Source organism: Perognathus longimembris, chromosome 24, assembly GCF_023159225.1.
Source record: "Perognathus longimembris pacificus isolate PPM17 chromosome 24, ASM2315922v1, whole genome shotgun sequence".
Classification (NCBI taxonomy): Eukaryota; Metazoa; Chordata; class Mammalia; order Rodentia; family Heteromyidae; genus Perognathus; species Perognathus longimembris.
Window position 1 is genome coordinate 15229771 of NC_063184.1, and position 214427 is coordinate 15444197.

General features: G+C 38.2%; 3 protein-coding genes and 1 long non-coding RNA gene across 7 annotated transcripts; 2 read left to right on the forward strand and 2 right to left on the reverse strand.

The window, feature by feature from the left end:
- The first annotated feature begins 28362 nt into the window (after positions 1–28362).
- On the forward strand, positions 28363–41235 carry Gimd1 (GIMAP family P-loop NTPase domain containing 1). The gene is made up of 3 exons (XM_048333688.1): positions 28363–28430; positions 30905–31301; positions 40669–41235. Exons 2-3 carry the CDS (start codon positions 30909–30911, stop codon positions 40927–40929), a joined length of 654 nt encoding a protein of 217 aa, XP_048189645.1. The 5' UTR covers positions 28363–28430; positions 30905–30908; the 3' UTR covers positions 40930–41235.
- LOC125341632 lies at positions 31282–31716 on the reverse strand. The gene is made up of 3 exons (XR_007209028.1): positions 31615–31716; positions 31530–31535; positions 31282–31384 (listed from the first exon to the last, which is right to left on the reverse strand). It is a non-coding gene; the product is annotated as an uncharacterized LOC125341632 (long non-coding RNA).
- Positions 41236–44746: 3511 nt separating the features above from the next.
- Positions 44747–59075, reverse strand: Aimp1 (aminoacyl tRNA synthetase complex interacting multifunctional protein 1). Of its 2 annotated transcripts, none has more exons than XM_048333578.1 (7): positions 58933–59075; positions 58173–58306; positions 57745–57858; positions 56114–56278; positions 54822–55033; positions 52202–52370; positions 44747–44990 (listed from the first exon to the last, which is right to left on the reverse strand). In XM_048333578.1, the coding sequence occupies exons 2-7, from the start codon at positions 58279–58281 to the stop codon at positions 44824–44826; spliced, it is 936 nt and encodes a 311-aa protein (XP_048189535.1). In that variant the 5' UTR covers positions 58282–58306; positions 58933–59075; the 3' UTR covers positions 44747–44823. The 2 variants fall into 2 exon arrangements, with proteins under 2 accessions (XP_048189535.1, XP_048189536.1); XM_048333579.1 differs by lacking the exon at positions 58933–59075 and adding an exon at positions 58840–58858.
- Positions 59076–59295: 220 nt separating this feature from the next.
- Positions 59296–176275, forward strand: Tbck (TBC1 domain containing kinase). 3 transcript variants are annotated; one of them, XM_048333365.1, is made up of 26 exons: positions 59296–59590; positions 62166–62386; positions 64615–64687; positions 81837–81951; positions 83021–83094; positions 87388–87529; positions 90067–90127; positions 91029–91090; positions 93441–93502; positions 94592–94740; positions 96519–96657; positions 98264–98363; positions 99030–99079; positions 99248–99377; positions 101379–101477; positions 103528–103590; positions 104306–104432; positions 105962–106012; positions 107495–107578; positions 113852–113937; positions 126611–126647; positions 128173–128334; positions 139627–139799; positions 155568–155743; positions 163764–163923; positions 175729–176275. In XM_048333365.1, exons 2-26 carry the CDS (start codon positions 62194–62196, stop codon positions 175837–175839), a joined length of 2679 nt encoding a protein of 892 aa, XP_048189322.1. In that variant the 5' UTR covers positions 59296–59590; positions 62166–62193; the 3' UTR covers positions 175840–176275. The 3 variants fall into 3 exon arrangements, with proteins under 3 accessions (XP_048189322.1, XP_048189321.1, XP_048189323.1); XM_048333364.1 differs by lacking the exon at positions 59296–59590 and adding an exon at positions 60577–60946; XM_048333366.1 differs by lacking the exons at positions 59296–59590; positions 62166–62386; positions 64615–64687 and adding an exon at positions 79624–79694.
- The last annotated feature ends 38152 nt before the right edge of the window (positions 176276–214427 follow it).

Genomic DNA, 214427 nt, shown 5'->3' on the forward strand with positions numbered 1-214427 from the left:
CACTTAAATGAGACTCAAGTTCTATCCTGTTTTTTTCTTAATTTTGTGTCTTGAACAAGTCTATTAATCTTTCTAATACCTATTCCTTACAGGAATAATGACAGACTGATACTATTCTTAAAAGATTATAAGCTTGAAAAGATTAACTCATGGAGATACCTTGGTAAAAATTAGTTTGTGTTATATGAACCAAATGTCTAGGTTTTTGGGTTTGTTTGTTTTTTTAGAAATCTGGAATATTTATAAGCTTTAAGAAGTACTCGTTTAGAGCTATTTAACACAAAGGCCTTTAAACTATTTATTGCCAAAATATGATGTCATTCCCTAAGGAATCTACTAAGGCTTCAACATGGTTCATTTTGCTTGCTAAGATATTATTTTTAATCAGTAAATTAAAATTTTCAATATCTGTTGGACGTTGTGGCTAATTTAGTTTTTCTTAACTATCTTAATAAACAATTTATATATTAAAAATTAATTGAGTCGTAGTTGCCATTCATTAACAGCAGCCAAAAAATGATTCTCACAAGCATTATTTTGGCTTGTGCTCATTCAGGGTGTGATTATAAAGGGAAATCCTTGGCCTTCTATGTTCACTTAGCAAATTATAGACCAAATCTCTAGCCTTCCAACATGTGAAAAGGCCAGGATAATGTAGCCTCTGAGGGAAAAAAAGAGACATTTGGGGTACTGTAAACAGAATAGCAGCTTGAATGCTCAGGTAACATGGAATCCCAGACAGATCATTACATACAGATTTGCCAAACAAGAACAAAGACCTTAAATACAAATACAGCTTAGAAATGAGCTGATCCCAGGAACTTTTGCACCACCCCTTGTCAGAATACAATGAAACACAAGGAGGCCTGAGAGATTCATTGAGAGCCTATTAACCCTTTAGAACCCACGAGTCCCCTGGGAATTTAAGTATCTGAAAAATGTAATATGGCAACCTGGCCAATTCTACCTATGAATACTAATGAACTTCCAGGATAAACATTGTTCCCATTTTGTGAGTGGCGATATTTGAATTTTTTTTAAAAAATCTCATCCTTTAAGAATAGTGTGTTTGGAAATTCTCCTCAAATAACCTAACAGTTCTCTGAAATCCTGGCTTTGTATCCTATGCTGTTGAATTTGACAGAGAAGAGGAATTTTCACTTTGGGAGAACATCCAAAATAAAGAGACTTGGGAAGTAGAACTTGCTTCACTCTGTAGGGACAAGAGAGGACCTGCACATTTGCTGAGCGTGTACTTTCTTAAGTAGATACATATGTTTTGCATCTGTTAATCTCTTGAGCACTCTATATCTTTAGAATTTCACTGCCTCGTGACTTTCCATTAGCTTTAATTACAAAAGGAAAACGCCACTTCAAAAATGGCATCTTTTGAGTTGTGAGTCCCACATCTTTGAGTAAGGTAAATAAATAGTTGGGGGGTGCTTCATGTAACATTAACCTCCTAATATAATAGTGATAATTTTACTCATTCATATCCATCAACAAGTGTGTATCTATTGGGCTAGATACTAGATTAATACTTGCTCTAGTTTTAATTAATATTTTTCACCATTAAGGAAATGTTCACCTTAGGAATGGACATTCCTTTGACTTAGACTGAAAATTTCAGACAATTTCTATTTTAAATACTATTATTTGTTTGCACATCCTTGATGGAAATAACACAGGAATAAGTGCATTTTAATCACAGTTTCAGCCACAAAAGCATTGGGTGAGCTTCTGTAAGTGCCTCAATCCCTGTGGCCCTAGTTTTCCTCCTAGGCAAAGCAAGTGGATGGACTGGAAAAATCAGAAAGGTTCTTTTGAACCTTAAACATGGGCTTTTCACCAAACAGGGCACTGGAGTGACTGTCATGAATTAGACTGGAATTTCTATCTCCAATAGCAGCTATGTTCTGTCATTTTCTGTCAGCATCATAATGCAGAGGAGGTACTGATTGCTTGAGTAGATACTACATAAACCATGACAATGACTTCCTCCATGTTCAATGTGAATTCACTTTCTAGCCCTGAATGTCAACTGTTCTGTGGTCTGTCAGCTGCTCTTAGTCTGGTTGAACCTCTGATGGCTGGCTAAGGAGCTAGTTAGTGAATAGTTGGATCCTAGACATTGACTTTGGGGCTTTCTGATCCACAGGGAAGTATCAAATGTTATGTGGATCAAGCACTAAAGTCCTTCCCAGCATAGTCAGGTTTCCACTGTAATTGTGATGCTATAAACTGAATAGTAGCTGCCTCGATGCTGGGTGCCTTATGCAGAAGTTTAGAATGGTCAGAACAGTCCACAGGGAGCCAACTTTTGAGCTGAGATGGGGGCTGTCCTGTCCCCATCCCAGATCCACACAGCTGCTTGCAGCCTGCCCTACCTTACTCTGAACCTTTCCTGACATATATGTAAGTCAGCTGCTCTTGGACGTAAGGCCACAGGGAAACTGAGAAGGGGACAGAAGGTGAGAGAGAGGGAAATGGGGGTTTTCTCATCCTGTACTCTCCAAGGATGTCATCTGAACAAGTTGGAGAGTTATTTCTGTAGATTGCACAGACTCATTGCATTTTCCAGTGTGAGAGCCATGAGCTGAGCACTGCAGCATTACTGAGTATTACTGAAATAAGGTTTGCTGCTTGGTCAAGTCCCTAAAGAATGGAGTTAATCAGTCAATCTCCTCCCCATCTCTCATTACTCCCCTCCTGGCCCAGCCTCCCAGGGCCTTTCTCCTGTCTCTCAGCCTCCCTCTCTGTAACAACTCCCCCACCCCAGCTCTCATTCCCTTCTGACTCACAGTGTGCCTATGTCTTGTCTTTGTGTGTGTGTGTGTGTGTGTGTGTATATGTGTGTATGCATGTTTATGTCTATGTGCTTTTATTGGTGTGTGTGTGTGTGTGTGTGTGTGTGTGTGTGTGTGTATGCAATGTTTCTGTCTATGTGCTTTTATTGGTGGGTGGGTGTGTCTGTCTGTCTCTATCCTTTCTATTTCTCCTGCTCAGTGACTGTATGCGTTTCTCTTTCTCCTACTCCATTTATCCTTCCCTTTCTCTTCTCCAAAAGAAATAAAGCTCTCTATCACCCTCTTTCTCTCCCTCCTTTTCTCCCTCCTTCCTTCCCTTGGCGTTCCAATAACCACTCTTCCTCACTAGACCTAGAGGTAAACAAAGGCCTTTTACCCACTAATTTCAAACTGCCACACCATCATTTGGGTTTCTTTATATTCTAGCCTAACTTTTATAATAGTCTTTTTTTAAAAGATCTCTAATTTCTTAAATTAAACTTTCCACCTGTTACTTATATAATCCAGCATGCTTCCCCAATAATGAAATAGGAATGAGATACTGTCCGTCATTGAATAATTTTCTTATTAACTAGTATGGGAGAATAATAACTCTCATGGGTTCTTTGCTGGAAAAAGTCCTGTAATAAAAGATGATGGGCTGGGGATATAGCCTAGTGGCAAGAGTGCCTGCCTCGGTATACCCGAGGCCCTAGGTTCGATTCCCCAGCACCACATATACAGAAAATGGCCAGAAGCGGTGCTGTGGCTCAAGTGGCAGAGTGCTAGCCTTGAGCGGGAAGAAGCCAGGGACAGTGCTCAGGCCCTGAGTCCAAGGCCCAGGACTGGCCAAAAAAAAAAAAAAAAAAAAAGATGAAATAATAAGAGAAACATTGTTTCTTAGCTTGTATATTTTGCATAAATATGTGAGTATATAGAAGGAATCACACAAAGAATGAGTAGTTACTTGAGAGATAATTTTGAATTCTAGGTTATATAGAATATTCAACAAAAATGGAGCAAATTTTTAGAGAATTGCCAGAGCAGTGGAAAAGCATTGGTTCTGTAGGGGTGACTATGTGCGTGGGGAGGGAGTGGGGGGAGCTGCAGATAAAAACAGCTGAAGTACAGCTTGTTATCGTAGAGTCCTGTGTTGCCATGTTCAAGGAATGACCTGTCTTTTGTGGTTCACCTTTGCTCTTCTGATGAAGCAAAGGAATGTGGGATACTTTTTGTCATGATAAATTTATGTCCATTTAGGCAGATAGAAGGAGGGCAAAACTGATTTGCTGTGATTGCCTTCAGCTTAGCCATCCTTCACCCTTGAAAGTCACAAGGTACAACATGGATCTTTTTCAGACTTCAGTTGTGTCTTTCCATGTCTAGAGATTCCACAAAGAGATAACACTTGAACCCTGCTTCTTTATTCAATCTGTCTTCAATGGGCCTGACTCTTTGATGACCACTTCTCTTGAACACATGTGGGAACCAACTTCTACTCTTTGGACCCTGTTGTGAGTGGAGTGTGTTCCCCACAACAGACAGGTTGAAGTGTGAATTTCTAATATCCATACATGTGACCTTCTTTAGAAATAAAGTCGAAGATATAATCAAATTGATATGAGATCATATTCAATAGGGATGGCATCTAATCCAATATGGCTGATTTCTGTTTGAAGAAGCAAGCTGATAGAAGTAGAAAAAAAGAACATAAAACAAAATGCCACGAGATGATAGGTACAAATAATAGAGTGACTTGTCTAAGGATAAAAGAGTTCCAAGGATTTATGGCAATACCAACAACTAAAGACTGGCACGGAATTAAGTCTTCTCTGGAGCCTTCAAGGAAAGAGCATGGCTCTGCTGGCATCTTAATTCATCTTTTGAGCCTTCAAAACTGTGACATAGTTTTTTTAATTTTTATTGTCAAACTGATACACAGAGAGGTTACAGTTTCATAAGTTAGGCATTGGATAAATTTCTTGAACTGTTTGTTACCTCCTCCCTCATCCTCCCTCCCTCCTCCCCCTCTTCCTTCCCCCCATGAGTTGTTCAGTTCATTTACGCCAAACAGTTTTGCAAGTATTGCTTTTGTAGTCATTTGTCTTTTTTACCCTGTATCTCTTGATTTTGGCATTCCCTTTCAATTTCCTAGTTCTAATACCAGTATACAGTTTCCAATGTACTCAGATAAGATACAGAGATAGTGCAGGTACAACCACAGGAAGGGGATACAAGAAGAGCATCAATAATAGAAGCTACAGTTACACATGGGACATTGAAACTAGTTACAACTGTGATGTAACAATCGTTTGCATAACATGGAGTTCATTTCACTTAGCATCATCTTATGCATTCATAGGGGCATAGCTATTGGGCTCTTGTGATCCTCTGCTGTGACTTGCCTAAACCTGTGTTAATTATTCCCTATGAGGGAGACCATAGAGTTCATGTTTCTTTGGGTCTGGCTCACTTCACTTAGTATAATTTCTTCCAAGTCCTTCCATTTCCTTATGAATGGGGCAATGTCATTCTTTCTGATAGAGGCATAAAATTCCATTGTGTATATGTACCACATTTTCCTGATCCATTCGTCTACTGAGGGGCATCTGGGTTGGTTCTATATTCTAGCTATGACAAATTGTGCTGCGATGAACATTGTTGTGCTGGTGGCTTTCATGTGTTCTTAAAACTGTGACATAGTTTCTATCATTCTAAGTCTCAGTTTTGCAGAGCCTGTAAAAGCCTGGGGAGCTTTTTGCTTCTCTTTTCAAGCCTCATTTATTCCTTTAACCCTCTTCTTCCTATGTTCCACTCCCCAGCTTCTATCCCACTTCCTTAGTTTAGGGCTTCTCACCCAGGTCTGACACTGCTCCTCAGAGGACATTTGTCCATACGAGGAATTGTTTTTGGTTGGAAGTCTGCTACTGGCATCTAGTGGGTAGAAACATAGAATAGCAAAGCCTTCTAGCACAAAGAATTGTCCAACTCAAAATATCCACAAGGCAGAGATTTATAAACTCTGCTTTGTTTTCTTAAGCACATGCCCTAAAAATGTTCATTTCTATCTTCCCTACTGAGACAGTGAGCAGTGATAAGAAATAATTAAGCAGTGGGAATATAACTCTTCTGTTGTGTTCTGTGTCCATGCAGGGATGCTCTTTAAGGACCATTTCAGCAAGGAAATATTTCAGCAAAACTAAAACTACATTTTCCTATTAGTCAGTGATACCTTGTCAACTTCACACATAAATTCTATTTTCACATTAATACACATTTCAACTCATTAATCCGGAGCTAAAATTGCCAACTTTTGGCACAAGGTAGTTTCCTTTTATTTTCTTTTTTGTGCCATTTCCCTGTATGATATCTGTTTGAATCTATTAAACATGTGTTTAGGCATGTGTTTTGATTTGTATATCCTCTCTCCCTTTTTTCCTCTCTACTCATTATCCCTCCTTATTACTAGCTGTACTAAAGTCTGCAAACCTGTAGACTTTAAAAAAAAGACTAAACTGCCATAATTCTAAGACATTTTTAAGGAAACCATAGCTAACGGAAAACATGATGAAGAATGTTTTTTCTTCTAATTCCCTATGCATATTCCAAGTCTAAGTATGTCTACTTTCAACTCTTCTGTGTCTATCAAACCTGAGAGGTTTAGGTTGGTATCTTCTCTTTGTAATCACCATGGAAACATCTTCACCTTGACCCCAGCCTTCTTGTCTTCCAAGTCAGATCCTCTGGTGCAAAATGTCAGTGCATGACAGATGTCTTGAGTTTCCTCTTTTGTCTCTTTGTAGCAATTGTGCATTGATTTTCTTTGAAGGAGAAAGTGAAAACCAGACGTTGGGCTAGGGAGATTGTATGAGTTTTACCATAGATGGAAGGAGACCCTGAATTACCAGGCGCAAAGGGAAATGCTTCTCTGAGAAGAATGATTTCTCAGGTTCACAGAAGTGATCAATACCTCTTGTATGGTGTTTAACACATGTGTTACACCAGGACTGTGAATGTAGCACAGGTTGATAAGAGTTTGTCATCTCAGATGGGATACAGAAAATGACAGAGTTGGTTGGGGTAAAATATCTCACCCCTCGTGGGTCAAAACTTACATGGATTTAAAAGACATTGTGGGAAACAGACACAGAAAAGGGGAATCTCCTCGGTCACCTTGCCATGAAGTCTGAAATGCTGCTATGAAAGCTGCTTTGTTGATGTCAAATATCTCAGCTCTTGGGGAAGAGCTTTCCTCTTTCAGCACATCATCACATTGTCAAATGCCTAAGTCACTTTGTCCAGGAAACGACAATGGGAAATCTGTTTCCTTTTGGAGAAAGGAATGAAATGGTCTGGGTAAGGACTTGACTGTGACATTTTTTGAATAAATATGACAGATTTGGAACCCCAAATGTCACCCTCAATACTAATGACACTATGTTATAATAACTGCAGTGGCGACGTGGTTGTATTACTGGAGGAAAGACACTAAGACCTCAATTTTGTGGAAATCAGTTCTGCCTTGAAGCAACCCAAATTGTGACTCTGACCTACCAAAGCAGCAGGACACAATTCAGCAAATTTTCTTCACTGTGCCAACTTAAATAACAGATTGTTGGTCTACAAATATTCATTGGTGATTTTATTTTACCATTTCAAAGGCATTGTCAGTAGTTAGATGATCTATTACTTTAAGTACAATTAAGACAAAAGAAAAATACCCCCCATTTTTTGTAAAACCATTATCTTAGATGCACATGAATAAGAAAAACTGATAACAAATTACAATGTAATGCTTGCATTCTAAATATGTTGAATATAATATCTTAATTGTATTCATGTATGAATGTAAAAAGGCATTCTAGTATAAGAAAATGTAGTAGATCTGTGGAGGTTTTTGTTTTATTTCTAAAAATGTGTTGAGAAATTGTTTTACTTCTCTTATTTCAATCTTTCTTATGAGACAAGAATAAACAGTATTTTTTTTTTGCTTATTTATTCATTTATTTAGGTTCCATTCCTGGGCTTGCACTCAGGGCCTGAGTGCTGTCACTGAACTTTTGTGCTCAAGGTTAGAGCTCTACCACTTGAATCACAGTTCTATTTCTGGTTTGGGGGTGATCAATTTGAGATAAAGAGTCTCGTGGGCTTTCCTGACCAGGCTGGCTTTGAACCTTGATCCTCAGATCTCAGTCTCTTGAGTAGCTAGAATTACAGGTGTGAGCCACCAGCTCCTGGCATTTTATCTTGTAAAGGCAAAAGTTTTCTATGTTCTAGTTGTAATCTTTTACCACATCATATCTAACCTTTTAAGGTTACTTTATACGTATCCCAAAATTTGTTTTGACTGAGAGTAAATATAGTAAGGTAATACATTCCAAAATGGAATAAGCCTAGAGAATACAAATTCACATCAGATAGATAGGTAAATAGACATTTTCATTGGTGACATTCAACAAATTTAACTGGCTTGCCATTAAGTTTTTGTTAGAATTATCAAGTCATCAAATAGAGAAAATTCAGCCTATTTTTCTGTCTCTCTAGGTAATCTCTGTCTGGTAAAATTTTAATTATTTAAGTTATCATTCTCATTGAATGTCTGGCTTCCTGATACCATTTAGTTTTTTAAATTCCAAGAGCTGGATTTTCCACAATGATTTCCAGATTTATTTTAAAGGCCTCAAAATGAATATGACTCTGTTTATTTTTGTTCTTAACCTAATAATACTTGGTTGAATTGCCTGGTTTGATTATTATTTTACCATATCTTAGATTAAAAGAATATTTATAGTCTACCATTACAGTTTCTAAATCAGCTAAACAAAAAGTATGTAGTGAGGTAAAAGTAGAACACTTCAAACATTTCAACTCTCTCTGTAGTTTAGTTTTATGATATAATTTGTTGGACTATATAAGCAAGATGATCTTTATCTAGACAAGGTTGTAGAAAGCTATTTTTTCTATTAAAATAATGAATTACATACTTTGAGAGGGCCTGGTTATATCTACCATACAAATACAATTCAACAGAAAATTCAATTTATAATCTAATCAATTAGTTATTCTTAAAAAAGAAAATTTTTGAATCTAAATGCTTTGGGTTGATGTTAGCTTAACAATTCTTAAAATCATACATGTCATCCTCCTTAAATTTTTTGTTATTTAATATCCATTAGCGATAATGGTTTCAAAAATCACTTATCCAGATTACATTTTCTTGAGAAAAAAAAGAAAAAATTGTCTTGGTTGAAATCTTCAAGACTGAATATTGTCATTGGACATGTAAGAATGGTTTCATTACAAATTAAATTTAGCTCTGATTTTCTTGATAAACAGATAACAAAAACAAAACACACATCAGGTTATGTGATTTCCAAGTGTTTATACAAGGAACAATAGCAGGTGAGATTTACTTCAAATTGCTCCGTGGGTACACTATTACCATTGCACAATTTTTAGGCAATTCATTCACCAAATACAGAAAGTTAATCTGTACTAGAATCTGCTCTTTTTCTTTTTTCCTCCTTCCCTTTATTTTCTCCCTCCTTTTTATTTCTCCCTTCCTTCGTTTTCTTTCTTCTTTTCATTTTTTAGGCAGGCTGTCTCAAACTGAGACAGAGCTTACCTTGAAGTCAAAGCCCAGTAATTTGCCTAAATAACATGTCAGGTCACTGGACCATATTGCTTATTGTGTATATAATTAAGCTCACAGCTACATATAGCAAAAAGGAGTATGTTTTGTGTTTGTGCTTTTATGTGTGTGCTGAAAAATTTGTTTAAAGTCATTTTTCCCATGCTAGGAAAGTGCTCTACCCTGAGCTACATCACTATCCCCAAAGAGTATATTAAACATAAAAAGGAATCTTGCCTCCATCAGTTTGTCAAAGTATTCTGGAATTCTCAGAATTTAGTTATTTTCATAATGTATTACAAAGAAATAGTAAACTTAAAGCAACTTTCGGTGGAATAATGAGATACATATGTATTGGACAGTCTCCAGTCCCTGGTTTACAACTCCTCAATCTCAGAACTTCCTGAGATAGAAGATGGTAAAAGAACCTCTAGTTCTACTGAGCTCTGAAACAGAGACTCTGGGTCCCTTATACCAAAGTGCTCCTGACACAGATCTCCTAAATGTTCTGGATAATAGTTTCACTTTTACAAATCTTTATGGGCTCCTGAATGGAACCGTTCACCAGAAAGACCAAGCTATGACTAGGAGAGCTTTCAACTCCCATCCTCATTCTCCAGATAAAGGAAAGGAGCTAGAAATATAGTTACTAAGTAATCATGCCTATGTAAAGGAGTTTCTGTAAAAAAAAAAAAAATCCCTGGACTATGGGAATTGGAGAACTTCTTTCTAGGTTGGTGACAGTCATGTGCCAGAGTGTAGTCACCCTCACTTTGCGAAGACGGTGAGTTCCTACACTCAGAAACTTTCTAGATCTTACTCTATGTATCCCTTTATCTACCTGTATAGCCATATCCTTCATTATACCTTCCATAAATAAACTAGTAAGCATAACAAGTATAGATTTTTCTAAGTGACTTGAGCCACTTTAGTAAATCCAAAGAGAAAGTTAGTGTAAGGATCTCCTTTCCTAGCTGGGTGACCGAGATTACATCCTGTGTGTAGCAACTAGACTCTAGGGTCATTCTCATTTCACAGAATACCTAACCTCTGGGATTTGACACTGTCTCCAGGCAGGGGTAGTGAAAGTTAAATTGAATTAAAGGTCACTCAGCTGAGGTAGGGCAACTACCCCACCTAAATGATATCTGGATTTTGGATGACTGAAGGAGTGTAGAGTCAAAACAGAAAAATGGGTTTCATTTTCGCTATATCCTTAGATCCTTACTGTGAAACAGTCAATCTGTGTTCCTTTGTGTAAGAGAGAAAGAAAAGATTATAGCTGAGTTTTATGATTTTGTGTAATAGTTTAGTCTGTTCTCAGGACATTTGCAAAATCAAATTTTATGTTATTTCTTTAGTAAATTCTTTCCAACACAATTAATAAGAGATAAAATAAAACCTTAAATGAGGGCTTATACACAGCCTTCCTTGAAACAGTAATTTCATTTTATTTTAAATTAGCTGAGTTTTATATAGAGTTCATAGCTGACCTTTCGAAACTCTAATTCTGTTAGCACTGGAACACATGTTTCTAATTTTGTGTATCTGAGATAACATTTCTTATAATATTCCAAAACTAAAGCTGAATTGTATCTTAGAAGAAACAAATCCAGGATTACTTAAATATTACTAAAATAAATAAAAATATTATCCTTTGAAAGCACAGAATAATAAAAGCTTTGTCTCACCTCTTCTTACTCCACCATGTCTACTTTTCAGGTATCCCTATTCTGAAAAATAAAAATAACCCCCACAATTTTGATATCTGAAATGGGCAGAGTAAATATGGTTAAAAATAATAATTTTACAAACAGAGCCATCCAATTCTTAATTTCTACTCCTAGTGAAATTTTATACTTGGGTGAAATAACTTTCTTCTAGGAAGCTTAAAAAAATCTTATGTGTTCCAGTTAGTGAATCCTTTTAACATTTTACAGAAAGAGGCAGGAAATTCGAGTTGGTCAAGACATAAAAGAAAACAAATTTATGCTCTATTATGTAGTATGAAAAAGGAAATCTAATGAATTATTGCACAGAAACTGTTAATTAGCTATTCTTCTCTGCTGACAACCAAACAAGAGGAAATGGGCTTACAGTGTTCTTAAATTACAATGAAATATAAGATAGCAATATGGAAGACTTTTTCTAATAATGAGAACAAAATGCAACCACTGCTTGGTCCACCACATGGGGGGGAGGGGGAGGGGCTGTGACTCAGAGCCTAAAGCTCTCACTTGGCTTTTTTGCTCAAGACTATCACTCTTCCACTTGAGTTACACCTCCATTTCTGATTTTTAATTTTTAAAAAAAAATGCTGGTCATTTGGAGATAAGAAATCTCAAGGACTTTTCTGGATGGGCTGGCTTCAAACTGATCACAACCTTCTGAATAGCTAGGATTATAGGATCCATCTGTAAACTGGAAGGGAAAAGATTCTTTAAAGGATTTTGAACATCAATTGTTCTGTAAGGTTCTCTATGATTAATAGCCTTCGAATTTAAACAGCAATGAAACACCTACCACAATAATGCAAGTATAATGTTAGTTTTCATTTGAGGATATGGTAAAATAGAATCTAAAAAATGACTTAAAATAATTTCACATTAGATTATACTTGAGGTTAGAAGTCACATTTATACTATGCAATATATAAATTAGCAATGTCATTACTTTTATTCCCTTTAGGCAAGGCATAGGCAGAAAAAAATAGAGAGAAATACAAGCACGTGTAACTGATTTTTGTATGTGTATGTTGTTTGGGGAAGTGCAGTTTGTTTTAAATCTGAACCCAATCAAGGAGAAAAAAGAAGAACATCCTATGAACCAGAGCAGAAACTCAAAATACACATCTATTTTTTTCTTTCAGTTTTCCCAACTGGTTTCATATGCTCACTAAAAGTGAGAACACATACGGAAAATAGTTTTCATAATTCTTCAGCGTATGTTTTGACTTTGTATATTCACATCATTCAACTAAATCATTCCTAACATAGAATGAAAATAAGGTTATTTGAAAATAAAACTATTGTGAGGCTAGTGCTTAATATATAGAAAGGAGTGTTTTGGGGGCATTCTTTTCTTTTCTCACCTATATTTTCCTTTGAGTAATTTTTTTAGGGATAAGGAAATTCATGGGTATATTGAAATCTACCATATCCTTCCTAGGGATTCTGAAACGCTTGTGTTTCTAACTAAGAATTTTCCCTGTGAATTATGGAAGCATCAGAAAATTCAACTACTCAGTCATTAGCAGAAAAAAAGACCACCCCCCCCCCATGAAGACAAGAGGAATAATGAAAATTGAATGTGAAGTAATTAAATCCATGGCACTGCATTTCCAAGGAAACATTTCATTAAGTTAAAATATTATCTAATGCTCAGTCAAGACCATAAATTTAGCCCAACAAAAATTTGATTTTAGATGTACTTTTAGAAATAAAATGAATGAATTTTGCACCTGTTTCCAGCTCTTAACGTCAATCTCCTAATTGTATACATGCATTCATTCATTGAAACTCCACTAATTAAGTGCCAATTATATTGCAGTACTATACTTCTGCCTTCAAGTTTTGGATTGAGAAAAAAAAAAAACTAGACGTGAAAATAACCATCAGTAGTACAAAATAACTAGTGCTTTGAGAAGTCTATGTCCAGCTCAATTTGGACCACATAGGAAGGAATTTAGCATGACTCTGGGTAAGGTTAAAAAGGTGCTAGAGGGCTGGGGATATGACCTAGTGGCAAGAGTGCTTGCCTCGTATACATAAAGCCCTGAGTTCAATTCCCCAGCACCACATATATAGAAAAAGCCAGAAGTGGCGCTGTGGCTCAAGTGGTAGCATGCTAGCCTTGAGCAAAAAGAAGCCAGAGACAGTGCTCAGGCCCTGAGTCCCAAGCCCCAGGACTGGCAAAAAAAAAAAAAAAAAAGGTGCTAGAAATTAAACACAGTAGCTCTCACCATAATTTTGGCTAGTCAAGAAGCAAAGATCAGGAGGATCACAGTTCAAGTCTACCCTGAACCAAAAAAGTTGACAAGACCCTTCTCAACAAATTAGCTGAGGATAGTGGTTTGTATCTGTAACCCCAAACAGGAGGCATCCATAAGAATATCATCCAAGACTGGCTTGAGAAAAAGCAAAACCCTATCTGATTAAAAATAATAATATGAGCCTTGAGCAAAAAGAAGCCAGGGACAGTGCTCAGGCCATGAGTTCCAGCCCCAGGACTGGCAAATGAATGAATGAATGAATGAATGAATGAATGAATTATGTCAAAAGCAAATATGAGCTAGAGCATGGCTAAAATTATAGAGTGCCTGCTTATCACAACTGTGAGACCCCTGAGATCAACTCCAATACCAGAAGAAAAATAAAAGATCCAACAAATTATTACCAGCCAGCCAAGGTTAGCTGAAGGATCATGAGTAGCTTAACACAGAGAAAAGAGAAAGGAAGGATTTCAGGCTGCCAAAAATGTATGAACAGACTTTAGAGCTGTTAGAAGAGAAAAAGGCATTTGCAGATCAGACACGGATGTTGGGGAAGAGCAAGGTTTAGATAAAAGTTAGATTAAAAAAAAAACACCACTTTTCTTCAAACCTACAAGTTTATTTTGAGCGGGAGCATTGAAGACAAGAGTTCAGGAAGACAATTCAAAAAAAAAAAGTGCAGTGAAATGTGACATGGTCAAACTCAGAGTAAACAGGGAAAATAACAGATTCTAACTTCATAGGAAGAACTAATACAATTATTATATTACAGTACCAGCTCTTGACCTTCCCAAAGCTTTAAGAGAGTGCAGCATTCTTTCCTGCTAAATCCAGATCTACTTCTCCATATTCCAGACAGTCACAGCCAATCAAGGTGGTACATAAGTCTAGGTATCATCTGGCCAGAGAAGCTTAGCATTTGAAGATGAAAGAAGAGCAAGTGTTACAGAGTTATAAGCCAGAAAATAAATGTGGATATTTCCTGAGATAAGCTAAAGCCAACTGCAAGGAGAAGGTGAGAGGAGAGGAAAAACTTCCAGTTGAAAGAAAGCTGACTATCTTGGTCCACAGGCCATGTGACATCTGTCATCAAAAGAATTGGTGAGGACCAGAAAACCGGAAGTGGCACTGTGGCTCAAGTGGTACAGCCTTGAGCTGAAGAGCTCAGGGACAGCATCCAGGGTGAGAGTTCAAGCCTCTCCCTGCCCCCTCCCAAAAGAATTGGTGAGGAACATGGCCCATACCTATCTTTGGCCTTCCAGAAATTGTGAGAGAGAAAGAGAGGCAGAGAGAGAGACACAGAGAGAGAGGCAGAGACATACACTGAGAAAAAGAGAAAGACCCATAGAAGGAGAGAGACAGAGAGGAGACACAGGCACATACAGAGAAAGAGAGAGACATACAGAGAGAAACAGAGAGGGAGGGAGAGAGAGAGCATGCACAAACCAGATAAAGAGCTGGCAAGGAAAGCTCTTAAGTGAGGATAAAGGAGAAAGTAAATTACAGAGTTCTTGTTATGAATGGCAGCAGGGACCAGTGGGACCTCAACAGGGAAGGAAGCCAGCCTTCCTTGTTCCTCAATATAAAACAATCTCTGTATTGAACTGGAAAGAGAAAGGAATGCTCATCAATTATATTAAAAGTAGATTGACTTATTAAAAATGCAGCAATGTTTGCCAAAAGCAGATGGGAAACAGAAATTCAAAACAAGGTGAGGTCATGTGCAAAACCCCAGCCCTGCCACCAACTCCCAGCAGCTGACTGATCTCCTCCAAGGACGTGGTGCTGATGGGAGGCTGGCCTAGAGAGAAGGCAGAACAGACGGGTAGAGGAAGTAAAACCCCTAGAATGCCTTACAGGCCTTCTCTTCTCCTGTGCTGGCCAATGTGGAGAAAGACATCTTCAGTTCCCTTTCTATTGTAGGCATTGCTGTGGGTTTAGGATGCGTGACTTGCTAGTACCTCCTTGTGGGAATCAGGATTTCCTTCATGTGCCTTTTCTGGATACATGCTCATTAATCTTACACACTGCAATTTATTATAGTAAGAATGAGCCAAACTCTGGTCATTTCTGAGACTGAACTTGGATGATCACTCTTTCTATAAAATTGCAATTTTAATTCTGAACCTTGAAATAACCTTTGAAATATTGAGCCCTTGGCTCTTAATTTCTCTACTGGGGAAAGTGAAATCCAGAAAAGGCAGGTGAATTGCTTCAGTTTATGGACTATTTTAGTAGCAACCCCGAGACTAGAAACTAGGAATTCTGGCATCTTTTACAGTATAAAATTGAAGAAAATGAATGCTTTGTCTCCAAATAACTAACTCCAGAACAAGATGTTGTTACTTCATGGATTTCCTAAAAGTACTTCATTATTGTTGTTGTTTTGTGGGACTGGGGTTTGAACCTAGGGTCTTAGTGCTTGCTGGACAAGTGCTTTAACTTGACTCATGTCTCAGACTAGCTTACTTTTCTCTTCCTTTTTTCCTTCCTCCTTCCCTCCCTCCTTTCTGCCCTCCCTCTCTCCCTCCTTTCCATCTTTCCTTCCTTTGTCTGAACAGGGTTTTAATCCATCATACTGTTTTAACCAGATCTATTATACCAGGTTAGTGGCACACATCTTTAATCCCAGCACAGGGAGACAGAGGCAGGAAGATCCCAAGTTCTAGTCTGCCCTGAGCTACATTGCTTCCTCAAAAACAAACAAAAGAAATCAAACAAAAATTTCTCAAGAGGTGAAGTAATTGAAATACTAGGAATGCTTCACATGTGGAACCTTCAGTTACAATTGACGTGACTTTTCAAAGCTTTTTTTGGGTCAATCTTCTTTAAAAGCTACCACAATAATGAAAACTTACTTTACTCAAAAAAAAATTAAAGGAAAAAGAAGAAAAGCTTTCCCACCTATTTCTTGGGAAATCAGAAAAAGCTGGTGTGATTGGCAAACCATGCTAAGGAGAGATTGAATTAAAAGAAAATCAGTCCTTGTTGCTTTAATCATCAATATGGAGGAAATTCTTTTTGACAATCACTGTCAATTTGCACATAAGTCACTATTCAATTATCCAAATTTGAAACAGAAAGTACTGTTTTCTTCTATAGTGGAATTAAAAATTAAGACCTTACAATTATGAGAATGTTGGCTATAATCAGTTACTCTTCCAACTTCTTTTCTTCTTTGTTTTTTAATGAGTTCTTAAAATTAGGGCACACAAAGCCTAGTTTCCAGAAAGATACATGTGATTCTAGAAACAGATAGAACAGTACTTTTTTTCTCAAGAGAAAGAAGTCTTAAACTTGTTAAAGTAAAAGAAAGAATGATTCTAAATATTAGTATCTTCACTGGTTTTAGAGAAAAAGTGAATTTATGTCAGTATGTAAAATTGGGAGATGGATATTTATGCAGAGAGGGAGAGAAGGACCCTACAAAATTATGTTTTGCAAAGGATGTTACAGAGAGAGAGGTAGAGAATTAGCTATAGGAATGTATCAAAGCAACAAAGGAGCAAATTTATCATCACCCAAAGAAGGACTCAGGTAGATGTATTCTGACTGAGGACAAGACACATGAACAAAGTTTGTGCTAGCACAGACACATTATTCTGGAGAGAATAGCACATCTACATGGAAGAACCCAAAGTTCCAGGAACATCAAAGCCCTAAACTAGATTTTGAGCTGCTTAAAATAATACAAAGAGACCATGATTTTAGAATTATTTTAGACAGCCAGGTGCCTAATGGACTAAACCTGTCATCAAAGATTGTGATCCAAGCTAGCCCAAGGCAAGGGGGAAAAAATGACCCTATTTCAAAAATAAAGCAAGGAGGGCTAGAGGCATAGCTGAAGCAGTAAAGTACTTGCTTTGTTAGCACATATTTCTAAGTTCAAAGCCCCATACCCTCCCCCCTCCAAACAAAGTTAACTCAGAAATTATATAGCAACTAAGTCTTGGTGCATACTTTATGAATGGTGTAACAGTGAATTGTACATTTCCTCCTGCAGCATTCTACCATCTTTGGTTCATCTTGAAAACTAACAAATAATAGAGAAAGCAGAACCAAACAAGAAGTCTGACACTCCCCCACATACAACTAGCTAACATGTCCCAGTCACAAGATATGATGAAGACACAGGGAGGACCAGCTGGTTCTATGCCATTACATTGAAAAACGGGGTCCTTGTGCATATTTTGTTAGAGTTTGATGTTATTTGTTAAGGACCGATGAGCCAGCTGCTAGTATGAAATGTGCAGAAAACTTCTGGCATAAGCATTACATATTTCAATGGAATTCAACATATCCATCAAATAAAAGGTAGACCACAGTATGAAATGAAGCCTTGATGTAGAGTGTTGATTTCATCCACTCATTATATTATTTTTGCAAGATACAAATGGTATAATCAAGACATCAAAATCTTCCATTTCCTCAAGCAAAACTCCACACTAGGGGGGAAAAATCTGAGACATTATAGCTAATATTGTTGATATGCTTTTAAATTAGTATGGGAACATCGAAAAATGTGATAGAATAGGAAAGCTATTATATCATAGCCTGTAACTAAAGGGCTAGTATGTTTGGTGTATGTATGTGTGTGGTGTGTATATACTGGTACATATGTTCATATGCTTTCAAGAAATATTGTATATGGTTATATATGGATCTAAGATATACTCAATGATATATTTTATAACAACTACAAATACCCATGTATAAAATCACTGTGCGGAATGATTTACCTAATAAACTAAACCAACCATTATAACATTGCATAATAAGGTATGTGTTACAACAATTTCCATTTTCTAGATGAGAAAATCAAGGCCCAATAATGTGTAAGCTACTCAAAGTCCCAAAGTTTGAAAGTAACAGAAGAGTTCACAGATATAGTACACTTTTCTATTCAATAGTCAAAGCTGTTTAAAATTTCATTATAGTTTTTCATATGCATGTGTTGTGCCTGATAATACTCCCTAAAGGAAAATCAATAATTCCACTGCAGGTAATAAAAAAACATTAAAAATTCTTACTGATAATCAAGTATATCTGAGGATCAAGGGAAAAATTGCTTAACAGTTAAGTGGAAGGGGAGAAAAAGTATAGGAATTAATTTTCAATTTTCAATATTGTTATTGTTATTTAATATTATTGTTATTAACAAATTATTTTACATAACAAATATTTCTTAAGTTCTCTCACCAACCACCCTGTACTCAATGCTGTATGCATGGGTTGAAAGAGTTTTCTCTGTTACTATGTACAAAGTATACATATGAATAAGAAATGAAAACTACTCTGTACATCACCTTGACCATAAAATTAAATTTAAAAAAGAACTAAAAATTATAAAATAAAACATTTGTGAATGTTTTAAGAAGTGTAAAATCCATGATCTCCCTGATATATGACTGTTAACAAAGGGAGATGGAGAGACAGTAGAGACCAAGTCTGTGAATACTGTATATGTTCTTGATACATTGTATATTGTATATTTGTCTACCTGACCTAGACAAGGGATAGAAAAACAGGACGTAAGATATCACAAGAAATGTACACACTGCCCTACTATGTAACTGTACCCTTTTTGCACAACACCTTGTAAAAAAATTTATGTTCAATTAATAAACAAATAAAAAAAAGAAGTGTAAAATCCATGTCTCCAACCTTGCCTTCAAAGAAGTTAGACATCAAACAGAAAAACATTGATGAGTAAACGAGTGCCATTTGTTGTTCCAAAGGAAATGATAAAAAGTCTCATTGGGACTAGGTGTGGTGGTGTGTAGACACCCCTGCCTATCATTCTAGCTAAGGCAGGAAGTAAACTACATTAAGCTGATCACAGTCCTAGCTGTTCCTGATACCCTATCTCAAAAATAACCAGGGAAAAGTAGAGCTATATGACTGTAGTAGAGCATCTGCCTAGCAACCACAAGGCCCTGATAGCAAACCCTAATGCTGAGGGAAGAAGGAAGGAAAGAAGGAAAGAAGGAAAGAAGGGAGGGAGGGAGGGAGGGAGGGAGGGAGGGAGGGAGGGAGGGAGGGAGGGAGGGAGGGGAAAAAAGCAGTTGTCACTAAGACAAGAGGACTAAGAGGCAGATGAAAAAGGTTCCCTTGCCGAGGTTACTATAGGTTAATAATGAACTAAATAGAAACAAGAATTTATGTTTCCCTAAAGTTTATTGCCTTATTAATAACAGAGATATAATCCATATGTCATTACAATCACACTTTGGCAATGTGCAATCCCATGGATTTTAGTGTTTTGTAACCAGCACTATTATCTAATTTTAGAATGTCTTTCAACACCATAAAAGAAACCCTGTGCTCATGAGTAGTTACTTGCCATTCCCAGCGCCGTCCCTCAACTCCCGGGAAATCATTAATGACTTTCTGTAGATTGTCATACTCTAGATACTTCATAGAAATTAAACCACTAGACATATAATCACATGTAATCAGTGTCATACGTGACGCAATGTTTCCAAGCCTCATCTGTGTTGTAGAAAGTATCACTACTTCCTATGGTGTTATTTACCAAGGATTCCATTGTATATAAGCTCATCACACTTTATCCTTTAGTTAGTTGATGGACATTTAGTTTGTTTGAGTAATTTGCTAAAACGTTCATAAAACATTTTGCACATACATAGGTTTTCATTCTTGTTAAATATAAACATAAGAGTGGATCTGGGTGGTATGGTAACCCTGAGGTTCAGCATTTTGAGGAAATGTCAAATTGTTTGCTGCAGTAGCTCCAAGAGTAGTATCAGCAATATATGAGATTTTTTATCTTTCCATATCTCTAATAACAATTGTTATTGTCTGTCTGCACCCTATTATTAAGAAAAATTAAAACACATCTCCATGTTTTGCTTTTTCAAGTAAATTACTTTAAAGTAATTATACCCATCTTAAATACTAGTGACTTTTATTTCACTCATCATTACTACAAGCAAAGGAGAAGATATTTTTATCTTTTCCTTTAATATTTTAAAACAATACAATGTAAACCACATTCATGATCATGAATCATCACAACTTGCAAACTCACCTATGAATGCAGTTAGTATAAAACACAAAATGTTATCCTTTATCCAATGATTGTAATGTAAATGTATGCATGCCACAGAATTTAGAAATAGCTTCAAAGAATAAATTGCTTAGCCCTTAAAATAAAGTGTGTAGCTAAGGAGTAAAAATAAAATTAGTATCATACAAAGGGACCACCTTGGGCCATAAAGCTGTTTTACTCTCATAAATACAATCTGTTTCTCGCCATTTCTTTGGCCAAGTTAAGCTTACTATTGGGCTATGTAAACACGATCTTTATTCCATTTTGTAATATCCTGTATGCCTTCAGAAATTGGCTAGTAGACCAAATGCAACTTTGTTACCACATCTGAGCTTACAACAATATGTTTCGAATGATTATCTCCAAATACTGTGAGCCTATAGTTTGTTTTTTAGCCTAGCAATTTTACAGCAATATTGTACAGCAATGACTGCAATTTCATATAATCATGTTTGGCACAGATAGGGGCTCTTATCCAGACTTATTTAATTTCACCTTTTAGGAATTATGTAAATATCATATGTCTCCTTTACAAATTTACCACCAGAGTGTTACATAACTGACCTCATCTCTCTCAGAGACCACACAACATTATCAACCTTAGCATTTGTCTTTTAGTGCTTAGCTCATGTGGTAAGCACCTGAAAACCATTCTTAAAACTTACCACCCACTCTGTGGCCTGGTCTGCTTCTGACTTTTAAATCACACTTGCTAATTTCTGTGGAGGCTTGCCTGACAAGCAGAATGTGGGGGTACAGTGAGGGCTGTGATCGCAGAGGTACAATACCAGGTCACTGGGGGCTTTCAACTGGATGGTTATTTATAATAGTGTTTGGGTTTGATCTGAATTAAGCAGAGCCTCAGTGAAAGTCTTCTACAAAGCATATAATGTTTTGCTCTTTCCTATCACCATGCAATAATGGAATGAACAAGCAGACAGGCTTTGGACTGAGGCAGATCTGTGTTAGTCCCACTCTTTTACTTCTATGCTTCTTGATCATTGTCTTCATCTGTAAAATAACAATAATTATGCCTAAAATACAACTATTAAATGAAATTGTCACAGAAAGAGTGTGCCTGTTCCACAGTAATTGGTGTCTAGGATATTGCTATTTCTATTGTTGTTATTATTACTATTGCTGTTTTTGTTTTAGGTTTGGGGGAGACTCGTGTTTATTATAATCTACAGCAACATGATTAAGCCCAAGACAGAAGCAAAGGATTTTATTGCCAAATTTAAAATAACTTTAGACAACTAAAATCTTTCTTTACAAAATCCATCATTCCTTTATTCTCATTCTTTATTGTTAAATACTTTCTCAAAGTATTTTTGGCAATAGAGGTACAAAACTCAAGAACTGAGTTATCTATGCTGACTAACTGCCCCCTGCATGTCCTGTGAATGCATCCAGTGTGCCTTCTCCCTGCTCTACACACTGGCAACCAAGCTCATGGTCCCGGCCAAGTCCTACAGCTGGAATGAGAGCTATTACTGATTGAACAGATGTGTATTGACAGTTATACTCTGGAAAAAGTGCAAGCCCAGCTCTGTCAGTTAGCAACTCTATGAGCAAGGGCAAGTTATTTAACCTATGTATGTCTATGTGCATTTGTGAGTCATGGAGAGCTGTAACTTCACATAGTAAACCATGAGAATAGGTCTGGCCATAAGGCGTAGATTGGGGTTATGGTACACTGAACTGAGGCACAGAAACACATGCTCACACACACAAAAGGAAAACATACATGCAAAACACAAAAGCATGTCTTCTGTTGCACCACGCTAACCCTCTTTATTTTGGTATGGTGTCCTTAACTAACATGCATTGCATAGGAGTCTATGAAGGATGATGTTCATTTGATTCTCCTTCTCTTAGAGTCTTAGTGACTTCTCAGTATTGCTAGAGGCTTGGAAACCTCAAATTCTTGTTTTAGGCCTCAAAAATACATTACTGTTCTGCTGTGGTTTTGTCTTAATTTTGTTTATTCTTTTGTTGTTTGTAAGGGATGGCTATACCTTTAAGACCTGGGAGTGCTGGCTGTTATCCACTCCTACCTTCTCCCCAGGTCTGGAACATCCCCTGGAAGAGGGAGCCAAACCAGCCCCCCTCGTCTGCGAGCACATGTCTCGTAATGGCGCCGGGGACCAGTCCTGGGGGGACTGTGGTCTCCGCCCCTGCGGGAAGTTCCGTGACATCACTGTGATGGACAGTTCATTAGCCAATCGTTAATACCCAGTAAGTCCCTCCTCTTCCTGCGGCCATTACTGTTATATAATCCCCTCCCCTGAATAAAACTTTGGGAAGTCGGTAGTCCATCAGATGGCTCCCCCAAAATCTCCGTGTCCAGTGTCTGCTCTTAAACATAAGGGGGGCTTGGGATGGGGGATTTCGTCGGCTCTACCCCATCTCAGTTTAGTCTCAATTGGGATACGCTCTGCCCTCCCGCCGGCGGGAGTAGCACGCAGAGCCAAGTGTCCCCATAACCAGTGTAGCACAATAGTTGTTGTTGTTGTTGTTGTTGTGTGTGTGTGTGTGTGTGTGTTTTAAGGTCTGGGACTCCAACTCCCTGGCTAGTGCTCTACCTCTGACCCACACCTCTGACCCTTCTTGTTTTGTTTTTTTAAGGCTAAAAGCTCTTGCAGCTATGCTATCCAAAACTTTACCCCCAGAAAAGTGGTGGTACATGGTATGGAACAGAATTTTATACGTACAACAATACCAAATGCTTAATTGATGCTCTTTGATATGAGTCTGGTAAAATTATTATCTTCTTCTGATCATGTATTTTCTATAACTTCACTAATGGCTACAGCACTGAGTTCAAGCCCCAAGACTGCCCTGCCCCCCCCCCCAAGGGATTGTTACCCATGTGCAGCAGGTAGACCAAGATTTCAGACTGTCCCTTCCCTCTGGGATGGACCACAGACCGCCAGCATGGCATGTGTGATAAACCTTCTTATAAGACAAGGTGGCGTGAGACAAGTCCTTCTGGGGGTCGTCCCCACTGTGTTCTGTGGTCAAAGACACAGATGGGTTAAAGCTACCTCAGCTGGTTAAGCCACCATCCCCAAACTCCAGCTTCACCTTGTACTTCTCTAGGTGTGTGTGTGTGAGAGAGAGAGAGAGAGAGAGTGAGAGAGAGTGAGAGTGGGTGTGTGTGTTTCTGGGTAATGTAGTTGGGTGCAGTGAAAGCTGGTGTTTTGTGGAGGTGAGAAATGCATCTGCTCACATCTCCAGAGCCCATTTTTGGTAGAGGGACCATTGCTTGGGGCTCTAGTGACCAAATGGAATAAAACTTGTGCTTTAATTCAATTGGCTATCCTTTCCACCCTGGCATTTCAAAAACCAAAGCCCTCTCCAACACTGGATCTCTCATGAAGTGTATTCATTTGTGCCCCAGATTTGCATTGATGTCATTGGGTTCCCACAAAGAGTTTCTAATAAATTAAGGCTAGAAATGAAATAGTCACTGGATTTGAGTCAGCACTGCTACTACATCTATTTATTACATCTATTATAACGAACAAAGATTCTTTAACTTCACCAGGAATACAGTTAAAGGGATTGAAGAGCTCAAGAAAAACTTAGATATGATCCTGGCAGAAAAGGGAGGTGTATGTATTATGACTAGAGGTGAATGCTGTACTTCCATTCCCAACCATGCAGCTCCAGATGGGACCAGAACAAAGGTTTTACAAGGCTTGTTAGTTATGGCCAACAAATTCGCCAAAATTCTGGAATTAATGACTTGTTCACTGAATGGTTAGAACAATAGTTTGGAGAATGGAATGGAATAATAGCCTCAATACTGCTGCCTCTTACTGCTGGAATTGGGGAAACCATCTTAACAGATGTTGTGTCATACCCTGTGTCAAGGTGCTAATTCTCAGGTTTATCAAAACCACTTCAACAAAGCAGGTCTCTATGTCCTGTCAGTTGCTATTAAATAACCCAAGGTTCACAACCAGGTTCAAATAATGCTAGATGAGTTTGAAACAAAGAATTAAAATAGAATAGAAGTAAGGGAGGATTGTAGGAGATAGTCTGTTCCAAGAGTGCTGCATTCCTTTGGAATGCTCCATTTTTACTTGCCCAGTTCCAAGTTCTCTTTCCAGATTCTTGCTTGGCTAGGCCCCATCCTCCTTTTGTCTGTGAAATTTGCCCACCAAAATGTAAACCCTAGGAGATATGCCTAGACTCTTCCCACCAGACACTTTGTTGAAAAGACCTCCAAAAAACTCTCCAGGTTTTTTGGTTTAAATGTTAAGAGAGACTGTGAGTGCTGGGGTTGATCAATCCAGGTAAGGGGGCAGGGCGTGCTGTAACAGGATCAAAGGCAGAGCTGGGCCTACCACACACAGGTGACCATTTTCCATCTTTTTGGTATGCTCACATGCCCTTCTGTGTAGAAGTAAACTTTTCTTTGCCAAGTTCCTTCTACATATATACTTGCATGCATGCATAAATAATTCCAGCTCTAACATTAGCTATTTCTGAATTACAAAACTGATCTCATAACAAGATTTTACATTTTTAATTGAAAAACTCCCTGGCTAAAATAAATATGTGTGTAATATACTATTTGTCACCAAGATTACTACAAAAAGAATTATATTTACCTAGGAAGACATTTTAAAAGTTGTCCCAGAATCACTACCAGAAAGTTGCTCATTCCCAGTTGTTCATGAAAGTTTCCCATCTTCCAAGGATATATTAATATCAACATCTCTCTCTCTCTCTATATATATATATATATCAATATATTAAAGTATCTGAATTATTGTAGTTTCAAACCAAGGAGAAATTTTTCCTAATTCAGTTTGAGAAGGCAGTATATTGCTTTTCTAAAATCTGGAAAATACAAGATGAAAAGAGAATGCCACAGAGAACATTCACCATTAATAAAGCTAAAGATTTATTATTCATGAATATGAATAAATCTTAGAAAATTGAATAGTATTAAGAAATATTTTAAGAAGTAGTATAAGTAATATGAAAAGAATAGTAATTCCTAAATAATAATTTCCAACAGTTAATTTTGCTTCCACCCAGCTTCCACCAATGCTAAACATTCCCATTGTTAATCTCTATAATTGCAGTGGAAGTATGTTTACATCTCTTAAAGAAAATAAGTAAATAGAGGAAGGGATGTGAGGGAGAAACAGGTACTTTTAAACCAGAAATGTCCCTAATTTGTCAGTCTCCTACTATACCACATGGACCCTGACAAATAAAGATCTTAAAGCAATTCTATTCCTTCCCCTTGTTCTGTGTTCATAAATGCTTTGAAAGACATATATTATATTTATAGTAAAAATACCCAGAAGCAAGGCAAGCAAACAAAACAAACACATATCACACATGACTACAATTCTCTCTCACAAAGATGTGAATGATATAGTACTTAAAATGAAAAAAAAAAGCATAATTGGATTAAAGACTTTTCTATTCCCAGCCAGACACTGGTGGCTCATGTTTGTAATCCAAGCTACTCAGGAGGCTGAGATCTGATGATCATAGTTCAAAGCCAGCCCAGGTAGGAAAGTCCACAAGACTCTTATCTCTATTTAACCAGTAAAAAGCCAGAAGTAGGAGGTGGTAGAGCACAAGCTTTGAGCAATAAAATTTAAGAGACAGGGCCCAGGCCCTAAGTCCAAGACCTAGTATTATATTTTTTAAAAGATAATTATTTCATTAAGTATTCCTATCCAGAAATAGCCATCTTCCTTACTCCAAGAACTCCTCATTGCTGCTGAACTGTTGAACAAAAACTAAATGTTGAAAGGTAAGATTTGATTCTTTACTCTAAAACTAGCTCAGATTGAGCCAGTTTGTCGTTCAAAGGAATCTCAACTTGGATTAGTGTTGGCCAATGTTAAAGCCATGTTATTATAAATACAAAATTTGGTCAATACTTTATGGATTGTTACTATTACAGGAAGAAATATCACAACAAAGAGTTCAAATTTTCAAACCAATAAAAACTGAGGCTCACTTAAAACTAAGAATATTTTGGGTCAAACTGTTACAGGTCAAAAGATTTCCATAATAAGACTCATTTGGAGGGGCTGGGGATATGGCCTAGTGGCAAGAGCGCTTGCCTCGTATACATGAGGCCCTGGGTTCAATTCCCCAGCACCACATATACAGAAAATGGCCAGAAGTGGCGCTGTGACTCAAGTGGCAGAGTGCTAGCCTTGAGCAAAAAGAAGCCAGGGACAGTGCTCAGTCCCTGAGTCCAAGGCCCAGGACTGGCCAAAAAAAAAAAGACTCATTTGGAATACAGACATAATATTTGATGTATATATGTGAAAGTGGAGCAAAATAATTTAGGATTGGTAGGCAAGGATAAATGGGGGAAATGATGGAAATGGTGACATTGACTAAGATACATTGTACTGAATTGAGGCAACTACTACGAGATAGGTTAAAAACATGAGATAGATTAAAAATTAACCAAACCAGTGAAAAGGTAATTCTCAAAGTATTCCTTCATTGGATTAAAAAAATAGCAATCAAATTTTCACTGTCATTTAACATTAATTAATTTTTCTTCTATTGACTTGAGGTTCATTCAACTCTAAAAGTTGCATTGGCTCTAAAAGAAATTGTTTAACATTTTAGAAATTACACCTAAGTTTATGAATTAGGATTTAATTTTTTTAGCAGTTATTGAATTCACCAAGTGACTTAAAACTGTGACTTCAGAGGAAAGCATTTAAACATACAAGAATCTTTCATGCTTGTATTTGTAAGGAACATATAAAGGAAGTTTTGGTTTTGCCCTTCTTTAAAAAAAAAGATACAATTAATATGTGCTAATGTAGATTCTTAACAAAAGTTGGTTTACCATTTGAGGAAGATAATTACAATAAATTCGGTTGCAAAAATCACTTCTTAGGAAGCAGGCTACTACTGCCACCTGGGGGAAATTATTTCTCCTATTCCTTCAGGAAAGCCACTGTGCTTGTCAGATGAATGTATCCAGTTCAGGTTTTCCTTGCTGGATATTCACACAGGAAAAGGACTCTGTAGTGTTGTGCACATAAAACCATACAATGACCCACATATCTCTAAGTTCCCTTCACAGAAATCCATAGTTCATAGACTCTGAGAGATACAACAGATAGAATAAGCTTTCTGTATCTTAACCCACTACAAGAAAATAGTTGGGAAAGTACAAGTTATAAAAAAATCAACTTAGAATTTTGATTACAGATTAAAACCCAAATTTTAAGAAAAAACTAGTTGATAATTGATAGTTAAGTATATTCTTTTCCTATAATATGTTGTCATCAGTTGATATGAAAACAGTGTGTGCTCAAATAATCCTTTTCTATACCATAGTATCATCAGTTGATATGAAACTCATGTGCTTAGATAAACATGCTTGTGATTTCATCAATAAGAATAAGACTGTACATATCAATTACATAAAAGTAGCCTAAGAAGTAGTCTTGGAGAAATTTGAATTATTTATAAACTTAATACTGTACGTGTCACGATCTGTTTATTGAACATAATATTATGCAGTCTTCTATTGAATCATTTCATGAAGTAATGATGATGGACTTTACAACTTAAAATGGAAAAATTAAAAATATTTTATATGATGTTTAATATTTGCAGATTTTGCTTTCCTTTCTAATGTAGGGAAATTGTCATTTATCAGAAACACAGTAAATCAAACAATTTAATCCTTGAATGAGCAACTTCAGGAAGTATCTATTAAAATTACAAGTCTGTCAGGTGACATAAGCCAGCGCTGACTAGAAGACAACTAATCTCTTATAAAGAGGATGTCGGGTAATAGATTAACTAAATAAAATAGTGCAGTATCAGTCCCTGACTGGTACAATATTACTGTTAGGGGGTTAAAGTTCATATCAAAGCACAACTGTACCAGTTCTTGGGAGTCTGTGAAGAAAACACTTCCAAGACTGAAAACACTTCCAAGGTAAGTGATCCACAGCAAATGGATTATAAGGTTCTGCTTTTTAAAAATGCCACCACACACTTGATTCCGGAGTAAAAATAAAAACAAAATCAACTGCTACACTGTGCAGTAGGCACAGATAAATAAGATGGTATTGACTTGAAAAACATTCAGAACAAGTGATTTTTATATGGAATGGAGGGTGGGCTGAGGCTCTTTCAGATGTTTATGTCAGAGAATGTTGGGGTGAAGAGAATTAGAAGACAGAAAAGGCTTAAGATATTTAAAACTGTCTATTAGTTACAAGTCATTAGCAAAAAATAATAAATCTGCTATACTTAAATGTCTATTTCTGAATAAGCAGCTTGAGCACCTTTGTCAATGAGCCAATGAAAATCATTCATGACCTTAAGTGCTAGAAGAGCTTATGCTCTCTACAACGGACTGAGTGCCCTTGACAGAGCCTGAAAATCAAGTAGATTCACCCAGTAGTCTCCTCTCATTTCACTGTGTAAACTTGCACAGGACTTTGCTTTCTTTATTAAAAAGTCAACACTTTACAAGGATGGACCATGAGATGATTTATCCATTTTTCATGTTCTGGTTTGGAGGATTCAACTCAGGGCCTGGAAGCTGCTCCTGAGCTTTTGTTGTTGTTGTTCAATGCTAGCACTCTACCACTTGAGCTGCAATTCCACTTCTGGGGTGTGTGTGTGTGTGTGTGTGTGTGTGTGTGTGTGTGTGTGTGTGTGTGTGTGTGTGTGTGTGTTTAATGGGAGATACGAGTATATTGTGAACTTTCATGCCAGGCTGGCTTCAAATTGCAATCCTCGATTTCAGCTTCCTAAGTAGCTAGGATTATAGGCATGAGCCACTGGTGCCGAGTGAGTTATCAATTATTTGATAACAAAAATTATAAGTAGTTCTCACATTCATCAGAATGTTGCTTGGTTATACAAAAGGCATTAACTAAAGTGACACTGGAGTCATCTTTGACATTATTGGTGTTTCACAAAAGAGAAGCTTTCAGAAAGTAAGGAAAGATGACTATAGGTGACACTTGTGCATTCAGAGAATGGACAGGCAGGAAGTGATGGTCATTGTTTTAAAAACTGAAATAATGAGTGTATCTTCCATGACTGGTTTCTAATTCAAGAGTGAGTCATTTTCTAATGACTTTCTGGCTTTGCTTCTGAGCCATATTATGCCAGATTATCTATTTAGTGTGGTATTATTTACTTTCTTTTTTTCTGAATAATTAGTTATTGTCAAAGTGATGTATAGAGGAGTTACAGTTTCATATGTAAGGTACTGGGTACATTTTGTGTATAACTTGTTACCTCCTCCCTCATTTACCCCTCCCCTTCCTCCTTCCCTAGTTCTAATACAAGTATATAGAGTATCTAGGGTGCTCAGATGAGATACAGTGATAGTGTGGGCACAACCACAGGAAGGGGATACAAGAGGAACAACAAAAAAAAGTTACAGTTTCACATGGCATATTGAAAATAATTACAACAGTGATATAACTCTTGTTTCCATAATATGGAGTTCATTTCACTTAGCATCATCTTATGTGTTCATAAGGACATAGCTATTGGGCTCTTGTGATCTTCTGCTGTGACTAGCATAAACCTGTACTAATTATTCCCTGTGAGGGAAACCATAGAGTCTATGTTTCATTGAGTCTGGCTCAGTTCACTTAATATGATTTTTTCCAAGTTTATTTCCTTACAATTGGGGCAATGTCATTCTTTCTGATGAAAGTGTAGAATTCCATTGTGTATATGTAGCACATTTTCTTGATCTATTCATCTACTGAGGGGCATCTGGAGTGGTTCCATATCTTAGAGATGGTAAATTGTGCTGCAATTAACATACTGGTGGCTTTAGTGTGGTCTCACTTATAATCCTTTGGGTAAATGCCCAAAAGCAAGGTTGCTGGGTCATAGGGAAGCTCTATGTTTAGTCTTTTGAGGAACCTCCACACTGCTTTCCAGAGGGGTATCTTCACTTTTGTGGAACCCTCCTCCATGCTTTACTTGCTACTATGAATCAGGGAGAAGAAAATCAAAGGTAGCACATTCAACCCTTCATATCCATGGATTCTGCATCTGTGAAATCGACCAATGGTGGACTGAAAAAACTCAGAAGAAAAGGTGTCTGTATTGATCAGATGTTGACTGTGTTTTCCTCATCATTATTCCCTACAAAACAAAATAGAACAACTATTCAAACTATTAGGTATTTGACATACTCTAGAGATTATCCCAAGTACTATGAAAAAAGATTTTGCTGACTATACAAATACTACGCCATTTCCAAGAAAGGTCATGGAGCATCCATATGTTTTAGAAGGGGTCCTTGATTTAATCCCCTAGTGGATACCATAGAACAATTCTATATGGAGTGCTCCAGGCCAGATAGAAGCCTTTCATTGGGTGAATGTAGACTCTTATTTATCCTGTGCCTTTGTGTTATCCACAGCTATGACAAACAGCAACAAAGTAGTGATCAACTTGGCTCTCTTTGGTAGAAGTCAGAGTGGAAAAAGTTCTGCTGGGAACATTCTGCTGGGAAGCACGGACTTCCACAGTCACTTTGCCCCATGTTCTGTAACCCAAGAGTGCAGCCTGGGCCGCAGCTGTCACCTCCATGGCTTCATGCGTCGAGCAGGGCAAGAAATAATCCTTCAAGTCCAGGTGTTGGACACTCCGGGTTATCCACACAGCAAGCTGAGCATGCAGCATGTGAAGCAGCAGATCAGAAAGGCCCTGGAACATCACTTTGGGCAAAAGGGGCTCCACCTTGCATTGCTGGTCCAGAGAGCAGATGTCCCTTTCTGTGGACAGGAAGTATCGTACCCCATCCAGCTGATTCAGGTAATACAACGATGAAGTTACCCTGCTGCCACAGTTCCCACCTGGAGGATATTTTCCTTTGGGAAAGGTCCAAGGATTCATTTCTTCATCCAGCTGGTTTTTGTTGTTGTTGTTGTTGTTATTGTTATTGTTTTTGCCAGTCCTGGGGCTTGGACTCAGGGCCTGAGCACTGTCCCTGGCTTCATTTTGCTCAGGGCTAGCACTCTACCACTTGAGCCACAGTGCCACTTCCAGCTTTTTCTGTTTATGTGGTGCTGAGGAATCGAACCCAGGGCTTTGTGCATGCTAGGCAAGCACTCTACCACTAAGACACCCAGTTGTTTTTGTCATTTTCCTTTAGAAAAATTCAGTAAATCATTTTGCAGCTGGGTCACAGAGGGAGGAAAACTGCAATACTAATCTGAGGTTAACTAAGTCTCAAAGTCCTAAGGCTTGCAGAATAAATCTGTATGTCATGATCCCTAAATTATCTGCATCAGAATGAACTGGGCTGTTTGTTAAATAAATATATATAGAGACTCACCCAAGACCTACTGACATAGCATCTCCAGAATAGAATGTGCATGTTTGCATTTTCACAGCTTTCTATCTATTTCTTCAAACACTTGAGCTTCAATTAAACTAAAATACTAATCTGTGTTTATTCATTAAAGAGACAATCTATTAGCACTCACCAACAAATAGATGTGCATCCATTGACTCAAGCATTGAACACTTGCATGAAATTTAGTGCTTGGTGGGTAATGAAGCCCTTCCTTTCCAAATCTAGAATCTAGAACAGACAAATGAAAGAGTCAAAACATAAGAAAGCATTATGTCCCAAAGTAGTGTAACATGCAAGAGGCTGTATCATAAGAACTTCATATCATGGAGAACATTTTGGGAGAGCTCTGCACTATTTATAGAAAATAAACAAAGAATGTAAGATACATTGTCTGCTTCATAAATAGCTCCTTCCCAGCCATGAGAAGACCACAAGAGTTTCTGAGAGAATATAAATGACATACATCACCTTTGACTAGTGGGGCATTCTTATTTGTTCATTAATTCCTTGGACTTATGATTAGTATCTTAAATTGCTAAATTGAAGGCTTAACTGGGTAATCTTAATTGTGTAAGGGGAAACATCCTGGTATATCCACAGTTTGGATGTGAAAGGATCCCATACATTCAGTCTAACTGGGAAAATTATACAAGAGCAAGGCCCAGGTATACTATAATAAACAATTTCTGGAAGCTGTTTGTTGAGCTTCTCTATTCTGTTCAATCCCAGGACTAAATCTGGATCTGGACAGAATCTAGTTGGCTAAATCCAAATCTCTGATTGTCTAGATTTAACTTCTAGGCTTCAGTATTCTTACTTAGTAGCTGGCCTAAGGCACTGAGTGGAGAGAAGCCATGTGTTCTAGAAGCTCAGCAGGTTAACTATGTGGAGAACAGGGAACAGCCATTCCCACCCAAGAAGAATTTGTATAATGCTTCTGATTTCCTGGTCCAATCTCAAGCCCTGTTATATCCACAAAAACAGCATCATTTGTTCTACTGAAGGACATTTTCCCCACTCTCTTAGGTTCTTCTACGTGATAGACTCATGTTTTCTTTTTCAGTAATGATGAATGTTTTTAAAGTTGAAAAATAAAGTCCTATGGGTAATCACAAGCACCAGTGGAAAAATTTAGAGTAAGGGCTGGGAATGTGGCTTAGTGGTAGAGTGCTTGCATAGCATGCAAGAAACCCTAGGTTTGAGTCCTCAGTACCACATAAACAGAAAAAAACAGATGTGGCACTGTGGCTCAAGGGGTAGAGCACTACTAGCCTTGAATACAAAGAGGTTCAAGGATAGCCCCTAGGCCCTGAGTTCAAGCCCCATGACTGGAAAAAAATTAGAGTGATAAGAGCATAAGAAGTAACCATCACCATCAAACTCCTGAAAAAAATCAAGGCTATGTTGTATAAAAGTAGAGAAGACAGGAAAGTGATTGCACTTAAAGTGTAATACGGAATCTAAGAAAGCCCATAAACCACCCTGCAGTTAATAAAATTCACATTTTAAACTCTGCTCCTAGGTAAAAAAAAAGTGGTGGTGGAAAACATGAATCTACTGCATCAGTATATTTTAAAAATAGATTTAATATTCATTTAAAATTATTAAGTCAACATTTAACATCAGTCATCCAGTTAAGTCAGTAAATGCACAAAAACCTCTGTGAATATGTCCTATTTTTCCCAATTCTAAGCACCAAAGGATATATTTTCTTTTCTCTTCCCTTGTTTTTCTTTTCTCTCTCTCTTCCTTACTCAATTTTTTTTTTTTTTTGGCTAGTCCTGGGGCTTGGAATCAGGGCCTGAGCACTGTCCCTGGCTTCTTTTTGCTCAAGGCTAGCACTCTACCACGTGAGCCATGGCGCCACTTCTGGCCTTTTCTACATATGTGGTGCTGAGGAATCGAACCCAGGGTTTCATGTATATGAGGCAAGCACTCTTGCCACTAGGCCATATTCCCAGCCCTCCTCTCTTCTTTATTTCTTTTCTCTTCTTCCTTCCCCCTTTTGTTCTGCTTGTCATGTCTTTTTCCTCTCTCTCTTTTTTCTTTCCTTTTCTTTTTTGTGGTACTTCAGATTGAACATGGAGTCATGCAAATGCTAGGCAATCGTTCTACTACTTGAGCCAAGTCCCCAGTTCCTAAAAGTATAAAACAGTATTGAAATCCCCCAATTGCTTTACAAATTAATTGCTACTTGTCTCTGGCTTTGTAAAACAATCTCATATGGACTTTTCGGACAACTGCCTTTCTTAAGTTGTATTCCAACGCAGAAGTTGAAGACAGAGAGGCAATAGGAAAGGGCAAGGATTGGATCAGAAATAACTTTTTCTAGAACAAACAATTTCACTTTCTATGAAAACTCAGCAGCCACGATTTCATTTTCCTGATTGCAGAGTAGCCTGTCACCTCTGGAAGGTACTGAGCCGATATTCTAGGGGATGCACCACAGTCTCCGCTTGACAGTCTCAGAGGCTGTTAATGTCTTGAAGATGCCTCAGGCGCTCTTGACAGCCATCAGTTAGCTTACAGATTAGGAGCAGCTGCCAGCATCTGAGTATTGAACAGAACCAGCAGCTGATAGAAAGGTACAAGGAGATGTTAAGGTCCATCGGGTTCCATTCATATCATGGATTCCTTTTTCTTGGCAAATGGGAAAGCAGAATGGAACTTCTGCCCTTCCCCTTCTTTGCACTTTCCCAAGGATGTTGCTGTTGACCAAGATATTGAAGCTGACCAGGATGTTGCTACTGGCCTTGTTTGCAAGGCCAGAACCAGAAAATTACCTTTTCTTTACTGTATTTCCTTTATTTTTCTTTAAATATAGCTCCTAAATGATGTTCTGATATTTTTCAGAGAACTCATAGGCTGTGACAATTGAACCATTTCTCTCAAATGATCTTTTCTTTTATTTATTTTAGGCCTTTATTAATTTACAGCAAAACTATGAAGATGTCAGTGAGTCTTTGCTCCAAAATTGGAGCAACTCACTCTTGTGAATGCTCTGGGGGACATTATTTGAATGTTAAAACATAATAAAAAAATAACATATCAGAGAAGATTTTATGCAGCCACCTCAAGGAAAGAACAAGCTGCACTGGAAATCTTAACCCAGCAATGAACTAAAGTCCTCTCTTCACCTTTTAGAGGAATTTTTATTGTTTCTAAGCAAGCTGAAGGTGTATATTTTTTGTTTTATAATGAAAAAACTCATCTTTTGATATTACAAGTTTGAATGTGTATGTGAAAGGCTCAAGACACAAATATACAAAACAAAGACTAAAGGCTTAGTTGCTAGATAGAATTTTAGGCATTTTGTAAGCCTAATGTTATAAGACTTTCTGGGTTTTACTTAGAAGATGGGGAACATTTTACCAATGTTAAGGAGGTCTGACAGGTGCTGGTGGCTGTAATCCTAGTTACTTAGGAGGCTGAGCACTGAAGGCCGCAGTTTGAAGGCAACCCAGGCAGGAAAGTCTGTGAGACTCTTTCAGTTAACCACCATAAAGCTGGAGGGGGAGCTATAGCTCAAGTGGTAAGCACTAGACTTCCGCAAAAGAAGCTCATAAACAGTGCCCAGGCCCTGAGTTCAAGTTCCAAGATTGGCACAAAAGTTGTTTCTGAGCATTAGATTTAATAAATGTGGCAAACTTAGCAATGTGCCAAAATTGCAGTAGACTCACAAAAAATGGTAATTCATTACTATAACTGTCATTTTCCCTACATTGAGATGAGTACTCATTCAAATGGATAGGGGAGACATATAGAGATGAAGCTCACAGTTCTGAGTTCTGTCCAAGTTCTTGCTTAGCTACTATTTTGCTCTGCAATTTTTTTATAGGTAACCTTGCTAAACTTCATTAGTAAATTGGGAATGATAATAACATTTACTTAATTGGATTCCTTAGATTGCTATCATTAGTATAGCAGTAGTCAATTGTTTAGTGGAGACACTGGCATATGGCAAATACACAGTAAATGTTGGCGCTGGCCATTATTATTTTATTGCTACCATTTGTCCTGGATTTGACCTTTGTTAAATGTAATCAAACATATGACTTTGTCCAAGCAATTTAACATAACATGGTCTCTATACTCTCACCTATGAGAAGAAACCATTTTAGATTGACTGTTCTCCAAATCTGATTCTAGTCAGGCTTCCTGAAAAGGAAGATATAGCATTTTTTGTAGGCTAAGAGGAAGAAAATAACATTAAGTATATTTGCAAAGGCCCTTATTGTCCTCCTTCTCTATGATAATATTTTTGTAGTTGATGTAATACTTGGCTTTTTTTTAAGTTTCCCCCTAAAAACTCCAGATGCTATGATTTCATCAACCACAAACAAATGGGGCAGGGCTGGTGAGGTCCTGGGAAAATGAACATCATTCCTGGAAAAGACAGTTTATATCCTAACTAGTTGTCCCAAAAGGACTAGATGCACTCATACCCATTATCACTCTAACCAAACCATTTATGATTATAAAATTTCCATCAAGCTTAGTCCTATATTTTAATTATCAACACAAGAAAACTCTCACGGACCTATTTTGCTCTTGATTATTTTTGTGTAAGGTATCCATCAACTGTGACCATTACTTCTCTGTGTCCATAGTGAACATGTTTGGCTTACTGACATGATATCTATACACCATGCTGTACTATTTTCAAATACTCAACTATTGTCTGGCCCAAAATCAAGTTAAATATTATAAGCTAAATCAACCATTCTATTTTGATTTTGGCAGAAATTCAAAAGTGCAATTTCTCTCACAGATGAGAACATAAGCATCATTTCATAAATAATTACCAATATGTAAAAACTTTTTAGTGGCTGAACACATGAGCTTGTGACATGGAACTTAGGAGTCTATTGTCCTGAGATGCGTTGACTCGTTGCCCCTAAATAAGATAATCATTTAAAGAACAGGAAATGTCTAATGGAAACAAAGAGGGATCATGTGGTCATAATACAGAGAACCATGAACTAAACAAAGACAGTGAGATTATGTCACAGAGATTTTATCCATATTTGAGAGAGGACTATTGTATAAAACAATTTATTGAACATGCATTTCCTTTAAGGTGATCAGAAATCTTCAATGAGAAGTAACATCATTCCTGGAAAACACAGTTTATATCCTAACTAGTAGTCCCAAAAGGACTAGATGCACTCATACCCATTAGCACTCTGAAACCAAACCATTTATGATTATAAAATTTTCATCAAGATTAGTCCTGTATTTTAATTATTAACACAAGATAACTCTCACGGACCTACTTTGCTCAATAATCAATAAATCAATAAACAGATGGGGGTGTGGTGCTCAAGAGTTAGGGCAGCAGCTATTCGCTGACTTGCAGGTAAACATCTCAATAATACGACAATCCATATGATCATATCAGTGCTATGCTAAGTATCAAGTCTGGATCTAAATTTGAGAAACTATTGGAGCTAAGAGTGATCAGGATCAATAATCTGTATTTGTATAGAAACAATATCCTGATATGCAATCCTGGTCATGCTCACTATGCTAATTCCCTTGTTATTCTTGTGCATTTTCAACAGTCACACCAAGATACTGTCACAGGAAAGAAAGTTTTCTTGATCCCTTCTCTTCACTTCTATTTTCCATCCTTACCCCAACTGGACAATCAACCTTTATAGCTTGTATATAATTCCTATCACAACACTTGCAATTACAACCAGTTGGAAGTACTTCTTATCTGTCTATCCCCTTCTTCAGCTCTAAGTTTAGTTAAGTATAGAGGAATTTCTTTTAAGAGATCTCCTTAGAACACAATAGATCCTCATTAAATCCATACAGAAGAAATAAAGTACCTAATGTGGTTTATAAATTTCATCTTCCTCAATTCTAGCACTCAGAGTTCTGATGTGTTTTTATCAGGTCTTCCACATGATCTTGAGGTAAATAGTCCAGATTTTTTTTTTTTTTTTGCTAGTCTTGGGACTTGAGCTCTGGGCCTGGACATTGTCCCTGAGCTCCTTTTGCTCAAGGCTAGCACTCTACCACTTTGAGCCACAGCACCTCTTCTGACTCGTACTGTGATTGATTGGAAATGAGTCTCATAGACTTCCTGCTCTGCTGGGCTTCAAACTGTGATCCTCAGATCTTAGCCTCCTGAGGAGCTACAAATGTGAGCCACCAGCACCCAGCTCAGAAATCTATATCTGGCTTATGTAGCATTTTATTAATGTTTTAGCCTTTTATGTTAGTTTTCTGGGCTGCTGTAACAAAATACCAGATAAATATATAAATAAAAGGTATATATAAATAATAACAGGTATTTATTGTTCCAGAAACTAAGAGTTTACTTAAATCAAGCACTTTGCAAGGTTGGTTCTTTCTGATGGGTGTGAATGCAAGATTTGTTCCAACTCCTCTCCTTGGCTTGTAGAAGGCTATTTCATATGATATTCTATTATCATATGATATTCTTTCTGCATATGTTCAAATTGCCCTGTTTTTTAAGGACACACAATCAATATTGGATTAGGAGCTCCCTAACAACTTTCCAGTAACCAGTTATGTCTGCGAGATCACTGTTAAAAAATAAGGTCACATTCTGAAGAACAGGGTCTAGGACTTCAACATAAAAAATTGAAGGGCACAATGCAATTGACACAGCCATTGTTCATTTCCTTTGCATCTCTGTAGCTGCTCTCTACCAGATAGCTTTGAAAATATACTGAAAAAATGACAAATTCTTAAGAGTTCCTGTGACTTTTTTCCCTGTCACCATTAAAGTAAGCTGTTGACATGAGTACATACATTTACAAGAGTTATGATATTTAAAATGCAAAGTTTAATGCAAAGTTTAAAATAATATTCCATGGTGTGGTGGCCTGAAGTTTTAATTCATATTTTTGTTTTTGTTGCCAGTCGTGGGGCTTGGACTCAGGGCCTGAGCACTGTCCCTGACTTCTTTCTGCTCAAGGGTAGCACTCTACCTCTTGAGCCACAGCACCACTTCCGGCTTTTTCTGTTTTCTCCTGAGGAATCGAACCCAGGGCTTCATACATGATAGGCAAGCACTCTACCTTTAAGCCACATTGCCAGCCCCCAATTCATATTTTTATTGAAAAGCATTTTTGGATAAATAACAGTACATAATTTGCTCTACAGTTTTGCTAGACAAATTTTGAACAGATAAGGGGAAAATATATTGAACTTATTCCTAGAGGGAGTTGCTCTAAGTAAAAAATAGAAAATGCTGACAATAGGCAAATCTAACACAATGAGTTGCAGAGCAAAAGGGAAGCTTTACCAGAAAGACACTAATGTGTACCAGAGATGAAACTTCAAACTGAAATCTTTAAAAAAAATAAATAAAATCTTCAATTTTATATGAGAATCTAAATTTCAGTTTTATTCAACAGATTGTTATTATGTTTATATCACACTAGAATTGTTGATTGATAGGGAAAGCCATGAATTCTGCTCACAAAGTACTCACTGTAGAGTCTTAGATGTGGTTATGTAAATGGCTGACAAAAGCCAGGCTACAACAGGAGTTCTAATTAGTTACCATGGTTATGAGATGTTTCCAATTTTAAGTATGTTGTTTTACAGTTTTCATGGGTATTACCATATTAATAAGTCCTAATTTCTTTCTCCTCCCTCTTTCTTCTTTCCTTTTCTTTCCATTTTCAGTTCTCAATGCCATAAGTGCTAATTCTGTGTGTGCTACACACATTAAAAATCATTGCCCGAACTGCCATTATTTTCAAAGAATTTAGGGTATAGTTTTTACTCATACCTGTAAGTAGATCTATGTGTCAGCATCTCCCATAATGATGAAGAAAATAAGTGTTTCCTACAAAGAATCATGTTGAGCTTTAGAAGAGATCGTTCATGGAAACACTGAATGTTGTTTTCCTTTCTTCTGAGTAGTAGAAGTCCTGGATATTTCTTGTTATGTTTATTTCTAGACATTTTGGATTTTTCTTTCAATAAGAAGCTGGTAGCACCTTTGGAAATATTTTGGTAATGGCATTGTACAGACAGGAGAACGTTATTTTTCTGTCATATTGTCATGATTTCATATAAATGTGTAAATAATGAAAAAAGTTAAGTAGCTATTTCTAGATGCCTTTCATATTACATGAATAATTTACCACATGCTATTACTTTTGCTTCATATAATCCTGTTTTTACTAATCAAAAAAGAATTTATTACATAACCAACTCCCACGTATTACTAAACAAAAGCACACCAGCCTTCAAATTTTGCAACCACACTAGAAGACATTTGATAACTTGTGGTTTTTTTTTTTTATTTTAAGGATTTGCAGTGAGAAGGATAAGGCTTACAGTGATATTTTGTAGCTGTTCCAAATCACCAAATGTATTTTAACTTTTCCATTACAGGTCATCTGATTATTGATAGATTGTAACCATATTATGTCATTTTAAGTCCTTAGTAGACATTTACAAAATAACACTAGGATTCCCTTGGCCAAGGTTCTTTGACTTAAAGGAATTTAGAAGTTCTAACAGGGTGAGGTTGTCAAGTGAGTTGAATGGTTATTGAATGTTATAGTCATTCTATATAACCAGATGATATGCATGTAGAATTTAGGTTGTATTTCAATTGTAGCAGGAAAATTAATGTCTTCAGAGCCCATTTGTTTCCCTCTATTTGCTAATAACACTTGAATACATATCTAGTCCCTATTACACATACCGGCTTTCTAAAATATCATGACACAGATTTAAGGCTAATTAACTTGGACATCAACTCCTTCACTCCTTGTGTGAGGAATATAGCCCAAGGTAAATCATTTAAGTTCATCTCTCTTTCAGGAACTTCTGGGAGATGCTTGGAAGAATTACACTGCTGTTCTTTTTACCCATGCAGAAAATATGGAAGAGGCTGGGATCAAGGAAAATGAGTATTTGCATGAGGCCTCTGACACACTGCTAAGTCTACTGACCTCCATTCAGCACAGATATATTTTCCAGTATAAAAAAGGAAACTCCATTAATGAACAAAGAATGAAAATCTTAGAAAAGATCATGGAATTTATAAAAGACAATGACTATCAAGTTCTTACCTTTAAATAAAATATAAGTGAAAGGAGAAAGAGTATTGGTTATTGCAGTCAGAGCCTGGTTTTTCAAACTTGCCTTTTGTCAGTGTGGATGTAGACCATGGGAATTCTGTATGAGACCAGTGATTGCGTACATTTGTATCACCATTTTGGAAAACTGTAAGTTAAAAAGTACTGACGATTTGGGCTGGAAGAATGACTCAAATGACAGGGTGCCTGCATAGCAAGCATGCAGCCCTGAGTTCAAGTTCAAAACCAAGTATGCCCGCCCCCCCCCCATATCATTAAGGATTCAGTTTGGTTCTATCTTATGATATAGCAATTATATATTGTATATATCCAACAGTAAGTTGTGCATTTGTGCTCTAAAAGGCATAAAGCCGTGAAGAGATAAGAATGTTCATAGCAGTAATAGTCACAATAGCTACAAGGTAGAAACTATCCAGTGTTCATTAATGGTAGAATGGATATCTGATTTGTAGTTTCACAATGAGTTGTTATAGTTATGAGAATGAGCCAACTCAACTACCTATACCAATATTAATCAATTGCCCAAATATTACGTTGAAATAAAGAAGCCAGGTTTGATGATTCTCTTTGTATAAAGTTGAGTCAGCCAACAGGAATGTAATTTAAGCTACTGTGATGGGATAGTGAACAAAAGGATGGACATGAAGAAGCTTCTGGGACTGTGGTAATGCCGTTTCCTGATCTAGGAGTAGGCTTCCTAGGATGTGTTCACCTGTGAAAATGAATCTACTAGTACTTGTGATTTATGAGCTACCAAGCATTTTCATTTTTTAAATAAGTTGTAAACAAACTATCCATCTGAAAAAGTTGGTTGGCTACTGCTATGAAAGGAAATTTGCTTAACCTTGTCAGAGTGTTCCCTCATTTAGAATACATACTTAGGAGTTAATGCAATTATTAAATAACCTGGCTCGAGGTCTGTGGTTTCCATTTAGGCTTGGAAACATTAAAGGGAAAATGCAGGGCAAATCCTGAGCAAGTACAATGTAATGGTTGTAATCAAAGATTCTGAATAGAATCTTAACTAAAGAGAAAGTTCTAAGTAGACCCTCAATTACAGGTGGGACACTTTATTATTATGAAGCAAACACTCACTCTTGCTACTAGGCCATATTCCCAGCCCGGGACACTTTATTATTATAGCAATCTTTGGGATATTTTTAATAGAGCAGTGGGAAAATGTCAAAGGAAAATAATTGTAAATGAATGTAAGAGGCAAATCTACCACCAATTATCACCTTCATGTTTAATATTTCTATATGCATTTTCACAGATAGGCATTAATTTCCAAATAGCATGTTTTCATAATTTGTAAACAAATTTTGGTGTGTAATATTGTAATTTCCATTAGAAACTAGATTAACTGGCATTTTCCCAGAATGCTCAAAAACACTAATTTTATTGAACTCATGCTCTGATGGCATGTATTAAATCATTCATCTTTTCATACATAGATGGTAGGTAGATAGCTAGATATGATGGAAATGTAAGCTAGTATATTTGACATGATTTTTGTGTAGCTGGGACCAGAGTCTTATCAGTGCATACCATCCTAGGGAAATTAGGCATTACCAATAAGACCTCCCAACTCTGACAATTCCTGGGTTTATTCTATTTACATACTGTATTTAGTGATTTGACTTAAAAAAAAAACCTGTCTTTAGCCATTTAACCTATACCCTAAACCATTTTTTTTTGGCCAGTCCTGGGCCTTGGACTCAGGGCCTGAGCACTGTCCCTGGCTTCTTCCCGCTCAAGGCTAGCACTCTGCCACTTGAGCCACAGCGCCGCTTCTGGCCGTTTTCTGTATATGTGGTGCTGGGGAATCGAACATAGGGCCTCGTGTATCCGAGGCAGGCACTCTGCCACTAGGCTATATCCCCTGCCCCCTAAACCATTTTTTTAAGTAAAGATTATCTAACTTGAGTTTTCCTATAAACATTTTTTTCCATTTTTAATTTTTATCAGTATTATTTTTTAATTACTTTATTGGTATTGTAAAGGTGATATACAGAGGGGCAACAATTACATGATTGAGGTAATGAATATATTTCCTTTTGTACAGTAAAGACATTTCATTTTAAGTACAAAATTTCCAAGTAGTAGTTATTCCTGATTCTCATGCAAAACTTTTCTTAATCTCTTCAAAAGTACGTTTTTTTAAAGGAATGTAATCTTAAAAGAAAGATGTTATCTTTCCATATGAAAATGGGGTATAGGTTAAACAAAAATCATTTTTGCTTAACTTACTGTATTTTACTTTGCTAATCTTTTTCAAAGGGAAGTTTATTTCTCATGCTGATTCTGAATGACTGCATTATTCTTTCCGAAGTCCCCAAGTGTGAAAATTTAAATGGGTTTAAATGAACAACACTCAGCCAAATATGTAATCTTGGAATGAACACAATGGGATACATGCACTGAGAGCCTTTCTCCATGAGATGTATGATGCTCAAATGAGGCAATTTATAAAACCCAATGTAGAATTCTGCTAAGAGTAGTCTTGACATAAAGGCTCATCATGTAAATGCCACAGAGGAAATAAACAGATATTAATAACTGCTGTTGGGGAAATTATGTAGGCATTATGCAGCAATAGGAAAGGTAAGAAAAGTAGTTAGCCATTCATTAAAAAAAGGATTATTCTTTCTCCTTGCAATTACTGAGCCCCAAGCTTGTTTCTGTTTCTGTTGCTAAGGACAAGGTTTCCAGATAGGAAATAATATTGATGCAGACAGAAAATAACATTAACACATATTTTTTACTTAGAAATCCAGGGAATTGGGAATAGAGTGAATTAGGAAGGGGGTGAAAGTTAGGACTAAAAGAAAAATAAACTAGGGACTACATGAGGATGAAAACAATACAGTGTACAGTAATTAATTTACACTCTGAAGTGCCAGATGGCTCATTTTATTCTTCTGGGTCTTTCCTCCAAATATTTTATTTGGAGTTATACTCCTATGAGTTAACTCAGCCAAAAGTTATTCAAAACTCTTAACTATAAAAAGTGCAATAAACAAGCATATTTAGGTCATTCTTTCCTATTCCCACAAGTTGGTACCTAAAAAATTCATTTTAGATGGAGAAACTGACCATCACCAACTACTCCAACTTTATTATTGCAAAATTTTAGGGTTATTAAGCAGTATTAACACAATTGGATATAACCAAAAAGTTACTCCTGGTATAAGTTATCTATCTCCTACCTGTTTTAGGATGGACTGTCACTACAGGAAAATGCCTTCGACAACAGTGTACTGTATACTCATAGTGCATGGCTCGTTAAAAAGGCAGCCAACAGCAGGTCTAGGACCAGTGGCTCACACCTATCATCCTAGGTGCTCAGAAGACTGAGAGCACCACAGGTCAACACAAGCCTAGGCAAAAAAAGTCTAAGAGACTCTTATCTCCAATTAACAAAAGACTAAAGTGGAGGTATGACTCAACTGACAGAATGCTAGTCTGGGGCCAAAAAGACCAAGGCAGCAGAAAGCCCTCAATTCAAGCCCCAGCACAGACATGAAGAAACAAGAAAAACCCGCTGACATTTTGTGTATGATGTGTCCATGAATAATAAACTGTATATTAGTCTAGTATAAATTACCTTAATGTGGAAAGAAAAAATTAACTTAGTAACTAATAAATATCTCCACTGAAAAATAATCATAAAATACATAATTTTCCCTTTCCATAATAAATAATCAAATCCATAGGTAATAAATTAACTGAAAACAACAATATACAAGGTAAAAGACTAGGTAAGACTGAAAGGGAACACAAAAACGAGCCAGTCATAATTCATGTATCAGTGACAAATACATTCCTTTTATTGTCTTTCAAGTTTTCTCCAATGTATTTCAGTAATACATTTGTTTTATTTGATTCCGCTGTTAGACATGGTTTGAGCCCTACATACACCCTTCCCTTTCACCTCAAAGGGGGCCCCCTTGTAGGTGGCCACACACTCATTATTAGTGTGCAGATCAGGCTGGATTTGCTCCCAAATCTTCTTTTTAGGGTTCAGCTCCTTGTCAGGCTCTCCTGTTGGGGACACGCAGATAGAAAGGAGGAAAAACATCAACAAAAAAGGTTACATAACAAGCATGATCCTTAATCAAAAATTTAGCATTTAATTTATTTTTATAGTGTTAATAGTTTATATTTTTTCAGTCATGGGGTTTGAATTCAGAGCCAGAGCACTGTCCCTGAGCTTTTGTGCTCAAGACTAGCATGCTACCACTTTAGAGCCACAGTTTCACGTCCGGTTTTCTAGTGGTAAATTGGAGATCATGAATTTCACAGCCTTTCCTGCCCAGGCTGGCTTCAAATCGTGATCCTCAGATCTCAGCCTACTGAGTACCTAGGATTACAGGCATGAGCCACTGGCTCCTGGCTTTTTTTCTAATAAGCATTTTTTTTTCGGGTAATAGAGCTTAAGACTTTGTTCTCCAAATTATTAAAGAAAAATGTAAGATATTAATTTTATTATTCCTTATAAAGAAAGTTTTGAAGATGAGAGATTTTGATGTGTTATTTTATACCTGGAAGGTACCTAAGCTTTACTATATACTTCAACATTCAACATGAATGACCAAATTGCTTCCTTAGTGAGCCAAGATTTATTGATACATAATAATCAAGTAAAGTCATACAGAAAATGGCTTATATTACTGATTAAGCTATATACAGCAACTTTTTTGGGTTTCTTTGCTCCCTTTGTTAAGATAAAATGGGACAGAGGTGGAAATGTGGCTTAGTGGTAGTATACTTGCCTAGCATGCATGAAGCCCTGAGCTTGATTCCTCAGTACCACATACACAGGAAAAGCCAGAAGTGGTGCTGTGGCTCAAGTGATAAAGTGCTAGCTTTGAGCACACAGAGGCTCAGGGACAGCACCCAGGCCCTGAGTTCAAGGCCTAGGACTAGCAAAAAAACAAAAAAAAATTTTTTTAAAGATAAAATGGGACAGAAAGATTAATGGTGAGCAAAATATAATAATAATTCTAACTCATTTCATCATTAAAGAAAAATCATAGGTTTGTTAACGTTCTTGTTTGCTTAAAATATTTCTTAAAAAATATATTATCTGATATGGGTACAAAGCTAGTTTGAAAGGAGAGGCTGAATCATCTCTCATAAAACAATACACCTGTTTTAAGAATTTTCTTTTATTTTTTTAAACGATCCATATCTTCCCAAGAGGTCTGCTCTTAATCCCGTGTTATAATCTTCTTCCTCCTAGATCTTATTTCCATAACCTTTTATTCTAACATGCCATCAAAAGCAGAAGTTAAAGCCAAAACTGTAGAGCCTCTGATGTTATTAAACACATGCCAATAATCACCATTTAGAAATGGTTATACATACTGCAAGACAACTAATTCGGAAATTACTGTAGGCCAATCTATTCTTAAAAAAAGAAAACACATACAGAAGATTATAGAGGGAAAAAAAATCTACAAGAGTCCGTACAGATACAAAGAATAAAGAACATCTGCTTAATATTTAAAACCACTAAAAGGAAAAATTCTAGCATTCAATGTCTGGAATCAGAAATTTCATTTTAGTTAGGTAATTCTCAAACACTGCATGTTCACTCAACTCCCCTTATTATATGGTATGGCCAAGATAAGCTTGGTACTAACTTATTTTATGTTTGAATACTTGAGTATTTGAATTATAATCATTGTAACTACTGTAACTAATATATGTGTGTTCGTGTACACACACATACACACATAACTGAAAATAAGGAGCCAATTAATTCACAAAACTAATATAGAAAAATTGATCTGTCAGTTTGATAGAACTGATTTGGTTTGGTACTGAAGTTTTTTTGTTTTTGTTTTTTTGTTTTGTTTTTGTCAGTCCTGGGGCTTGAACTCAGGGCCTGAGCACTATTCCTGGCTTCTTTTTGCTCAAGGCTAGCACTCTGCCAACTTTAACCACAGTGCCACTTCTGGGCTTTTCTATATATGAGGTGCTGAGGAATCGAACCTAGGGCTTCATGTATATGAGGCAAGAACTCTTGCCACTAGGCCATATTCCCAGCCCCTTCATACAACTGATTTGGGCAGTAATAAATGTAGATAACTTTGTTCTCAAGAGTGTAAGTTTTTATTTATTTACTTTTCTTGTGCCTATCCTGGTGTTTGAACATGGGGCCTAGATACTGTCCTTAAGCTTTTGAGATCAAGGGTAGCACTCTACAATTTGAGGCACAGCTCCACTTCTGGCTTTTTGGTGCTTAATTAGAGATAAGTCTCAAGGACTTTCTTATCTGGGCTGGCCTTGAACAACAATCTTCATTTCTCAGCCTCCCAACTAGCTAAGATTACAGGAGTGAGTCCAGCTCTCTAGAGTGTATTTCAAAAAACTGTTTTACTACTTTCTTTTAATTAATTGACCAGTTTAATAAACTTTTATGCCAAATATTCTTCAATATGCTAAAAATACAGTAGTGAATAAAAAAAGAAAGATATTGACTTCATGATGTTCAGTTTTCACATGGGGAGACAATAAATAATATATAGTATTCTGAGCTGTGAACACATATTTGGAGAAAAATAAAGCAAAACGGGTGATGGCTTAAAGACCTGATTAGGATGAAGGAGCAAGTGATGTAGCTACCAGGGGAAAGAGCCAGTGGCTCAAGTGGAATAAGCAAGGTAAAGTTGGAACACATGAGATTAATGAGGTAATAGGAGACCAGGCTAAGAATCTGGGCTTGTAGTATGGCCAAGAAGGAAAGTTTGTGACTAGTTTTAAGCAGAGTAATAATTAATGACCTACATCATTTTAGATGGGAGAAAGGTTAATGGAAAAAGTAGAGATGGGTTAGAAGAGATCTCCAGTCACCCAGATAAGAAGTGTTCACATTGGGAACAGGGTGGGAATGTTGGAGACAATGACAATTATTCTACTTATGCTCAGAAGACAAAGCCACTAGCATTTTCTGAAAAAGGTGTAGTCTAGACGAAAACCAGGTAAGAAACTGGGAAAATAGAATTTCTACCCAATCAGCTAGAAAATACTGACTCCTGGGCGGGGGAGGGGGGGAGACAAAGACACAACACGTAATCTCCCTCCTATGTCAAGCTGGATAGAGTTGGGGGGAAAAACAGATAGCATGAAGAGAAAAAGAGGCCAAGGACCAAGTTCTAAAGTGCACCAATAAGAGGTCAGAGATGTAAGGGGGGGGGGGGGGAATCAGCCAAAAAGATAGGATATGTACAGCCTGAAGCAAAAGGACCACCAAGAGTGCTGCCAGAAGTTCTGCCAAGTGGGTTACGGACCAAGAGCTAGACATTAGGAGTACTTGGTGATCTTAACCTAGGCAGTTCTGAAAGAATTAGTGGGAAAAGAAACATAGCCAAGATGGGTTCTAGGGACAAGAAATCAAGTACATACAATAATAAAAAAAAAAAGTTTTTAAAAAAGAATTCAAAGCTAAATTCATGCTTTATGATTAACTACTAGTTTATGTTATTAGTAAGATTCAATATCAATGGAAATAAGCACAACCATGGAAGTCCGAATGTTAATTTTCATTTATTATTAGACCATGAAGAATGCATTCTCAAAAAAAAGCTGTGCTTTTGCCTCTTAGCTGCAACACTGATTTCAGGTTATTTGCTTGGGGACTGAGGGGCCAATTACCACATTTAAATACTAAAATTTATAGTTTTCACATTTAAGATTCTCAAAGGTGTTTCAAGGGTGAGAAAAACTGAAGCTTTTGTTACAAGCATATTACTTGGCATCATCTAACTTCTAGGGAATTTCTGGCTTTGTAATTGGAAAAAATCAGTAAGTATGTTTAAGTCCAAACTGCAATTCAAAGACGATATGTAATTTCTATACTACTTTTAGTAAATGTAAGATCTCACTCCCTAAACACTAAGCACATCAAGTATAAATCGAAACTTATCAGCAGATACTTTGTCTTACAATGCAAAACAATATCGCTGATACATCATAAGTAATAGTTTGTTGCATGGTAATAAACTGCTACTTCTGTTCTGATACTGCTATAGCAATAGTAGCTGTTAAGGGAGCATATGAAAGATAACTACTAACATATCAAATTTTATTAACTAGTTGATACTATTCTGCTTTGACAAATATTTAAGTGTTTGAAAATAATTTAAACAATCATGCTTGTTTCCAAGTTGGATTTTGTCTTCTTTCACTTTACAGATATTACCTCCTGTTCACAAAGTATTTGAGAACAAAGGGAGAATTTGAAACAAAACAAAACAAAGCACTGTAGAACTTAAAAGCAAGTATATATAGGCAAACAACCAAACTGAATGAAAGATGCCATAATATAACAAAGGCGAGTAATCAATGCTGGGTCATTAGCATTTTAAATAGTAGGTGAGTAGGTAACCAAAAACAAATATAATTTATTATTTCACAGTGAGATCCAGATGATAGAACTTGATGCAAATGGTGAAATTACATGTTAATTCTGATAAATAAATAAGGAAGAACTATAGCCTTCATTAATGAAATAGTTCATATGATCACAAGCAACAGTCAATGAACAAATGCTATAGTACTAGTGATTAGGTGCTATCTATGGTTTAATCCTTCTACCAACTAAGCTAGAACTAGGCCTCACTGGGCCACAGGTCCCACATTTTTAAGAGAAAAAAAATGGTAGGGGTATTATAGAAGGTTTTAGTTTTAGATAACTGACTTTACAATATATATCACAGAGTGAAGCTTTAAAAAGTAATTCTTAAGAATTTAAATAAAAAGCAAATTGTTAACCTGGAAAGGCATATTTAGATCATTTATTTTTGCTGCTTTACTCAGTGCACTTAAAGAAAAATAACTTGTCATTAATTCAAATTTAGTGAATGAAGCTTCTCAACAATTGTAGAGTAAATACAGTTCCAAGCACGGGAAGTCTGGAAGTGTTCGCATATACTGTGAGAGAAAAGTGCTCAGAATGGAAAGTTATACAATTTCTTTGAGAAAACACCCAGACTGGAATTTTTCAGAGAGAGAGAGAGAGAGAGAGAGATCTAAACAATAAGATTTATAGAGCACAGACTATAATAGTTGGGGTGGGGTTCAGTTCATAGATATGTTCTTTCTTTTCTCTCTCTCCCTCCCTCCCTCCCTCCCTCTCTCCCTCCTTCCCTCCCTCCGGGACTTGAACTCAGAGCCTGAGCACTATGCCTGGCTTCTTTTTGCTCAAGGCTAGCACTCTGGCACTTGAGCCACAGTGCCACTTCTGGCCTTTTCTATATATGTGGTGCTGAGGAATTGAACCCAGGGCTTCATGTATCCAGGGCAAGCACTCTACCACTAGGCCATATTCCCAGCCCCCATATGTACTCAAAGACACAGAACTTATATATAAAATACTGTGCTTTACAAGTTTACTTTTGTTTTTGAAGTTATTTATCCATATTTTCACCCCTATTTTATTATCCCAACATTAACAACTCTTCATATTTTAATATTTTACCAGTTACCACATGATTTTAAAAAATGCCTAAATAATATCAGCCTTGCTAGTACATTAAAACATTTTTACAAATTGCTCCAAATTATTTTTGATTATTCAACCTTGTTCTATATTCACTTTATCTTTGCCTTTTAATTTTAACTTTTTAAATCTCATGATTTTTTTTACTCTTTTTTTTTGCTGGTCCTAGGGCTTGAGCTCTGGGCCTGGATGCTCTCCCTAATCTTTTATACTCAAGGCTAGTGCTCTCTACCACTTGAGCCTTGGCTCCACTTCCACATTTTTTTTAGTTTTCTGGACTTTCCTGCCCAGGCTGGCTTCAAACCACAATCCTCAGATCTCAGCCTTCTAAGTAGCCAGGATTCAGGCATGCACCACCCGTGCCTGGTAGTTTGTACTCTTTTATGAAACAAATACTTACTCTGTGTCTACAGAATACCCTTTCTCTTTTGCTTCCAAAGCCTCTTTGAGCTCAGTGCTGGTAGTTCCTGCCTATAATCCTAACTACTTGGGAGGTAGAGAATAGAAGGATCATCACTTGAGGCCGGCTTATGCAAAAAATTAGCAAGACACATTCTCAATCATTAACTGGGTGTAGTGGAGAGAACCTATCATATACCTGCGAAGAATAAATAGGAGGATCAAGAAGCAGGCTGATCAGGCCAGAAACATGAGACCCTACCCGCAAAGGTAAGTAAAACAACAACAAAAAAGACTGAGATGTGGCTGAAGTGGAAGATTATATGCCTAGCAAGTGAGAGGACTCAAGTTAAATGCCAACACCATTACTGAAAAATATAAACAAATAGTTTAAGAAACTTTCTCGAATGTTATAAAGTTTCATCTGTCTCAGGATTTTTACTAGAAAAATCAAATAACATAAAATAGAATTTTCTTTCACATTATCAAATAAGTGAATCTGGAGGGGAAGAAGGCTTGAACTCAGGGCCTCCAGCTCTTGCTCATGGCTAATCCCTTTGAGCTACACCTCAAATCCGATATTTTGCTGACTAATTGGAGATGGGAGTTTCACCGATTCTTCTGCTCAGGCTAGCTTCAAACTAAAGTCCTTCACCTTTCAGCCTCCTATGTAGCTAGTATTGTAAGTGTGAGCAACTGGTGCTCAACTGAAATAAGTTAAGTTAGACCTTTTATCTATACTCTGTAACAAAGTAAAAACATATGCAAGTATATTGTTAGATAAGTTGGAAGAATTATGTATATTTCACTCATATCAGAACTTTATTTCTTTGTCATTTTGATTTGCAATCTGAGGTAGTCTACATCTCAAATGCTTTTGCAACACAATAATTTGTTCTATATTGAAGTCACATTTTTCTTTTTCTTTTTTTTAAAATTTATTTTTGCCAGTCCTGGGTCTTGGACTCAGGGCCTGAGCACTGTCCCTGGCTTCTTTTTGCTCAAGGCTAGCACTCTGCCACTTGAGCCACAGCGCCACTTCTGGCCACTTTCTATATATTTGGTGCTGGGGAACTGAACCCAGGGCTTCATGTACAGGAGGCAAGCACTCTTGCCACTAGGCCATATTCCCAGCCCTGAAGTCACATTTTTTTTTACAATGTGGTAGACAAAAACTCTCTGTAGTCTGATTTATTGTACACATTCATGGACAGAAAGCTGGTCACATGGTTATGCTCAATGTGTCATCCTGAGCCAATCTTCAAACACCCAATATCATTTAATAATGGTCATTTCATGAAAATACTTGAAATCACAAGTCATCGCCAAAAATCACTATACAACTTACCAGGGAAAGCATCAAAAGTAATCCTATCTCCAGGAACAGATCCATTTGGAGGAGTCAAAATTTCAACTTTATCTGGTGAACTGGCACACATCACCATTGCTTGAGATAATACTCCCCGCATCTTTGCAGGTTTCAGATTACAAAGTAAAATCACCATCCGATTTTGCATCTGTATAGAAAATAAACCGGTGACTAGAGATGTACAATAGTCATAGCTAAACGGGTAAAGTATACCTACTATGTCAAATAAGAAATATGAAAATTATGGATGTATTCTTCTCTCTGCATGTATAATGTATAACATCACTCTGATGAATCACTGCATAAACATGAAAAGAAAACTAAGAGAGCATTATGGTTGAAAAGCACAGACCTTTCAGTTAAATAGCTGTCAGATGAATAAACAAACAGCTGACTGAGTTGGCTGCCATTTACTAGCAATGGGAACACACAAAGTAGTATTTCCTGTTTCCTTGAATTATAAGGGAAGTAACATTGAACTTTACTGAAAGTTATCATAGGATTGAATCACTACATGCTTGAAGATCATTTAGCCTAGCACTAGCAATAAAATAAATGCACTTATTTATTCATGTCACTTTATTCTGTACATGTCATCATTTCTAATATTTCCTACAAAACTTTTTTCTCTCTTTCTCCTTTTCCTCCATCTCCTGCTCTCTCATCCCCTCCTTTCCTTCTTTCATTCTTTTTCTGTGATACTGGGGATAGATTCAAGAATGCTTGATAAAAAAACAAAACAAAACAAATAACCCAAAACCCAGTCCTTTCTTTCTTAAGGAATAGCTAATAATTTAATTATCCAAGCATTATGCATATCACAATTAATATTTAGGGTTACTCCTATACTTTGTTATAGAAGAGAAATTTTTGTAGTTTGCTAAAGTTGAAATGCTTAATTTCCCAAACTACCAAAAACAAGTTACATAGTTCTTTAAATGCTTTAAATAGGTTTAAAATAAAAAACACAGTAGAACTGCTTCAGGGAAGAAAAAAATCCAAAATATTCTATGTAAAATGTAGTTTCATAAACAAATATACTTCAAAATTCTAGTTTAAAATTCTAGTTTAAAAAAAAAGGGAGGTTGGCTGGAGTGGTACAGTTTCTGCCTAGCAAGCATGGGACCCTGTGTTGAAATGCTGATACCACCTCCTCCTGTGCCTCAAAAGCCAGACACAGTGGCTAATTCTAGTAGCTACAGGAGGGGGAGGTCTTGACAAAAGTGTGAAGCCAATGCAGGAAAAAAAAAAACTCGAGACTACATCTCCAAAATAACCAACAAGAAAAGCAGACCGAGGTACAACTAAAATGGTAAAGCATGCTGGAGCAAGTATAATGCCCCAAGTTCAAATCCCAATACTGGCAGTAACAGGAAAACAGTTATGAAGGAGATCTAAATGTTAAAAAGAAAAAAAAAGCATCAAGGTGTGGTGGCTCACACTCATAATCCTCACTACTGGAAAGGTCGAAACAAGCAGAATAGCAATCTGAAGCTAGCCTGAGCAAAACATTTGGAAAATCACCATCTTAACCAATAAAAAACTGGACATGGTAGTACATATCTGTCATTTTAGCTACACATAAAGCATAAATAGGAAGACTGAAGTCTAGGGAAAAAGGGAGACCCTACTCCCTCCAATAATATCAAAAGCAAAAGGGCTGGAGGAATGACTCAAGTAGCAGAACACCTGCCTAGCAAGCACAAGGCACTGTGCTCAAATCCCAATACTAGAAAAGAACAACAACAAAAAAAACCCACACATATGCCAAATCTATTAAACTCTATACATTTCTTTACTAATTTTAATTCTATCACCTTTGTACCAAAAAAACAGTAAAAATAACATGAAGTAAACCTTGTTATTTCTTTGCTTTTGTCTTCTTCAGAACACAAGTTAAAGTCATTACAATGAGCTCTCCAGTAGTCATTTGGCACCCATATATCTGATTCATCTTCCATGACTTTCCACCTTATTAACTCTGCTCTAGTGACAGGCCTACTGATATTCCTTAGACATCACAGGCACATGCTGTCCCAGGACTGCCTGAAAGACACTTGACTTGCCTTCTTCATTTTCTTATGCTTTTACTCAAATGTCATTTTCTTTACAGAACCTTCTCTGGCTACTTTACAAATGGTAACACCATCCTGGGTTCAGTACATCCTAGATTCTTTCCCAAATTTATTCTTTTGGCACTTGTTACTATTTACCAAATGATGCAGTCAGATATGTACTGATAAGTTTCTGACTCCCTCAGAAAGATCTGAATTTCATAAAGGCAGAACAATTTTGCTTTACATCTATTCAGATGTCTACCTACCTAGCAGTTAGAAGAAAGCAATTGCCCAATAAATACTTATATCTAGAATATGAATAATGTATGGATTTGTACAAATTCAAAAAGCCACAAACAGCATAGTGAATATGAACAGATCTTTTTCAAGTTTTTGTTGACCACTGACACCTTTTTTAAATAAAATTTGCACATTCAAATTGATCATATAAACTAATCACACAGACATCGGATAGGAGGAAGACAATCAAGCAGGTAGACTCTGTAGACTTTGTTGTAAAAAATATTAGCTGTTCAGATTACCTGTTCGAGAGGAACATGATTCACTAGCCCACTGACAACTGTTCTTGGGGCTGCTTCTCCAACATCTACTTCTTCTACATATAAAGAATCAGCATCAGGGTGTTTTTTGGCAGTAAGAATGCAACCAATTCGAAGGTCCAGACGGGATACATCTATTGGTTTAGAGTCAGCACTTCCTGCTAGTGCTTGCTGTTTTTTCTCCTTCTTCTCTCCTAAAAAGCATTTAAGAATAGGTAGCACCAGGAAAAAAAAAAAAATGAAAAACCCGAGTATCAAGACTGACAAGCATAAAAGGCAAAATGTAAAGAACATTTATCTCATATTTTCACTTCATAATAAGAGAAAAATTATTCAAGTCAAAATCTTGAACACTTGAACACTATTTAAGCTTATTTCTCTAATCTAGCCTGATGCTGAGCTTTGAAGTATTTGTGGAACACCGTTCATATTTACTTTGTCCGGGAATAATTCACACTATAGCAATGTCAAATGGCTGGGACAGAGATCTTCAGATGCAAAAAGAGTAATAGGCCTTTCATAGACAAGTTGACCTTTCTCTGAAGCAATGCCAGAGAAAAATCTTTAAAAATTTTGTGAATGGACTCTGAAAAGCAAAAAGCCTATAGTTAAGACAAAAAAAGCCTCACAATCAGTTGCCAAATACAGAAAAAAACCTACAATGAAATATTTGCAGAAAAATGTTTCTGTTGTAAGAATACAGCAAATTTTTCCATCTGTTAAATTTCCCCTTAGACTAGATACTTGACTTTATCCACAGCAAGTATTTGAGCAGAAAATAGTATTTTATTTTAATGTTTTAATAAGATTGCTTTTATTTATATTATCATCTATTAACACATGATCACTTTACGGAGAATAAAAATGCAACCTTACACTCCATAAGTCTATAAATAGCTTTTCTGTCAAAAAGAATATAAAATCAAAATAAAAAGTTATTTTACTTACAGAGGTTCTGCTCTGACCAACTTCAACCAGTGATTTCTTTGAAACTATATTGTCCCTAAATTTTGTCAGACATAATCCCACATGGATTCCTACATTTAATTCTAACTTCCTTTTCACTGATGACAATCCCTCTAACATGCCATGCTTCTACTGTCAATCTAGTTAGCATTCAAATATCCTTAAACACTCAATTTCTGTACTGTTTACAATTTTATTCTAGCTCATACAAGTGTCAACTTTCCTTCTGATAACATAATTATCACAAAAAATATTAACATCTGATAAGATAGTCAAGAGTCAAATAAGCCTAATAGTTAAAAAAATACCTTTCTTATCAGCTTTCTCCTTCACTTTCTTCTCTTCTCCACTCTCTGCTTTGATCTGTTCTTTAGAACTAGAAGAGATGGTTACTGTTCTAGACTGTATCACATTTTCAGAAGCTGGAGAATTAGCTTGCAGCAGAGTACAAGATGGGAGTGGTATTTGCTTCACTAATAAGAAAATGAAACAAATAATGATACATAAATTAAACTCATAAGCAAGGTAAAACAAACAAGCATGGATTTGTGAATTCTAAATGTCAGCTCTTTTCGAGTTTGTCTTTTTAAAAGAAAAATTCACTATATGAAACTATCAATTGTTACCTGAGATTACAGAACTAAGAAATTAATTTTCACTAATATCCAAATAACAAAAAATAAATAAATAAAGGCATGATTTCCAATGTCTATTTGCTAAAGTAAGCCAATTATGGTTATCAACAACAGCTATCATTGATCATGGACTTACAATACCCAAACACTTCCAAAATGCTTTATGTAAATAGACTTGTGCAATTCTCCTAAGTAGGCTATGATATACTTTCTATTCAGGTTGCCCGTTTTACAGCTGATGAATCTGAACCATCCAAAAGTTAAAAATTTGGCCCATCAGACAGTGATAACCAGGGTTATATATCTCCAACTCTGTCAAAATTAACTTTGTAAAAAGGCAAAGTCTTTTGCAATGTTTTGAAGTGTTAAAATCAACTAATACAGTTAAAGTCAAAAGTTATAATCACATGAGGAATTCGGACATAGCTTAGAGCAATTTTTCTTACCACTGGAAAAAGAATTGTAGTTTCACACTACTAATAATTTAACTATTTACTTAATTTCATACCTACAATCCAAACCAACTATTTGAAAGCATGCACTAGTCTGAAATTTTCCATTGCATAAAACATTTCGTCTACCTTAAACCATTGATCTTTTGCCTTTATTTTTACTTAGGGAACTAAATACACTAGTATCTAAGGGTAGAGTTTGTACAACATTGAAAATAATTTGACTGAACAAAGGTAAAAGTCAAACTACATTAGTCAAAATTCAGTCAAAAATTACTGGCTGAGTGAGTTAATGGCAAAAAGGAACCAAACATAAACAAATGTCTAAGCTCCTGAAATTATTAACAGTAATACTGCTTCACAAAATTATCAAAAAAACAAAATAATTCAGCAAAATTTAAAATTTTATTTACAGTAAGAACTGAAATGATAAGTATCTGATGACTGAATAACTAAGAAAACTTAAAATTTCAGGCAAGTAACTCTCCACCCCTAAACTTCATTTTCTTCATGTATAAAACAGGGTTATACACAAGTGTTTTTAAGGAGAAAACAATACATACAGCTTGGCACACAAGGCTCGCCATTATGTTAAATAAATATTACCATGGCTACTTTTCACTAAGTATTCAATAGGGAGAGCAGTGATGATCACAATGCAGCACAAAAATTAATAGCATGGATTTTTGAGTCCATGGCTTTAGATAATGTAACTGACATTTTCTAAGTCTCCATTTTCTCTTCTGCAAAGGAGGAGGAATGCACAGTGGAAATACCGTGAGGATAAGATAATCATATACTTAAGTAATATGTCATAAATGAAAACAATATATCATTTCTATATTTAATCACCTCCATTTTGAATTTCTGCTTGAATTAGCTCTTGTTTTAATTCTTCTATTTCTTTCTTTAATTTCTCATTTTCTACTCGAAGTTTTTTCTCTTCTCTCAAAGTTGCCTGCAGAACTGGGGCCAAAGAATTCCAGTTAAAATCTGTGTTTATTTTCAAAGTTTTAAAAAAAATACTATTTGAAAAAAAGCATGGATTATATACTATAGCAGCTATTTATTTTGTCAGTAATACTTAAAACAACCTGATTTGGTTATCCCTTGATAGCTTTAAGCAGTAGCAGTTTCTATGTAAAAGACAAACTTTAGCAGATAGTAATATGAAAGTATATATCTTATTCCATAAAAGGTTACAGCAGAAATTTTATTCAGGGCTGATTTCACCCAGTTTCCTTCATTTGCAACCCCTACAGATTTGCAAATTTTCTTACTTGCTTTCTCCTTAAGAAGAGAAACTTGCTGTTTAAGATATTCAATGATTTTATCTGCCTCTGCACCCTTCTGCTCCAGTCTCTTCAAAACAGCATCGTTAGTTGCCATTTTTGCCACAAAACGGGAGAAAATCCTAAATAAATAAGCAAGATAAATTACACCGTGGAAGAAGAAAGTTTACCGTACAGTATAGAATAAAAAAGCAATCTGCGGGGGAAATATTTTCTGCTATAGCTGATCAAGATCTTAGATAACAGAAACAATTGTTAGCAACAACATGTGTTATTTTTGTGTACCTGACTTTAATCAGGTCAGCACTGAGCTGAATCCAACTTGGCAGAGAATCAGGGGCAGGATTTTTTGGACAGGTTTTGTTACTTGGTTTGTTTCGTTCATTGTTCTTTATCCAAGGCCTAACACAGTAACAGCGGGCGCCATAGTAATTAGTTGCTCAATCAATGAGCTTCACCCTTCCTGCGCATTCTGATTCTCTGGCGTTGACATAAAAGTAAACATGCTCATTAATCTATGTGTTTTCCAGTTGTTTCATTTCCCACGGCCCTGTATTCATTTCTCAAAACGTTCCTTCGGAAAGTGCCAAGCTCTGTATTCTTCCGCCCAGGTGGGTGCACTAACTACCGACTGTCCCGGCCCAGGTCCTCTTAGTTCTGTTGGAGCACAAAGAAAGGAAGACTTGTCTTCCATCACCACCGGCCCACCCCAGACCCTCCGCGATATCACTCACGCAAAGCCACTCACAGGGACGCCAGGACCAGCCTCGGCCAGGAGCAGGCAGAGAAAAGGTCCCGCAATTGGTGGCAGTGAGAAAGGACCCCAGAGTGGTGTCCGCGCTACGTGCCGGTGCGCCCCACACATCCAAGCCTCTATTAGGGCGTTCCTTTCTTATGCAGAGCCCTGCCATTTAAATTCACCTTTCTCTCCGTCTTTCTTTCCCTCACTCAATATCGCCAGCTCCTCCCCTTCACCTCTGTCACCCCGCTATATTTTGCTGCCCGATTGGGCAAGAGGCAGGGAGAAGGAAGTACTGGGTCTTTTCTGGGTGCGGCGTCGCGAGGCTGTGACGTCAGAAGCGAGCGTCCAGATTGCCGGTGGGCGGGGATGTGGAAAGTTGGACGCTGGCTGTGGAGCTCGTGAGGTGCTCGTGCTCTGGCTGAGGTTCTGATCCCCGGACCTTGACTGGCTCCGTTTTGTAGCAACAGAAGCCCATGGCTGAGTTCCCGGAGTTCCAGGAACAACCTCATTGAAATGCAGGCCCTGCTGCTCTGAGCTGTCGCGGCCTCACTACCTGGAGCTTACCGGGGCCCTGGGTGGAAGTTCCCTCCCGCTCGTCTCGGTGTCTGCGAGCGTCTCCAGATTCAGAGGCTGGTGTTCCCGTGCCCCCGCTTTCCGTGTCCAGGTGGGTGGCGTGGAGGAGGGGCTCGGCTGCTAGGAGGGGCTGTCTCCAGCCCTGGTAACCGTGCGGCCCTCACGCCCCTTCGCAAACCTCCACTCTCGCATTCCTGCTTCAAAAGAGGCGTGTTTGCTTTCAGTGTCTCCGGGTTTTTGTTTGTTGGCTTGTTTTGTTTTTGGTAAAGTTTCGTCACTTGTACAATGTAATCTCTTGAGCAGCTGGAAAAAGTGAGGCAGTGAGACTGTGGATTTAAGAACTGTCACCTGTCTTGCATTTTGTCTCTTCTCTCCTCCTGTCTCCTTCCCTCATCTCCCCCGAGTATCCTGTTCGCTGACTTTGGCACAGAATAGGCAATACCTCACTTAACATAGATGTTTCATAATGTGTGTTAAATGGATTTTCAGACCCAGTAGCTGTATGCACAACCGTTTGCACTGTTCCCCCCTTGTAATCTCTCATCTGTTGTTTTTTTCACGTTGTTCCACTCATCAAGTGTGTAAATACAAGTATGTGTGTATAGTTATTTTGGTGGTACTGGGGTTTGAACCCGTTCACATTGCACTCCAATTCTTTTGCCTTAATCTGAGTCTCTTAGTTTTGGCCTGATGGTCTGCCTCAGACTGCAGTCTTCCTATATCTGCCCCACATAGCTAGGGTTACAGTCATGCCACCATGTGTGTATATGTATTTTTTGTTTGTATGTGCAGCCACCCAAGTGTTTATTTCTTGTTTATTTTGTTGCTTATTTCTTTTCTTTTCTTTTTTTTTTTTTTTTTTTTTTTTTTTTTTTTTTTGGCCAGTCCTAGGGCTTGGACTCAGGGCCTGAGCACTGTCCCTGGCTTCTTCCCGCACAAGGCTAGCACTCTGCCACTTGAGCCACAGCGCCGCTTCTGGCCGTTTTCTGTATATGTGGTGCTGGGGAATCGAACCTAGGGCCTCGTGTATCCGAGGCAGGCACTCTTGCCACTAGGCTATATCCCCAGCCCTTGTTGCTTATTTCTAATGATAAAGCATAACACTAAGGAAATTTTTTTCTGACTGGTATTTTTGAAATTATTTCATTTTTTTGGTTATTTGGTTGCCTTAAGTGAAAAGCATCTATCTGACAATCTAGTTAACTAGTATTAAAATCAAATACTAAAACGTAGTAGTTCACTGGCTCACTTTTTCTACCCTCAGGTTTGTTCTTCAGAAATAACTTGTAACCTTTTCAAACATTGTTTAGTCAAGGAATTATATTACAATACTAATCTTTTTTTCTGTTGACTTTTTTTTTCTATTGAGACATGCTATGTAATTCAAAGTTGCTCTTGAACTCTGTGCTCCTGCCTCTGTGTCCTAAGTCCTAAGCTGGCATTACAGATATGCATCATCACACCTGGTCTTCCTGTCAGCTTTTGGAAATGAGAAACATAATGGCTTTTTGTGGGGGCAGCAGAGGAGGGCTTACATAGGAGAACTACATTCATCTGTTACTGAATTTGAAGGTTCTTTTTTCTACTAAAGACTTTGCAAATGACTAAGCATTTCTGAGAATGGAACAGAATATAGTGTTAAACTGGTTTCTGATGTGATTGTAACAATTTACACTCCTATTTATAAATAGGTCTTTTTTTTTACATTCCTCCCAACATGTGTTACCAGATTTCTTAATTTTTACTATCTCTTGAGTATAAATTCTCATGCAGTCTTAATGAACAATCCCTTGATTCCAGTGACATTATCTTCAGATGTATCCGTTGACCATTCCCTAAGCTTATGCTTTATATAATGAATGTGGTGTTTTCTTAAGCCTCCCTAAAGAGTGTTGATTTTTAGTTTCCTCCAATTCCAGATTTGAGAATTATTTCTTTATTTTTGCACCTTTACATTGCAGTCTCTCAACTATTCTCACATAGTTCATTATTTAAGAGCTAATGAGTGGACAGCCAGACTTTAACTGGGGTACTACAAATTCTAGAATTGATTTAAGAGGATTCTCTGAGTCAGCATCCATAGCAGACACTATGGTTTTCAGTCTTATTATTGTTGTTGTTGCTGTTTGTTTGTTTTACTATTACAGATGTATCTTTCTTGTAACAGTTCTATTGCATATGCATTTTGCTTTATAGTAGTTTACTGAAATCTTTCAACTGGATCGATTACTCAAACTTCAGGGAAAGAATTTCACTGATATAAAAATGCAATAACAAGCTTTCTCTTCTGTTAATGTTCAGCTGTCCTTGAAGATGAAATGCTCTTGAGTTTTTCTTTTGAAAATCCTTAAATTTAATTTAGAGTTGACATACCAAGTTATATTTTTTGTTTGTCTTTTTACAGGTAGTCTCACTAAATAGCCAAGGTTGATCTCCTACTCACTATGCACATGCTGGCCTGCAGCTTTTTGTTTTTACTCAACTTCCAAATTTTTAGAATACACTAGCCTTTTGTTTAGGTGATTTTTTTCTTTTGAAAAAATAACCTTAAAATTACTTTAGAATTTTCAACTTTTATTGTAAAATGTTCAGATTAATATATTTAAGATAAGAAAACACTGGCTAAATGTTTGATTGAACTGTCCTAAAATTCCTTTCATTTCCAGATCATTGTTGCAGATTCAGACTCCAGAGATGTTTCCCTTGAAGGATGCTGAAATGGGCGCCTTTACCTTCTTTGCCTCGGCTCTGCCACATGATGTCTGTGGAAGCAATGGACTTCCCCTCACGCCAAACTCCATTAAAATTTTAGGACGATTTCAAATTCTTAAGACCATCACCCATCCCAGACTATGCCAGTATGTGGATATTTCCAGGGGAAAGCATGGTGAGTCTTTTTATTTTCTTTCATATTTTGTGTTCTCTCTATATCGTGATAAGATTCAATTATAAAAACACATTAAGCCAAGTACAGTCTCATGCCTGTCATCCTAGTTACCTAGGAGGCCAAGATCTGAGTATCTCATTTCGTCACCATCCTGGGAAGGAAAGTCCATGAGACTCCAGTTAACCAGAAAAAAGCTGGAAGTGAGCCGTGGCTCAAGTGGTAGAGCACTAACTAACCTTGAATGAAAAAGCTAAGAAATAGCTCACAGGCCCTGGGTTTAAGCTCCAGACCTGCACAAAAACTAAAAGCCCACAATAAATATATAAGAATTCAATGTATATGCAGGCATGTACTTGCTTTTTATGTTGAACATAAATTTGGATAAATCTTTAAATGAAAATTGAACAACTTTTTAAAACTATTTTCAGCAGCTCAATTCTTTTAATATAGTATTATATTTAGAAAACTGAAGTCTGTATTAGTAGATAATCAGGTTTTTTTTTCATGCCTAGCCCTAAGGTGCTATTATTTTTTAGAATGAATTATGGAAGCTTGATTGCAGTCTGAGTTTCCTTTTTTATGGGGGGGGGGTTCTTTTTTTTTCTAATAATGGGGCCTTGGACTGAGGTCTTGAGCACTTTAGCTTTTAGCTGTAGCCTAGTGCTTTTATGACTTGAGCCACTTCAGCTTTTTCCTAGTTAACTGGATATAAGAGTCTCACAGACTTTCCTACCTAGACTGGGTTTGAATGGTGATCTTCATATCTCATCCACCTAAGTAGCTAGAAAGGGTTGCCAGTGTCAGGCTTGATTTGCCTTTTGTTTTCTCTTTTGAAAATTTCATTGTTTAGTAACTGTACAAATAGATTACAATTCCATACCATTCATCTTGATCAGTGTCACTCCTTCCATTATTCTTTTCTCTCTATTCCCATTCTCTCCCTCTTTCCATACCTTAAAACATGTCGAATGCATTTTAGTGAAGTGTGTTTAGTTTTACTAATATAATTTGAAAATATGAAAAACATGTAAAAGAGAACCCAGTATACTTGTCTATATTCAGTCATTTCTTTCTATGAAATATTAATATATTTTACAATAGAAGCCCTTCTGTGAAGGACTTCTAACTTCACATACAAATCCCTTCTTGGGGGGTGGGGGAAGTGGGGAGATGGAGGAAACTGAAGGAGGAGGTAACAAGTTGGACAAGAAATGTACTTGCCTTACATGTGAAACTGTAACCCCTCTGTACTTCACTTTGACAATAAAGAAGGGGGAAAAAAGTCTCTTCTTCGTTGTCGGTGTCTAACAGAAACTGATTCTCTTATGGACCACAATCCATTCTATTGATCACTGGCCTTTGAACCCAACCCAGCAGTCTGTTTGGTCTCTTTATGCCATCCACCTGTATTGCTGGTTTCTGTGGTTGCCCTGCACACCTTGCTCTGAGGTCACAGCAGCCCTTTGCTAAAGTAACAAAGGTCATGGATATATAAAAAATAATTCATATGTTTTCAGCCTGCTGTCTGAAATGAATATCAGTGACAAGTCAAAACACTAGGGAATTTGTTTCTTATTTATATTGGAAATAATTCACAGTCTGAAATTTTGTATGCATAGGAGTAAATACTGAATTAGAATAAGTGTTTGTGAAAAAATCTACTTGTTCCAAAGCATCACAGTCATTTTGGTTGAAATTTTGAACCTTCTCCTCAAATGCCTTAGTGAATGGCACATATTTCTCCTTAATCTAATGCCGCATAATAAGAAAGATCAGGGCTGGGGATATGGCCTAGTGGCAAGAGTGCTTGCCTCGTATACATGAGACCCTGGGTTCAATTCCCCAGCACCACATATACAGAAAACGGCCAGAAGTGGCGCTGTGGCTCAAGTGGTAGAGTGCTAGCCTTGAGCAAAAAAGAAGCCAGGGACAGTGCTCAGGCCCTGAGTCCAAGCCCCAGGACTGGCCAAAAAAAAAAAAAAAAAGAAAGATCACCTTTCCCAAGGTCAGACTTTCCACCTATCTTCTCTGAAGCATGTAAGAGAAACTACAGAGAAAAACGCAAAAAGAAAAAGAATTGTTATCTAGTGTGTTAGCTTACAAGATATTTATCCTGCTATCCCATATACTTTTAATGATACTGTTTGTTAATATCTTCAATGGGAAATTTTATTTTGTTACTAAACCATCACATTAAAGATAAAGTGTATTTGCTTTGTTTTACTCAGAAAGACTGGTGGTGGTGGCTGAGCACTGTGAGCGGAATCTGGAAGACTTACTTCGAGAAAGGAAACCAGTGAGGTACTGTGTGATATCAGGACTAATAAATAAAACGTGACAGTTGATAAATGAAGTTGGAGTAGGCATTTTTATTAGAAACTGAAGGTTTGTGGTTTCCTCTGTTATTGTTTTGTAATAAAATTCAGATGCACACGTTTACCTTAGGAAATTTAGGCCCCATAGAAGGTGGTTATTAACATTTTCAAGTGTGATGAATTAAGCATTCTGCCAAGTATTTGAATTTTTTTTTTCCAAAGAATATACACATGCCAGAAGCTAGTGGACTACACCAGTAATCCTAGCTGCTCAGGAGGCTGAGATCTGAGGATTGCAGTTCAAAGCCAGCCCGGGCAGAAAAGTCCCTGTGAGGCTCTTACCTCCAGTTAACCACTCAAAAACTGGAAGTGGCACTGTGACTCACATAGTAGGGTGCTAGCCTGGAGCACAAAGAGGCTCAGGGACAGCACCCAGCCCCCCTGAGTTCAAGCCACACAACCAACAAAAAAAAATACACACACACACACACACGAAAATTTGAAATCTTCCTAGTACTGTGTATTTAGTTTTCTTGTTAAGATCAATTGTATTTTCCCTGAAAGAACTACATGGTAGCTTCTCATAAGATACTGGTATTTCTATAAATACAGTACACTATGTAAAGGCCATATTGAGGCAGTAACCTCAGTAGATTTAATGATCTACTTTGCACTCATTTCAGTTACCCACATATTATTTTCTGTCTTGAAGAGTATGTGGTCTGATAGAGTAACAAATTTGTGCCAATACCTGTTGCATGGATTTTTCTGAAATTATCTGGGAATTGTAAAATATATCTTACATGTATTAACAAAGTTGTATTGAACTGATAAAGCAATGCATACCATTAAAATTATCTGTTTCATCCCTCCAGTCTATGGCTAGAGGTGCCCTATAATGAGGAGTACTCACAAGGTATGCACCAAACTGTCCCCAAGTTGGACCAATTAGGATTTTTTTTAAAGGTACTAAATGCCATGCTGGTCAGCTGGAAGTATATCCTAGGGGAACTTGCAGAGTGTTGAAGCTTATTCTCAAGGTTTCTCAGAAAGAGAAAAGGGTATTTAAGGAATTCTGATTGACTACTGAGGACAACAACCTGAACAACCTTATGGGAGGTCCCAGGCCGTGGCTTGGGCTCAAGCCTACTTGGAAAAGTCTGCAGCTTGTAAATTTTACAATCTGTCATTCAGTATGTACAGGATTTTACGTTCAGTTTCAAGTTGCTATCTGATTGATCCATCTAAATTAGTTTGAGTGAGAACTGTTTGACTTTTCTACATATTTGGATAATGTTAATTTCCAGTAACAGAACAAGCTTTATGTGCAGAGTTGACATGCTGAAATGTTAATTCATTTTGTAACCTCTGTATAAAAGGTAAAAAGATTTAGTTAAGGCTTACTATTTAGTTCTTAATATCCAGAAGTCAGTACCCTGCACCTTTAAGAAAGGCAGATGTGAAATAACAGTAACTCTTCTATTTAGATGGAATTTCAATTTGAAGCTTCTGATTTTTACTTATCTGTGCCTTCTATAAGTTGCAGAACTATAAGCTGCCAGTTGTCTAATGGTTTTTGGAGTTGATTTTCTCCATAAAACTATAATATTGTTTAATGCATATTTTGGTCGGTTTATATAGTTGGTACAGCGTAGGGAAATGAAAACCATAAACTTACAATATGACTCTCATTTTATGAACTAAATTTTATATGACCTATTCAATATTAAGCAATATTGTTTTATGTATGAGTGGCAGTAATTGGCATTATTAATAGATTATATGTTATATCTTGAAATTTCAGATTGCAGTAGAAAATCAAACACTCAGCTTTTAAAACTTTTAGTATTGATAGAATCCTGTTGAGATTTTTATGTTACCCACACAGGAAATAATAATTTGTGCTATGCTCTGAAGTTGTTTTTTTCATAGAACAGTATTATTTCCACAAATTTACTAGTCTAGTTTAAAAAGAGAAGTACTCCATAGACGAATGGATCAGGAAAATGTGGTACATATACACAATGGAATTTTATGCCTCTATCAGAAAGAATGACATTGTTCCATTTGTAAGGAAATGGAAGGACTTGGAAAATGTTATACTAAGTGAAGTGAGCCAGACCCAAAGAAACATGGACTCTATGGCCTCCCTTATTGGGAATAATTAGTACAGGTTTAGGCAAGCCATAGCAGAGCATCACAAGGCCCAATAGCTATACCCTTATGAACACATAAGATGATGCTAAGTGAAATGAACTCCATGTTATGGAAACAATTGTTATATCACAGTTGTAACTACTTTCAACGTCCTATGTGTATGTGTAGTTTCTATTATTGATGATGTTCTTGTATCACCTTCCTGTGGTTGTACCTACACTATCTCTGTAATCTTATCTGAGTATATTGGAAACCGTGTTTACTGGTATTGGAAGTAGGAAATTCAAAGGGAATACCAAATTTGAGAGACACAGGGTAAAAAAAGAGAAACAACTACAAAAGCAATACTTGCAAAACTGTTTGGTGTAAGTGAACTGAACACCTGGGGGGGGAGGGAAAGGGGGGGAGGGAGGGGGGCATGAGGGACAAGGTAACAAACAGTACAAGAAATGTATCCAATGCCTAAAGTATGAAACTGTAACCTCTCTGTACATCAGTTTGATAATAAAAATTTGAAAAAAAAAAAAAAAAAGAGAAGTACTCAATATTTTCCTAAGAGTCCATTTAGGACCATTGAGTATAAGGAATTAATGTCAGGAAGAAAGCTGCTTTCTTTTTTTATATTACCCATTTTATAGTTCATTCTTGCCAACATTTCTCTTTGGGTTCAGTTAACAATGATAAAAATTGTTTGGAATCAGGCATGGAACTAAATGTAAATTGCTACTCAAGCTAGATTTAGGGGATTGGAGGTATTTTTGGTTAATATATAAGAGTAGTGACAAATGTAGCTCATAGAAATTCAGCAGAGTTTTGGCTTTTGGGATAGTTTCTACATTATCCTTAAATTTACAAGTGAAGAAAGGATGAGCAGAGAAGGCTTGTTTCTTTAAACAAGATAGTTTGTCACATGTTTTTAAAAAGGGTTATGGTTTTGAATGTGTACCAGACTACCATAAACATTGCAGAAGTTATATGTGGATATGGATAGGAAGCATGCTGCCTGCACCTGTTCACTAGTTTGCTGGAAAACATAGTTTGACTAACTTGGATTAGTACATTATAGCCTAATTAAAATATTGCCAAATCACTAAGGTACTCTCAAGAGTTTTAATCCATTCTGGAATGTGGTTCAGGTTGGGTAATGAGCCACAGGTCATTTCTGATAGTACATTCTTTATAAAAGTTGATCATAGTAGTTTTAGACTTTTTTAAAATAATTTATTTATTAATTAAACATTTTTTTGACAAGGTGTTGTGCAAAAGGGGTACAGTTCCATAGTAGGGCAGGGTGTATATTTCTTGTAATATCTTACCCCTGTTTTTCTTTCCCTTCCCTAGGTCAGGTAGACATATATACAATACACAGTGTACCAAAAACATATACAGTAGCCACGTGGCCTACGCCAAAGGAAATTCACCTAGGGCTTTAAATGTAATGTCGGCAATAGGGTTTGCTTATCCTTGTCTTATATGAACGTACATCCATAGCTTTTGAGCTATTGTGATACACTGAGAGGTCTATTTTTGACCTTTATATGTTTATTCATTCTTTGGTTTTAGTTACATAATGTAGGGTCGCTGACCCAAACCTGTGGGAATTACCATTTGACAAGAAGTTTTTGGTTTTGCAGACCTGGTCTCTACTGACTCCCCTTCCCCCACCTTAACAGTCATATATCAAGGAGATCATGCCCCTTTGTTTTCTGTGTTCTAGGCTTGTCTCGCTCAACATTATTTGTTCAAGTTCTGACCATTTCCCTGCAAATACCAATATTTCACCATTTCTAGTCACTATGTAGTATTCCATTGTGTATAGGTACCATATTTTTTGGATCCATTCATCTGTGGAGGGGCATCTGGGTTGTTTCCATATTTTGGCTATTGTGAATTGTGCAGAGATAAACATGGAAGTACAAATGTCTTTTTGATATGTTGGGACCTGCTGTTCAGGATAGATGCCTAGGAGTGGTATGGCTGGGTCATATGGTAAGTCTATATTGAGCTTTTTGAGGAACCTCCATACTGTTCTCCAAAGTGGTTTACTAATTTGCACTCCACCAACAATGGAGAAGGGTTCCACTTTCCCTGCACCCCCTCCAGCATTTGTTGTTGCCTGAGTTCAGAGTATAGGCCATTCTAACTGGAGTGAGGTGGTATCTCAGGGTTGTTTTTATTTGCATTTCCTTTACTACCAGGGATGTTGAACATTTCCTCATATGTTTCTTTGCCATTTTTATATCTTCTCTTGTGAAGTCTCTCTTTAGCTCCTTTGCCCATTTCCTAATTGGTTTAATGGGCTTGGAGGTGCTTAGTTTTTTGAATTCTTTGTAGATGATAGATATTAGGCCTTTGTCTGTTGCTGTGCTGGTAAAGATCCTTTCCCATATGGTTGGCTGTCTTTCTATTTTGGTGGCTATGTCCTTAGCTGTGCAGAAACTTTTTATTTTGTAGTGGTCCCATTTGTCGAGTCTTTCCCCTATCTGTTGTGCCCCTGGGACTAGGAAGTTCCTTCCTGTGTCTATAAGTTCTAGCGTCTTTCCTACTCTGTCCTTCAGTAGTTTCAAGGATTCAGGTCTGATGTTGAGGTCCTTGATCCATTTTGAGTTGATCTTGGTGCATGGTGATAAGCTAGGGTCTACTTTGAGTTTTCTGCATATGGCTGCCCAGTTTTCCCAGCACCAGTAGTTGAAGAGGCTCTGTTTATTCCATTGTATGTCTTTAGCTCCTTTGTCGAATATCAGCTGACTGTCAGAGTGCAGTTTTATTTCTGGATCTTGAATTCTAATCCATTGGTCTTCAGGTCTGTTTTTATACCAATACCAGGCTGTTTTTGTTACGATGGCTCTATAGTAGAGCTTGAAGTCTGGTATTGTGATATCTCCTGCACTGCTTTTTTTGCCTAGAATTGCTTTGGCTATTCTAGGTCTTTTGCTGTTCCATATGAATTTATGGGTTGCTTTCTCTATTTCAGTGAAGAATGTAGCTGGGATTTTGATCAGATTGTTATCGAGGGTTACCATTATTCCACTGTGGTCAGATATAATACATGGAATGATGTCAATACTTTTGTATTTGCTGAGGTTCTTTGTGTGGGCTATGATATGGTCTATTTTGGAGTATGATCCATGGACTGCTGAGAAGAAGGCGTATTGGGTCTCTGTAGGATGAAAGATTCTGTATAGATCTGTCAGATCCATTTGGGATATGGCGTTACTTAGGTCCTCAGCTCCCTTGCTAATCCTCTGGGTGTTGGATCTGTCTCTTGGAGAGAGTGGGTATTAAAGTCACCCACTGTGATTGTGTTTGCATCTATCTTGTTTTGTAGTTTTGTGAGAATTTGCTTGACAAATGTAGGGCCTCTTTTGTTCGGTGAGTATACATTTATCACCGTGATGTCTTGATTCTGGGTTTTTCCTTGTATTAAAATGTAGTGTCCTTCTTTGTCTTTTTGAGTTGATTTTAATGAGAAGTCCAGCTTGTCTGAGATCAGGATGGCTACTCCTGCCGTTTTGGTAGGTGCGTTTGCTTGGAAGATTTTGCTCCATCCTTTCATTCAGAGCCTGTTTTTAATCCCTTGCTGTAAGATGAGTCTCTTGAAGATAACAGATGGCAACTTTTTGTTTGCGGATCCACTCTGTCAGTCTGCTCCTCTTTATCGGAGAGTTTATACCATTTATATTCAAAGAGATCAAGGATAACAGTGTTTTTTCCCCTTCCATTTTCCTGTTAGGCTGTTTTTCCTCTCTTTTTTTTTCTTGTCTTTAATGAGCTACTCTTTCTGTTGGGCTCTGGCTATTGTAGTTTCTTTCTTTTTCTGTCTGTGTGTCCTGTACGATGTCTGTTGGGTGGGGTTCTCCTCTTAGAATTCGCTGTAAGGCTGTTTTTTTATTCCCATACTCCTTTAGATCCTCTTTGGTATGGAAAGATCTGGTTTTTCCCTCGAATATGAATTCTAGTTTCACTGGATATCTAATTCTGGGTTGACAATTGTTGGCCTGTAGGACTTGGATTATGTTCTTCCACTCTATTCCTGCATGGTAGGTATGTGTGGAGAGGTCTGCTGTTATTCGGATCCTTTTCCCATTGTAATAAATGTCTTTCTTCGCTCTGGCTGCATTCAAAATTTGCTCTTTATTCTTGAGATCTGAGGTCTTGATTATTATGTGCCTGGGCGAGGATTTTCTAGGGTCTGGTCTGCCAGGCATCCTATAGGCTTCGGTTACCTGGGTGAGGTCCCTTGTGAGATTGGGGAAGTTTTCTGCAATCACTTTATTGAAAATATGTTGAAGACCTCTGCTCTGGCATTCGGCTCCTTCTTCTATTCCAATTATGCGCAGATTATATCTCTTGTCTTTGTCCACTAGCTCCTGAATTAGTCTGCCCTGGAGTTTTACCGTTTCTTGGAGTGTGGTAATTTTCTAGTCCTTATCAGCTGCATCATCGTCCAAGAGAGAGATTTGGGATTCAATATGGTCAATTCTTTGTGCTGTGGATTCAAGTGTGGAGTTTATGGATGTCAGGGAGCTATTTATGGTTGCCAGATCAGCTCTAATTGTGGAAATTTCTTCCTTTAAAGAGTTGTATTTTAAATCTATTTTTTCATGCATTTCACTTCTCTGGATGTTAAGGTCTTCTTTAACGGAGGTTTGCACTGTATCCATTATTGCTTCCATTTCTTTCTTGACTTCCTGAAGGTCCTTTGAGACTTCCACTCTAAACTCCTGGAATTGTTTTCTGAATTTGTTCCTGAGGCTTTCCATCATTTCTGCTAACAAAACCTCAGTTGTTTTTTTATTCTCCATCTCCTCTTAGGTCATACTGCTTTTTGGAGCTGGTGAGTTGGCTTGTCCTTTCATGTAATTTGTAATATTTCTTTGTCATTTGCGCATCTGGAGATCTGTAGGTGGCGTCCTTGGGTTGGCTTTGTGCTGGTTCCCACTGGTCCGTCAGTGGGAGATTTGTGTCTTGGCTCTGGGTTTGAGTTTGGCTGTTGAACCTTACTGCCCAATGGGTGAGCGTGGCCGTCTCAGTTGTTGCTGGGGTGGTCACCCTCACTGCACTTGGGGGTGGCTAGGTTCTGTGTCTTTCTCTGCAGGATAGTTTCCTGCTGCTGTGTTGTGCTAACCCTAGTGTGCCCTTGGAGGGGGTTTGTGGGTCCCTGATTCAGCGTGGCGTGGAGACTTTTCTCTTCTTTGGTTCTTTTTTCTGCTCAGTACCTTGGTCAGAGGAGCTCACCTCTCAGATTGAGATTTGCTGATGAGAGGCGGCTCGCCCACCTGTGTGGATTGCTCCTGTCAGAGCAGGTGTTGCTGTTGAGGGGCGGCCCGCCCACCTGTGCGGGGTGCGCCTATCAGAGCGGGTATTGTAGTTTGCCCGCTTGTGTGCTCCCGGAGCGGGGGGGGGGGGGGGGGGGGGGGGGTGGGCAGGTGATCCTCCTGCTGGAGGGCTAGCACGCTGGCGGGGGGGGGGGGGGGGGGGGGGGGGGGGAGGGAGGGAGGGGGCACGTGCGTGTGCACTCCAGTGCTTCCTTTGGGGACGTGCTGCCCCGAGTTGTTGGAGAGTGCTTGTGCCCTCCCATGAGTTTGCTGTGGGGAGCAGTATGCGTGGGCCCCAGCAGGTTCAAGTGTCCAGGCGTGGGTTGGTACCCACAGACTTTCTGCGCCTCCGCTGTGAGGGGGGCGTGTGTTCGGGCCCCGGTGCCCCTGCTGGGCTGGTATTGCACACCAGCAAGCCTGTGACTGTTGTTCAAAACGTTCGTTCTGCTCGAGGACCAGGCCCCTCAGGTGAGGCTTCCCATGCCTACCAGTCCGGGGGCCCCTGCTGGGGAGGGGGCGGAGCTGGTGCGGCCAGGTTCAGGCTCCTCTGCTGGGGCTTTGGGGGGGATGCCTGACTGAGGTGTTTCCCAGCACCCTTGTTGGGCGCTGCTCCTCTTCTGCTAGTTCCCATGTCCTCTCAGAGGCTGTAGGGTCCTAGAGCTGCCAGATATGGGGCTCCTTTTTTCCCTTGGGGCAGGGAGGGGGAGGGAGGGAGCTCTAGCTTCTTTGTAGGGTTTAGGTCTCTGTTAGAGCTGGTCTCCCGTTTGGGGGGGGCGGGGGTAATGGGGAACTTACTGGCCCTGGATTGTCTGTGTGTCCTGTGCTGCTGTGGGCTTTTCGGGGCTGGGGTGCTGGGGTGTGGCGATCGGTCGTTTGGTGGTGGCGGTTCCAGCTCTCCCCGTCGGGCTCAGCTCTCCCTGTCTGCCTCAGCTCTCCCTGTCTGCACCGCTCGGTTCCCCTGCTGTTTATGTCTGATCCCTGCCGTTAGGTCACACAACTCTGGTCCCTCACCGCCATCTGTCTCAGTCAGTCTGCGTTCTGTCTGGGGTCTGTTGAGCTCCTGCTGTCTGGATTCTGCGCTCCTGGCGTGACTTTTCAGCTGTTGGTTTGCCGGCGCCGGGTCCCCTTTCCCAACCTGGCCCTAGTTTTAGGCTCTTGTATACTTTTTTGCCTTTAGGGAATCGTCTTCAAAAATACACTTGACATTATTGCAATGTATTCCTACAAATTAGATATGTCTAGAACAATCTATATTTTCTTACTGTTTTATTTTAAAAAGGAAAATAATAGCAAAGATATTCTTCACTCAGGCTTGCAATCTTACACAATCTTGCTTTCTAACTTTTGTGCTCTATATTTTTGTTAAAATATTGTTAATATAATCTTGGTGAGACATCTCTTCTCTTCTGTATATTATTGGCTTAAGCCTTCATTAACAGACTTAACTACTTCATGTCAACATTGTCCAAATAGGACTTCCTCTGAATTTTTTCCCAAATTCTAGTCACTCCTTTCTCTTGCCTATTAATATTCTTAAAGTTTAGACTATTCTTTTAACTGTTTGTTGGCTTTTTTTTAAGAAAATGCATTTTATAAGCATAGAGTCTGACTTCAACCTAACTCAATTATTTTCAAATGGTGTCTAAATCATGCATATAGTCTTTATTGTTACCAATTATTGTCGTGGAGATTGTGTGCCAGAGATGAAGTTTACTATGAAGACTGCACTGCATCTTTTAGTCCAAGTGTATCTTCAACCTTAAGCACAATTTCTAACACATCAAATAATTTATGTATACACTTTCATCTGTCTCCCTTATTCTTTTCTCTGTCTCCCTTTGTGCCTTTTCTGTCAATCAAAAACTGTCTTCCTCATCCAAATTTGTGTTTTATTATATTTCTCTAGCAATAAAACACTTTCCCTCTTCCTAGCTTGCAATTATTTGTCTTTAATTATACAATTAAAGAAAGAACATTTTATCTTCCCCAACTTAACCTTTCTGATACACCTACTATAGTTCATTCATTTCTGTTTCTCCCAAAGTCATTAGCATAAAGGTTTATGTACAGTAAATGTATTGGTAAGTGAATTATTGAGTAAATGAAATGCTTTAGTTTTATCATTAAATTTAAATCTTTCCTAATTCCTTTTAATTATGTGCCATGTTATTTCTGTATAATTTTTCTGGAAATAGTTCTTAAACTTAAGATGATATTCATAGAAGGAGTATATAGTTGATTATTTCATGGCTTTCAAGAATATTCATTGCTCAGCTCATTCGAGTTGTTGACAGCATTTGGTTTCTTGAAATTTTCAGAAATTCCTATTTCCTTTATTGCTATTGACTAGGGGCTACTTTCAGCCCCTAGATGCCATCCATTGTCTCTGTAATGTCCCTCTCTCCATCTTCAAACCTGCCAGTGAGAATTGAATGTCTCTTAATTTGTTTATGACCCCTGACACCAAAATATTGAAGACTCATGAGGTCAGACCCACCCAGATAATCCCCATTCTTTGTTAATATTAATTGTATCCATCATATTTGTGTTCTTAAGATCATGCAAGGTTTGTAAATTGGGAGCAGGAATCTTGAGAGCCATCTTAGAATTATACCTATCATAGTTTAGCTTAGGAAGAATTTTTTGAATTTACAATCACAAGTGATACTTGTTGTCAGATGTTTTAGTCGATCATGGTGGCTCAAGTGGTTGTTATGACGTGCCAAAGTTCCCTATTGCCGCTACCAGCTTTAGTAAAGAACTCATAGAACTCGGTAAAATCAGTAAAGGATAAACACTTTTAGAATAAATTCTGGGGAACTAAGCACAAGTTCCCTGTTGTGACTTCACCTACAAAGTCTTCTCTACTAGGGAAAATCACCTGAGCCTCCATGTCCACTGCTTTTATTTGGTATTGAACACAAAGTCACTAAAGTGCCAGGCCCCTGGAAGAAAGTAGATCTCGAAAGTAAATCATACTATACTAAATAGATAATCTGGCATAATATGGTTCAGTGCCTCAGATTGGGAAAACACTCTTGGCAGCTGTTTGAACATCCCAAGAACATGATTTCTGTGAGCTCTCAATGCCTGAATCAGGAAAACACACTTGGGAATATGAAAGGTTGGAGGGCTGGTAAGATTCCTTTTTTAGGTGTTTTATAGCAGCTCATGTAGTTTATGAACAAATGGTACTCAGTGTTGTTTATGATTTGGTTGAGCATATATTTTGAATTATTTTTCTTCAGCCTTTGTGTAGTTTTATTTTGCCACTATCATGCTACAGAATTTGTTGCATAAACTAATAGAAATTTATTTTAAGAGTTCTATTACACAAAAATATTCTCAAACACACGTGTGCTTTGTTTTATCTGAAAATTTGGCTACCAGGAGTCAAAGCCTATTGGCAAAAAGAAAAAAAAAAAAGAAAAAGGAAGCTGAATGGCACAAGTCCAAGGGACAGGCTTCTCTGTTTAGGTCTAACAAGGCTGAAATCACAGCTACATTCTCTGTGAAATTGACTCTAGATGCCAAATCATCTCCAGGCATATCCAGGTTGTCGGTATAAATCTATGCAGTTGGAGGACTGACAGCTGTTCCATTTTTGTTTGTAGAGGTACTAGCCTTCCTCACTTCCTGCCCACTTTTTTTTATCCCATAACTGGTAGTAGAAGTCAAAATTTTTTTATGCTTTGCATCTCTGGCCTTTCCCTCTCCTGCTTTACTTTTCTATATTTAAGAAATGGTGATTATATTAGGCCCATCTGGGTAATTCAGGGTACTTTCCCTATTTCAAGTAGCTGATTAGCAATCTGAATTCACCCTGCAAGGGGGCCTGGCCACAGCATGCGTAGAGTGATTGATTGAATAATGAGGCAAAAGGAACCTTGGGAGGAACTCTTTAGCATACTGTTTGCCTGCCAAGTTTCTAGCAGTTTCCTTTTTTTGCCTTACTGGGCCTTGGGCCTGCTAGGTAAGTGCTCTGCCCTAGGCCCATTTACTATAAGTAAATACTAAAACCTTTTTTTTCTTCTTTTAAATCTCAGCTTTATATTATTAATATAACAGGTAAAGATAGCAGCTTTAATTCAACAATTTAAGCAAGTTTAGCTTTTATATTGGAGAAAGTTTTTGGTTTTTTTCTGAGTCATTTCTAGTGATAAGGAAACTTGCAAATGTAGTAAGGTTTAAGTTCAAATTTCTTGTGTGCTATATTCCAGAACAAAAATCAGGAGTTGTATAAAACGAGTGAAATAAAATGCTTATTGTGGAAAAGGAACTAGATCTGTGTTGATATACTAAAGGTATGGTCAAAGAATGGGTGAAAAGGTTGATATAATATTGTAACTTGTGTTAGATTCCTTTAAGGATATTTTTTTCTAGCCCAATAGCTCAGTTGGATTTTTTTATTGGCGAATATTTAGAGTATGAGTGGGGACTAGTGAGAAAGAAGATTGAGAATGTACCTTGAAAAGGTTATGTAATCATTAGTTCAAACAGAAATTTTGGATAAGTGGAAGATACTGCTGTAACTAGATTGACCTGGAAAGCCTGTTCCACATTGGAAAGGCTCAATCAATAAAGCTCCTGCTGTTGTCATGTGACAATGTGGCCTGGTGTTCCCATACCTTTAAAATCTTTAGAAGAATTTAAAACCTGAAGTTATGTGTAGAAATGACCACATTTCTACACGTTAAAATAATTACAAAGTTTTCAAACACCATGATCCAAATATATAATGAGTCAAATTTGGTCAATGCGCAGCAGTCACGAATGAGAGAAGATAATATTTCTTCTATGCATTGTATGATTTAAGTGGATGGAGTCATGGTAGGAAAGATTAAAAATACTGGATATGTAATGTTAACATGTTGGAAAGAAAAGGTGAAATATTGAGATTTTTATTTTCAGTAAGATGAGGAATTATACATCAGACTAACTTTTAATAGAGTAAGAAACTAAGTTCACTTACAAGAACTTCATGTTAAAAAAATCAACAAAACTTATATAGCTGCTGTCAGCAGTCACAACATTTTTTTATATATATATTTTTTATTATCAAACTGAATTACAGCGAGCTTACAGTTTCATACATTAGGCATTGTATACATTTCTTGTACTGTTTGTTACCTCGTCCCTCATTCCCCCCCTCAGCATTTTTTCATTACTCATTGTTTTCCACTTTTCTTGCTACTCATTTTAACAAATCAGTCCTTGAGTGAGATAACCTTCAGTAGCCTGAAGTTTGGAATTACAATCTTTAAGGAAACATCCTGAATTTTATATTGTGGTATTGTTCATATCTATAAGAAAAAACAGTAATCAAATTGATAGGTATAATTTCCTAGAGGGAAATTACTGAAGAGAAGAAACCACCAAGTTAATAATGATAATGCTTAAAAAGGACAACAATTAAATATCTGAATCAGCTAACAAGCAGTGGTCTTATTTTGGTTTGTTCTGTTGGTATTTGTTTTCATTAGTATGTGGGTATTCTTTTGTTACTGTAGTTGATATTGCTCTATGAATTATTACATTCTTCTATGGTTATTATGCTAAGTCATGTGTAATGTAGGAACTTTATGTCAATGTTCTACTTAAATTCCTCTCATCACTTGATTGTTTAGGTTGTGGAGTGTCTCATAGAGGTACCATGAATCACTGATCTGAAGAAATAGTATGTGTAGCTTCAGTTACCACTTATATATTAATGACTTCCAAATCTTAACTCAGCCTCTTAACTTCTGCTTCTTTCCTGGCCTCTATGTGCAATCTCTATAACGTTTCTTTTAGGAAATACTGAAGGTATATAAAGCTACTGGTAGTTTGAAGCCAGTAGGATACTCTTTTAACAACTTGTTCTAACTTGCAGTTTTAGCCAAACATTAACATCCTGTTACGTACTACTCTGACTTATTCTTGTTTCTTGTAGTACATGATTATGAGAGCCGTATTTTTCATCAAATGAGTAGTTACATAGCCTTTTGTGTGAACTTTTGTCTTGGACTGAAGGATTATATGCTTCCTAATGAAAATGAAGACAACAGTATTAACTCATTGCTATTATGTGAAATGTCTTTTGACTTACTTCATTTTTGGTGAAGAATTTAATGCAGTTATAAGCATCCTCTTGTACCATTATGAGATACTTTATAATTGATTTATTGCCTATTATTTGATACATGTTTGTTGAAATACCTACCGTATAGACACTGAGATATAGAGGGTTATGTTTCAGTTCAGTGCTTTTTCTCCAAGTACAATGAAAGGACAAATCTGTAATACAACCATAAAAATAATAAGCCCTGTAATTATGCATTTTGAAGATACGATTCTATCCAGAAAATAGGGATACCATTAGGATACTGGCAAAAAAAAAAAAAAAAAAGACATTCTTGAATAAGTGTAGGTGTAAAAGCAGGGATAAATGAAGGAATTGAAGGAGCGTTTGAGAATGAGATCTCAATGAGATTAAAGAACAGATCCTTAGTTGTGAGGAACTCAAGGTAAAGGAGATAGCCATTGAAAATTTAGATGTTTAAAATGCACATTGAGCACTACAAACTGTCATTGTGAAAAATGACATTCCTGTGTGACATGTTATTTCAGCTCATTCTTCTTTTTTTTTTGGCCAGTTCTGTGCCTTGAACTCAGGGCCTGAGCACTGTCCCTGGCTTCTTTTTGCTCAAGGCTAGCACTCTGCCATTTGAGCCACAGCGCCACTTCTGGCCGTTTTCTGTATATGTGGTGCTGGGGAATCGAACCCAGGGCCTCATGTATACAAGGCAAGCACTCTTGCCTCTAGGCCATATCCCCAGCCCTCAGCTCATTCTTAATGTGACTATGCTTTTGGATATGCAAGTCTTAATTCCTAATACTTTACATCTGGTTATTAAAATTACTACAGCTATGCCATCATCTATTTTCAGGACTTTGAAAATTTGCTTAATGAAAAAAAAATCAATTTAAATGTTTGGTTTAAATTCTGTGAGAAAGACAGCTGAGGACCTCTAGTGTCTTCACTGAATAAGGCATCCATTTTTATGATAATTATGAAGTCTGTGTCTATACTGATGTGTGTATCAGAGAGACAGAGACGAAGAATCATATTATTTTAATTTACCTTGTAGTCCCAAGTGGGCTTGTAAAAAGAGGCTTGTAGTGTTTTCTTAATCCAAAAGAAAGCTTTTGATTTGTTTTTAAAGGGGATGTGATGTGTATATTCATCAGTATAATGTGTGCTTTGCCACAAAATTTATACTTCAATAACTACTGATAGGTTATAAATGAGATTTAATATTTAGATTTTACCATTAATACACTCTGAAGATTTACATGTCTCATGTTTATGAAAGATGTTTGAAGATGCTTATAAAAGCTGTTTATCCCAAATTCACACATTCTCTACTTCCCTATGTCTGACAGAAACAACTGACTTAACATGGGAATAGATTTTAAAAAAACTTGAAAATCGTATCTTTATAAATAGTGACCTTCATCTCTTTTACAGATATAATGGTAAATATCAAAATGTGACTGATAAGAGGGTTGGCAACAGAAGTCTATATAGTATAAAAATTATGATAGCTAATGATAATCTTTATGAATAGTTATTCTACAGAGGCTATTAATCATCTGACAATTGCCTCTCACATCCCACTTGCAAAGCCAAGAGCCTTACAACAACCTAAAAGGCCTTACACAGTCTTTAACTTCTTGCTGACTTTTTGAGCTCGTTTTCTGACATTTTATCCTGTTCGTTGTTCATTCTGCTAAAGGGGCAGTGGACCCATTGTGCTTTCTCAAAGTTGTTGAGCATCTTTCAGTTCATACTTAGAATGCTGGACCTTCTACCTGTATCATGTTTCCCAAAGAGCAGCATGTCTTTGTCTTTTAGATTTCAGTAGTTTGTGTCCATCTCAATGTGGCCTTAATCACTATGTAAATCTTTTACCTAACTACTCATTTGTTTGTTTTCTTCTCAAAGAGTATAAATTCTTTTTATCCCACATAACATAAAATTTGGTCATGTAAACATATTAAAAATAGGGAACTGGGGCTGGGGATATGGCCTAGTGGCAAGAGTGCTTGCCTCATATATATGAGGCTCTGGGTTCAATTCCCCAGGACCACATATACAGAAAACGGCCAGAAGTGACGCTGTGGCTCAAGTGACAGAGTGCTAGCCTTGAGCAAAAAGAAGCCAGGGACAGTGCTCAGGCCCTGAGTCCAAGCCCCAGGACTAGCCAAAAAAAAAAAAAAAAAATAGGGAACTGGGAAAGAAAAATTAGAAAATTATGAAAATATGTTAACTATATGTCACCTGGCATAGAGAAGAGTTAATACATTAAATAAAAGTCTAGCCACAGAACAAGGGGAAACAGATTGTTAAGTATGATTACATCTAGAAAGTTAGTTTGGATGAGAGAGGAGAGTTAAGCTTTTCATTTTTTAAAGAAAACTTATTCAACTCAGTAACTTATTGAGGTGTCACATGCATACCTTAAAATTTGCCTATTTAAATGTATTGTTAAATTAGCTTGACAATATCATATAACCATCATCAAATAAAGAAGCTGGGCACTGATGGCTCATACCTGTAATCTTAGTTGCTCAGGACATTGAGATCTGAGAATTGCAGTTCAAAACTAGCCCGGGCAAAACGGTGTGAGACTCCATCACCAATTAGAAAAACAGCTGGAGTGTAATTGAAGTTCAAATAATAGAGAGCCAGCTTTAAGGGATAAAGTCAACTGAGAATACGGTGAACTGAGTTCAAGCCTTGGTACGGGTTCACACACACAATTCCTCACACAATCCCACATACACATGGGCTTGGTGAAGCTCATGCTTAATCACTAATGAATTACTTCATCATTTTCCTATAGTGTGAACTTTTCATACACTGAGCATATTTGAGTCTCAATTTTTGTCACAGGTCATAGTCCTTACTGTTCAGTGTACCAATTACATAAAATGTAATTGTTGACTTACCTACTTTAAAATCTTGTACATTTTTAAATTCTATTTAATCTCTACAAGTGCCTTATTCTAGTGTTTTTAAATTTTACTTCTAGTGGTTGCCCACAGATAATAATAAATGAAGTAGAAATCTGTACCAAATTCTTAACATAGCAGCAAAGTAGAAAGAGAGGAAGAAATTGGGCATCTGTGTGGTAGATGGATCAGAAAGCAGAAAGGAGAAGGTATGAAGAGACATGAAAAATCACAAAGTACTGTAAACCATATGAGACTTACTTTTCAAAGGTTTAGGTATTTTGTTTTTAGCAGAATAGAAGACGACTTTCATTGACTTGATTCTACTATGTATCTGAAATTTTCCTGATAATTTGTAAAGCCATACTTGTCAGAGATCTTCCTATAAATAATACATGCCATCCAAATTCAATGTTTTTTTTAGAAGAACAAATACTACTTTTAGAGTATCCTTTAGAAGACTAGGATTCTGTGATCAATTCTGTTACAATCAGAAAATCTAAAATGTCCAAGTAAATACTTCAGAAAATATATAGATTCTGTTTTTTTCTGAATGAAGGAGGAACAGTAAAACATTTCTCTTTGAATGTTTTCACTAGGTCTTATTAATGCCAGGTCTGTTCTGTTTTGTAATTGATCTTTACCTTTTTGTTCCCTTTGTAGCTGTTCAAAGGTTTTATGTATAGCATTTGAGGTACTACAGGGACTGCAGTATATGAACAAACATGGTTTAGTGCACCGAGCACTGTCTCCTCATAATATCCTGTTGGACCGAAAGGTAATTTCCAAGTAATAATAGAGGCTGTTGCTTGAAAAGGAGAATGACTGAAATCAGGCTTTCTCTGTTCCTCAGATGGGTCATAGAAAATGCATGTTCATATAAATATTTGTAAAATGTTCAGTAAAATGACAACATAGCTTTAGACTGTTTTAATGTACCTTTCATGTGGATTATTTTCCTCCCCAAATTCATTTTCTACCTTCATGTTTTGTTTTTCTTTCACTTTTTTTCCTGAGATTGTAAGAGTTAGATAACTTAGAGAATCTGATAGGAAAAAAAATATTATAATCTCTACATTAAAAGCTAAAAAATAGATAAATATGGCTAAAAACACCAATTGATATGTTAATTATTTAATAATTATTAATCTAAGATTATTGGAACATAGTAGATTTACAGATACCTTGATGATTTTGAACTGGAATTATCAAATTAAGAATTCTACTCTCACTGTTAAATTTTAACATTCATAAACTGCAACTTTACGTAAAAAAACTCCATAAAAACCATTATCATTGTAACCAAGAATTCAAGACAAATGAGAGTATTGTTGTTATTTTGTTTCCTTTATTAAAACACCTATATATTATAAACAACAAAAATTTAAGGCTGGGAAAATTTAAGGCTGGCAAGAGTGCTTGCCTCGAAGCCCTGGGTTTGATTCCTCAGCACCACATATATAGAAAAGGCCAGAAGTGGCGCTGTGGCTCAAGTGGCAGAGTGCTAGCCTTGAGCAAAAAAGCCAGGGACGATGCTCAGGTGCTGAGTCCAAGCCCCAAGACTGGCAAAAAAAAAAAAAAAAAATTAAAAATGTACTCTGGTATTTTGAATTATATATGGATCTAAATAGACATATACTGAGTGTAAAGTTATAATTAATGTAAAGTGTAGAACTACATATTGGCAGATAGTTTTGAATAAAATTATATTTTATAATACCTTGAGTACTAGTATTTTGATAAAATAATTGCGTAATAGTCATTTTACTCTTAAAACATGTAATGATAATACCTTTTGCCAGTTATTTAAAAACGCTTAATGGTAACTTTTTCCATTACTATTATAGGGACATATTAAGTTGGCTAAATTTGGACTTTATCATATGACAGCTCATGGTGATGATGTTGATTTTCCAATAGGGTAAGAATATGCTTTCCTCAGTTTTGAGTTCTGCCTTAAACTAAATGATCTTTAAAGTTTATAATGAGATTTCTCCAGTGTTTCAAAGATCCTTCATGCTGTATTTCATTTAATTCGAAGGATAACAGATTACTGATCTTATTTGCTTTAAAATACTTTTTAATTAATTGTATTGCATTCAGAATAAGCTTAAACCAAAGAAGATTACCAGATTTTTAACTAATTATAGTGTGTATATCAGATACAGGGTTTTTTTTTGTTACATTGAATTGCATTGTCTTAAATCTAATTTTATATTAAGGTGTAAATTGATCCTGGGCATGGTGGTTCATGCCTATATTCTTGCTACTCTGGAGACTGAGACCTGAAGAATCGAGTTTCGGAGACAGCCTTGGTAGAAAAATACATAAGACTCATTAGTCAATTAACCAGCAAAACCAGGAACTGGAGGCATTGCTTAAGTTGGTAGCCTTGATCAAAAAAGCTGAATGATAGTGCAAGACCCTGAGTTCAAGTCCCAATACACACACACACACACACACACACACACACGATTATAAGTTGAGACATTATGGGATATCAGAAGTAATAGTATAAATTCTATGTCTTAGGGTATATTTTTAACTGTATAAAGGGTTATTTACTCACTTCTGATATGAATGTTGTAGATATGTTGCCCACCTAGAAAGTAATGCGTGGATGATTCATGCTGTACTCTAGTAGTTGCGCCTGATAATTTTGTGCTAACATTTATTATGTGGTTCTAGAGCTCAGAGTCTTGGCACTGTCTCTGAGAATTTTTGCTTGAGAGGCTAGTGCTCTACCACTGAGTCATAACTCCACTTCTGGCTTTAAGAGTCTCATAGACTTTCCTGCTTGAGCTGACTTTGAACCACAGTTTTCACATCTTAGCCTCCAGAGTAACTAGGAAAAGACATGAGCCACTAATACCTAGAAAGTTCCTTTGAAATGTTTTTTATAATAGAATTCTTTTCTAGAGTATTTAAATTGGCATTGTTTTAGATACATAGAAGTTATTAAAAACAATACAGATTTTTCTTCATACCCTTCAGATTTTTCAAATGCTAACATTTCACTCATGGTATTTACATGAATGTATTTGTGTGTATTTAATAATTTGTTGCAATCATTTGAGAATAACTAGCACATAGCCATGTCTTTTTTCTTTTTTTAAAGTTTTTTTTTTTTTTGGCCAGTCCTGGGCCTTGGACTCAGGGCCCGAGCACCGTCCCTGGCTTCTTCCCGCTCAAGGCTAGCACTCTGCCACTTGAGCCACAGCGCCGCTTCTGGCCGTTTTCTGTATATGTGGTGCTGGGGAATCGAACCTAGGGCCTCGCGTATCCGAGGCAGGCACTCTTGCCACTAGGCTATATCCCCAACCCCTAGCCATGTCTTTTTATACTTAAATGTTTCCGTTTATATTTCTAGAATAAGGAGTATTCTTACATTGTTTCAGAATAATTATATAAATGAGGAAACTAAAATAGATATGAGATTATTATCTATCTTTATCTTAATCACATTTTTAATTAAAGTATGATTTTAGAATGTTTGTGGTGTGCTCCCAAAATTAGTTCTGTCACACCATTGCTGAATTGTGATAGGTAATCATAAAATGTGTCTTTGTAGCAAAATGTTGCTTAAAAATTTAATTATATGTTAAATTTGTATGTTGTAATTTAATTGTGTGTTTTGTTTAAAGCCTCATTTAAATTAGTCTTTCATTTTTATAATTTACTTTATAGATTTCTTATCTAAATTTTTTATTAAGCCATGGATAATATTAGACTTTATTTGATGCAAAACATTTATTGGGCACTTTCTCTTCTGCCTATTATATAGAGAAGAAGATTAAAGTAGATTCTTGTACTCAAGAAGTTCATTACTTAGTGGGCAAATTTTCTGTGCTGATGGCCAAGCATTAAGTAATGGAACTTCATAATCTTTATAGTATTACATACTAAAAGTACAAGCGATGGAAAACTTTGTGCGTTGTTTTTTTCTTTTGCACAGGGGCTGTAACTCAGGGCCTCACTTTGCTTTCTTCCTTCAAGCTGGTGCTCCTACCACTTGAGCCACAGCATTTTGCTGGTTAATCAAAGATAGATTCAGAATCTCAAAAGACTTTTCTGCCAGGGCTGTCTTTGAACCCTGAATAGTTAGAAGTACAGGTGAGGGCTGGGAATATGGCCTAGTGGCAAGAGTGCTTGCCTCCTATACATGAAGCCCAGGGTTCGGTTCCCCAGCACCACATATATAGAAAATGGCCAGAAGTGGCACTGTGGCTCAAGTGGCAGAGTGCTAGACTTGAGCAAAAAGAAGCAAGCTGTTAGTAAAGATCTAGCTTATCATATGTAATTATTGCTTTTTTATACACTTATGAAGGTTTTAGTGTTTTGATTTCTTGGCTTTGATCAGAGGCTCTTGATTGCTCAGCTTACTTGTTCATTTGTCACTCTACCACTTGAGCCACTCCTCCAGCCTAGCTTTTTGCTGGTTAATATGAAGATGAATGGAGTCTTTCAGACATCTCTGCCCAGACTAGCTTAGAACTGTGATCCTCCAGATTCCAGCCTCTTAAGTAGTAGCTAGGATTATAGTTATGAGGCACTGGCACCTGGTGATAGTACGCCTTTTGATATGACTTTCACAGAGATGCAGTTAATGTGATTGCTGTTGCCTGATTTTTTTTTGTCTAAATCTGTATAACACAAAAACTAACATAGTTACTTTTTAAACATTTTTACTTTTACGTACAGATGTTTAGGATTTAGTGGTGACAAAAAGAAAGGAAGTGACCCTTTTTTAAAGCCTGTCAAATATTTTGAAGAAATATATATAGAAAAAATCAAAATGCATAGATAGAAGTAGTGGAATTAGGATTATTTTTTTGTGTATCTGGGTCCTGGCCAAACCTGTAGTTCCAGGTTTTTCAGTTATTTGCAGATAAGAGTCTTAAAGATTTTTCACAGCCTGAGCTGGCTCCATCCTTAGATCTCCACATTCTGAGTAGCTAGGATTATAGGCATGATCCACTGGTGCCTGGCAGAATTAGTTTTTTGTTAGTATTTGTTCTACCTTGCTTTGAAGTCTTAGATCCAAAGGACCTTACCAGAAAGTGTTAAAGGGCAGAATGTGAGACATTAGCCAGAAAAAATGATACAACAGCTAAGGCATGAAAGAAAATATTTACATCAGAAGAAGCTTAGAGTTGATTCAAAAGACAAATATTAAGGGAACTATAAAGTAAAATGTTACCATCTGTTTTGAAATATTGTAAAGAGTAGAAACTGGGCATTGTGTCAGTTGGCCAGTAGCTTAATACCTTGTTAAGTTGGCAGATGATGAAAGCCACTTGTCCTTACCTCAACAGTCATGCTGATTGCAAGGGTCTGGTCATTGTCTTTCACTGCTAAAATGCAGAAGAGGAGACGGTTGTTAGAAAATGCCCTCCATTAAAGAACAGTTCTGGGGCTCAGTTGTTCATTTCTGTCTTTGATCAAAAGACAATTTTGGAAGCAAATGTTACCAGTGTTCTATCTGATAGATTTGCTTTGTTTTTCATTACCTATGCTATCAATTTGAGTTAGCTTTGCCAGAAATCAGTAATGAGAGTACATGTGGAGTTTTGTTATATGTTTCATTTTTCCAAAGCATCTTCATGCATTCAATAAGTATGTGTTACAGGCACTATTGTGCTTGTTTTCCAAATGAAGAAACCTCATTTATAGCATCCCATACCTTTGTCAAGCACTTAATGTGAGAAGGGAAAGAAAGGGTGGGGGACTAGAGCAGTGTGTTTAGTGTTCTACCATGTGGGGCATAAGTGATGAGTAGATAAATCTGTTATGAGTAATTGGGATAAAAATAGTAGAGTCCTATTTTGTAATTCATTTATTTTTATACCTTTGACATTCCTTCTGCTCAAAATAACAAATATTGATAAGGTGGCAAAAATACTTTAGTATTAAGAGAAGATGGCTGTGAGGAAGAAAATGTACTAGTAAACTTAGAAGATTGACAGAAAGGCAGTAGGATAAAAACAAAAGAGCAAGGAAAGGAGCCAATGCTGAAGACAGACAGGCTTGTTTTTAAATGATTTCAGACTCTTGTGTGTTTACTTTTCATTCCCATAATTATTGCTATTAATTTAATTTTGTACCATAAGATTTAATCATAGGCCTCTTTGTACTGGTAGTAAAAATATATTGCTGCTGCTTTTTTCAGATGTAGTTCATAGTAGTTATTCATTGTTTTAATATATCACTACAGGTATCCATCATACTTGGCACCTGAAGTAATTGCACAAGGGATTTCCAAAGGTAATGATCACATGCCAAGTGAAAAACCATTGCCTTCTGGGCCAAAATCAGACGTGTGGTCCCTTGGGATCATTTTATTTGAGCTTTGTATGGTATGTATTATATTAAAGAAATATAGTGTAATAAAATGTGTGTGCATATTGGAATCATCTTCTAGAGTAGAAAGTTATTTAGTAATTAAGGAGCTCTGTGCAAATTCACTGAAAATAGCAAGAAAACGCTTAATTTTTAAAATCTAATTTTGTAATACATTTATATGTTTTTGGTATTTCTAGAACTATTTGTGCTTTTACTAAATATTAAGCTTTTATAAACCTAAGTTTACTACTTTAGTATTATTTTGAGATCTCCAAAAATGCTTACATTTTTACTTAATGTAAATGTTTATACTTTATAAACGAGTCTAAAAAAGTTACACTAAAACTGTTTAACCTCTTTTACATGTTCTTGCCTTTTTGCCCTCTAGCTTTATTTCCTCCTCGTTTGTTAAATTTCCTATAAACTCAAATTCTGTGTTGGCTTTCCATGAAGCCTCAGCCCAGACACCCTCTAGCATTACTAAAATTTAAAGATACCATTAAAATCAAAGGAATTAAAATTTAGTACAGTGCTTAGAAGAACATAGATGTTTTCCAGGCACAGTAGGGTCTGCTCTATGACATGTAGAAACCTCAGGCAGTCAGGGATGGCTCTCTCATTTATAACTTCTGTTTCCAAACTTGCTCCCTTTTTATTTTGTCCTAGCCAAAAGGGAGAGTGTGTATGTGCAAGAGTACTGTCTTTAAAAGATGACCTAAAAGGGTTGGGAATATGACCTAGTGGCAAGAGTGCTTGCCTCCTATACATGAAGCCCTGGGTTCGATTCCTCAGTACCACATATATATACAAAATGGCCAGGGGTGGCCCTGTGGCTCAAGTGGCAGAGTACTGGCCTTGAGCAAAAAAGAAGCCAGGGATGGTACTCAGGCCCTGAGTTTAAGGCCCAGGACTGGCCCAAAAAAATGACCTAAAAATTGCAAATATGAATTCTGTGTATACATTTTACTACTATCAATTTACTCATTTGACCACACAGCAACACAAGGTGGGGTAAGAAGTGTGATCTCCAGCTGGGTATCTAAATGTTGAATAACTAACAGTCTGTTGTAGAACAACTTAATGGTCTGTTGATCCTACCTCTGAATGCCTACCAGTAGTAAATAACTTCTCTCTTTTCCTCTCCTCTTTTACTGTAGAATTTATCAAAAATGTCACTTCTCTGATGGAGAAAGTTTTATTATCTATTGTTATAACTTGGATATAAAATGTCTCCAAAGGCTCATGAAGGTTTTGTTTTCATGGAGGAGCTTGGCACCCCCAACTTGATTTCCCCAGCTGGTAGAGCTGTTTGGAAGGCATTAGCCTCAGTGGATTGATTAATAAGTTCATCACTGAATGGACTATTAGAAGTTGGGACCTGGTTGAATGAAGTAGGCCATTGTCCCCATAGTCTTTCTCCTTTTTGCTTCCTATCTAAGATCACATGAACAGTCTCTCCCATTACATGTTCCTGCTGTTATGATGTTCTACCTACCCACAGGCTCAAAAAAACTGAGCCAACCATGTAGTGTGAAACCTCTGAAACAATGAGCCACAATAAATCTTTTCTCTTTGCTTTTTTAATGTATTTTGTCACAGTAACTGAAAGCTGACTGACACAGTTATCTATTGCTTCTGTTTCCTAAAGCATAATAACTAACTTACTGATTCTTACAATCTCTAAGAATTAGTTTAACATGTTGTTTTTTTTTTCATTTTGTGTTTTAAGAACTAATTCAACAGCAAAGAAATAAGCTTACAGAGTCAGACTGGGTTTTGATGTTGCAAAGTATCCTTGTATGATGATATGGGTAATGTGTTATCTTTTTGTTACTTCACAAGTTCCTGAAGTGATCAACTTATAAGAGAAATTATTTGTTTTTGTTCATGGTTTTACAGGTGTGAGTCCATGTTCATTTCTAAATTACAGCTTTTAAGAGTACTATTAAATTATTCATAACATAGCGGTTTACATGTTGTCACTACATCTTCTAAAGGAAAATCTCTGATTTTCTCATTCTTTATTATGCTTTCCTCAGATCATCTAGGTTTTTATTAGTATGGAAATGATAGAAATGTTTTCCTTTAAACTCACAACAGAAGTGAGGTTTCGTTAGTTTATGAATGTAAAGTATATGAAGTATAAATTGGAGGTATGCTCTTCCTTTTTACCATCACTGTGGAAACTTATAATGGTATAATATATGTTATATAACTAATTCAATTCTACAAATATTCTAGAGGTTTTACTATACATATGAGCTTCATGGCACTTTAAGTGAGATTCAGGTTTTCACAAGCAGCTTAAAGGGGGCACACTGACATAAGCTGAAACTTTCTTATGACCACATCTCAACAAAACTGGGTAATTCTGAAGTTTCCCTAAGCAAAATTGTGAGAACCTAGCAGAAAAATGACCTAGAACAAAAAGGGCTAAAAGTGTAATTCAAGTGTTCGCCTAGAATGCAATAGGCCTTGACTTCAAGCCATAATTTTCCCTTAACAAAAAAAGTTGTAATATATTAACAAGAATTTCTTTCCTATATTTTAGGGAAGAAAATTATTTCAGAGCTTGGATATTTCGGAAAGACTAAAATTTGTGCTTACTTTAGGTAAGTGACATACAGTTGATTGACTATTTAGATAAAGATGTGTTCTTGTGAAATGTCACATAATCTTCAAGTTTCTAAAGAAAAGATATAAGCATTAATAAGGCAACTGAAGACTTGCCTTCTTAAGTAGTAGTTTTCGTTATTCATTAAGGAATTTAAACTTGGATGGAAATAATCTTAGCTGTATAATTTTGCTAAGTAAACTAAACCATGTAATCAAACTATGAGGTTATAAAACTATTACTTCTCTCTGTAGCAGTTTAACTTCAGATTATATATTAACTTCTGTGCTGCCTATTTCATTTATTATGTGTGAATGAACAACTAAGAATGCTTGTTTTTCATTACAATTTGCTCATATATTTTTTATATATTTCAAATTTATAGTAATAAAGTTTAGTTTGTGTGATCTACTTTAGAGTGGGTTAAATATATGGTAATGAAAGAAAAACACTTTGAAAACTTTTTTTTAAAAGTAACAAAATGATATCCTGTTAAGAGAGTTTTCTAATAAGAGTACTTTAATAAAAACAATAAATATTAAGTAGTATTTCATAATTTTTACCAGATTTATCCCATTCCACTTAAAGGTTGCTAATGTAGCTATGAAAGAATTTTGAAGATTTTTAAATGTGGTTAACAGAGAAACTTTATACTTGAGATTTCCCCAGGGACATGTGTGTGTCCAATGTCCAAATTGTACATAATAAAAAATAATCTTACGATCATGAAAAAAACAACTCTTTCTTAAGAAGTAAATATTTTTAACTGTTCTTTGTTTTTATAAAAACATGAAAGTTAACAAAATCAGATTTATTTATTTATTTATTTTTACTATTTGAAGTACCCAAACTGCACTGTGCTGTTTAAATGCTTTTCATGTCGGTTTTCTCTTTTGTAGACTGCGTAGATGATGTCATTGTAGTTCTGGCTGAAGAGCATGGCTGTCTGGACATTATAAAGGTTTGTCAGGGATCTGTGTGGTAGATTACTAACTAGTTCTACTCTTAACAGAATACCTGAGACTTAGTGACTTACAACTGCAACTTACAAATGCAACTTGACATAACTTGATAGATAATTATATATGTACATAAACTACCTGGGGCTAACAAAGAGAAAAGCGGGGCCTGATTATGGTGTGCTGATAATGAGAATTTATATTAATTTAACCAACATCACTACTGTTAACATGGCTATAATACCAGATAGACTTCTCTTTCCATTGATTTAGGCTCTGTGTAGTGTTTGGTTGCATCTGTGTCTTTACTGGATAATAATATTGAAAAACGTAAAACTGCAAAAGATCATACTTTGGTTTTTGTTAACCCAGGGCCTTGTGCATATAACTGAGCTGCACCCCATCTCTTGGGTTTTTTGTTTCTTGCTTGCTTGATTAGGACAGGGTTTTGCTGTGTAACTCATGCTGGCCTCAAACTCATGATCCTCCTGTCTCTACCTCCTGAGTAGTGCTGGGTTCTTAAAGAATATCAGGACCTACATGTCATCTTTCTCTTCAGAAAGATCTATGTTTACCCCTGCCAAATGGAGGCTATCGGCCTGATTGTCAGGCTTTACTTACCTTATAAGGTAAAATTTTCATACAAAATTTGAAAAACATCTGGAAATTGAGAGTTAAACTTAAGGATTGAAATATCAGCTCAGCTATTTACTGGCTCTTGTTCATGGGCAAGTCATCTTATGTCATTGAACTGTAATCATTTTTTAAATGAAAGTGATAATACTGTCCTGAGGGATGTCAGATGTGGCACAAGGTGATAAAAGAGGTTTGTAAACTGTAGCATGTTATTTACTGTACCAACCTACTGTTGTTACTACAAGGACAATTTACAAATGAGCCTGTTTGCAAGTCCTACTTTCCTTATGTTCAGAGTACTTTTCTCAGAACTTACCTCAGCCCCTCCCTCCCCCCAAGTCTAGGCTCTGAACACTGTCCCTGAACTTCTTTTTGATCAAGGCTAATGCTCCACCATTTGAGCCATGGCACCAATTCCAGCTTTTTGTGTGACTAATTGGAGATAGTGATATCAAAGATTTTCCTACCTGGGCTAGATTTGAACCACAATCCTTAGATCTCAGCCTCCTGAGTAGTTGGGTTATAAGTGTGAGCCACAGGTGCCAGGCTTAGTTTTTTTTTTAAATCAAGACACTCTTCTTGGAACAGAGAAAGGCAGCAAGCACTATGGATCCCGTCAACAATCACAGACTTTCAAGTGCTTGTGCAGCGAAGAGACTTGATAGTGTGTCGTGCCTTGTTATCTCACAAGGCCACTGAGGTGTAATTTTTTTGGTTTTGTTTTGTTTCTTTCTTTTTTTGCCCGTCCTGGGGCTTGAATTCAGGGCCTGGCAGCTGTCCCTTAACTTCTTTTGCTCTACCTCTTGAACCATAGCATCACTTCCAGCTTTTTCTGTTTATATGGTACTGAGGAATTGAACCTAGGGCTTCATACTTGCTAGGCAAGCACTCTGCCACTGAGTTACCTTCCCAGCCCCTGAGGTTCGATGTTGACGCATCAGGCATGATGTAGGGTTGTAAACCTTGATGTGGAACCCACAGATTAAGACTAATGTTAGACTTTCACCCAACCTCAGAGAGCTGATACCCTGACAGGCTGAAAGGCCTTAGGCCTACCTCAGAATCCAGGTCTTTCTTACCTTCCTGTTTTCTCCCAGTTGTAGTGTGGGGAGAGGTTTTCTGCAAAGGTGCCTTACCTACCTTACTAGATCTGCCAAATGAGAATATGGCTACCATTAGTCTTCTTAGGAAATTTCACTGAACAGAGACAGACAGACTTGCATTGTGTTAGGGAGGCTGAAGTCTGTCACACACCTGAACATGATGGTTCTCATGTCATAAATGATGGTTCTCTGTTCAGTTTGTTTCAGTGTAAGGCATCACTTACATTCTGATGTCTGCTTTGCTAGGTCCAATGGACTCTATCCCAGGTTCTCATATCAGTTTATTTTCCCTGAAAATTCTGCTTTCCCTCTAAAGGTTGTTGAAATTCCCCATTATTCTGCAACTCTGTAGGAAATGGGTTACATAAATTTGAATCATGTTTGGCCAGTGGATAGTTATACTCTTGTAATATTCCCCAAGCTCTGTTTTCCCCTTGTTAGCACATTAATAAGTTTGTATGCCTTTTCCTGAAAACAGTTTTTTCTTACAATTTGTGAAACAGATGTGTGTATAGCCTAAATATTCCTTTAATTAAAACAATAGAGATGAAAACAGTTGAGTAAAATGCACTTCAAAAACTGGCCACTTAAAATAATTCTCTTTCTTTACTAGGAGCTTCCTGAAAATGTGGTACATCTTTTGAAGAAGTGTCTCACCTTTCATCCTTCTAAGAGGTCAATATTTTAAGATTTGGGCATTATATCAAAATCCTTTACATATAAGCAATTTATATTTTTCTTATTTTTTATTATGTTAGCAGATTAAAGATCTTTATAAATATCCTAGTACATAATTGACAGTAGTGTCATAAATGGTAAATGATTTAAAGTACAAGTACTTTATAATTAAAAAAAATTAAAAGTTAAACTGGTCGGAAAACTGACAGATACGAAAAGAATTATTCGTTCATTTTCTAGCTTCTGAGCAGAAAAATCAGTTAAAGTGACTGTCCATATTCCTGCACTCAGTGATAATATTAGAGAAAAATACAATGGACAATAATGTATTTTGTATGTGTGTATATATACATATATATGCAAACTCATTACCTGAATCATGTAACTAACCCCTCTGTACATTACCTTTACAATATAATTTTTAAAAACAAGAAAGTATTCTATTTTTACAAGTATAGCTTTATCAGAACATGTAATGACGGGAATGACATTGAAAATAGTCTTGTATAAATGTGCCACACTAAAAAGGTAAGAAGCAAATTTAAAAGGTCGTGATTTATATGTTGATCAAATTGCAATGTTTAATAAAGCAATTTCATGGTAGTTGGGTAAAAATAAAAACTAAAAGCTTTTATAGAGTAGTTTCACAGGGATTTCTTATTACAACTGTACAGAAAAAGTAACTTTTTCTTTTTTTTGCCATTCCTGGAGTTTGGACTCAGGCCTAAACTCTGTCCCTGGCTTCTTTTTGCTCAAAGCTAACACTACCACTTGAGCCACAGTGCCACTTCCAGCTTTTTCTGTTTATGTGATGCTGAGGAATCGAACCCAGGACTTCATGCATGCTAGGGCAAGCACTCTACTACTAAGCCACATACCCAGCCCCAAGAATAACATTTTTAAAATGCAATATTTACTTTCATGTGCTTATGTAAAGTAGACATCTAGACTAATAGAAGATATTTGTTATTTTTCTGTGATGAGGTATTTAAGGTTTTTAACTGTCCCCTTGAATGTCTGCTGCTTTGCTAGAAAAATTTTTATGACCTTCCTTCATGCTCTGTATTTTAAATTGTGTTTCTCAAGGCCAACCCCAGATGAATTGATGAAGGACAAAGTATTCAGTGAAGTATCAGCTTCATACACTCCCTTTATCAAACCTGCAAGTCTGTTCTCCTCTTCTCTGAGATGTGCTGATTTAACTCTGCCTGAGGATATCAGTCAGTTGTGTAAAGGTAATAAATGAAACAAAGACAATTATGGGTCTTGTTTCTAAAGAAAGTTCCTTTATCCTGGTCTCAGTTTTGAAGTTACCAACAAGTATATTTTACATTAATGGGATTTTGCTTACAGTTACAATAGGAATTGTGATTTATTTTTTTTTGGCTAATCCTGGGGCTTGGACTCAGGGCCTGAGCACTGTCCCTGGCTTCTTTTTGCTCAAGGCTAGCACTCTGCCACTTGAGCCACAGCGCCACTTCTGGCCGTTTTCTGTATATGTGGTGCTGGGGAATCGAACCCAGGGCCTCATGTATACGAGGCAAGCACTCTTGCCACTAGGCCATATCCCCAGCCCAGGAATTGTGATTTTGAAGTGTTTAAAACAAAACTGACCTATCATTTTAATCTTATATGTGATTCTTGTTCCTTATAATTTCTTAGAGGTAACTGTAAAGTCATATTGATAGGAACTCTGTACTATATGTAAATTAGAGAACATTAGCTTTTGTGGATGGGACAGTTTTTGTTGGTCACCTACCCAAGTACTTTCACTGCTTACTGTCCTGATACAGAGGATAAATATTCCAATTCTATAGTTCTAATGTAAGAAATAAAATTTCTAGATTTCCGTTTTTATTAGCTTCTCTTGCTATAGGAAGGAGGTTTGTAACTACAGTTGACTAATGGGATCAAAGTAGAAGTCTCCTTGGCATGAGAGTTTGAGGAAAGAAGTTTCTATTTTGAAAAGAAGGTGCAGGTAGCTCACACCTTCAATCATAGCTGTTTGGAAGGCAGAAGCCTGAGGACTGCACTTTCACTACAAAGTCTGTTGAGACTCTTATCTGCAATAAACTACCAAAAAAAGCCAGAAGTGGAGCTGTGGTAGAGCAGTAGCCTTGTGCAAAAAGATTAGAGATAGTACCCAGGCCTTGGTTCAAGCCCCAGGACTGGCACAAAAAAAAAAAAAAGAAAAAGAAGAAAAGAAAATACTATCTTTAGCCAGTAACATTCAAATGGCCTGAAAAGATGAATGGAAATCTGACAGCCAGGCCCACCTTCATGTGGACATGAAACCCCATTTCAACTCAGTGCAGCCACAGGTGTTATATAAAGGTAGGAAGCAGCTGTGAGGATCATGGCCCTGAGACAGGCACAGTACATTATTGAGATTTATAGGACACTAGCATGTTTTCTCCCTCTCATGCTAGAGAAAATTGGGACTGGCTGGCATTGGATATTCCCCTCCACCCCCAGGACAACCTGTCCTTAGGGTAAGCCTTGCTAAAAGTGCTCCAGTGTATTTCACAGTCATTGTAATTCCTCCTCTTGTTGCCAGAAGCACCTGGGCATTTTTTCTCCACTATTAACTGAGAAACTAGTCCTCTAGAGGTAAAAATCAAAGAAGCAGAGTAGTCCCCCTCTGAATCACTGGAGTTTTTAGTCTCAGATTTTTTTGTGACTAAAATTGCCTCCAGCAACTCATCCATTATAGTTCAGACTTTTTCTTTCACAACCTTGATTCCTGAGATGTTTTCTGCTGAGTCTGTGCTCCAGTAATTTCTGGCTCTACATTATCTACCCAGTCTTGGTTATAATAGTTTGTCATTGTGTTCTTGAGTCTTTAATAGATCTGTTGATTTTTCAGTCTATACTGTTGTTAGGAACAAATCTTAGGATGCTTACATAGATAACTGTTCTTCAGTTTCCTTTTTTCAGAATTTCAGCTATTACTGGCTATCAGTTTTAAAGAAAACAAAAATTGTGCTGATTCTTTTTAATTTACCATTAACAGATATAGACAGTGATTACCTGGCAGAAAGATCTATTGAAGAAGTTTACTACCTTTGGTGTTTAGCTGGAGGTGACTTGGAGAAAGAGCTTGTTAACAAAGAAATCATTCGATCGAAACCACCCATCTGCACACTCCCCAAGTAAGGAAAGAAAAATAAAAATTAACACTGAAAAGAAAAAAATGTTTTTGTTTGTTTTCGTAGAAATTCCAACTAAGGAATTCTGGAAGAAGTAGATTTTACCTTGTTTGATCAGAGTTCCTAATTGTAGATTATTTTTATTTAATATTTTTAGGTAAATATTATATTTTAATAAGTTTGAAGTAATGTTAGTATAATGGGCTATCACTGCAATAATTGATAAATTAAAAATACTCATGAGAGCAATAATACTCAAGTAAATTAAAAACTGGACCAGTGTATCTTATTATGAAGAACTGTTTATTTTCCAAATATATTTAAACATAAAGAACTGTGTAGACTCACTGGAGATCAGAAAGATCTACAAAACACTGTATTATAAATTAGACTGAAAGTTGGATAATCTTATAGCTGCAAAGTCTGGTTTTGTTATTGTAACCTTAAAATTTGAAAATATGAACATGAAATTCTTGAGCTCCTGACAGTGCTCTAAATGTTTTTTTATATTCTAGGACAGATCTGTTCATTGTAGATAACTGTACAAGTCATCTGGTCATCATTTTTATTTTCATCTTTTACATTTCTAGTTTATTATTCAAATAGATATTAGATTTCTACTTGTTTCCCCTCTTAAACTGATTTTTAGATACTAAACTCAGTTACAAAAATCATTCATTGAATTGAGTAGAAATTCTGAAATATAATTTTCAGGAAGTAGTGGTATGAAGATTAGATTCTTAACAGATTATCTGAAGTGCATGTCAAATTTGAGACATTTATTACCATTCTTTTTTCCCTGGAGATGTTAGCATTCAATGTGCTTTGGCTCTTTTCCCTTGATATTTTTTACCTATATATACTCTCTTAGGATGCATTTGGATAGAACAGTGCTAGTTGTAATTAGTATTGAATGAGAATGAACAAAGAATTGTGTCTAACACCCCTGTATTTTTTGTTTTGTTTTTTGCCAGTCCTAGGGCTTGTACTCAGGGCCTGAGCACTGTCCCTGGCTTCCTTTTGCTCAAGGCTAGCACTCTGCCACTTGAGTCATAGTACCACTTCTGGCTTTTTCTGTTTATCTGGTGCTAAGGAATTGAACCCAGGGCTTCATGTATGCTAAGCAAGCACTCTACCTCTAAGCCACATTCCCAGCCCTACCCTGTATTCTTATATACATATATATTGTATTCATGCCAGAACAAGAGACATCTAAAAATCAGACTTGTTAGGAATGGTAAAGGGATTATGACTTAGAAAAAGTTCTATATTAGTCAGGCGCCAGTGGCTCATACCTGTAATTCTAGCTACTCAGGAGGCAGAGACCTGAGAATCACACCTTGAAGCCAGTCCAGGCAGAAAATTAAGTCTAAAATTCAAATTCCAGTTAACCACTCAATGGAAGTGGAGCTGTAGCTCAAAGTGGTAGGAGCACTAGCCTTGAGCAAAAGAGCTTAGGTACAGCACCCAGATAGATCCTAAGGACTCACAATAAACAACATTTTCTGGATTTTTTTTTGACAAAAGAAACAGTTGTATGCTCTCCATAACAGAGGAGTGTGTGTGTGTGTGTGTGTGTGTGTGTGTGTGTGTGTAAATCTCTTTTCAGTTTCCTTTTTGAAGATGGTGAAAGCTTTGGACAAGGTCGAGACAGAAGCTCCCTTTTAGATGACACTACTGTGACATTGTCCTTATGCCAGCTAAGAAATGTAAGAATGATGTCTTAAATACTTAAGATATTTCAAAATAAATCCTTAAAGATACATGTGATTCCTTGTCTTTCTCCCTGTTTTTACAAAAGATGTGTAAACTCCAGAAAAATAGAAACCCCTAAGTGGGACTTCTGGAAAAAGAGCATCTGTATAAATTCAGCTTTTAGTACATATTGCCTGGTTGTTTGCACATGCACACAAAAAATTTTAGGTTTTTTGAGAGTTTTGGTTGGTTTTTGTTTTGAGTCAATATCACTGTTTAGCCGAGGCTGTCCTTGAACTCATAGTCCTCCTTTGTCAGCCTTCTGAGTGCTGGGATTAACAAGCATGTATCACGATGCCTGGCTACAAAAAGTATGTTATTAGTTTATCCTCCACCATCATTTAGTGTTTTCATTTTTCTCCTTGTGTAAACTTGATATTGGTCTAACATTATAAAGTAATAATTTACTATATTAATCTTAACCCTCTGATTATAGTACAACTGTGTGCCTCATATTTTATCTGTTTGTATATTATGTGCATTACTGGTTTATATATTTTCTCAATATTTCTGATTGATTTAGACTTCTGAAAACATATTTATAATTTTACATTATTTTCCTTTAAAATACTATTGCTGCTACTAACTATATATAAAATATTTTGTCTTTAAATTCACAGCGATTAAAAGATGTTGGTGGAGAAGCATTTTATCCATTACTTGAAGATGAGTAAGTATATTTGGTGTTCTTTTACATTTATTTTTCTATTTCTTTTAAATATGCAAATAGTTTGTACATTTTCCTTAAAAAGTACTTCCTAAATAGAACATTTAGAAAACAGGGCTTTAATTTACTGAATTTCATATTTTTGTCATTTTTTTTGTTCCTTTTTTGCAGCCAGTCTAATTTACCTCATTCAAACAGCAATAATGAGCTTTCAGCAGCTGCCACTCTTCCTTTAATCATCAGAGAGAGGGATACTGAATACCAGCTAAACAGAATTGTCCTGTTTGACAGGCTGCTAAAGGTAGGGATATTCACATACACAGTGGAGGGCAGGCCTGTATGCAATTGTTCCTTTCAGTTTATTTCCTTTAATTATCAAAATGATACCCATTCATAGTAAATTAAAAGTAAAAGCAAATTGTGAGAGTATCTGCAAAATCATCTTAAAGGATTAGTACCCTTTTTGTAATTTAATTTTTATAGTGTTTAAATAGTTTCAATTGAACATCAGTTTATAAGTACGACGATCTTGTCATTCTTTCTTTTTAAAGACTTTTTTTTTTTTTTTTGTCAGTCCTGGGGCTTGAACTCAGGCGCCTGGACACTGTCCCTGAGCTTCTTTTACTCAAGGCTAGCACTCTACCACTTGAGCCACAGTGCAACTTCTGGCTTTTTCTGTTTATATGGTACTTAGGAATCGAACCCAGGGCTTCATGTATGCTAGGCAAGCACTCTACCACTAAGCCACATTTCTAATCCTAAAGAAGACTTTAAATCAGTAGAAAATAGCCCTAATGTTGAAGCAAACATGGATAAAGTTATCACATGAATACACTCAATTAGTAAATATATAGTGAGACTGTAACTCATTCTTTTGCAATAAACCTGAACCATTTTGCACAATACTTTGAAATTATTTATCAGGAACTTAAATCATATAAATTTTGTGTGTTTTAATAATTATCTGCTAGAGATCTGACCCCAAAATGCAAATTTATAGTAGGACAGATTCATATGCAAGAAGCCACAATAGTTTATACTCATTGGACAGTTTTTAAATCAATAGATTTTTATAAAGTCTTTTACATATATTATCTTGTTTAATTTTTAGGAGGCTGGTGTTCTCATGTCCCATGTAACTACCTCTTAATCTGCCCAGATTACCAAGTAAAGAACAGTGTGATTAGAAACAGAATAAATTCCTTTTTCTGATTCTATTTTTCAAGTGTTGAATGTTAGGATTCCATTCCATTGCTTAAATAAATAAAACCAGACCCAGTGATTGCAAATACTTAAAATATTGCAGAACACTTCAACTTTATCATTAAGGTATTATGAACTTTCTAGACTAAAAGTGACATTTGGGAATTTTAGATAACTTTTTCATTTTTTCTTTTATAATTTTTAATTGACAAAGTTATATTTATGCAGTTCCATGTGATTTCTATATATTATGTGGTTTCAAATCAAGGCAGTTATGTATGTCTCCTCATTTATCATTTCTTTGTGGTTTTCTGAAAATATCCCGTTCTTTTTTCTAGTTGTTTTTTTTGAAATGTGCAATGCGTTCATTCTTTGTAGCCATTGTACTGTGATTAGAACACCAGAATTTGTTTTTAATCTAAATCTTAGTACCCTTGACCAACTTTTCTTATCCCTCCCTTACTACCACTAGACTTTCTTGCTTCCAGTCACCACTAATATCTACTTTCATTTTCTTTGAAACCTTTTTAGGTTCAACCTGAGAATGAGTTCATGCTACATTTCTTTTTCTGTGCTTGGCTTATTTGGTTTAACATGATGTCTTCATATTCCATTTATACTTAAAGAAATGACAGGATGAAAAAGATTTCATCCTTTTATGGCTGAGTAGCATTACAGTACATGCATATGTCACAATTTCTTTATCCATTGATGTGTTAATTGATACTAGTTGACTTCATTGTTGGCTATTGTGAGTTTGTTGGTACTTCAGTAAACATGGCAGTGCAGATTTCTCTTTGATAAACTCACTGTTTTTGGATACTCAGCAGTGGGGTTGCTGGATCGTGTCATGTCTTTTTTTTTTTCCAAATTTTTATTATCAAACTGATGTACAGAGAGGTTACAGTTTCATACCTTAAGCATTGGATACATTACTTGTACATGTCTTATCTTCTTATTGTTCAAAAGGGTATTATTTGTTCTGGCGTCTAATATTTTCTAGTGAATAGTTTCCACTATTTCTTGTGGTTGGAATAGCTACTTGATATGATTTTAATTTTTGAGCTTTTTTTTTAATTTTCTTTTTTTCATGTCACAGGCTTACCCATATAAAAAGAATCAAATTTGGAAAGAAGCAAGAGTTGATATTCCTCCTCTTATGAGAGGCTTAACTTGGGCTGCTCTTCTGGGAGTTGAGGTAAGAAAGAAAATATTAGAAATTGATTAATAGTACCAGTTTTAACTGTCTAATACTTTCCACATATTTTTTAAATTATCAGAAGATTACATAGTATATTACAAACATTGGAATTCTTGTCAGTTTTCAGTGGAATACATGAAAATACTTGGAATAGAATAATATGATCAAAAATTTGTTAAGTTTGTGCTACTTAAGAATTATACCTGGGCTGGGTATATGGCCTAGTGGCAAGAGTGCTTGCCTCCTATACATGAGGCCCTGGGTTCAATTCCCCAGCACCACATATACAGAAAATGGCCAGAAGGGGCGCTGTGGCTCAAGTGGCAGAGTGCTAGCCTTGAGCAAAAAGAAGCCAGGGACAGTGCTCAGGCCCTGAGTCCGAGCCCCAGGACTGGCAAAAAAAAAAAAAAGAAAAAAGAATTATACCTGCAGAAAGCATCTTGAATATTAGTTGTTAAATCTGAGTATCTTATAAATGTATTTTAATTACAAGTACTAAACTAGGTATGGCAATATATGGTTACAATCCCAATACTCGTGAGGCTGAGGTAGGACAGTCTAAACTACAGAGCAAGTTTGAAGACAATGAGACTTACCTCAATAAATAAACAATTTTTAAAAATGGGTAGTACAGCTTATGAAGTGTGCTCTTTTTTTGTTTTAGTATGACCTCCAAGCTCAGAGAAATCATTCAGTTCAATTTGTGCCTTGTCAAAATGACTGACTACTTTAGTTGGTTTTGGACCATGCTGTCAACAGAAACGCCACTTTGTGGCAGCAAGGAAAGGAGAGTTACCATAACAACAAGGTGGCTTTTAGTATGAACAGAAACTGGTGAATGAAATCATGACAGGCCAAATCCTTGCCACATTTATTTATTTCCTGTCATTGTTTTATCCTAACTTATAGGTATAACTCCTATCATCTTAGTTCCTGCAATCCTTGTTAATGCTTTTCAGTCATGTGTTGGAACAATTTCCTTTCTTCATTTTTTTTGATTCCCATATTGAGAGTCTGCAATTTTCTTTGAGTTTTGTTGATGACTTTAAAGAAAATGTTTTTTTCCATCCCACATATTACTCATGAGTTATTCTAGAACCATATGATCCCCAAGTCTCTGAGGTATTTTGGTGTTAAGTTTTCCAAATCTCTCATAATAGGATGGCTCAAAAAGTTGATTCAGCACATAGTGACTACCCAATTCCTGCCTCTTTCTCTGCTTATAGTGATAAGGCAGAAAAGTAAGTTTTTGTGCATGGTCTTATAATACATAACCAAAGTTTGAAGTAATTGCTTCAAATATTGCTTCTGTAATGGTATAGCTTAAAAAGTATAAGTATTTAAAAGTATAAATAATTGTCTCTTATTACATGATAATGATTTCATCTAAAACCCCTGTATCCTGGTACTAAATTATTATTCCTTTGAATAGTTTTATTTCTGCTTCCATTCCTAACATTTACAGGAAAAATATCTTAAAGTATGGACCACCCAGAAAAGTTTTATTTATGAAATTTTCCATGTATTTGTTAATGAATAGAGAACAAAGCTGTATTGTTATACTCATTAGATAAGGACTCATCCAGGACATTGCTTCTCGTGTATACAGTTCAGAGTTCTGCCTCAGCACAATTGCAGATTTTCACACTTATCACAGACTTTTGTCTCATATCAGACATGTAGAGATTTTTCTTAAGTTGCAGTATTGTTTAGGTTGGCATGTACATATGTGTACTTAGGTAGGTTTTTTTTAAAAAATACATGTTTATAACTAGGTTTTCCCATTGAGCATAAAATCGAAAAAGTAAAAATACTCCAAAATCTTTTGTAATATTGAATACCTGCTTAAAAATTTTTGGATTTCAGAGTATCTTGGATTTTGGTCTTTCTGATTAGGGATACTCAACTCAAAAGATTTATCAAATATTCTCAGATTAGAAAAATTCTAAAATCTGTCCCAAGCCTTTAGAACAGGAGATACTCAACATACATTATCATTTATATTAAGTCTATGATGAAGTGACATTTTGCATTTTCTTTCTTGCAGGGTGCTATTCATGCCAAGTATGATGCAATTGATAAAGACACTCCAATTCCTACAGATAGACAGGTAAGATATTCTTAAGCAACCTGGGGTAATTCTGCCAGATAGTTACATTTTTTTACAAAAAGGAAAAACGTTTCTTCTTTTTATTGTTAAAGTACTTTGGGACTAACAACTTAAAAAGAATTGTCCCGTGCCTGTAATCAATCCCAGTTATTCAAGTGATAGAGATCATGGTTCAAGGCCAGGCTGGGCACAAAGTTAGCATGACCCTCCTCCCATCTCAACAAATAAGCTGGGTGTGGTAGCTCACAACTGTAATCCCAGCTATATGCCAGAGACATATGTAGAATAATGATAGTCTGAAGCTGACCAAGACACTGTCTAAAAAAATAACTAAAGCAAAAGGGGATGGGAATATGGCTCAAGCAGTAAAGTATTAGTCTAGCAAGTACATGGCCCGAGTTCCAAAAACCAAAGTCATTTTCACCTGAAGAAATTTGCCTTTTATTTAGACCTAGTCATAAAACGAGGTAATTTTGAAAACTGTTTTAACACATTGCTTTTCAAAACTGTTTCTTTAAGTATACATAGAACTTTTAAGTGCCATATATGTATTTCCAGAAGATTAATAAAAAATTCAACCACTTGAGGCAGTATTGGACTATCCTGAAATTTATATTTTTTAAAATGTATATATGATCTCTGCTCCTATTTAGTTAATAAAGCTAGGGGACTTTAGAGATTCCTGTGTTTTACCTTATTCCTTTGCTGCCTACAGATTGAAGTGGATATTCCTCGTTGTCATCAGTATGATGAACTCTTATCATCACCTGAAGGTCATGCAAAATTCAGGCGTGTACTGAAAGCTTGGGTAGTGTCTCATCCTGATCTTGTGTATTGGCAAGGTAAGTGATACTAAGACTTTTCTTGAGGTATTGAGTGCTTAATATGGATAACTTATTTTTGTGTGTGGAGGCTGAAACAAGAGCTTAAATTTAAGACCCCAAGTACCTAGCTTTCTCACTCAAAGCTGGTACTCTACCACTTGAGCTCTTTGCTTGTTAATTGGACATGGATTCTCATGGACTTTTCTGCTTGGGCCAGCTTCAAAGAATTGTGATCTTCAGATCTCAGCCTCCTAAGTGGTTAGGATTAAAGACATGAGCACATGTGTCTGGAATGAATAACAATTTTTAAACTTAAAACTAAATATAAGATATTGTTACTTTGACAAAAGCACTAAAGCTCTGATTCATTTTTGAGAGGATTATCAGCAGTGCTTTCTAAAAAATCTAAATTTCTTGTGCATATTATTTAGATGCATAAGCCTGCAATCGCATTGATTAGGAAAGTAGGATATTTGGTGCTCATACAATCTCTGTGTATATACTTTTTAAGACTTAGGCAAATAATAAATAATTTTATCCCTTAAATAATTTTGGCCTAGTTGAGTTGTTTTACTGATTAATGATCCCTAATTTTATTTATGATAGTTACTAAGAATTAAAGCACAGGATAGACCTCTAGGCTGTGCAGTTTTTTTTATTTTCTCCCCGGCTCTGGTATCTTCAATGTTTCAGATCCTTGACCTTTAGTTTTTGCCATTTTTGTCCTCTAGTCATTAGTAAGTTCATGATTTAACCCAGTCCTATTTTTTAAATGTCTTGCTATAAGCAGGTATTGTGGTTGAATATTGTTTTCTACTGGCCACACTTCAAAGGAAGGTATTATTTTCCTAACTCACTAAGTAGTGCATTCTTTCAAGATGACAGTATATGAACAGTATTATTATCAATAAAATATATGTTTGTGCTTTTCAACTCTTGGAGAATTTTGTTTGATTGACTCAAAGAGAAAGAAGACAAATAACGACCCCACCATCTAGATGAGAAAACTTTATACCAGAAAATACACAGTCGTTGCCAAAACTGCACACTTAGAGTCAGAGATGGGGATTATATTCCATTTTTATTGCTATGTTATTCTTTACTTCATAATAATTGATAGTTACTGATGTTTGAATACTTACTATGTGGCAGTCCCTGTTACTTATTTCTTTTTTTCTTTTTTGCCAGTCCTGGGCCTTGGACTCAGGGCCTGAGCACTGTCCCTGGCTTCTTCCCGCTCAAGGCTAGCACTCTGCCACTTGAGCCACAGCGCCGCTTCTGGCCGTTTTCTGTATATGTGGTGCTGGGGAATCGAACCTAGGGCCTCGTGTATCCGAGGCAGGCACTCTTGCCACTAGGCTATATCCCCAGCCCCTGTTATTTATTTCTTATGAAAGCCTAGCAGTAACTCGTGAAGGAACACTCATCTAAGAGGATTAACAATTATCATTTGAAATAATGCTGACCACTGAGTAAGAGATATGTATGTGTATATTTCCCTTCAGGATATAATCATTTTACTCCTTTGTCCCAACCCCCTATATCAGGTCTGGACTCTCTGTGTGCTCCATTCCTGTATCTCAACTTCAACAATGAAGGTATGTCTGTTTACCACTGAAGTCATTATTGTTTGTATTTTATGAAGTGCTTGATTCAAATATGGAAAGGTTTTGGTTTTATTTTAAGATTCTTATTTCCTTCCTTGTGGAAATTGTAAAAAAAGAAAAAAAAGTGAAACTCACTTTATGGATTAAAAACAATTGATTTATTCCTGAAGAGTTTCACATGTGAGCAGGCTGTAACTAGAACGGTGGTAGGAATTGAGCTGATTGTGCTAAATTCATTTACATACTTTGTGATCATGTTTATAAATTTGTACTGACAGAGTCTGTACAAATTAGTTTTATCTAAGTTTGCCTTGAAAAAAGTGTAAATAAATCAATATTGACTGAGTTCATCCCCAGTTTTTAATCTTCAGAACTTATTTTTAATAGACTTTATAATATAAAACTTGTAAATAAATCAATATTGACTGAGTGTCCGTAATATTAAGTCTTCAGAGCTTGTCATTTTGATATACTTTATAAATAAAGATTTCTATCTAAATCTATTCAACATTTTATAGATTAAGAAATGTATCTGTGTCTGGTTTTTATTCCAGTTACTTATATGTTATTCCAACTACTTTGCAGCTTTCTTGTTAATAATAGGCTGTTTTGTTTCTCTCCTTCTGTTACATTACCTTTGTAATAGATTTTTGTCAATAAGTATTTTTTTAAAAACCCACAACTCGGGGCTGGAATATGGCCTAGTGGCAAGAGTGCTTGCCTCATATACATGAAGCCCTAGGTTCAATTCCTCAGCACCGGATATATAGAAAATGGTCAGAAGTGGCGCTGTGGCTCAAGTGGCAGAGTGCTAGCCTTGAGCAAGAAGAAGCCAGGGACAGTGCTCAGGCACTGAGTCCAAGCCCCAGGACTGGCCAAAAAAAAAACACAATTCTATGTTACAAACTGAGCAAGTGATTGCTTATGGCATTAATGTCTAGATTCCTAGTGTCAGGATCTTCATCTTTCCAGATTCTGTTTTCTGTCAGTTTTTACAGTTACTTGAAATTGAATAGAGATAACTGCAAATTACTGAAATTTCACTGGATGGTGGTTAACATGCACCATTTTCTGATAATGTCCCTTCTTGATAGTCTAGACTAGAGCTTTATTATGTAGTTAGGCACAGCCAGTTATTACTCATTGAGCCAAGAATAGTAAGGATCTGTGCTTGAAATTATAGGTTATTCCTGATAGTCTTAAATCCAAAACACAAAGTTTCAAGCTACTAAGGTTTTTACTTTATGGAATTATAATTTCCACAGTAATTTAAAATTAAAGTTATTGAAATAGTTATCCAAAATGCTTTCTATTTTAAATAATAGAAGTGTCACTTAATAATTTTGTGTTTTAATTTTGTGTTTACAGCAGTTAATAAGTAATTAGTAATAAACTCAAAAACGCATGCTGATTGACTGGCAGCTGGTTGTTTACCCTATTAACCACTTTCTTAATTGACTTATTTTTCCTCAGCCTTGGCTTATGCTTGTATGTCTGCCTTCATCCCCAAATACCTGTATAACTTCTTCTTGAAAGATAACTCCCATGTAATACAAGGTAAGCAGTATCTTTTCTTGGCTTTTTACTGGGCAAATCTTTCTGTCAAAATAGCCAATATCTAATTAATTAAAATTATTGTGGTAGGCTATCACAAAAACTCAAGAATGAGGGGCTGGGAATATGGCCTAGTGGCAAGAGTGCTTGCCTCAGATACATTTAGCCCTAGGTTCAATTCCCCAGCACTACATATATAGAAAAAGCCAGAAGTGGCACTGTAGCTCAAGTGGTAGAGTGCTAGCCTTGAGCCAAAAGAAGCCAGGGACAGTGCTCAGGCCCTGAGTTCAAGCCCCAGGACTGGCAAAAAAAAAACTCAAGAATGAGAATTTAGGCTTCCTTCCTCCAATCCACAAAGAATTATGGTATTTTTACAATGAGTGTTTAATATCTGATCTCAATTGAACTCAGATGCAGAAATGGTAGTTTAAAGAAAATAAGAGAATGTTCTTTATTTCTTTCATGATTAAAATTACTCAGAAAAAGTTTCATCATCGAGCAAGTGTATGGTGAAGTTACAGAAACTTTAACCTTTTTTTTTTGGTCTTTGGTCCAAGACCTGGACTCAAAAACTCAGTACCTGATGTTTTCGCTAATTGGCCAGTGCTCTGCCAACTGAGCCATGTCTCTAATCCCAGCATTTTTTAACTTATAACTTGGGTATTAAAACATTTGTCATTCATCTCATTCCAAATGCTTCAACACCCTAAATATGCTCCCTTTTTCTTCTACCTTTCTAAACATTTCTTTCCCCTCAGATCTCCAGTCAGATATAACCTATGTATGAGCTCATCCTGACCTGACTGCAGACACATGTAAACTTAAAACATTCTGAACTCTTCTGGAACTAATATAAACTGAACTTAAAAATAAGCATTTTTGAGTCAAATGCTCCAGATTGAAGCTTTAGTACTTTGTAACCTTGTATAAAAAGTTCTCTAAACATCATTTTCCTCATATCTAAGGTAAAAATATTGCTGATTATAAAAGATTATAAAACTTTAAAATAGAAACATTCAGCAAGTGTTTTAATGTATAAGCTTTCATTTACTTACAATTGTATTTTGAAATGTTTGCTTTTACATTGATATACCCATATCCCTGTACATTCCTACCATGAGAACTTCTATAACATTTGTATTCATATGAAAACGCTTTTTAGCAAGCATAGGCTTTTGCTTGTTTTTTCTTATAATTAGAATTGTTTTATAATCAGGAAACTGCTTTTTACTTGTCGGTTAATTTATTAAAGAAGGCAATTCATATTCAAGACTCATTAATACCTCTTTCAGAGACCTGATAAACTGATGTCCTGTAGAGTGGTTCTATACCTTTTGAATAAAGGGGTGTGCTGCACTTGTTCATAGTTTCCTTATTACCTTACTGGTGATAACTGCTGTAGAATTAACTGGATAGTGTAAGATTCCAGTAACATCAAAACAAGTAGCTTTAATACCATTTTGGATAGCCTGGACACGTCACAGACTGTGTAAATATTGTGTCAAGATTGATAATATTGTGAAAAGATTGATAGTAGAACATAATCTGCTTACTGTAAATGTTGAATTTTTTTTTCCTTATTGTGGTAATAGAATTTGGCCTCAGGACCTCATGCTTACTTGGCCAGCTCCAGACCAAGATTTTTGGATGCAGTCTTCAGACATTTCTTCCCTTGATCTTTGGATCTCAGCCTCATGAGTAGCTAGGATTGCAGGCATAAGCAATTCACGTTGGCTCATATGTTCAATTTTTAATCCTCACTTCAAAATGTCAACAATAGCTGCACACTGTTGCCTCACGCCTATAATCCTAGCTACTCAGGAGCCATCCTGGGCAGGAGAGGCTGTAAAACTCTTATCTCCAATTAACCACCTAAAAACCCAGAGTGGAGCTGTGGCTCAGAGTGGTACAGTGCTAGCCTTGAGCAAAAAAAACTAGGGGACAATGACCAAGCCATGAGTTTAAGTCCTTGGACAGGTACACACACACACACACACAAAAAAAACAGCCATTTTCCTTAAAATTTATAAAAATAAGTTTTTTTTAAGTCATACCATATGACCAAGGTGTTCACATTCCAGCCAAGAGCTTTAAAATTCTTTAGAAAAAGCTAATGATTTTTAAGAAAAAGTTTCACATAAAATAACAGCCTTAGTTTAACAGAGGTCAGTCTTGAGTCAGATCATTGGAATTGCCAACATGGCAGATTAGAGTAAGAGCCAAGGGGTTTTAGGAACTCACCAGCATGTTTTCCTCTCATGGCTCCATTTATGTTTTGGACTGGCTTCCAGTGTGATAATAAGGAAAAATCTCGTGAATAACCTTAAAACGTGTTCATTTCCCAACTTCTTCACTTATTGTGAAATTGATAGGATGTCTTCAAGTAAATTTTAAAAGCTTTTAAAACCCTAAGAAGGCTGGGAATATGGCCTAGTAGTAAAGTGCTCGCCTCGTACACACGAAGCCCTAGGTTCGATTCCTCAGCACCACATATATAAAAAAAGCTGGAAGTGGCACTGCGGCTCAAGTGGTAGAGTGCTAGCCTTGAGCAAAAAGAAGCTAGGGACAGTGCTCAGGCCTTGAGTTCAAGCCCCAGGACTGGCAAAACAAACAAACAAACCAAAAACCCTAAGAGCTGGCATGGAATTGTCACTCAAGTGGTTGAGCGCTAGGCTTGAGCAAAAGAACGCTCAGGGACAGTATCAAGTTCAAACCCAACAAAAGTCCAAAAAAAGAAAAAAGAAAAATTCAACAATATAATGCTGTCATCTTTAAAGCTAACATGAAACCATAATATTTTCTAAGCTTCCAAATATAAAAACCTGAACACTTATCTTTTTCCAAATGTCTTGGCTCCACATTAAAGCATACTGCCTGGCTAGGTTCCTGTATGTGAGAAAGAATTCTCAAACAGTTAAAATAGTACAAATGAGCTGGGTAGACTGTTGCTTAGAAGGCTTGATTATACCAGTCTTGATGGACAGCTCTCAGAGGGCTTATTCCTTGTCTTATCTAATATAGTACTTATTTTGGCTGCATATGGTTCCTGTTGAGAAATACAGAATATACTTCTCACAAAATTGCATTTCAGCTGGGTGTGGTGTTATGCCCTTAATCTTAGCACTTGGAAGGTAGAGTCAGGAAGATCACCAGTTTGGGGCCAGCCTAGGCTTCATACAAGTTTCAAACCAGTCTTGTCTACTTAGCAAGATCCTGTTTTAAACAGACCACTTTCATTTCCCAGTGATTGTTTCATAGCGTAAATAAATGTGTGTAGATTTATTGATAGTAAATTTCCAACATGTGGAACATGTCCATGCTTTTTGAAGTTATGAAAATAGATATGAAACTATAAAGTACAACAAGACTTGTCAAGCCAGACTGATTTCTAAATTGATTAATAGTATATTTTTGTAGCCGATATTATAATTAAGAGATGACTCAATTTTCTAATGATTTTTAAGCATTACTTTTGTTGTAGTCTTTGTTTTCCTTTGAAATTTTAAATTGCTAGTTACCTTTCATCTTTTTTAAGCCCCAATAAAGGTTCTTTAATGTTTTGTTAATCATGTGTATTTTCCCAAGAAAAATATTTTAAGTAAATTGTTTTAAATCAATTTGATATTAACCATATGTGCTGTATGGGAAAATGCACATGTCAGTCCTTTAATTGCTTATTGCACTGCCAGATACTACTTATGGAACTTAATTTCTTAAGATAATCTACCCTTTGCCAAGGGATTCCATGCCAAGATATGAGGAATAAATGTGAAAAATAAATTTGTGTTTTAAAAAATTAAACCTCAGGGCTGGGAATATGGCCTAGCGGCAAGAGTGCTTGCCTCGTATACATGAAGCCCTGGGTTCGATTCCTCAGTACCACATATGTAGAAAAGGCCAGAAGTGGCACTGTGGCTCAAGTGGCAGAATGCTAGCCTTGAGCAAGTGCTCAGGCCCTGAGTTCAAGCCCCAGGACTGGGGGGAAAAAAACAAAAGTCAGAAAGGAATGGATTATTTTGTGCAAGAGAATAAAAAAAAAAACTACGCTTAAAGATTTAGAAGAATTTCCATAAATATATCTTTATTTTTTAACTGAGTTTTATTTATCAATCAGCAGATATATTCATGTGTGTGTGCATGTGCACATATGTATGCACATATACATGCCATTACTGGGGCTTGTACTCAGGACCTGGTCACTGTACATTAGCTTCCATGCTTAAGGCTGGCACTATATCTCTTCACCCTCACCCCTACCTTCATTTTTTGCTGGTTGTTTAGATATGAGTTTCATATGTCTGTCCAAACCCGCTTTGAACCATGATCCTCAGATCTCTGTCTTGTGAGTAGCTAGGAATACAGACATGAACCACTGATGCCTTTTTTGCCTTTTGTTATTTTTTCATTTACTCTAGGGGAGTTTTAAATGTTTTTTTTAAATAACTTGAATGTGGCATAGTGTTGATAGCTCCTGTAATAACTCTCAATGAAAAAGAGAACTTTTATAAGATCTTCTGTATCTTATTGGAAAGTGTTCTGTACCACCAAAACTAAGCCAGTTTTCTTGTTATATTTGCACATGTAAAGTAATATATAATTTGTAATAATGTATATATCACTATGCATGAGTGCTCAGTGATAACAAATAGTATATAAATTCAGCCACAGTATTTGGCAGGAAACAGAACATATTTCCATGATGGGTTTGGTCTCAGGAGATCCTTAACTGTGTAAATCCACATAGTAATTAATTTTATCAGGCTCAAATAAGAATGATATTTAATCAGAGCATAACAGTGGATAACTGCCTGTGGCACAAATTTCTGGTTTAAAATAGGCATGATTCTTAGAAGCTAGAAATTAATAACTATATACTTATTAACATTCAGTTGAATGTTTATGATGGCTGAGTTTATATAACTCCTAGTTTACATACCTCTGGCTATCAATATACTACCACAAATTGGAAGAAGAAAAACATAGTTGAAGAACCTAAGAATTCTCTGGGCCCATTTGTAACTTCTGAAGCTGTTAGAATTTGTACCTTTTTTTTCTCTGAAAGGAAAGGGGAGAAAGTAAGTAGCTTTAATGAATTGCAATAAACAATTCAGGAAACACATTAATTAATATCCTGCTCTTTATGTAGCAAGAGTCAAGGTTGGCATTAGTTCATTCAGTACTGTGATTTCCCACCATCACTGTGTCAATCTAGCACATCTTTATGTTTTGACCTGATGCTCTCCTTTCCAAAGTATGTGACATTGCTTATAAATAATGTGATTATCAGAAGCAAAGCATTATTTGCAAGAAATAATTGTACTTGCTTACTACAGGTTTTACAACTGTGTCTTCAGATGTTAAACTGACAAAACTGAGTAAAAGAAGAATAGTTATTTAGTGTGGAGTAAATTGTTACTGTTGTGTTACTTAATTTAGTAGATAATCATTTTTTTTAAATAATTTGAGTGTCAAAAATATGCATTCCTCAACTTCTGGTTGAAAGCTGTAAATTAGAATAGGATAAGAAAGTAGGTGTTTTTAATTGCCTACTGTGTGCCTGCTTTCTATTAACATACTGTTCTTACTCCTAACATGCCAAATGCAGAATCTTAGGATGAATTAAAACAAGAACAGATGTTCGAATCTGCGTATGTAAATGAATTGAGGCATAGCTTGTGTTACTTGTGCTTATTCATAAACATTTCTTTTTTTTTCTTTTTTTTTTTTTGGCCAGTCCTGGGGCTTGGGACTCAGGGCCTGAGCACTGTCCCTGGCTTCTTTTTGCTCAAGGCTAGCACTCTGTCACTTGAGCCACAGCACCACTTCTGGCCATTTTCTATATATGTGGTGCTGAGGAATCGAACCCAGGGCTTTATGTATACGAGGCAAGCACTCTTGCCACTAGGCCATATTCTCACCCCTTCATAAATATTTCTTATTTAAGGATCTTAATACTATCTGAATTTTCAATAAATGTGAAACTTAATATTGCTAAAAAAAAGTATTTATACAATTTAATGGAAAATTGCATATTTTCAACTCAAAAACATCAACCTAGTTCTGAAGGCAAACACCTAAGTAATGGCAAAATTTTAGTATATTTGCTTAATAATTATCAGTAAGTGAATAAAATAACACAGAAAATTACTAAAGTATCTTTGCTTCAAGGAAAAATCCTCATCAGAAAATACATTAAGCTATAATTTATTTGAATTTGAACGTCTTTGAGGTAATTTGTGAAGACAAAGGTAATCTTAAACTTTGCTGTCATTTCAGAGTATCTGACTGTGTTCTCACAGATGATCGCCTTCCACGATCCAGAGCTGAGTAATCATCTCAATGAGATTGGCTTCATTCCTGATGTGAGTAATGTAGTACATTAGAACATGAAGTAAAAAGAAAGGCAGAGATTCACAGCACATGAGTATGTTTTTAAATTTTTTGTTGTCCTAATAAGTCCATACCTAAGCAAGTTACTGCTGGTCATGCTCTGGCTACCTTCCATATCCTTATTGTAAGTGCAAGGAGAGTATCTTATCTGTTACACATTTAATGTATAAAATAGTGTGGAAAACCCATTTATAATAACGAACGAACTGTTTTGTTATTTTCATTTGGTTTTTATAATTTTCAGGACTGATTTTTGAGAAATAAATTTATATTTAAGTGAAATTTTAAATAGCTACTCTGGATTTTGCTTACTTTATTGCCTTTGTAGCCTTGCCAGAGTTTAGCTTCCTTTATTAGCTCCTTCATGTTGGTACCAAGCTAAGATTAAGACTGGATACCTCAAAGTTAGCCAAGATTCAGTTAGCCTGTTAGTCATTTGTGATGAGGAGTCAGTCCCTTTTTTAAAGTTAAAAAGTATATGTTAAAATTTGAATTTGAGCCGGGCACTGGTGGCTCACACATGTAATCCTAGCTACTCAGGAGGCTGAGGTCTAAGGATTACAGTTTAAAGCCAGCCAGGGAAGACAGAGTCTCATCTCCAGTTAACCACTCAAAAACTGAAAGTAGAGCTGTGGCTCCAAGTGGTAGAGCACTATCTTTGAGCAAAAGAGCTCTGGGACAGCACCCAGGCCCTGAGTTCAAGCCCTACAACCAACAACAATAACAAAAAATTAAATTTGATTGCCAGTGCTATTTTCTGACGCCTGTAACCCTAGTTATTTTAAAGTTCAAAGCTAGCCCAGGCAGGAGAGCTCATGAGACTTATCTCCAGTTAGTCACTAGAAAACTGGACATGGAGCTGTAGCTCAAAGGGGTAGAGCACTAGCCTTGGGCAAAAAGAGCTCAGAGACAGCACCCAGGCCCCAGGTTCAAGCCCCATGACCAACAGGGGGGAAAAATTGTATTTGAATTATAGAAAGAAAACCAACATGGTAGTACACGCCTACAGTCCAGTTCTGAAGATGTTGACATTGGAGCTTAGTTAATGAGACCCTATCACAAAAACAAAACTAACCAAAAGTATAGTAAGAGAAGTGGGGAGTAAAACAAAGTAAAGTCAATGAATCCTGTAAAGGCAGAAAGACTATTAAAAGTGTATAAGTGCAATAAATTACCTGTTTTAACATATTTTCATATTTTAAATATTTATATGCTAACATATAAACATAAAAATGTGAGAGTTAGTTATGTGCCAGTGGCTCATACCAATAATCCTAGCTACTCAGAATGCTGAGCTCTGACAGTCACGTTCAGCTCACCCAAGCAGACAAATCTGAAAGACTGATCTTCAAATAACTAGTAGCAAGACACAGAAGTGGAAGGGTGGTGGCTCAAGTAATAAAGTACCAGCTGAAAGTGAAAAAGTTAAGAACACAAAGCTGAGTTCAAGCCCCAGTACTGGCAAAAAAAATAAAATAAAATAAAATAAAATAATAGGAAAGAAAGAAAGAAAAAAACTTGACCAGGAAAAAAGTTATTTAGAATTATCTGAGGAAAATATTAACCAAAACAAACACTGCAATGGTATTAATTTGAACTAGTAAACAGAATACAAAATGGTTCCACCTAATAATATACATATATATGCATTCATATAAATATGCCTGTTTTACATATATATACATGTAACGCACACTTACATATATATGGATATATGTGGAACTTCATATATGGCAGGGATATTTATGATCTGTCTACAGAAGATTTCTTATAAGGGTTATAAAACATAACAAATTTTAAAAGGAAGAGAATTGAGAGAATGGTACAAAGGGGGCTATTTTGTATGGAAAATATATTGTTGTTGTTTAAACCTTTTGAAACTAATGTGGCAAAATGCTAAAGCTTGTTAAATGTATATCTCAGTAGCAGGTTAATTGGTGGTCTTTAAATGTGTTGCTATGAAAAATGAGTAAGTTCTTCAACAATTCAATAATTTTGATGTAATTCTGTGTATTTCCTTCTCCACTAAGGAGTTACTCGTAAATTTAGAATTTTCCATGTTTCTTAAAAAACTCTGCAATAGTAGTAGTATTATGAAAACAATACAATACACGGTGATATAAGTATAACTATATATGTATGTATATGTAGTGTTAGGTATGTCACTGTATTATATCACTATAAATATAAATATATACATACATATTTATAGTGATTTATCTTATGAGACATTCTAAATCATATTGAATGAGAGATGGAAATGTCTAGAACATGACAAATGCTGGGCATTCCTGATGTCTAGCCAGTAGTTGTCAGTAGTAACCCTCTAATCACATGACAATAAAATGCCTTTGCTTATGTTTCTGTAGTAGAAATACATATATTTCCAAATGTATTCTCAGTAATGGTTCTATCACCATTAAGAATCTACAGTAATAAAAAGAAAAAGAAGAGAAAGAATAAAAGGAGAAAAAGAGTATATCTTAGCCCAGAGAAGAGTCAGTCTACAACTTTCTTGTCACAGCATGAGCAAATAAAAATTATTTACTAAAAGCTCAAATGTTATCTGGAAAACCTTTTTTGAAATCTTTTGTTGTTTCTCAGTTTGTTTTATTGGACTTTATCTCAGTACTATAGGTAATATTCAAAGGTTAAAATAACAATTAAAGATTGAATGTTGTGAATAGACTTGATATGTTTAATGTAAGGATTGTGTACAGTGTGTAGTATGGTAAAATGGAAACTTTTTCTTTCTTTTTTATTCAATCACATCATTTAGATTTCATCTCATGAGTTTGTATATGCAGCAATCTTTTATTTTTCCCTTTTAATTATTCTCCCTTTAAAATTATTGAGGATACTTCGTGTGCCTCTAAGGACAGTACAGGCTAGGATTCATCAAGGAAGAACAGCTTCTTTGATAATGAGATTCTAAACTGACTCTCCTACTCAAGAACTAATCCTATCAAAGCAAGCCTTGATTTATCTTCCATCATTGAAATGCAGTCTTCTATTGCAGGAGAGATTGTGATTTCTGGCTCCTTTCCATTTGCTGTGGGTCACAGAACTCTGAAAACTAAACACTGAGAAAGCTTAAATAGCTTAGAATATCATACACTGATGTGATGCTTAGATTATATAAGTCATGGTAGTTTGTGATTTACATATAAATAGAGAAATGTATTTGGCAAAATTGGGGCCAGAGTGATTTTTATCATTCTGTCCCAATGTGTTTCTGCTTCTGGAAATATAATAGGTCTTTCAAATGAGAATGGGAAAGTATGTTTCCTCATTCTTAAGGGAGCTTTTTTTCTGAAATTCTAGGAATAGCACTCAGTGTACAGATTATAAACGTTGTTAGCCATTGAGAAATGTGATGAGGACCGTATCTCAAAACTGTATATACCTTTTAACATACTATCCCAGCTAAAGATAAAGCTAAGCAATTCAGTGATATGCTAGCAAAACCATTGTCTATAACTGAAATCCAAAAGGATGCTTCACTACTACTAATTACTCATTCTTTAAAAGCTTACCACTGTCAGATTCAAAATTTATATGCAGCGTCCAGGCACAGGTGGCTCACACTTGTAATCCTAGCTACTCAGGAGGCTGAGATCTGAAGATCCCAGTTTGAAGCTAGCCCAGGCAGGAAAGCCTGTGACTCTTACCTCCAGTTAACCACCAGAAAATCAGAAATGGAGCAGTGGCTCCAAATGGTAGAGTGCTAACCTTGAGTACAAAAAGCTCAGGGACAACACACACACACACTTGATTCTCAAGCCCTACAACCACCCCCCCTACACAAACAAATTATACTCAGCTATATCTGTACTAACAGAAAATGTGAAGGAAACACTTAGAACTATATAATATTTTGTTCATTCAAGTCTGCCTTTTGTGTTGTTACTTTAAACCATTTAGATCTTATTCAAAAAAGGAGACTGCTGGAAATGAGCTTTTCATATTGTTCCCATTTAAGAATATCCCATACTAAAGTTTCCTAACCTGTTGTAGGCCATCTGCAGTCTCAGAGGATGTGTTTTTTGATGTCTGTAGTGTTCCTGATAAGAGTACTAACTCTTGTGATCTTCAAAGACAAATAGCTTCTCAAGTTTTTCTCATAATGAAGCTTGATGGCCTTAGGAACCAAGGAATGATTGAAACCTTTCAAAAATGATTAATATTGTGGCAAGTTCTTAAAAGAAAAAAAAAGTTAAATATGTAGAAAATTTCCCAGCTGAACAATGACAAACCTATTGCATGTTAATAGTATTTTTCTGAAAAATACTATACTTTCAGAAAAATAATGTTTAGTTTTTAATACGTATTTTTCTTTTTTTTTTTGGCCAGTCCTGGGCCTTGGACTCAGGGCCTGAGCACTGTCCCTGGCTTCTTCCCGCTCAAGGCTAGCACTCTGCCGCTTGAGCCACAGCACCGCTTCTGGCCGTTTTCTGTATATGTGGTGCTGGGGAATCGAACCTAGGGCCTCGTGTATCCGAGGCAGGCACTCTTGCCACTAGGCTATATCCCCAGCCCTAATACGTATTTTTCTAATCTCTTAAATCTCTCCTGTTTCTTTACTCAATTTTGTAACATTGTGTTTTTTGAAGTCTGTGAAGACATAGACTTGGCCAAAGGTCTTCAGGCAGTGGTGATTTCATAAAGATTATTCATAAACTTAACTATTTCCCTGAATTTTTCCTTCTGTATTACAGTAAAAGCCAATTATTCTACACTTTGAATGGCTTTTGCCACTTATGAGTTTAATGTGTATTGTTCATTTGGAAAATATTAGTTCATTGGGTTTGCAGATCTTCCAACTATGACACATTTTATAACATGATATCAAAAACTGACATTGGTCACTATCATTACCATCTCGGATGTATTCATTAAGTATTGGGAAATTGCCAGGCTCACAGTGGCAGATAAGCAATCCTAATTCTTACCTCTTCTACTCAAAGTTTTTCTTGACATTCTGGACTCCCTTTATTCATTTTTAAGAAATGTTGGTCAAATACCAAAGCCTAAAAAAAATGTCATTCTTTGAATTACAAATGAGTCCTTAACAAAGCACCTGTGGTTGTCTCACAGTCCAAACAATTGTCTAAGCTTTTCCAATCATTATTTTTCTGTACACTGCACAGTTACCTCATACTTCCCAGGTTTGTTCATATAAATCTTACAAAGGTTTTTAGTAATTCTCTCCCACTACGTAAACATAAGCCCTAACTTTGGAACTGTTACTTTTATTTGTGCCAAGATGCCTACAATTTTATTCATCAATGGCTTTACCATTATCATAAATATCAATTATTATGAACATAGACTTCAAATGGACCCTTCAGGGTTTTGAGGCCCCTCAGAGTTCTGTACCACATTGAATATTGATGAAATCATGCACAATAAAATAGAAGATGACAAAATGCATAAATAAATAGTAAGATTTTACAACATTAGTGGAGACTTGTCTATAAAATTTTGAGAAAAAGAAAATGATTGAAGAATGGCTTAAGAGTCGAATATATAATATAGCAGACAGGCACTCTTAAGAATATAAAAATTCAAGGAATATATCCACCGGGAGCTTTTTTTTTTTTTTTTTTTTTTTAAGGAATTGGAGGCTAGCATCTATAGATCACAGTAGTTAGTACTTTTTGTTCTTACATACAATACATTTGTGTATCTCTTATGACGTTTCATGAGAGTACTTCACGTTGGGTTGTTAAATACTTTTGTCTTTACAATGACAAGTATTATTCTATACTTAAGTCTGAGATATGCCATTTCTTCTACCAAGTGTTTTAGATGCATTAACTTGTTTTCACAACTTTCTTAAAGGTTTAAGGACATCTGTATCTCTCAGTCTACAAAGTTCAGAGTTTCAACATTTGAAGAAGGTACAGGATGGTATAAATTATAGACTGCCTTGAATACCTGTTGATTCCTAGACAGCATGTTCTTGAATATTTGGATGGATATTTCCCTAATGTTCATGTACACCATTATAAGTCCTCAAACTAGTGCTCACATGTATGTTATAGAAAAGGCTTAAGGGCTGGGGATATGGCCTAGTGGCAAGAGTGCTTGCCTCATATACATGAGGCCCTGGGTTCGATTCCCCAGCACCACATATACAGAAGTGGCAGAGTGCTAGCCTCGAGCAAGAAGAAGCCAGGGACAGTGCTCAGGCCCTGAGTCCAAGCCCCAGGACTGGCCAAAAAAAAAAAAAAAGAAAGAAAAGAAAAGGCTTAAAACAAGTTTAATATATTTTTTTTTACTTGAGTTCATAAGAAAATACAGGATGGATCAATAAGTCAATTAGAAGGAACTTCCTTTTGTAATACTAAAACATATATGCATATGTATATATTAATATATATGTATATGTGAAAATAAAGTTCTTCATGTTCCTAAATAAAAATATTTCACAGAATCATTTGCTAAAAGTTCTAGAATTTCTAAAAATACTTCCTTTATATTTTTACTTTTACAAATTCACAAGTCATTGAGTCATAATTTTTGATTTTTCAAAAATAAGACAATACCCACTTTTGTTTTCCTGATTAAGTGTGTATTTGACATTACCATACCATGTGGAAAGACCTCCAGAAATGCTATATATAACAAACTGTTCTGGCTTGAAGTTGCTAGGGGGCAGTATTGACTTACCTGATTCTCTATAGTCACATTATGCTTATGTAATCTCGTGATCTGAAGAAAATAAGAATGTGTATAGTTTCTATATTTCTAGTCAAATATTTAAAATTTTAATTTGCTTTTCCATAAAACGTAAAATTTGCCTGATACTCAAAATTCTTAGGTTTTTGCTGACTTTTTGTGTAAGAATGTATTATAAAGCTGTACTAATATCTTAAGAAATTAATACAGACAAAAAATCAAATTTAAAAGGGAAGAGTATAAAAAGAAAAGCAGGAATTAGAGTCTCACAAATTATTATTTACCTGATTTTAATTTAATTGGTAAACTGTGGCTGATGCTAAGTAGTGCCTAGGCTATATAATATATTAAAAATACTAAATCTACTTGAATAATTACTTCTTGTCTATCATTAGAATAAGATTCATTTTAGTAACTTTCAAGATAATTATCAAAGAATATATATAATAAAACTTCAGATTTAATGGGATTTTTTTTGCAACAGTTGCCAGTATTTAATATGAAACATTTTGTTAGTGTATTAGCAAAGGAAAACGAACTCAATTATTTCTCGAGGTATATAATCTCATGACTATGGGGTTTGTTTGTTTGTTTGTTTGTTTGTTTTGCTGGTCCTGGAGCTTGAACTCAGGAGTTGGGCATTGTCCCTTGGCCTCTTTGTGCTCAAAGCTATCACTCTACCATTTGAGCCAAAGTGCCACTTCTAGCTTTTTCAGAGTTTATTGGAGATGAGAGTCTCACAGACTTTGCTACCTGGGCTGGCTTTGAACCATGATCCTCAGATATCAGCCTCCTGAATTGCTAGGATTACAGGCATGAGTCATCAGTGCCTGGCTAAGATTTTTTTTGGTTGTTGTTTAATGGTACTGGGATTTGAACTGGAAACATGCTTCCTAGGTGGGCACTCTGCTGTATGCCAGGCCTCAGGCTATTTGTATCATATATCCCTTTCAATTATCTTCAACATCTTATACATTATTTGGGAAATATGTGCATATCTATTATGTGCTGGGCGTTTTCCTATATTTTGGAAATAGCAGAGGAAAAATGGACATAGATCTGCTCTCTATTCTAGTCAGGATATATATTAGAGCATTATAGACTATTTCATTAAGGCTTTCACCTTATTATTTGTGACAGAAAGCCACTAGGTATAGTGACATCTAAGCATTTTAGCAACATAATTCTGACTACGATACTGAGATGAACAAGGGTGGGACAAGGTGACTAGTATTCCTGCTTGTGCAGCAGTCTAGGCAAGAGATATAGTGGCTTGAATTAGGCATGAGAAATATTCATGTTCTGTTTATATTTTGAAAGTAGAACAGCAAGACTGTTTGAGAAGAGATGAGTCAAGAATGATTCAAGAATTTCCTTTTCTCTATGCAAGTAGAAGTATAGTTTGCTGGGATTTGTAATTGGAGATAAGGATTTTGGAGAAAGGCCCAGGAGGTCAGTTTAGGACACGTTACAGGTTTTTAGCTCTTGGACTTAGAAGTAGATACCAAGTTGGCATTTAGACATGGAAGTTTGAAATTCATGGGAGACATCTGGGAGTGGAACTGTAAATGTGGGAATTTTCAAGCTATAATTACTATTTGGGGGAAAATAGTCAAGATAAAAAGTTCAGAAGTTGAACCTGGGACATTTCAATATTTTAAAAAATCAGGATAAGCCAGGTACCAGTGGCTCACGCCTGTAATCCTAGCTACTTGGGAGGCTGAGATCTGAAGATCACATTCAAAGCAAGACCAGACCAGGCAGGAAATCCAATGAGACTCTTATCTCTTGTTAATCACCCAAAAAACCCAAAGTGGAGCTGTGGCGAAGTGGTAGTGTTAATCCTTAGCAAAAAAAAAAAAAGCTCAAGAACAGTACGCAGGCCCCAAGTTCAGTCCCCAGGATCAGCACAGGAAAAAAAGAAAAGAAAAAGAAAAAATCAGAGGTTAAAGAAGAACCAAACAAAACTTATAAAGAGCAGTCCGAAAGAAAGAAAAGTAGCTCTGTGCGGTGTCTAGGAAGCCTAGTGAAGGAAAGAAAAGGTGTTTCTAGGAAGTAGAAGGAGTAAACTGTGTCATATTCTGTTCCAGTAAAGAAGTAAGATTTAGCAACTCAGAAATCATCAACCAAAGGTCAGAATACTTTGATGGTTGAGATAGAGGCAAAAACTAGATTGACATGAACTGAATATTTAATAAACTTACTGTTCTCACTGAATGATAGGCTCCTGTATCCTGGAATGGCAGTGGTTCACTGCTTTATCCTCACTTCACACAGGTCTGGCATGTGTTAAATGTTCAGTATATATTTATTGAAATAATGAAAAAGAATGAAATGTCATTTACCCATAAAAGTCTTTCTGTACAGAGCACAGTACTAGAGGCTCTTAAGTTCCTGTAACTTTTGCAGCCCTCATCATATGCCAGATAGACCTATGTTGTAGTAGAAATAAACTGCAGCATTTTCAGGATGGGTTTCCATGTTTGAGATGTCTTCTCTAGTGAGACACATGGTGTATAGCACAAAGCATTTCATATTCAATCAACGAATGAGAGAATATACCCATAACTAATTGTAATCCAAAGCATGGTGAGCTAGTTGTTGGAATCAAATATAGCATACAGTTTATATACTTGTGTATAATATAGTTTTACACAGCATGGTGTAAAAGGTAGTATGAAATCTATAGAAAGTTTACATGGAACAAATGGTATTTAAGGCATGATTTTAAACAGACAGCTCTGATTAGTTGAAATGATTTTAAAAAGAAAAAGAAATTGGAAGAAGGAAAAGCAAAGCAGGATGGTCAATCAGTAGATTACTTGCCTGTTAAACAAAAGGTCGAGTTCAAACCACAGTAAGTCTCCCACTTTACCCCCAAAAATATCAGAGAAAGTAGAATGTGTTCACATCATGCTAAATAATCTCTCTTGGCATAGTGTAAAACACTTACAGATGAGACACAGTCTGGTGTCTTAGTTACTGTGTTATAAAACTTTGCAGTGTATTACTACTTTATTTTAGTAGCACTGAGGTTTTAACTTAGGGACCTCACACTTGCTAGGCAGCCACTCTCCCATTGATTCATAGCCCTTTTTCGCACTGGTTATTTTTGAAAGAGTGTCTTTTTGCCTTGACCAGGATGATCCGATCTTATGCTTTCTGGCTATAGCTGTGGTAACAGCCACACCCAGCTTCATCCATTGAGATGCAGTCTCAAGGACTTTTTTCTCAGGCCGGCCTTGAGTATAATCCTTATGCTCTCAGCCTCCCATGTAGATAAGGCGACACAGAACTGGGCGGTATGACAGGTGCACCACTACATCTAGCTATGAGGTGAGAAGGGGTCTCGTGAACATTTTGCCCAGACTGAACTCAAATCACAATCCTTCAGATCTCAGCCTTCTGAGTAGCTAGGTTGCAGGTCTGAGCTACTATTTACAAAGCCTTTTCATTCATCTTACTTTACCCATAGCATCTCTGTGACCTAAGTCATGATTCCCTTACTCCAAAATAAAGTAAAATTTGATGAATCATACTAATTCACCAAAGCAGTAAAGCGCCTGCTTAGTAAGCAAAAGGCCCTGCAAAAAAAACAAAAACCTCACAAAATCAGTAGTTTTAGAGTTGGAACTCAAATGCTTGGTGTCTTCAATTCCTTTCCTCCACTTGGTAAATCACACTGCTAAATATTAGAATAAATAAGACATTCACAAGCTTAGTTGGTTTGTCATGGGAAAGCATTGTCATAGTGGAACAGGACAGTGATTTCACCACAGTTGCATTTTCTCAAAAAATCAGTTTAGCTGAAGAAAATATTGGAACAGATATGAATTAAAAGCAAGAACATTTGCAGTCGTATAAATTAAAAACTATTAAACAGTTGCAGTCCACACAGGAAGGAATTAGAACTTAAACAAGAGTGGTTCAGTATGCATCAGACAGAGCAAAAGCTTATAAGTAAAGCTTATAAGTAAATATAATATTTAAGGAGTTTGACAGGAAATGATTTAAAATCCAGTATTTTTGAACCTAAGTGACTGGAATAATAGATGTTAGTAAAAAGAAGAAGCAATTTTGGGGTGACCATGAGTATGCCATCTTGGATGAAGTTAAATTACATTGAATAAATTTGACTGTTCCAAAGTTTCTTTTTAAGCCTTATTGAATGGGATCGTTGCAGCATATTTTGGGAGCACAATTTTGTTCCATTACCAACGAAATTCTTTACCAGTACTATTTCAGATGCACTTATTACAGGATTTCTTAACTTAGTTTTTGAACTGTCCTTGGCGTTACATGATTTGCCTCTGGTCATTTCAAGTGACCCCTTTCCCCATTTTCTGTAGGCTGTTAAATGCATGATTTTTTTCAGTAGTTAACAGTAACTTGATGGTGTCCCACTATGGTATTGAAGCATTCTCTCAGTGTACCTCTCTCCTATCTGTATATACAATGAAGTTTCTAGCCATCTTTACTTTCAGACTCTTACTCTGCCTGTCCAGTTAAGGGCAGCCACCAATTCCTATCTTCTTCCTTTCTGTCAGTGACCTACAACCTCTTTGCATGTAATTAGCTGGCAAGCTGGGCTATTGTTGGGTTCATTTTTATTTGCTTATCCTCTGAAGAATTACTCTTGTGCTATTTGATATCCACGACTGGTGAACTGTTGTTTATAGATTCTCAATTTTATGTAGGTGGGAGTATAAATCTGGTTCCAGCTCTTCCATCTTCATTATAAACAGAATTTTAAGAAATAGTTACAGAGAACAGAGCTGGGGATGTAGTTCAGTGGTACCTTTCTTAAGGCCCTGGCTCCATTCCTACTCCTGCCCTCCCCCCCCCAAAAAAAAACATACAGGAGAATAGTATGGAGGTAAAGGTACTAAGAACTGTTGCTAAGATAATTTATTTGTAGGAGATTCGGGTTTTTTTCAAAATTTAAACTAGGATAAAGATTTTTTTATTTTGTTTTTTGTAACCCATACCTGAAGTCATATACCTTTATGCCTTTCCATTTCCCCATTCATCTTGTCTCTCCAAAAAGAACTATCTAGACATCAGCCTATGTACATGATGATGTGGAGATCAATGGGCTTTATTGTACTAAAAGTTCCTATATTTTAATGAGCTATACAATTATGTAATTCTGATTGGCATTCTGATAGCCATTGTATACAATACCAAGATAATATGCGTCTCTGTTGTTAAATTTATAATTGACAAGTGTTGAAAGAATACTTATTTGAGGCCTTTAGGTAGTTCCAGTTTTTGTTTAATGTATACAGTATTGGTTCCAAATAAAATAAAACGAGTATTTTTCAGACTTTTCTCTAAATTATTGTTGATGTTTGAACTTGATATTGACAATCAGTAGCCAAGGACAGGAAAAGAGGAAATGAAATGTTCCAGCTAAGTAATGAAGCCGTAAAAAAGTGAAATCCTCACTCCTTCACTTTTGTTCTATTTGGGCCCTAGCTAGATAGGATGAAGCCTACTCTCAAATGGGTGAAATCTACTTAGAGAATGTTTTCAAATGCCAATTTCTTCTGAAAATAGAACATTTAATGAAATATCTGAGGATTCTCTCATCTATTTAGTTCGACACAAGATTATTACAAGGGCCCTTAAAATCTCAGCAACATTTTTCTAGTTGTGAAAAGTATACCCCTAAAACTATACTAGTGTTGTATTTGAATAAGCCATTGTCTTGAGTGTATTGAAATGAAGATATTCTATAAATGATCCCTAGCAAAAAGCACATATTTGGTCCTAATATGGTTGAATAATCATTATGTAATAAAGTACCTGTGATCATTTTAGTTACCTATGTATTATTTTAATCAAAAGCTTAGACAAAAGTAGAATTTTTTAACCATTCACATTATTGATGGTCATTCTAATTATGCCTTTTCTTTGTTCTTCATCCATGCCTTGTGCTCCTGTTTTTTCTACTCATAGCTCTATGCCATTCCTTGGTTTCTCACCATGTTTACTCGTAAGTATCATTGTCTCAGTTGGTACTGTAGTAGCAAATGCAGCTCCATTCTAGCCTTTTGTTATATTTGTGATGTTATTAAGGGTGATAGTTAAGACTTACCTAGAAAAGAATTTCAAGTATTCTAACCCCTAAATACTCTAAAGAGAATTGTATAGGACAAAAGTGTTTTACCTAGAAAAAAAAAAAGTGTTTTACCTGTCTTGATTGCTTGTGCTTTCTCCTCTTTTTAAAAGAATATCATAAAGCCAGGTGCAAGAGAGGCTCACAGCTGTAATCCTAGCTACTCAGGAAGCTGATATCTGAGGATCATGGTTCAGAAGCAGCCTAGGCAGCAAAGTCTGTGGAACTCTTATCTCCAATTAACCACCAGAAAACAAAAATTGGTGCTCTGGCTTAGAGTGGTAGAGTGCTAGCCTTGAGCAAAAGAGCTCAGGGATAGTACCCAGGCCCTGGGTTCAAGCCCCACAACCAACCCCCCCAAAAAAAAAATTGACATAAAATATAAAATAGAGGAAGTTATTGAGGACAGTTTATACAACTAATTTCTGTGCATTTTCTAATAATTAGTGGTTTTTATCTCCTAAACAATTATTTCTCTGGAAACTAAGCACATTATTTGGCTGTGACACTTAATTAGTTACAAATATTAATATAGTTGACATCTCTATTTAAATGTTACTTATGATAAATGGAGTATTATTGGAATTACAATCAGTATGTATTACACTAGATGTAAGAAATGTATAAAATTAGAGAAATTTTAATAGAATTATTGGTAGGCGTGGGAATGTGGCTTAGCAAGTAGAGTGCTTGCCTAGCATGTATGAAATCCCAGGTTCGATTCCTCAGCACCACATAAACAGAAAAATCTCCAAAGTGGTGCTGTGGCTCAAGTGGTAGAGTTCTAGACTTGAGCAAAAAGAAGCCAGGGACAGTGCTCAGGCCCTGAATTCAAGCCCCAGGACTGGCCAAAAAAAAAAAAGAACTATTGATAGGAACTTAATAAAGCATTTGTTTACAATTCATAATGGAAATGTTACCTCATAAATAAGATGATGCTAAGTTTATCTTTATAAGATTTTTATAAGTCATATAGTTTATAAACCTTTTGGAAAAAACATAAATGAGACAAAAATACTAGGATTTGAAATGGAAATTAGAAAATACCACACTTAACTAATCTGGTTATCAGTTTTGAAGAGGTGTTAGGACACTATAAATATTTTAAAAACCAAGTAAGTGTTTTATTTAAAAAGTTTGGAGCTGAGTGTGGTGGCTCATACCTGCTATCTGAGAATCACAGTTCGAAGCCAGCCCAGGCAGGAAAATCCACAAGATGCTTATCTTCAATTACCAAAAGTGAGCAGTGGAACTATAGCTGATAGAGCACTAGCTTTAAGCACAAGAGCTCAGTGACAGAATTCAAGGCCTATAACCAGTACGAAAGTTTAGTAACATTAACTATTGCTTTCTAATTTTTTTTTTGTTTGCTGTAATTTAACTTTTTAAATGTTTTCCACAGATGTATTTCCGCTACATAAAATTTTTCACCTTTGGGATACCTTACTACTTGGAAATTCCTCTTTTCCATTCTGCATAGGAGTAGCTATTCTCCAGCAGCTGCGAGACCGGCTTTTGGCTAATGGCTTTAATGAGTGCATTCTTCTCTTCTCTGACTTACCAGGTATAGATATAAGTAAATAGAATCACTAAGCCATTTGCAAAGATAATTGTTTATGCCCTCATAACTTCTTCTGCTGCACCTTCTCTGGATTCTCTCCTTTTACTCTTCTTTTTGCTAGCCCAACATTGCAAATACAAATTTGGGTCATATGAGTTCACTGGTTTATTTCCCTCTTAGTAGTGCCAGCAGAAGGGTAAAAGGCAGAGTGGGGGGGGGGTAACATATTTACCCTTTTTCTTAGGACAGAACTGTTTATCTTCAGCTGATGGAGAGTAAGTAAAGGCCACTTGAGAAGGTGCTGGAAAATACATGTTTATATAAAGATGGTAATTCTCAGGGATCTTTCTTCTCTCCTAGTCCTAGCCCCAGCTGCTTGCTAACAATTGGGTGGTTTGAGAAAAGGAAATAATGTTTTCTTGGGACAGTTTGATTTTAAACTCCAGAGAATTATGTGTTGTGTAATATAAGGTGGTAAATTAAACTATATAGAGATCTTCTCAACTGAGAAGTTGGAAAACTGAGGGGTTGAATGTAAATTAAATGTAGAAATAAGTCTAGTAACCATAGTTTTGATAATATGGTTAAAAAGACACAAAATAACTGCCTAAGACATAACTAAATCTATAAAAGAAAAAATGGGTACAAAATGTTACCTTTTTTACAATTATTTATTGTTATATCACATATCTTCAGGCAAGCATTGTGCATGTTAATAAACTAGAAATCAAAACAGGAAACAAAAGTACTTTAAGATTATATAACTTAGTGACAAGCACCAGTGCCTCACGCATGTAATCCTAGCTACTTGGGAGGCTCAGATCCAGAAAAGCACATTTTGAAACCATCCTAGTATACAAGATTTCATTTCCAAAAATTACTACATAAAGGCTGGAGATGTGACTCAAATAGTAAAACACCAGGGCTGGGATGTAGCTCAGTGGCAAAGCGCTTGCCTAGCAAGTGCAACGTCCTGGGTTCGATCCCCAGTACCAAAAAAGAAAACACAAAAAAAAAAAAATACAGTTAAAAAAAAAAAACCCAATCAAATAGTAAAACACCAGTGAATGCAAACAAGTACAAGGAGGTCCTAAGTTAAATTCAAGTACCTGAAAGAAAAAAAGAACAACTATACATTTAGGCCTGTTTGAGGTCAGCCTGAGAACAAAGATAGCAAGACCCCATCACAACAAATAAGCTGGGCATAGTGGTATGCTTCTGTAATGCTGTATGTTGGAAGCATAGGTAGGAAGAGTGTGGTCTGAGGCCTGTCCCAGGCAAAAAAGCATTATCTGAAAAATGTCTAAAGCAAAATGAGCTGGAGGTTTGGCCCGAGTGACCCGATTACAGCCCAATACTGCCCACTACGAAAAGTGATTCTAGTATTGTTTGGCTCTCTGAGAAGGAATAAGAAAACTGCTGCCTACCCTGATTTTATTTGATAATCTATCATCTCCCTTATTGAAAATATTTGTCTTATTTGGGAAAACAACAAAAATGCCTTGGAATAATTTAAAATTTTTTCTCCCCCCCCCCCCCCCGTTGTATCACCATCAGCTAATTTATCAAATTTTAATTAAAGCTGGTTATTTATTATATAAACTATTTCTATGGGAGAATCTTTATGAAAATCAAGGTCCTTTATTTTTGCATTTGGTTTTGAACATGAACAAAAAGCTAGTTTTACAAAGTAAGAATGGTGTCTGTACTCTACTGTTGGGGTCAGCTGCACCTTTAAGGGGCCACAGCTGACCTCGGCCTGTCCTTCCCCTTCCTGTCTTTAACAGGAAGAGAAGCCCCTGTCCCTGGGGCTAGCACGTGTGCTATGGCGGAGGGGTACCCCAGGGGCCCATCCATAGGGGGCTGGACCTCTGCCAACAAAGGAAGTCTCCTGACATCATTTGAGGGACAGCCACTTGGGACCAATCAGGGGCCCCTCTCTTGTGCCCGCCTTTGGCGTATATCTGGGGGGCTCCTCATTTGAATAAACAGAAGCCCTAGAGGTTTTCTCCAGGGGCCCACGCATCCGTGTCATTCTTGGCGGTTTGGGGGCACCCTGCGACCACATGTCACCGAGGCTACCTGTGGCCATAGTTCCATAGTTCCCTTGTGAGTGATAAAGGACCACCCAGGAAGGGGCGGACAAGCTCCTTCCCCCCCCCAAGCGAGGGGAAGTCAAGAGAGAGCCCACACCCTACAGATGTTTTTTTAGTGTTCTCAACTTCCCAAAGTAAACAGAGGATGATTGATTAGGTTTGAAATAATTTTTCTGGTCAATTACATAAACATGTAAGTTGTGAATGCTGATGGTACACTTTTTTTTTTTTTTTTCCCTGCCAGTCCTGGGGCTTGAACTCACGGCCTGAGCACTGTCCCTGGCTTCTTTTTGCTCAAGGCTAATACTCTGGCACTTGAGCCACAGCACCACTTCTAGCCATTTTCTGTATATGTGGTGCTGGGGAATCGAACCCAGGGCGATGGTACACTTTTAAAACAAGAAAATTTAATATTTTTCCTATTCTGCACCTCAAAGTTTCCATAATCACTGGTGAATTTGTCTTAATAGTGTATAAGCAGATGAGTAATAACAGCTTATCCAAGAAAAAATTATTCCTGAAATTTTTCCAATTTTTTTAAAGAAAATTTTTAAGGAGCTGGGAATGTGGCTTAGCGGTAGAGTGCTTGCCTAGCATGCACGAAGCCCTGGGTTCAGTTCCTTAGCAACACATAAGTAGGAAAAAAGAAAAAAGCCAGAAGTGGCACTGTGGCTTAATAGGTAGAGTGCTAGCCTTGAGCTAAAAAAAAAAAAAAAAAGAAGCCAGGGACAGTGCTCAGGCCCTGAGTCCACGAGCCAGGACTGGCAAGGAAAAAAAAAAAGGAATATCCAAACAATGTTGAAGATGAGGATAATACAAAAAGTAGTAAGTTTAGAGGGGATTTCTATTAGCTGATATGTTTAAATGTTTTGTTGTTGTATATCCTTTGTGGAGTGTTTAATTTTTGAAACTATTTAAGGGAAAAGTTGTAACCAAAATTTAAAACTTACTTATTTCATTCATACTTACAGTAGAATTTTATTTTCCACATAATGAAGAACAACAGTGTCTAATTATTTTCACTAGTCCCAGCATTGTGGTTTGATAGACAGGATATTTTTATTTTTGTCAACTTAAGACAGTTGTTATAATTATTATCATTTAATGTAGCAAAGCATATTTTGTAAAGCATCACACTTTCTGAGCACACTTTCTTATGTAGTTATGTGCCACATGTTTCAAAATGTGTAAGAAAGTCACAACTTTTTGAAAATTAACATACAAATATTTTGAGGCTAAAACAAAGCCAATATTGCAAATTGGGATATACAACAAAGTGCTGAAACACAAACACCACAATGCCATGTACCATTATTTTCCTGTTTATACCCAAGATAGGATTGGACAGTTAGTAAAAATGAGGCAAAAGTTCAATTCCAGTTATGAAATTATATAGAATTCTGGAATATCTCTAGGGCATTGAAGGGAACAGAGCAGGGTGTGACGTCTTGGTTGTGACTTCTCATGAACTTGAAACAAACACATTGTTTCAAACCAAGACCTCATCCATTTTCATTTCTTATGTTAGTGAGCAATGTTAAGCTGTTGTCTACCTTACCCATGTATAAAATCTTTACATTCATAAAATATGTTTTTTTTATATAGCACATGGTTATATGAGCCACATTGTAAGTTGGGATGCCCCATTAAATTTGAATTACATATAATAAGTAACTTTAATATAAACAAACTCCAAATATTTGTTGCTTATTTAGAACTCACTGTACTAGATGACTTTGCATTTGTTTTTGCTAAGCAATGCAATCTTAACTATAAATTACCATTTAGGAAAAAAATACAGAAAATTATAAGAGGATGTAAACATAAGCAAGTATTTGGGGAGATAGAAAACTTGTCTCAAAATGATTAGACAGTGGTGGGAAACTTCTCTGTCTTAACATAAAACTTGTGATGTATTTCCTCTCATTCATATGGATATAATGATATGCCAAACACCACAGTGACACTTTATTTAGCCTCCTAATTTAGCAAATTGTAAACATTCAATTTTTAGTTGTTTCTGACAGATAGGCTGAGTACATGCATATGGTTTATACCATCTGTAACTATCAAAACAGGAATGTGCCATTGGCAGAAAGCACAAAATAACTCATTCATACATGCCAAGACTAGAATTTTTTTAAATACATTATCCAGTATAAATGCTGGGTGGGCAGTTGTCCTGTATGTTAGAAACAGTACCTTTCAGCAATTAAAAATGTGCTCCTGGCACATGTTGCTAATCCTAGCTACTCAGGTGATGGTGATTAAGAGGATCATAGTTCAATCTACCGTAGGCTAAAAGATCCATCGTGGTAGAAAAAGTTGGGCATAGTGAACATTACTCATAATGTTGCATACTAATGATCGCTCGATAGATGTACCTTAAAATAGAAATCTGGTACTTTTATCCTTTCAGTTTACTATATCATAATACTGATTAAACTTTACTAGCACCCATTTTGTTCTTTTTTTTTTTTTTTTTTTTGCCAGTCCTGGGCCTTGGACTCAGGGCCTGAGCACTGTCCCTGGCTTCTTCCCGCTCAAGGCTAGCACTCTGCCACTTGAGCCACAGAGCCGCTTCTGGCCGTTTTCTGTATATGTGGTGCTGGGGAATCGAACCTAGGGCCTCGTGTATCCGAGGCAGGCACTCTTGCCACTAGGCTATATCCCCAGCCACCCATTTTGTTCTTAATACTCCATTCAAATAGGAATTAAATTGCTTTAGTTGTAGGGTCAGCTATTCTAATCTGACTTTCATACAGAAAACTCAGTTTGTCAGCAAATAATTTATCTATTTTGTATTCTTCCCTCTTACTATTGTCACCTCATTCCTGACCTAAATAATGTCAATGGTACAAACATCAAATAAGCTCAAATTTTATTTTTTTTCTGACATTTTATTTTATTTATTTAATTTTTACATGGCATACAGTAAAATTGCACATTTGTAGGGCACAGTTTGGTATTTCATTCATCTTTTTTTTCTATTTATTGTCAAAGTGATGTACAGAGAGGTTACAGTTTCATACGTTAGGCCTTGGGTACATTTCTTGTACTATTTGTTACCTCCTCCCTCATTCCCCCCTCCCCCCCTTTCCCTTTCCCCCCATGAGTTGTTCAGTCGGATTACACCAAATGGTTTTGCAAGTATTGCTTTTGGAGTCGTTTGTCTTTTTATCCTTTGTCTCTCGATTTTGATATTCCCTTTTACTTCCCTAGTTCTAATACCAGTATATACAGTTTCCAATGTACTCAGATAAGATACGGTGATAGTGAGGGTACAACCACAGGAAGGGGATACAAAAGGATCATCAACAATAGAAGCTACAGTTTCACATGGCATGTTGAAAGTAATTACAACAGTGATATAAGCTCAATTTCTTTTTTTTTTTTGCCAGTCCTGGGCCTTGAACTCAGGGCCTGAGCACTGTCCCTGGCTTCTTTTTGCTTAGGCTAGCACTCTGCCACTTGAGCCACAGCGCCACCTCTGGCCATTTTCTATATATGTGGTGCTGGGGAATGTTCCCAGGGCTTCATGTATATGAGTCAAGCACTCTTGCCACTAGGCCATATTCCCAGCCCCATAAGCTCAAATTTTATAGTAGGCAAAAACTTGAAGTTATACTATTGAAGAGTATGCATGAAGGGCTGAGGATGTAGCTCAGTGGTAGAGGACTTGCCTAGCATATGCAAGGCTCTGAGTTCTAGCTCATGTACCACACAAAGTGTATATAGATATGCTAGTTGCATTTAATAAGAAGTATATACACATTTAAAATCTCTTACACTGATTTTTTTCAGGTACATATTTGGGTATAAAAGGATACAAATTTAGTGACTTCTAAACTTACTGTCAGCTGTGTGACCCCTAAGTAATATTTAAAGAGTGTATTTGTTCTCTACACACATAAGGTTGTGCATTTTATTTAGAGTAAAACATTTCTTTGGTAAGAGACATAAAGCAATTGCGAAGTTTTAGAAAATTTTCATTTATTGATCTGAAGCAGAAATGTACTCATGAAATGCCTAACTACTGAAAAGAAAGTGTAATATCAGTGCTGTTGAGGTGGAATATAACCAGCAACAGTCACTACAACCTTTCTAGCATTCAGCACTACCTTAAGAAAGCAAAAGGGGAGTCAGATATGTCTACATGTATTAGAGCTTTTGCTAAGTAAATATGTGTGTCACGTGTGTATCTCAAATTTCTGAAATATGTTAGAGGGTTTTTTATTAACTATACCAGTGAAAAATGATCTGGATTTTGAATGACGATTCTTACTATAGTTTGAGGATAACAACAAATAAAATAGGGTTGCCATAATTTTTGTATACAATATTCATTTAGTAAACAATATCTGAAATTTTTTAACTGGAAGATTTGAATTAGATGTAACTGATTACAACTGCTACTAATTCATGACCTTTTTGTTATTTATGGTGATGAATACTACCAGAATAATTAGTTTTAAATAAGAAGAGTTAGGAAACCTTCCCTAAGTAAGTAGTGGTTGAGGCCATATTTGAAATTATTTAACTGACACTGGGAGTGTAGAGAGGGGAGAATTTTCTAGACAAAAAGATGAAAGTGCTGAAAGGTCCCAACAAGTAACTCAATTTGTGTGTCCTTCGTGGCTGGAACACTTGAAACAAAATAGAAAAGCAGCTAGAATGAAGACAACTGGGTGTAAGTAGGAAAAGATCATGTGAGATCAGGTAGGTCATGGTGAAATATTTATGAAGTGTTTGTAGTGACACTTTATTTTCAGTGCCTTTGCAAAATGAAAAAAATTGAAAATAACTTCAAGGACCAAAATACAATTGCTACCTTGATATTTTAGAGTGTTTATGTCTGCACATTCCCTACAAGGAGTTTCAGCAGCAGCAAATCCAAACATTATTAACCTAAGTGTTCCTAGTGGTAATCCATAATTATTATTATTTCCTATAGAGTAGAGAACTGCTAAGTTTTTATTCTTGGAATTTCAGCAGAATAATCATATAGAAATTAAATATAAGGAATTTAATTATGGTCCTCCTCTCTTACACTTACCCATAGTAAGTACATATTAAGATCTAGATGCTATTCTAAGTTCTTTTTATTTTCATTGTTTATGTAGTCATTGAAATAAAATTCCATGAAAATGATTGTCATAATATCATTACGCGATGTAAATTTTGAGGGGATGAGGAAGGCACACTGCTGTTATTTTATAGAAAAATTGCAATGGAAAACAGATGTTGCAATGCATCACTGCTAAGCTGAAATAGTGATCTTGAAAAACACAAAGCCAGCAGCACAGCCAAGGAAGATTTTCAGATCACATGTCTCCAGGGTCCTAGTCAGGGTAGACTGGAGTTGTTTGTATGTCCCACATTCAGGAATATAGGCTACTTATTTTATGACTGACAAAAGTATTTCCTCTTCATGGATTTTTGTGAAAAGTGCGAAAAATTATGTCAGTTATTTAACATGTGTTTCTAAACATCACTCACTTTTGAGGTATACCGCAAAACCTTTATAATCAGAAACTATCCTTAAAATTTCCTACATACACTGCTAATAATATTGCAATAACTTAAGAACCAAAGCATACTGTGTTTTAAACTGAAATTTATCATGTATTGTTCCATATATAGTATATATTTTAATAGTACTCATGGTTCATGTTTCATTTCTCTCTACCTGATCCTGTATCTTTACATTTCACATGAAAATGGAAGATCTCTATACTGCCTGTATTAATTTGTGATCTTCTGCAGGATGGAAACTAGTTAACCCAACCACATTTAAATACTTGAAAAACAAATTTTAAACATTTCAGTTGTTACCCATTATATGAAAACTGATTTTGACACAAGCTTCTAGTTACCAGCAAAAAAAGAAAAGAAAAAGACTCCTCCTTTGTTTCTGTTCACCATTATGTACAACAGGAAAGGAGAAAATAGCTGCAGCTTTCCTGTGCTAAATCTTCCAAGGTGTTGTACTGTTTTTTTCTAAAAGGTGCTAGGTGCCACTCTCAAAATGAGCAGCTTTGTACTACATTACCTCTTCCACTGCTAGCTAACAATTATGTAAGAACAGAAAACAATTTAAGCACCTTAGGTCAATAATGTTTACTGCATCTCTTATTTATGTCTGGCTTTATTGGAGACACTAAGCAGTAGGGATGATAGATACATAGTAAAATGTGCCAGTAATTACATTCACACATACTAGATTTGAAAGGCTAGGTGAATTAAAGCAGAAACTTGGTAACATGCCTTTCTTTTCCCTTAGACATTACTGAGATGGTGTTTTGTATGCTTTTTCTAAAATTCATGTAAAATCCTGTCATTTTTTTTCCCCACTTAAAAACTTTGAATAAGCCAGGCACCGATGGCTCACACCTGTAATCCTAGCTACTCAGGAGGATGAGATCTTGAGGATCGTAGTTCAAAGCCAATCCAGGCAGGAAAGTCCGGGAAACTCTTATCTCCAGTTAACCACCAGAAAACCAGAAGTGGTGCTGTGGCTCAAGTGGTAGAACACTAGCTTTGAACTGAAGAGCTCAGCAACAGTACCCAGGCCCACAATTCAAGCCCCACAACCAACAAAACAAAACCACTTTGAATATAGAATACTCCAATGGCATCTCATAGTCACTGGTATTCCTATTGCAGTAATTTTTATCACCATAACCAGCACCACTACTCCAGCTTATCTAGTCCAGATATCATTACATGTGTATACATGTATACATTCATATCTAGAGACTTCCTACTATAAGTATGCATATTATTTATATGTATATCACTGGATTGTCTTAGCTTTTTTACTATCCAGGAGCATTCATGAATAACTAAAATTGACCCATTGGTAACCTATGACTGACACTCAAAACTTGGGTTACATATTACTCCCTTGTCATAAATCATTTGGTTGGCTGTTAGTTCCATCATCTTTTCAGTTAGGGAATTCAAATTCCCTCTCAAAATTGCTCAGTGAAAATAATGGAATTTGGAATTTAGTGGAATGTCAAATGTGTGGGACCATTCCTCTATCTTAACTTGGGTTGCTTGGGTTGGAGAGTGACAGCAAATTAAACATGGATGCGGTACTAGGAAAGATAGTTTAGTGTTATATCCTTAAGATGTTTATGCTACAAATGAATTGAGGTAAGTCACTATCAAATTTTTGAGTGACAACTTAAGTATAATTTGAAAATTAGAGTTTCAGATTTCCCCGAGTTTATTAGGCTCTTGTGAAATAGCTTCCCATAAGGCAGGCCTTGTTAAAGAGATTATAATGTTGTAGGTGTCAAATATCTTTTTTCCTGTAACTAGGAGCAACACAAAAGAATGTTATTTTGTGGTGCTTACAGTATGAACTAAGCATGTGAAAGATTATATAGTAATAAATATCTAAAAATGACAGAGATATGAGTGCTGTCTGTAAAGCTAAATTCCAGTAGATGCGAGTTTATGAAAAATGCCAGATAGAACCAGAAGACAGGGCAAGAGTGTACTTACTGTGGAAAATAATGTTTTGCCATGAGAAACTCCGTTAACTTCGGTGCTGTGAAGCATTTAAATGTCATTCAGAAACCTTACCCACTGTTCCTGAGATCTTAAGGATACCCAAGCTTATCCATTTAGCATGTGTTTAACACATTTTATTATCTGATAGGTAGAGTACTTTTCCCCTAGGCCATAGAGATATATAAGATATAGTCTTGCATCTAGTGAGAAGAAAATATTTGAAGTTGAGAAATAGCAAAAGCATGACAAGAAGTATGAGGTCGCATACCATTTTAATGTAAGTAGAATGCTAATAAAGTGATTTAGCAGGAAAGAAAAGCAAATAGTATCCGGACTAGATAAGCTGTTGTAGTGATGCTGCTTATGGTTTTGGAGATAAAAGTTGGTGAATTAGGCAGACCCATCTCTGTGGATACCTTGTTGAGGAATTTGAGCATTCTATATTGAAAGTTTTAAGTGGAAAAAAATTAGAGCATTTTATATGAATTTTAGAAAAATGTAGCTATACAGTGGAAATAGGATTGGACACTTGAAGAATGTTATGTTCTAAACAATGAAAACAAAATCCTGAGTGATTTCTGATGATTTCAAAAACTTTCTCTTTACCTAGCAATATTTTTCTGTCCTTACTTACAGGACTTACACTGCAGAGGACTGAGACTCAGTAGGAACAATTCTTAAATGTGGATTTGTGAGTTACTCTGATTTTTAGGAAAAGTCTATACCATACATACTGCAATTATATTTAATCCCAGGACATTAAGTAACGAAGTAACTAACTCAAAGCAAATAAAGGAATGTTTAAGGGCCATACTTTCCAGATTTGCTGGTCTTATTTCAATTCTAAATTAATTGGGGAATTTAAAAAATAACATACTTTAATAAATTGAGATATTTTATCTATAGTTACACACTTAACATAAATCACAGAGCTTATCTATAACATAGTAAATGCTCAATAAGTATCATTTTCTCTTTGCATTCTTCCAAGTTTCTCCACCTTGTGGGAAAATCTGAATGCATTGTGTTAGCTGAGATACTTGAGATAAGGAAAGATTTATTTGGAAAAAACAGTCAGGTTCAGAGGTTTCAGACAGTGGCCTGTAATTATGTCTTGTTTAATAAATGGCAATGAAGCTGGGAATGGAAGAGCACACTCAGAAGGCTGAAGCAGGAGGATCATGAAGTCAAGGACACCTGGGCTACATAGGGAGATCCTGTTATTAAAAAAAAAAAAAAAGGAAATAAAATAAATGCCACCAAAACTTGTAGTACACTTTACCAGGAGTTGTAGTACATCTTTTGTCTGCCTAGTCCAAATTTAGCCACCTCCCTCCTCTATTTTATCCTGCTAAAAATATCATAGTGAACAGAACAAAGTTTTATATAAGAATATGTGATTGTTTCTTGATATGCTGTAATAATCATGCTTGTATATATTTAGGTAATGCCAAGTGAAACATATATAAAAGCTTGTATACATTATAGATAGATTGATTATAATTCCAAATGACCCAACCAGTCACTAGTCCTTTAATATCTACATTATTTTTATTGGCATCTTTTCTCATTATCGTGAGTATATATTGCATAGACAGATTTGCAAATGGTTTTGTCTTTTTGTATCAGCAAAGCAATTCAAACCTTATAATTTTCTTTTTTCTCATCTTTCTAGAAATTGACATTGAACGCTGTGTTCGAGAATCAGTCAACCTGTTTTGTTGGACTCCTAAAAGTGCTACTTATCGACAACATGCTCAGCCTCCAAAAGCAAATTCCGACAGTGGGGTCAGAAGTTCAGCACCTTATTTCTCTGCTGAATGTGCAGATCCTCCAAAGACAGATCTGGTATGTATTTACAGATGGGAGTTGCAAACTCTAAAAGAAGTTTGATGCTAAAATTAGTAAATCCTAGTATCAATATTGATCTTGTCATTTGTGTACTCTTAATGTAGCTATTTTCCACAATACAAATGTATTCCCAAATATAATTCTATGTCTGTTTGGACAGTGCAGTTGGGAAAATTGCTTTGACTTACTTACTCCTCCATGTAACGAGTATTGTTTTCTATGCATTTATAATATCTATACATTCTGTTATGGAACAAAAGATTACAGAGACAAATAAGAATATTAAAAAGAGAAAGACAGAGGCATTAATAGTGAATTACTTATTCACAAAAGAAATGACAGTTAAAAAGCCTGTGCCATTAGGCACTTTAACATAATCCATGTTTTAAAACCAATTTAGAAATATGATCAGCATGGTCTTAAGTTATAATAATTCATGTGTTGTAAATGTTCTAGTACTGCCACAATACTTCTTTCCATAAAATTGAATTTCCATAAATACAAATCATTTGGGAGATACCTTGATAAATTAACAGGATAAACTTGTTAAATCTAATGATGAAACATCTTCAAATTTTATTTAACATGTTAAAAAAAATACATTCCATGTTTAGATTGTGTTACTTAAGTTTCTAGTATTTTCATGCTGAAATACCTTTCATTATCCTATCTTAAAGATTTTTCTTGGGCACTTAGGTAGTCTCTAATTTAATCACGTATAAGTATATCATTTTCCAGTTATATTTCTGATGATTTTTGCCACATACTTTGGACAGGACTACAACAGTAAAGCAAAATAAAATAGTTGGCAGTAGGTAGATTTGCTTTTTTCTTAGTTGAATCAAAAGACTTCTAATTTCAGTAAAAAGTTTATTTTGTTTTTACTTAATCTTAAAATTACACATATTTTTAAGATACTATGTCATCTTTTGACACATGTAAACATTGCATATTGTTCAAATCAGGTAAATATTTTCATCACCTCAAACGTTTTTTCTTTTGTGAAAGCATCCAAACTTCTTGCAACTAGCATTTTAAAAATGTAAAGTAACTAAGTATATGTCATTAGCTGTAGTTTCTTTGCTGTACCATGCAAGACCAGAATTTCTAATATCTATAACTTAATGTAATCCTACCAATCATTTTTTTCTACTTTAATTGCATTTTTGTCTGCTTTAGTTGTACTCTCCCAAGCATATTTTAACAACTACCATATTTTTAACATCTGAGATGAACTGTTTCCCAAATATGAGCACGATTATGCAGTATTTGTCTCTGTGTACTTGACCTGCTTCACTTTTGGCTTCATCTATACTATCACAAATGATAGAATTTTATTTTTGCCAGTCCTGGGACTTGAACTCAGTGCTGACCACTGTCCCTGGCTTCTTTTTGCTCAAAGCTAGTACTCTACCACTTGAGCACAGCACCACTTCTGGCCTTTTCTATATATGTGGTGCTGAGGAATTGAACCCAGGGCTTTATGTATTCGAGGCAAGCACTCTACCACTAGGCCATATTCCCAGCCCCAGGATTTCTTTTTTTAGTGGCTGAGTATCATTCCATTGTGTATATACATTTTCTTTATTCAACAGCTGATACGTCCTTAAGTTCTTTATATTTTAAGGCTGTTGTGACTACTGCTGCAGTTGACATGCCAGTGCTTTCAGAGAGAGAATAAGGGCTGGGAATATGGCCTAGTGGCAAGAGTGCTCACCTCGTGTACATGAAGCCCTGGGTTCAATTCCCCAGCACCACATATATACAAAAATGGCAGAGGTGGCGCTGTGATTCAAAGTGGTAGAGTGCTAGCCCTGAGCAAAAAGAAGCCAGGGACAGTGCTCAGGCCCGGAGTTCAGTCCCCAAGACTGGCAAAAATAAAAAAGTCTCATGGACTTTTCCTGCCTAGGCTAGCTTTAAACCAAGATCCTCAGATCTCAGCCACTGTACAAGCCACTGACAATCAGCAGTGCTGCATATTTTTTATGTTGAGCTTTGCAGAGCTTTGCAGAACTTGTTTTTTTAGTTCTGTGCTAAACACTCTGAGATATAAATTTTCTATCATCTTCCTTATTGCTGAGAGCTAGTGAGTACTGAATTTTATCAAATGCTTATCCTTATTTGAATATTTTTCTCTCCTTTAATGTGGTAATGTCACTTACTGGGTTTTGTATTCCTGAAATAAACCCTAGGTCATTACCAAAAAAGTTTTAACATGCTGACTGATTTGCTAGCATTTTATTTTTAATTTGTGAATCTATGGTCAAAGCTGAAATAAGCATCCAGTTTTCATTTCCTGTCTTTATATAGTTTTGTCTGCTGTCTAGTCAGTTTCTATAAAACCTTAGTGCCTCATTGTCTTTTAATCAGAAGGATTGACTACCCAGTCTTCCTATTTTCATTGTTTATATCCTATAGAATGTATTTGTTTAATTTGCACGATTCCTTTCTCAAAATAATTTTTAAATGTCTGTTTTCCCTAATTTCTCATGCTCACTGAATGCTTTATACAAAATATTTTTTATCTGAAATGTCCCTCTTTACATCCCAATATGTTTATTTAAAGGTCAAACTTGACCACAGCATAAAAGAAAGTAGATAGAAAAATAATATATACATGCCCTACAAAAGCTTATTTATACAGGTCCATTTATATTCTTGGTCTTATAAACTGGACATAGTTTCAGTTGATACCACTACAATGAAAGCTTGAAAACAGCCATGAAAAGCAAGACCAATTTGACTTTATGCCTGCAGAATTAAGATTTATTTCCAGAAGGAGACTATTGCTGGAGGAAAACACATAAGCTTTGCTGTTAGATAGACTTGGTTCCAAATGTAACCATGCTCTCTTTTGTTGTATAACCTTGAGTAAGTTTTTTATTTGTAAAAGAGTAATTGTAATAGTAGCTATTTCATTAGGGCTTAAGAAGGACATAAAGTACCTAATTCACTGTCTGATACATACCCATTTAAAAATAGTATTATTACATGTTAGTTAAGGGTTATAACTTCATAAACCATCCAAGAAATTTATATAATGAGTTGCATATCTAAATAATTTATATGAATGAGTGAAAAGATGCTTTGGTAGTCTGCTTTCCTTAGTTATGATAACTGCCTAGCTTGCAAACTACATAAGTCACAAAAGCAGTAACAGGAGTAAGGGATGGGAGCTGGCTTTCCAAACAAGGAATATTTTTGGCAATTTTCTGTTAGTAATTTTAGTTTGAAATTTCACTTTGACCTTTATTTCGGTCTTGGTACTAGTATCATTCAGAATACTAAAGAATTGCCAAAAGAATTATGTCATCTGCTGCCAGGGCCTTTACAACATCTAGTTTTTCCTTAAATAGCTAAAAATCTGCTTGAGGGGGGCTGGGGATATAGCCTAGTGGCAAGAGTTCCTGCCTCGGATACACGAGGCCCTAGGTTCGATTCCCCAGCACCACATATACAGAAAACGGCCAGAAGCAGCGCTGTGGCTCAAGTGTCAGAGTGCTAGCCTTGAGCGGGAAGAAGCCAGGGACAGTGCTCAGGCCCTGAGTCCAAGGCCCAGGACTGGCCAAAAAAAAAAAAAAAAAAAAAAATATGCTTGAGGATTCTTGTTCATAGCATGTTAATTGGAGAAACTTATAGGTGAAGATAATGTTATTTGATAACCAAAATAAAATGAAATTTGAATGTTTTGGGAAAAGATTATAGTCTGTTAGATTTCCTTAATCTATTTAAATTTTATCATATTAATTTATGACTGCTACAACTTAATTGCATGAAATTTGTAAATAATCAAAAATTATTATTATATAAATTTTATTCACAAAATGATACTGTACTACTGTCACTGAGAAAACATCATTCACTGAATTATCTCCAATTGATAGTTAATGATTTACCTGTGGATGAAATACGAATTTAGAATAGATAAAATCTTTATATTTTTATGCTTTAGATTGGAGAGTCAAACATTAGTAGTAGTATACCAAGTTTAGTCTCTGGAACAACCATTAAAAGCAACACTACATTGCTTTACTAGTACTCAGGTATATTAATGACTTCACTGAAAGACAAGACAGTTACCTGATCTGTTTTTGTTCATATTGTACACAATCACACACTAGCAGGAGGACTAAACATTGTGTGCCTAAGAGTATTCAGAGGAAGACAGAAATTAGAAACCTACCTTTTACCATCATCTAATCTCTTCATAACACATCTGGGATTTTGTATGTTGTTTTCTGTCCTTTGCTGAAAGTATTTCTCATTTTTAAGATCCTTTTTTTCAGGGAGGGCAGTCCTGGAGCTAGAACTGGGTGCTGTCCCTGAGGTGTTTTGTTTTGTTTTGTTTTTCATTTTGATTAGCATCATTTTTTTATTTATTGTCAAAGTGATGTACAGAGAGGTTACAGTTTCATATATTAGGCCCTGGGTACATTTCTTATACTGTTTGTTACCTCCTCCCTCATTCCCCCCCCTCCTCCTTTCCCTCTCTCTCCATGAGTTGTTCAGTTGATTTACACCAAATGGTTTTGCAAGTATTGCTTTTGGAGTCATTTGTCTTTTTATCCTTTGTCTCTCAATTTTGATTTTCACTTCCCTAGTTCTAATACCAGTATATACAGTTTCCAATGTACTCAGATAAGATATAATGATAGTGTGGGTACAACCACAGGAAGGGGATACAAGACAATCACCAACATTAGAAGCTACGGTTTCACATGGCATGTTGAAAGTAATTCCAACAGTGATATAACAGTCATTTCCTGTGCTTTTTGTGTCTAGCTTTTACCTCTGGAGGTAAGAGTCTCATGGACTTTACTACCCAGAGTGGCTTTGAACAAAGATCAGCCTGCTGAGTGTCTAGCATTACTGGTATGAGCCACCCGTGCCTACCACTCAGATCTTTCTGGTGTAATCTTTAGGACTATTTATTGGTCTTTATTTCTTTCCATCTGCTTACTTTTGGCTTAGTTTATTCTTGCTTTTTTAAAACCTTGAGATGCATCTTTAGCGTACTTGATCTCCCAGATTTTTAATATAGGCATTCATAACTTAACTTTCCTTTTAGAGCTACCTTCGATATATCCCAAACTTCAGGTAAGTTATATTTTTATTTGATCTGAGGAATTTTTAAATTTTTAAATTTCATTAAGAGCAACTGAGCATTCAAAGTGGATTTTGTTTGTATCGCATCTTTTGCTATAGATTTTAATTCAGTTAGGATGTGGTAAGATTTAGGAAAAAAAATTGCTATTTTTTAAGACTTGCTTTATAACCTCAAGTGTGATCTCTTTTGAAGAAAGTTCCATGGACTACCAAGAAGAAATTTGTACTCAGCGTCTAGGTGAAATATAACTGCAGATTTTGGCCAAGTCCATTTGCTCCATGGTACAATTTAACTGTGAAGTTGGATTACTTTTTGCCTTTGTGACCTGTCAATTAGAATGGATCACTTCAGCCACCTATAATTATTGTATCTGGATCTTTCTATAGTCATATCTAGTAATATTTTAGAAAATAAGGTGTGCCAACATCCATGCGTATTTGTCATTAATCTTCTTGATACATTGTTTCCTTTATTTTTATTGACCATTTTTATCCTTTGACTAATTTTGGCTTCATGTCTACTTTATCAGGTGTGAATATAAATAACTACTCTTCCTTGCTTGGAGGTTCATTCTTTCCTTGTTTTCATTTAACTGTTCTTGAAATGAGGTTTATTTTTCCCAAATACTTGTGCTTGGGTATGTCCTTCTTCCATTTCTGTGTACAGAATTCCCTTAGGTATCTTCTTTGATGCTGGCTTAATGGTCACAGATTCCTTTGATTTATGCTTATTATGGAGTATCTTCATCAGTTTTATGTTTGTTTATTTTCATGCCAGTACTGGGGCTTGAACTCAGAAGCCTTGCACTGTCTTGCTTGGCTGGAATTCTACCACGTAGCCATGCCTCCAGCCTAGCTTTATTGCTAGTTATTAGGGAGTAGAGTCTAGTGGACTTTTCTTCCCAGACTGGCTTCAAACCATGATCCTCCAGATCTCAGCCTCCTTAGTACCTAGGATTACCAGTCCTTCGCTTAAAAGTTATCTTTGATAGCTCTGATAGTCTTGGCATTTTGTTTAGGTCTTGAAATGCATGTATGTTCTCCTGTCCTTGAGGGTTTCTGCAGAGAGGTGTGCTGTTATTCTTAGAGGTTTGCTCTTGTAAAAATTTCGTTCTTGTGGCTTTCTGCATTCTTCAAGAAAAGCAGCAAATATAAAGTCAATACAAAAAGCACTATCTTATATACTAATAACAAACATGCTGAGAAATAAATCAGGAAAACAATCCCATTCACAGTAAGCTCAAAATGCAATGCCATGTAGTACAGTACCCTAGCAATAAAAGGAGCCCAAAGTCTACAATGAAAGCTATAAAACACTGTGGAAAGATACTAGAAAAAAAGAACTCCCAAACATACTGTGAAAATGTTCATAGATTACTATTAGCAATAAACAGAATCGATGCATTTCCATCAAAATTCCAATGACATGCTACACAGATATGCCAAAAAACAATCCCAGAATTCATATAGATGCACAAAAGTCCTCAAATAGCCAAAATTATTCTGGGCAAAAAGAACAAAATTGAAGGTATCACAGTCCCTTACTTCAAATTCTACTACAGAGCCATAGTATCAAAAACAGCAGGGTAGTGGCACAAAACAGTCACATAGGTCCATGGACTAAGTAGAGCATTAAGAAATAAGTCCATACATCTATAGCCATCTGATCTTGATAAAGGTGCCAAAAAAAAGTACATTAGAGATATCCCAGAATATATCATCCTTGTTGTTTGTTATGAGATCCTTTTCCAGAGCAAGGCTTCTGTGTTAAATTTTGGGTAATCTAGGTGGGCTGCAACCCTCTGTGGACTCTGAAACTTTCCTCTAGCTATGTTTGCTGTGCCCAGTAGCATTTGCTGGAACTCTCTTACTTCTCACCTAAAAAAGGAGAGACTACCTCCTACCTTTGGGTGTGTAGCTGACTTCTTAGTCTGATATTGACCCAAGTCTTTGCAGGTTCTATGGTTTGTTTCTCTATTGCTGATTTCCAAATTTCTCCTATAGTCACTTGATTAAAAAATGCAATTGAACATGTTTTACTTTGGTTCTTGTTTATGGAGAAGGAAGTGAGCGAGGGATGTCTATTCTACTATCATGGGTCCTCCTTGAAAAAGACTACATTTGACATGATGAGCAAATTTCACTAAGTGCCAGAAAGTAGCCATGATTTTTTTATGCAGAATTTTATTTGTAAACAATTGGGGATCTGTTTTGCTTTATGTGTTGTTGTTTTTTTTGCCAGTGTCTGTTTTGCTTTATAACACACTTAAGTTTATACTCTACAAAAACTATTCAGTCTACAAATTTAAGAGCACTGGTATTCACAGAATACACAGGATAGGTGTGTGGCTACTGTTCATTGTTCTCGGGCTTCAAAGCAGCATCCCAAATGGATCATTAGAGATTAGAGGACAGTGCTTGCTGCTGAGTCCCCAACAACCATACATTGCCATTTTAATGGATGATGGTTTACTTTCTAAGTGTGTGGTTTCAGCATAAGGCCTGGGCTGTCTGCAAGTAGTGAGCTAGGAAGTCCCCTTTCCACACAGTTCATGATGCAGACATTTTGGGCCTGGTTATTGAGTCAAAATGAAAAACAATACAGCAAGTCATGAGCCAGGTCCTCTTGCCATAGCTACCCGGGAAGCAGAGACCTAGGGAACTGTAAGCCAGCCTGAGCAGGAAAGTTTACTAGACTCCATTTATAAAATAATGAGAAAAACAATCGTTAGAAGTGTGGCTCAAATGGTAGAGCACCAGTGTAGCAGGTATGAATCCTTGAGTTCAAGAACAGAAAACCACCGAAAGTCTCTTAACCTTATAGAAATTAAAAACTGAAGAGAATAAGATGAAAAATGGAAAGCACCCTAACTTGATAAAGACAATCTAAATGAAAATTCTAGAACAGCTAGAAATTACTAACCGCATCAAACCTGTAGGATACAGGCAAAGTAGATGTTTCTCTTATCATTTTCACAGTGCCTGTTCTTTCTGACATTTGCCATACTTTGGTAAATAGGTCACATTCATTCCTCCTACAAACAAAAGGGATAGTACTGTGGAGTTCTACTGATGCTAGTATGCTAGCCGTCTGGGTACTGAGATTTTATGGTAACTTATAGCTTGTGACTTTGTGAATATTAAGTACTTAAGGAGTTCAAAGAAGCTCAGGGGATTTTGCTGAACTGAGCCTCACAGAAGAAATATTTCTGTCTCCAAACTCAGTCAGGTTTTTACTTCTGTTAGGCAAAAAAAGCACTTCACCCCATTGGCAAGAGCCAGTGACAACTTGGTTCGTCATTAAAGAAGCTGACACCAAACTAGTTTGTCTGCACTTCATTTTGTAACAGGCTATGTTAAAATTGTATGGAAAAGCTGTCTATTAACATTGCATGAAGGAAGTGAAGGATGATGGACTAAGGTTTATTTTCTGACATTCTCTACTATTTGTTATTCTTTAATATTTAATAATATAGCTGGTTGCTTTTACATGCAACCTGCCTTCATTTACAGTACAATATTCTGTCATATTTTCATCCATTTGCTATTACTGTGTCAGTTATTATTCAGTTGGTTTGTCATACCTGAGGGCTGCATTAAAATTCCTAGGCAAGTTTCAATTCCCCAAGTTCTTAAAAAAGAATAAGTGATTGCAAAAATATCACTATGGTCTCTCAATTAAATTTAAGCCTAGAGTATAGAGAAGTTCTGTGATAGTTTTTAGTTTACTAATAAAATATTCTCTATGTTCACATGTGCTTTACACTTTCTCCTTTGAAATTAGTCTAAAGTCACAAATGACTTTTCTGTTTTCATCTCACTTGATCTTTTATACCTTGAAGAGAGTCAAATGATACTCTTCTTCTGCTATCATTATTCATGGGCATCTGGTGTGCTAATCTGTCTTTTTCTTTCTGATATCTCTAGTTCAGTGTTACTGTTTTCCCTTGAGGTAGAATCTTACAGTATTTGTCAGAGTTTTTGTACTTTTTAAGACTGAGTAATTTTCTTCCATGTATACTATCTCATTTACCTACTTTTCATTAATGGACACTTAGACTGTTTTCACTTTAGCTATTTGTAAATACTGCTATGAACATGGATATACAGATTTATCTTTGAGACTGTGGTTTTAGTTCCTTTTGGCATATCCAACTTATTTTTTATAATATGGCATAGGCCTTTGATATAATATGCAAGAAATCAATGCTAAATCCACTGCTATGAAGGTTTTACACTGTTTTCCTCGAACAGTGTCTAGTTTTCACTTTAAGTATGTAATCCATTTTGAGTTAACTTGTATATAATATTTAAAGTCAAACTTTATTCATTTGCAGGTGTTTGCCTCAGTTTTTCTGTCACCATTTGTTGAAAACCCTGTCCTTTCATTTCCCCTGATTAAAAAAGCATATATCTGGCTCACAATTCTCTTCCATGGGTCTGTGCATCTGTCTTTTTGCCAGCACCACAGTTTTACTATAGCTTTGAAACAAATTTTGAAGTCAGGAAGTGAACCTTCATTTCATTCTTTTCATCAAGATTATTTTGGTGCACATTGGTGACTCATACCTGTAACCCTAGCTACTCAGGAAGCTGAGATCTGAGGATCATGGTTCAAAGCCAGCTCAGGCAGAAAAAGCTTGTTCTTATCTCCAATAAACTACCAAAAAGTGGAGCTGTGGCTCAAGTGGCCTTGAGCAAAAGCACCTCAGGGACAGCCCCCAGGCCCTGCATTCAAGCCCCTGGAACAAAACAACAACAAACAAAAAATGACAACTCCGTTGAGATTTCCTGACTAAATTTTAGAAAGGCTTTTCTATTCTTGAAAAACAAAAAAAGAACCATTGGAATTTAGATATGGATTGCACTGACTCTGTAGATTAATTTAGCAGTATGGAACATCATAGTATTTTCTTCTAATCAATAAACATTGGATATGCTCTCATTTCTGTCTTTAACTTTTTCAGCAGTATTTTTGCTTTTATTTTATAGGTCTTTCACAGCCTAGGTTAATCCTAAATAATTTCCTTTTCAGATGATTCACTGGTATCAGATAATTTGTTCATTTATTCTGATAGTTTTTGTGTAATCTAAAGATCATATTGTTAGGCTAGAAGTACAGATCACCAGTCTACCACTAACACGAGACCTGAGTTCAAACCCCAGTACTGAATAAAAATCTTTTCCAATTTAGACATCTTTTGTTTTTCATGCCTAGTTTCTCTGGGTAAGACTTACTTGCTGGCTTGAAAATAAGTAGCATCCCTACCTTGTTCCTGATCTTTAGAGTAAAAGCTTTCTGTTTTCTACTATGCAGCATGTTTGCTGTGGGTTTTCCTATATGGCTTTTATTGTAGTTTCACTCTTGTTTGTTGAGTGCCTTTATTAAGACAAGTGTTGATTTTTATCAAGTTCTTTTTTCTGTGTTGAGATAATTTCATGGGGACTTTTGCCACTTATCTTCCCTTAAACATAAAAATGTGAAAAATTTTACTTTGAGAAGAAAAAAAAATGTTTATCTTGCTTCTGTGAGTACAGATTAAAGAGCCAATTGACGGTGGTTTATTTTATAGTTTTTCCCCCTACCATAAAGTCAATTTTGAGTATGTTTTATTCATTCAACAAACATTAAATGAGCATCTCTTTGTTTTCCATGATTTCATGGACTGCATCTGTCCCAAGTACCCTGACTAGAGTACTTGAAAGGGGAAGATCATCGTCAGTACTGCCTTTGCTATAACCCAATTACAGCTGTGCGCTTCATTTTCTGTATTCACTCGTTATTTAAAACAGAGCTCCTTGAGTTTAGAGTTCCAAGATTTTTATCACTTTCCATAAACTTCCTTTGCCACAGTACATCAGTTCCAAATTTTGGGTATAATTTAATTTAGCATGCCAGAAAACTGTTTTGGCAGATGGAAATAATATATCAGGAAGGGGTATAAGAAAATATGTATTAGGTTCAGAGCAAACTGAAAGTTGTCCCAAATCTTTTGTGGAATAAAAGACATATAAATAAGTAAATGTAGCGAAATTATGGCTATTTTTTCCAGGTCAAGAAATTGTCAATTACTGATACATGTTTATCATTGCCCTTTTTCTAATGACCTATCATTTATTTCTCATTTTTAAAAAACCAAATTGTTCCTTCACTGTAGTAATCTGAAGTTTAGGAAATGTACCTAGTATTTTTCTTACCATGCCTTTAAATTTTACTTGGTCCTTTTTATGGCATTATCTTGGGAAAAACTAGAATTTATAGTGGAATACAAAGATGTTTTCTACTCAGCCTCAGAGATCCCTAATCTTCTCATTCTCAATCCTCAAATTAGCAAAGGACACTCTTCTGACTGTGCTGTGCACAAGCGGTGCCCTTGTATGTACACGGAGCAAGTGAAAGAAGCATAGGACAGAGGGCCAGAGCCTCAAAAATTACACTACAAGGTTTCAGAGTATATATTGTATTGATCAATCATGGGGGTTGGGGGTGGAGGTGGCACGGACATGGAAAGGAAGAAATTTGGTGAAATTTTGATGATGGGATTGAGATGGGATTCCTGATAAAAACAAAGAAAACTGGAGTTACTTTATGATCTGTGCTAAAAATAATCATTGTCACAATATAGGGTAGTGCATCCCACTCAAGACTGGCCTGAACAGGCAGCTGAGCTGATGTGAGACAATGGAGGGCCTCTCCACAGGCGGCTTGGCTCTGCTTTGACAGAGCATTAGCATATCGACATGGCAGTTGCTTGGGAGATTACACTGGTGACAGTTTTTATCCCTCTACAGCCCGATTTAGTTCACTGCGGATTTGACACGGGTCCCATAGCCTTGTTTTTCCATCATTAAGTCTATAGAATACATTTTCTTCATGGAGAGCAATGGGCACAGAAGAGCATAATTCCACCTAGCTAATGAATATCTGGGGTCTTGCATAGAGATCTCTCTCATGCATCCTGAAAGTTCAGGATGTCATTTCATGTATTACTGACACCCCATGGCATTTTAAGGAAATGGTTTCTGGCACAAGGCTAGAAACAACAGGCACCTTTGTTATGTATAGGAGTCAGTGAGTCGAATGATTTTCAAATATAAATATCCTAGTCAGGCTGCTCTTTCAGTATTTTCCTGTACTAGGCAAAACAAACAATGTTGTTATATGAGTCCACTATGTTTATTTTTTAATTCATTAAAAATCTGTTACCCTAATTTGTACAGGTGCTAACAAAGAATCTACCCAAGAAAGGCCCATAATGAGAAAGGGAAGCCCTGTTCACCTGCAGCACTTCCGCGTCTACTAGGGAATTACTGCCAGAGCTGGTTTCCTCATTGCCATAAACCTATAATGAATCATTTACAAGTAATTCCAAAACATCTATCTGATTTATAGATGACTGCTTAGCATTTCTACAGAACTTAAGGAAACCTGCACTTAGCAAAGGACAACCAAGGTCTTGGCAGATTTGACTTCATATTCAACTTTCTTATCAAATGGATAGGTTAGGATTAAGGTTCTCCCCCACCCTTGAATAAACTAAAGAGTTCTCAGTAGTGCAAAATATCCCTTTATGGTAAACTAGATGGCACATAGTACATTGTTGCTTGTGTCTTTTTCCATAGAATAGTAATAACTTCAAAAAATTATAGAAAGGATTGAGTTAATACATGCATTATAATGTATATAAAAGGATGGTATACTGTATATTTGACACTATCTGTATAAACTATAAAAATTTCCCTTTCTCTTAATCTGTACAGTGAAATAATTTTGGTGTTTTTACTGTGATTGAGTTAAATGTTCAGAGAAGTAGGGAAATTTGAGAAGGATTTTCCAAACATGAACTTTGTCTTTGTATTTATGTATGCCTTCTTTTTAAGTTCTTTTGTGGCATTTTAAATTTTGATTGCATAATTGTTGTTTGTATTACTTAGATTTTTTTTTTGCCTTTTGCCATGACTGGGATATTTCAGTTCATTATATTTTCTAGTTGATTGCTTTTGAGGTACAGAAACATTGTTGGTTTTACAAACAGTTTGGTGTAGTAATTAAGAGCACAGACTTCAAGATATTTGAATCATAGCACTGACACACAGGCTGTGCAAACCTGAGCAAGTCACTTTAATTTTTTGTGCCTGTTTTCTTATCCTTAAAATATGGTATATAATTAATAGAGCTATGAGGAGAAATGAGTTGATATATGTAGAACACAGTAAATACTCTTTTTACTGTGGCCATCATTATAAGTCATTGTCTACTTTGTAATCAATTTTCAGATGATACAGATTTTCCAGTTATGTAGCATTTGCAAGTTTTGATAACTTTTCTTATTTAATAATCACATCTTTCTATATTAAGTAACAGGGGTAATGGTGGACATCCTTATCTTAAATTACTATCCAATGATAGTGTTTCTAGTTTTAGTGCTGTTTGGGCTAGAAAGTGAACATTAATGATTACACAGCATCATGCACTGATTTTTGTAAGTACTGTGTCATACATATCATCCATGTTTTGTTGTGATAGTTCAATAAGAAGGATTAGACGTGGCAATTGACTACTGAAATTTGCCTGCTTATTGTTATGCCTTTTCCAATTAGCTTTCTTTTCCTTAATGGCTTCTCTCTAACCATGATCTTCTTATTTCCATCTCCTACATGGCTGATATTATGGGAATGTGCTACCACACCTAGCCCCATATTAAAGTTATGTGCTCATTCCCATTCACAGAAGTTTGGAATTCCTGACGTTACTACCAGTGATTTCTCTCCTTTTGTTCCTATCATCCTGTGTATCAATGCTCTTTTGAAAAACTTCTCACTTCAGACATTTGATTTGAAACACTGCCAGGTCTTTAAATCAATCAAATCTTCTTAGTGAATACTTCAGTAAAATACTCCATCAGCCTGGGCACTCCTTTCACTCAGATCAAAGTTTCGTTTAAAATCTCACATTCATCACTAAATGACTTGAAGCAAAACTAGGCTAATCAAGAGGTCTTTATTTTTATCTTCATAAATGTATGAGCTCATGTGAAGGCTAGGGAAATGCCTGTAAAGATTGTAATCTAATGAAAAGCTGATGGAAGCGCTGATTGTGTGGTTGCTGATTTCTAAAGCTCTCTAATCTTTCTGAAGCACTTTCAGTTCCAGACTGTTTAAGTAGGTTTCATTCCTAATATCAAATTAAAATTCCTAATGCCTATCTTTATTAAAAGCTATAAACCCATAAAGCTGAGCAAGTTCCCTTTCTATTTCAAAGTTAATGAAGTGAGTGAACAAGTACTTTGCCCCTTGAAGAATTGAGGGCCACGATTGGAGAAACTTGAGATAAGAGCAGACATAAAAATCTATTTTAAAACAATTTTTTTTCAAAATAAGTTTGTCTGGCAAATTATTCATAATTTATTTTCTCCTTCTTTGAAAGACTAAATTGAAATTCTAGGTTTGGAATCCTACAATAAAACTGAGAAGAGACAGATAATGCATAAAATAATTAGGCGCAATTTTGAAAGCATAAGTGAGTCCTTTGAATCTATACAATTTCAGTCAACTGCATTTCAAAAATTCTTATATTCTAAAGTAATGTCACATAAGTCTTCAAGAGCCACTAGCAGTGCTCAGTAGACATAGATTGGATTGAATTACATCCCATTGTCTATTGTTGGGGAAGAATTCTTCTCCCTACTAAATACAGAGAGAATAATTGCTAGTATCTCTTCCCCTAAATCAGTCTTATCCCATAGAGGTGTGTAGACCAGTGCCCTAGTATCATTGGCAGGGGCCTGGTTTTACTTCTTTTCTAATAAAGACACATTTGGAATTAATTTCCTGTCTAAGAGAACATTAAGTTTCTCTTACTCACCTCTAAAAGCCTTAATTTTCACTAAACAATATATATTGCATGGTACATACAATATATATTATGTATAATTGTATATGGAATTGTATATGAAAATGTATATGGTTGATTCTACTTATAAACAGAATTTTTTTTTTTTTTTGGCCAGTCCTGGGCCTTGGACTCAGAGCCTGAGCACTGTAGCACTCTTTTTTTGCTTGAGGCTAGCACTCTGCCACTTGAGCCACAGCACCACTTCTGGCCATTTTCTGTAAATGTGGTGCTGGGGAATTGAACCCAGGGCTTCATGTATAGGAGGCAAGCACTCTTGCCACTAGGCCATATCCCCAGCCCCAACAGAATTTTTTTTTTAATCTAGGACTTACATTAAAGTAACTGCTTTAATTATCATGTGTGCCAAATTACAATTTAGTTTGTCATGTTACCAAAGTTATAATTAATGAGCTTCGTAGCAACAGTAATTGCATTTCCAGAAAAGGCCATTGTTCTTACAGAAGCTGGTTTTAAAAGATACGTGTACTTTTGTAAGGAAAAATATCTGCCTCATGTCTTCTGTACATTTACTCCAGAAAAATTGCAGTAAAGCAAAAATAGTAGTAATGCTTTCCTGTGGGTTTAAGTAATAAGAAAGTTAACTTCAGGTGTAAGGAGCACAATTATACAATAAGTTGCTAACGTGAAATAGTGGCCTCTTCTCTCATGTGCTATATTGATTGATATCCCAACCTAAAGCTATTTATGCTAGATATGTAATTTGTCTATTTAATATTCTCAATTATTTGGGATTTTTTTTCCAGTCACGGGAATCCATTCCATTAAATGACCTGAAGTCAGAAGTATCACCCCGGATTTCAGCAGAAGACTTGATTGATTTGTGTGAGCTCACAGTGACAGGCCACTTCAAAACACCCACCAAGAAAACCAAGTCCAGTAAACCCAAACTCCTGGTGGTTGACATTCGAAACAGTGAGGAGTATCCTTTGCAGAGGTCGGTTCAAACAGGGTAGTGCTGCCTTGTGCATACTTCTTCCTTTCCATCAGGGGGCATGCTCATTGTTTAATGAGCACATCCCGGGTACCTTTGTATGTAAATAGCTACATGATTCTCACTCTGGACTGTTGTGAGATTTTGTAAGGTAATGATGTTTTGAAAGCTACCAGAATATTGGGATAGTTCCTGATTTTTGTTTTCAGGAGTTTTGTGCGTTTATCTCATGTCTATTATGGTTCCTAAAGGAATCTGAATCCTTCAGTCTATAGATAGAAGTTTTGATAGATATAAGGAGTAACTGATTATTTGAGCTACTTCCTAGCCTAGAGAAAAACATTGCTAGATTTTAGCACTGACTTATTTACAAAATCGTGTTTACATTTTTACAAACATTGGCATGTAGAAACCATGTATTTCTTAGTAAGACTTTGCTATTGAACATACAACTTCTAGTGATCTTCTGTGGCAAAGTGTGAGCAGTTATGAAATAGTAACAGTTCACCTTAAATTTTCATCTTGTCAGATTCTCAGGAAGTATGTCTCGATTTTGCTCTCTGAACTGGGTAACTGATTTCACACCTTTTTTAACAGAGTAATTCCCTCTAAAATGAACTTTCTTAGAAAATTGCTTACACCATGTACCATGTGTAAATGCTATAAATGAGGGTTAATAGGTTGCTGGCTTCTTATATGATAAAATTGGCATATAATATTTTCACTTGCATTTTGGGAAGGTCAGTTTTTTTGTGTGTGTGCCAATACTGGGGCTTGAACTCAGGGCCTTGTGTTCTTGCTTGGCTTGTTCACTCAGGGGTGTCATTTACTCACTTGAGCCTCCACTTTGGCTTTTTGCTGGTTAGAGATAAGAGTTTCATGGATTTTTCTGCTCAGGCATACGTGGAACCCAGCTCCTCAAATTTCAGCCCCCTCAGTAGCTAGGATTACAGGCATGAGCCACTGGCACCTGGCTACAAGTTTAATTTTTAGAATTAAATTCAAACTGTGTATTTACAGACCTATCTAATTCAAAAGATCTTGCATAATATCTTGAGTCATTAGCAGTACAGTTTGAGAACCTACAGTTTCAGTAATACATCTCAATCTTTTTATGAAGTTCCTACTCTCTGTTTTCCCCACACTCTTGGGACACTTCAGTTTGGAGAAAATATAAAGGAAATATCCTTGGTTATTAGGGCTTCGCACTTCAGGAATACACAGACGTCCCTTCGCAGAGTGAGAGTGTAGACTTCCAAAAGCAGCATGAAATTCCAGTTGAGTAGACAGGGAACATTTCTACAAGTTCTTCTCATCTGATGAAATTCAAGTTTGAAAGCCTAATCTTTGGTTAAAGTCATTGTCTCATAAAACCATCAAAAAATACGGCATAATAGTACTCTCAATTATTTTTAATGTCTTAAAATTAAAAATTGTTTACAGTCATCGTACCTCTCATCTATCTCTTCAATTTTTAGCTGTTTGAATCTCAAAACATGTATAATGTGAAAGTAGTGCTCTATCCAAGATTTCCTAGCTTTCTACATCTAATTCCTTCCCATTGATCCTCTCTCTTTTCAAAAAGGAGCTAGCCTGAACACTGTTCCCTGAAGCATATGCGTGAGTATTCTCACATAGGAAGGCTCTCTACCCTCTCACAGTACTTGGCCTAAAGTTGGAACTAGGCAGACACCGACATAAGTAGTGATACCCCAAAGTATGCATTCATTCAGATGCTCTACATCCGCTTTCAAATCTACCCTGTTGCCCTCAGTACTTGTATGTATAGCGGACCTACTCGCACCTGTGGAACAACTGCAGCTCTGGTTGTACAGCCATAAAATCAAGGCAAAGTGAACTACTTTATTTTAAAAAGCAATACTGTACTTTGAAGGAAATGTGTTTAGACTAACCATTCCTCTTGTCAGCAGTTCCAGCTACTCAAGAGGCAGAGCTTAGGATTAGAGTTCAAGGCTAGCCCAGATAGTGATTTCCCCTATCTCAATAAGCCAAGCACATATCTCTCACACCTGTAGTCCCAGCTGTGCCAAAGCCATTGGCAGGAGAATTGAAGTCTTTGGCCAGTCCAAAGCAAGAAATGCATGGTCCTACCTGAAAAGTAATTTAAAAAATAAAAGGAATGGAGACCTTCCCTAGCAAGAAAGAAGCCTTGAGGTCAGAGTCCAGTACTGCCACTACCCCCCCCCCCCCAAAAAAAAACCTCTTCCTTCTGTAATGACTTTAGAAAACTTAATCCATTCAAATTGTGTATTAGTACATACATCCTACATCTTCTGAAATATCTGGTAATTTCAAAACAACTAAAGCCTGTTGGAATCCTTTTAATACTTTGTGTATTCCTCGCCAAGGCAAAACTCAATTTAGTGTAAGGCTTATGTGACTATACCAGCCTAAGAACCAAATATTAATACTAGTATAGTTTTGAAATAATTTCATTTCGCCCTTGCCACATTGCCCTTTTATATTATTGAGAAAATTTGTTTCTCTCTGTTGTCTTATTCTCTGCTTCATTTTTAACCCCTTTTATTTTTTAGATAGGACCTCAAACATGGCCCAGACTAGCAAGGCTCTCCCTACCTTAGCTCTCCCAGTGCTGAGAATCCAGATGTACCATACCACACTCTGCTGTCTGCTTTCTCAGTCATTTTAATGAAAAGACTTTGTCTAACTGTTCATATTATCTTTATATAGATGAACTTTTTGCTTTTCTGAATGGTCATTTCAAGTTAATGAATTAGGTTTTAAATCATCATTTTTACCTATTTAAAATAACTTAAATGAACCATGCGCCGTAATCCTAGCTACTCTGGAGGCTGAGATCTTAGGATGGCATTTCCAAGCTAACCTGGGCAGGAAAGTCTGTGAGACTCCTGGCTCCAATAAACTACTCAGAAAAAGGCAGAAATGACACTGTGGTTCAAGTGGTAGAGCAATAACCTTGAGCAAAAAAAGAAGCTCAGGGACAGCACCCAGTCGCTGAGCTCAAGCCCCAGGACGGGCTTTGGAGGGGCATAGGGCGGTCTGCGATGATTGTGGAAAAGAATGCAATCTTATTTTTTAAGTAAAAATAAGTTCCTTCCTATGGATAAATTTAAAGACTGACTTGCTATACCCAAAACTATCATTACTACTACTTGAAATTCTGTTAAAGCTTCACTTGGCTTATGGCATGAATATTCCCAGTTAAAGTCAAATCCCTAGTACCAACTTTTTTATTGAAAGTAAAAAGTACATTACCATAGCAGTAAACTTAAGACAATTACCCTCTTGCCTGGTGAGTGCCAGAGGAAAGTAGGAGTACAGAAGAAAAAAAAAAAAGCCAAAGAACAGAACACAGATTTCACCACTTAACAATAAAAACACAAGCTCAAAACTTTACAAGAGAAAGGAACCCTAGAAATAGTGTAAAATAACCTTCAGCATTAGTGCCAAAAGCTCAGGAAATCTAAACCACAAAGTTTTTGCTGAAATTGAATTTTCCTTTGGTTTGTTTCTATAAGAAGGAAACATGAAAGTTTAATCTAGGCAACAATTTGGTCACTTTTATTTGTTCTTCAATATACTGTGAGAGTTTTGGAGCAAGTAATAATTGTGTATGCCAGAGAAGGAATAGAAAATGTTTCTTGTGTGGTGGCATAAGTTTCCTAAGTAATGTTAATAGCTGCAGAGGTAGCACATAAGCCAAACTGTGGTTTTACTAATTACAAATATTTAGTTTCAAATTTCCTGGAGTTCATATTAAGGGTGGTCTTTGCATGTAAAATGGGAGGCCAACTGATGGTATCTGTAAACACATTCACTTTATAGGAAGGTTGATTTTATTTCCTTTTAGTCAAGGCTGAGAATCTGCAGCTTTATTTTTTTTAATAAATAAAAACATAGGAAACATGCGAATTTTACATGTCAAAAACACCCAAACTCCATTTTTATAATCATACCACACTTTTTCTGTCCTTATGTCCTAAGAATTGCTAACTTAGAGATATCTGGTCAAAACAGAATAATGATCTGGACATTACTTAAGACTTCGTTCATCCTACCTGGATTTAGGTTCCAACTATCTAATTAAAATCCCATCCAGTTGGGTTGCTATATGTAAATGAGACATACATAATGAGGAGGAGGATGTCCACTGCTGAGATATCTATTGCCACTGGCTGGATTGATGGTTTGGGGAGATACAGTAGCAATCAAGGCTATTTGTTCTATAGCCAAACACTAGCAGTTCAGTCTTAAAGCAGAAAGTATACTTGATTAAATTATAGCCTCTGCACATAAGGAGCCCACAGTTTTGTAGCTAAAGTACTCACATTAAATACATAATTGAATGGACTATATCTGAACATACTCAAAATATCATGGAAATACAAGGAAAAGCACTTAAACCAAGCAATGCCTACTTAAAATACAAGTAATCATTAGCTGGCAAAAAAGAGGTTGAGGATATTTTAAAGCTGAAAAGAAAATATTGCCTAAAGAGGGTTGGAAGGATATGTGCAGGTGATCAAAAGAATTCTGAGTGAGGCTGGGAATATGGCCTAGTGGCAAGAGTGCTTGCCTCATGTACATGAAGCCCTGGGTTCAGTTCTTCAGCACCACATATATAGAAAAGGCCAGAAGTGGTGCTGTGGCTCAAATGGCAGAGTGCTAGCCTTGAGCATAAAAAAGCCAGGGACAGTGCTCAGGCCCTGAGTCCAAGCCCCAGAACTGGCAAAAAAAAAAAAAAAAAAGAAAAGAAAAAGAAATACAGGTGAGAGCCATCAATACCCAGCTCTAGGACATTCTGGTTGAACTAGATTATTAACTAAAGGAACTGGTTGAAAGCTTTATTTCTTGTCTTCCAAAGTATAAGTGGAAAAAAATTTAAAATAATTTGTGTTTTGGATAGTAAACTCTTTGTCCCAAAGATTCTGCATCAGATTTTGAAAGGCATTTTGATATTTAAACTAAACTCTAAAAAAAAAACCAAGAGCAAACCGTAACCAACAGAAAATTCTAGAATAATAAGTTTATGACATGCTTCTCTTGACTAAAAGACAATTTAACTTTAGCTAGGCACCAATGGCCCATGCCTATAATCCAGCTACTAAGGAGGCTGAGATCTGACGTTTTCAGTTTGAAGCCAGCCTGGACAGGGAAGTCTGTGCAAACCAGCCCCAATAAGCCAAAAGTGGAACTGTGGTTTCAAGTGGTAAAGTGCTAGCCTTGAGCAAGAAAGCTCAGCACAGCACTCAGGCCCTGAGTTCAATCCCCAGGACAGGTACACTCACAAAAAAAAACAAAACAAAAACAGAAGAAAAGAAAACATTAAAGGTACATGATAAATACGAAACTCATAAAATTATCCAGATGCTCATTCATCTACTCTTAGTGGATAATTCATATTTATATGTAGATGATTGTTATCAAGGGTAGTATTATACCACTTGAGCCACAGCTCCCTCCCAGCTTTTTTTAGTGATTAATCAGAGATAAAAGTCTTAGAGACTTTCCTGCCCAGGCTGACTTCAAACTCCAATTGTCAGATGTACTTTTAAAACCAGATATTCACGGAATATCTTTTAAACAATTTTTTCTGGAGTCACGGGCTACTAGGTTTGTAATATATGGCTGAATTAATTATCTGTAAGAGGCACTCAAATGTGATTATAGTTTCACATTAGAAAACTCAACACATCCTGAGCCTTTATCTTTTGTTTCTGATTTTTCAAGAAAGACTATCAGATTGACTCAGCCTGTATTTAAAGTCTATCTTCACCGTCCCCACCCACCTATCTGTCAGTCTGGGTTGTAGCCAGGTTATCTAGTATAAACATGATGGCCTAGACTCACCCTTTCACCTGTGGTTCTCCAAACAGTAAAGTGGGGAGCAGACAAGCAGCATAAACATAACTGACATAGCATGTGGCTAGGACAGGTTTGTATTGCTTTTTTCTACTGTAAAATGCCATTGAAAGAAAGGATGTTCGCAGTTGATAACTGAGAGGACTGTTTGATAAGCTGTCCAGCAACTGATCCTCATCTGACAGCTGTAGATTTACTAAGAATAAATGAGCTGTAAATAAATAAATGAGTCTTGGTTTGCATTATCAAAATTTTGTGTACAGCTTCACTGAAAATTCCCAGAGTATTTTTAATTTATATATTTGAATTTATATTTTAAGGTTATCTTCACTGTTTATGAAAATTACAGTTGAAAATGTTGAGTTTTTATTATGTTTGAGAAAGTAATGCTGAAGTCCATAGCTAATCTGCCTATGATTATAAATTCTCTGTCCTTTCTAGATCAGCCAAACAATATCCATAGGAATTCTAATATTGATTCTCTTTTTCCTTTTTTTCAGAACTTATTTATGGTTACTTATCTCATTATTCATACCAAATGTTTTTTTCTTTGAAAAAGAAAACATTATACCAACACCTGAATATAAATTTTTGAACATAAGAAATGTGGGCCAGATGCTGGTGGCTCACGCCTGTCATCCTACTCAGAAAGCAGAGATACGAGCATCATGGTTCAAAGCCAGCCCAGGCTAGAAAACCCATGAGACTCAGCTCCAACTAATCACTCAAAAACCAGAAGTGGTGCTGTTGCTCAAAGTGATAGAGCACTAAGCTTAAGCAAAAGCACTCAGGGACAGTGCCAGGGCCCAGAGTTCAAGCCCCACAAGCAAAACAACAAAAAATGTGGTCAAGTCTCTAGCTTTGTTTTTTTCTTTTTAGCAATATTGGGGATTGAACCTAGGGTCTCTCCCACACATGCTACCCACTCATTCTTGAGAATAGCAGCCTATTTGTCCTGTCTTTATTCATGAGAGACAGGAAGAAAAATAAGAGGAAACCGCATTAAAAAAAAAAAAACAATTCAACAAGTAATTAACATTCCCCTTAATGCAGACATGATCTTTGGGGGAAAAATATTATTTGTGTCAAAACTCTTTGTAAAATTCTATGTATTTACGTTTTTAAAATAACATTTCTCAAGTGGGAGTTTGGTAGAAAATAACCTGTATTATACACAAAAACCTTCATTTCGTAGTACTAAGTGATTATTAATTAAGAATCTTTTTAGAGTTTATATAATCACTATGTAATTTCTAAAATCCTTATTTCCATTCATTCAGTTGTACTCATTATTTTAAAAAGGTTATAATTTTTCTTTCAACACTAAGGCATCAAGTCCTCAATTCAAAGTAATAGTCAATGAGATCATCAGAATCCTCAAGTATAAAAACAATAAGACATCTTCCCCTTTGGAATACAGAAAATCAGAAACAATGGAAATGCAGCTAAGTGTATGGACTCTCTCAGTTGCTTCTGTCACTTTTCATTCTTTCAATTCATCATAATCATAATGAACTGAAAGGCAAAACCATTGGCTGCATGAGAGTCATTTTCAGAATTCTTCATTTAATCAAGTACATCACATCTTTGGCTAGTGATCTTTCTCTTTTCCACAACATTTTCAAGTTTAACTTTCTACTTTTATGGTACCTTACTTCATTTAGATAAAATCCTCACACAAACATGGAGACTTTTAAGTACTATCTTTCTTTTCTCCCAGACACTTGAGTTTGAGAAAAATTTGAATGTTTTCCTGGCCTTTAGAGGCTGAAAACAGGATAATATTAGCTCAAAGCCAGCCCAGGCAGAAAAGTACACAAGACCCCTGAATTCAGATACAGTGGCACACAACCATCTCAAGTAAGCTACATGGAAGCTGAGATCAGAGGATCACAGTTCCAGGCCAGCCTGCCCAGAAAAGGCTTGTGAGAATTGGTCGACCTAAAAGTAGGTGCAAAGTATATGAATTGTACCCCAGGTGCGTCCCCAGGTGGGAAACAGGACTATCTCCAAGAGACAGATCTGGAGTCGTGGCTCAATGTTATGGCATGAGGTGAGCAAGCATGAGGTCCTGTATTCAAACTCTAGTACCACAAAAAGAAGGGAAAAAAAAATGAAGTTTTCCTTAAGCTAACTTTCTCAGTTTTGTTCGAGGTCACATTTCAGGAAGCATCAACATTCCGTTTAGTGCTGCTTTCACGGCCGAAGGAGAGCTTAACCAGGGACCTTACACCACCGTGCTTCAGAACTTCAAGGGGAAGGTTATTGTCATCGTGGGACATGTGGCAAAGCACACAGCTGAGGTAAGTGCACAGAAATGTCTATCACCTATGAGAACTTAATTACTACTGAGGTTGTCTAAAAGCCTACTTAAACGAGTTGGTCATAAATGTAAGGAGTATTGAGGATCTGCCTGTCATATATGGAAGAGTGTCTGCCATTCCAGTGTTTTCAACATCAGAATCAATTGTAAGCTTATTTAAAAAAAAAAAACCTAAATGATAGCTGCTATGGTTTGCCTGCTGCAAAGGTTCAAGTGCTAGCTTGGTCTTTACTTAATGATATTGCAAGTTGTCTTGACCTTTACGAAGAGGTGGGGCTTGGTGCAAAGTGGCTAATCATTGGGCCACTTGAGAGGATGGGGTCCCTTGTCTCTCACTAGCTTCCTGTTTCAAGATGAGAACTATTCCACACACATTTCTGCCATCCGCATGGTATACTAATCAGATGGGCCATGCTGTTTGGACTTTCAGCCTCAAACTAGTAGCTAATTGAACATCGTTTCTTTATAAAGTTAGTGTGCTTCTGGTTTTTTGTTACAGTAATGAAAATTCAGATTAATAGCAGTTGTAGAGAACTTTTTTCCTGTTTTGTGTAATTGCAAAATATAGTTTGCATTCCTTTGACCGGAGTAAAACATTAGGGCAGAAATGTTAAGTGTTAAAAGCTAGTCAGGGTGGAACTTATTGGATTGAGGTGTTTTCCTTACTAAAGACTCAAACCTTCTTGATGAAAAGTAGTCAGCAAGTATATCAATTTCCAGATATGTTCAATACATGAAACAAAATGGCCTTCTCCTATGCCAGTGTTGCAAGAAAAATTTTGAAATGCAAAGTATAGTAGCTATGAGACAACGGGTAAAAGGCAAACCAGTGCAACAGCAATACTTACAAACAATATGTTGTAAACTAACTCTACAACTTGGGGAGGGGGGAAGGAGGGAAGGTGGGAGTAAAATGAGGGATGGGGTAATAAGTTAGTTGGACAAGAAATGTACTCACTACCTAATGTATATAACTGTAACCCCTCAGTATTTCACCTTGACAATAAAAATTAAAGAAAACAAAAAATACCACATTTTTCAGACAGTGAACACTGTAACAGGCTACAACAATCCCACCACCACAGTAGACAGCAAACTAGGCATAGGCAACATTTAACCAGTACAGGTCCTTTCTCTAGAGGAGGAAAGAATCTCTCCTGGGAAAGCAAGCAACCCTTCTCTCCCCGACTCTCATACCAGCCCTGCTTCCTTTGGCTCTAGGAGTGTAGCAGCTTTGCCTTTGCTAGCCCTGGGTTACAGTACTGTCCCCTCTGGTACTCTTACATCTCACCAACACATGAGCAAGACCCTCACCCCAATTTTTGTGTAAGGATAGTATTTGGTAATATTAATTTGTCAGACAAGGTTAATTGCTGTGCTTTGCTTCCTATTAGCTATGTCAAGTTGGGTAAATAAATGTATGACTGTTCTAAGCCACAACTTGTAAAGATTGTTTCAAAGATTTTGGATGAGGAGCTTAAATTATTGAAAAGCCTGGTACTGCTATTTGTGAGCATGTCAGTGAAGTAACAGAGTAGGCAACTCTTAATTTCTCATGCCTCCACAAAAATATCAAGAAACTGTACCAGATTAAATAGAAATGATTATAATGGACCGTGTCTTCTTCCTGGACTTAAGGGGACAGTGTTTGATTTTTATCGTTGAATATGATATTGGCTAGTTTTTTTTTTTCAGATGTGGCTTTTGTAATGTTTGGGTGTTCTATTTCTAGTTAATTGGGTGTTTTGCATAAAAAGATGCTTCGTTTTGACAAATATTTTGTTCATATTAAATGAGTTTGTTGATTTTTCACTTCTATTAAGGCATTTTGTGATTGACATTTGTCAGTATGACTGTATATTCCATAGCTTACAATTTTTCATGGTATATATGATCCTTTTAATGTACTACTGAATTTTAATATACTACTGAATTCAGTTCCCTTAGGATTTTTGTATCAGTATTCACCAGAGCTATTGGTGTGTACTTTCTTATCTCACTTCTCCTGTCAGGCTAACACTGGCCTCACTGCATGCATTAGGGAGTATTTCCTCATCCTCAACTTACTGGACAATTTTGAGAAGTATTTATCTTAATTTTAGCTAGAGGAATTAGGTATGAAATTGAAATAAATTTATCTAAATTAGAGTGCAAGTTTCCTGGAGCAGCTACCATAAACCAGGCAGCTGAAGATAGCAGAAATGTATTCCCTCCTAGTTCTGGAGGACAGTAAACTAAGATATTGTCAGCACAGGCATGCTTCCAGCTTCTGGCTGTATCCAGCAGTCCTATTCTTCATTGGCTTCTACCTATAGCACTCTGTGACGGTGTCATGTGTGGTCCTGTGTGTAGCTGTCTTAGAATACCAGTCCTTTAAGATGAAGGGCCTATCCTACCCCAGTGTGTCCTCATTGTAGCACCCACCCTGCTTCCAAACAAGGTCACATCTGACCTTCTGCAAAGGACCTAAATGTTAGAGGGACATTGATTCCCAACATGGAACAGAAAGGTAGAGGTAAAGCTAACTACTGTATAGTGTATATTCAGAAAGCTCCAGGAATCTGTTTCTACCAACACACACACACACACACACACACACACACACACACACACACACTATTAGAATAAAAAGAATTTGGTCAAGTTTCAGGATTCAGAACACACCAAAACAGTTTCATTTCAGTACTAACTGAACAGCCCAAAGACCATTGTAAAGGAGCAGTTTCATTTATAATACTATCAGAAGTAATTAAGCAAAAAAAAAAAACAACACTAAGATTCTCCTGGGATCACCACCTCACATGTACACCCAAGTTGAACAGCTATTCACATAACAAACTACATTCACAAGATCTAAGTAAATCAGCTTAGCACCAATGGAGTCTACTTTATTAACAAAACACAAAGATTCAACTTAATGCAAGGCTTTGTTTAGAACTCAGTGTTAGACCCACTGCCATTAGATCCAACACCAAGTGGAAACTGAAGGCCTCGTAAAATGAGCAGAGCTCACTGCTGCTCTAGACCAGCCGCAGCATCAGGCCCAAGATTCCAAGGATTCAGTGACTGAGAACAGCCTACTTCCTGCTTCATAGGTGTGTCATTCTCATAGCACAGTGGGAAAGGAGCTCTCTGGAGTCTGATAAGGCCACTGGCTCAGGGGATAACTCAGCATACATCATTTGCCTTGAGTGTACTATGCCCAGCCTCCAAAGAAACAAAATCAGAATGTAGACATGGAAATAGAAACATAGGCACTGTTCCCATTCTAAGGGCTCCGCCCTTGGGCCTCATCATTTCCCAATGGGCTCACTTCCTAATACTGTCATGTTGGGAGTTAAAATAGACTCTCAGATCATGACACCTTTCTCACATTAGCCTTGTCTCCTTCCCTTTCTGAGCTCAAGCCCTTCCTTCTAGCTTTATGTCTCCTAGATTGCCCTCTTAAAAGCAGAAGGTACTCAGAGGACTAAAGAACTCCTAAAACAGCATTGTCTCTAAAATGAACATACCCAACTCCAGACAGCATCTGCTTACTTCTTCACCTACTTTTAACATACTTTGTGTGACATCTTTTTTACTTGTTAGAAAATTTATAGTTGTGCCCTAAACACTTAGATAAAGGGAATCTCCTTTATCAGTTCCAAGTATGCAAGGAATTCTTCCTTGATTTTGTTACAGCTTTGAAGAATGAACTTGGGCCTTCTTGCTCCCACTTTCCTTGCCTTGCTTGTCAGCAAATGTTTTAAATAGTGATTCAACTTGGAACATGCTAGACATTACCTGAAGTTCAGGAATAACAGTGCAAAAAACCCTTCTACGTAACTGTTAAATGATGAGAAATGACCTGAAGAATCCCCGTTTCATAGTTTTTCAGGCTCATGAAGTAAAAAAGCAATGTAGGGGTTGTAGCCATAGTGATCTAAGCCCCCTCGCCCAGACTTCGACATGTTTACTGGAAGAACTGTGTTTAAGGTATGAGTTGGAGAAAGAGGAGGAGTTGTTCTTTGTGTGCCAGTCCTGGAGCTTGAACTCTGGGCCTGGGTGCTGTCACTGAGCTTTTTATGCACTTTTTAGTATTCTACCACTTGAGCTACAGCTCCACTTCTACCTTTTTTTTAAATTGAAGAGTGTCAGACTTTCCTGTCCAGGCTGACTTTGAACTGTGATCCTCAGATCTCAGCCTCACCAACATGAGCCACCAGCTCCTGGCAATATAAGCAGTTTGTAACATTTTCAGTTTCCAGGCAAAACTGCCAAGGCATCATAGGAATCTGAGATATCTGGCACTTAAATTCACAACTGACATAGAACAAAAGTTATGTTATCTCAATATGTGTTATACTACCTGCCCATCCCAACCTTCCCAAGCCCACCACTTAATTTACCTCTTGCCACAGAAATGCTTGTGGCTACGTAAGGAACTAACCACCGTCACCCTCTTGCTTGACCTACAGAGCTTGAAGCTGTGATCTTTCAGCCCTGTGTTTTGAGTCTGAGTTTTTATTGTATACATTCTTTTCAGAGCATAGTATGCTTTTTGTAGTATGACAAGAGGCTTACACACAGTGTTGGCTCACTGTTCTCAGCGGTCTAGTATAAACAGACATTGACAAATGATTAGTGCTGGAATTCATTTCCCAAATATCCCAAATCAAAGGAAAATATACAGGAGTTACTAGGGCGCCTGATACATGATGGTAGTAGATTGTGGAATTTTATCAGAAAAAACTTACTCTCTAACATAAGCCAGTATATATGCCTTTCCAGAATTCAAGACCTACTTTCAAATCAACTTTTCTATCATATTTACCCTTTTAAAATCTTTACATCTATAATCATTACCTGAGTGATTTCTTTGAAATTATAGAAACTTGTTAAATAGTAACTCATAAATCAATGAAAAGAACTCAACAGCCATATTCTCAAACATCAGACTGAAACTACTGTAAGACTGAGTAGGAGAGACATTAGAACTTATAGGCACAGGCAGGAACTTCCTGAATAGAGCCCCAGGGGCGCAACAGACTGGAGAGACAGACTCGGCAAATAGGACTCCATTAAAATAAAAACTTTCTGCACAGCTAAAGACATCGCTACGAACCTAGGAAGACAGCCAATGAATTGGGAAAAGCTACGTTCCAGCAATACATCAGACAAAGGCCTAATATCCAAGATATACAGGGAGCTCAAGAAACTAACCCCTCCCAAATCTAATAAACCAGTCACTAAATGGGCAAGAGAACTAAAGAGAGGCTTCTCAGAAGAAGAGATAAGAATGGCAGAGACATGAGGAAATGTTCAGCATCCCTGACTGTAAAGGAAATGCAAAGAAACAATCCTGAGATACCACCTTACCCTAGTCAGAATGGCCAATATTCTGAACTCAGACAACAAATGCTGGAGGGGATTGCGAGAAAGAGGAACCCTACTGCACTGCAAGTGGGAGTGTAAACTAGTACAACCACTCTGGAAAGCAGTCTGAAGTTTCCTCAAAAAACTAAACATAGACATATCCTATGACCCAGCTATACCACTCCTAAGCATCTACCCTGAGCAGCATGAACCAGAACACGACAAGGACACCTGCGCCTCCCATGTTCATTGCTGCTCTGTACACAACAGCCAAAATGTGGAAACAAACCAGATGCCCACTACACATGAATGGATCCAAAAAAATGTATCTATATACAGTGGAATTTTACACAGCTATTAGAAAGAATAAAATAGTGGCACTCAGAGGGAAAAGGGTGGAACTAGAACAAATCATGTTGAGCAAGGTGAGCCAAGATCAAAGCGACAAAGCACATATTCTCCCTGATATGTGGATGTTAGATTTAAAACACAACAAGATATGACAAAGGAAACAAGGCTCAAGATACCCATACACAGTGAGACCAAAAGGGGATAGTCTTAGGGGAAAAGCACCAAATTATAATACCCAAGCACCTCAGCATATGTATATAAAATAATACACATACTGAAAAGAACACCAAAGATAAGGAAACAAAGGACCTCTTCCTCATTTGTCTTTACTGTTTTTAGATGATTCTGTATTTTTTACCTCATATAAGGTGTATACACGTGCACATCTGAGGGAAGGGGGGAGGAAGGCACAGAATCAGCAGAGAGCAGGGGAAAAGGGGCCGCAGCAGAACCCATCCGCTGTACTGGACATTGATGAGCAACTCCTGGGCGGAGATGGGAGAGTGGGAATGAAAAAGGCGGAGGAACAGCTAATACTAAGTCAAAGGAAAGAAATATACTTATCACCCAGTATATGTAAAGGTAACCCCACTGTATATCACCTAAAACAACAATAAAAAATAAATAAACATGATCATAAAGGTGGGTTGGGATGGACGAGAATGTTGAAAACATTGACTAAGAAGTATTGTATTTGTAAACTGCTTTGTTGAATGACAACTCCTTTGTACAACTACTTAAAGATACTGGAAATATCTGTAGAAAAAAGGGAGGGAGGAAGGGAAAAGAGAAGATGAACTTAGACCACATGGTAGCTATGCCCATTAACTCTCCCCTTGTTGGGGTTTGTTGTGTTTGCATAAGTAGCATTTTTAAGGTAGCTGTGATTTGATTGTCCCCTCCAAACCTCATGTTGGAATCTCATTGCCCCTGTAACATGAAGTGGACCTTTACGATGTGATGAGGTCAAGAGCATGCCACCGCAGGCAGGGATTGAGGTGAGGAGCGGGCTAGCTCTGGGAGAGGATGATGAGTGGGTACGTGTGCCGGTATATTCAGTGCACTCTCTTGCCCTTCTGCCACATTATCCATCACAGAGGCCTCCAGAGATGCAGCCCCTCCATCTTGGGCTTCTGGGTCTTCAGAACTGTTACAAATAAATTCATTTCCTTTCTAAATTACCCAAATACTCAGCTAGCATGGTTATTCTCTTAATAGTACTTCATAAAACATGAAATGGATTTTTATAGTACTAACACCGGAATAACAAGCAGGAAGTAACAGTTTTCTGATTTCACAGAAGTAAAAACATCAGCACAGCAAGTCACGAAGGTGAGCACAGGGCCCTGAATCATCCTACACCTTGCCCAGCACAATGTCAGTGAGCAACCAACAGTCTTAGTATGTGGCATATTGCTAGCTTAGTACCATGCTAGCTGAATATTTCAGTCCGTTAAATTGGGAAGATATGAGTACAGAAAAAGCAGGAGACAAAATGTTTGTCTCAGTAAAAGGACTCAAGCAAAATATGACATTTAGAATTATATTTGACCATATAATCAAGAGGGGTCAGTGGAGTGTAAAAGGATAAATCATTCCTGTAGCTTTCCTATTAACCATTGTCACAGCTCTTAGGTTTGGTGGTGAGGTTACTAAGATGGTCACTCCTAGAGTAATGATCTCGGGAATCTCTTAAGTAACTAGTACCAGAGGGCACATCTGGTAGTTACTGATGCTGTGTCATGGGGGGAAGGGGATTCTCATCATTGTTGGTTTATTCAACTGGGCTTGCAACCTATGGGGTGCTGCTGCCTGCATTTAGGGTGGCTTTTCCCCCGTTAATTCTCTCTGGAAACTCCCTCTCAGACACAGCCAGCAGTGTGCTATTCCGATCTCCTAGACATTTCTCAATCCAGGTTGACAAGATTAACTATCACAGCATGTGATTATGGTTATCTCAAGGCTGCACTGTGCAGAAATTCTGCAGAATTTCATTTTTCAGAATTCCATAAAATGGAGAAATTCTGCCCCTCATCTCAAATACATTTACCTGACTTAGAGTCTTACAGTCTTAGAGATAGGTACATAATTCACAACCTAGTCACTACCAAAAAGTGCCTGAAATTATTGAAGGTGTGACCTATTTTCAGCATTCCAGAGTTGAAAGGGCTCAAGAGGAACATAGCATCAACTCTTATCAGAAAGATCAAGAAAAGCAAACTGCTACCACTACTCATTATAGGATCATTGTAAATCCATTTTTTCAGTACTATGCCTTCCCACAAATCACAGTTCTATACCCAGAAAGTAGCATTATTGGGAAGCAAGAATTGGACCAATAAAATGAAGAGACACGGATTTGTCTGAGCATTTACTAGAGTGTCAGTCAAGGTCGGTTTTGCAGTCCCCAGTGTGAACTTCAGCCTCACAAGGCTGAGGAATCCATCCGGAAATTTCATGTCCTGCCATGTGTTTCTCCCTTAAATCTCGCAGTTGTTTGAGCTTTCTGCCGCAGCCATGAGTTCTCCTCAGCCCAGTGAATCCTTACCCACCCTCACTTTGAGTGGCATGGCCTTATTTGACCTGAACTACTCTGCTCCAGCAGAACTTGACTTGCTCTGGACAAACATTCCAGTCTCAGCCAAAACTAAGGTGCTCAGGCTCCACTTGCTCTCCAAACGAATGCCAGCAGCAGATGCCCTGGAGCAGGAGGAGGAAAGTGCAGCCCCTTTGTCCTGTCCACATGGTGTATTCCTCACAAGAAACTCAGTATGAGAGTTCCCTGCTCTTACCCTGCAGTTACCGTAGCCTATGAAATAACATCCAGTAGATCTCAGCCAGCTGTGCAGTTTGAAGAACCCCACTTTCCATACAGAGGACTTAATCTTACAGACCCCAACCTTGTAAACACATGTTCCTCTTTTACTAAAAAGTGACTTTATATCTGGGACTTCAAGTCCCAGACCAACTTGACCCCCAGTGACCTCACTGGAAGAGCTTCCATCCTAAGATACTGATTACGGATCTAGAAGGGGCTTGATCCTGCTGCTGGCCAGAAGCTGCCAGCTGCTTCTTGTGACTTCATAGCTTCTGGTCCACTGGGATGACCTGCCCTCCCACCGGGGCTGTGTTTCCTTGTGGATTCTGCAGCCTCTGGACCTTTATTCCCTACAGTCCAGCCCCTCCTCACTACTCAGAGGAAAGGGGAGCACAGAGCGCAGAGCCGGATCTGCCCTGCTCCACGTGTGATGTTTCACCACCAAATGTGTGACTGTGTTCCCTTCTGGAGTGAATAATGACATGGAAACTAGAGGGAGGAAAACAGCTTCCCAGCGTCGAATTCTGAGCTGCTAAGTACCCTGAAATTCTGCTTTTATAATTCCCTGATTACTTCATATTAGTTGTCTGTTACTGGCTCCTGCGCCAACCTATATGCACTCAAAATCCAGAACTGTATCTGATACTGAGTGCTCAGTCAAACACTTGATTGATAAGGAATCTATCAAAAACAGCAGCTGTCTGGGAATGTGGCCTAGTGGTAGAGTGCTCGCCTCGTATACATGAAGCCCTGGGTTCGATTCCCCAGAACCACATATATAGAAAAGGCCAGAGGTGGCACTGTGGTTCAAGTGGCAGAGTGCTAGCCTTGAGCGGGAAGAAGCCAGGGACAGTGCTCAGGCCCTGAGTCCAAGGCCCAGAACTGGCAAAAAAAAAAAAAAAAAAAAAAAAAAGCCCAGTATCAAAAACAGCAGCTGAGGGCTGGGGATATAGCCTAGTGGCAAGAGTGCCTGCCTCGGATACCCGAGGCCCTAGGTTCGATTCCCCAGCACCACATATACAGAAAACGGCCAGAAGCGGCGCTGTGGCTCAAGTGGCAGAGTGCTAGCCTTGAGCTGGAAGAAGCCAGGGACAGTGCTCAGGCCCTGAGTCCAAGGCCCAGGACTGGCCAAAAAAAAAAAAAAAAAAAAAACAGCAGCTGAAGGAGAGGAGCTGCTAATAGCAGGAGTGGGAACGGTGCACCAGGGTCTCCCTATCACCGCAGCACTCAGAACTCACAATCTCACATGAAAACCAGCAGCTGCTTTATTTCTTTACGCAAACACAGTCATACTTTCTCTCAGGTAGCTAAACACTTGCCTTCTCCTGCACTCAAGCTCTACGTTTCTCTTAGACCTCCCAGCTAGCAGCAAACAATCCGGTTGTTCCAAATTGCTCTGATCTGCCTATTTTACCATGACTTGTCCAGCTTGGCAACAGCCCAGCCAACTTGCCCCTCTTACAATAACAGCAGGAACACTTTCCAGTTCTACCCTGTAGTTTAAGAGGAAGTAGTAAAATGTACAGTAAGTTCTTCCTGACTCATTTTCTGACTTTCACGGTGTTTTGGAAATACTGAAAAGCTAGACTGCTTGTCCACAAGGTCTTTGGGGTAATGCCATGTTTATCTAAGAATTCCATCTTAAATGGTAGTTGTATTCCTGCACGTGAAAAAATGCAGCCAAGCTGTTTTGGTAATCATATGGTACAGGACCTTGCTGCTTGCTGCACCTAACTCCCGTGGATGAAACTAACGCCCCAGAGACAGAGGAGAGAGGGAGGACAGGATGGTGCTGAGCACCCTCGCCTTCGATCTCCATGGTGTCTTCACAGTCAAATGGATGTTCACATTTCATGCCTATACTCTTTTAGACTTGCAGATGTGGGTCTTTAATGGTAATTAATAGTTAATTTTCTTTAATTGTAATTTCCAATTACCATTTGACTGCCAAGACACCAAAGAATGATGAAGATAGACAAAACCAGAAGCCCACATGTAGTGTTTTGAAGATCATTAGGATCCTTGTCTAGCAACATGCATCCCACCTGCTGACCGATACCCTTAATCCTTTCCGCTTAAGACAGATACTTTTCAAAATATTGTCAGATTCATCTATTTTAAAACACACATTCCTGCCAGCCCTTGTGGCTCGTGTGTATAATCCTAACTACTCAAGAGGCTGAGGTCTGAGGATCATGGTTTGAAGCCAGCAGGAAAGTCTGAGTGTGCAAGTAGAGTATCCGTGGTAACACCGTCCAGAGCCCTGGGTCAGGGGGCACAGCGTCTGCCCTCACCCCACTACTCAGCTGCTTCTGAAGCCTAGAGTCTGTGTAAAGCTTCAGGCCTCGAGATGCCGCGACACAGTGAGCATTCATGTTCAAAGTATATGGAATCAGGTTTTCATGGAGTACAGTAATAAAAAGAAATGGAGGACTCAGATATCGACGGAAAGGAAGAAGCTACTGCCAAGGGAGGTAATAGGGACCGAATGACTGATGAGCAAAAGGAAAACTTTACAACTTTGCCCCAGGCCTAGAGCATCTTAATTTAGATCCACATAGCAAATACGTACTGAACTCCTGCCATGGACCAGCACTCAGAATAAGAAGAAACGCAGAAAGAAAACAGAGTCACCACCACGGAGAAGTTTCCAGCCTGGTAAAGGAACCCAGACTCACTCCTGAGCAGGAAAGCAAGCAGAAGCCAGATAGCAGCACTGAGGAGGAAATGAATGTCCAGGAACTGGCAGGGCTGGACATGTTCTCAACAGAAGGGACCTGAAGAAACAAGCTGTGGGTCACAGAGGCTTGATGCAAGCCGGTGAGGCTGCCTTACAGCAGCCTGCAAGCCATGGGGGAGGGAGCCAGATCCTGGAAAGGTAGAGGCGGGCTAATCAGAAAACATGTCAACGACTGGGCCTGGGGGCCCTGTGCCTAGAGGCTTCCTAGTGAATCCTTCCTATCGGTTCTCATTTCATTATCTCAAAATGTTCATTGTGGTTACTCCAAAAACTTGTTACAACCAGTTTATAGGGCTTTCTCTAACACATTGTGCTTGGAATTATAATAGCTAATAATTTGACCAGAACAACAACACTTTAGCATAGATTTGGGAGGTTTTTAACTATCATTGGCCATACCAAAGTGTATCAGAAATGACAACGTTAAACTAAGTTTTCTCTTTCACAACCTGAGATAACAGTGGTTTGGGAAATTTTTTGGTGGATCCTCTATACATTTGGCTTTTTTTTTTCTTTTACAGTTTGCTGCTCATCTTGTGAAGATGAAGTATCCAAGAATCTGCATTCTAGATGGAGGCATTAATAAGATCAAGCCAACAGGCCTCCTCACGGTCCCCTCTCCTCAGATATGAAGAACCAACAGAACAGTAGACAGAAAAGACAATGACAGCACAGCTCTGCGCAGCCACGGCACTGAGCAAAACTAAGCAGCCACATTAGAGAGTTTCTACAAAGCTTTGCCCTTGGACATTTTCATAAACCTCATGACCCAAATACACAGCTATCTGGGCAAGAAACTGGACTGTATATCTATTGCTAAAAGAATTTTCTTAGTGGTGAAATCTGATAGTGTATTTTTTAACCACACTGCCACATAAAGCCAGAGGAATGCAACTGACAAGACAGATTTAGTATTATCAAGAAATAGCAGTTGCCTTGAAAAGCTTTCCTCCATTGCACTGGACAGGTAGCCCGAACAGGGTGTTGAGAAATATAGACTGTGACATGGAATCATTGTCCCTCCATGATAACAAACATGGGGAAAATACATGCAGTGCATTCCTTGTAAATAAATGCTACCTTTGGTAATTCATTTGGCCCAAATTGTGTGTGTGTACATGCATGCTTTTCTGCGTGTGTGCGTGTCTGTGTATGTGTGTGTGTGTGTGTAAGAGATTTTAGCCCATTGCTAAAACGGGTGCTAAATTTCCAGAAAAATGAAATTCAGAAACCATTTATATTTCACAGAATATTTGCTTAGTTCCTGTAACAGACAACTCAATGAATAAGTTAAATGTTCATGTTTATCATATGAAAGTCTGCATATCCAAGGTTAATGTATTTATTTCAGCATTACTTAAGCCCCCCACCCCCTGTATTCTCTGTTACTGTTTTACCCAATACATGGCTTCCATCTCCCTATCTGTGATGTTGAAGGAAGGCGATGATGGGACAAGAAGGGAAGGAAGGAAACCCATAAGGAAGGGGAAAGGAGGGAGCAAGAAGAAAAGGAGGAATTAAAGGGGGCATACTCCTTCCCTCTGAAGAAATAAACCAGAAGCAGCACTCCTTACTTCTTAGAGCAGCCAGAACATAGCCACATGGTGACTTCCACTGCAAGAGAAAAGCATTATGGTCTTCGCTGAGCCAAAACACCTTGTTACTGTGTGGAGAAAAAGAACAGGGCCGGCTGCCTCTGTCACATGACTTGAAAATAGTGTACTTCGCTGAATCTAAGGCACCATAAATCTCTCACACCACAAAGGAAAATAAAACCAAATAAAATTAAGACTGTGGTGTGAACATTTTGGTGGGAGCCTCAGCTTTCGGAACCATAGTTTGGTTGTATCTATTTTTTATTGAGATATACTTTATATACCATAAAATTCACCCTTTTCAAATGATTCAGTGGTATTCACAAAATGTTGTGCAATCCCTATTACTATTTAATCACAGAACATTTTCATCACCCAGAAAGATGTTGCTGTACCTACTAGCCACCATTTTCTATTAACACTTCCTGGATCTTTTCAGTTAATTTTTATATGTGGAGTTAGATAGAGGCCCAACTTAGATCTACCATATTTGTTGCAATTAAAATGTATTTGTGCCAAGGACCAGTCGCTCACCCCTGTATCTTAACTACTCAGGAAGTTGAGGTCAGGGTTAGGGTTGAAAGCCAGGCTGGACAGAAAACCATGAGACTCATCTCCAGTTAAGCACCAAAAAGCTGAAGTGGAGCTGTGACTCCAGTGGTAGAGTGCCAACTTTAAATGAAAGAGCTCAATGATAATGCCCGGGCCCTGAGTTCAAGCTCCAGTGCCAACACAAACATACAAATTGTATTGTTCACCAAATATATTTTGAGTACCTACTATGTGCAAGGTACTACTATAACCAACAATTATATCATTTTTGATCCCTACATAGTTTATAAAGCTGGCAACAATATCTGACATCATATTGAGCCAAAAATCTCTGATTAGACAACATCCTTCAGTTTTGTCCATGATTATTATTTTTTTTCTTCAACCCTTGATGGCTTCCCAGCTTCACAGCAAGCTTGCAGGTTTGCCTCACTGGTAAAACGGAGAAGAGAGGAACGGATGGGTCGGAATTTGAACTGATGAGGTGACGGGTCTGAGCGAAAGAAGGGAAGGGACTCATAGCCAGCCTCCCTCAGGACTTTTCACCTGATCTTTCTTAAAACTTCACATCCATTTTCTAAAACAGATAAACCTGCTTTTTAAATATAAAAAGTCTATAATGTTGCACCAAAATTAAAAGAAAGAGAACTTTGATGTCCTGAGGCCTGAGGACTTGTCGGGTAGCAGTGAAGGCTACAGGACCGGGGGCTTCCACCTGCACGTGGGGATACAAGACACAGCCGCTGGGCCTTCTGTGGGGAGGGGGAGTTCAGTTTGAGAGACTCCTTGACAAACTGACAGCCTCGGAAAATCTGTGCCCCATGCAATGACTAGAAATAACTCCCCACCAAATAGGGAAGCTGCAAAGAAGATGGTCACCAGCTCCATAGTCTCTGTGAAGGACTAGTAATGTCTTGCAGAAAGATGGAGATGTTCAGTGGAAAGGTTGACTGAGTCCTTTGTGAAGGACTTTCAGGACAAGTCCATGTGACTAAATATGAGAGAAATGAATTATATAACACGGGAAAAATATTGATAATGCCAGATCTTTGACCTTTTACTTTTCAAATGGTTTGTTCTCATACTTTGGGGAGACTTAGATCAAAACTATTCTACATCTCAAAAGGCTTTTATGGTAGTCTCATCCCATGAAACCCATTGAAAGGCAGGAAGCCTGAATCCTCACTGTAATAGGATTGTGGCTATTCCATTCTATCAGCTGTCAGTGTACATGCAATATAAATATACCTATTATATACAATTTGCATGTTTATTGATAAGCCTTAATCCAAAGAGTAGAAGCAGAACTTTATTATGCATTATAGACTTTAGTTTGAGTGTTTAGACCTTTTTAATTTTCAACATAGAACTTATGTGAAAGTTATATAGTTAGGAAGAATTCATACCTTACCTGTCTGACACATAATTGCTAATGTAGAACCTTCAGATTATGTAGCCCAGTTTTTTAGCATTCATTAGAAATAACACTCACTGTAAGTAAAGTACTTAAAAGTTGGTGTAAAACTTTTTAAGTTGCATGTATTTACATATTTCTGAGTAACTTTCTTGGAATGGCTTCTGATCACACATTTATCTCATGAACACTTAATTTGGATCTTGACCAATTTAGTGCTGTATATGTGGACCATGATCTGAATATCTAACTTTTCACACCTGATGTCTCCGGGATTAATTCACTTTTGTTTGAATGGAGAGGGGCTGAGATTTGCGGGAGGAGGAGTGACATCATTTAATGTTCTTTCTCACAAAAAGAATCAAACTAATCATGAAGCAATTGCTAATGCATGTAAACCATTAGATCAAGTTCTAAGTATTGTTTCCTGACAAACTAAAACATTCCATTTTCGGAAAATGCTACGTTATTAATGTGATTTTATCAAGAACCATAATAATGTGCTTGCTAGGATTAAAACAATCCATGCAGAACAAATTTAATTTTCTCGTTAACCCTTAGAAAACTATTCTTTGATTAATACTAATTTTCACTCAAGTTTATGGTCATGTCGGTTCTTTCAGGTAGAATAATATATTTAATCGTGTAATGCTGGAATTAGACCCAGTGGCTTGTCGGATCTGAGTTTGCCTCTCTCCCCTTGTCAATGGCTGTGGTCTTAGTGTGTAGTCAGCAAGGGCAGGACCTCCTGTACCATAGAGATAGGTAAGAATTACAAAAACAGAGCTTCTTCCCTTTTTGAGAGCTTGTCAGTCATTTCCAGCACACCACTGGTTTCAACCATGCTCAGTTTGTAATCAGAAATCAGAAAGGAATTTAAGGATCACTCAATCCATAGAAAGCCGTAAGGAAAGTGAAAGGATCTTGCAAAGACCATGGCGTAGATAGAAAAACTACAACTCTTGGGTCTGGGAATGTGGCTTAATGGTACAGTGCTTGCCTAGCATGCATGAAGCCCTGGGTTCGATTCCTCAGTACCACATAAACAGAAAGGGCTGGAAGTAGTGCTGTAGCTCAAGTGGTAGAGCACTAGCCTTGATCAAAAGAAGCTCAGGGACAGTGCCCAGGTCCAGGACAAGCAAAACAAAAACAAAAACTACAACTCTTCTTACTATTATGTGTTTATGTGTTTACTGCAGATCAAAGTTAGGTTGCAGAGCGTGTACACACACACACACACACACACACACTGAAAATACTGAAACTGCTGACTGACATGGAAATGCCACTTCTTATCTGCCTAGAGGATAATGCTGCCACCTTGCCACACTTTTTACACATTCAAAGTGAAGTTGGCTGGCACCAGTGGTTCATGCTTGTAATCCTTGCTACTCTTGAGTCTGAGATTTCAAGATCAAGGTTCAAAGCCAGCCCAGGCAGAAAAGTCTGTGAGCCTCTTTAACTAGCAAAGAGCCAGAAGCAGAGCAGCAGCTGAAGTCTTAGAGCACCAGCCTTGAGTTGTGCTAATGGATTGCACCTGGGCTCTTGAGTTCAAGCCCGAGTACAAGCAGGCACAGAGAGAGAGGGACAGAGAGAGAGAGAGACACGATTTCAAAAAAAAAGGAAAATGGCTTGAGTATTCCAGCCTGAGACGAACATCACTCTCTCAGGAATTCTTCCTATAGATTGTTACCTATTTACTGTTGAATGGTCATTACCGAGACCCCTCCCCTCACCCCCCAAAAATCCCTGGTTTAAAATACACACCACACAGGCTCTGTCAACGGTAAAACCCTTGATATACAAAATTAAGGTAGCCTTACCTTTTTTTTTGTACATCTTATCCAGGGACAATCCAGTTGTGGGGGGGGGGGGGGGGCGGTGGGTAGAAATCCTGTATCAGTTTCCTACTGGTCTAGAAAGGCATTAAGGAGCAAAGCTCCTACAAGAGTCAATCATGAGAAAAGAAATTGAAGTCATTTAGCTCATTTTCTAACAATACTTTTTGTTCTCTGAGATAAATTATCCTGAGAATTTTCTTTTTGTGTCAGTCATGAGGCTTGAACTCAGGGCCTAGGCATTGTCCCTGAACTGTCTGGCTCAAGGCTAGCTAGCACACTTACCACTTTGAGCCACAGTCCCACTTCCCCTGAGAATGTATTACTGGTTGAGAGAGTGTTTGTTTGCTGAAATTGTCTTGATGATTATTCATCATCTCATATACCTACATGACATGGGGTTCTTGTTTAGCCAGATTGCAGAAGAATGGAATGAGGAAAGGCTGGGGTTTCAGATTGGCATTTGTTTAGTGCTCAGGTTTGAGGGGCTGGGCTTTCTCAGGGATCTTTCATTTCACAACACTAAGTATCCTTAAGCCCCCCAGAATTGAAGTAAATCCCTCTTCGTGCAGCACTGGTGTTGAATGGCTGCCTACAGAGCCAGGTCTTCAGATTTCCTGTCATCACTGAACTCCCAGACACCTTGAGAATAAGAAACATGTCTCTTGACCGACATCACCCCATTTGTCATTCTCGCCCATCCCTCTCAACAGCTTTCTTCATTTTATTGGATATGCATTAGAAGCATTGGACTTAGAAACTGATTGTTGAATGTACAACTACAAGTAGAATATAGAAAAAAAAGTAGAATTTTGAAAAAAAAGTCTCAAAATTCTAACATGGTCATGTTAAGAGTAAATTGAAAAATGCCACCCTGGTTAAAAAAAAAAAAAAAAGCCTACTTGAAGAAAAGAGAAATTTCCATTGCTTTAAGCCACATCAAGCTAGAGGAACTGCAGAAAGAGGATTGGCTGCCGCTCTGGGCCTCTCGGCATGTCCTGCCTGGGCAGTTCTCACGGGGTTCTCGAAGGTTCTGCTCCTTCAACATCCTATGTAAGGGATGAGCATTTATCCAGCCTGCCACTTGGGTTTATGCTGAGGTTCATGGGGAGGCACTTTACTCAAATACTGTAACTATTCTGTAACTATCCAGACACAGCGATTGACCTGTTGTGTAAATATTAAAGAATAGTGACAGTCACATAGATACAACGTAAGCCAGACTATTCCAGGAGCCCTGTGACAATTAGCCGCTACTGACTTTGACTCTGTTAAAAGCAGCCATTTCTGCTAACCGGGTAAGTTTTACCCAAGAGCCTCACAGACATCTCTTAGTTTCTAAGTCTTAGCAATTTGAAATGCATTCTCTCTATAAAATAATCTAACTGCTCAGGATAAAATCTGATAGCTGACTTTTTGCCAATAAGCATCTCCACCTTCATGGCAGAGATTAACTCTGCCTGAAATGCACTCTTCCTTTCCATTTTATCTGCCCCTCCTGGACTTGAAAGCAGCTTTGTGGTTTGCCTTGTGGAAAATCAATGGTGGGAGATGAAAAGCAGCTCTTGTTTATCTCTGCCGGCTGAAGGTCACCGCGCGGGAGCGTCAGTGCAGACCCACAGAGCAGAGGGGAGAGGTAAATTGATTATATACACAGAAACCAGCAGCAGCAGAGACACCATTTGAGAGGGGCAGGATCACACCACAACACATCCATAGAGGATTGACAGTGTTAACCTGACCTGAATTGTTTTTAATTAAAAAGAAAAACAACTATCTGGTATTGGTATAAGGAAACAATGGTATTAATTTATTACATTCTCTGAAACAGGCACCTGAGCTATTATTTGGGTTTAGCACCGTTATTTAAGGACAGCCACTATTAAGGGTGGTAATAAACTGAGTATCAAAGTCTACATAGAAAAATCCAAGAAGCAGTATCTGACCTCCAGGGCCAAAGTGGTTGGCCTTGGTTAACCCGCTTGTGTGTAAATCTCTCTTTAAGATGACACAGCTGCTCTCTCAACTCAATTCTGTTACACACATTGCTTAGCAATTCAGCTTCTTCACATGCCTATGCTATTTCATTTGTGTGTGTGTGTGTGTGTGTGTGTGTGTGTGTGTGTACCTGTATGTGTATCTAGCAGTACTAGGTCTTGAACTCACAGCCTCCCTCTCTCTTGGCTTTTTCACTGAAGTGGTACTCTACCACTTGAGCCACATATTCACTTCTGGCTTTTGGTTGGTTAATTGGAAATAAAAGTTTCATGAACTGGCTTCAAACCATCATCAGATCTTAGTCTGTATGCCTAGGCTATTTTTAAGCTTTAAAAAAAAAAAAAAAAAAGCACATATTGTTTCCCCTGTGCCCTCAGATCTTACAATGTGCTTCCTTAGGGTCCCCTACATACAGGCTGAGTTTCTCAAGTTAATTAAAAGCAACCATTCATTACATAACACTTCATAGTCTCTGTGTCTACTGTAGTGGGTCAGGCGTCTCAGGTTAATGTTTAGTGGTATCTTAGGATATTAAAGCCAAAGACTTCGCAATCCCAACAGTTACATTCTTCTGTCCACTAAGCTCTAGACTGAAATCGTCATGCAGGGAAAGTTGCCAGAGGAGGACAAAGCCACAAGCTACAGACCCTTGGTTTCTGGGGATATACAGTTCCCAAGAGAGCCACGGAGGAAACAACACGCATGCTCAGTGTGCCCGGCCTGCATCTCTGCTGCAGATGCTTGATTCAATTTTCCTCCACCTTCTTCTAAAATCATGACACTTTTCAACAGATCTAAAAATTTTCACCTTATCACATCAACTAAACACATTCACTTTGTTTTATGGCCTTATTTGCAACCCGGGAGGCAGATTTTCATCAAATTAAGGGCCTGAAAGCACTCACCATATCATATACACAACTTAAACCCACCTGACAGTAACAAGGGGGTGACCGGCGCTGAACTGGCTGATGAGAGTAGGAATGCCACTTTCTCGGTTTTGAAAGTCTGACCAGAGTCAAAACCATGTGTAATCAATACACAAAGATAGAGCTTCTTGTACCCTAGCCACCACTCCCCACTTCAGAGGGTTTTTTTTTTTTTTTTTTTTTTTTGCCAGTCCTGGGCTTTGGACTCAGGGCCTGAGCACTGTCCCTGGCTTCTTCCCGCTCAAGGCTAGCACTCTGCCACTTGAGCCACAGCGCCACTTCTGGCCGTTTTCTGTATATGTGGTGCTGGGGAATCGAACCTAGGGCCTCGTGTATCCGAGGCAGGCACTCTTGCCACTAGGCTATATCCCCAGCCCCCAGAGGGTTTTTTTTTAATCCAGATTAAAGCCCACAGTTGGAAATGGAGCTGTGATTCAAGTGGCAGAGCGCCAGCCTTGAGTTAAAAAGCTAGGAGACAACACCCAGGCCCTAAATTCAAGCCCCAGTCCCAGCACAAATAAGCTAGCCCACAATGTATGCCTGAGGCTGCCACAGTATCGTGTCTGTCCCGGGCCAGAATCTACATCTTACAATTTCCACTTCCTAGTTCATTAAATGAAATGAGAACTAAAGTCAAGGACCAGGAAGACTGAAGTACACTCAAAAAACTGAGAAGAGCCAAAAGAAAATGGCAAGATAACCCAAGGGACCTTGACTCTATGTACCAATCCCACCATGTGAAGTAGAGGAAGACTGACTGGCTGACAGCCTCTCCTAAGTTAGGGCCACACGAACTGATGGACGGGGTGACACTAACAGTGCTCTGGAATGACTCCATACTTTTCCTGTCCAATGGGGTTGATGAATGCCTGCTTTGCAGATTTGGTGTAAGGACTAAGGAAGAAACTGGTTACAAGGAACCTGTACATAGTACATGAAAACAGAGGGAGCTATTTTTATAGTTTTTTTTTTTTAATTTTTGGCCTGCCAGGAGAGAAGTTTGCGCCTTATTACTGGCTCACTCATAAAAGTGCAGCCAATCTCGTAACTTCTCCATGCTCGAGGTCTTTTTCCACCCATTATGTGTGAATGAACCAGCCAAATGAGAAAAGGACCCGCTACAGTGGGCAGGATGAAGCGTCTGAGAGGAAGAAAGAAAGGGGACCCTTCTTTTACATGCTGAGCCCCAAGCCAGCACTGTGAGCAGGAAACAGCAAAGACGCAGCCTTGTGCAGATTTGTGTAGTTCTCGTGGAGAGAAATGGCTGGTGCTGACCCCCTAAACCTTTACCAAAACATCCTACTGACTACTGCAACAAGCTGCCCACTAGCCCCGACTGCGAATTCTGCACTGTCCCGTTAGGAGTCCGTTGAATGATGCCACTTGCGGAAATCCCGGTTAAGTCTCTGCCTGTTGCTAACACGTTTTTCCGCCCTGAGTAAAAGCAGCCTTTGTCTTTCACATCCATCGATTTCCTGCACACATGGGGAGTCGGATCCACCGCAGGTGGTGATGGCACATCTTCCATTTCGCTCAGCTAGAATTTTTTTTTTTTGATGCAAGCATTGGTGCCATAATTCTGGTGAGCATAAAAGCACCATAAAAACATGATCTGTCTCCGGCTGCTTAATTATTGATAGTAATAATACATTACTCATTTTGTCTGAAGGTTTATGGGCTCAGGCAAGAGAAAATCTGTTTTGTTTCCCTTGAGACACTTACTATGTAGCTTACACTGGCCTTGAACTCGCTATGCAGCCCAGGCTGGTCTCCGCATGTGACTGGCTGGTTCACCACCATAACACCTTTTCTTATTTTGTTCTAGAATTAACCAAATTGTAAAATCTAAAACTGAACAAAACAATTCCTTGGAATACATTTCCTATTGAACTGAATTTTAGAAGCTACCTTGAACATGTCTGTTATTACAAACACACGTAGAAATGAAACTAGAATTCACTGTTAGATTGGGAAGATCTTGGTTCAAGACCAACCCAAGTTTAAAAAAAAAAAAAGGCAGTGGGACTTCCATCTCAATACTCAGTGTGTGGCAGTGCACACCTGTGAGCTTAGCAATGTGGAGGCTCAGGTAGGAGGATCATAGTTGGAGGCCTGCTGTAGGCAGAAGCAAGCCTCTATCATAAACAAGTCTGGAGATGTAATTCAAGCAGTAGTGCAAACTGCCTAGCAGGTATAAGGCCCAGAGTCAACCCCCGCCATGATGCCAAAGCCCAAAACAAATATAAAAGACTCCCATTTTAGACTCTTGATTGGGAGGGCTGAGAGAAAGCAGAAGCTGTAAGGAGAATCTAAAGTTACAGAATGATTTTCAGGGCCAACGAAATTTGGCTCTGTTGGTAACATGGTAGAGTGGAGCTTCTGGGTCAATGGGACTCAGAGCTGGGACAAAGGCCTGGCGGGAAGAGAAGAGTCCATGCTACCGGAAGCTGTGTGGAGGAGGAAGATAGTGGACCTCTAGGCTCAGGACAGAAGCTGGAAGACATTGTGCTTTGTCCTTGCTGGTTCTTCTGTAACATGAAGATGGTGACTTGAAAATAATGATGAAGACTTCTAGGAATATCTACTTTGGAGAGTAGAGCAAGGAGATACTTATGGGAGGGTTTGTGAGGACAGGACCCTGTGCTGCCAGGACCCTGTGCTGCCTTTCACGCCAGGATCCTCGGTCCCCAGCTAGAGCTTAGCACATGAGTTCACATGACTTTGTAAGTTGTGATTCACACCTATAATCCTAGCTACTCAGCGGGCTGAGATCTATGGATGGTGGTTCAAAGCTAGCTTGGGCAGGAAAGTGCATGAGATGCCTCCAATTCACCAGCAAAAAAGAGCTGGAAATGGAGCTGTGGCTCAAGTGGTACAGCGCCAGCCTTAAGCAAAAACAAAAATAGCTTAGAGACAGGACCCGGGCTCTGAGTTCAAGCCTCAGGATTGGCACCCCCCCCCCAAAAAAAAGGCAGAGGGAGGTGGGGGTGGGACTGGAGATGTGGCTTAATGGTAGAGCGCTTGCCTAACATGCATGAACCCTGGGTTTGATTCCTCAGTACCAGATAAACAGAGAAATCCAGAAGTAGCGCTGTGGCTCAAGTGGTAGAGCACTAGCTTTGAGCATAGAGAGGTGCAGGGACAGAGCCCGGCCCCTGAGTTCAAGTCCCAGGACCAGCAAAAACAAAAGTGGGAGGGGGGATCATATTAGTTATCACATTTCTATTATGACCACGTACTTCTTTGCCTTCCAGTAGTAATGGTTTGTGTCCTAGAAGATGCTAGAAGACACTGGCTGAAACGACCTCATTCACCTGTATAACTTTGAATGTGGCCTTACCTGAGGGCTAAGCTGATATTATCAATGAGGACTTTAGTCCTCCCCCAAAGGGCATCTTCTTTGGGTTCAGGGCCTCCTCCAAAGGGAAGCTAGCTTCCAGAAAGGAATGTTTGGGCTGGGAATATGGCCTAGTGGTAAAGTGCTCGCCTCGTGTACATGAAGCCCTGGGTTTGATTCCTCAGCACCACATACATAGAAAAAGCTGGAAGTGGTGCTGTGACTCAAGTGGCAGAGTGCTAGCCTTGAGCAAAAAGAAGCCAGGGACAGTGCTCAGGCCTGAGTTCAAGCCCCAGGACTGGCAAAACACACACACACACACACACACACACACACACACACACACACAAACAGAAAGGTACATTTCAAGGGGCCAGTGCACCCAGCAGCCATCTTTTCTTTCTTTCTTTCTTTCTTTCTTTCTTTCTTTCTTTCTTTCTTTCTTTCTTTCTTTCTTTCTTTTTTTGCCAGTATTGGGGTTTGAAGTTAAAACCTAATGCTTTCACTTCACCTTTTCACTAAAGGTTGGTGCTCTACCACTTGAACCACAGCTCCATGCTGGTTAATTTATGCTGGTTAATTTTTTTTATATAGTTGGTATCTAGAGGTTACTTTATCTAACAATAGCAAATTATACATTCTATTCATGCTCAAATTAAATATCCACAAAGACAGACCCTATTATAAGCCACAAGATAGATCTTAAATTTTAAAGACTAGAAATCACAACTACTCTCAAACCAAATAGAATTAAACAATAGAAATAAATAGTTAATCAATAACACAAAGATAGCAAAAAAATGCCAACATACTTGGGAGACTAAACCACACATTTCTATAGAACACAAGTTGAGGGATAAACCTCAACAAAGTTTTAAAAAATATTTTAAAGTAAATTAAAATGCAAATGCAATGTATTAAAAATATGTGTGATACAGTGAATGTAGAGCAAAATACAGCAATAAATAAATATATTAGTAAAGAAAAAAGATTTAAAATCAAGCATCTCAACTTTCACCTTAGGAAATTAGAAAAAAAGCAAATTAAGTCCAAAGCAATCAGAAGGTAGATATACATTCCATCTCAGTGTTCTGAGTTTGGTCATGTACCTTCCTTGAATAATAAATTGACAGGTGTTACATAAGCAAAGTTTTTTAAGTTATGCTGGTTAATTGGAGATAAGAGTCTCACAGACTTTTCTGCCCCTCCTGGCTTTGTAATAGAGATCCTCCGATCTCAGCCTGCAGAGAAGCTAAGATTACATGCATGAGCCACCAGCACCCAGCAGAGCAGCCATCTTGAGGATGGCAAAGCTCAGGCCAGGAAAGATGGCCGCTCCCAGGCCTGAACTGCTGACCTCAACTTCTTTTATGTGGAACAAAAATAACCAGTGTTGAAGCTACTTCCCAGTCCCATTTTTCTAGTGTAAGCAGCCAAACCTAATCCTAAGCATTATGACCAACAAAAAAGAAACAGAACTCATGGTTTTACTATTGCCAAAAGAAACAGCATGACCACACAACATTTCTAATTCCTACCAAACACATATTCATTTTGATCACAAACACATTTTATAATACATACTTTATTCCTAAAAGTCAAATACTTCTCGTTAGTATTAATAATTAAACATATATATTACCTTAACTGTAGTCAAGAAGACAATGAAGGGGGGCTGGGGATATGGCCTAGTGACAAGAGTGCTTGCCTCGTACACATGAGGCCCTGGGTTCGATTCCCCAGCACCACATATACAGAAAATGGCCAGAAGGGGCGCTGTGGCTCAAGTGGCAGAGTGCTAGTCTTGAGCAAAAAAGAAGCCAGGGACAGTGCTCAGGCCCTGAGTCCAAGCCCCAGGACTGGCCAAAAAAAAAAAAAAAAAAAAGAAGACAATGAAAGTCTCTCATAATAAAGTAACACATACTTCAATAAGTACTATCACATTATCACCCTAGGAAATGTTAAGCTGTCCAGGGCCAGGAGACAGTGGCTCATGCCTAGAATCCTAGCTACTCAGGAGACTGAGATCTGATGACCACAGTTCAAAGCCAGCCAAGGCAGGAAAGTCCATGAAATTCCCAAAAGGGGTTCCATGGAATATTACCCCCCTTGGAAAAAATAGAGACTGTCCAACATAACTGCCTACCATAGCTTCCAACAGTCTTACCATAAAGACCCACTCATTTCATTAGCACCTGCCAGCAGCCCAAATGCTGGTGGCCCACAAAAGCTCAAGGCTCTGCACTAATGCTTCAGTCCCCAGCTGACCTGAGGGGGCCATGCTCGTTCTCTGGGCTTTGGCTTCTTGTTGATAGTCTGATGGCATTAGGGGCAATTAGACTGAAGGTGCTTGGAGTTCATGGAATTTGGAGATTTTGTTTGTATATACTTGCTTTCCCCCAAGCTTCATTTTACTGTCAAAGCCACTTCAAGCCAACCTCAAGAATGGGAACAGAATAAAGGCTCATGGCCATACCATTCATGAACTTTGTGGAAGGCTGGGTTATTCCTCTTATTTTTAGCTTAATCTATCTCATGTCCAGCAGTTGCATATACTAGGCCCTCAGCTAAGACCGACCGTGTCTAGTTTCATCTGTCCTTCTGTGGGCAGAAGCTCTGGGTTCATTGATGGAACGGGGTCGTGGGGCAGCACAGGGCAGGGCTGGATCATTCTCACCGTGAGCTTTCTAGACCAGTAGCATTGGACTCATCTGGAAATGGTTTGCAAGTGTAAAATCATGAAACTCTCTACCCCCCTCAGATTTACCAAATCAGGAAGGCTGAGGTGATGCCCAGAAATCTGTGTTTACATGAAGTCTTCAGATGACTGCAATGCATGCTGGTCTAAATTGTGACACCCCGCCTGCCTGGCTGCCTTTGAGCTGCAAAGAAAGCAAGGGCTGAGGCAGGAGAGGGCCATGTTCTCACATGATCACACAGTTACCTGAAAGGCAAATGTGGCAGGATGGAGGAGAGAGAGTGGCTTCAGCTCAGTGAGAAGTCCAGAAAGTTCACTAATTCCTTGGCTCCCTCCACATTGCTCTATATTTGGGCCAGGACAAACAGGCAAACCCCTAGCCTGGACAAGTGGACTTCCACAAAGACAACGGTTGCCTTGCAAAGATGAGCAGAGAGGTGCAAATATCCTCACGTGCCTCTTGGCCCCCAGCTAGGAAACTGAACACAGAAAGGTGGGTCCTGAGGTCATGTGGAACCCCACTGAGGATGTAGCCCACACTGCTGTGCTTGACTTTGATGGAGATGGAGTTTCTGGCCATGCAGCTGGAATGGCAAGAGACCCAGGAACATTTAGGTCACTGCCATGAACAGTGTATCTTATCACACCAGGAAAACGTGGGGACGCTTCAGTTACAGGAAGAAAGAAAATTCATCTTCAGTGTACATCCAGCACATGGAAAACTGATGAGCAGCTGGGCACTAGTGGCTCACGCCTGTCACCCCTCTACTCAGGAGGCTGAGATCTGGGGATTGTGGTTCGAAGCCAGTCCAGGCAAGAAAGCCTGTGAGACTCTTATCTCCAACGAACTACCAGAAAACCGGAAGTGGTGCTGCAGCTCAAAGTGGTAGAGAGTGATAGCCTTGAGCGAGAGTTCAAGGACAGTGCTCAGGCCCTGAGTTCAAGCCTCACAATAGAAATGAATGAATGAATGAATGAATAAAGTAGGAGAAAAGAAAACTGATGACTTCACATTTCTGATGGCTCTGTGATGTATACACCAAGCAGAAAAGAATCTTGGCCTGGACTTAAAAGTGAATGAACCACCCACACCCACCCGTGAATGCATGCAGGGTCCCCTGGCACAGGCTGTGGACAATACACAATCCTGTGGGCTTCCTGGCTAACACTGAAAGCCTGCTGGACCCAGCGGCCATCAGCTCAGAACCTCTGCTCATAATTACCTCCATCAACTTGAGCCCAAGTAAAATAAACAAGGCCTTCAAAGGTTGATGGAAGTTTGGTGGTTTGGCAAGTCGAGGGGTCTCCCCTTTGCTCTCACAAGAAGGCGATCAGATTTCTGACCATTCTTCCTGTGGTCAAATCCCTCCTGCTCTTGCTTTGAAGATCATAATTTCAGAAACATGGACTGCGCCCCCCTTTCCCCTCCTGTTTACCCTCTTGGAACCCGAAAGCTCTGAGGCGGGAGTCGTGGAAATTGTTAATTGCACCCTTGAGCCTTGTGGAGGAGGGACGGCCCGAGGGCTTGCCGGGCTTGAGGGCTGCTGGGCTGCTTGGTCTGGTTGGGGACCACGGTTAACTTTAAACACCCACTCCTCGTGCCTCCGTCTCCTTCCTAGCGTGCCAGCCGAACAGCCACAGCTGAAGCGACGGAGAATCTGGGCACTTGGTCCTCTGGATAGAATTTTCTAGAAGATTCCCTTTTATGAAAGCATCTTGTCTTACACTAATTCACCCTCTGACATGAATCAGTTGCAAGCAAAGTCTCCAAGCAGTGGTTGGTGCTTTTCTCTCGTGAAGGTATCACATGGCCTACATCTGGGCACAAAGAGCCCACACTCTGGGAGAGAAGGATGCTGGGCTGGCATCCCGGTCGGTGGCTCCATGCCCACTGCTGCTTATCTGCCGCGGCATACCGCCACCGGGTCCTGTAATACAAAGCTTGTCTGGCCTGCTATCTTTTGTAGCAGAATCTCCTACAGCAGAAAGCAGGGAAGTTAAAGAACACAAGCTGTTTCCAGGGCCAGGATGTTTGGAGCCCTGTCGCAAGGCCTTTAACCTCGAGGTCAACTCATTGCAGGCAGCCATGTCCTGCTCCCTACCTTCCCAGAATCCATAGCAGGGAGGTCACTTGCCTTTCTGAGTACTGGCTAAAGAACTCAATGCAATGGTGGCAGAGGAGGAGAATAAGGAAGCCACTCCTGAGGGAACTCAGGAAGTTACAGCAAGGCCCAGCAACTGTACCCCAAACCACATGCAGACCCTTCCCCCTCCCAGCATGTGTGCTCCCAGGACTTTGGAGGTCAGGACAGATTGCTTTAGTTCTGCCATGCAAAGCAATCTATAAATCGGGATCAGGTGTCTCCTGTGGGAGCCCAGACACAGAGGTGCTAACAATGGCCTCTTCGGTGTTCTCGGAAGGAAACACTGTTGGCATGATTCGCCAGTCTTCATAGTGAGGAACATTGCTGTTTTTCTTTTTTTTTTTTTTTTTAACATTGCTGTTTTTCTTGTCTCCCCTTCTTCCTCCCCTCACACCACACGATAAAACCAGCCAAACAGAACTTTGCATTTCACCTTGAATGAGTTCCCTTATGCCCGCATATCCATGTCACTGACATTCGATTCTGAAGCTTTGCAGTGGAGATAAACAAGCTTGCCTTTGACAGAGGACCTGAGAGAGGACCATACAAATAAGCGGGCTCATTGTTGACCAGGTCTGCAGGTGCCTCTCAGAAAAGCACCCCATCCCCCCCCCCCACCTTTTCCTTCCTTAGGATGTTCTCCCACCTGGCAGAGCACAGACACTGAGGTGGGGGTGGGGCTTTATTGACATTTGCTAACGGGGTACTCAATAAATTGAATGGTTTTTCTGGTCTGGCAGCAATAGTGGTAATGAGCAATATAATGAGAAATACTGAGCTGGATTCCCTCTGTGTTTTTCTTTCTCTCATATGAACTATATTTTGCTGGTGTGTCCCTTGCTTTCAATTTCATATTAGAGACAGATCTCAAGGAATGAGCATTCCAAGTTATGATTCCCCCTAACCCCTTATTGCAGGAATCCATTCAGCACATTTCAGGGGACAGAAATCTTCATGTTAGGAATAAAGAAGTCCCAAGTGGGGCTGGGGATATGGCCTAGTGGCAAGAGAGCTTGCCTCGTATACATGAGGCCCTGGGTTCGATTCCCCAGCACCACATATACAGAAAACGGCCAGAAGTGGCGCTGTGGCTCAAGTGGCAGAGTGCTAGCCTTGAGCAAAAAGGAAGCCAGGGACAGTGCTCAGGCCCTGAGTCCAAGGCCCAGGACTGGCCAAAAAAAAAAAAAAAAAAAAAAAAAAGAAGTCCCAAGTGCAGAAGATATGGACTTCTGCTTCATACCCTGCTGTTTCACCCCTTTCTAGTCACAGGGAAAACAGAAAACGTGTCCCAGTTCTGTTACTCATTGACTCTGAGTCTGGACAATTCATTTGACATCTTTTAAGTCAGTTTCCCCATCCATAAAAAGCAGTCATGTTGTGTGGATTTGGTTACCTCTTTCTCCACCACTGTATTTACCAGGCCTGGTCCTGTCCAATCTTAGCCTGACCTCGCTGATCTCTTCTCCATATTTTAATCTCAGCTTTGTCAATGAACACTGAACAGATCGTACTCTTATATTCTTGGAATCATTTTCCCCACAACCCCTCAGGTTAGGAGAGAGATGAAAGCATTCCTATCTTCTGAAATTTTAGTAATAATTATGTTCCTTTCCATCTGCTATCAGCTGGCTCTTGAATATTATTTCCAAGCCAAATATCACCCCTCAATACCAGACTTGGTATTCTCAAGTCTCATTGACCACTCAGTTGGATGGCTAATTGACATCAGAACTGAAATACCCATGATCTTCCTCCAGGAACCTGCCTCTCACAGTCTTACTCCTCTCAGTGTCTCGCCTCTGTCAACTAATAGCGACTTCATTTCTCTGTCAGGCCAAAAGCCTTAGATTTGTTCTTGTTGCCATTCTCATACCCCATGTAAAACCCATCAACCAATCATACCATGTTTCCCTTTCCATGTCTCACTCTTCCTTCACCTGCATCACAGCTTCATTTGTCACCTCACATAACCTAGAGGTGAGAGAAACAAGATCCTTTGTTTTCTGTCTCATCTTGGAGACAGAACCCAAATAATGGACATTACGAACTATAGTTCCTCTGGACCCACATTTCTCCCTTGGTTTTACCTTCACCAAAAGCTAAAAACATTCCACAGCCTCAAGCTCATTGTCCAACGTAAGCCACCACTATCTTCTCACTGAATGACTGTTGACCTTTCTACTTTCATATACCACAGAGAAATCCTTTAAAAGTCTGGGTCCTAGCATAGCATCCCAAGCAGCTTCCCGTCTCCTCTCACAGCAAGATGATGTCAGCCTTTGGATAGTGGCTTTCCAGCAGCTGCCCAAAATGCATGGAGCTTATCCCTGCCCCGGAACTCTTGAGCTTATAGTTCCAGCTTCTAGAAATCTCTTCACCAGGTATCTGCACACCTCCTCCCTCCCTGCCTTAAGCTCTGTAAGCAAAATGCTATGTTTTCTATCACACCTGCCCTGCCTGCTCTACTTGAAATTACCCCCCTCTGGCTTCCCTTCTATTGCTCCTGTAGACCCTTAAAGCTCTGTTTACTACTGGCTTATTCTCGTTAGAACCATAGCTCTGTGATGTGAGTATGTCATGGCAATGGAGTCTGCTGGTTGTCTGGGCACCGAGACTGGTGTGGAACTTCAGTCTCCAGTTCCTGAAAGTCCACCTGTGTGAATACTTCTACACTTGTCCTCCCAGATTAAAAAAATACAGGACAGGGAGCAACAGAATTATTGATATCACTAGTTATGAATCTGTGTGCATCTTTATATTTTCTATTTATATACCTGGAGTTGGTAATGTATGTTTTAAAATGCATGCTATAAGTTGCTGTGTATTTTTTAATGATTATTCTCTCACACACAGACATACACATACATACATACATGCATACACACACACACACACACACTCACACACACCTTCAATGGCATAATCCTGGTATCTGATAATCCATCTGGAAACATCTATCCACATAAGAGTAATACAGTCACAAGGTCTAAATGGGAGCGATACAAACTCCACAATGCACACTGCGAAGGGTAACCTTCCCCTTCTCTCACTCTTTGAGTTCTTAATTTAATTTTGTGTAATGTATTTGCAAACATCAAAGAGCTTTGGATTCCCAAGATCCCCACAAGATGGAAAACCAGGCCTGTGAGGCAGCCTGCCCCAGGGGAAAATAGTTAATGTTTCCACACTTCTCTGAAAATAAGCACCCCGACTTCAGAGGCAGCCTGGCTTTCTAGTGTACACCAGATGACCCCAGTTAGCCTGTTCACAAGCAACAGGTTATCAAAGGGGAGAGATCTTTCCTCCGGCATGCTTTCCAGGGAGTTGGAGCTAGTTTATCTGATCTATCCAGAAAGAAGCCTTTCCTGGTTAGAGAAAAACCAGTTGTGTCCAAAGGTCTTAGATCGAGAGATAAATGAGTGACCTAACAGATGCATTTGGAGAAGTTTTTCTTATTGGAAGCTCATTAAAGATTAATTTCATTAATGATTTTCCTGCAGGCCACTATTAGCTCAGAGTTACTTTTTATGCATCAAAAGGTAAAGGGAGATTGTGCTACAGTGTTGAGAGCTCACACACCTCCGTGCAATCTCCCTTTTGGTTGGTTTCTCTTCTGGGGTATGATTTCCAAGATCACCGACACAATTATGAGCATAGTTTGGGGGCCTGGGTCTCACCACATAACCCAGAATGGAAGCCAAGACAAAATTCATGTTGAATAAGTGAAACATAGCCCCGCCCCCCCCCCCCCCCCCATTTTAGAAAGTGAGCAATTCAAGCAAAGGGGCAGGTGCACGCTGCCACACGACACAGTGTCACCTCTGAAACAGGATAGCCCCTGAGGCCATCCATGCTCGGGGCTTCACACTTCCTGGACTGGTGCTCTACTACTTGAACCATGCATCTGGTCTTTTTTTTCTCTTGTTTTCAAGAAATGATTTTTACAAACTTATCTGTCCAAACTTGCCTCTGACTGCAATCTTCTGTCTCTCAGCCTCCAGTACAGTAGCTTGGCTTGGACAGGTGTGGGGTTAGTACCTGGATTCAACGTCTCTAAATCCTACACTAGCCTCTAGCAAGTGTCCTCCCCAACACCCTTTCCTGTTTCACATAAGAGGAAATGTGGTTCCCACTCTTCATTGATCCCAGAGCCAGGAGCAACACTTTATATGTCGATTCCACTTATCCCCTCCTGCTCTCTGGACACAAAATAGCCCTCACTGGCCATGCCAGTTACTGAATATTCCACTGCAAAGAAAACACTAGAAGCCCTGTAGGATCCAGGTTGGGGCGCTAGAGTCCACCTGCCTATGTTCACACAAACCCATGCATGTTCCTCGGGGGCCGTGTAACCTGGTAAGCTTCTCAACCTCTCCACACCCCACTCACTCAGCCATCAGGTGTGACTGTGATGTGTGTGTGTCCGGGGTTGTAGGAGGATTAAAGGAATACACACCAAGCTGGCCCACAAGGCCTGGCTCACGTAACAGAGGCTCATTAAACATGGGTGGATTCTTCAGGATGCTCCTGTTGCCAGTGATGGAAAAATCCTGATCCAGCTCATTTCAATGACTGTGAGGGCGCTGTCAAATGAGACTGAGCTCCGAGACAGTGCGTGCAGGATCAGCTCCTGCAGGGAGGGCTCCACGCCCCCCACCCATGCCAGCAGGCCCCCCTCCAGCCTCAGTGGAGAACCGGAAGTTTACCAGAGGTTGAGGAGATGTGTCCACGTACATCCAGCACTGACCTTCGCTCTGTAACGGGGCAGTCTGCTGCCCCAGCTGGTAGGCCTCCCAGGCTGCTTCTAACTCACTTTCCCCCTCTGTCCACAGAGAGCACAGGCTAACGAGCAAATGCCAGCTCCCTATTCCTGCTTCTTGGAGCCATCTCCCTCTCCCTCCCTCTCCAGAACTCCTTTGTACAACTACTTAGAGATGAAATAATGAAGAGGAGGAGCAGGAGGAGGAAGAAAAAGAAGAGAAAGGAGGAAGAAGAGGAGGAGAGGGGCTGGGGATATAGCCTAGTGGCAAGAGTGCCTGCCTCGGATACACGAGGCCCTAGGTTCGATTCCCCAGCACCACATATACAGAAAACGGCCAGAAGCGGCGCTGTGGCTCAAGTGGCAGAGTGCTAGCCTTGAGCGGGAAGAAGCCAGGGACAGTGCTCAGGCCCTCAGTCCAAGGCCCAGGACTGGCCAAAAAAAAAACAAAAAAAAAAGAAGAGGAGGAGAAGGAAAAGGAAAAAAAAGGAGTGGCACTTCCCGGAGCTCCCCTCTTTTGAAATTCTTTTCATCCAAAAACACTGTTAAAAGTAGAAATTCCAGTCACCCAAACAGATTCATAGGATTAACATTTCAGCACCAAGCTTTTTGGGGAAGTTTGTCTTTTTCTTGCATGCTTTTCCTTCTTATCCTCCAAGCAAAAGTCTCAAACCAGGAAAGTTGGAAGACGCAGAAAAATAAAAACAGGAAGAAAGCATAGGAACATTCACAATGTCGAGTCACACTGTGGAGAATTCTTTACTACCTGGACATGGTTTTTGTTGTTGTTGGGGGAGTACTAGATAAACTATTCTCTTTCTTTTCTGTTTCATTTGTTGTGTGCTAGCACTGAGGCTTGAACTCAGGGCCTCACCCTCTTGTGTGGCTTTTTCACTCAAGGCTGGTGCTCTACCACGTGAGTCACAGTTCTACCCGTTTTTTGTTGCTTCATTGGAGATGAGAGTCAGTTACAGACTATCTGCCTGGGCTGGCTTCTGTGATCCACAGATCTTGGACTCCCAGCAAAAGGACAGTACCCAGGCCCAGAATTCAAGTCTCAGTAGCAGTACAAAAAAAACGAAAAGGAAAGGAAATGGGTTTCACTGCCAGGGCCACAGAACTGATATTAATGGGGAAAGTAACAAACTCTACAGCACTTTAGCTGTGGAGTTAGCAATTCTGTCATTACTCAGGAAAACAGCTACCTTGAAATACACACTAAAATGAGGGGTTCCTGTGGCCCATTCTACAAGCCCCTAATTGAAGGCAGCTGGGGAATTATAAGACAACTACAACTGCTGGGATTATCAGCTTCCTCCACATTTGGTTTCTCCCCAGACTTTCTAGATTTCACGTCCAAGATGTCTCCTCTTTTAGGGGCTCAGGTGGTGTGGAGAGGTCAGGCGAACCCCCAGTGTGCAAGCTGACGAGGCTGCCCTGGGTTAACGTTCAACTGGCAGAACAAGCCATCCATCTGTGTCAGAGGCTGGCTGGCTTGACCTGGAATGTAAAGGTTTATTTATTTACCAGCTCCACGCGTGCCCGGGTTGTTACCAGGGGCCGTGATGTTTTGCTGGAAGGAAATATGAACACTCCGAAGCCCACGCTTAACATGAGGGCCAGAATATTCTGACCCTCTTGAGTGGTGATTTCTTTTTCCGTAGCCCAACACAGATGGGAAGACAGCAGCAGCTGAGCCCTGGACTTTGCGTGTTGCCTTCACCCCTGGGGCTGCACCTCCTTCTTGCCCCCTGCTTGCTCTCTCCAGCCCGCCTCCTCTACCCTCTCCTCTGCAGTCCTGGCTTGGTCCATAGCTTTCCCACTTGGTCCACATCCCTGTCTTCTCAATTTCTTTGGCACTGAACAATGCATGGCTAACGTGGTTGCCGCTTACTTGTCTTTTCTATTACTATTTCGTGTTTCTTTGGTGGGTGTCTCCAAATAGATAAATTCTCTGCTTAAAAACCTTTCACTTAGGTGCTGGTGGCTCCCACCTGTAATCTTAGCTACTCAGGAGGCTGAGATCTGAGGATTGTGGTTCAAAGCAAAGTCTTGAGACTATTATCTCCAATGATCCAGCTGGAAGTTGGAGCTGTGGCTCAAGTGGTAACGTTGGCTTTGAGTGGAACAAAACAGAGAGGAAATAGAGAAGAGAGAGGAGAGAGAGGGGAAGAGACAAATGAGAGAGGAAGGGGAGAAAACAAGGAAAGGGGGAAAGAAGAGGGGAAAAAAGGAGAGAGGAAGGGGAAAGGACAGGGACAGACAGAGAGAGAGCCTAACTCTGAGTTCAAGTCCCAGGATCGGCGCCTAAACACACAGGAAAGAAAACCTTCAAGAAAGCACAGAGTTCATCCTCAATGATATCTAATATGATTCAGGGAATGACTGACTCTTCTTGTTCAAATTTCAATCCACCAAGACTGAACCTGGGTTTCTATGTTCCAGTGACAGGAGTGTGTCTGTGTGTGTGTGTGTATGTGTACAAGCACATGTGCGCAGGTCCTGGGGCTTGAACTCAGGGCCTGGGCACTGTCCCTGAGTTTTTCTGCTCAAGGCTAGCACTCTACCACTTGAACCAAAGCTCCACTTTTTACGTTTTTGAGTTGACTAGAGATAAGAGTCTCACAGACTTTCCTGCCCCGGCTGGCTTTGAATTGCAATCCTCATATCTCAGCCTGCTAATGTCTGGCTTTCAATGACTCCTGAGGCCACCAAATAAGGCAGAATATATAATAAAACATAACGTATACATGTACCAGGAAGGAATAACTGAAGCAGTGAGCTATCTACCATGCTGTAGCTCTGTTATTTAGTGGAGTGCTTCCTTCCACATGTAGTGGATGTAAGGTTGCTGGAAGATACAGAAATCTAGAGGATGCCGGCAGGAATGTGACTTGTGTGACTAATTCCAGCACAGAAAGGTTAGTTGTAACAACAACAACAAACAAAAAAAGTCAGAGAACTCCAGTGAAGGATAGGTGTAGTGCTCTAGGTGCATGGGTGCCAATGACTCATCCAGTCCTCAGGGGACCTCTGTTGGGGACTGACATCGCAGGTACCTCCTTGGCTGCTGGACCAAGTGGTGAAGAGGCCAAGGGAGACACCACCCTCCCAGCATCCCCTGCGGCTCTCACCTCCTGCCTACAGCACCTGCTTAGTGCACAACCTTACACTTTCACAGCACGGCTGGCTCTGTGCTTTACACTCCACCTGTGGAGAGGAAGTGTTTCTTTGTAATACATCTGAGCTTTTCCTGCTATGCTTTTTACTGGTGCAGCCAGTAATATCAATTTCTAGACACATCAATACATACCTCAGTGAAGAAAATTATTTTGGGGGAGGGGGAGGTCTTGGACTTGAACTCAAGGCTTGGACTCTGTCCCTGATCATCTTTAGCTCAAGGCTAGCACTCTACCACTTGAACAGTTCCGCTTCTGGCTTTCTTGGTAGTTTATTGGAGATAAGAGTCTCATGGATTTTCTGCCTCTGCTGCCGCCATGGCGCCCGTGAATTTTTCTGGATTTTTCTGCCTGGGCTGGCTTTGAACTGTGATCCTCAGATCAGAGTCATGACATATAATGTTATATATATATATAACTATAATATAATCCTCAGATTATAGGCATGAGCCACCAGTGCCCAACCTCAATGAATACTTACTGTGCAAATAAAGAAAAATACTTAGAAACAGGGCTGGGGATATGGCCTAGTGACAAGAGCACTTGCCTCATATACTTGAAGCCCTGGGTTCTATTCCCCAGCACCACATATACAGAAAATGGCCAGAAGTGGCGCTGTGGCTCAAGTGGTAGAGTGCTAGCCTTGAGCAAGAAGCCAGGGACAGTGCTCAGGCCCTGAGTCCAAGGCCCAGGACTGGCAAAAAAATAAAAAAGAAAGAAAAATACTTAGAAACAAACGTGTATTGCAGAGCAGCGCTAAAAGGTTGCTGATGGCTCCATTGTCTTCTTTACTCTGCAATCCTTCATTGTAGCTGCCATACCTCAAGATTAGCCGTATTTTAAATAAATGAGAGGATAGATTTATGCCCTGAATCTTCATGATATCAAAGACTTGTAATCATGAGAGCTAAGGAACTCCTGACATTAACTCTTTTCTCTTGCACAGGAAAGCTGGCCCAGAAAACATTTCCAGGCATCAAAATTATAGCCTTTTATACATAAAGGTATCCAATTGTTCATATTCCTCAATAACAGGTGCTATAAAAATGACATTGCTCAGTAAATTACATGTCAGCCTCCAACATGGTAATAGACTCTAAGAGTTTAATTCCTTAATTATATAGAAAATTGTGACTTAAGAGTTTCTCAGGAATGTTTCATAAGACAACTCCCTATAAGGTAAAGAATCCACCAAAGAAATAAAATCTCACTGAAAGCATTCTCTGAATGCCCCCCTCCCAAAATGCTTACTCTGAGAATTGCACTCAGCCCTTTTTAGGGTAACATGAGCTAGCTCATAAGTCTATTAGGCAACTGCTGATGTTATCAGAAGCCTCCTGCTAGGTGACTCTTGTGGGTCCATCTGTGACACAAGCATTTTGGGCATCCAGGCTTGGTTTCATGGCTGCACTGAATGATAGGTCGATACTTTTACTTTTTAATCTTGCAAAGTACATTTGTACCATTTGCATCAGCACTCCTTGTCTGAGCTGAAGCTGGGGGAAGTTCATATCAGTGAGACCCGGAAGCTGCCTGGAAGGACAAGGCTGTGGTGCAGGAGTGAGGAAGTCCCTCCGGAAGCAGGCTGACATCCCTGGCTCATGCAACTAGAAGGCAAAGGCAATGAGATACTTCTAGATTTAAGTAAGACTTGATCCACTGATAACAGAGGCTTGAATTTAAGGCCTTGGGCTGTAGCTTTTTGTCTGCTCAAGCTGGTGCTCTATCACCTGAACTATACCTCCACTTCCAGCTTTTTGCTGGAGGTAAGAGTCTCTCAAATTTGTCTACCCAGGCTGGTATTGAACCATGATCCTTAGGTCTCAGCATCCCAAGTAGCTAGGATAGTAGGTTTGAGCCACCTGGTCAGGTTTAGCCCCAAGTTTTAAAGTTCTTGTGGCATCTATAAAAGTTCCCCTGGTCTCAACAAGTGGCTGTAACCACTCTTAAAGACTGTCACAGGCAGCAAGAAGTCCCTGTGAATTGTGGAGCATTACTTGCGGGGTGGGGGGGGTCTGCTTGGAGGCTAGGTGAGGGCACCCCTCTGGTCCAGAAAGCCAGTTAAGGACCTGGGAGTCCCGGTCCTCTAACCAAGCCAAGCTGACCCCAAGTTGGGGTGGGGAGAACTCTGCCTAAATTAGCACTTGTGGAGGGGAGAGGGGAGAGAAGGGAAGAGGAGAGCGGGGGGAGAGGGGGACAGGGAGAACTCTGCCTAAAGCACTTTGCAAGAGACAAAGGATGACTCTGGAGAACAGAATGGAGGTTCCTCAAAAAACTCAGCATAGACCTACCCTATGACCCAGCCATACCACTCCTAGGCATCTATCCTGAACAACAGGAACCAGGATACCACAAAGACATCTGCACATCCACGTTTATCACTGCACAATTCACAACAGCCAAAATATGGAAACAACCCAGATGCCCCTCTACAGATGAATGGATCAAAAAATGTGGTACTTATACACAATGGAATTCTATACAGCAATTAGAAATGATAAAATAATGGCATTCGCAGGGAAATAGTCAGATCTTTATTTATTTATTTATTTATTTTTTTTTTTTGCCAGTCCTGGGGCTTGGACTCAGGGCCTGAACACTGTCCCTGGCTTCTTCTTGCTCAAGGCTAGCACTCTACCACTTGAGCCACAGCGCCACTTCTGGCCATTTTCTGTATATGTGGTGCTGGGGAATCGAACCCAGGGCCTCATGTATAAGAGGCAAGCACTCTTGCCACTAGGCCATATCCCCAGCCCCGAAATAGTCAGATCTTGAACAAATAATGTTGAGCAAGACAAGCCTAGAACACAGAGAAAAAAGGCACATGGTCTCCCTGATATGTGGAAGTTGGGGGCGGGGGAAGCAGAGATCATGTCTGTAAAATAACAAACTTCTTTTCAAGTGGTATTTCTACATGTTTTGGTCAGCAACTTTATATCATGTCTCTAAAACCAAACAATTACTAAATAAACATAAAAATGTCTAGGATAGACCTATCAGAGGATCACAATAGCTCAACAGCTACGTACACATGATTATATAAGATGAGGCTAAGCAAAATGAACTCCAAGAGATGGAAACAGGAGGATTTTATTGTTGTTATGTTTAATGTACTAGGTGAATTTCCTATGTGTATCCCCTGTGGTCACTGTATATGATTTTGGTACACTGGGTATTGTATATATGTTTCTCTGAGGTAGGAAAGGGAAAGAAAAATGAGGGTGTAACAAATATGACAAGAAATGTACTCACTGCCTTTATTATGTAACTGTAACCCTTCTGTACATCACCTTGACAATATTTTTTTTAATGAGAGAAAGGTCAGAGTGGAGGAGAGAGAGGAAGAGAGACAGAAGGACGAGAGAGAGAGGAAGAGAGAGAGACAGAAGGACGAGTGGAAAGGGTGAGGGAGGGAGAGAAGCATTTACCGCCCATAGGAGTACAGAAGGTCACTGTGCTACAGAAGATGTGTCTCCCTCTGACTGAAGGGATGGAAGCTGGGGTAGCAGCCATCTGAGGACATCTGATCCATCTCACCCCCATGGGGGCAGCTCCGTCCACACACAATACCAGCACTCATAGTGTTGGCGAGGTGGTTTCTTAGGAAAAGGTGAGATAATACCTCCAGGAGAGCACAGTAGAGTATCTGACAGGTGACTTTCCAAGTTTCTATCCTTCCGAATGTAACGTTAGAGGGAAGCCCTAAAGCTGCGCATCCCCCTGCTCTGTTCTCAGGAGTTCTGGCGGTGTTGTAAGGACACGGGCAGGCTGGCCAGCATTTGGGGCTGGCGGGAAGCAGCGGAGGCTATCTCCTGTCATCGGAAGATTTCCTGCTTCGTGAATAGCGGCTTTCTCTTCCAGCGTGTGACAGATGCTGGAGCCTTTGTGTGGAATGCAAGTCTTTTGGTTTTTTTAAGGGAAGTTTTCAAATGATTCACCAGGGGGAAAAACTCCCAGGCTTTGGCCCTCCCCTTCCGGGAGGGTTTTGCCCCACCTAGGAATCTTACCTGTCCATTCCTGCCATTCACTACCAGTGTGGCCCAGGTCGCAGGACTCCTGGGGGGTAATTTTGGTTTCTGACTCCACCCTCCTATGTGATTATGGACAATCTACTTGAGACTCTCCTATCAGTTTCCTTATTTATAGAGCAATGTGTGTATTAATACCTTACACAATGGGTGTGGGGAAAAGCTGAATGGAAAGTGTTTTATAAGAGCCACTTCATAAAGTGGTTTTGTTGAAATCACCTTCATATTGTATTTCAGAATTTGGGCTCCGAAAATACTCAGCCATCTATGTATGTATGTATATATGTATGATCATCATCATCATCATCATCATGGCCTTACTCTTGCTAGGCAGTTGCTCTACCACCAGGGCCATCTTTCCCTCCATTTTCATATCTCTCCATTTTCTCATTAGTTATTTCTCAAGTAGTGTCCAAAGCTGGGTCAAACTCAGACTGCTATATCCTCCTATTTAGGTTTCCCAAATAACTGGGATTTTCAAGTATACACTGCCATTTCAAGCTTGAAACTATTTTCAATATGAAATACATTTAAGCTGAAAATTATTTCATGTTGTCCTAAAAGTATCAGCTAGTGAAGGTGCTCAAAGGACTGTTTTGCAACATGGCTGACAGGTTGCAGGTCTAACGGACTTGAGTGCTTAATGGACTGTTCAAGAGGTCCACTGCAGGATATTCAAGAAGAGAAAAATCTGCCAGGCACTGGTGGCTCACACCTGTACCCCTAGCTACTCAGGAAGCTGGGATCTGAAAATTGTGGTTCAAAGCCAGCCTGAGCGGGAAAGTCTGTGAGCCTCTTTATGTCCAATTAACCACCAAAAAAAGTTGGAAGAGGAGCTGTGGCCCAAGTGGTAGACAATTAGCTTTGAATAAAATATCAAAGGGATAGCACCCAGCCCTGAGTTCAAGTCCTAGTACTGGCACACACACCACAGATGAGAAAACCTAAATGTGTTGGAGGGCCCTGCCTGCACCCCACTTCCATACTCATGTCTGTACTGTCAAGATCAGCTATGGAGCTGATAGGATAATAAAGACCACTCTATTTTTTATTATTTATTTATTTGTTTGTTTGTTTATTTTGGTGCTGGTCCTGATGTTTGAACTCAGGGCCTGGGAACTAGCACTGTCCCCGAACTTTCATGCTAAAGGATAGTGTTGCAATCCTTGAGCCACAGGGTTTTTTTGTTGTCGTGTTTTGAGGTTAATTGGAGTTAAGAGTCTCACAGACATTTCTGCCTGGGCTGGCCTTGAACCACAATTGTCAGCTCTCAGCTTCCTGAGTAGCTAGGATTACAGGCCCAAACCGTTTAAACTCTTTTCAGGTCTCACTTTCTTGATCTCCACAATGAGAAAAACAACATTTCTTCATAAAATTGTTGAGAAGTTTAAACAGAACAGTGTGTGTAGGCAGCTTGGCCCGTGGTGAGCATTCAAACAAATAGTTCTTATTTTTGTGCTTTTATGGTTTTCCTTTCCTGGTTGCTTTTTTTTCTTTTTGAAAGCAAACATTGGGTGTGTTCACTTTGTTCCTGTACTGCCTTTTCAAAATGAGAAATGTCTTAACTCATTTCTAAAATGGTTGTCTTGCCCAGTGGGTTAATTATTTTACTTAGTGCAGATGCCAAAGGCTTATGCTCTTTAGGAATCCGAGCCTGCTCAGCCCAGGCTGGCCAGGCTTGAATTCCCCAGGCCTTTGGACTCACAGCAATGCTAAGATGCTCTTCTTTCACAGATGAACAGTCAGGCTCTTGTAAGCACTAGCTAGTCCATGTCTCTGTTCTAGATCTGCTTCCTGAAGCGGATTCTTGTCATAGAAGGCCACTTCCACCTGCATTATGCCTCCTTCTGGGAGAATCCCCAAATCCTTTGTGGCCGATCTGCACCTGTACTATGAAAACAGGAAACTCAAATACTATTCTTCTATCCCCACCAGTTGCAGGAACACATTTTTTTCACTGTATGATGATTTGGTTTGCTTTGAAAATAATATATTTTGTATATATTACCTGTACTCTCTGCCTCATAGAATAGGTGATCGTCATTTGGATACGTTCTTTTGCAGTGAGAAAACTAGAATGTGTGGGAATTATGCATATTTTGTGCACCTACTATAAATATATTAACATTAAGCAATGGAAATAAGCCTCTAATGATAGTAAAAGTACTAAGAGAAACACTGCTAATAAGCATAACACCCACCTAATAATGTCTTTTGTGGCCAGGCACACTATACAAACACTCTTTGTTTTGAGCTGCATGCAAATCCTGTAAAAAAAAAAAAAAAAGTCTTGTCTCTCTTGTTTTAAAGATGAGGAAACTAATGGCAAGAAAAGTTGAATAAAGTGTCCAGGTCACGGAGCCAGAAATTCTTGGGCTGTAAAAAGAAAAAGGCTGACAATGATGGCCAAGGACCCAGGAGGACCAAGGGAGACTGGGAGACACTGTAAAGTAGATGTGAAGGGCAGCACAGTTTGTACCCAAGAAGCAAACTTCTTTCTCCCTGCTCCATCCTCCTTACTTCCACTTCCGCTGGAGCAAGGGGTGGCCACAGGCAGAGTCAACACCCAGGCTTGAGTGTGGAGACTGCTTAGCTGTGACTCCATGACAGAGAAGCAGGTCATGGCTTCACCCCAGCACAGATTGGAGAGTGGTACAGATGGCCATGGAGACAGGCCAGGGGTTCCATCTTTGTTCTGGGAACTCAAGAGGCCTGACTGAAGCAGCCAAGAAGACACTTAGACCTTGGGGCTTCCCCTTCCATGAGCTCACTCCCATCTCCAAGTAAGGGTATACAAATTCCCACTTTTCCTTCTCTGCCTCTTCCCACATCTCGTTGTTCCTGAGCCAAACCACGCGAGGGTGGAGGGGAATTGCCTTGTCTCCCTTCACTGTGATGGAGTCATGGCTGGGCAGTCTCTGCACCCAAGCGTGAGTCTGCTGAAGTCCAACGTGTTAACGTAGGTCGTAACCCTAGAGGGCTGAGCCAGCTGATTCCTCAGGGCCCATCACCAGCTGTCCTTTTCTGTCAGCGTGACTCAGAGACCATGTCCACCTTTGGTTCTCTTTCACCGTGCCCAGGCCACTCACCAGATATGGCCCGAGCATGTTTCTCAGGCCTGGCTTCCTGCCCACAGGCTCCACCGGACGTTTGACCTGGCTCTTGTGTTTGGCTGAAAGCAGGAAGAACTAAACTTAACTTAATGGCCCCCATGCCAAGTGCCCTCATTTCACAGGACATCCGGGCTTTTTCTCTGCCTTCCTGACCAGGCCCTTTGCCCCAAGCTCTGTGCCCACAAAACTCCTGTTCCCTTCTGTCATGCTCCTCTCTATACAAGGGGAAGGATAGAGCACAGCCCGGTGAGAAACTGAATTCAGTGTGTTCCTCTTTTCCTTATTTTTTAATAAGGAATTATCTGGAAAAAAAAAAACCAACCCCAGCCAGTATTCAAAACACTACTGCTAAAATTTGCAAAGCTGGCTTGGGCCTAAAGTCATGATGGCTCTCTATCCATTACCCAAGTCGTGGTCTTGGCCAGAGCAGCGGGATAATAACAGGACTTGTAATTCTCTCCCTCACACCAAGGCAATGTCTATGGCCTCTATCTTTAAAGCCCTCCAGCAAACAAATAGGGGGACTGCAGGGAGGCAGAGAGAACATGGAGGAGGGTGCTATTTGCCCTCTTCCAACAGGGAATCACAGGCCAAAACCAGGGCTGGGTACAACATTTGCAGCCTCCCCTCCTGGGGTAGAAGGAAGGGAGAGAGGAGAGTACAGCCAGATCCTACATCCCTTAAAGAAGGCAGACATTCTGAAAGTCACACTGGTAGAAAGCTACGGAATGGGGAAGTGACAGTCACCACCACCACCACCCCACCCCCCCCCCCCGCACACACACACACATACTCCTTGTGAGCCACCATCTCTATACCATACAAGGGTTGTGTGAATTAATAATGAAGCCTCAAGAGACTCATGGGAATGGCAAGGAAAAGTGGGAGACAGTGTAAGAATCAAAGGAAACCTTAGAAATATGCAATGAATAGGACTCAAGGCCAATTCAGAAATCCAAGTATTCTCTACCCAGTTTTTCCCATTGCTGCACTTTATGTACTGTAACGGGAAGAAGTCACAAAGTATGGCTGCCACTCCTTAGGTAACAACTCCTTCCTCATCCATACACCTTTTCCTAGCCTCTCTCAGACTGGATTTTTTTTTGTTTACATTACTTATACTGTTTATTGAATCAGATCTTCGTTATTTAATTAGTTCAAGTTTTAAAGTTGGACTGAAATAACCCAGTTTCCAACTTTTCACCTTCTCTGAAATGGTGGGAAGCAGTCGTGCCAGGTCAAAGGGAAATCTTATCCTTGGGACAGAATAGCCAGTGAGCTCACATCAAGAGTTGCCAACCACTCCCTCTGAGAGGATTTCCTTCATACCCAGGAAATCACTGGGTTTGCTATAGCAGGTTAGCAGGAGGGTGCGACCCCTGCTACTACTTCACAGGGTGTCCTTATGCCCTGGGAGGTTTGATTGAGGCCACAGAAACTTTGAAGCAAAAAAGAATTTGTTTAGGACAGCTGGCTAATCTTCTTGGATTAGTCAAGTTGGAGTCAACTTGACAAGATACAGACTTGTTAAGAATAGCAGTGAACACTTGACAGATTCCCCCCATTAATGTTACATTTAAAAATAGCTAGAGGCTTAACATTTTTTACAAAAATAACTCGGCATCTGAATACAAGTGTGACCCATTTAGGGAGAAATTGATGGTAGCTCTGTTCTTTGATGAGCTCATAAACAAGAGATATTTGCTTTTGCATATAGGGTAAAAGCTAGCCTATCAAAGAGGAAACAAAGTTTTGTGAGGTTTTCCTCTAAGGACTATCATTTCCTCTTTGAAATCAGACATTTCTCATGATCCCAGAGGAGATAGGAAGAATTCAAGCTTCTGGAGCCCTATTTTGATTCTAGAGTTAGAAATTACATTTAAGTTTGAGGGGGTGACGGAGGATGCTTACTGCGTGTTACAAATCAGATATTTTTACATGGTGCATTGTGGAATATATGTGATTGTGTTATATAAGATTTTAATACTAATTTTGCTGGGTGTATTTCTCATGAAGCCTCAAAATGCTGTTAACAAATGTCAATTTACTAGGTAAATTGATTTGGGACCAAAAAGGGTATTTGTTACGTGTGTGTGTGTGTGTGTGTGTGTGTGTGTGTGTGTGTGTGCCACTACTGAGATTTGAACTCAGTCAGGGCCTGGGGCACAGTCCTTTAGCTTTTTGTTCAGTGCTGGTGCTCTACCACTTGAGCTACAGCTCCACGTCTGACTTTTTGGTGGTTAATTGGAGATAAAGAGTTTCACATGGGGCTGGGGATATGGCCTAGTGGCAAGAGTGCTTGCCTCGTATACATGAGGCCCTGGGTTCAATTCCCCAGCACTACATATACAGAAAACGGCCAGAAAGTGGCACTGTGGCTCAAGTGGCAGAGTGCTAGCCTTGAGCAAAAAGAAGCCAAGGACAGTGCTCAGGCCCAGAGTCCAAGCCCCAGGACTGGCCAAAAAAAAAAAGAGTTTCACAGACTTTCCTGTCTGGGTTGGCTTCAAACATGGATCCTCAGATCTCAGACTCCAGAGTAATTAGAATTACAGGCATGAGTCATGAGTGCCCAGATTTTTCATTTTTTTAAACAGACAAAGTCTTGTTTATTTTTTATTATTAATTTTTGGCCAGTTTTTTGCTCAAGGCTAGCACTGTGCCACTTGAGACACAGCGCCACTTCTGACCGTTTTCTGTATATGTAGTGCTGGGGAATTGAACCCAGGGCCTCATGTATACGAGGCAAGCACTCTTGCCACTAGGCCATATCCCCAGCCCACAAAGTCTTGTTTAAAAGCAAGTCTCAATGGTCATTATTTTTCTTTGTCAGCAACTGATGTGACATGGACTGAAGAAATTAAAGAAAAATGTTTGAAGCTAACTTTCTCTAGTCTATATTGTTTTCTACCTCTATAGAGCATGGCTTTTCCAGATGAATGAATAGTGGAGACAGAAGCCGCCCTTGGGAGCAAGTGGATGCAGTTGCCAACAGCCCAGAACAATGAGGAGAAAAGGAGGGGGAGAGCAATGGGATGGAAACAGAGACCGAGACCTAAGGAAGGAAGAAAGAAAAGGAGGGGAAGGGAAGGAGTTTATCAGATGGGATTAGAGGCTTATATACCTATATGTCTAGAGAGATACAGACACACAGATGCCAAAACTTTATTCTCATTTTTCTGTGGGAGAAAAGCTGGTGAAACTTTTATCTTAACTCAAGTATAATTATTTCATAGAACTTTCTTGCACTTGATTTCCACTGGGGAGCTGTACTTTTAGCTTGCACAGAGGTATCTCGTCAATTTGGTGAGAACCACCCTCCATGTATAATTGAGGGAGCTGATCAAGACCACCCTGAAACTAAAGGAGGCCTGGAGTTTATGACCAGAATTCCTATGGCTTTGCCAATGTTACACAAACCTTTAGAAGAACACTGCTTAGAGTCCAAGTACCAGCACCTGCTCGAAGTTAGCATAGGGGCCTCAAGTGTCCCGCCCCAAGTGTCTGTGATGGGCAGGTGACACCAGCCACTGTGCCTAGTATAGTGACAGGCCACGGAAGATCCACGGTCACTAGAGGAGCCTCACGAGAGCAGGCCGGTCCCTCCCAAGCCATTCCAACCGCGGATGGAAGTCACTTCCATGTGAAATGCACATTCTCAACACTAACCATTGACATTTCCAAGCCAACAAAACCGAGATGTTTTCTTTGGCTGATTCACTTTCAAATATGACCTGAAACCCCCCAGAACTGGTGACAATGTTTGTAAAGAATTTGCCCAGTATTTAATTGTAAAGCATACAACCTTTACTGATTTCTAGCATTCAGTTTTAGCTGGAATCAAGTGCTATCTTCAAGCAAATCCAATTAGCAAAAGACACCCAATCAAGCCCGGCACCTGTGGCTCTTGTCTGTAATTCTAGCTGCTTAACAGGCTGAGATCTGAGGATCCAGGTTCAAAGCCAACTGGGGAAGAAAAGTCTGTGATACTCTTATCTCCAATTAACCATTAAAAGGTCAAAAGTGAGCTGTGCCTCAAGTGTGTTAGAGCACCAACCAGCCTTGAGCACAAAAGCAGACCCTGAGTTCAAGCCCTAATACTCACACTTTTTAAAAATGACACCAAGTCACTTAGAGATGCAATTTCAATTTTTTTTTGAGGACTGTGATAATTTGGCACTACTCTGGGCACAAATTTACCGAGTTTTGGCTCAGACATTCTGTCTTCTTTTTTTTTCATTTTTTCCAGTCCTAGGGCTTGGACTCAAGGCCTGAGCACTGTCCCTGGCTTCTTTTTGCTCAAGGCTAGCACTCTACCACTTGAGCCAATTCACTCACTTTGGGCTTTTTCTGTGTATGTGGTGTTGAGGAATTGAACCCAGGGCTTCATGCATGTTAGGCAAGCACTCTACCACTAAGCCACATTCCCTGCCCCAGACATTCTGTCCTCTTTGCTAAGATTCCAAAAATGAAGCCAAGTTACCCACAAAGATGTCTGAAGTTTATTCTAAAATGCTTTAATTATCGAAAACCTTAGAATAACACAAGAAGCTTAAGTACAGACCGTGGAGACCTAAAATCTTCCATAATTGCCTTTGCTAATTCCCCTTTCATGGCTGGCTGAGCCGCTCACTCTTTGGGGTAGTTTTTTGTTTTTTTTTTTTTTTAATATGAAATGCCTTAGATAAAAATAGCAAGATTCCTACTAGCCAGTTTCTTTATGGTTTCTATTTGTAAAGGATAACCAAGTACCCAAGCCTGGAGTTTGAGACTCTCACCTACTGCACTACAACCCAGGCCGCCAGGAAAGGCTTCCATGCTTCGTTGGAGCAAGTGAGAAAAAAGAAATAGAGCAGCAATTACAAACAGGCTGTGAACCATTTCCTGCAGCATAGTTAAGTTTCTGGAATCTCAAAAGGGTGTGTCTACCAAGTTAGTCCAAAGTTCCAGAGAAACCACTTCACGTGTGTGCTGTATCCATTCCACAGAAAACTACACAGCCATTACAAGAGCGCTGAAAATCAAGTTCAGCTTCAGAGAGAGCTTTTCATGCAGTGTTGCTCGTCCTAAGTAGACCTTTACTTGTAGGTTTAGATATAATCCATCAAAACAAAAAAAGACTGAGGAAATATCTACTAAATGCCAACGACCATTTCCTGGTTGAGATCTGAGGTTTTTCCCTCCTTTTCTTCTTCCTCTCTGAATGTTCTCCATATGCTACCACAAGCATTCACCGTCTATGTGCAGTTACAAAGATGTTTGCTAAGTTTCCTGAGTACCAAGTAAAAGGCTGAGACCTCATAAACCTCTTCCTGCTTCCAGTATCATCCCGCCAGCCCTGATAAGCCCGCAGGACCTGTCACACTGGTGAAAAAAAAGATGAAAAATCAGACCTAAATATGAACCTCAACACTAGCACACACTACCCAAGTGACGTTTGCAATGCGGTTAACTCAACGACCCTCAAGTTTCTTGTCTAGAAAATAAGGAACATGTGGCTACCTTCTGCCAACTAGGGGGAGTTATTTTCGACAAATGAAGTGTTATTAAGTGAAAACAATTTGTAGATTACCACACAATCTCCAGCTGCCAGCTCACAATTTCCTTGCTGTCCACGCAGCGCAGGTTTGGAAGAGCAAGGCTAGTTTGGTAGGACGCCTTCTTGCAGGTGGGTTGGGTCCACTTGCAGACATTATGGCTCATTTCTGACAGAAATGCTATTATCAAAATTGAATTTCCTTGCTTGTCTCATGAATAGTCTTTCTAGTTATTTTCCCAATCCATTATTGAAGCAAAAGTCTTTAAGAAACACATACTCCCTCTCTCTGGAATATGAGGAAAGCGGTGTAGAAGGAGGAGGACCGGTTTGTAAGGTGCCCTGCAGTAGCGCCCTGTGTGGTCACGGGCTGCAGGGCTGGAGGGTTACAGGCCCAGGGTCATGAAGCACAATGAAAACCAGATCTGCTGAAATCCACAGGCTTGCTCAGTGGGACTGTTATGCCCAAGTTGCAAGAAGACCACCAAGAAGACCACCGAGAGCCAGACATTCTGAAATGCAAAAGCGAGGCTTTATTCAGGCGAGCTGCAGGTCGGGCCTCATCCTACCCACCGACACAGCGGAGGTTAGGAGGAAGCCCCGAGCTGAGTTTTCACAGAGCTTATAAAGGCAAAAAACCAAGTTACAGCAATCAGGTGTTTGAGCAAGATTAGGATACGGGTACAAATCTGATTGGCTCAGGGCTGGAGGTATTCCGGGGCGGTTAGAAGTTAAGCATTCCCAGGCGGTTAGAGTTAAGCAGGGAGTATCCTCACTGGCTGGGTCCTAATAAGCTTGTCCTGCTAGCCGGGATAATTGGTGGTCTGGGTTACTCATAGTTTAAACAGACAACAAAACGGGGGCTGCCTGAAAATGGGGTTTACTTTAACTCTTCAGGACATTGTTCTGCCAAGGGCTAGGCAATAAAAACAGAAACTCAAATTAGTCCCTTCCCCCTCCTGTACTCAGGTTTGAGCTCAGACCCTCACCCTGGCTAGACCAAACACTCCACCATATGAGCCACAACCCTAAACCATTTTCGCTGGAGGCTAGCCATTAAGCTCTGTCCTTCCGTGTGGGCCTCCCGGGAAGTTGTCACACGTGTCTACCACCACAAAATCACAACATCACAAAAAGTGCTTTGTCAATTGCAAATTTTCAGCATAAAAACAAACCATCATTGTGTACAAGGAAATAACATCATTCCGAGTTCTACTAATTATGAGTAGGCCCGGAAGTGCATTCAACATAATAGATCTCTTACCTTTAGGTATTGTGTGGTGACTTCCGCAGTGCTGGTCCTGAAAGGTGCTCAGGAAACTGAGGCAGGAGACAAGGTGATTTGGTGGGAGTTTGTGATGCGAAAACGCCTTCTCCAAAGTGTGGTTCCCAAACTCCTGGTAGCAGCAGCAACAGAATTGCTAGCCGGCTGCTTATGGGGTGAGCCCCACATCCAGGGCTTGATTTCTTAGGTCTGGAATGGGCCGGAGAATCTGCATTTTAAACAAGCTCCCAGGTTTACTGAGGCTGCTGATTCCAGGCCCTGACTCAGGCAGGGGACAGGCAGCCTGCAGCATAGTGAGGAGGAAGGCAGATTTGTTTCACAGGGGCTCACATGGGGGAGAAAGAAAAGCTTTGTACTCTAAAGGGGTACGCTGCAAACCTGGTTGATTGTTGATTGGCTTCCGCTAGCTGGAGGTGCACATGAGGGAACAGGTAGGGCTTATGTGCTAGCCCTCCGGCCCTGCTGACAAAGCCAAGCCTACAATGGGCAGCCATGCATTCGCTCCCTATTTGTCTTCCATTTGTGGCTAAGCCTTCCCAGCTCCCTGTTCATTCAAGCCACTGCTCTTCGAACAACTTAGTGATGTCCATCCTGCAAGAACCAAGATGCTCTTTTTAAATCTTTCAAAACTATGTAAAACCAAGGTGTTCTTTTTTAATCTTTTAAAACTATGTAATAGCCAAGCACTGATGGCTCACATCTATAACCCTAGCTACTCAGGAAGTTGAGATCTGAGGATCGAGGTTCAATGCCAGTCTGGGAAGAAAAGAATGAATCACCCCCAAACCCGAAGTGGTGCCATGGCTCAGGTGAGCACA

Excerpts from the sequence above, each read along its gene's own strand:
- Gimd1 (XM_048333688.1), top strand. The coding sequence starts at position 30,909 with ATGACAAACAGCAACAAAGTAGTGATCAACTTGGCTCTCTTTGGTAGA. Across the intron at positions 31,302-40,668 it reads ACCCCATCCAGCTGATTCAG|GAACTTCTGGGAGATGCTTG; the intron begins GTAATACAACGA and ends TCTCTCTTTCAG.
- Aimp1 (XM_048333578.1), bottom strand. The coding sequence starts at position 58,281 with ATGGCAACTAACGATGCTGTTTTGAAGAGACTGGAGCAGAAGGGTGCA. Across the intron at positions 57,859-58,172 it reads TCTTCTTAAGGAGAAAGCAA|TTCTGCAGGCAACTTTGAGA; the intron begins GTAAGAAAATTT and ends CTTTGGCCCCAG. Across the intron at positions 52,371-54,821 it reads ATCATGTTCCTCTCGAACAG|ATGCAAAATCGGATGGTGAT; the intron begins GTAATCTGAACA and ends TTTTCTATACAG.
- Tbck (XM_048333365.1), top strand. The coding sequence starts at position 62,194 with ATGTTTCCCTTGAAGGATGCTGAAATGGGCGCCTTTACCTTCTTTGCC. Across the intron at positions 106,013-107,494 it reads TCTCAACTTCAACAATGAAG|CCTTGGCTTATGCTTGTATG; the intron begins GTATGTCTGTTT and ends ATTTTTCCTCAG. Across the intron at positions 113,938-126,610 it reads AGATTGGCTTCATTCCTGAT|CTCTATGCCATTCCTTGGTT; the intron begins GTGAGTAATGTA and ends TTCTACTCATAG.